Below are 288358 nucleotides of genomic sequence, written 5' to 3' on the forward strand. Positions count from 1 at the left end.
TTAATCACGACGTTTCTGAATCAAGAACTGTAAATTCTGCCGATGTTTGGAAAAGGATGGAGAAAAAATTCTTCAGAGGACTTCGGCTCTCTTCCGTTCATTTTCTGTTAGGAGCGAGCCACGAGCAGGAGGGCTTGGGCAGACAGCCACCGGTGCCCGACTTACCGCAGCACACCGGATCCGCAGCCATGAGGTGAGCTAGCGGGCACCGTGCAGTTGCGAGGTAAATTACTCGGATCAGGAGGGCACTTGTGGCATTTATTAATTTCAGTTCCCACCTGCGATGGCTGGCAGCCGGCCAATGCAGTTCAGGCCGGGGCCCGGCGGCTCCCCGGCGGCAGCAGGGGAGCAGACACCCTGCCGGGGCGAAGCGGGCAGCCCCCTACCCCTACTTGACGGGGCTGGGGTCGTCAAAATGAAATGGAGAAGCGGATCCGGCCTGCAAACGCCTCGCTCGGCACTCTCACGCCACCTCGGCTGCCGAGGCCGCCGGCCGGGACCCCTCGGAGGCGGCGGCGGCACCTCCCAACCCCGGCCCCTCCTCCAGGGGGCGAGGCGAGCCGAGGGGCGGCTCCCGCACCCCCGGGCTGCCGGCACCGCCGCGCCTTCCCGCAGCAGGCAGCTCCCGGCCCGCCGCGGGGAGGAGGGCGGCGGGCGGCCGCGGCGGCCCCGGGGCGGCGGCATGGCGGCGGGGCGCGGCCTGAGGTAACGGCGCTGAGGGGCTCGGGGCTGCGTCGCGCAAAGCGGAGCGGAGCTGCCCGGTCGCCCCCCGTTCTCCCCCGGTGAGCTCCCCGGGCCAAGCCGCCCGCTGCCTGTCGGATAGCCGGGCGGGTGTTTCGGCTCCCCCGGCTGCTTCTGCGCGGCGCTGTTGCCCTCTAGCGTCTGTAGGGTGGCGGCGTGAGGGAGCAAGGTGAGCGCCGGGGTGCCCCGGGGTGCTGGTGCCGCCTCGGCGCCGTGCCGAAACGGGGGCCTGTCCCAGGAGAGCTCGGGGAGGCGGAACAAAACTCGGCGGTGGCTGAGCCGCTGCTTTGTGCTGGAGAGCTGCTTGGGGGATAGCTCGTGGCGGGGTGAGTTTTTGCCTTTTTCTTTATTAAAATAGCGGCGGCGTCGCCCCCGGGCCTCTGCGAGGGGCGCCGGTTGCTGCAGCTTCTGCGGCTGGGGTGCGAGGGGAGCGGGGCTGGCAGGGCCCTGCCCTTGGTTTGCCCAGTTGCTGAGGAATAATGGGAATAATCGCAGAAATATTGCGTGAGGTACAAGGTATCTTAAGAATTTTTGGCTGAAAGTATCACAGGTAAAGTAATTTAAAGCTCTAAACCAACTTTTGTACTGAAGTACAGACTTTCAAGACTTTAAATACCCTATATTTGATGTTTATAAATAATCTTAAAAATGAATTCTGAAACATTAATTCCTGCCCTGTAAGATACTGGCTAAAGCAGTGCAGCACAGAGCTAAGGATAGCAGGTACAACAGAAACTGAAAACTGCTTTCACCAAGGACTTGAAAAAGCATCTGTCTGACAGAGTTTTTGTTCTGCGTAAGCTGTTCTTTTATTTTTTTTAAGGATATGTGAAAAAATGTAAGCCCTTCGATATTCACGTATTATATGGGACTTGTTATGTGATACTAAAGAGTATTGATGACTGCTGTCAGCAGTCTGTGTCTCATAGAGCTATCTTCTCGAGTAGCAAATGTGTTCTTAATATCCAGTCAAAAGACCTCATTCTCAGCTTGTGTTTGCTTATCTGAGTTATTACTGCTTGAATACTTCAGTCAGGGGAGTGATGTAAGTTGAGGCACGCAGCATTTGGAGAGCAATTTCCCATTTTCGTAGATGATTTATGCAGACCTGAGCAGTACTGCCCACCCCAGGTGTGGTCATTTTCAGATATGCTTTGCTGCTCTCTCCCCTGTGACTCCTGTATCTGAACAGCTACCTTGTGGTAACTCTGACTTCAGAATACTTCCCCTGAGGCTGTATTTCACACTGGCTGGCCAAAGCAGGCTTTTCTGTTCAGAGCAATTAAATAGCATTCTAATCGCTATAAATTTAAGTGCCCATGTTAAAGTGCTGAAGAGGATGTCTGTTTCTTTGCCTCTTCGTGATTTAGATCTTGTCCCTCACTTAACGTATGAGGAGTTTGTTGATGTCCCTGTGGTAGTAGCCACTTTGGGAAGGAGCAGGAACAGAAGATAGTGATGGGGGCTAGTAGGATGGGAGACATTAAAAATACATGCAGGTATAGCTAACCAGACTAATGTAGTAACTGAATAATATTGTTGATTAATGAATCCTGAATTTGCAGCGCTTTTTGGCCATTCTTGATAAAAAGGTTTTTCTTTAGCCTGTAACAATGTGTTTTGTTTTGTTTTTGTTTGTTTGTTTGTTTTTACTTTTGTGTATATGTGACGCAACTTTGTTGCTCCTACTGAGAGGTCATGATATACAGCTGACTTTGCACATTTCTGAGATAAAACTAAACCTGAGGGCGCATTCTGAGGTAAAACTAAACCTGATTTTCGTATTTGGCATTAAAAATGTAATTTGAGATCAATTACTCTTTTGTTTGGTTATTTTAGTTTAGCCCATTGTTTTAATCTTGGTAGTTTAAACATTTTTCTTGAACCCACTTATGTTTTTCATAGTTTTAAGTCTGAGTGATATTCATGACACAACTTCAGCAGGTTAATTTTGTTCTAAATATAAAACTGTATGCAGTTTTATGTGTGTGTTTATGGGGATACCTGTTTTCCTATTTGGGCATGTATTCCTTGCAGTATGAAGATGTGAATGTGGAATTGATAAAACTTTTTTCTTTAGTTTCCAAAAGTATAATTATCATTTATGAAATTGTATGGCCAGAGCCATGTTTCTTTTGAGCTACTGAGTCCAGAAAATAGCATGTTTCAGCTGCATGGACAAGGCAGTTGTATTGAGCCCATGCTGTTGCCTGTGCTGTGCACACCGTGGAAGTCTTGCTGCAGAAATGAAGCAGTGAGGGCACAATGTTTGTGGTGGTGCCGCGACATGCACACAGTGTAGATTTTCAGCAGCTGTGCAGAGCCTGAGCCCAAGGTCTGGGTTCCAGCCAAACTGCAAAGACTTCCCCAGAAGTTGCTTTGATATCATATTAGCTTTACTGCCAGTAAATACAAAAAAAAAAAAAATCCAATTTCATGTTCTCTGTGTTTGCTAGAGAACACTAATGCATCTCATTAATAGGTGAAATCCCCAGCCAGTTTTGTCTCGTGTATTTCCAGTACGGTTGTTGTGCTGAAATGAGTTGTAGAAGCCAGGGATCTGGTCATTTGTGGTTAGCAATTAAATAACAAACTAAAGACAGCTACACATGGTAGGAACTCACCGGAGTCCTGTGAGTTCATTGTGGTATGTTCTCTCATCAGTATCACCTTGGTAGGGAATTTGAAGAAGAAGGGGTGGGGGGGGGGGGAGAAGTTCACGATCTCTGTTCTAGTGGATCTGTTTCATTCTGGCTGTCTGAAAACGCCTGTAACTCTGACTGTCCAACAGAGTTGTAAATCTTCCCATTAATAAGGTGATACTTATTTCCTGTACCCACAAGATTTTCATGAGAACTTGTCTGGGACTTTAGAAATCACTTTTGCAGGAGAAGAGAATGATATTGAGCCTTGCTGCATTCAGAATAAAATGGGAAGCTTATTTCCATGACTCAGCTTACTCTTAACAAGATCTTTTGCATAGTGAGTCTGTAAGTTAAAAACAAAATTCTAAATATTCAAATATATATTAAATAATTTTTATTACCAGTTTTCACCTTAAAGAGATGTTTTAATACTTTACACTTGGAACAACAAAATAGATAAAAGGTACTGGTTTTTGGATGGCCATATAAAAATGCAAAATTCTGTAAGAGATCAAATGCAAATTCTTCTAAAATAACAGGGTTCTAGACACAGAACACTGAGGCAGCTTGTATTGCTTCAGACTGTGAAAAGTACTATACAAATTTTTTTACTTATAAAAACTTCTCTCACTGACACCTTTGTGGACCACTGGGTTTGTATATTACCTGGCACCCCTTTTCAAGATATAGGTGGAACCATGTCCTCCTTTCATGTAAATCAGTGTGGCTCCAATGAAATTAATAAGCTAAGCTTGCTTATTGTGTTTCATTCTCCTTCCTTCTTTCCTTCCTGTTCTCAGTGTTGAGGATGCCAGGTCTGGCTGTTGTTCTGCTGATCTCAGATAATTCTTCATTCCTCAGAGTCAGACCTTGGATCTGTCTTAGCGTTCCCATCCACTCCTACTTGCTGCTGCTCTCTGTAGCCCCAGGAGATACTTGCAATTAGGAGCCAAGGATAAAATGGCATGGGCTTTCTTGTAATAAATAAATAAATAATGCAGGTCTCTGGGCTGCCTCCAAATTTTCTGCTCCATGGAGGTGCATTAGGACATCCTTGCTGCAAATATTTCAAATGCACCTGCTTCTTCCTTTAGCAGCCATTGAGTGTTATTTCCTTGAGTATTATCTCATTATCCCTTCTTGTATTACCTCATAGAAGCAACTGTGTCTACAGCTGCTGCATCTGGTCAGCCCTTTCGTGCCATCAGCTACGGGCACTGTGTATTTTACCTGCTCCAGGCAGGATTGTCAAGTTCAGGTGACTGGTAAGGAGCATAGGCTGGTGAGGAAAGGAACATCAAGATTGTGCTGGTGGGAGCCTCCTGTTGATATGACTTGAGGGGTTTCTGTCATAAGAACAGGAGTATTTATTTAGGGCTGTGTTAGAGGAGCTTGGGACTGAAAGAAAGCACCGTGCTGCTGGTTGTTCGGTGACCAACTGTTATTCAGGGAAGTGATGGTGGTTTGGTCAGCAAGAGTTTCACTTCGCAGGCTCTTATCTCTCTCTTGTATACTGACCAGACCTAAGCTCTTTGTGGGGTTAAGAAAACCAGGTATGTGGATAGGCAGGCATATGGAGTTTTTCACAGAATGCAGGAAGCATTAATTCTAGCCACTAAAATTGAGTTTCTTGGCATTCAGTCAACTGCATTGGAGATTAAAAAAACAAACAAAAAAACGGTTTTATTTGAGAATCCTTTGTGCTCATAACAAATATCTGTCTGGAAACATGTCTTAAAAAATCAAGTTTTACTCATTTAAGTAAAATGCAGCTGCTTCTTTGTCATCTGACGTTTTAGCAGATTAAATAGCAGAGAAGAGATACCTGAATTGATGTTCCTGAAGTTAGCATAATAAAATTAGACAGCTCAATACTAAAATATTCTTTTGAGTTCTTCTAAAGGTACTTTTGGATCTTTCAGTTTGGTCTTCGTGCATTCTTAAACTTTTTTTGCAGATGCATGCCACCAGTTTCTACAGGCACAAATCACATTGTTTTTGGTTAACAGTGAATAGTGTCTGTATCTCTAGGTGAAAGGCAAGACTGTTGTCCAAAAGCTATGTGTAAAGCTTTGTCCAGCTGCAGGTAAGATTCAAGGCCAGGTTTAAGTCCACCAAAAGCAGAAAGGGTAGCGTAGAAGTTAAGAAGAGTAGAATATGCTCATGAGGTGGGCTTATCTGGTGATACACAGGTTTAAAGGGAGTCTGAATTATGAATGAGTTTACGTATGCTTAATTACTCTTTGTGCTCAATTTTGCTGTTTTGATAGATACGGTGCCATGTACTTTCTCTCTTATCCCTTATCTTATTTTCCTACTCACTTTGTGTTACTTTGTGCTCATTATGTACCTGGCACTGGGAGCATCAATCTTTGGGATTTAATTAAAGTCATGGAAGTTACAAAGGTGCTGTTAAGTATATCATTTGTTTTTAACTTGTTCTGATAGCATAGAGTGAAAGGCCACCTTTTTGACAAGAGCTCCTCATCCTAAATTGTGAAGCAGTTGAATGGCCCAGGTACGTGACAGGTTGTTTGGTTTTGTTTAGTGTTATTTTATCCCCAACTCCTTTATCTTTATTGATTTTTAACTAATATAATACATACTTTGGTCTTTTGGATCACAAGCCTGCCTTATTCTTTGATCATCATTTGCTCCATGATTCAGCACTCAAGGATGCCAGCCATTCTGGGAATAAAAAGTTATAACAAAAAAAGTAAACTTTTCAATGTATAAAAGGTGGTATAGAGCTTGACTAGGTATCACTTATTATCATTAGCTTTGTCAATCTGTATAGAAAAGTTCATATTTGATACGGACTATACCTTTGTAGCTTTTCTACTTTTTGAACCCTGCCTTTTTTATATATTTTTTAAGAGCAGGTAAGGATTAAGTACTCAGGAAGTGACCATGTTAAATACACGTGCAGTTTATTCCATTGCCATTACAGATTGTGTGCTGCATGGTGAAGTTACAGCTGCGTGTTCTGTATCTTTAATATTTTCCAAAATCTGCTGTTAAGCTTCCTTTATAATTTCTAGTACTTAATTATTTTATGCTTGTCACATCTTTCATTTATTCTATTAGAAACTTTTGACAGCAATTGTACTGTTGGCTTGAAAAATGACTGCTTTCAGTAGGTACAAGGTAGAGCATAAATATGTCCTTAGGTGATCTGCCTCTTAAGTTAGCTGTGGATTTATTACTCTCTTTTCTCAAGTTTAAGAGGTGATTTTTTCTATGCTTATTTTAATATGCAGAAATACATAGCACTTCCAACAATATACAGAACAAGGTACATTGTTTGGTAAAATGTGATTTTTGTGCTTCTAATGCTGAAGGAAAAATTGTATTGTTTAAAAAACACTCCTACAGCAAATGCAATATATAGTATACCTGAGCGGGTGTATATTGAACAGTTAAAATGTGCATATTGGGTTAAGGACTCTCCAATTTTTCCAAAATTGACGTAAGAGAGAATATATTTAATTATGTAGACTAATGTTCCCCCAGCTTCTTGGTGTTGAAGGAGGAAGATTGTGAAACTTTCTCCATGTTTGGGTTGTCAGCAATTGTTTATTTGGAGTTCTTTTTGACTTTGGGTTAAAAAAAAAAAAAAATCTAAAAAAAAATCTAAGGGAAGCGGTAAGTTCTTTGCCACTATGTCTTGTGTTTCAGTGCCTCCTGTGCATAAAACAGGGTTCACAGCCTTAGGGAGTGAGGAGCCTGTGAGATTTAGAGACATTCCAATGTAGACAGCAGCCAGTGGCATTTCTGGAAAGGCCAGATAAGCAAAGCCTTGCTGGACTTCTTTGCTCAAATCTTGGACTCAGGCTCATATTGCTTGAAATGTTAGGTTGTGGTTTCTGTTAGATTGAAGTGGAGGTTCTTAAAACTTCATCTTCTGTGCTTACACAATTGCTTTAGAGATAGTTTGGTGTTGTGCTATTATTAAAAGCAAAGTGACAGCTGCATTTTTATTTTTATTTTTAATAATGGGGAGCAGGAAGAAACAATGCTACTAATGCAAAAAATCAGAAGAAAGCTACCAAAGCTTTTGAACTGTTCACTTCTAAACCTCGGTTTAGCAGTGATTCTCTTTTCTCCATTAGTTTCAATGTGATGATAGTTTACAAACTATGGTGCTTCGATTAAATCTGTGATTTTCTTTTCTTCTAGACTAGATCTTCTGTAAAGCTTTGTGGAAGATAGATGCGTGTGCTGCAATGGTGACATAAATATTTAAGAGGACTGGAACAAGTTGTTGAGAATCTGTTTGTTTTTAATGCTTGGAACAATCTAAGGCAAGTAAACAACATGAGTTTTATCATGAAACTTCACAGACATTTTCAAAGAACAGTTATTTTGCTGGCCACTTTTTGTATGGTGAGCATTGTTATTTCTGCATACTACTTGTATAATGGCTACAAACAGGAAAATGAACTTTCTGAAATCTCTTCAGAAGTGGAATGTGATGATCTTCAACTGTTGCCATACAAGCTGATGGAGATGAAGACCATGAAGCCTATCGATCCCCTGAGAACAGATCTTGTAGTGCTGGTGTTTGTGGAAAGTCAATATTCAACGTTAGGCCAAGATATAATAACCATTTTAGAATCCAGCAGATTTCAGTACCGTATTGAGATTGCATCTGGTAAAGGTGACCTCCCAGCCCTTATAGACAAAAATAAGGGCAAATATGCTCTCATAGTATATGAAAATATTTTAAAGTATGTGAATATGGACTCTTGGAACAGAGGTCTTCTAGATAAGTACTGTATAGAATATAGTGTAGGTATTATTGGATTTCATAAAGGCAATGAGAACAGCTTGCAGAACTTCCAGTTGAAGGGCTTTCCTTTCCATGTCCACAGCAATCTGGGTATTAAGGACTGTTGCATTAACCCTCATTCCCCATTGCTCCATGTGACTAAGTCCTCCAAGCTTGAGAAAGGTCCCTTGCTTGGAAAAGACTGGGCAGTTTTCCAGATTAATCATACAGCTTACCAACCAGTGATATTTGCAAAAGTAAAGACACCAGAAAACCTTTCACCATCTGCTGCTAAAAGTGCTCTCTATGCCACAGTAATTCATGACCTGGGACTCCACGATGGGATTCAACGAGTCCTTTTTGGCAATAACTTGAATTTTTGGCTGCACAAACTGATTTTCATAGATGCCATCTCTTTCCTGTCTGGAAAGAAGCTCAGACTATCCTTGGATAGGTACATTCTGGTTGACATAGATGACATCTTCGTTGGGAAGGAGGGAACAAGAATGAACGCCAACGATGTACAGGTAAATTATGTACAGCAACTAATAGTTGTTAGAGCAAAGTACCTGTTTTTTAATCTTATTTTTGAAGTGAACAGTTACTAACAGTTGCAGCTCAGAAAGGACACAGATCAGTAAGTAGCAATGCAAACTGTGCCTTGAGAGAAAAGCCAGTTTGTCTGGCTTTCAGTGGTCACTGACTCCAGGTGTAGCAGTTCCTTCCTGCTCCAGGCTGGAAGAGAGTCAACACAACTTTGCCTCTATAGTTAATAAAAAAAAGAAAATATGATGATAAGACTCGCTGGTTAATATCACTTGTTTTCTCTCAAGTAACACAAGTCCTTCCAGAGCGATGTTCTGTAAACTGGGTGGTGGGCGCCTCTGAATTACATTCTCTCTACGATAAATGGAAAATACTCTTCCAAAAGGAAATTAAAGATGACTAATTGTGAAGTAACTGTTAAAAGAAAAGGGGTAAGGGAGGTAGTGTTTTCATTTCTCACTGCCCCCTCCCAAACACACATGGTTCTAACTAAATAATTTAACTTTCTAATCCGAAAAGTTATTTAACTTTCTAATCGGATGATACCTACGACACATGCTTCAAAAGAGCTTGGAAACAGCACAGGACTTCAAAGCTGAATCTATTAGTATGTAACGTACATGTTGCCAGACTTATAATCAGGAAGTAAATGTAGTGAACAAAAGTAAATGTCAACATAAATTTTGAAGAACAGATTGGATTATTAGCTGTTTGAAACAGGTTTCAAATGTCAGGAGTTGGTTGGTTGCAGCATTTCACCTTTCTTATCTCTGTTTTATGGCTCTTGCTTGCAAGCAAAGTTTTTGTTAATGTAGGTCTTAAAATCTTGTTCTGTCACTAAATGACTCAATGTTAAAAATGTTAAATTATCCATTTTAACATTTTAAGTTGGTACATTCCTGAAGGTCCCTTTTCACTCTGCATTATTGTGCTGCTCGAATGAAGTGGTAGGTCAGGGTTGGTAGGAATAACATTATTTCTCACTGTATACCTTGCTTTCTTTTTGTGAAGTGTTGTTACAAAGCAGATGGGGGAAAAAAGCACCTTGCAAAACTGATACTTGTTTAGAAGGTAAAAGTCTATAAGGTGCTGAATCTTTCCTTGTTTGTACTAGAAATAAGGGAAAATGTTTTGTAAAAACTTTCAATGTTGAAAGAGGAGTATGGAACAATGAAGGGCACTCCAGTAATACTGCATGCAGTAGATAGCTAAAATTGTAAAAGAAAAAAAAAAAGCTAGGTTTTCTGTTTTTTTTTTTTTTTTTTTTTTTTGTACTGTTAATATATTTGTCAAGCTGCAGTAGCCCTGCATTTACTGTTCTATTAAACAAAAGACTTGAACTTGTATTTACTTCAATTTGCTTTAAATTTGCAGCATATGCTAGTTTCTGAAATGTCCTTTGCATTTGCAATTAAACATGCCTCTCGGATAAGTAGGTGTTTTCCTTATGCAAAAAAAAAATCATGGGAAAGGGTTGGAGTGAAGATGAAACTCCAATAAAACGGAATTTTTGTGTAGGAGGTGGTGGCAGCGTTTGAGTTAGGTGGGTAAGCGTTCTTTGGGAGTCTTCTAAGGGCAAAGTCAAATCACAGAAGCAAAGTAAGGAAGGTCTGACCCACACCAATGGCTAAACTCCTGTTGTTCTGCAAAAGAAGCAACTTCTATTAACAAATTAAATAAAGCCTGCATAAATTTCCTGTTATGTCTTGCAGTAGCAGTTTGAAATAGTATGTTTCATATTGTTTGTCTCTGTGAATGACACCTGAAGATAATCATTCCAACTTATCCTAAAATGACAAATTGCCAGAATTACTTAGCAGAAAGAAGGGTCTATTGAGACAAATTTGATTAAAGCAGATACAAAAGGATGAACTGTGTTGTTTTGAAAGAATAATTTGCAGTATGTCAGAATGTTATCTTCCCAAAATAAAACTGTCAAATTGAATAGAAATAATATCCAAGTGGAAATAACTTTTAAGTAGGATAATTTCATTTATATAGAACTGTGTTCTGAAACAGTGGAACATGAAAAAGTGTTCCCTTCAGATTCTTCTTCTACTTAAAAATTAAAGTGTTCTATTAAACGTGTTGTTAGGGCTGTCAGGTGCAATGCATCTTCATTACTATTAATACCAAAGGAATTACCCTATGTGGCACAGTGACACCTGGAAGGAATGAAATAAAATCAATTTGTGGTAGTTGAAAATCAGTTACTGTATAGTGCATTTGTGCATAAATGCCATCCTATTAGACATGAGCATTTTACTGAGCTCTGTTGTGTTGACTGTGACAGAGAATTGTGTGCCGCAAGTGTGGAAAGAGGTTGCTCAATGAAGATTGTATATCCAGTACTTGCAATTAACTCATTTCTACTAAGATTACATTTTAAATACTAGCAATATAGGATTGGGTATAATGCTTTTTTGTGTTTTAATATTTTTTTGTTTCCTAGTTTAAATTTTCTGCACATAGACGTGTCTGGTTGTCTGGTAAGACTGAGCAATGTGGATATTTCTACATGCGCTCCATTAACTAATGCAATGTAATCTAGAAAAGCTTCCAACATCCAGAAAAGCTGTGTGTTTGCTTCTGCTAAATGGATAGGGCAATGTTTAGAAACTGGAGGGTTATCACAGATGAAGTAGCAAAAATAATCACTCGTTAGTGATTCAGTACTGAACTCTCTGAAGGCCATGTAGTTCAGCCCCCTGCTCAAGCCTGGCCACCAAGAGCAGACTGCCTGGGACCGTGTCCAGCCAGCTTCTGAAGAACTTCAAGGAGGGAGGTTCTGATTGCAAGTAAGGCCAGGTTTTCAAGGGAATTTCTTCTTCGGGTACTTAAATGAGATTTGCAAAGTGGCCAGAATAGTCAATGTTTAGATGTTAGGCTAAACTGTTTTCATTTTTAAATTTCGTGAATTGGAGTTGAGCATAACTGACAATTGCTGTTGTAAGGTTAAGTGGTATTTTTTTCAGTAGTATACATGTATATTGGCCTGAAAAGAGGTTGAGTCAAAAGCAACCCCTCTAAAATGAGTGTCTTCTGTATCACTATTAGGCAGAGTGGTGCTACTTCAGATTGAGTATCCGTAGTGTCAGGGATACAAGGTATAAAGAGCCGTTCTGGAAAACATTTGACATGGTTTTTCAATGCAAATTATATAAAACTGATAAATGGATTGTCTTATTAACCAACAAATGAAGCTTTATACTAGTTTTGTCACAGGTTCTTCAGTTTAAAAACAAACAACAACAACAAACCCACCAAACCCTGAAACTGTACTTGAGATTTTTAGACTACCTGCTTATGATTCAAGTGTTGCTATATAAAACTTAGATCAATAGTACATAGCTCTTCAATGTACCATACTGAATAGCAGTCACTGTATCAGCAACAACCATCCATCTTCATACTTATTTACTTCATCGTCCTCTGGAATAATAGAAATAATGGGAGAGAACATTTTCATAGTCTAATTGCCTCCCACTTTGAATTTAACCACCGTAATGTAATCTCAGCATTCATTTTTCAGTAGTTCTTTTCTTCCTCTTAATATCTGTCTAGCAGGAGAGACCATTATGCTGTGACAGCATTACATTTTTTCTTTGTGTCTTTTAGTCTCAGCAGTGCAAATAATTCATTAAAATGGACGTACAGAAAAAATCTATCTAGATATCCACAAAGTAAGTTTATCTTAATAGACCATGATTGTCCCCACTGACAGTCTACTAATTTAATATAGTCTCTTTTTGTTAGTTACTCTTTGAAATTTTGAAGACTGTAAAGCACTGAGATTTTTTTTCAAGGGAAAAGCCATCTGGTATCAGGAGGAAAATTAAAAATGACTTTTTTTTCCTACTGACTGTACAGTGCTGGTGGAGCATAATAGAGTAGACATAAGTTGGCCAACCTTTTCCTTCATTTCCCCAATACATGCCCTTTTCTTGAGAATTGATCATGCTTTCAAAATGAAAAATTAGAATACTGTGAGGTGCTTTTCTTTTTTTAAAACCATTAGCTATGTGATCTCCTCTTTGTCTGGTCTTATGTGCTTTTCAAAAGAGGTAGTTTGAACTGAAGTCAGGAGATGTCTCCACTTTCTTCACGTAAGACTAATCTTTTTCTCCACGTGTAACTCTTACACGTGCTCAGTTTTGGATCAGTGGTGGTCATGTTGTCAGGGAAGATTCTGGTCTGAATGAGTATCTTTGGTCATGTAATGTAGACAAACAGAACACAAATGTGATCATGCTAACACGTGAAAATACTGTGATGGGTGATACTTGTATTTTCTTATTCTTTTATAATTGCCAAGGAAAAAGTTTAATATTAACCATATACATTCGGAGGTGGGGTGTCATTTTTCTTGTTCTGTTTTGTGAGCACTTAGGCAACACATCTGTTAGGAGTCATGCATATGGGAAATACAAGCTTGAATCTGCAGAGTCTTTCAGCATTATACGCAGTGAAGAATTAGACAGCAAGAGCTGTCCTTTGAGTGATTTTCTTGAATATCATCTGTTCCAAGCAGCGTGCTGATAATGGAGAGGAGTTAGCCAGAAAGAATAAATTCATAGTGTTCTAGTCTCCATCACTCGCAGTCTGCCATCTTGCCCAGACTTTGAGGTTTATAATGTACACATCTATGGAAAGACAGGACTAGCTCTGATGTAGTAGACAACATAAACAAGTAGTTCTTTAGGCTGGCAGTGGTTAAGTTAATTGCACCTTAAAAGTACGTATTTTTCTGTTGCTCATAAAATGTTTCTAGAGTGACCAAGATGAAGTATAAACATTTGCTCTTGGTCAGATGAATCTCATTCCATGTTCCGAAGCCAGCATTGTCATCATTGTGATATTTGCTCAGTTTGGCGGTGGCCTTGTCTTTTGTTTAATGCACCAGATTTCTCCCCTAAGAGCTTATTGTTTATTCTGTACATTGCAAATTTGTCCATATTAGTCAGTATAGTTTATTTAAATACTATTATTTAAAACCCATTAAGCGTCTTTTCCCTCCTGTCGAGACACAAGACAGTTCCTGTCACAGGAGAGCCTAATTCTGCAAGTTAATTTTCTTTACCTGTAGGATCACCCAGAAGGTTATTGATAAAGAAATGATAGATATGTCATCAAATGTGTTGGTTACAGAACCGCCGGAGATGCCTCTGTCAATTCAGTTGCACTGAGCTGCAAATCTTTCCTCTGGGGAAATTCAGAAGATCTTTTTAATGACTTCTTTAAATGACAGCATGAATTAACTGTTAGGAATTTTCAATTAGATAAATCATTTTATATTCCCAATTCATGAGCCATGTTACCTTTGTACAGGTGTTCAATGTATTTACTGCGTCTGTACATACGTTTTACCTTAATTTGATCTGAAGCTCTTATGGTATTTTATACTGGCTTCACTGTAGTGATAAGTAGAAAGTACATGCCTAAAAAGAGGCAAAGAAAGGGAATAATAGAAACTGATGTTTCTCTGGCTGGCTGATGCCTTAGGAAGTCTGACTTAACTTCTGGAGCATGTTGGTTCAGATACAGTACTGTGGAGTGTGGAGCTCAGACTGAAAATACAACTTCAGGAAAAGCTATAAAATTATTTTATGTATTTTATGGGCTGCAACCAGCTTATGTAACACTTTACCAGTCAGTTTAACATGTGACTTATTAAAGCAATTTGGTTTATGTACCAACTTCTGTGAATCTTAATATAGCAAGGCTGATACAACTGCTGCTCAACACAGGGCAGCATTTGTTTTCAAAGGAGTACACTGATGTTTGAACAGAAAGCTGTGTAAAACTCCTTGACCAGAGGAGAGAGGCTGCGAAGGAGTGGCAGGAGAGAGGAGAGCTGGGTCTTTCTCACACAACCTACCCCTGGGATTGCCAGGGCAGTGCTGGGCATTTCCGTGTATCCTTGCTCTTCCCTCTCTGCACCTGTGTACCACTAGAAACAACCAAACCCAATGGAACGAGCTTGACACAAAGATTAATTGCACAGTTTATCTGCTGTATTAAATGCACAAAGACAAAAACCTTGCACAGTAACCACGTGTCTAGTAACCACATAGCCAGGATCTGCATTGCATCTCTGTGGACTGTCAGGCCAAAGGAGTGCAGATTTCCATTTTTTTTTTTGTGTGTGTGTTAAAATATTCCTGGTCTATGCTTGATGTTAATATTCATACACGTATTATATCTGGGAAGGACTGGGATGTGGACAGTGCTTGAGTCACCACTGATGTCCAAGCAGTATGGTGATCTGCGGGGCTGGAAATGTTCTTCCTGTTTTTTCCAGAAGGTTCAGACATGTTTGCACAAATGATGCTGCCTGCTTCCCTGGGGCTGTGGGACAAGTATGGTCCTCAGAAGGTGTAGGGTGTGTGTGTCAAGCAGCAGCAGCACTGGCAGCTGTGCTTCTTCTGCCTGAAGGGTAACTGTATTGACCCATTCTCACTATCTGGTTGAACTATTTTGTTCATTTGTACACAACTTCTCAGGCACAACAGCTGTGAAAAGTGTGCTGTGTGTCTAAGCCATATTGCTCTGTATTACAAATGTGGAAGTAAGCGCTGGTTGACCTGCAGATGTTCATCTTTCTTGCTCAGAATCAATTTGTGTTGGTGTTTTAAGCATGAGGAAACTTTAATTTTTAGTTCTGTATCTGATACACAGAAACTAAGCTTCATCCCTCCTGTGAGTTTAGTGTCTTCTGTTAGTTCTGTGTTTGCTGGAATTCATAGCTTGCTTTTGTTTATTTTGCTGATGGGGTTCTGGAGGACATGTCTTAACAGCTGTTTCTATCTGGTCAAGGGGCGAATCTGAAGGTTGTCCTTAGCCATGTAAAAATATCTGTAATGTACAATATAAAACTGATGTCACCTCATTATGGGCCATCCTTTTTCTAACAAATATACAGATACCCTCAGAGACAAAAGGAAGGAAAAAATGACATGTGGCTAAACATAGTTTTCCATTTGATCTGGCTCATGAATTGCATCTTTAGCAACTTGACTGAATACTCATGTACTAAAAAAAATAAATCAAATAATCCGAGAGTGTGGCTAATGAAGACTCAGGATTTTCTGCAGTTGGTCTTTTACTTGAACACACGTGAGTTTTGTTAGGCTATCTATGAGAGCAGATGCTTTTCAGTAGATGACTTGAGACTAAATCAATTTATTTTCAGGAAAGGAATTATTTAAAATGTAGGGCAGAAGAGAAAGGAAGCCATGGACTTCTTGCTATAACTCCTCATTTGTTTGACTGCAGTCGTTCTACCTTTCTTGCTTGCTCAGTGGGTCTTTTTCCACGTGTTCCCATGTAGTGTTTGTAGATGGTACTTTCTCAAGTTTTTGCTTATAATGCCATTAGTAAAATTACAGAGATTAAGGAAAAGGAAGTTCCTGATTTTTTGCAATAATCTTCGGATACATGTGTGCTTCCACTGAAATGTTACTTCAATTTAACTAATGTGCTGTGGTTCTAGCAGCTGCCATATGGAAGTAATAGAGAGAAGAAATACGACTCCCTTTTTATAACCAAATGAAGGCGAATGCTCTAAGGACTGTCACACATGACATATGGCAGGAGTGCTTCCTTCCACCCATAGTGATTTGCTGCCATTCAGGAAGCTCATTAGTATTCTTAGGACAAGGTTGTTATTGATCCCATTATTTCTTTGCCCAGAGGTTAAACCACTCTAAGTACATTTAAAGGGGAAAAAAATACTGTGCTTCCTGCCTGCATCCCTGTGAAGTGACTGCTTCTTTGCTTACGTATATCCCAGGTCTTGCAGTTTAATTGCTGTGCAACTGGAAAAAAATGCTGCGCTTTTTGGTGTTGATGTAACTTCACAGCTTTTATAATTAGCACACTTCCTGACTTACCAAAGTAAATTGCTTCTATGAATCTACTGTTGACTTCCCAAATAAGTAGATGTGCAGTAGGGATGCAGTCCTGTATATGTTTCTAGCAGTTACAGTAATCTTTTTCATTTTTTAATTTGCTTTTTCTGTGTAGTGGTGAATACTTTATTCTTAGGCTGAATGAGTTACCTTACTAGCAATGTCTGCATCTTGTAGTTTCATTCCTGTTCTTAACGGAATTGTGTGTTATAAGACCTATTTTATTTAAAATTAGGCAGTTTTGCTCCCATAGGATCAAGTGAGCTAACTGAAAGCTTTCTAACACTGTTTCTGCTTTTCCCTTGACTTGGTTTATTATGCAGAGATTATCTTTACACTTGAGCATAAGGCTTCACTTAGAGAGAAATCCACACCAAATGCTTCTGTCCACCAGGCATGCCATACGCAAGTGATCATGTTTGGTTCGCAGCCATGTTCTGTTGTCTTCTCTCTTCTTAGAAACTTATACTTGAGGAATGTATGTGAATATTTTCATGGATGAGATGAAAACACGTGTAATTCCGCACACTTTACTTTGAGTATTGTCAACATAACCTAAGCTCAGCTCTGTTTGGATTGATCCATATGGCTGTGAAAACCTGTCATTCCAAAATTTATAAAGTGAAATGTGAGTCAAGACATACTGAAACCTTAGTATGTGCTGTAAGGCGCTCAACTCTGCTGGATAGTTCTCTGCTGAAAAAGCCTTTTCAAAGTTTCAAGATCAGTACTTTCAAAGCTGAACGTTGTTGTTCACTGAATAACAACATCCAGAGAGTAAAAGAAAAATGGAAGTTGAGGGACATCAAAGCCCTGTAAGTACCTTATCAATGTTAATGCACCAGACCTGAGACAATGTTCAAACTTCCTATGGCATGTGTGGCATCCTAATTCAGGAGTGATTTTGTGCTGGAACTGCTGTCCAGGCAATGTATGCCTTAGCTGCCTTGTCAGTCCCTCTCCTTTGTTATGCATCAAGCTCTCTAGGTCAGAGGCTCTTTTTATTCTGTTTGCACCTTTCCTTATTAAGCCTCTGTGCATGTCAAAGGCATTAAGAAGCACTTAGGTAATACAAATAATAACAATGAAACTACAGCTTATTGCAGAAGTGTACAGATTTATCACTGTATGAGTGACTGCTGCAAGATTTATTCTGGGCTTTTTTCAAATGACAAGTTTGCTGTCAAATTCCTGCTGCTTACAGAACTGAATAAAACTTTCATGACCAAATAGAAACACAGTGCAGACATATAAAAATCAATAATTAACTGTAAAACAAAATCGGGCCTAACATCTTCTCACTTCCTTCATATTAAGAAGGCACAGTGGCAAGAAGAGAAGAGCGAGGAGTAAAAGTGGGACTGTGTTTCCATAGCTGCTGGTACAGTACAACTGCATTGAAAATGTCCTTACTTATTACTTGCTCAGTCTACAAGAAGTCCATGCAACTGCATGACTGATTCTGAATGACCATGCTTAGGAAACCAAGTAAAAGAAACTCAGTAACTTGCCAGTGTGTTTGTAATTCCTTGTGAAATAAGCGCTGTATCTCCTTCCAATTCCCTTTTCTTTGCAAACTTCAGTGTCTTTTAATAAGATAAAACAAGATAAAGTGTTACTTCCTCTTTAAAAAATGTTTGACAGAGCATAAAGATTTAATGACCACTTTTTAAAAATACTTAGGAGATTCCTTCTGACACTTTAGAGCCCTTGAGATGAATTTAAATTGCCCCTTAGAATATAGCTTCATAGTGGGAATAAACCATAAATATAATAGTGTATTGCAAAAAAAAAAAGACTATGATACATTTGTAAGTACAAATGGAGGAGAAAAATAAAAGGTCAGTGACTGCAAAGTAGGAATCCATGAACTCATTCTAACCCAAGTCAGTAAATTCCCATGGCAAAGGCCATGCCGTGCTGTACAGATGTGCCAGGTTAGGTCTGAGAACGCTGGTTGAAATTTTGCGGACCTAACAAGCCACATAGCTCTACATCTAGCTCTCGTGCAGGTCTGCTTTCAGTGTTTAACACTCCTGGGAATAGCTCAAGTGCCTCTGCTCCCATTTTAAAACTCACCTGGAATAAAGGTAACTTAGAGTTACCTTTGATAGAACTCTAACAGAACCAAGAAGGAGTTTGGAGAGGTTTCTAGACTGTGCTCAGTTCTGCACCACTTAATCAGAACCATCGAGAAACTGCTTAGACGGAGACACCGGCATAGTCAGGAAGTTTCTGAGCTAAGACTGAAAAAGTAAAGGCTAAAGAACTTGGCAAGTGATGGTGACCAAAGCAAAAAAGCAATAGGCTACAGATGTCTGCAGGGTGTAAGCAATGAGGCTGGATAAACATTATTTGATGTAAGGCACTGAGATGTTTTAAGTGTTGGCTGAGGAACTGCTCGCAGTTCTTTATAATAGCGTGTGGCTGAATAGAGGGTAATATCCAAAAGGAAGTAAAAGGATTATGTAAGTCTTTTAAAAATTAGATTCGACAAGAGAGGATGAAACATGCTATTGGAAGCAGCATAATATTGGCAAGGAATTTGTACTAAGATGTACTCTCACACTTGTACAGTGTAATGAAATGTGGAGTTCAGTTTAGATCCCTGTATGTTGGTTTGAGTCCCCAGATGTGGGATTTTGTCAGTTGGGATATTTACCTGGTTCTAGCTTCTATAATCTTGCCTTTCAGAAATGTGAGCATTCATGCAAAACCAGGAGAGGTATATTAACACTTCAAACTAAATCCTCTCCTTCTGTTTCTCTTATTAATGTCTCATGTTTCACCAAAAATCCTGATTTTTTTTCTCTGCTAGAGTGTTTCTCTTTTGACTCTTACATAATACGTACATGTAGCCTATGAAACTATCCAAACTTAGGTTAAGGTAAATGAAGTTCCTACTGTGTCTTTCTGTGTTGAGTACTTATAATCATAAAGCACAGGACTTGAGAAGATTTATATGTCAGCTGTTTCATGCTGGCCTTCCTTTCTTGCTTTTTCATTTTCTGTCAATTCTTTGATATCATTGGTAATGTAACAGGATTTTCACTCGACAATCTGGGAACTACTAAAAAGAATAAGGGTTAAAAACAGTTATTTGTGATTCTTAGCTGGTGAGCAGGCTGAATTCCCAGCTGTTCCTGACATCAAACTTTGAGACAGAAAGAGATGATGAAACTTTCTGGTCAAAGATTTTTTTTTTCTGGCAATAAAGGTGGGAGCACAAATAGAAAAAGCTTTGCTGGGCATCAACTCACCCAAGACAAGAATCAAAGGTGGACAGAGGGGTAGGTAGGTGGTTTTACACAGACTGAGTAGTAAGAGAAGCTCAGGCATCTTCTAGGCTTCATGAGGGGAATGGGGAAAGAAACAAGAAACCTATTTCTGAACGGACTGTAATGTTCATGTTATCAAGTCTTCATTCATTAGTCCCTTACTTGTTCTCCATTATATACAGCTGAACATTAGTACAAATATTATTGTGCTTGTCTAGAAGCCATAGTGTTACCAGGAAAAAAGAGGATAACCTGGGGAACAGAAAAACACCAAAGGATCTTTCTTTGTCTGATACCGGTGTTTTAGACATAGCATGGGATATCCACTTTTTCAAGCTACCTAAATTGCAACCTGTTTTTCCTTAGTCTGAGATCTGAGTTTTTGTGTGGCCACATAAGTTTATTTTGTAATTGCAGTTACTGTGTAGTGATCACCCTTAATGCTGGAAAAATGTAAAATTTTAACTGCTTTAAAGTTTTATATGCTCTGGAAAAATAGATAAATACCACCCACTGTTGAGCTGTGATCAGCTGTGTAAAGATGTAGACAAAATTTCAAATTCTTGTTTGTTTAAACTTCCGCTGAAGAGGAAGCACAAGCTTTTGGGCTTATGGGACAACTCACTCTGAGTATATCCAGGCTCAGGCACTGAGGTTGAGAATCCTGATGCTGAAGAAAGAAGAGTTTTTCAGAAGGACATAGTCACGGACTGTTGGGGCTTGACGTATACAACAGTGACACTGTATTTTAACTTTCCTTTCCTAAAGAAACCATGCATTTTTAATATTCCCGTTTGCCTTTGTCAATCCATCAGTCTAATGACTTTTGAACCTGCTGGCCAGTTTCAATCAGATGTGACAGATAGGGACAGCTCTTGAGGGTGGTTGAATTCCTCCTGGCTGCTGGGGAATCAGGGCACTATAAGACACAGATACAGATCTGTGCCTGTGCTAGAGCAGAGCTTTCAGAGCGAGCTCTGTGTTTATTCCTTTGCCTTGACCTGCCCCTGGCTGATCAGCACTCTGTGCCCATGGCACCTACTGTCTCTTTTTCGTCTAGATGGAGGGGCTTTGGAAACCCGAAGGGAGGTGAGTCCTACATGTTGGTAGCAGTGTGGGAGAGAACACAGGCTACTGTATGGTAGGAATAGGTTTGGGGGACGAATATCTATAAGACAAGCTTTTTGGAACAAATTTACTGTTTTGTGTGCAGGCCGTGAGTGAGAAGGTGGGCCTGAAATCTAACTTGCATCTCTAAAAACATTGGCATTTTGGATGGGGTCATACAGCCACGGATAATAGCGTGCAAACAGGGCACATGTAATTGCATGGCTGCTGCTGCTTGGTATGTATTCTAGTGAGGCCACTGGGGTCTCTCCTGTGGAGAGATTAAGCCTGGAAATTCTTCGTGTTGAACCTTCTGGGTACGTTCAGCAGGTACATGGAGCCACACAGTGGCCACACAAGCCACTGGTCCTTGAGCCAAATGTTGACTGCTGTGCCCAGTGGTGAAAGCTGGAAGGAAGCATTAAATAAGACACCAAGATGCTAATAATGAATATAGTATTAGGAGCTGGGGTAATACTTCTGTAAAATACAGGCACCCTTGAGTTGAATAGCCTTGATGTTCTAACTTCTTTGACAAAATTCTTTGACAGAATACCATGCATCTTACCAAACCAGGTACGAAGTGCCTCTTGTCTGAAGAGGAGATGCAAAGGTAGAAATGGTTTGCTTCTGAGTGGTTGAGGCCTGACACTTTCAGTTACCAAGAAAAGTGTCTACATGAATCAATAAACAGCTTGTATACCTTCTCTGCTGCTGATGGGATGTGGTGTAGACAAACATGACTAAGCAGTCACAGCAAAGTGGCCAAGAGGTGAACTGGAATAGGATCTGACCCTAAGAGCGCCCTCAGAGGATCTGTCACCCTAAGAGCTGGTCTGTGCTCAGTGTTGAGGCAGCTGAGTGGTGTGTGTACAGGTTTGCAGTACAGGGTACTTGAATGCTTGCACCGTGGCTAACAGACCTCAGTTTCCAGCTGTTCATCAACAATTGCCAATTTACAAGAATTTAACTGGATTAGTATGAGGAGATTTTAAAAACACTTTAGAGTTACTTTGTTCTTACTTTGATTTGTAATACTGAGAATTTACCTTTTCTTATGTGTTTCACAAGCAGATGATGTGTTAGACAAAAATGCAAGAACCAACAAGCTTTCCACTGAATTCTGTCTGACCAAAATTCAGGAAAAATATCCTATGCAGTATTAGGGTGTGTATTAGTTCTACTTCAGTTGGTCTAGGTGTTTTGACCTCTGATTAAAAGAAATGCAGGGCTCTTTTTCTCTTAACTGCAGGATAATGAGATCATTTAGCTGTTTAGTGCTAGTCACCTCTTTCGTCAAAGTACAGTTTAATTAAGAGCTAATAATGCAGAATCCTGAAAACAGCATGCTAATTACATTACTTTATTAAATACTATTGGCACCAAGTATTTAAAACCTTCAATTTACCTTGCCATAATTAGCTTATTCTCATTAGCTGTTATCTCAACCTCCAAGAAGTGAGAAGTTGACTAAAGAACTTAGAAGTATTTCTTAAGTCTCTTAATTGTACAAATGCTATATCTAGATGAAAGAGCCTAATTGCTTAAAAATGTGTAATTGGACCATCATCAAGATCATTATTTGTGACAAAAAAAAAGCCTCCAAAGGAAGACCCACTAACGTTAAAACAGTGTGTTCTGATAGAAGACTTAAAATGTCTCAAATGATTTGTATCAAAAGTGGCTACTTGTACATTTTTAGTATGTTTTAGTGGATGTCAAATTCAGATCCCTGTATCAAGATTGCATGTCACCACAGTTACAGTATTCATGTGCACAAATTGAAGGTGTCTCGCCTGAATTTTTTGGCAATCAGGTCTGCTGTGTATCATATTGGACACTGTAAAAATGAGATGCACGCAATCAGGCTTCAGTGTGATACCTCAGTTTATTAACACTTCAAAGAGAAGCAGAGTCGCCACATTATTGAATTTATTGAGAAGGTTTGCACTGACTTCTTTAACTGTTGGGTATGGTCCCTAATATTTACGGGAGGTCTGTTAAGATCCTCAGATGAATGTATGGGGCAAACAGTCCAAGCTAATGCCATCGGTGGGAGCTCTGCCTGTCCTGCACATTAAAGATTTGGGCTCTGAGGTATTCCTGTTAGCTAATTGCTGCAGGTAGAAGCTAGCTGTCAGTAGACCATAATGATTTTTAAGTAACACCAGGGACTTAAACTCTTCCTCAAAGAATTTTGCACACATTTTCTGTTTTAATTTGTACCATGTACTTTGCAAACAGGCATCTTGCTGGTGTATGGTACTTTTCAACTGTTAATTTTCTAAAGGACTTGGCAGACTTTTCAAAATCTGTTTTTAATTGAAAGACTATTTTTTCTGTAAGTCACTGTATCTTAAAGCTTTTTTTCCCTATTTTAATTTTGTTGTACAAAATAGCAGGCACAGTTGTCCTCAGCTCACCTAGAATCTGATGCCTTATAAACTTGAACATAATTACTGTCAGCAGCTTAGCTTTTCCATCCCTGTTTCAACAGTCATCTTTGCTCGATTGTGTCCTCCTGGACACCTTGCTTCTGCCAAACTGTAGAGCAGTGTCCTCTCCATGCTTACATGCTTTAGGGTCTGTTCATAATTCATGGACTCTGCCTGACAAACGCTTTGCTGAAAAGGCTGGAGATTTTTCTAGTTTTCTTCCCTTGCCCTCTCTGTAGCATCAACTCTGTTAAGAGAATTAAGCACAGGGAAAATGTAAGTGGCCTTCTCCTTTTGTTTGAAGGATATCAAAATATACCCGGTATACCCAAAGCAATTATTCTTTCTCCTGCATAGATTAAATGTTTATGGTAATGGGTGTCAAGATGATAGTCTTGGAAATCCAGGAAGAATAGATACTGAATTTTAATGATGTTCTGAAATACATAATTTATCATGAGGGAAACATTTTTCCTCAGAAGCAAAATAGTCTGTCTAATAAAATAATGACTCCCAGCCATTTGGGAGGGACCCTTATTGACACTGCCTTCTGTTTCTCCTTGCCATGCTGCCTGCAAACACCCCAATTTCTTGCCTCTGCCTTCCCATCTCCTGGTTGCTCTGTCACCGGGGCTCACTCTTAGTCCCTTATCACACTCCTGCAACATTTCTAATGGATCCTTTCAGCTCTCCTCATCTCTCCCTTCCCTAGGCAGTGTGTCTCTTCTTCTTCCTTTTCTGCCATAAACCCCAGCAGTGCCAGAAGAAGCCCAAAGCTGGTACTGAGGCATGGGTTGTTAACCTGGGCTCTGCTCTGTGCCGTGCTGCCACACCGAGCCATGTCTCGCCTCTAACGCTGGACACCTTGCTACTGCTTCAAAGCTTCAGGGCTGGTATGCAAAATATAACGGAGAAACCTCAAAGTCCACATGGGAAGTTTTAAGTAGTGGTTGTTGAACTGCTGAAAAAAAGCACAGTGCTCTAAAAATCAGTACTTTTGAAAGTATCATAAATGCAAACTTCAGTCTTATGTTACGTTCACTTCTCTATTTCTTCCCCCACTGTCTCTTCTTTTTTTTTTTTTTTTTTTTTTTTTTTTCTCTTAAGCAAGTGAATTTGCAATGTGGATAGGAACTTTAGGAAAGGTTGGATGTTGCAGGAAGGAAGGATGAAGGGAGGCAGGTGGTGTGCTTGTACATACCCAGACAGCTTCAGTTGCAGAGCTTTCCTCAGAGCTTGGACAAGCTCAGGAAAGGCAAAACAATGGCATTAGAAGTGTACAGTAAAAGCACATCACATCAGTTACAGCTCATTAAAGCCCTATATTAAGACCTCCAGTCAGAAGTCAAAGTAGCTTTAGTTCTGTTTCTTCTCTCTTGCAGGGCTTAACATAGGTTAAAGCACTCACGTGCTTTCACACTATACTTACTAAATTGTTCTAGCTTTTCAGAAAATCCTTGCCTTTTAAGAGCCAGTATGACGTAAGAAGCGAAGTAATTCCTAATGTAATATGAAACAGTAAAGCAAACGTTCTGGAAATGAGACTTTTTTCCTGGAAAAAAGGAGGAGAAGAAAGGTCAGACATTCTTGGAAAATTATGAAGCTTTCTTTTTCTTACCAGCATGAAAGCAGGTACTAATTTGAAGTTGAGTATCTTAATGCTGCAGCATTGTGAGGCTATGTCTATTTCCTTGCCAATTTAGTTAAGTGATTACAAGTAAAATGAAGTGTTATGAACTGTTTTGCTTTTCAGGTGTCTAAGTTCTCCAACAGCTCTTGAGGAAGAAAATAGTCATAAATATGTTGGTATGACTACAGAAATACACAATAGTTCCTTTTCTGTAGAACAGAGTTAGCATTCCCAACTTTGTTGGATCAGCCAAGATGTTTGGGTTTGAAAAATTTGTTGATGCTGAGGAAATTGCTACTGTCTGTTTACCAAAGACAAGTTGACACTTCTGGTATCTCTGTGACAGGCTGTAAAGTGAAATCATACAAGGAGGTATATGAAGAAGAATGGTTTCCTGGCTATGGAGACGGGAAGCAAGTTTGGCAATAGGAGTTCTGTTCTTGGCTTTACTGCTGATTTACGTGAGCAAAAGCTTTTGACAACCCATGTCATCTGTCTGTGTCTCTGTCCTTTCTGCAAGAGGAGACAAATGAAATAAAACTGTTTATTTTGTAAACATAGCTGACATTTCTGAATGAAAAGCGATAAGAAGAGCTAAATATTATGGTTGTCAAGAAAGGAGACCATCTATATACGAGGGCAGGGATTCTCATGCATTTTCATTGTGTGAATATTTCAATTCAATAGTAATTCTCTTGGCTCGTGCTGCTCTGTTTGTGATCCTAAAGCCCATTTTCTCTTAAATTCAAAATTTCATGAGATCCCACTGGCAGTTACAGCAGCTTACATTTGCTGAGCTGATTAATCACCTGAGAATCCGACTTTATTTACAACATACACGATTTCTTATATTCATTTCATTATACTATAAACATGTCAGATGCAAGGATTGGGAGAACTCTAAACTGTCAGGGCAAATTTCATCTATTCATTGGATAGTAACAGGGCCTTTTCTGAGATCGTTTTGGTCTGTTGGAGAACAAAGGGGTCTCTCAGCATATATTGAATTCTCACATTTGACTTCTGCAGAAAGAAATTTCCTAAACCTAATATGTGAGCTAGGAAAAGTTTAAAAGAAAATACTCCATTGTAGTTGTGTACCTAATAGTGATTACGCATCCAGCACTTTATTTTCCTTACAGGTACCAGTGGAAGTATAACAAATATACTAAATAATTATTTATAAACACGTGAAGATTTTACTGAACAGTTTCTAAAATATATTCTTTGTTACTAGCATATTTATGTAACATCTCATACCTAGAGGGACGTTTCATAAAGCAATCATAAAATAAATATCACCAGCTTACCTTAAGTGTATAGAATAGCATTTAGAAATGAAATTTCAGGCTTTTCCTCCTCCCTGCTTCTCTTTCAGTGTTTCTAATTGAAACTCACAGTAATAGTCCCTGCCATCTGCTACTATATATTTTTCATGAGTTTTAACATTTTGTTTTTAGAACCTGAAAAATGTGTAAAATGTCAAGTCACCAAGAAAATAATCATAGGCATGACAACTCAAATGTTATCTCAGCTTGTCTGTACGGAAGATGGTTCACAGTAGGTTTTTGCACACCCTCTTTGCAGATAGAGCAGGTGAGCAGCTACACCCTTGGTATTAGCTGGTACATTTTCAAACAGCATTGCTAGATTTTAGCAAACCACCTGTTGGTTTTAATGAGAATAAGGTGGCCAAAAAGACAATAGGCTCTCTTTTGAAGTTCATTCTGTAGCAGGTGAACTCCAGATCTCCGTTACTCTCCTTTTTGTTTTGTTTGTGATGGAAAGAGATCAGTCAGGAGCGGAGCGAGAGACGTCTTAGTGACCACTGCCCTAAAGAAAATGCAGCAACCAGGCAGCTGTGGATGTGAGAAAGTGATAATTACACCAGTAACACTAACTCCCAGTGAAGAAGTAAACCCTACATTGCATTATCACAGAAACACGGTGGGCTTTTTGCTACCCTTCTCTCACCTTCCATTTGCAAACCCAAAACCACAGCTCTCCTGTCAGCTGGATGGCTGCAGCATGCCTGGAAGAGCAGCAGCAAGCTCTTCCAAGCTTGAGCATTTCCAGCCCCTCTACTTTCTTTTCATTCTGTTTTTCCATCACTGGGAAGCTGTGAAGATGTTAGAAAGGTAGAGGATAAGACCACCAGCTCAAAAATAAATCACAGTTCCTTACAGTTCAGAGGTTGATGCTCAGGGGCAGTAAACACACCATAAAGAAGAATTTAATTTAAATGTTTTGGAGCCAGAGACTACACACAGTAGTCCTCCAGTTTGCTGGGAAGGGGGCAGATAGCTTTGAGATTTTTTTATATTTGATATTGCACATTTAGAAATAAAGTCATGTTACCAATCTGATCTGTTCATTTGTGACTTTGACTTTATCCTGTGTAACTAAATTTTTACCATAACAAATGTAATTTTTTCCCTAAACTTCTTTAAAGTCACACAGCACAGGAAAATCCAGAGGTCTGCCTCCCTGCTGGGTTTCTGAGGAACCTACTTCCCTGCTATGCAAACGCCTTCAGTATGATATTTTTGACGGGTTTCTAAACATCTGTTTCATTCTTCTGGCAGGGTCTGTTGAACCTGACTCTGAGGAGCAGAGCTTTACAGCCCATTCATGTCATCTCGCTGTCAAGCTGTACTCAGAGTCTCTTTCATTTGAAGTTACGTACTGTTAATATAAGAAGTCTATAGCCATAGCATTTACCTCCTACATTTTTAACTGTGCCTCTCGCTAAAAAGATAAATTTTTCACTGAATCAGTTCCCGGCAGCTCAAGGATGGTTTTAATAATATCATCTGCAGATTTGCTACCTTTCATTAGGATAGGGAGCCTCCTCAGTGATCCTTGATCAGTTCGGCTGTGCAAAAGTCCTCGTTATGCTGGTGCAAGATTTCTCGCAATATTCCACTCCAGAAGGCTCAAGCTTGTTTTCAAAGATCTCTGTTCTGTGCTTCATTTTACTCATCCCTTTTTAAAGGTCATGGTTTGCAGGACATTTTTCAGGCTTTCCTTTCTATTGGAAAACAATGATCTTTGCCTTACTGCTACTGCTCCATGAAGCCTCCTCTCACTGTTGGTAGAGCTATGTGCTGAAGAGGACAGTGGGAGAGGCAAGATGATGGGAAGCCAATACAATGGCCTTTGGGCACGGGAGGCAGAAATGTGATGGCTCTTTCCTAGGTTTAGCTTTGTGATTGATGTAGTTTTAATGCCTAATGCTCTGGTCTGCCAAAATGGAAAACAAGGCGAGTGCTAATGATGACTCAGGAGTGAAAGTGCTCATATTTTGCCAGCAGTGTCAGCAAAATTCAGCTTTGCATCCCTCCAGCACAGGGATGAAAGGACTGTCTCTCCTGTTGCTGCCAACCGGCTGTCTCAAGCACCAGCCCCCCAGAGCCAGGCGGAGCCACAGGTTGCTGAGCTGCTGCAGCCTCAGTCTCAGGGGGCCGTGGCCTCACCCCACATTTCCCCCAGGGCTCCTCTTGTCCCAGCAGCAGTGGAGGGGCCAGGGACAAGAAGCTACGGAGGTGAGGGGCTGTTGTGACAGCGATGAATGGGATAGTAAAGAGACTGGCTGTTGTGTTCCCCTTCTGGCAGCGCTGCAATCTGTCGCTGGGGCCAGGTGAGATACTCAGCGCTGGAAGGGGAGCGCAGAGCAGGGCAGAGGCACCCGCTGTGGTGCACGGGGAGCTCTGTGCCTGCTGCTTTCAGGCTCTAGAGGTTAGTGTGGAGGGCAGGCCCCTGCAACTGGCAGCCTTTGCTGGGCTTTGTCAATGCAGTGTAGATACAGGAGCTTACGGAGGCAGGCTTGACTGAGTTTGTAGATAGAGGTCGTACTTTTATTAGAACTGAGGTAGGTGAAGCCTCTAAAAGACCCAAAGGAGAGCTTGTGTGCCCAGAAGATTGTCTGATAAGGTAGATATCACTGTGGTCTGTGAAACAGGGCCGTATTTTAAGAAACTTAACTGTTTTATGCCTATTTCCAAAGCTTGACTTGATTTCTGTGCTAATATTTTGTTGTCTTTGGCTTTTTGGTTTAAAAAATATAAATTGTAAGCTGCTAATACAATGAAAATGGTCAAAAGGGTCATGTATGTCAAGGCAGAAAATTGTCATTGAATTCAAGGAGTGGGATACCTACTTCACCTTTAAACTTTTGAAAATTTCTGATGATTTTAATATTTCTTTTGTGATTTTAAATACTCACCCCTTTCACAACACACTTTGAGTTACTTCCAACAAGGGTCTTGTTTTTAAGTAGTGTATTAAAACAACTGTGGTATATTGTATGTTGACTTTGAAAACTCGTTTATGACTTTTGATGTACAAATTTTCCTTTCTTTCCAAGGTGTTGCTACGTAGCAGTCAACATGAGTGCCTGGGCATGTCCATGTGCTGTGGCTGGCCGTGTGACTCGGCTGTGCTATGTGCAGTCTCACAAATCTCAAGGAGCCCAATGTGCTCAGAAAGTAGCTACTGTCAGCTCGAGCTCAAGACAGGCTGTTTGGAGGAATGTGTGGTCTGGGCCTCATGTTAGAGGAGGCTTTTTGGTTTTAAGTTTTGTTCTTGCTTTGCAGAGGGGTTTGGCTTTTTGTATTTTTTTGTATTGGAGAGCTAGATTTTCTCCATTACCCCTGAAAAATTGAAATAGTAAACAACGACAGCAGAGTAGGAGAGTTTGGGAGATAACTCCTTAAAGTAATCTGTAAATCTTGGGAGTGACAGATGAAGGGGTGCATATTGAAATCAAAGAGTGAAGCTGTATCCGATGAGTAATAGCTTTCCCCCTTCTTTCTGCATGCTGTTTTTTTGTTTGTACTAATGTAGTGCGAGTACATTTATGCTGACAGCCAGGATGATAACTGTCTGAGAAGTGAGTCACAGTTTGGGGGTAGCATTAAGTTCTTTGATGTGGAATAGGTTTCATTTAACTTCTTTCTGTCTTTCTGTGTGTTTTTCTTTCATTGGCAGTAATTTCAAAACATGAATAAAATGCTGTGTATGTGCTTGACCTGATCTAGAGAAAAGTAATTCTAATAAATGCTATGCACCCTAGCAAACAGAGCAGCAGTCTGGGACACGAGATCTGAGTTTTGATCCTGGCTGTGTTCCACATTTATTGAGTAAAGAGAAAGGCACAAGCCAGTGAAAATACCTTTGTCTCCACATCTAATGACCCAGGGAGTAAGCTTTTAGTAGCTGGTCACCTTTATAAGAAAAATAATGCAGTTTGCATCCTGTCTTTAATCTTTAAGTGGTAATTAAAATATAACTTCTTTGTCATACATAAAGTGCTGCTTTTGTAGAGAGAAAACTGGAAACATACGTGCCTTTAAAAGTATTTATGTTGTTACATTAAATTTCTGTGCCAGATGTAGTTTGCTACAGTTATATGTTCTTTTTCAGGCCCTGCTTGACACTCAGAATCTTTTGAGAGCTCAGATTACAAATTTTACTTTCAACCTGGGATTTTCAGGGAAATTCTATCACACAGGTAAGAATGAAAAACTAAAGCAACTTTCATTTTTATGGTGTTTTTTGTAGTACTGAGGGACATAGGAATGATAGGAACTAACAGTCTAAGTAGAGGGAGTAATTTCCTTCATTTTAGTATAACTGAAAAAAAAAAAGTTCTTTCTTCCAGGTTGCTGTGGGACATAATTTGTGTGATTTATCAAATCATTTTTTTTCTCCTAAATTTATTATTCTGGATTAACCTTTTGTTTGAGCTAAGTCTCTGTGGAAATAATCGTGTGGGTAGAGTCTATAAATACCTCTTTGCAGCTACATTTCTCTCTTAAAAAATGATTGCATTCATGCTTTATGTAATAGTCCAGTAAGGAGAGCAATGACATGGACGTAGGAGAGCCAAGCTGTAGTTTCTAAGCCTGAGAAGACTAAGCCCTTCAGAAAAGTGTCTTGTCAGGCTATTAAGTTTCCTGAGTAAGAGGAACGTTTCCTTCTCCTCCTGCACAGCAAGACGTGCAGAAATGCCAGAGTCACAGGGCCAGGAAGAAAATTTGCAAAAGCAGTCCATGACAGTTTTCTGTATGCTTTGTATGTGTTACATGTGTGTCATTGTATAATACTGAATCAGTTCTGATGGGGTCACAAAAACATCTCATATCATTTCTTCATGCTTTCAGTCAAAGTGTGGGACATGAAATCTCAGCTTAGATGCTTACTACAGGGTCTCTTCTGTCCCAGGAAATGGGGAGAGGGAAGCATGTAGGGTAATGCAATGAATTTTTCTCTGCAACCATTTCCTGAGCACCTGGAGAATTTAGGTAGTAATTTTAGGTGGCTGGAGCATCTTAGGATGAGGAATCTGAAATTTTTAGTAAGTTGTATCACCTGCAGTAGGTGCCTGTGGGGAACAGTTTGAATTCCTCCTCCCCTTTATTAAAATTCAGTTCCTCTTGACCTTTTTTGAGTGGTAAATTCCACTGATCAAATAAAATTTCCTATTGACTTTACTGAGTGATCTTCTGAACTACCAGTTTGTCCGTTTGGATAGTTTAACCTCTACGGTAGCGATACCATAGCAATATATATTATTCATTAAAATAATGTTATACTTAAGCCTGTTGCGAGGACATTTGTTGTCGACGGAAGGAAGACACAGACGCTCAATATGAGTGATCAGTGAACTTCAATTTATTGGATAGCTCAGTCGTCTTTTATCTAATTCAATATAATTAGCTCATACATATTGCAAAAGCTAAGCTCATGATTGGTTAGTGCATTTCTCTATTTTATCAGCTAGTTTCTCACTCCCATTGACCGAAATAACACAGTTAGTACTTTCCCAAACCACCAACAGATATCGTGTCCTTGTGCCTGATTAGCTCCCAGACGTTACGTACTTTCTCAGACTCATATGAGCTCCGTTCGATACTTTTTTAGCTCGCGACCTCCTAGTTGCTCAACATTCACATGACCTACTTCACTTAACCATTCCTCCACATAAGCCACTGCAGTAATATGAAGAAATAAAGGATAAAGTATTAAATAGGATGTGATATAGAAGAAGCAAAGAAAAAGGTATGCATGCAAAACAGGACAACATGAGAGCTTGGAAGAGAGAGACAGAAGACAATACAAGATAATGTCATAGCTGAGGGATAGTAATATGAAAGAGACAAAGCAACGAGTTAGCTGAAACTAGGAAACAAAAGGCCCGATTCAAAGCTGAAGAAACACGGAACTTGACTGTGCTTGATTCTGTGCATGTTATGTAGCAGAGGGATGTGTATAACTCCTTCTGTGTTTGTGCTCCTTGGTCAGTATTACTTGCCACATGACGAAAAGAGGCAGGGAAAGAATTCAGTTATTTACAACCGATTAGTCCCTCACAGGTTTCTTTTGGGTACAGCAGAGATCAGCTAGACTCGCTAAATGTTTGACCCCTGCCATCCAGGTGTCACCTGCGCAATTCAGAGAGACCAGAGATGCCTTAAATTTTTCACATTCAGTGCATCACTTTCTCCATCCAGTCCCATCCTTTCCTCCTTTCTCTTGCCTAGAATGGCCCAACAAAAAGGTCCTGGCTACCAAGCCTGTCACCTGCCAGTCTCTCAGCAGGCAAAGGTACTTTCCAGCCTGCTTCTTTTGCCTCAGTTGACAGTTCAGATGCTTTGGAGGGAACATGCACGTGGGTTGCCTATTTTTGGTTGATCGGGATTTGGCAAAGGTATTGCATGTTTGTAGTACAGACTGACCCAGTTACCAGCTGTAAACTGAATGAGCTGAGCCTCGCTCTGTTACAGCCCATCTCCTGCTGTGGCTTTCTTCCTTTCTTGAAGAAAAGTTTCTTCTCCCTGACCTGCCTGTTTTATAACCTTTACCCACTCCTGTCACTTTCTTTGGTAGCATGTGAGCATCACATAGGGCCACATGGAGTCCTAAAATCTGATGATCCAACAGATACTGATACGTCATTACATGCTTTTGCACACGTTTTTCCTTCATTGCTTTAGTTCCCTCTGAGGTAAAGGGAAATACACAGGAGTGAAGGAATGTTGGACAAGGTTTGTTGAAGGAAATGAGGGAAAGCAATAGGCTTAGAGGGTTTATGAGCATAAAACCTTACTGATGGAGAAAACACGGGCTGAAAAAATGAATAAAAGACAATAGGTATTGCAAAATGCTAAGAGAGAAAAAGGATTTGTAAAGTTGTGTTGACTATTTTGGAAGAAGTAGGAACAAGTAACAAATATGCACGCCATGAAGATTTGTTAAACAATAGGTTGTCAAAGTTTAGCTTATGCAATCTTTATAAGGCATCCCATTAGGGCTTTGTTTAAATATAGCTGCCTTTAACAGGCCTATCAGTAAAAGTGGATTGGGACTAGGATAAATACCTGAGCTTGGAGGTGGAAGAGCTGGTGTCCTGATCTGTCAGCTCATTAGGCCCTGGTACTTCCCAGCCCTGAGGTGCTGTCAGGGATGCAGGCTAAATCTCTGCTAACTGGCACAGAGCTGAGGCCCAGGGCTGAATGCTGAAGGCAGTGGTCATGGCTCTCAGGTTACCAGAACAGTCTCTGCACTGCTCTTGGCCCAGGCCAGCCCCTGCTCGACGCAGAGCCAGGGTGCACCCTGGCAGGGAGTGCAGGCAAGGAGCCAGTCCCAGCAGGGAGCTGGGACCAGCTGCTTCTCTTGCAGGCTAGGATTTACAAGCATCCAAGTGGCCAGCTGGCTCGGGGTCAGGCCCTGTTGCTGTCGTATTTCTTCCTGTAGCTGTAGCATCAGAGGTCTAGGGGAACGACACAGCTACACACTGCTGCCTGAGTAGTTCCTATTAATCAGCACACCAGTTAGAAATTGCTGCAGTGTCTATGCGAGGGCACCACATCATTAGGAACAGGCAGGGAGAGCACCTGAAAAGACAGATCTGGGGTCTGAGAATAACTTGGTGGGCTCCAGCCACTCTTTATCTTCAAAGATGCAGATTTCTGGGAACTCCTAAAAAGGTTGTAACTGGAATGCAGGGGAAGAGGAAGCAGCTGTGTTTTGCATAAAGTTCTGAAAAGGCTGCTAGAAAAATTAGTTCCACATACCGCAGGTAACAAAAGGAAAAGAAATTTGATTGGAGAGTGAATTTCTTTTGGATACAGAATACCAAAAAAGAGTTGTCAATATTTTCATTTGTCCTCAGTACTAAACAGTCTTGTACACAACAGTCTTGTACACTGCTTCTGTCCCTTAATTGCTGATGTTATTGCTACCGCATGTGAATGTGAGAACATCTTACCATCATTTATCAACAGTCCTGGCTATCGGGGGAGGTCCCAGTTGACTGGCGGCTAGCAAACGTGACACCCATCTACAAGAAGGGCCGGAGGGCAGACCCAGGAAACTACAGGCCTGTCAGTTTGACCTCAGTGCCAGGGAAGCTCATGGAGCAGATTCTCTTGAGAGTCATCACGCAGCACTTGCAGGGCAAGCAGGCGATCAGGCCCAGTCAGCATGGGTTTATGAAAGGCAGGTCCTGCTTGACGAACCTGATCTCCTTCTATGACAAAGTGACGCACTTGGTGGATGAGTGAAAGGCTGTGGATGTGGTCTACCTTGACTTCAGCAAGGCTTTTGACACCATTTCCCACAGCATTCTCCTCAAGAAACTGGCTGCTCTTGGCTTGGACTGGTGGACGCTTTGTTGGCTTAGAAACTGGCTGGATAGCCGGGCCCAAAGAGTCGTGGTGAATGGAGCCAAGTCCAGTTGGAGGCCAGTCACTAGTGGCGTTCCCCAGGGCTCGGTGCTGGGGCCAGTCCTCTTTAATATCTTCATCAAGGATCTGGACGAGGGCATCGAGTGCACCCTCAGTAAGTTTGCAGATGACACCAAGCTATGCGCATGTGTCGATCTGCTTGAGGGTAGGAAGGCTCTGCAGGAGGATCTGGATAGGCTGCACCGATGGGCTGAGGCCAACTGCATGAAGTTTAACAAGGCCAAGTGCCGGGTCCTCCATCTGGGATGCAATAACCCCAAGCAGAGCTACAGGCTGGGAGATGAGTGGTTGGAGAGCTGCCTGGCGGAGAAGGACCTGGGAGTGATGGCTGATAGTCGGCTGAATATGAGCCAGCAGTGTGCTCAGGTGGCCAAGAAGGCCAACAGCATCCTGGCTTGCATGAGAAACAGTGTGGCCAGCAGGGCTAGGGAGGTGATTGTCCCCCTGTACTCAGCTCTGGTGAGGCCACACCTCGAGTACTGTGTTCAGTTTTGGGCCCCTCGCTACAAGAAGGACATGGAGGTGCTTGAGCGGGTCCAGAGAAGGGCGACGAAGCTGGTGAGGGGCCTGGAGAACAAGTCCTACGAGGAGTGGCTGAGGGAGCTGGGCTTGTTCGGCCTGGAGAAAAGGAGGCTCAGGGGTGACCTTATTGCTCTCTACAGGTACCTTAAAGGAGGCTGTAGCGAGGTGGGGGTTGGTCTGTTCTCCCATGTGCCTGGTGACAGGACGAGGGGGAATGGGCTTAAGTTGCGCCAGGGGAGTTTTAGGTTGGATGTTAGGAAGAACTTCTTTACCGAAAGGGTTGTTAGACACTGGAACAGGCTGTCCAGGGAAGTGGTGGAGTCACCATCCCTGGAAGTCTTTAAAAGACGTTTAGATGTAGAGCTTAGGGATATGGTTTAGTGGGGACTGTTAGTGTTAGGTCAGAGGTTGGACTCGATGATCTTGAGGTCTCTTCCAACCTAGAAATTCTGTGATTCTGTGAACAACGTTGTGCCATACATTCAAGATGCCATGGAAATGGGACTCAGTCTTTTACCTGAGTATGGTTATTTCAGGAAAGGGAATATATACTTGGAAACATTTAAAATTCTTAGTAATTTCAACAGTCAAACTTTATTTTGCCAATTTCCTTCTTTTCCAAGTATTTGTAATAATATAATATAAGTAGAAGCTATACTTCAAGATTTTTTGTTTTTTTTTTGCAGGCACCGAAGAGGAAGATGAAGGCGATGACCTGTTGTTGAGGTCTGTGGATGAGTTTTGGTGGTTTCCCCATATGTGGAGTCACATGCAGCCTCATCTTTTCCACAATGAATCATCATTGGTAGAGCAGATGATCCTCAACAAAAAATTTGCCTTAGTAAGTAATATTTTTACATTTTATATTGAATTTGATCATTCAGAAAGCACTTTTTCTATTCTGTAAGAAAATCAGTGCTTGTAGAATTTACTTTAATCCCAATGAATAGAAAAAAGAAATCTTTGATAAAGTGATTTTCACAGTCACTTTGTGGTATAAAAGTTATGTTTCTCTACAGTTTGAATTTCCTTCTCAATTAAAAATTTGAGTTTGTATTTATTTAAAAAAAAAGAAAAAAGAAAAGAAAAAATGTTTCAGAGTGAAGAATGACTGTTTTCGAGTCTTGGAAAGGTGCATTAAAAAAAAAAGAATATTCTAGTGCAGATTTCTTCTCAATAGAATTTTGTCCAAATAACCTCTTGTTTGGATTAGGGAAAAAAAAATCTTGATTAGAATAAATACTCTTGCCAAAACACATCAAATGACTGTGAAAACACTGCATGTTAAAATTAGTGAAGTGTGCCACTTTTTCAAAGATGCTTTTCTGTGGTGATATCTAATACCATCTCATATATTCCCTTTAGACCAACTTTATCAAAACTTGTTTTGAAAGCCATTGCCATTACTAATTATTTATTTACAGCAAAGTTCTGGAAAAAGCTTCAGTGAGAACAGAGGAAAAAATAAAATCAGATCCTTAGGCCTACTGATACTAAAAAAAGCATCCTAATCTCTTCTCAACAATTAATTGCATACAGTAAAACCAAACCATAACATTCATATGTAATACAGTGTATTACTTGTTTGGATAAATGGAAGATGCTAAATTTAAATTATATTTGATTATAAATATACCTTATTACTTAAACTTATTTGAAAAGACTGGTTTCAGCATTTAAAAGTATTCTGGGGACTAAATTATTTCTGCCATGTGCAAGAAAACTAGATAACATGGTAGAAGAGGAAGCAAATACCAGAAAAAGGCAGTTATATAAAGCACACTGAAGTGAGGTATTATTTGGGGGATCAAAATTATAGATTAAGTAAAATGAAGGAAAATTACCAAAACTGGTAACCATGGAATGACAGTTTCTGGAAAAGCTCCTGAATGCTGGGTAGGCTCTGTGTGCTAGCAAGGAGTAATATGGCCACTGTGGTTCCTTCCTCCCCATTGCTCTGTAAACATTCCATTTTCCTCCCTGCTCCCATCACTGTTGAAGAAGGTACCTCTCTTAGAAGTTAGTGTAACTGCACAGGAGATGTGAGAGAAGAGGAAGGTCTACTCTGCCGCAGAAGCATAATAGTCCCCAGGTTTGGACTTCAAGTGAAGTAGCTCTCCCACAGATCTTGCACTACTTTACTAAGGGAACTCCAGAGGCATGAGGTTGTGTTAAGTAATCCTTCCAGCAGAACAGCTGGGGGGCTCCTCAGCCCATTGATAGAGCACTTCACCAGAGCTAACCTAAGGGAGTTGTAAACAGCTGTGTTCACCTACAGGGCACACACATGGTAAAATAGCTCAGGGAAACACTGTTCTCATCCTTTTGGAGAATATACATTTTAGAAAAATAATTCACACCAAACCTCCTTGTTTTTACAGCTTTTTATACAATTTTAATAATCCGGTACTGTCTTTTCTGTTAGGTAACTGTGAAGATCACTTTTACAGTGACTTGCATTTTTGATTAATGCAAAAAATACATGTTCAGACCACTCTGACTACACCAGATGCAGTTTCCCCCATTAATTGTGTCCATTGTAAGTACAAGTTGGCTTTTGTTGCGTATAGGTGTACTACCAGGTGTTCTGAAGCTGTAAAATTGCTATGTAGAGAATGACTAGCTATTTAAGGATTTTATTTGGAAGACAAGGAGCTCAGAAGTACTCCTATGAAATAAACTGATAATACGTGAGTGTTCTCAATAGAGAAGAGATAAATGAGGAGGCAAATCATATAATTTATCCAAAAAAAAACGTATACAATGCATGTGAAATGCTCAACTTGGGCATTAGTGACTGAAAAGTAATGGAGGCACTAATACATTGAAGATGATAGGCTCATAATTAGAATGAAAGATTTTGATTACCTATTTATTACAGCATATTGTAAAACCTGTGGGGGAAAAAAGAAAACTTGAAATTCAGACATTTGTTTAGAGCTGAATGAGGAAGATTAAATGAGACATTAGAGAATGCAATTTCTTGTGTTCTATAAAGATTATTCTTTCTGATGTTTATGCATGCTTGAATGAAGTAGACGAGATTAAGATAAAAGGAAGAGGAATTTAAATATTGATGATGGAATTAAATAGTGTAAAGCTGTGTAACGGGTTGTGTAGCTGTTCTTCATCTCCCCAAGTACTGAAAGCCATAGGACAGATCTTGCTCATTCCTACTTTGGCACATTATGCATGCAGCACCCCAGCTGCAGAGCCACAGACGATATCCTCCATGGGTGTAGTGTGATCGGGTGCCTGGATCTTATCAAGGAGCAGCGAGGCAAAGGCTACACCAACCTTGGGGCAATAAAATCTTATGTCCCATTATGTGTTCCTAGCGTGCCATGAATTACCACAGATAAATGGTAATTATGCCAGTATTTTAAATATTAAAAATTCAGGATTCTCCAATGAGAGTAGATGGTATGTGCCTTTACACACACCATTACACTAGGTTCAAAGTAACCCTTAAATTAGGAAAAATTGCCTTTCTTCCCTTGAAGGCTTCATATCTTTTAAGTCTTCTTTCTCATGTTCATCTGGAGCAGAAGCAAACGCTGCCTTTCATGAGTTTGCTTTGTTCTGAGCTTTTAATAAAGTTGTAATATCTTACATATAACCGATAACGTCTCATATTGACCTTAGCACAAATGGCAGACATTACGAATGCATAGGTGTGTCTTCATTTGTACATGAACAACATATACCCACATATGGGTACAAAACCATGCAATTTTAACCCTATATGCACTTAATGATACTTGTAACACAAAGAGGATTTACCCCTGTGGTAAGGAAGAGGTAGCTGCTAAGTTTAGGTTGAAGAGCTTCTCAATAAGAGATCTGCGATGAAAACTACAGCAAAATTCAAGAGATTCACTGTTCTGGAAAGCAAAGCACACACTAATTTTACATCATTAAACTAGTGGAAGTAGAGGAAAAAATCTCTTACAGCACTTGGGAAGGCAGGAGTGGGTAGCTATCCAGATTTTGGTGTCAAAAACCCAAACACAGCGCTGCTGCTTTCTGTGATGTGTCTGGAAACACAGTGGGTGCAATAGGTGTGATTTAAAAAATATTGTGGCTTTTGTGTAAACTACTTGGGTATTTAAATTACTGTATCTGGTCAAAGCGATAGCAGTTTGTTAAGCGTGTTACAGTCCTTATGTACATGTATATTTATTGCTGTAACGTGGACTTCCATGTAATAATCTGCTTACACATCACTTCTGAGTAGGTAAAGAAAATTTGAGTATGGAAGCCTTATTATCAAAGGGCAGAATGGATGTCCTTACAGCGAGAGAACTAAACCTATAGATGGAGACAACTGTCTGATGCTATTGCTCCTGTGCTAGTTCTCAGAGGAAGTTACCTTTTAGATTTTTATTTCTTGAGACCCAGATGGCTCAGAAAATTAGCAAGCACTTAACCTTCTTACCAAAAATGTGAATGACTCGTTCCGAATACCAGTATTCCCATTTGCTTAAGCATACCTCCCAGGGGTCATCCTCGTGGGTTTATGTACCAAACCTTTGTGACCACGTGGTGGTGCAAACAAATAAGGCTGTGCATATTCTATACTTCAGGCAGCACAGGAACTTTTCAAATGTAGGCAGATGAAGAACGTCTCTTCTTGCGTTCTCTTCCTCACTGTATTGTGTGGGATCTGTTAACAATCCTCACAGTGTGTTATTAGCACTTCCTACAGAATTCACTTCCTGCTCAGGCTTTTCCTTCTGGTTGGAAAAAACTTCTTTCATTTCTACCTGATCTCCTTTTATGTTAAATCCCTTGTATAAAAATTGGGAAAATTCCCATGTTTTTCAGCACACCGGTTTTTAGTCTATCCTGTTTTCCTCATCTTTGTTGTCCTGTCCATCCAGTACACTTGATCTCACGCAGTAGTCTAGTCCTCCAGAAAAGATGAAGAAGGGTTATTTTACAAATGTCATGAACTCACTTTTCGTTAAGAGAAGACTTAGAGTTTTTCAGATTCCTTAATAACTGGTTTATGTAATGGAAGGAACCCAGGTATCAACCATATCTTATCTTGGCACACAAAGTGTAATTTTAAAATGTGATGAAGATGATACAAATATAAACAATCTAAAAAGCTCTTAAACCTAATGCAACGGTTGTGCAAAAGGCAGTTTTTCTAAATCATTCCACCACAACAACATCCTATGTTGTACTAACCAGATATCACAGAAATATCTGCTGTATTCTGTCTTTTGAAAAGTAACCTGAAAGAAAACAGATAAAGTGTCAGAACTCATTAGAGTACATTGGAAACCAGAAAGAAGAGAGTAGAAACTGAATTTCTAGATAAAGTAATACTGGCAAGATGAGTATGTAAACAAGATAAATGATAGAAATCTGCAAAAACAAAAGATATGCTACAAAAGGGGATAATCTAGAACATCTGCCTGTTATCTTCAGGATTTTACAAGTGGCTAATTTTTCTTCTTTTTTAAAACAATACAAAAATAGTTAAGATTTTTATTTTTGAATATGGTTTATACTTCGTTGGATTAGAAGGGAAATCTGGTGATCCTCTGTGAAATTCAACTAAGTAATTGTGTAGGGAAATGTAGTGGATATCACTTTTTTTTTTCTTAAATTTAAATGCCAAATGCTAGCTGTTTTTGTTGCATATGTGCCAGTAGTTTTTTCTGAATTCTTAGTTTGTGAGCGTATTTCCTTTTAAGAACTTGAAAGAATGCAGCGGTGAATAATGTATTGATTAAAGAAATCAACATAAAATACATTTGTATTACTTTTTCCTACATACTAATAGAAATATTTTTAAAAGGCCTTATGTATTAAAATCCTGTGTTTTATCTTCACTATTCTGCCTTCATCTCCCTTTTATACCTCATATTTTAATGTCACCATTATTTGTATTTCAGACTTGTTCTCGATCTTCCACAATCAAAGAATTTGCAAAATGCCCAAACGTGAAGTTTCTTAAATTTTTGAAAGTTGTTCTGTTCTGTTTTAGGAACATGGTATTCCAACTGACATGGGCTATGCAGTGGCTCCACACCATTCGGGGGTCTATCCAGTGCATGTTCAACTTTATGATGCCTGGAAAAAGGTCTGGAATATCAGAGTTACCAGCACAGAAGAATACCCTCATCTGAAACCTGCAAGGTATAGAAGAGGCTTCATCCACAAAAATATCATGGTGAGTTGTATTTGTTGTCCGTGTTACAAAGAGTCTACCATTTTACAAACTATTTATTTTTAAGTTGAAAAAGCATGTTATCCTGAAAGTTCACTTTGTGAGAAGCACATACTGCTTTGCATAAGTAGCAAGATATATTTGACAGTATCTTGTTAATTAAAACCAGTCTGTTGCTGATGTTATTGCTGAGGGAGGTGGCCTCCAGGAACCTTGCTGTTAACAGTTAACAGGCTGTTAACTGTTCTGTTCCTACTGTTAAGTACTGGTTCAGAGAGCTCACGAAAAAGTCTACTTTGCATCTTTTAACAGAATATTATGAGTTAGATTTTTAGCAGGTTTTAAATTTGCATAGTACCATTAACTGCGGAAGAGCTTTGCCAGTTTATGCCATCTGAAAATCTGGATCTTTATGCATAAATATTTTATCCTCCATATGAACCATGCACAGTTGCCCTTGTTTTCCTTCTTGATGTACAGAAATGTGAACTGTGCTTTGCACTGTGATTTAACCCCTCACCTAGGTTCTGGGCCCAGGTGATCTGTCTGGATGCAAGGCTAACACCTAGAAGGGTGAGGGAAGGAAGACTTCCCCTCAGGCTGTGAAACTGCGCAGTTGATGCAGCTACAAATCAAATCGCACACATTTTTCTGTATTACATAATTCATAGTTTAGGTCACTGACAGCGGTATTTGCCAAAAGTGTTGTACACTGCTGACGTGGAAGGCATTACACTAATACCATCCGGTCACCAGGACTTAAGCTATTTCTGAATCAAGTGATGTCATTATTATCTGAGAAGTGTTTCAAAAGAAATTGAAAAAACACTTGATGGCATGTTGTTGAGCTTCTTCTGGAGCATTTAGGAAAGTGGTGAATGGGAAAGATACTACAGTGTGTACTGTATTACACATCTGGATGCACCAACAGTTTTGGAGGGTTGTGTGCCTCAGCACAAGACTGCCACTGAGCTTATAACGTAATTCTGGTATTGTCCTCCAGTTCCCATGGATACCGCTTTTCTAACAGAATAATAATATGGCAAACTTTTAACGTTTTGATCTATATTTGGATGAAGCAAGATGAAATGATCTCCAGACATCCAGGAAAAAAACTGACACCAAGCAGATTCGATCTAATGTTTGTTCTCCTCGAAGCATTAGCAGCATGTAAATAATGGGTTTTGGTTGTGCTCGGGGATGTAAAGTATTTGTATAAGATTGATTGAGAATCTCCAGAAATCTCTTTCATAACTTTTTGTAAAAACATGCCATTTGAATATACATAATGAGATTTAACATAAGCTTTGAAAGAATGGACACTGCTGCCAAACATCAATTTACTAAGAGAAGTCATATAAAGCCACCTGTTCTAGGAGTCTCAAGCTTTCAGTTCTCCAGGGCAAGCACATAAATATTTTACATCTGCAGGCTTATAGTGATGAATACGCATGCAGTAATAAAATTGTTGTGTAAGATTTGACAGAGCATTTTCCATCCACTACAGCTTCATTCCCTGTCTCAGTGAAGAAATGTTCTCATATTTCATCATCTGAAGGTTTTAAAAAAGCATATGCAAGTTTATAGCAAACACGCAAATTCCATACAGCTTATGAAAACACAGAATTTATGATCTATAGCGACAGCTTTCTGTACAACACTAAAAGATGCTGAGAAATGTATCTGCAAGAAAAAAAAAAGAGTAAAAACCCACCAATTAAGGGATTTGCATGTTTTAAAAGTTTAACCTATTTTATAATAAATGACCTAAATTGGACTAAAATATTTCAGAACAGTCTCAGTTTAAGAATTATACATGAAAATCAATATTCAGCTGTTGAATTTCCATAAAAATAGCCATAATTGAAATACTCCCCAGCGATTTATTTTCTGAAATTGATAGAAAACATTCTGAAGTTTTACTGGAAATCCAAAATACATTTATTGGTTTTGCTTATTCAAAAGATTTTTTCTTTGACTGTTTTTAAAAATACATGCTTTTTTATGCTACTTTTTTTATTGCAACTCGTCTTACGAAGCCAGCACACTTGAATGAGAAGCACATATTTTTATAACGTGAGCATTTCCAATAAAAATCATCACATCAGCAGAGACGTTCTATTGGTCACAGTGACTAAGCCAAAAGACTTTCAAATTCCAGTTGAAATTTACAGAAAATCATAGAATCATAGAAGGGTTTGGGTTGGAAGGGACCTCAAGGATCATCTAAATCTATCTCTTAAATAAAAGTTGGAACTAATAAATACAAAATAGATTGATATTTCAGATTACATTTCTGTGTTTTTTTTAATGACTTGAAATCTTTGATGAACTTCGAATATATGATATTAGGACCAGGTATAATGGACAGAATTGGTTTGAGGAGGTTGCTGAATTGTAACAGCTATTGACATCAATCTCCAGTTTCAAACAAAGTGTGATGAATTTTTGGACTACCTGATTTAACTGATAATAAAAACCTTGTCTCCTTCTGTGAGCACTATTTATTGATCTGTCAGTATATTAATGAAACTACATCACTGTTGACTTTTGGAACCATGTTGCAATGCCAAATCTACACAGTAGTTATTAGAAAGGAACACGATCACTTGTATTACTCAGCTGGCTTTTACTATCTCATAGAAAGTATAAACATTTTTGTTTTGTTTTGTTTTTCACAAATTCAGGTGCTTCCTAGGCAAACTTGTGGCTTATTCACCCACACTATTTTCTATAAAGAATATCCTGGAGGCCCAAAGGAACTAGACAAAAGTATTCAAGGTGGGGAATTGTTCTTCACAGTGGTTCTCAATCCAGTAAGTACAGTGTAATTTTGAAGTGATTTTAGAAAAATAATTAAAGGAGAACTGAACTAATGCTTCAAGGATAATCAGAACTGGTTCTCCAACTAGTAATGATCGTGTAAGCTCTTCTGTCTTTTTAATTGATGAATTTAAGATTAATATTATATATGATCTGTTGTACAAAGATAATCTCAACTTTTTCTTGAATACTGTTTTGTTAGTAATGTAGTAGTAGAAGCCTTTCTTGTTCTGATTTTCTTTTTGCATGAAAGAACTCTGAAGTGTATTTTTTAAGAGAACTCAAGCATTAAGAACTGTATTACCATGAAACAAGTACTTCAAGTAACGTTGATTATCCTGCTCTTCAGAATTCACAAACAGGTTGGGAACATCCATTGGTTTGAGAGGGTTGCGAGCAAGAAGTGCTTGCACTTAAACCTGTTTTGAGAATGTTCCGTTGCTGATTTATAATAGCTTCAAAGAAGAGGTCAAGTAAATGAACCACAGAGTTAATATGTCTATTTAACCTTTCATTTGCCTTTCCTGGAAGAATAAAGAACAAACTAGAACAGAACAGTACAGTACTTCAAAATGGCACCAAATTAGGTTGGTTGCATCCAAACTGACCTTTCAGACAAACTTTTAGTGATTTTTTTCATCCAACTTTCAAATGAACTGAAATTAAAAGGAATAATGGCAGAAGCTGTTTTGTAGCAGAAACATGTAAATAAATTTTACTGTACCTGTTTTATACAAATTTAATCACTAGGGCTGGGTTTTCTAGAACATCCAAAGAGAAAAGAACATATTTACACTCAAATTCTTTGAAACAATTGCCGAAGTATTTTTGTGCCATTTCTTAATCTTCCATAATTCAATGCAAGTCCAAAGGAAACAAACTACTGCCAGCTACCTTACCTATTTATATGCAGGTCTTTTTTTCCAAGACTCAACTTATTCAAGGCTATCATTTTGATTTTCTAAGAGTAGTTAATGTGTTTTGTTCTCCTTTGTTTTCATGTTCACATAGCAAACTTAGGAAATAAAAACTTCCTCAGCACACATCTGGTCTCCCTGCTAGGGGATGGCAGTAATCCCAGTCCTAACTTTGACAATATATATCATGTCAGGTAAGGCACGTAAACAGAGGTGAAACCTGGAGAATTCTTTAGATGGAATTTATTGGCAACTTAGCGGTGCTTTGGCAATGTGTAGATACTAAGAGTTTCTAGCTCAACAAATGAGACTTTGAGGAAACCATATTGTAACACTCTGAGTTAGAACAAATTGTATTCTGTGTTGGAAACACAGCCACAACTTAGCAAAAAAGCTATTTTACTGTCTTAAAACAGCAGTGAAACAGCAAAATTTACTATGGTTGCTTGAGGCATAGCCCCTTCAAATTACGAGAATGAAGTGAAGAGAGGGGAAGAGAAACAGTAAAACAATCATGATTATTGATATAGATCATACATATTTCAACATCCTGCCTTACATACTTGAAAGTGTGTACAGAAATGTCTTTCTAGATACTGTTATGGGATCTTCGATTTGTGCATTGCAACGTAGACTGCATGTTCTGAGAAATACGTTATCCCCAAAACAGTGCAGGCTACAAGAATAGATGTTAAATGCAATATTTTATAAATACAACTGTAAATGAATATCTGGCCAAAATATGGCCAAAACAAATTACTGCAATCCTTTTAAGCACTGCCTTTAAAAAGATGATGCATTGCATTGTAAATATGCACATATAAACAGTTCTTAAGGTTGTAAACATTAGCCTGGCAGGTAATCAATTTAAAAATTGGGTTTTTGTTTGTTTTGTTTTGTTTGTTTGTGGTGGTTTTGTTTGTGTTTTTTTTTTTGACTGGTTGTTTTTTATTTAAGTATTACATATATTTGTACCGCAATTCATAAGTCAAGGTTTTAGGCATTTGTCAAGTTATGTAGTGGCATATTGCGTTTCATAGGCTTTCCTGTGTTTCATTAAAATTGCTGGGATTCCTTTCTGAATAAATTCACATGAAACATCCAGACTTTCAGAGGATGTAAAAATTCCATTACAAGGCATTTTTTAAATATTATTGCTCACTGATGCAAAACATATGAAGTAGAAACACTACCCAGGAATTATTACGCTGTCAGCCATATAATCTCAAAAAAGAGTAAATAAATATTTAGTTTCAAAAAAAATGAAAGTGCAGGTGTAAATTAAATGTAAATCTTAACAAAGGACTTCATTACGTTTACACGTTCATTTTGGATTGCTAATATTAAGTGAATATAGTTTGAGGTATAAGTTTTTAGACTGGCTTTAGGAAATAAGTGCCCTATACAGAAATAAATGTCCCTTAGAATAAAATCCAAATTTCCTTTGCTGTCTGGTTGTGTAATGGTAGCTATTCACAAGAGAGGCTCTGCTTCCCTATAGTATGCTAGAATCAACCACAAACTGCAGTATAAACCACAAAAAAGCACTAAACCATATGTGAGTGTGTATGCTTTTGACATGAGAACCAGTATTACTGCCATTTTCCCAGGTCATTCTATAGTCAGAGGTCCTGCAGGTAAGAAGAGCATCAGTCTCCACAGGAAATCCTGCTCTGCAGACACTCTCTACTGGTAATATTTTATCTAGGAAATAAGAATTGGTTTGCTGGAGTAGCTAATCTTGTCTGTAAGCTGTATTTATTTGGTATGCATTTATATGCCCACACTGCTGGTTAAGTTGTGATCTCATAGTGGTTGTAAAAAGATTGTGACAGCTATACCATTGTGTTCGTAAAGCATTCAGAATGCTGAAGTGTCACCAAGCTGAAAAAGAGACTAAATAGTACTATAACATGCTATCCACTTTTCCAGTAATGTTTGGTATGTCTGTCTTCTGTTATAGATCTTGCTGACTACAGCAGCCCTTAGGCAAGTTCATACTATATCACAGAATCACAGAATTGAAGGGGTTGGAAGGGACCTCAAAAGATCATCGGGTCCAACCCCCCTGCCAACGCAGGTTCCTTACAGCAGGCTGCCCAGGTAGGCATCCAGATGGGCCTTGAATATCTCCAGAGAAGGAGACTCCACAACCTCCCTGGGCAGCCTTTTCCAGTGCTCCATCACCCTCACCGTGAAGAAGTTCTTTCACGTGTTGGTGCGGAACTTCCTGGGCTCTATCTTGTGGCCATTACCTGTTGTCCTGTTCCCGCAAACCACTGAAAAGAGGTTGGCCAAATTCGCCTGTCTCCCACACCTCAGGTATTTATACACATTGATGAGATCCCCTCCCAGTCTTCTCTTCTCCAGGCTGAACAGACCCAGGTCTCTCATCCTTTCCTCATAGGGAAGATGCTCCAGGCCCCGTATCATCTTTGTGGCCCTCCACTGGACTCTTTCCAGGAGATCCCTGTCTTTTTTTGTACCAGGGAGCCCAGAACCAGACACAGTACTCCAGGTGAGGCCTGATCAGGGCAGAGTAGAAGGGGAGGATCACCTTCCTTGACCTGCTGTCCACGCTCCTTTCAATGCATGCCAGGATCCCCTTGGCCCTCTTGGCCCCAAGATCGAAATACCCAAATCCTTGGTCCAGTCACCACCCCCTCAGCCAGTCGTTCACCTGTCCCGTTCTCCTCCTCCTTTCTGGGTCCTGATTGCCCAGAGGGAGGACAGAGGAGAACATTACCTGCACCCCTGATCCCTTCAACAACCTTCCCAGGGATGCAAAGTCCTTTTTAATATTCCTCATGTTAAAGAAAGTTGCAGCTTCCCGGATCCAACCTGAATGACAACAAGAGGGTAGTAATCCTCCGGTTTAATGAGCTGTGGCAGAGCCTTCCTAATGTTTCTGACACGTGCCCCAGGAAGACAGCACACCTCTCTGGATAGGTTATCTGGGCGACAAATGGGAGCCTCAGTGCGCCTCAGCAAGGAGTTTCCGATCACTAAGACTCTCTGTTCTTTTTTTGTGGCACTGGTTGTGATGCAGTGCTCCACCCGGCCCTGATCCCTGTGCTCAGTACTTCCCCCAATCTTGACATGCTTCACAGGGTTGCTTCCCAGGTTCAGACTAGCAACCTTGCGAAGTATTGTCAAGATCTTGCACAAAATGTTTTACACCCCACCAAAAAAAAAAAAGGGGGAAAAAGGGGGGGGGGGGGGGAAGCCTTCAGCAGTACTGTATTATTAGTACACAGGTATTAATTTACCCACTTTATCAGTTAGATAATTGACTAACAGGGATGTTATTTGATTTGCACAAATTTAGCCAGAGAAATCTGTAACAAAGCTAAAAAGAAGACATGAATTGTAGAAGTCTTTAGTGAGAACATAAATCCCCTATCCAGTAAGATAGCTTCCTATCTTTGCTCTATTATTTCACTTTGTTACTTTTTTTTCTTCTCCATTTTTACTTTCTGAGTAGCATTGGTTGCACGTGAAAGCACAAAGATGTTTTTCTCCTTGTTCCCACTGCTTAGTAAACTCTTATAGGGAAGAGCCTGGATGTCAGTGCAAACAGTTGGAAATAAAGAGGTATAACCTACTTTTAAAAGTGGTATTGATACCATATTAAGAGAAACACAGGGAGAGGTGATCCTGTCAATTAAAAGGAGACCGAATTAAGCATATATTTTCATTTTAGCTTCATTTTGAAATGTTTGAACATTTAATGTTCTATCTTTGCTATGCTTAACTGGGTATCCCAGAGTAAATAAAGCTTACTGCTAGTTTTGTGAAATATGGCATCCCCTTACAAAGAAAATATTATTTCTTTATCGATTTATTTATTTTGCATTAGCTGCACCAGAAATGTTCCAAAATAATTCCCAAATAACTTCTGCAAAATTTAAGTCAGCAAATTTAAGTGAATTAGGAATCTGTACTGATGTTAAAACATCTAGCGAGCATTTTGCTTGACACACTTGTTAGAATCTTCAGTGACTTCAGTTTTATCTATCTCTGTCTGCAATATTCAGTGAAGTTTTTGGATAAAACAGATTTCCATTAAATGTCCTTTATCAGGATTCTGCTAAAGAGAGCACTGCATATTCCCGCATTTCTGCTAATGATGTACATGTTCTCCTGTGGGAGCAGCTATTAGAAATTAGGTATTAGAGCAGCTACTGCCAGGTGAACATTGACAATCACACAGAGCTCAAAGTAAAGGACCACTCAACTTTCCCATGAGGCTGATGGAGGTTACAGAGAAAAAGACAAACAGGTTGAACAGTTCTTGTCCTCCTGGAGGCTGCATGGCCAGCAGCCTCAGTTGACACATGACTATGTTTTTCCTTAGTCTGTGCTACACAGACAACAATGGAGTTATTTCTCTGAAATAACTTGCTTAGAGTGAGTTTGTGTATTTGGTTTCATAGAACATACAATAATTGATAACCATAATATGCTGATCTGCACAGTAAAATCAGTGGGATTTTTCCTATTTCCTTCCCATTGACGTTCTTATCAGTGAGATAAGTATATCCAGGTTCCTTTTCCTTAAGGCACTAACACTATGTGGAAGGAATAGAGTGAAAAATAATGCAGAGATATGTATAATGACATTGTGTAAATCCAAGCTTATCCAATACCCTCAGCAGACTCAGTCTTTTGTGTAAAACTGGAAGCAGTTGGCTGAAGAGGACTACAAAGCAGTAAGTAAAACTCCACTGTGAAGAGAAATCAAAATGATCAAGATTTATTATATTTGAAAAGATATGAAAAAAAGCTGAAATTTCATGAAGAACTTAAACAATGAGTTCCCTTTAGATGTCCTGAAACAGAAAAACAGAGTATAGGAAACTAAATGAGGATGAGAATTTATATTAGAATTGTATCAGGATCTTGCTCCAAGATAACATTTTTGACATTAAGAATTTAGCTGAGATTTGAACTACAGAATTAAATTCTGTTGGATATTCATGCCTGTAATAGCTGATAAGACAAGTTCTGTATAAACTTCCATGCTTTATGTAACCCTCAAGAACAGGGAAGACTTTAATTGAGGCTTGTTTTTCACATGTCTCCCTGCTGTAGTCTGTGCAGTACTTTCCTCATACACATCTGCTACCATCTGCTTGTTTAGACATCATGCAGCACTGGATAGCCTAAATGCAGGACAGATTTACTGGTTTCATTGTTTTGTTTTTAACATGGAAGAGCTTATTTTTTTCTTAAGTACAAAGTTTTAACAATAAAAATTAAATTTCTGAAACAGACCAATGATATTAAATGCAATATCTCTCACCTGTTTCCTACCGGTTCACTAGATTTTATCGCTAGAGTCTATTCACTTAGTTTATCTAATTGCTTTAGTTTTCAAATCCTTATGTGGGAGATGTATTTTGATTCTAGAATCCAAATAATCTAATGAACCCACTTTTTCTTAATAAAAGACTGTAACTTCCATAAGAGATATGGTCCAAAGCAATATTATATGCCTCTCCTTTTCCATGAACATCAATAAAAGTTAAGCTGTACCAGTTTAAATCAGTAGAAGGCATGCATAACCCTGTGCCAAACATCCCATGTTTTTTTCCTGTGAACTGTGGAAGATAAAGATCAGGAGCTTTGCTGTCCTACAAGATGAATGTTTAAGGCAAACAACAGTCCATGAAAATCTTCTATGCCTTTTCTGCCTCCAAGAAAAACAAACAGAACAGAATACAGTAATTGCATTATATGCACTTATGTGCACTTCCTTACAAAGTACTGTGTGTTTGCAGATCTGAAGGAAAAGGAAAGTGCCCTGTGGAGAGAAATTTGGTGAAAGCCTTCAAATGGTTGACAGCCCAACAATGACATTAATGTGTAGCCAGCTGTTTGTTCCCCATAAGGTTACAGCAGTACTGATCAAGAGAAAACTGCTAATGGTTTAGGCCCTGTGCCTGATTGATTTTAAAATAATTGTAATCTATATATGCTTTCACTTCTAAGTATTATTTTCCTCTATTTTTTACCTCTCCCAAGTTACAGTGAGTAGAACTGTTACTAAGCTAATTGACAGCAAGAGAGAAATTATCTCCTTTAGCACTGAAAATGACAGGGCTTATATGAGCATCAGCATAACCTACTGGATATTAATGTGACCCTGAGCAAGCTGAATAGTCAGGCCTTGGAACTACAGAGAAAAATACAAAAACAAAGGGTATTCAGGCTCAAATCTTCTATTTCTTTCTGTCCTGCTTTCCACATCTACCATATTTAATCATACCAACTGCAAGAGGCAGCAAAGACAGCAAACATGTTGAGAAGCACTCTGATGGGCAAGTACCTCCCTGAGTCCCAGTGTGCTGGGGTCATTATAGCCTTTCTACCACAGCGCTATTGGGAGTGTAGCCTGATGTCTCCTGCAGGCTGCTGCCACTCAGCAGGCTCATCCCACGTCACAGGTGAGTGAGGAAGGCAAGAATTTCATCTCTTACACATTCACTCCTGCCTGTTTCAGGAACGCATAGGAACTCCAACAAGAGTTCAGGGAGATGCCATGAGTTGTGGAGGGAAGGGAAGTCAGTTATGCCTGGCATCTGGTTGACTGCAAAGTACTAGTATTCCTTGCCTTTCTGTTCTTCAAAACCCACCCAAAAAAAGCCAGAATCTGGTATTTTTTGGATGGAATAGAGAAAATATAGAAACTAAATGAGCAGGTAGCATGGAAAGTCCAAGGAACAGACAAACTATCTAGATGTGATTCCATGTAGCAGTATACAGCAAATGCATTTAAATAAAGCTTTGTCTATCCTCAGAATTCTCAAATGGGAAATCCTATAGAAGTCTTTTACAACTGTTAGTGAAGCAAGTCTCTTGGACAGGCTCATAAATAAGACACTATTACCAGCTGTGACTCAGTATTACCATATTGAGTCACAAGCATAGTAAGCAGTTTTTGGAGAATGAAAAAAAATAAAATAAAACAACACCTTGTGCCAAAGCTGAAAATAAACTCAGGTTTCCTGACTGTCAGACTAATAATTCAGAACTATGCAAAATATGTAATTTTGTTAGGTCTTATAAATCTTCCCCGGCACTGTCATATTTATAGAGGAGTCCCTGCTATGCAAATCAAATTGAACTAGTTGCCCTGCTATCTCTGCAAGTGGGCAGATCTGTTGTAGCTCTGAAACTAGCAGTACAGCCTAGGAACAAAGAGGTGAGTTGCAAGCTGGAATCTTTGTGTTGTGGCACTGAACACAGCTTTTCTGGTAGCATACAGGTCTTACAGGAATATGGTTCAACCTATTAAAAATATATATTCCCGCATAGGCTGCAATCTAATTCATTATTCTATCACTTTGTGAGTCTAATGGAGCAAAAACAGCTGTTACTGAGTCTCTGAATACCTGAAACAAAATTCTTCTGAGTAATATGGAGACAATATCAGAACTGCAAACAGAGTGTACACAATGCCAAATTAAGTGGAATATAGGTGTTCTGAGACTTAGGCTTACTCTTGTGGCCTGTAAACATTTGTTCAGTAGCTAAAATAACAGCAATATACTAAAGTGTACATCTGCTTCTTGTGCCTAGTAGAGATCACCTAATTAATTGTCAATCATAATTTTACTTCATTTTAAAATGTTGTGCTTAACTTTATTGGAAGACCTCGGTGCTGCCTTACAATGTTGTTGCACAGATTGGAGGGTGGCACCATGCCCATGACAAAAATACCTTGATGACCGCTTTAATAGTATGAAAATATGAATTAGTTGAAGTGGAATTGCCTGCGATAGATCTGTATTTGGAAAAAAAAAAAAAAAAATTGCCCACTCTGCAAGAAATGATTACCAGCTTTTTCTTTTACCAGTTTTTTCTAGTTCCAGATTCAAAATGTCAAAATAATAATAAATCTGGTTGTCAAGGCCAATGTCACTGGCAGTCTCTGTCATCCCTCCACTTTCCAAATGCTAGCCAAAGAGGGAACAGCTAACCACCGGCAGGAGTCTCTTGTCTGCTGTGTAATCTTGTGTCACAGTCAGATCCTGCCTGCTTAGTGTAGTGGTCTCCAAAGGGGGGTATGTGCACCCCAGAGGGTAGCCAAGATAATCCACTGGGATGTGGGAAGAAAATCATAGAAATTCAGTAGTAGATGTGTGTAATTTATAAATAAATAAACACTGATAGATGTGCACTTCCAAAGAAGTATGGAGACCACTCACCTAGTGGGCTACTGTTCTCCAGGCTTTTGTGCTGAAATTTGTTTTATCCTTCGTTATTACTGCTACTGAAACCAAATTAAGAAGTCCTTGTGTTGAGATACACTATTAAGGAAGTATAAACAGATAAGGAGTATTAAAAATAGTGAGATACAAGTGAAACCTATTCATCTTCAAAAGGGTTGTATAAAATGGAGTTTGAATATGAGGCAAAGTAAATTTTGCTTATCTGGAGAAATGGAAAGGAGTGGGAATATTCTCAGGTTGCCCAACACAGAGCATGCTGGACATGCCGCTGCTTTCCATAGGAGCAGCTATTCTTGCTCACCATAAATCATTTATATCCCATGTAGAGGGCCTTCATAATTCACCCTTCCCGACCTTTACAGGGACTTGGAAGAGGAAAAGTCTTTCCCACTGTCTTTGAATGGGTCATCTTATCCCCATCTGTTCAGAAGTAGAGTCCCCTTGCTTCTATGTGAGGAAGCCTGAGACACAAACATGTCACAAACCTGCAGCTGTAGAAGCGGCTTCTCACATTTGTGGATGAAGGGATAACGTAATTCCCTTGGGAGGTGGGCTCTTCTGTTTTTGTCAGGAAAACAGCTGTTGTGAAAACTGTAGGAGCTTAGTTAGTAATGTCCTTGCTGTGTGATTTTTAACAGACATTGCGTCCTAATAATACTGATTTTGTGATGATCGATATTTATTAGAATATCCACCCTGCTGTAGTAACAGCCATCTCTAGAAGCTGGGCAACTTGTTGAAGGTGGTTTTTTGTTGTTGTGTTGTGGTTTGTTTGTTGTTTTTTGTTTTTTTTGTTTTTTTTTTTATTTTGTGTAAATTGTTTGTCAAGCTTGTGTTATTTTCTTGGTTCTTGATTCTTAAATGAGATCATGCCAGTTCATCTTTCCCTGATACATGTGATTTAATAACAGCAACTCAATCTCAGTCTAAACTACAATTTGTTGACCTACAAGCTATTGCCTCTAATTGGGAAATACTGTTGAAGTAAGAAAATATGCAGTACAAAACGAGTATTTAAAAGGATAAAAGCTGTTTCTCTTGAATGCTTGTCCTCATTTCCCTGCATCTCTGCAGTAGTAGTCAGAATCCCAAATATCATCAAGGTTAGTAATGGGAAGGAGAGCAGAACAGAAATGCCTTTTTGTTCCGGAGAAGAAGGAACACAGAAGTGCCGAAAAGCAGCTGAAAGGAACTGAGGCTACAGCTGCAAGACTCTGAGGGAAGGCAGAGTACAGGGAAGCACCTCTGCTACTCCGAGCTGAAGATGGAAAGATGGGTGGGAGCGAGAAAGGAGCTGCTGCCCAGAGGCCAGGTTTAGTCCCAAGCCATCATTTTAAATATTGTCTGCATTCCATTTCAGTCCCCTCATGAAAGATATAAAATTCCATGGAGTGTGTGTACTGAAGTACAACTAAGATGATAGTTCGTTTATGAGGAAGAGCTAAAAAGGGTGATCCTTCTTGCACTCGGATAAAGAAAATGCTGAGATGCCCTGGAAGAAATGGTTTTAAAAGAGCACTAAAAATAATAAAATCAAGTAGGCTCTTTTTAGCTGAGAGGCTAAAATGCTTATTAGAATAAATAGAAATCCATTCACAGCTGCTTCCCTTTTGAAGGAGTAAAGAAATATATGAAGCTCTATTTATATTATATGGCATTGCCCAAAGGTGCAAGATTATTGAACAAATATTTTTTTACTAGATACAGCCTTCTGAGATGCCCACAAAGGATTCTTTTTGTATCTCCTGATCTGCAGTTTTAAGAGAATAAATCTTTAATAGCATAGTATGGTAGTTATTAGCTGGGGTGGAAAAGTAATCATCCTCATTAGTTAGGACTTGTTTGAATAAAACTTGGAGTCTGGTATGATGGAACAAAACAACGCATCATGGCTCAAACAGAAGGCAAAAAAATAATGACTGTATTTGCCTAGGTATGAAACTGCACACCTGTGAATGGAAAAACAATTGCATGAGTTCCCATCGTCTGTACTGCCCTACAAACTGCTAAATACTCTTCTTCTGCACAGGTTGGTGGGAAAGCAGGGAGGTAGTTAGAAACTCACCATCCCTGCAGTTGGGCTCACACCAAGGTGAAAACCATCCAAATGGCACTTGGCTGGCATTTTCTGCTGTAGACAGGGAAATGGGAGGGTGAGCTTAGGCATCTCCCTGATGCCATGGCTGTGTAGCTGTTGTCACCAGGCCCTCGGGAATGCCCGTGGAGCAGCAGCAAGCGCCTGGCAAGTTGGCACTGTAGGTTGTGAGGCACCTCCCGTGGGAGTCTCCATGTGCCAACTGTTCCAGCAGTGTTCTCGGGAAAATGTAAATACAGCCATTACAGCATCGTGCTCCTGTTGGTTTTACAGGCTGCTAAATTAGCCTATAAAGGAAGCAAGAGTCAGCAGTTCTCAGGTCAGACTGGGTGAATTAGGCCCTGGATCAGCAATATTTTCTTGTTTTATGAAACACAGGATTGTTGTTTGCTAATTCAGCCCAGTGGTAGTGGCAGTGATTGTACTAGGAATTTGCTTGCACGTTAGTAACAGGAGGGGAAAAACTTCCACTCAAACTTTATTGGAAGGTGGTAATCTGAGCTGATCTGAAACATTTTTGATGCTATATGAGTAATGCAGACTTTTTCTGCCATGCAGGTCATACATTTGGTAACAGTAAATATAGATTTCTTTACAAGGTATAGTTATAAGTGCTCTAAAAGAGCATTTGTTCATCCTTTTGTTGCTGTTGTAAATAATTATCCATAAAGTATCTGATGTAAAAAATAGACTGTAAAATGGAACTAAGATCTCTAATATTTCTGCCCTTTATTGACATAGTTCCATATGCTGGAAATGATTTATGATGATGTAGCCAAGCAATTTTTAGCCTCCACTCTCACATTGTTCAAATTACAATTATATTCCCCTCAGGGAAAAAGTACTATATATTTTCCCTGAACTGGCAATCTTTTCAAATTCTCTTCTTTTTTTCTTCCAGTGCAGTGCTGAAGTTGGCAGGTAAGGAGTTGCCAGGAGGTGAACTGACATTAGAAATGTCAGAGGTCAGCCCATGTGTGGGAAAGAAAGGGGTTGTCAAGAAAGCACATTAGCCTTTTTTATGGAAACATTCAGGTTGTATCTTTGTTGAGAATGACACAGTCCTGTGGCTGGGCTGTTCCTGCCTGGGGAGCAGAAGTGAAAAAAGGAAACTTGGAAAGGTTATAGATTTAGTAAAACGCTTGCTGTTGATTGCCTAAGGGGAGTATTTAAAAAGAAATCTTGCTCTTATCTGAAATGAAAGGTTGAATGATTAATGATTAATCGGTGTGTATCTCCTTATTTTACCTGAGTCTGACAAAACGAAGCCCTCTGTTTACTTTGTAGGCCAAAGAGGTGTCACTAAATGACACTATTAATAAAACATATTTCCTGTAACATAATGTGTTCGTTCACTGCGAGTAATGCATAGAGTTACAGTGAGCTTTTGAAAAGAAATTCAAAAGCTTTGAAAGCTTACTATCATAAGAAGCCAGTGTTTTAAATACTCTAAAACAAAAGGATTAAGCTGTGGTTCCACATTTTTCATCTTTCTTTTTCCTTGTTAAATTGAAGGCTGGAATTCCTTTACAAAATTAATTTCAGTTCCTGAGCAGACTTCAGAGTTCTGGTCACGATAAATCTTTTTCTTTTTCAAGTGGTTTACTTCAAGTTTCACTTGAAATAGAAATTACCCATTAATGGCATTGGCAGATTTATTTATAAAAAGAGCCCTGTTTCTAATGTTTTAATAGAAATGAGTCTGGAGAATTTGTCATGGGAGCGCTCTCCTATTTAAATATATATATATATATATATTTATATTTATATATATGTATGTATAATCCCTGCTAGATAAGCAGGAGTTCACAGATGTCAATGTAAGAACAGACTGTTTCATCAGTAAAAATTACTCTGAAAACAGATCATTTTCCAAATCAGAGGTTTCAGTCTTCAGTCCTTCCCCAGCCCCTGAGAGAGCATCCTGACAGGCTGGGTACTGCTGCTGTGCTCAGCACAAAGGTTTATGTGCATCGAAGTCACATTTCTCTCCTGGAAGGAAACCATAATGGCAAGCGTTGCTTCCAGGTGGAGTGCGGGAGTGCGTTTGGACCTAGGGATGTAGTGGGGAAGTGTTTATCTGCATCACAATTTCACAGTGAGATAAGAGCAAAATGCATGCAGCCTTGCAATTGACAGGATAGGGAGCTCTTTGTGTGTGGGTGTTTATGTGTAATATTTTATGAACTATTCAAAAGTTATGCTTTAGACTTTTTGTTTCTGCACGTGATTTAACTACCTGCCCAGTTCTTGAGGAGTAGCTATGTAAAAGCAATGATTTACATATCCTCTGAAATTTACAGCTGGACCAGCAAGATTTAAATCACTGTAAGAGGTCATCTCTCCTTTTGGTCTCTGACTTCTTTGCTCTTCTGCTAAAACAGAATTACATTTCTAATATTAATTTCTGTTCCCTGTTGCATATGTATTTCACTTGAACTAAAACTGCAGGTACTGTTTTTGCTGTATTCTCCATTAAGTGAATTTATGTAAAGATTATGTAAATATTATACAACCCCAGGGTTGGATGGCACATCCTAGTTCACACAGAGCTCCTGGTACATATTCCACAGTTTTCTTAAGTGATTCCACTGAGTTGACTTGAGAAGGAGGATGTATTTCAATGAGGAAGATGGAGAGTAAAATCTGCACGGATGTGGTCAAAGTCCTGCAAGTCTAAATCAGAGCAAAATGCAAATCAGATTTATATTATCTGTGGTTACACTGCCATCTAGTGACTTAAAGAGTCAATGTATTTTCTTTTTTTTAAAGATTAGCGTCTTCATGACACATTTGTCTAATTACGGCAACGATCGCCTGGGGTTGTACACCTTTGTGAATCTGGCCAACTTTGTTCATACGTGGACAAACCTGAAACTGCAAACTCTTCCTCCGGTGCAGCTGGCTCACAAGTATTTTGAACTATTCCCCGAGCAAAAGGACCCTCTCTGGCAGGTAGGCAGGCTTGCTGATAAGCAGATCAGGAAAAAAAAAATGGTCTTGATGGTGTTTTTTTTGAAGTTCTTTGTTTCAGTTTCTTCTAAAGTAATATTTTCAGATTTGCTAGTGAGTTTCAATCCAAGCAAATGCTTGGCTTGCTATTACTTTAATCTCCACAGAAAGACTGCAAAATTAATATGTACTACCATGTAGTAGAAATTAATTTGTTTTATTCCTGTCTTTACTTATTTTTAGAATTGTGGGAAATGAAGGAAAGGCGTTTGGTGTTAGTTCTCATCTTCTCCTTTTTAAGCGAACAAGACTGAATCATTTGAAAGAGAGATGTATATGCATGTTTTAACAATTGGCCATTAAAGACAAACTTTATTGTGAAACAAGTGTGTGAAGTGAAGAAGGAATCCAAAAAGAGCAAAGAGCACTAAGACCATGGGTACCTTAATACTAAAATCGACTCACCAAGCAGAAATAGATTAGAATAGAAAGTTACTCACAAAAAGCTGAGTGTCCAGGCAAGAACTTGACCAGCACGTCGTAGTACACTGATGTTGTCAACTCTGCTGTTTGATTAGGCCACTCTCCTAAGTGAGCAAATTGAATATGTCAGGAATCTGAAGATAAGCTACAGCTGAAGCCTGCACTACCTTGCAGCTGACGCTTCTTCAGCCAGTGACCCAGTGATAAGAGCACAGTCCCTAAAGAGAAACTGCTGCAGGAACCAGTGACTGTTGTGATGCTCTGTTTGCAGCCACTCGGTGACAGTTCAGTGGAATGCCTCGGTAATATAGATACCTGTAACCCTACCTGGATATTGTATATCCCAAATAATCATCTTTGTGAGGTGACTCAAAATATTCTAGAGAGCAAGCTTTACTAAATCAAACCTTAGAATGAATTTAAGCTTGTTTATTCAAATGTTTTTAAGTGTCAGATATTGAATTGCCAATTTATTAAGAATCTGAATATGAGATTGCAAATTTGGCTGTAAATTTACAGCTTGAAATTCATGCTGTTCCTGAATAAAGCATTGAACTAGCGGAAGATATGTTGAGAACTTTGCATAATGTTAAGGGAGTATGAATTTAAAAAATGGAAATTAGCCTGTAGCCAAAGGACTTGAATAATTAGTATAACATAGCACTGACATTTTTGAGTAACAATGACTAACATCTACTGAAAGCGGTGTTTTTTGTCTATAATTCACATAAACATAAATGCAGTTAGAAGAATGGTAATTCCCTTCATCTCAGCAAAGTACTGCCAAAGAGCAGTGTCAAAATTTGTATGCAAGTAGCATTTGTAAAACAAATGTAAACTGATTCAGATGTAAAGCAACACTTGAAAAAAACTGTTACATCAGGACCCACTGTGGACTCAGTAGTCTGTACTGATTTGTACTGGGGGATCAGAAGATGTATATGTGAATGGAAATTCTTCTACTATAATTAATTATTCTTCTACTTTAATTAATTCACCATTTTAGTTTTAAAACTGTGGTATATATAAAGTGATACCCATTAAAACAATGTAAAAGAAAAAGTAATTAGAGAATTCATTAGCAATTTCAAGTCTTCTTAATCTCTATATAATTGATTAATTTTGAATTATAGCCAAATCTACCGTATGTTGGATTAGATCTGTCTTTGGCATAATTCTGTTAAATTTACTGACATTCATTTGAGAAATGATCTTGTCCCAGGGTCTGTTGAGTAGTTTGACTCCTACATATAGGAATGAGTTAAAATGAAAACTGTGTTTCTGCTGCATACTTGTCTGAAAGTGTCTATTCCCACAAAAATAAATTACTGAAATAGTTTTTTCATACATAATGTGTTTTTTCTATCATAAGGGAAAATAGTAGTTTATGTTAAGAATATTTGCATATTGATTACAAATTGTTAATTTATGTAAACAGAATTTAAGAACCATGTCAGGTATGATTATCAATAAAATTCTTAGTAGTTGTTGTTCTCCATTTTAGAATCCCTGTGATGACAAACGGCACAGAGATATATGGTCTAAAGAAAAAACCTGTGATCGATTACCAAAATTCTTGGTTGTAGGACCACAGAAAACTGGTGAGAGTTTATTATTTCATCAAGATAGTGTTTGTGTAAGTAGAAGTAATTAGAAGTAAAAAAATCAGGTTTTTCTCAGGGTGCTCTATATAGATCTTGGTCATCTGTTAGTATTTTTATTTTCAAGCATCTAAATACAGTTTAATAATATAAATTACAACAAAAGACCATATAAATTTTTACATAAATATAAACATTTGCAGAGTTCTGGTGTGCGTCAGATTTTTGTGAGCTTTATTTCAAAATGAGTAATAGTGCTAAGTCAACAAGATTGACAAGATCTTGTCAAAGCTGAGGGAGGGAAAGACAGACATTTTTCCAATCGTGTAGATTCGTAACTGCAAGTTTTTGTCTGTGCTGCAAGTGTCTTTTTTAGAGAAAATTGTTATTTCTTGGAATTTACTTTATGTGAAGAAGTTCCTAATGGAAAGTTTGAATTGCAAGGTTACAATAGTTTGTGAAATAATTTCATGGTTAATTTTCTTCTCTGTAATTATAAAATTGTTTATCTGTTTCCTTTTGTCTTCACCTTTTAAATTAGGTTTATAACAATCTCATGAAAAGTTATTTTTAATGCAGTTTTTAAAAGCATGAAAAACAACATGGGCACTCTAGTTTCTCTGTTACCTATTTAGAGTTCTTTAAATCCCTTTGATTTAAAAACATAGAAGATACAGATTCATAAGTGACATAAATCAGCATCCCTTCACTGATGTGAAAAAGGAATAAAGTAGGTTTAGTCCATCAGAGGGTATGACCCATAAAATATGTGTGTGCGTGTGTATTTTAATCTTGGATTTTTGTCCCATCTGCAGGTACCACAGCCTTGTATTTGTTCCTGATCATGCATCCTTCCATCATTAGTAACTCCCCCAGCCCAAAAACCTTTGAGGAGGTACAGTTCTTTAATAGAAATAACTACCACAGGGGGATTGATTGGTAAGATGGGTTATTAGTATAAATATAAAAGTTTATATATTGTGAACAGTACAAAAATGGCATTGCTGTTGGTAATGTTAACTGTTTATGCATAGAGAGATTAAAAAAATAACCTTCAGTGTCCTTCTAAAATAAGTAAATTCAAGTGAATAATAGTCATAGTGCATATCATAAGTGCAATAATTTTTGTGAGGCTTTCTCTTAAATATCCAAGTATTAACATATGCAGAAAGACTAAAAACGTTAATTTATTAATTCTCCAAGTCTTTAAAGGTAAATTGTAATATATTTCTATGACAGGTAACTTATTCCTTACTAGACATGCTTCTGAAGTTGGGACAGTGTTGTTAGTTGAATACATATGGACGCAAAAAATGTGTTCCTATTACAAATCTCACTTCTTACAAAAAAAAAAAAAAAAAGGAAATAGATCAGAGATGCAATTTTTCCTTTATCTACAATTTAGGAATAGCAATCAGGTAAAGCAGGGAGAAGGAGAGACTCTCAAAATATTTTTCAAAGATGTAGTAATTAGCAGAATGTGAATGGCTCAGTAGGGTAGGTAAGTAGTGCTAAAAAGGAGTATGCTTCACTGCTGCTATGTTCACTGTGGCTACCAGGGAACCACCAAATGTATCTACACCCAGAAGGTCATTCTTGATTTCTCTTGCCTTCAGAAAGTGCTGCATTATAAAACACTACAAGATGAAAAACAGTAACATCCAGTAGTGGCTGGGGAGCACCATTAAAAGATTATTGATGTTTTGTCTTTTTCTGTTTTTTCCCCAGTCTGAGGGAAAATAGTTTTATTGCCTTTGACTTTGTATTCATCCATAAAATTAGCAGGTTGAACACGGTTGTATGGTTGTAGTGTAGATATGTCAGATCCAATTTCTTTTTATGTCACTTAGTTTTTACAGAATTATAATCATTTCAGCAGTTTCTTACACAAAGTGTGGTGAGTCATCCAGTTAATACCAACTGAGATTCTGGCTGAATGACTGGAAATTAAAGAGCTGAATCTTTGCTGTTAAGCTTTCTGAAGTCAGGGAAGATGACATGCAAACAAGGCATAGTGGATCTATGCTGATGGTGACAGATTAAGTTCAGTGAGCCAGTTCTACGAAATCATCATTTTCACATGGCAGGAAGACCACTTTGCTGCTTCTCTCATTCCTCCTGCCTTAACCACTTCCCTAACATGCAGATACAGTTTGTCTGCTAGACATGTGCCAGATTACTTTCATCTTAACACAGCACTGGTGCATAAGGCTCCCAGTGGTCAACTTTATAGACCAGGTACAACATTTTGTCAGGTCTCACTCCAGAGCATCCATCTGGCTATTGTCTATCTGTGCTGCCTACCCCAGTCACCCCTGGCAGGTTCTCACAGGTAAGTCTTCAATATTCCAAGCTACCTTTTGATGCAGTTGTTTAACTCTTAGGTTTGTATTCTGTCTGCCAGACAGATCTCTCAGACCTTCATTCTAACAGAGTATTTTAATGCTGTCATGTAATAAGCTTACCAAATGTTAATTAAGTATATGGTCTCTCCTCATTAGTCCATGAATTGGCTAGGATTCATTCAAAGCAAGAGTTATCACAAATAGCAGTTCTCTAAAACCTTCGCAGCTTTGACGTTATAGAGTTTAATAAGTTGTCCCTAAGAATTAGCTTCTCAGAATCAGATGTCACAAAGTTCAGTTTCTTTAAACCACTGTAGATTCCTGCCTTTTCTCTAAATACCTTGTAATCAGTGGCTGTATGCTAATGATGTGTGTCCCCTAAGGAAAACTGCATGTGCATCAGTCAGTTCCAACCTCTCAAGACTTCTGGCTGTGCCTGCAATGGTTACAATTTCAAAGACAACAAGAGCATGTCATTTATATTGAAAGTAGTTCAATCCTATGAATAGAACAAGGTCTGAGCACTGGAAGAAATTTCAGTACTTAAGCATGACCATCAGAAGAGGTTGTTTTAAATGCCCTTTATTTTATTGATAAAAGGTTTAACTGAAAAATCAAGAAGACCAACATTTCCCATTTCTTCTTTCTCCCCAACAGTAATCAGAAGTAGTCTGAGGGCTAGGAATAAAGAAGTCTGTATGTGACATTTGAGATTATTGGACATGAATTGGAATTTTGTAATAATGTATGAGGAAAGCTCACAAAGAAAACTAAAAGGAATTCAACCCATGTTTCCATTCATAGAACGATAATAGAAGGATGCTGTCACTGCTTAGAAATGTTTCACCTGCTGAAGCTGTGGTGGTTTTTTATTGGTGCATCTACCTCATATAAACAAGCTATTTTCTGCTTTTTAGAAAAAGCAGTTCTGTTACTAAATATCTATTTATTACAATATTTCACAATAATTGGTGTCTGCAAAGGACCAAATTTGGGAATTTTTTTTTAACTTTTGACATTGATTGGTCAGAGTTCCTTCTGACCAAAGAGTTAGAATTCTCTATTCGTAAATAAATACCTGAGTATCATAATGTTTTCTTCCACCTATGAAAAATAGCTGCAATGTCTAGTTAATGTAGTGAAGTGAACAAAGCTAGTACCAAGTAAAACATGATCAAAAATACAATGTAAACTTCTTGTTGCTTTTATTTACCAATTAGGCTATTATTTTTATTGATTATCGAAGAATAAAATGTACTTAACAGATTTGTCAGACTTTCTGTGGCTTTCAAGTAATTCTGAGAATGATGTTTCTTTCCTAGGTACATGGATTTCTTCCCTACTCCTTCCAATGTCACCACTGACTTCCTCTTTGAGAAAAGTGCCAACTATTTTCATTCTGAGGAAGCTCCTAAACGAGCTGCTTCCCTTGTCCCCAAGGCCAAGATCATCACCATCCTCATTGACCCATCTGACCGGGCATATTCGTGGTATCAGGTACGCATTCTGAAGAACACAGGCAGTCACAAGTCAAATAAATAAGTCAGGTTTCCACCTTGAATCCACTCTCTATGTTCTTTCAGTCTATATATATATAAAGGGCTTAGACAATACAAGCTTTTATTGGTCAGTTCGTGCTCCACATATCATTAACCATAGACTAAGGTATCTGTCCATATAAATCTGAAAAATCTTTTGAAGGTTAAAGTACCAGAAACCACATTTTTGAAAGTCTTGCTAATCTAAGCATATAAAAATACTTGCTCGCTTGATTAATGTATGTAATCAGCACACGGATAAATTAGTTTATACAAACATTGGCATGGCTCATGTTCAAAATATGGGGTTTGTATGTGTCCATGATCTTGTTGTTTTGCACATACCTAATTAAAATAAAAACAGGTGCAGAAATAATAGCTGAATTGCAATTAAAGGTAGAACTTCCATCTTAAATGCATTATCAGCACTGAGTACTTTTTTACTGCAGTACTTTACTTTAATGTTTCATAGCACTAAAGTACTGGAATTCCTTTGTGGTGTTGTTGTTGTTATAATATTAGAAGAAACTATGTTAAAGCTGAAGGAGTATTCTGCAAATTATAAAAATAAGTAGATTCCCCATATGTAATTTGCAACAGTTATTCAAAGCAATAGTAAATATTTAGTGGAGTTGAGAACATAGCATAAAATTAAAAGGGATGATTGAAGGTTAGTTTAATACAAAGCATGGCTATCTAGTTTTTTGATCTATATATTATGTTTTTATCTGTATTTTGAGGAATCAGGGCAGATTGTGGTACCGATGCTTCTTTTTAAAATATTTTTAAAAGATATTTTAGTAACAGCAACAATGATAAAATACCATAAATTCCATATAAAAATATGATGAAATCCTTTACACAGTGCAGTTGTTGATACCTAGTATTTCAGCAGCATAACAATTGCATACAATTAAAAGCTAGGTGCCAGTTACTTTGGTATAAGATATTTAAAGCACAGATAGTAAGCTATGTTCAGAATAGATTTCTACTTCTCCAGCCCTAGTCCTAGTTAATAGTTTTGACTTAAAATAAGCTATTTTTATTCTTCTGGTCCACATGAAATTGGATAAAATGCAAATACAAAAAATACAATTCCAAAAAGAACAAAGTTCTTATAAGTTTTATGACATATTTTTTGTTATTGTTATGATGAGGAGAAATGAAAGCTGTAAATCCAGTCTGGCCCTGCTTTGAATAGCAAGCTTGACTTAGAAACCTACTGAGAGCTTTTCTGACCTGAGTTATCTAATGATCCTCATAAATACCAATTTTCCTTTCCAATTATTTGCCTTGTTTAAGCTGGAAAAAATAAAATATGAAACTACTAGAAACAGAGCTTCATGGTATTTTTGTTAGTTATGCTAGATTTGTTTGTACAAAAGCTGCCACCCAGTTTTTGAAAAACCAAACATTTATGCATTCTATTTTGTTATTGCTAGCATTAGTCTATCTTCTAATTTCTTTTGGTACAAACATTAGCAGTGTTTATCCCAGCATTTTCAACAAATGAATACAGATGAGGACTTCTTAACCTAAAGTAACCTAAAGCAACTTCTATTCTGGATAATCACTCATGGCAAGGTCAGTAAGACTGACCAGTTTTTTCTTATTTTCACAACTTCTGTGGTGTGTAAAACTCAGCAATGTAACTTGTTTTACAGCATCAACGATCACATGAAGATCCTGCAGCTCTAAAATTCAGTTTCTATCAGGTGATCACAGCTGGACCTCGAGCCCCTTCTGAGCTTAGAGCTCTTCAAAAGAGATGCCTAGCACCTGGATGGTATGCTACACATATTGAAAGATGGCTAACTTACTTCCCACCTTATCAGGTGAATAAGACTGTAACTTGACATCCTAAACTTACATATATAATATCCTAAAAGATTACCTTAGTAACAGTCTTGCCTAATGAGTGCTGATCCTCAGGGGATATCCTAGGTACACTCTAACATGCTTTAAGACATTGATTATTCATAGCTGTGTTCTAATTAGCTGACCTGACATTGCTATGGATATTGTGTATTCCACGCAGCTGAGAACTTATGCAAAACAGATCAGAGTGATCTGGAAGTTCAAGAAACTTCATTGGTGCTCATTGAATGCTCTGGTATCCTGAACTGCCTTTAGCTTACAGCTTTTTTTTTTTTTTAATTTGCTCATGCTTTGATCACTGTATGTCTGATTCCTTGTCTGTAATGTTGAGGAAAAGAGAATTAAGCGTGCAGTGCTTTGTGGTCTTTTTAGTATCAGATATTCCATCAAGCTTCGCAAGAAAAAAAAAAAAGATGGAAAATAATGAGATGCTCCTCAGTAGTATTTCTGTCCTCTCTGAGTGGTAACAAGTCTCATCTACTACCAAGTGATGTAAGCTGGAATTTTGCCCTCTGTATGTGGGAGGGAAGGGGGAAAATCGCTCTTTAAAATAGATTTGGCACCTGAAGACTTTGGGATATATGCAATATTTTTTTCCATCTAAAATAAGGAATAACATGAAAATGGATGTGATCTAGTGAAGCTGTAACACTTCAATCTTTAAATGCATCATTGTCTTCACCCAGTCCTTGGTTCTTTCATGCACTGCCACTGTGTCACCCTCCTTAGGCTATGATTATAGTAGTGAACAAACCTGGACACAAACAGTTTGTTGAGTCTGGACATAAACAGTTTGGTTTTGTGGATGAGAGGTTTTAGAAGTGTGGATCCAAGTCATGCTTATGCCATTTAGTCTCAAGAACAAAGAGCTGCCTCTGATTTGTTTTTGTTAACAGTATAAATAAAACTTTTGTGTACATCAATGTGTTTGCCATCTCAGACATCACCATTTTTCAAGATGAAATCATAGTTTGCCTGATGACTTTTCTGTAACTGTTGCTGCTCCTAATCACGTACATTTGGTATCTATTGCAAACTCTGAAAATCCTTGACATATCCTTTGTGTTAAGACCAGTTTTTCTGTCTTTGAGTCTCAGAGGGTGTCTGTTTATGGGCCCAGAGATTTTGGTACAGATGGAGCATAAACAATCTGAAAATTGTATCTCCCCTGTAAACTTCTGCTGGTATACAACATACAGGTTTTTAGTCTATTTCTGGCCCTGTGTAAAATCAGGCCTCAGAAGATTTGCATCCTAAGCCCTGAACATAATCTGCTATACAAAAACAGGGAGACAATATCACATGATCAGTATCTCCTTCATAGATTTATTTCTGGAATAGATTTTTCTGACATTAACAGTGTGTCTGGCACTACTCCTCACCCAACATTTAAAGATAACTTTAGCTGAGGGAGGTTGGCTGCAGCCTGAACCTTCTGTTTAGCCCAGATTTGCTTAGCTGAGACAATTTGGCTGGAGTCCATACCTTCTGTTTTCTTAGAGTGTGCCAAAGAAGTTCTGTAGCCTCTGGTTGATGTTATTCTTCACATATTCTCTTTTGGGACAGCCTTGCAGAATTCATGAGATACACAGTACTGTCATATCATGATACTTGTATGAAATTTTCTACAACATATTTTCATTAGGTTTTCTCCAAAGTAACTGATGAGCACTGAACAGTGCGCATCATCAGACAGAATTTTGCCAGATTTTGCCTCCCACAATGATGGTGAAGAACCAGCCCTGATAGCTTTATATTTTCTCTGTTAAAGTATTAGGAGTTAACTTGCATTGCAAAAGCAACAGCGTATGGTAGGTTATATCCAAACTTGTTAGCAATTTCAGAGAACTGCTGAAGCATGAAACAGTTACATAAGCTAGACCTAAAAACAGATTGGCTTAGAAATATAGCCTTGTAGAGCCTTAGTCAGTAGGCATATAGTAAGTGGCAGAAGTTGCAACAAGGATTGGTAAAGTTCCCCTAATATATTTTGTTGTCTGCTCCCTGAAAGTGTCAAGATTTTGAATCAATTTCCATTGGCAAAACTTTTTCTTACACGTCTTTTTTTCTTTTTTTTTTTTTCACGTGGCAGAAGCAGGGATGGCCCAGATTTTTCTATTTGTTAAATACTGAAGAAGAAATATCATTCTTTTTCTTTTGGATGGAAATATTCCCCACTTGGGATCTTTTTTGACCACTGTGCTATGAAGCCTTTCAGACCTTACTTCTTAGTAAAACAGCGGGTTCATTTTTGGACTCAAGCAGTCATAATGCATCTGATTTGAAAGACTTCTGGGATGAGCTACTGATTTCTGAACAGCTTGATACTTCACTAATCCACATCTCTAAATCCACATATGGATAATTCCAAAGACTGATCTTTCAAAAAAAAAAAAAAAAAAAGACATTTTCTTCCTTTTGATTATGCTCTGAAACCTTATAGAATTGCAAACCTAATAAGCTTTATCCAATCCTGGAAGCAAATCATAGCCTCTGTCCTTGCATAAAGAGCAAGCCTCAGCACTGCATACGGAATGAGACCATTGAACCGTCTGCAGATTTGTTGCCCCCCTCCTTTTCATCACCAAAACATGATGGAAAATGTAAAGCTGTTTCCATGACAGGAAATGAATGCTTGCCTAATCCATTTCGGTGGGTCATTTAAGCATGATGCTACATTTGATATAATCCTCAGATACTGTTTATTTCCATGAAGATTCATGTCCAGGTAAAAGGGTAGTCCTATCTGAAGTACACTGGTGTGAGTGCAAATATGATCAAGTGTCGTGTTAAGGGGTGTAGCTGATTAACCGTTACGGGCCTGGTCAGATTCAGGGTACTGAACCAGTCGGACATTCACCAAAAACACATTAACTGTCTGGGGGTCCAGTCAGACATTCACCATCAACACATTAACGGCCTGGGGGTCCGTTCAGACATTCACCAAAAACGCATTAACCATCTGGGGGTCCGTTTGGACATTCACCAAAAATGCATTAACCACCTGGGGGTCTGGTTAGATTCAGAACACTGAACTATCACGGATAACCACCCTCACCCTTGTTGCACTTAATGAGAGTTATCACAATGCAATCAAGTATGGTTTATTACAGCAACAGATAATCAGGTTCTTTTGGATTGCCGGTGATAAGGGACTGTCTGCAAAAGCAAGTTAGTATGCATAAAATACACAGGTGTTATAGGTGTTACAGGTGTTATAGGTGTTGTAGGTGTTACAGATGTTACAGGTGTTATAGATGTTATGGATGTTACAGGTGTTTATAGATGTTACAGATGTTACAGGTGTTATAGGTGTCACAGGTGTGCAGCCTAGAAATAAATGCGTTAAAAGGATCAAAGACTCTGTAGAGATTTATAAGCAAGTATTCAGATCTCACCCAAAGGCGTCCCAATGGGGGGGGAAGAGAGGCTCAGCCCGTCGACTGATCCCAGGAGTCAGGAGGTCCTAAGGATGTTGTCTTCAGGATGGTATCTCCCCTGACAGTGGTATCTTCCCTAACATCCCCTTTCTCTTGGGCCAATTGATATTATTTTCTATCTTTTAGGTGGAGCTTGAGTGGCTCTAGTCAAGCATATCTTAGTTATGATTGGTGTAAAGTTTTCCCGTCTCCGTTTAAAGTAATAGGCTCCGAGAAACTCAGGGCGCATGCTCAGTGAGGGGTGGTCGCACCTTGGAGGCGGGTAGCTTTTGGGATGGAGGTGTGTTTTGGTATTATAATGATATTATAATGAGCAAAAAGTACACTAGGGTACAGCATTTGTCAAAACATGACAGGTCTTTGGCTTAGGGTGGCAAAAAGTGCAGCTTTGTGCACAAGAACAATCGAGGCCCCACCTGATTACAGAGCCTAGCCATGGTGTCTCCACTCCACTCTACGCTCCGTGCTGTTCCTCAGAGCTAGCACACCAGGTTTCCCCAGCGCGATAGCATCAAAGGTTGGGAGCCTAGGGAACGCTCAGATAATGCAGTTATGCCCTACCCTGAAAGCCTCTTCAATGCTGGACCTTTTCCTTAAAAATGTGAATGTTAGTTTTATTTTCCTAGTTACTTCAGGCATTTACACCACATCAAGCAGTTACAAAAAGAAGAAATTGCTTTCCAGCACCTGGCTTTCTTGGAGATGTATTTCACATTCTGTATCTACATGCCTGTCATGATGTCATCGTTACCTTCATTGATATTCTGAAGTGTTTTTCATAATATTTTGTATTCTTGTATAGTTTCAGAAGTAAGGCATTTAACTTAACATCTACCTACTATTTTTTGTCTTTTCAGTCATTTCCAGTGACAAGCCTTTCAATGTGACTGTAACATATATTTTTATATTCCCGTGTCTGTGAGAATTAATATTTCTTTAGACACTAACAGCTTTTCATTTTTTCTTTTCTGGACAAGTCTCATTCAGTTTCCTGCAATATTTCTTATATTTCTAGGCCCTTCACTGCTATTTCTCTTTTGCCACAACAGCTTCCAATTTGATATCATTTCAGATTTAATTAACATGTCATTATCCTACTCATTAATGATAATGACAAATAAAACTGGACCAATTATCTAGGGCATTTCTCATCATATAATGAATGACTTTTGACAGTGGTAGAAGTTCCAGTTTGAAACTTGACATAATGAATTTTAAATTAAACTTCCATTTATTTTATTTTTTTGTAGTTGCTAATTATTGATGGACAGCAGCTAAGAACTGACCCGTCTACCGTAATGGATGAAGTGCAGAAATTTCTGGGAGTCTCTCCTCATTATAATTACTCTGAAGCCCTAACGTGAGTTAATTTTGTCATCATTATTGCTTGTTCATATGTTCCTAAAATACCAGTTAATCTGTAAATAAGGTCACTACAAAACAAAGCCTCTCATACTTCTCCCCTCATGTAAGTGTAGTAGGATGTATTCATTGGTGTCTGGAAAAGAGCACAATACAGGGTTAGATTTCCTGTAAATCATACACTGAAGTCACTAAATGTGGAGTTTGACTGTTACTGGAGTAGACATTTGACAAATGGACAAAATAAATACGGTGGGGATGACAGACTCCCAACCGACCCTGAACGTGTGTGGGATTTGCTACTCCACCTGGATCCCTACAAGTCCATGGGTCAGGATGGGATTCATCCCTGGGTGCTGAAAGAGCTGGCGGACGTCATCGCGGAACCTCTCTCAATTATTTTTCAACGATCCTGGGAATTTGGAGAGGTCCCGGTAGACTGGAAGCTGGCAAATGTTGTGCCGATTTTCAAGAAGGGTCAGAAAGAAGACCCTAGCAATTACAGGCCTGTCAGTCTCATGTCAGTGCCTGGTAAAATCATGGAGAAGATGGTTCTCGAACTTACTGAGGTGCACCTGGGGGACAAAGCAGTCATTGGTCCCAGCCAGCATGGGTTTGTGAAGGGTAGGTCCTGCCTAACTAACCTGATTTCCTTTTATGATAAGATCGCCCGTATGGTGAACCAAGGGAAACCAGCTGATGTGATCTTTTTGGACTTCAGCAAGGCTTTTGACACAGTTTCCCATAGGATCCTACTGGACAAAATGTCCACCATACAGCTAAATAAAAACATCATACGATGGGTGAGCAATTGGCTAACGGGCAGGGCCCAAAGGGTTATGGTAAATGGGGCTGCATCAGGCTGGCGGGCGGTCACCAGTGGGGTCCCTCAAGGCTCCATTTTAGGGCCGGTACTTTTCAATATTTTTATAAACGATCTGGATGTAGGAATAGAAGGTATTTTGAGCAAGTTTGCTTATGACACCAAACTTGGAGGAGTTGTGGACTCGAATGAGGGTGGAAAGGCCTTGCAGAGGGATCTGGATAGGTTGGAGAGCTGGGCGATCACCAACCGCATGAAGTTCAATAAGAGCAAGTGCCGGGTCCTGCACCTGGGATGGGGAAACCCTGGCTGCACGTACAGACTGGGCGATGAGACGCTGGAGAGCAGCCTAGAAGAGAGGGATCTGGGGGTCGTGGTAGACAGCAAGTTGAATATGAGCCAGCAGTGTGCCCTGGCAGCCAGGAGGGCCAACCGTGTCCTGGGGTGCATCAAGCACGGCATCGCTAGTAGGTCAAGGGAGGTGATTGTCCCGCTCTACTCTGCGCTGGTGCGGCCTCACCTCGAGTACTGTGTGCAGTTCTGGGCACCACAGTATAAAAAGGACATGAAACTGTTGGAAAGTGTCCAGAGGAGGGCTACGAAGATGGTGAAAGGCCTTGAGGGGAAGACGTACGAAGAACGGCTGAGGTCACTGGGCCTGTTCAGCCTGGAGAAGAGGAGGCTGAGGGGAGACCTCATCACAGTCTACAACTTCCTCGTAAGGGGGTGTCGAGAGGCAGGAGACCTTTTCTCCATTAACTCCAGTGACAGGACCCGCGGGAACGGGGTTAAGCTGAGGCAGGGGAAATTTAGGCTTGACGTCAGGAGGGGGTTCTTCACAGAGAGGGTGGTTGCACACTGGAACAGGCTCCCCAGGGAAGTGGTCACTGCACCGAGCCTGTCTGAATTTAAGAAGAGATTGGACTGTGCACTTAGTCACATGGTCTGAACTTTTGGGTAGACCTGTGTGGTGTCAAGAATTGGACTTGATGATCCTTAAGGGTCCCTTCCAACTCAGGATATTCTATGATTCTACGATTCTATGAACTGCATGTGAATTTTGGATGAGTAAAAAGGAATTTTATTTCAGCAAATGGAACATGGAATACTGACATGCATAAGGAGAAAGGAAGAAGACTTAGTTTCTGTTTTGGACATTAGCTGCAAGATTCAACAGTATCAGTCAAGAATATAACATCCACTCTGTATGTCATAAATACATATGTACACAAATTCTTTGGATTCTGACACTTAGATTTGGTTTCCCTTAAAGTAAGATTGATAGGATTACTCTTTTCAATAGGAGTCTATTATCTGTCCTTATAGGAAGCTCGCAGAAAAGAATGTTTTCATTTCTTAGAAATTTCTTTATTTAATGGTTTCATCTAGTTGTATTCTATTCTCTTTTATGGCACAGGTAGCAAAACAGACTTTCATTTTCCGTGAGATAGTCAAGTGCATTGTAAAGACATAAAGGGACAAATGATCCCTGAAGTTGAGTCTATTGAAAACATATTTCATTTGTTTGGCTTTTTGGTGTTTTTTTTGGTGATGGTGGTGGTGGCTTGTTTTTTTTTGTTTGATTTTTTTTTTAAATACTGAAGCCTTTGGCCTGGATACTGTGAATTAATCCCATCTGCATCTAAGTCTATTGCATGCATATTCCTTTATGTCAGCCTTTGTACCCAGGTAATGTTCACAGAAATAAAGCAACTTTTTTGATTAGAGTGCACTGATGCCAATTTGTCTTCTCAGCTGTTACCAGCTTGCTAACACCAGTAATTAATTTGTCTTTAAATGACTTCATTGTCACATGTATTTTTACAAATAATACAAATTATTTTTACTCATAATTTTGAGATTGCAGTATAGCAATGTGAAACAAAAACAAACAAACAAAAACAAACAAACAAAAAAAAAAAAAACAAAACTTGGATTTGTGTATCATTTCTCCAAAGAATTAGAAGAGTTTTGTACCTTCTGGGTTTGTACTGTCCTGCCTGCAAGGAATGCCAATAGTGTATATTTTATGTATATTGGTATACCAGTATACCAAATTTACAGAATGGGAGTGAAGGATTTGGAAGTGAACTGTAGGCTAAGTATCTTAAGATTCACATTTTATAATTTGGGCAGAGATAACTAAGAAGAAAAAAATGTGCATGGTGGTTACATTGAGCTGATGAAATCAACCTAAGCCCAGCTGGAAGAAGTGTTTTCCGTCTTTGCTGTCAAAAGCTCTCTAAGGGAGAAGTCAAAACCCATTGCTTAGCCCAGTGTAGCTGTCTGGTAAATACATTGCTTTCTGTTGGACTTCCAAACTATAATATGTCTGAAACAACAAACACAGATGTTACCTATGTCTGTGTTGCAAGCAAAAGCCCTGTCTTTTTTTCTGCATGCCTACTCTCCATAGACTAAGAATGTATTCTTGGAAGACATGATGTAATCCTTAAAATGTGCCTAAAATTTGTGTCCAAAGTCTACATGTTAACATATATAGACTGCACATAAGTAATTTTGTTACAGTGATTATGCCAGTACCTCTGCCCACACTAAATCTGTCTTCCCCAACAGTAATCTTAATAATCACCTCATTGTATCATACATAGGTACCATCTTTTTTGGTATAAACTTCAGAGATGCATCCTCCTTGCAGCATCTTGTAGCCTTTACACTGCAAGATACAGTCTTTCCAGGATAATTGTTGGCTCCTGCCTCTCTCCTTTTTCTTCTCTTTATTTACTTCATTTGTTGTGTCTGGAGCAAGTTCTTAATGCCTTGCTCCTGTTAACTCTCTTCAGCTTCTCCATTTCCCCACTTGTTTGATGCCTTTTTTCCTGAAATGACTTTTTTTTTTTTTTTGAGCAAAAAATAGCTCTTAAGATTAGCTCTTAAGCTCTTATTTTCTTATATTTCTGTGTTGAAAGTGTACAAAATACTTGTTTCAGGTTCGATTCACATAAAGGTTTCTGGTGTCAGCTTCTGGAAGAAGGAAAAACCAAGTGTCTTGGAAAGAGCAAAGGTAGAAAATACCCTCCGATGGATTCTGAGGTAAACCATTATACTCATTGGCATTATACAGGGATTTAGCCATAAGTGAGACACCACAAAGGCAAAATCATAAGAAAGGAAAGAAGACAAAATCAAGTAGCCATTAATTATTTGACTACCTTTCCCTATAAATGAGGCCTTTAAGGTAGTTGTGGAGAGCACCATTTTTTTTAGTTCTTTATATCAAATGTGAAGAATTTAAGTTCTTGTTTGTGTTTGGGTTTTTGGTGTGGGGTTTTTTGATTGTTTGTTTTTGTTTGTTTGTTTTTGTGGTGGTATTTTGTTTTGTTTAAGAAAAAAAATAAAAACGAATTTTGAAATTTGGCACCTGTTTGAAAAATGAACTTCAGTAAATTCAAAGTAGCTGTACCAGCTTCAGAGCAATTCTTAATTTACATGTCTATCTGAGAGCAGATCAGATCCTTTGCTTTGACACCAGTGTTTGTTATGGACACCTTTTGTTTCTTGAAATTATCTGTTAAAGTTCAGATTATAATTGATAAGCTTTAACTTGTATGCAGTAGATATCATAAAAAAATATATGAATTGCATAGGAGAAAGTAAAGTTTTGACACAGGTAAAAGAAACTTTGAAACTAAGAATTCACAGCAATTACAGTACAGCATTTTATTAAATAAAAATATCTGCTTTTATATCCATCAGTGCAGGGCTTTTCTGTCAACCTACTACAGAGATCACAATGTGGAACTGTCAAAACTCCTACACAAATTGGGACAACCTCTGCCATCGTGGCTGAGACAGGAACTACAGAAAGTAAGATAGCATTGAAAAAAGGTCTTTTTAAAATCTCTTCCACACTTCAGTCATCCTACCTAAAGTCTCCAGTAGCTACCAGAAAGTCTTGTAAAATATACCTCTGCAAAAAAAACTAAAAGATAGAAATTATTTCCATATGCTGGCATGTGGATTGTGAAAATTCATGTGTTTCTTAGACCTCTGGTGGGCCAGATCTTTCTCATTAACATTTCTGGGCCTGTGGACTTGTGGACTACTGTGCACATATGTGGAAGTTAATTGCAGCTGATATAAGCTTCAGAGATACATGACCTGTCCAATTTCACAGTAAATATTTACATTTTTATATATCAGTTTAAAAGTATTGTGTCTCCTGTAGGTTTTGTAGTTCATTGTTAGACTGATGACAGTTTTTCTTTGCATTTGATTATTGTGTCTTGCATAAAATAAGAAAATTTAATGTAGCATAAAATGCCAAGTGTACTTCTGCCATTGGAATCAGCTTGCTAATACCTGAAGTATATACTAATAAGGGTGAGAAGTACAGCCATCATACACGATTTAGGTGTGCACAGCAACAAAACACATGGAGCAAAATCTGGAATCCACAGGCAAAAGCAGTGTAAGCAAAAGAAAAAAAAATACATTTCCTATGATTATAGCCTGTAGTAACAAACCCTTATAATGCGATAAGGGCCTTTGTCCATAATTGCTGCCTAATTTTTGCACTGACTGCAGCGGCAAAATACAGAATGTAGCCTGTATCTGAACAGAAATTTATTTGGTAATGTAAAACACAAATGTTGCAATAAAATCCTTATGAGCAGTATTATATTTCAACAACTGTGAGCCAAACTGAAGCAGTGCAATAACTGCCTTCACGCCTGGCTTCTATGAGCAGCCAAATCCAGATACATGTACATTGCTGTGAATCAGGAATGTAGCCACTCAAATGAAAACTGGTAAAGAGCAGAAACAGATCCATACTTAGATTGCCTTAATTTGCACCACTATTTTTCCTTAATTTATTTGCTTTTCAATCTATGCTGTGTGCATTCCAAGAACCCTCAACCTGATCAAAACTGTAGCATCGTGCAGTGACCTTCAGTTTGTCGGCTGCAAAAATCTGTCTGTTTTCCAGATGAAAATATTTGGTATTAAATTTTAGAAATAAGCTTTAGGGAAGAAAAAAAACAAAAAACAAAAACAAAAACACGGGTCATGGTAGAAAATTGGGCTCTAATAATGAAAAACCACAAATATCCAGCCTTACGTTTTTGGTACATTTCAGTAGCACATCTCATAATATCAGTTTAAGTATGAGATAAACTCTAATAGTACTTAAAAGTTGAGGAAGAAGACTGTTCAAAATTTCAGCTGAGTATGGCCTTACTGTTTCTCCACTGAACTTTGGCTCTGAATGTTTCTAAAGGCATGAAGGGGTAGTGAATACAGAAGATAGCTACAGTACTAAATGCAATGCTTTTTACAGTAGATATGTACTATTATCATAATTTGTTTTAGGATGACTAGATAAAAACATGCATCAGGTGGTGGAAAAACTTCCTATGTCTCAGTGCTGTTTTACAACATTTATGTAATCTCATAATTTAACTTTCAAGTTAATAGAATGAAAAGCAGTCTGTTACTCCCTAAATAGAAAACATATGTTGAGATCCTTACTGTACCTCTAGCTGGTAAACTTTATTATTTATTGATTTTGTGTATGTAATACTTGGTTTTGATAGGCCTGTAAAGCAAAATTCTAGACCAATTTGCTGTATATAACAATATTCTTTATGCAGCACATTTTTGCTAAGGGAATATGCATGATTAATGAGGAGGACCTACTAGAGTAGACATTTTTAAGATGAATATCTTTATTATTTATTAGAGAGAATGAAAATTTACATTTCATTTTAGATATTCACTGTCATACAGATTTGGCCCAAAAGCTGACATGTCTTAAAACACTCTTATTTGATAAAAGAAACACTCTGAATTCTGAATATCTGTAAATGCAAATTCTCTGCATGCTATGGACAGCTCTTTAAGCATTTATATGGATTTGTTACAAGTAAATTGACTAACTGGAGAAAATACTTGGGTTTTTCATCCTGGCATGACTGATTTTACCATTTATATAACCTGATCAAACATTTAAAATAGAAGAAAAATGTATAATAGAAGAAAATTGGAAAAATTTTAGAACTATAAAATGCCTGAGATCTTCACAAATTGAGTGCTTCCTACGTGCTGGAGAAGTGAGCTTCAGCCACTTTCATAGTTCAGACTTTGTTTTCAGGAGCTTCATTTCTGTCTTTCTCTGGGAAACCAAGGCCCCAGCAGAACTGGGACAGTAAGTCCCACATGCATAGCCGTGCCTTGGGTGGACTAGGCTTGGTTTGGCAGCCACACATAAAGGTTGTGCTCTGGCAAGAAGTGCCTTGGTGGCTCTCAAGTCCTGGTGGAGGAGCTGTTGTACCCTCCTAGTGCCCTTCCTAAGATTGAAACAAAATTAATGAGTCCCTAGGCAAATCGTCAATGGATTCCTCTGCTAACTTCACCTGGATCAATACTGTGAACAAAGTAACTTGACCTTTTGGCCCTGGAACTGTGTATCCAAAAAGGGCGTGATCCTGGATGTGTGTTAAGTCAGAGCTCCTACTGAGATGCAGCTGCTAAGCATTAGCATCTCCAGAAGAGGTGCTGGAGGGGCAGCTGCTGGTAGGCTAGGTGGGCTAGGCTCAGGCTCCAGAGCAGCAGAGAAGTAAAGGCAAACGGCTAGTGGTCTTTGCAGTTCTGAGTCTGTCATACTGGGTTATTACTGGTTTATACAAAGAAGATATGAAGCCATGCTATTTTCCTCCAGAACTATTCTATGTAAAGATGTTCTTACATTTAACAGGAAGCTTTAAAAAGCAGAATAACTTTTAATGTGCAGTCAACTTGGTGAAGAATGAAGTCTGAGCAAAGCATGCAGACAAGCTACATGTGTTACCCCCCAGATAACAGGATGCAGTACAGCTGAGTAAGCAAGTCATACAACATGAATTTGCCTGGCAAAGTTTGCCTCTCTGTTTACAACTTCCCTACAATCAGTGTTTGATTTTCAGAAATAAACTATCATTATAAATAAACTATCATTCTAAAAAACAGTGATTTATCACAACAAATTTATACTTGCTAGTCAAAGTCAGGTGTTTTAATGTGGTTGGTAACACAGCTATGGTTTTTGTTTCCATGGTTGATAACTGCATAAGCAATTCATTTAAGAAATGTTTGATTATGTGAGTTTCACATTTATTTTCATAAATACAATTCTGAAATTTGATTTCCTCAAATATCTGTGCCATTACAAATCAGTGTGTGAGTATGAGTAGAAAGTGACCATTAGGGGGTGTAAACATGGAGTCTGATATGAATTCACTTAACTATTTGAACAAACATTCCTGAAGTACTGTGATATCTTCCCAGTTCTACTTGTGCAGAAAGAATTAGTTTCAATGATTTGCAGACTATCTTGTACAAAATATCCTTTTTCATTGCTTAAAGATGTGAAACTTCCTCAGGAAGAAATTAATTAGATATTTCAGTGTTTATAGATGTAATACTCTTGTCATTCACATTGAATGAAAATTGCTGGAAACATTTTTCTCATTTTTTTTTAATAAAAATAGATATTATTCTGATAGTGGCATGATATCTGAAGTGCAACAATAAACTCTGATAAGAAAATGTACTGATGTGTGGAAGTGATTTTTCTTTTTATAAAAGTTGTCCTTTTCCAGGTTTGTTAGCAGCTTGACACTGAGCTACAACACAAGCCAGGAGCATGGGAGCACCATGAAATGTTTTCACAAATGAAAAATATTGCTTATTCTCTCTGTGAGTGAATGTTACTGCTTTATGCAGCTGCTCATTTTCCTGCTTTTGCTACTCTCTTACTTTTTTACTTCTTGTGCCAGAAATTTCTAATGTGCTATAGAAACATGTCCAGAGCTTGGCTATTTTTAAGAGAACAAGCAGACTTTATTCAAATTATTTGCCTTGGGGATTCACTAGTTGTGCCAATGCATCAGCCTACACAGACATGAAAGAACTTTTTTTAAGGAGAAATGTCTAAATGATGGTACAAATGTCCAAAGGAAATTTTGCTGTTATCAGTGAAATCAGAACAGAAAACTGCAGTATCTAGCTGGGCAAAAGCCGATTAATATCTTCATATAGGTGTAGAGAATACAAGCCCTATGTTAACAAAATATTGTTTTCATTACAGAGAAATGAGGCAGAATATACATTCAGAAGTCTAAGCTTCTTTTCTGATACCCATCTCTATAATCTCTAAGAGTAACAGAAATGGAATAGTAAAGAAATAACAGAAAGGTACAAAGCAAACAGAAACTATCTTTGCTACAAATGACACCTGGCTGACCTCTGGATACAGTTTATCTGCTTTTATTTAATATTTATTTTCAGTTCTTCCAACCCAAACCTCTCTAAGGCAAAGGATGCCTTCTTTTGTCTCTGGGTACCAGGAGAATGAAGAAAGCATAATAGTCAGCATCAAAGGACAAAGCACAGGAACAGGAAAGGAATTAACAGGTGAAACCAAGGGCTAAGGAAACCTGAATAGAGGAGGAATTTAGACAAATTAAGGGTGATTGATCTGAAAAGCATATTGTGAGTCTGATTATTCTCCAGTCTGCTTTCTGTCAAGTAACTTTTCTGTCTTTTTTAATAGTTATTTTCTTTCTTCAGTTCCCTTCTTCTGTTCTGATCCTCTCATTGTCTAGAGAAATTGAGACAGAAAAGGCTTATATACTTTTAATTGCTCAGCTACCTACGTACCTAGGAGACCTGTCAGTCTAGTAGTACAAGGTCACTACCAGATCTCTTCCAAAAGGTAGGAGTCTTTCCTAACAGATGTGGCCTATTTCAGCCATAATGTAGGGGCTTCCCATAGCCTTTATTATTCAGATCAGGGAAACAGACTGTTTACCCTTAAAGAAACCTAGTAGTCTGTCTCCTCCATTGTCTCATCAAGAATGTCTCTACTATTAAGTCTCCTGGTAAAGCTCAATTTACTCTGGTACAATAAATAAATAAATAAATAAATAAATGTGTGTCTAAATGTTTATACAAACACAGTACGTGTATTTCAGCTATCAACTGCATTCTGGAAGGAAAACATCATGACCTAAAGGCAGGAGCCACTGCTGTCACGCTCTTGACAGAGTGGAGATAAGTTTCTGTACACAAACGGTTCAAGGTGAGAGCAGCCGAGGCTCACACGGCACCGGCAGGACTGTTGGAAGTGGTAGGGCTGCATAGGTTCGTCTCCGTACTTTTGTACAGCCCTAGCAGTTATCCCATGGTACCGCCGGACAACCACGCACTCGAGCTGGTGGTGTTTCCACACCCTGGCGCACAACTGAGGCCAAGCAACCCGGCAGCCCCAGCCCTCAACCAACTTCTATTCGCCTGCTAGAACCGGCCTGCCATCATTTCTTCCGTTATTTCCCAAGTGATTGCCAGACTGGAAGCGTTTTAAACCCGCCATTCCCGCTTCCCTGCTTCCACGTTCGCTGTGAGCAGGCACCGCCCTCCTGTGGGCGCTTCCTCGCGGAGGGCAGGCAGAGGGACAGAGGGACGGCCCGGAGCCGCCCCCCGCCCCGCCTCTTCCTCTGCCTGGTGCGGCGCGGGCGGCAGCCGACCGTTGGTGAGCGCGTGGGGCGGCGGTTGGGCCTCGTGCCCCCCGTGAGGGCGGCGGGTCCAGGGTGAGGGGCGCCTGAGGGGAGAATGGCGGTGGCGGAGGGGGGGGGTGGGGGTGCGCTCCATGTCTCCATGGGGGCTGCCGCCCGTGGCTGTCCCCCTTCCTAGGCATGGCAGAGCAGCTCCTTGCTAATTGGCAAAGCTCCTACCAGCGCGTTGGTAGCAGTCGTTGACTGTAGCGAGGAACACGGCAAGCCTGGCGGAGGGGCGCGGCGCGGTGCGTTGGCGGTCCTTTGACTTGTTGGGTTTTCCCTTAAGTGGTCGGAACTCGGGCTTTAAACGAGTCTTTCTACCTTTTTATTCATTTATTTATTTATTTTAAAGGTTTCTTTATCAGCCCGGAGGCCGGAAGTGCAGAGACGCCATTGAAGTTCCTCTCCCCGCCGAAAAGCCACGTGGCCGGGTATGTGCTTCCATAAGCTCTTGGAAGGGAGGTTTTGAGCAAAAATAATACCCTCATACCACTTTGCAGTTTAATCACTATACAAAAACTAGCAGAGTTTCGACTGATCAGCACTGAAATCGAGGTATAGGCTTGATTTTTATTTACTTCGATTTTGATTTATTCTGTTTGTTTGTTTGTTTGTTTTTTTAAGCCATACTTGACTCGTGTGTGGATGCTCATCTTTTACTGACAGAAAAACATAACCAAGAGCAAAAGTGTGCATTACTATCGGTGCAAGGGGCATATCTTTAATGATCAGCACATTGCTAATTTAGTGAAGTGAGTGCTTAGAGTGATCTGGAATTGCTGGAGCAGGGAGAGGTGTCTAGATGATTTAGTAGTTTTGTTTCAGAGCAGCTTACATGGAAGGCAATGCCTAGGAAGGCATTGTACTGTTCAGTAATGTTCTCTGTCTTGTGTGTTTTCAGTAGCAATATTAAATTGCCTCAAATTTAAATTGCCTCTAATTGCCTTTACAGGGGAAAAACATTCTGGAGTTGTGATGACAGAAGATGGGGCTAAATTCAACGTGTATTTTTGGAGTAGTTGTGACTAGAATTTCAAACTTTTACTTAAGGGTGGATGTGTCTGAGCTTCTAGAATTAATGCTCTTTGCAAGCAGTAGTATTTCTGGTTGTCAAACAGAGCAAGCAAATCCTACTTCTGGGCTAGGTCTTAACTTCACTTCAGACATAAATGAGCTTTTCTAATTAAGGTGAAACCTACAGCCTAGACGTTCTGCAGTCTCTCTCTGCTCTTTACAAAAAGCACAGAGGACCTGGGATCTAGCTGAATGTGCTTGAAATTAGCCTTGACTCTTGCAGCTCTGTCTCAAACACTGTTCACAGTGTTTCGTATTTAGCAACGTAGACCTGCCTGTCCCTGTGGCAAACGCATCTCTTTCTGATTGTCTGGTGCCCAAACAGACTGGAATGCATGGGCCACAAAAGAAAACACATGGAGGAACAGGAAATTGCTTGACAAAAGCTGCTAGCATAACAAGCAAGCGCGCAGGCATGTTGGTCAGGTTAACTTATGTTCACCTACCCTTATGGGGGTGCACAGCCACTGAGGACCCCTGCTGAAGGGCAGTACCATGTGTGGGCAGGAGGAAAATGGTAGTACAGCACCTGCTAACCACGAGATAGCAGAGTTCTCCCCGCCTGGTAAGAGCAGTCTTGACCAATGGTATATACACATGGTTACTGTGTGTGCTTTCTGGTCTATCAAGAATGTGCATGGCGATGAACTGGCTATATGCCATTATCCTGGAAACCAGATGGGAAAAAACACAAGGGAACACTATAACAGACAGTACTTTTGCAAGACATTAGGGACCCTCCACACCAGATCACTGAAGACAGCAGATCAACGGAATGCTATGGTGGTGACCATCTCTTGCAATCTGTAAGATCCCTTTGCTTATATTTCCATACTTTTTCTATTCATTTTTTCTTAACTCCCGCTTCTCTTTTGATCCACATATAAAAGTAATCTGGTAGGCAACATTTGACCTTTTTTATGTCTTAATCTCACTGTGGGTGAATCACAAACTACCCTATGAGCAATCGGAACAGGACAGCTTTGTCCACAAATTACATTAACCTTATCCCAACTATGTTCTTTTTCTGTGCTGCCTTCCAAAATTTGTCTGCTCCTGCCTTAGGGCCATCTTTAAATTTTAAGCTATTACAATCTCTCAGTTGTTCAGTGGCTATGCTGTCACATGGCTGACCGTACTGCGGTATTTTTAAATCTGATGATGTGCACCTTTTGACGGCTGCTTTTCTGCTGCTAAATAAACTGCCTTAGAAAGGTCTCAAGGAGTATACGTGTAGTCCAAAAGACAAAGGTAAGTTTGGGAAGTCTAGAAAATGCATGTGAACATCCACAGTCTTAATTTCAATATATGCTATTGTGATGCATTCAAATGTATTAATGAGTCAATAAAAAGACGTTGAGTTTCACTGAAAGTGTTGCTTCTTCCTTACAAGTGTACTGATAACAAAGACTAGACTTGCCCACGAACTTGGGAATCACTGATGCATGTCTAAATAAACATGCTTGTTGTGTGGATACACATCTTGGTAGCTGGGCCTTGTATTTGCAGCTCTGTATGGTTTCAGGCCAAAGTAGTGACTGACTGATTCTGTCTGGGAAACATTCCACAGGCCACATGGTCTTAATCAGACATTACTGCTGCAGGGGAGGACAAGTATTTTGAACATAACCAATAGCTCAGTTCTAGTTGTTGAGGGATGTTTTACCTAATGTGGTTTAAAGAATGGGACAAGATCAAGCTTTCACTTCTGAAATGTGTAAGCAAACTTAGTTGTAGATAATAGCAGTTCTCTGCTGGTTAGAACTTCCTGTGGAATATCTTTGTTAGTAAGGAAATCCTTTGCAAATCATTCCAAACTGAAAAATTGAAGTGGATGGCTCTGAAAGAATGGAAACGATGGGGGGGGGGGGGAGGGAAGACATCAAGCTAGAACTGAGATCAGGTAGGCACTGCAGTAAATCTAGTGTAGTTGACTGAGGGAGTAATAAAATCCTATTTGAAGTGGATGTGAGGGGAGTTGCAGATTTAAATTACAATGTGGATTAGATCTCAGGAAATGATTTAGTGAAGTTTTGGAATAGGAAAGTCTGGTAGGAAGACCAGGGAGCTGTCATCATAGGAAATTTTTTTTAGTGCTGCCATTGATGACAAAATAAAGCTGAATGTATGTTCTGTGTGGAGCTATAAGTGTTACTACACCTGTTTAATTGGTGGTGTGTGGTTACTTCCCTTTCAAGCAGCTCCGCATACAACCCTATCATATAATGTTTCCTATGTAGGATTCCAAATCTGTGACTGCCAAATCTGGTAGCTGATAATCACGAGCACGTACTGTGAATTTCCTCTTCTCTGAAAGTGGACTTCTGCAGTAACGAGTGCTTTCCTAAAAGAATCACAGAATCACAGAATCACAGAATCACAGAATTTTCTAGGTTGGAAGAGACCTCAAGGTCATCGAGTCCAACCTCCAACCTAACGCTAACAGCCCTCCACTAAACCATATCCCTAAGCTGTACATCTAAGCGTCTTTTGAAGACTTCCAGGGATGGTGACTCCACCACTTCCCTGGGCAGCCTGTTCCAATGCCTCACAACCCTTTCTGTAAAGAAGTTCTTCCTAACATCTAACCTAAAACTCCCCTGGCTCAACTTAAGCCCATTCCCCCTCGTCCTGTCACCAGGCACGTGGGAGAACAGGCCAACCCCCACCTCTCTACAGCCTCCTTTAAGGTATCTGTAAAGAGCAATAAGGTCACCCCTGAGCCTCCTCTTCTCCAGGCTGAACAATCCCAGCTCCCTCAGCCGCTCCTCGTAGGACTTGTTCTCCAGGCCCCTCACCAGCTTCGTCGCCCTTCTCTGCACCCGCTCAAGCACCTCGATGTCCTTCTTGTAGCGAGGGGCCCAAAACTGAACACAGTACTCGAGGTGCGGCCTCACCAGAGCTGAGTACAGGGGGACGATCACCTCCCTAGCCCTGCTGGTCACGCTGTTCCTAATACAAGCCAGGATGCCGTTGGCCTTCTTGGCCACCTGAGCACACTGCTGGCTCATATTCAGCCGACTGTCCACCATCACTCCCAGGTCCTTCTCTGCCTGGCAGCTTTCCAACCATTCCTCTCCCAGCCTGTAGCTCTGCTTGGGGTTATTGCGCCCCAGGTGCAGGACCCGGCACTTGGCCTTGTTAAACTTCATGCAGTTGACCTCAGCCCATCGGTCCAGCCTATCCAGATCCTCCTGCAGAGCTTTCCTACCCTCAAGCAGATCGACACACGCACCTAACTTGGTGTCATCTGCGAACTTACTGAGGGTGCACTCGATGCCCTCGTCCAGATCATCGATGAAGATATTAAAGAGGACCGGCCCCAGCACCGAGCCCTGGGGGACGCCACTAGTGACTGGCCTCCAACTGGACTTGGCTCCATTCACCACGACTCTTTGGGCCCGGCTATCCAGCCAGTTTCTAACCCAACGAAGCGTGCGCCAGTCCAAGCCAAGAGCAGCCAGTTTCTTGAGGAGAATGCTGTGGGAGACGGTGTCAAAAGCCTTGCTGAAGTCAAGGTAGACCACATCCACAGCCTTTCCCTCATCCACCCAGCGCGTCACTCTGTCATAGAAGGAGATCAGGTTCGTCAGGCATGACCTGCCTTTCATAAAGCCATGCTGACTGGGCCTGATCGCCTGCTTCCCCTGCAAGTGCTGCATGATGACTCTCAGGAGGATCTGCTCCATGAGCTTTCCTGGCACTGAGGTCAAACTGACAGGCCTGTAGTTTCCCGGGTCTGCCCTCCGGCCCTTCTTGTAGATGGGCGTCACGTTTGCTAGCCGCCAGTCGATTGGGACCTCCCCCGATAGCCAGGACTGTTGATAAATGATGGATAGTGGCTTGGCCAGCTCCTCTGCCAGTTCCCTCAGTACCCTTGGGTGGATCCCATCTGGCCCCATCGACTTGTGCACATCTAAGTGCCGTAGTAGGTCACCAACCAGTTCTTCATGGATAATGAGGGCCACATCCTGCTCCCCATCCCCTTCCACCAGCTCAGGGTACTGGGTATCCAGAGAACATCCGGTATTGCCGCTAAAGACTGAGGCAAAGAAGGCATTGAGCACCTCCGCCTTTTCCTCATCTCTTGTAACTAAGTTTCCCCCCGCATCCAGTAAAGGATGGAGATTCTCCTTAGTCCTCCTTTTTGTGTTGATGTATTTATAGAAACGTTTTTTGTTATCTTTAACGGCAGTAGCCAGATTGAGCTCCAGATGAGCTTTGGCCTTCCTAATTTTGTCCCTGCACAGCCTCGCTACTTCTTTAAAGTCCTCCTTAGTGGCCTGCCCACTTTTCCAAAGCTTATAAACCCTCTTTTTCCTCCTAAGATCAAGCCACAATTCTCTGTTGAGCCAGGCCGGTCTTCTTCCCCGCCAGCTCGTCTTTGGGCACGTGGGAACAGACCGTTCCTGCGCCATTAAGACTTCCCTCTTGAAGAGCGCCCAGCCTTCCTGGACCCCTCTGCCCTTCAGAACCGCCTCCCAAGGGACTCCACCAACCAATGTCCTGAGCAGCTCAAAGTCAGCCCTCCGAAAGTCCAATACAGCGGTTTTACTGGTCCCCTTCCTGACCTCGCCAAGAATAGTGAACTCCACCATTGCGTGGTCACTCTGCCCTAGACAGCTCCCGACGATCACGTCCTCCACCAGTCCTTCTCTGTTTGTGAAGAGAAGGTCTAGCGGGGCACCTCCCCTGGTAGGCTCACTAACCAGCTGTGTCAGGAAGCTATCTTCCACGCTCTCCAGAAACCTCCTAGACTGCTTTCTCAGGGCTGTGTTGTGCTTCCAGGATATGTCAGGGAAGTTGAAGTCCCCCACGAGTACAAGAGCTGATGATTTTGCAACCTCTGTCAGCTGCCTGTAGAATTCCTCATCCGTCTCCTCATCCTGGTTCGGCGGTCTATAGCAGACCCCGACCAGGACACTAGCCTTGTTGTCCCTGCCGATCCTAACCCAAAGGGACTCGACCTTGTCATTCCCAACCTCGAGTTCTACAGCCTCGAAAGACTCTCTAATATAGAGAGCCACACCACCACCCCTTCTATGCTGCCTGTCCCTTCTATAGAGCTTATAGCCAGGCATTGCAGCACTCCAGTCATGAGACTGGTCCCACCACGTCTCCGTGATGGCAACCAAGTCGTAGCCTGCCTGCCGCACGATGGCTTCCAGCTCCTCCTGTTTGTTACCCATGCTGCGTGCATTGGTGTAGATGCACTTCAGCTGGGCCATTGCCTTATCCTCCGGCCTTGCCATTGTTCCCCCTGGCACAGCCCCAACAATCCTAGCCTCAGCCCCATCCCCCTTCCTACCTAGTTTAAAGCCCTCAAAGAAGCTAGCCAAGCTGTTCTACAAGGGCAGTTATTTGGTTATCTTGAACAAGAAAATGCTAGGTTGCTGGTGGCCAAGAGAGGGCTGCAGCTATGCCCAGAACGAGGTGAGGGCAGCAAGGTGCTACAACCCCAGGTGCAGTTGGGATGGCTGGTCTGTCAGGGACCCATCATGTGAAGTGGTTTGCTCAGGTTTTGAGGTCTGTTTTCTGTGACTGGCTTTGATTCCATGGAAAAAGCCAGATGTAGGCAAACAAAATAGGAAGAAGCAGGAGTAGGGTTGGAGATCAGTTACTCCAGGGATGTGAAAGGCATTAAACAGTATTAATAAAGAGTACAAAATGTAAGAAAATAGCATGAAGGTCTGCAGAGAAGCATTTTCTTTCAAGTTTGCTGAAGTGCTAAGTTTAGGCCTTCTGGTGGCAGCCTTTAGCTATGGCATGCTTGTGGCTGTCTGTGTGTTATCCCACAGCCCTTGAATGTTCATATCTCCTCTTACCAGGCAATAGCTGCCTTTTTTTGATCAATGTTTCATCAGTTTCGGTGTATAATAAGTTGTTTTTTAATTAGTTGCCCTTTGAAAACCAATCTCTCTGGCTCCTGTAACTGAGGATCCTTTTGCATTAGTGCTTGTAAGTCACAGGAGGGCCATGCAGCTCTCCTGTCAGTTCCCTGTGGGAGCCAAATCACTGGTATTTCCACCTGAGTCTCATCATCGGGGGAAGTAGCTTTAAGATTCTTGGGAACGGGTTGTGGCAGGCAGGACACAGGCTGAAGTAACAAGCCTGATGGCTTCACCTGGCCTCCAGGTCAGATATGTGAACATCTAGTTTGGAGCTCCTTTGCTGTATGTTTAGGATTTACACAGTGGGTTTCAATCAAGGGAGGATTTTTTTTTTTTTCAGGGTTATGGTCAAATAGAAGAGTTTGAACTCTGATGTTTATTGCAAATATCTCTTGTGAGAGCTCTTAGAGAGATTATGTAGCCTTTCCAGTGGTAGAAACTTTCTACAAGCATGCAGTCCCCTGCACAGACGGTAGTTAAAATCTGTTTTCTTCATTACTGAAGTAATGACAGAGGTATTCTTAGGTAAAGCAGCTTTTTCGTTTCTCTGTGGTTTAGGATGGCTTGTTTTTCAGGATTTCTCTTAAAATTTAATTCCCAAACAACAGTTTTTCTATTTTTCCCATCCATTCATCTTGCATTTTAGCTCTTACCTTCATAGATGCTACTTACTTTTCTGCACCCAGCTCCATCTGCAGTTACATCCAGCAGTTCACACCTCTCCACCTTGTACCCAACCCGGTCTTTTTCCTTTGCAAAGGTAAATACAAGCTTCTTTTTGAATTTGTTCATCCTTGCTTTGTTACATTTGCAGGAAATTGCGATCAGCTTCTGTTTTCTATGGAAAATAAATGGAATAGGACGTGCTGCATGTGAGAAGGTACATAGTTTGGATGGGGTAGGTCTGAAGTCTTCATACCTTAGCTAACTGCATGTGCTGTTATGTTACTCAGCACAAAAAAAAATCCAACTTTTTTGTTACCACTAGCTTACTGATTTCATGCAGAGTTTCTTGTTCTCCTATCTGCTACATCAGCCTAATTGTTTTAGCCTTCTAATATATGGTAAATGATGTTCTGTAATTGCAAATCTGAAATCGTAACAGCATTATTTTTTTTTTTTTACTATAAATATTGTAGCACTTGAAAGTATGAAAGTCCTGTTCTAACACCAAAAAAGGATAGAGAGTATTTATTCAGGACTGACTTCTTGTTAAATATAAGTCTTTATGGTGCTGTAGTTATTTTTTTTCCAGAAATAAGACAGCTGAGGTTGTAGATATTTTGTATATAATGCCCAGAAAATGGGATCTTGTTTTATCTGTGGTTCAGTGCTTACACATACCATGCCTATACTTTAGAGAGTTGTTGAAGGTCAGAATGTATTTTAAATGAGTTTGTGTGTCAGTGCCAGTAATGCTTCCCTGTTCTTTGATTCTGATGTTTCGTCTCTGGAAGATAGACCAAAACTTAGGAAGTTAAGAGGGACTACGTTTAACTATAGATCTTCAATATTGTGGAAACTAGATAAATTACACACTGTTTAAGATGGTCATGTAATCCAGTAATAGAAGTGACAAGTGTTTTCTTAATTTATGCTACTGTAAGCAATGTGATCAGCCTGCTTTAACAACAAAACCTCCACAACCATGTATGAACTAAAAAGTTAAACAAAGGGGAGTGCAGCAAGGGTCAACAAATTCTTAAATGTTCTTAATAGTGTAGGCTAGACTTGTTCATGACAGCCTAACCAAGCACTAGGAATTCCATGGTATAGGACAAACTTTCATCCCTAAGAAAACGTCCTCAGGCTTAGGTGCTTTTTCAGTATTTTCAAGAGCAGCCTTCTTCATTTATGAAAACTGACACACAGTTTACCCAGCTGATGTCCCTGCAGCATCTGCTTGTACAATATGTATAGAAGTTCTAGTCAGTGTGGCAGCTTTTATTGCATGCGTTTATGTCGTCAGGCTCAGTGAACAAAAATGAGAATGGCATAACATAAAGACAATTTCACTTTCTTTAGAAACTAAAAAAGGCATGCTGTTTGCATGGAAACTGTAGTGCAACATTTTAAATTCTAATTATTAAAGCATTCTATTAAAAGATAAAAACTAATGAACTACAGTACTAAATCTAAATGTTTACTCCATTTAGTATGTAATTTCTTCTCCGTATTGTACTTCTGTCGTGCAGCTCTTAAAATGATTTCCCCTGTACATCACGCATGTATTGCACTATGTAGTCTATTTCACCACAAGTCTCAAAATAATGGGTCTTTTATCAGTGGTTCTGAAGTTGACTAGCAGTCTTTCACATAGGTCTACCAGTAGGTGATCATAGTACTACAATTTTATGGTAGGTTTTTAAATAATATACTTCACACTAATCCAATAGTGCAGAATTAGAGAAAACTAAAATCTAAAAGCACCTCATGTATACTATTTTAGCACCAGTTCCAACAAGACATTTAAGCTAGTTGAAGACTAAATTTGAGGTCGGAGAGAAATTGAGGGCTAAGTATGCACTCACTTGCACTAGCATTGTCACTTTTTGTATGCAAATCAAGTTGTCTTGGATATTGTTACAACAGCAGAGACATAGAAGCAAACAGAAATAAATGAATGCCCACTTACAACACAAATACAAACATCCTACTTAGTTCACAAAAGGCCACAATACTGTCACAGCTTGAGTGACTGGGGAAAGGAAACACAGGAGAACAGTAACTGGTAGTCACAGTTTGTACCACACATCTGCCATGTTTGTCTCACTGGGGTATTTCATGGCCCACAGCTTTCATTTCGTCATGTTAAGAAGGTTGTTTGTTAAAAACGTACTATGCAGAGTACACTTAGAGGCAGTTCAGTTGGCCTTAGAGCTTACAGATGTAGTATGGACTTTCATGGTTCACTGTTGACTGGAGTTAGTCTCAGGCTAACTGTCTGAAAGACTGATCCCAATTAGTGTTGCACTAAAATGGTAATTGCTTCCTCTGTTCTCTGTGATAATACTAGATTGGACATTAGGAAGAATTTTTGCACAGAGAAGGCAGTCAGGTATTGGGTGGGGCTGCCCAGGGAAGTGGGGGAGTGCCCATCCCTGGAGGTATTTAAGAGCCATGTGGACGTGGAATGAAGGGAAGTGGTTTGGTGGTGGGACTCAGTAGGTCAGGCTGGTGGTTGGAGCTGATGGTCTCAAAGGTCTCGTCCAACCCAAATGATCCTGTGATTTTAAGTTTAATGAGGCGGCCATTTCTGAAAAGATAGTAAGTTGTTTAATTTTTGTGTTGACATTACAGTCACTTTTTACTGGTGCATTTTTATAATAAACCATTAAGGTTTTCTTAGCCTGAGGAAAGTATTTGTGAAAGGAATTAACACAGGGAATCAAGATACATAAATACTTTATAAGTCACTGAAAACTGTAGCTCATAGATATTGCTAAATGATATTTAGAATATAAGAGGGCATTAGAGAACATATGACAACTAGTTCTTCATGTAGTATCATAAATTACTATTGACTAATTTGAGCAGTTACTGGATAAAAGATAAAAAGAGACTTTTGAGGTTACTGATTTCAGATAATTCACACTTTTCCTATGAGACCGATCTGAAACAGTGTTGCACCTAAACATGAGAATGTTGTCAAAGTATTACACAAATCACTGTATTGTACAAACTACTGTTTCTACAAACTACCGTAGAAAACAGTAGTTTAAGACTTCATAGACCTTTTAAGATAGGCATTGTCTGAACACCTCCTTGATCTCACTCTTATAACTGTGGAGGGAAGCTTTGTAGGGAAACTACCTTCCAGCATACTACCTGCTTCACTTGGGAATGTGCTTTATGAACTAAGCTGTAATAATGTTTATCAGGCTAGCTGGGCATCTGACTATTGACACTTACTTTCCTTCTAGCACTTAATACATAAAATTACTTACCAAGAATCGCCCTGTTCATGGTCTCATCAACTAATGAAACATGAGTCCAAACCAGAAAGCTGAGTATAAGATCATAGGAATAATAAGAAACCAGTCAAGAACTGATGAAACAAACTAGACTGAAAATGAACTCTGAGATGTGTAATTAGTTCCAGAAAATCTTGGAGCATAAGTAGCTCGGAGCTTCCCATGAACAGCGAGTCTGAAAAGGACCTCTCCAGCTGGCCTGCTCCAACATTATTCTAAGCTGGAGGTCACTTTTCCACTTATCATAGGTGCATGGTAACTTGTTCATGCAATATAAACTTCCTCAAAACAGAAGGATTTTGTTTGCATAGTAGTCCCTGACTGGAAAGGTTGTGTGTATACAGCTTGGATGTAACAAAAACAGAAACACCACGTGAATCAGGAAAATGTGTGTTTCCACCCACTGTGGGCCCCAGCTGTGTGCACTCTGCTGTTCAAGCTGTCCTGCCTCAAACCTTGTTAATCCAGTTTGGTTTTGATTAAGGACATTCATAGTTTGGTCACGCTTTTTATCCAGGGGACAAAAGATGAAACTTTGGTGTAGACACCTGGAGAATCTTTCACTCCGCAGCCATAGCCCCAAGAGGTCACACCAAACACGACCCAGCTTTCCCCTGGGCGTTCGCACATCAGCGGTCCCCCGCTGTCTCCTTGACAGCTGTCGACACGTTTCTGTTCCTGGACGTTTCCAGCACAGAGCATTCTTCCCGTGAATCTCCTTTTATAACGCTCTTCACATACCCTCTTGGGAAGTAAGGGGATGGCAGCTTGTTGTAAGGTTCTTGAATAAGCCCTTCCTGAAAAGAGGACTCAAGTTACTGTCTCAGTATGATGCTTTGTCTCAGAAACATAAATAGCATTGGATCCAATTTATGCTGTCAATCCTTTTCACTGTTTCAGCATTAAGTGTACTGAAAATAATAATAAGTATTGAAAAAAAATTGTGCGTTGCATACAAGATTGTAAATATAGAAAGACACTTTTTTTAAAAAAAAGCTCAGAGTTTAAGATGTAGCTTTACACCTCATGTAAATCTCACTGGCTTCTGCCAAGGTTTGAATTTATTGTGTTACAAACACACTTTTTGTGACTTTTAGAATATATGCTTTAAAACTTCAATGGGGCTTTTTTTTTTTTTTTTTTCTCTCTCTAGCTTGCACCTTTTTTTCCATTGGAAACATGGGAAACGAAAGCTAGTGGAAAGTTGTTTGTTTTTTTTTTTTTTTCCTAAGGTAAAATCCTACTGGTTGTGACTTAAGTATGACTCACATAGTGAGATGAAATTTCAGCTGAAGCACTGCAATTATGTAATTTCTTACCATAATTAGAGGCAATTACTGCAATGGCTAATGTTTTCTTAAATAGATGCCCTAACTAAACAATGCTGCAGAACTTTCAGTGAATTGTGTAAAATGCTAAGTAATGAATTAAAAATGGTACGTCCCTCTGACTATTACCCTCTTTTGATAGTCCAGGCGGGCAGTGACAACATTGAAGAGAGAAGCCTGAAGGCTATCAAACAAGACTTTAGGGGGCTGGGTCGGTTAGTGGATGGAGCAGGAGTGCAGGTGGTGTTTTCATCCATCCCTACGGTGGCAGGGAGGGGTACAGAGAGGACACGGAAAGCCCACCTGATAAACACGTGGCTCCGGGGCTGGTGCCAACGCAGAAATCTTGGGTTTTTTGACCATGGGGCACTTTACTCAGCACCTGGCCTGATGGCCTCAGATGGGTCCCTATCTTTTATGGGAAAAAGGATCCTGGGCCAGGAGCTGGCAGGGCTCATTGAGAGGGCTTTAAACTAGGTAGGAAGGGGGATGGGGCTGAGGCTAGGATTGTTGGGGCTGTGCCAGGGGGAGCAATGGCAAGGCTGGGGGATAAGGTAATGGCCCAGCTGAAGTGCATCTACACCAATGAACGCAGCATGGGTAACAAACAGGAGGAGCCGGAAGCCATCGTGCAGCACGCAGGCTACGACTTGGTTGCCATCACAGAGACGTGGTGGGACCAGTCTCATGACTGGAGTGCTGCAATGCCTGGCTATAAGCTCTATAGAAGGGACAGGCAGCACAGAAGGGGTGGTGGTGTGGCTCTCTATATTAGAGAGTCTTTCGATGTTGTAGAACTCGAGGCTGGGAATGACAAGGTCGAGTCCCTTTGGGTTAGGATCAGCAGGGACAACAAGGCTAGTGTCCTGGTCGGGGTCTGCTATAGACCACTGAACCAGAATGAGGAGACGGATGAGGAGTTCTACAGGCAGCTGACAGAAGTTGCGAAATCATTAGCTCTTGTACTCATGGGGGACTTCAACTTCCCTGACATATCCTGGAAGCACAACACAGCCCTGAGAAAGCAGTCTAGGAGGTTTCTGGAGAGCGTGGAAGATAGCTTCCTGACGCAGCTGGTTAGTGAACCTACCAGGGGTGGTGCCCCGCTAGACCTTCTCTTCACAAACAGAGAAGGACTGGTGGAGGATGTGATTGTCGGGAGCTGTCTTGGGCAGAGTGACCACGCAATGGTGGAGTTCACTATTCTTGGCGAGGCCAGGAAGGGGACCAGTAAAACCGCTGTATTGGACTTTCGGACGGCTGACTTTGAGCTGCTCAGGACACTGGTTGGTGGAGTCCCTTGGGAGGCGGTTCTGAAGGGCAGAGGAGTCCAGGAAGGCTGGGCGCTCTTCAAGAGGGAAATCTTAATGGCACAGGAGCGGTCTGTCCCCACGTGCCCAAAGACGAGCCAGCGGGGAAGAAGACCAGCCTGGCTCAACAGAGAATTGTGGCTTGAGCTTAGGAGAAAAAAGAGGGTTTATAATCTTTGGAAAAGTGGGCAGGCCACTAGGGAGGACTTTAAGGATGTAGCGAGGCTGTGCAGGGACAAAATTAGGAAGGCCAAAGCTCATCTGGAACTCAATCTGGCTACTGCCGTTAAAGATAACAAAAAACGTTTTTATAAATACATCAACACAAAAAGGAAGACTAAGGAGAATCTCCATCCTTTACTGGATGCGGGGGGAAACTTAGTTACAAGAGATGAGGAAAAGGCGGAGGTGCTTAATGCCTTCTTCGCCTCAGTCTTTAGCGGCAATACCAGTTGTTCTCTGGATACCCAGTACCCTGAGCTGGTGGAAGGGGAGGGGGAGCAGGATGTGGCCCTCACTATCCATGAAGAACTGGTTGGTGACCTGGTACGGCACTTGGATGTGCACAAGTCGATGGGGCCAGATGGGATCCACCCAAGGGTAGTGAGTGAACTGGCAGAGGAGCTGGCCAAGCCACTATCCATCATTTATCAGCAGTCCTGGCTATTGGGGGAGGTCCCAGTTGACTGGCAGCTAACAAATGTGACGCCCATCTACAAGAAGGGCCGGAGGGCAGACCCGGGAAACTACAGGCCTGTCAGTTTGACCTCAGTACCAGGGAAGCTCATGGAGCAGATCCTCTTGAGAGTCATCATGCGGCACTTGCAGGGCAAGCAGGCGATCAGGCCCAGTCAGCATGGGTTTATGAAAGGCAGGTCCTGCTTGACGAACCTGATCTTCTTCTATGACAAAGTGACGCGCTGGGTGGACAAGGGAAAGGCTGTGGATGCGGTCTACCTTGACTTCAGCAAGGCTTTTGACACTGTCTTCCCACAGCATTCTCCTCAAGAAACTGGCTGCTCTTGGCTTGGATTGGCGCGTGCTTCGTTGGCTTAGAAACTGGCTGGATAGCCGGGCCCAAAGAGTCGTGGTGAATGGAGCCAAGTCCAGTTGGAGGCCAGTCACTAGTGGCGTCCCCCAGGTCTCGGTGCTGGGGCCAGTCCTCTTTAATATCTTCATCAAGGATCTGGACGAGGGCATCGAGTGCACCCTCAGTAAGATTGCAGATGACACCAAGTTAGGTGCGTGTGTCAATCTGCTCCAGGGTAGGAAGGCTCTGCAGGAGGATCTGGATAGGCTGCACCGATGGGCTGAGGTCAACTGCATGAAGTTCGACAAGGCCAAGTGCCGGGTCCTCCACCTGGGATGCAATAACCCCAAGCAGAGCTACAGGCTGGGAGAGGAGTGGTTGGAGAGCTGCCAGGCAGAGAAGGACCTGGGAGTGATGGTGGATAGCCGGCTGAATATGAGCCAGCAGTGTGCTCAGGTGGCCAAGAAGGCCAACGGCATCCTGGCTTGCATAAGAAACAGTGTGGCCAGCAGGGCTAGCGAGGTGATCGTCCCCCTGTACTCAGCTCTGGTGAGGCTGCACCTCGAGTACTGTGTTCAGTTTTGGGCCCCTCGCTACAAGAAGGACATGGAGGTGCTTGAGCGGGTCCAGAGAAGGGCGACGAAGCTGGTGAGGGGCCTGGAGAACAAGTCCTATGAGGAGCGGCTGAGGGAGCTGGGCTTGTTCAGCCTGGAGAAAAGGAGGCTCAGGGGTGACCTTACCGCTCTCTACAGATACCTTAAAGGAGGCTGTAGCGTGGTGGGGGTTGGCCTGTTCTCCCATGTGCCTGGTGACAGGACGAGGGGGAATGGGCTTAAGTTGCGCCAGGGGAGTTTTAGGTTAGATGTTAGGAAGAACTTCTTTACTGAAAGGGTTGTTGGACACTGGAACAGGCTGCCCAGGGAAGTGGTGGAGTCACCATCCCTGGAAGTCTTTAAAAGACGTTTAGACGTAGAGCTTAGGGATATGGTTTAGTGGGGATTGTTAGCGTTAGGTAGAGGCTGGACTCGATGATCTTGAGGTCTCTTCCAACCTAGAAATTCTGTGATTCTGTGGTTCTTAGAAAAGAAAAACAAACAAGGAAAGAAAAAAAAAAAAAAAAAACAGACCTACAATTTTATCTCCTTGTAGTACACTGACCTAGACAGCTGTCCATACAGTTTGATGCATAGAAAGAGGAAGAACTGATACTTGGCCTTGCCTCTGCCAGTTCAAGTGAATCAGTGGAACAAAGCAGCAAGTGTGGTTGCTCTCTTGCACCGTATTCAACCTCACAAAAACATGACAGTGAAGTGTGTTTATTAACTTGTAAAATATTTTAAGGAGAAAGACCCTTGAAGAATAATAGTCCTGTATTGACCTAAAAAATGACTAGCTAGTTTATTCCAGAAACCTGGATTGCAGGTTGTATTGAGGCTCTCAAGATTTGGCAAGATCTTTTCTCATATAAATCCAGCTGCTGATTAAAAATGTCAATGGTAACAAGAGAGGCTAAAAATGTTACTTGAAATTCTACTATGTATTTATTTTCTATCCATGCCTCCATCGAAGCAGAGTAATTTAGATAGCCTTTCTCAAGTATCTCTTGTACTCACCTAAAAACCCTAAGAATATTAGAGCTGCTAGTTACGTTTGGGGAAGGGGGAGGTGATATGCTGTTATTCAGGGTGTGCCAGGCAGCAAATAAGCCTTTCCTTCGTGCTTGTCGATCTTAATGAGGCCATTATACCAACTGGTTTGTATGACATGGTTAATCACCACTTCTCAAGCACAAACTAAATTCACTAAACAAAGCGTTGTCCTTCCTGTTTCAGGACCAGGAGAGAAAATATTTCTGTATATAAAAAGAGTAAAATTGTTACTTTTTGCATTTCCTCACTTCAAGTGTTCAATTTCCTTTTTTTCAGTTAGCAGCCTCAGGTAGCAAGATCAGAGGGTGGAAATCATTAAAACACTTTTACCTGTGTCACCCCATCCTGTGATGTAACATCTAGGAGCAGTTTTCTGTGGTCTCTCTCTCCATAAGGGCAGGCAGGCAGGTAAGACATGGGTACTGAATCTGGCACACTGTTCCTCCGGGCCCTGTAGCCTCACCAGTGCAATGTCATAGTCGCTGCTGTCAGGCCTGTACTCTTTATGTATCACAATCTGTTGGACTCCGATTTCTTCCTCGTACTCTTCTGGTACCAGCGTATGATAATCTCCCACTCGCACAGCGTAGTTCCGAGTGTTATTGCCATACCTGAGATTGAGATTAAAGCAAACAGGGCTTGCTCATGCAAAGTCAGATTTGATCAGTGTCTTTATTCCTCACATATAGCAATACCAACATTGTTGTGTTTTTTCTTACGAGCAATACTGTTAAGTATTACTTACTATACTATATTACTTGAAGTTCAAGTGTCTCCTAAAGAGTACCTTCTAACTTTTCCTGGCATTCCAGATTAGCTGATGTTCCTTTCTGTATGTTTACATATGCGCGGTTTCTTACAGCCATTCGCTTTGACTGGCACTTAACTTCAAAGGTGCAACCAAAGTGTGTGTTATAAATGTATTTAGTAAGGGTAACACAAACTGCCAGTGATTCTAACAAAAAGTTGAGTACTTAACATCATTGTAATGCCCTAAATAATTACTGAAATGAAAACAGTATTCAAGCTAGCTTTGTAGGTTGGCTGTGAAAAATCTTGAGGAAGGAAAATGCTCTTTTAATTCTAGAGACAGATAACCTGATAAAAACATCTTTGGTTAACTAAAGGTATGTTAAGGAAAATGAAGTCTATGTGAATTATGAACACCTATTCTCAAAGTGACAGAAAGCCTTTAAGTCAGATTTGTTATTATGACCCCAATCTATTCAGCATTTAAGACTAAATGGTAAATACTTTAGCGGTGATTACTGTGGCTGAAATAACATTTTTTTATGCATGCCTTTGGAGATTTTGAATTACAGGGCACACAGACCTTCTCAGGAAAATGCAAACAAGGGAGTAGTGTTGAGTGTATTTATTTATTTTAAAATCTGACTAAGCTTGCCCAAATATTTTTGCTTTGACTTCTCCCATTCCCATATAGCCTTCAATGGGAAATTTGTAGTACATGTGCAGGAAGTAGCCCACAATGTTCAGTCACCTTCTAAACTGCACTTTTTTTAATACCTTCTGGCAATCTGTTGATCTCCATAGCGTACTAAAACTTGCTTGAGGAATAGTGGGCAAAGCAGGAACATTAGAGTGCTTCTGAACAACATACCATGGAATATTTCTTCTAATTGCAAGTTGCATCCATGGCTACCTGCAGAGCTTTCTTTTCAATTCTGCATGTCTCCCTCAGGTCTTGTATGAGCATAATTTCACTTCTAGGCTTGTAAGAAAAGAAGGCTGCAGGCAACGACCAAACATTTATTCATCTGAAGATGACTTGTGTAGGAAAAATGGAGTCACTTGTCTGCCACAAAAAAACTTGCCAAGTCATCCTTTGTAGTATGTGTGAAGCACTCACTCTTTAGATATACTGAATTTTCTGGTTGGAAATCAAAACTGTATAGCAGCTGGAAGTAAAGAGTTGTGACTGATGCAGAATTTTTAATGTTTACAGAAGTGTTGAACAAGTATCCATGTTGATTTTAGTCTCAGAGGGAGAAAGAGAAAAAAATGAGTTGTGTATTCAACCAACCACATTGTTTATTTCCTACCTGAAAAAAAATACGTCAAATGATTTGTGTTTCAGTAAGTTTACTATAAAGATATATAAGAACAAAAGCTCTGTATGTATCACACTGCTAATAATCTTTCTATTTTGACCACAAAAGTCCTACCATTTTATAATTTATCACTCCTTCAGTTTTCAGTAGGTATTTCCATTAAGAAATCAGAGCATGAATAAGACATTAGAAAAGGCAAAAGCTTGGATTCTGACTCCAGCTCCTTGAAATTTCTAGAAGTATTTTTTTGTAAGCTTCTTTAACCAAAATCAAACAAAAAACACTTGAATGTATCTCACTCTCGTGCATTAGATCTCACTTTCTCATTTCTAGATTAGTCTGTCTCTTGTTTTTTTGGTTGGTTGGTTGGTTATTTTTTCATTTTAAAAGCTCACTAAGACCTCACAGTTAGTTCTTTTCCTGATAGAATATATGGTGCAATTCCATGGGAGCAGAATTAGCACATTGTTTTTACTTTTTTTTGCTCTTAAGGATTTTTTTCAGAGTAATAAAGATTGATAGGTCTTAACTAGTTTCTGGAGTCATATGTATGGTCATATTTGTCCATCTGAAGTATGACGTCAGTGAAATCCTAAATTCTGCATCCCTACAGATAATCTGTCAAAATCCTTGCCATCTGCCACCTGCCAGGAATTTCTGCTCTGAAACTGGTGAATCCCCTGTTGGGTCCCTGTTACCACATCTATTACACCAGAAAAGGCTAATCACACTGTACTTTGCTGAGACAGTATGCTCTTCTCAGTCTACCCTTACAGTATCATTACTCTTAGCTATTATGTGGGAGCCAGGAAAAGTATAATCTGGCACTGGATTGAAAACACTTTTTTTTTTTTTTTTTTAATAGCAGTGCTGTGATCTATTCTGTAACCTTGGGTGAGTTTCATCATGTTCTCTTTTCCTTTTGCCAACTATGTGGCTTTCCTTTATAAAGGAGAAAGCTGTGCATTTTCATTAAGTTAAAATATTATGTAGTATAGGCATTACTTCACACAGCTTTTTTTCTAGTGTTATTTCTGTGAAAGTGGATTTTTTGTAACTTGTGCATCTTTACAGTAAAATGCCTTGGATATTGCTGTGTCAGTTTGTACTGAATAGGTTCTCTATATTTGCTCATTGTTACTTCTGGAAATTTTGAGAAACTATTATTCAAAGTTTAATTTAACATGTTTACATATGGATACACTTGAAAAGCAAGTTTTCCTGGCCCATGAGAAATACTTTTCAGTAATGCTTTAGCATTCCAAGTTAGAAACTTTCATATAGAAAAGTAAAAATTAGGGGGGAAATACTATTTCTCTAGTTATGCTTTGGACTCTGTATTGGTTGCTTTGGCCATCTTTTTTTCATGTCAGTACCCGTAACGTGCTCACTTCTTTGACCGAAGACATATCACTATGATATACATGTACAAGGCAGTTTGAATACACTGTGAAAACTGAACTGACAGACACCAGTAGTTCATTTTCTTATGTAAGCTGATGAATGCATTGGTCCTCTGTGAAACTTGGGTAGCAGGGGAATAAAGCACTCACCTGCAGAATTGACAGCACAGCTCTGTGCCCCCCTCCAAAGTGGATGAGGGCAGTGTGAGACAGGAAGCTGAATGCTCAGGGTGCACAGTGTATTGGGGAGCAAGCTCTCTGGGCTGATTACCAGGGCTTTAAACTAGGTTTGACGGGGGAAGGGAGGGGAGCTAAAAGTGACAGAGAAGGGCTGGGGTAAGTTGTCACTGCTGTCACTCTTGAAAATAGTACGGAAAAACCTCTGAGTTGACCCATAGGATCGTCCGAGGGCTCCTCAGAGAAAGTAATGATCCTGGTACCCCGTCCGGAATCTTCTTGCATCCCTCCAGAGGTAACTGTGCCTGCTGCTTCCCTAATGTGCCTGTATACCAATGTGCGGAGCATGGGAAATAAACAGGATGAGCTCAAGATCTGTGTTCAGTTGCAGGGCCACAATCTCGTTGCAATCACAGAAATGTGGGACAGCTTGCACGACTGGAACACTGTCATGGAGGGCATCTTCCCTATGAGGAAAGGCTGAAAGACCTGGCTCTGTTCAGCCTGGAGAAGAGAAGACTGAGAGGGGATCTCATCTATGTGTATAAATACCTGAGGTGTGGGAGACAGGGGAATTTGGCCAACCTCTTTTCAGTGGCTTGCGAGGACAGGACAAGTGGTAATGGCCACAAGATAGAGCACAGGAAGTTCTGCACCAACATGCGAAAGAACTTCTTCACGGTGAGGGTGACAGAGCACTGGGACAGGCTGCCCAGGGAGGTTGTGGAGTCTCCTTCTCTGGAGATATTCGAGGCCTGTCTGGACGCCTACCTGGGCAGCCTGCTGTAAGGAACCTGCGTTGGCAGGGGGGTTGGACCCGATGATCTTTTGAGGTCCCTTCCAACCCCTACAATTCTGTGATTCTGTGATTAAGCAGTCTTCGTTCACTGTTACGAAATCTATTTGCAGAACGGAAGTGATGAACGGCATCTAAGTGTGTAATAGCACTGGGGTGGATTATGCAGTCGACTGAGTGTCACTCCTTGCACAGGGTGAGATTACAAACACCCTCAGCTGGTGCGTTAGCCAACTTTGTAGGATCTATTTCCCTAGAGTAAATTACAAAAAGGAAGCTGGCACAGAAATACTTCCCTTACTGTTGCAGTAAAATGGCTTTGTATTATTTTCCCTTCAAATATTCTAACTTAAATGTAAAACCCCCACTTAGTATAGGAGGTGGAAGAGTTATGGGTTTGTTATTGACATCTCCTTCAGTTATATTTTTCCACTAAAATTTCATAACTGTGTGATGACATTCCATTTAAGCATCTGTCCTGGTTTCAGTTAGCACAGAATTAATTTTCTTCCTAGTAGCTGGTGGAATGCTGTGTTTTGGCTTAGAATGAGAAGAGTGCTGATAACACCCCGATGCTTTAATTGTTGCAGAGCAGTGCTTATACTAAGCCAAGGACATCTCAGCCTTTGCTCTGTCCTGCCAACGGGCAGGCTGGGGGGTGCAGTAAGAGCTGGGAGGGGACAGACCCAGGACAGGTGACCCAAACTAGCCAAAGGGGTATTCCATACCATCTGACGTCATGCTAAACAATATATAGGGGTGGCTAGCCGGGGGGAGGGGGCCGGACTGCTCGGGGTTAGGCTGGGCATCGGTCAGCGGGTGGTGAGCAATTGCATTGTGCATCACTTGTTTGTACATACTATTATTACTTTCGTATTATCACCGTTGTATCATCATTATTATTATTGTTATTATTATTTTGTTATTTTTTTTTCCCTGTCTTATTAAACTGTCTTTATCTCAACTCACGGGCTTCACTTTCCATTTCTCTCCCCCGTCCCAGAGAGGGAGGGGGGAGGGTGAGCGAACGGCTGCGTGGTGTTTAGCTGCCGGTCGGGTTAAACCACGACAGTCTTTTTGGCGCCCAACGTGGGGCCCGAAAGGTTGAGATAACGGCAGATCTGATCAGAGTGTGTTAAACTAAAATTGGTGTAAGGATTAGACCTGCTTAATAGTCACTTGTCATGATGCTGATTGCTTTAATCACAACTCTGCTGCGCCTGTTTTCCAAATTGAGTATTATAGTACATTATTTTCCGTATTTGCTCTCTGTAGTGTTGTTTCTCCTCTCCGGGCCCTGGTTTCAGACCATTATGGTACTAAGTGTTATAGCAATGGCTTATGAGACGATAAGATATCTGGTCATGACTCTAACTTGGTATTTATACTCAGTAACATCGTGGACTCTGTACTTTGGAAACAGCATCTTGGGAACTATTAGCAATTATACCTATTGTTTTTCTCCATTAGAGAGTCAATCTGTGGAGGGGAAAGGGGAGGATATTTTTCCTTACTTGCTTACTCTCCCTTTCTCCTTCACCACCCCTGTATCCTCCTGGGTCACTCTGCCTTCCTCCTTCACCACCCTCTTATCCCCTGAGCTTGTCACACTAGCTCTCCAAGATATTGAATATTTCTGGAATACTCAGAATACCATAGTCTTGTTGTTCTGCCTCATGAATGCACTTCAGATTCTGCTTAAAGTTAAACAACTACTTATGAAGCTCATCCGGAGATCTGCCCGGAGGCAGTATAGTTGTGGGTGGCAGGGAGTATGGGTGGATATGGGCAGGCATCTAGAGCAGTTGGCACCCCCAGTGTGTTGGAAATTCACCCCTGAACAATGGCAAAATCCTCAAAAACTGGCAGAATGCTTGAAAAAAAGGTGTAATGATTCTGGCAGTTCCAAAGTAACACAAATCATTGTAACGTGCTGGGGCCTGGCTCATGCCTATCGAGCTGCCATTGATACTGCTGTCAACTTAGTGACAGACCCTGCGGCCACTCCAAACCCTGTGACAGACCCAACGGCCACTGTGACCCCTACGGTGGATTCTGCAGCCGCTCCAGTCCCAGCTCCTGCAGCCGCTCCAGCTCCAGCTCCTGCAACTGCTCCAGCTCCAGCTCCTGAAGCCGCTCCAGCTCCAGCTCCTGAAGCCGCTCCAGCTCCAGCTCCTACTGCTGCTCCAGTCCCAGCTCCTGCAACTGCTCCAGCTCCAGCTCCTACTGCTGCTCCAGTCCCAGCTCCTGCAACTGCTCCAGCTCCAACTCCAGCTTCTGTAGCCGCTACAGCTCCGGTTCCTGCAACTGCTCCAGCTCCTGTAGCCGCTCCAGCTCCTGTGGCCGTGTCAGAGAAACGAGCTGTAGCAGTGCAAGTTGACCCTGCAGAGGGCATTCCAACCCCTGTGGCAGACCCTGTAACAAAGTCAGAGAAACGAGCAGTAGCAGTGCAAGCTGCCCCTGTAGAGAAGGTGAAAATATGGTATAGAAATTCAAGTCGTTTAGAACGCAGAGAGTCTTCTGCCAATCCAGGTAAGGCTTCTGCCAAAACTAAGTATAGAGATGACGAAGATGATGACGACGCTGGGCCGTCAAGGATTCAGGAGGAGGAAGATGAGGATGCCGAAAGAGCAACAGTAACTACCCGAAGCCTAAACGAGCGCGAGCTACGAGATGTGCGAAAAGATTTTGGTCGCTGTATAGGTGAGCAGCTTGTCACCTGGCTGCTCCGGTGCTGGGACTCTGGAGCCAATTGTGTGGAATTAGACGGCAGGGAAGCCAAGCGGCTGGGATCCCTTGCTCGAGACGCCGGCATTGACAAAGCAATTGCAGATGGAGCACGACCCACCAGCCTCTGGAGGCGTCTCCTCTCAGCTGTGAGGGAAAGGTATCCCTTCAAGGAAGATATTTTATGTCTACCAGGCAAGTGGACCACTATGGAGAAGGGAATCCAGTACCTGAGGGAATTAGCCGTACGGGAAGTGATTTATGAGGATCCAGACCTCAAACAAACATCCACAGATCCAGATGAAGTCAAGTGTACACGACCCATGTGGCGGAAGTTTGTACGGAGTGCACCATCATCATATGCCAGCTCATTGGCAATAATGGCCTGGAAAGAGGATGAGGAACCCACAGTGGGTGAAGCGGCTAAACAACTCCGGCAGTACGAAGAAAGTCTCTCCTCTTCCTTACAGGCCTGCGTCTCAGCTGTGGAGAAACTTTCTGAAAAGGTTCACCAACTTGAAGAGAATCTATTGTCCTCCCCACCTGAACCAACCAGTGCCCACCGACCAAAGGAGAACACTTGGGAGAAACTTTCTGAAAAGGTTCACCAACTTGAAGAGAGATTATTCTCCTTCGCACCTGTACAAAGCAGTGTCTCAGCTGTCAGGGGTAGGCGTTCACCCACACAAGGAAGACGATATGGTGGGTACTCACCCCGTGCCACCCTGTGGTTTTACTTACGAGACCATGGAGAGGACATGAGAAAGTGGGATGGAAAATCTACCGCGACCCTAGAGGCACGGGTACGTGAGTTGCAAAAGAAAACAATCAGGAAAAAGGGATTCTCTGAAAAGTTTGCTGCTCCAACTTCCAGCAGACAGTCCTTCAAACACAGAAACGAGGAAGAGTCTGACCAGGATTAGGGGGGCCCTGCCTCCAGCCAGGGGGAGGAAAGGGACAATCGAGTTTATTGGACTGTGTGGATTCGATGGCCTGGCACATCACGCGCACAGAAGTATAAGGCTTTAGTAGACACCGGTGCACAATGTACTATAATGCCATCGAGCTATAAAGGACCAGAGCCCATCTATATTTGTGGAGTGACAGGGGGATCTCAGCAGTTGACTGTATTGGAGGCTGAAGTGAGTCTGACTGGGAATGAGTGGGAAAAGCACCGCATTGTGACTGGTCCGGATGCTCCATGTATCCTTGGCATAGACTATCTTAGAAGAGGATACTGCAAGGACCCAAAAGGGTTCCGGTGGGCTTTTGGTATTGCTGCCTTAGAGACAGAGGGCATTAAACAATTATCTACCTTGCCTGGTCTCTCAGAGGACCCCTCTGTTGTGGGGTTGCTGAGGGTCGAAGAACAGCAAGTGCCAATTGCTACCACAACTGTGCACCGGCGGCAATATCGCACCAACCGAGACTCCCTGATTCCCATCCATAAGCTAATTCGTCAATTGGAGAGCCAAGGAGTGATCAGCAAGACTCATTCACCTTTCAATAGTCCCATATGGCCAGTGCGAAAGTCTAATGGCGAGTGGAGACTAACAGTGGACTATCGCGGCCTGAACGAAGTCACGCCACCACTGAGTGCTGCAGTGCCGGACATGCTGGAACTTCAGTATGAACTCGAATCGAAGGCAGCCAAGTGGTACGCCACAATTGATATCGCTAATGCATTTTTCTCCATCCCTCTAGCAGCAGAGTGCAGGCCACAATTTGCCTTCACTTGGAGGGGAGTCCAATATACTTGGAATAGGCTGCCCCAGGGGTGGAAACACAGCCCTACCATTTGCCATGGGCTGATCCAGTCTGCACTAGAGCAGGGGGAAGCTCCTGAACACCTGCAGTACATCGATGACATTATTGTGTGGGGTGACACAGCAGAGGAAGTTTTCGAGAAAGGGAAGAAAATAGTCCAAATCCTTCTGAAAGCCGGTTTTGCCATAAAACAAAATAAAGTCAAAGGACCTGCACGGGAGATCCAGTTTTTAGGAATAAAATGGCAAGATGGACGTCGTCAAATCCCAATGGATGTGATCAACAAAATAACAGCTATGTCTCCACCAACTAACAAAAAAGAAACACAGACTTTCCTAGGTGTTGTGGGGTTTTGGAGAATGCACATCCCAAATTACAGTCTGATTGTAAACCCACTCTACCAAGTAACTCGTAAAAAGAATGAGTTTGAATGGGGCCCTGAACAACGACAAGCCTTTGAACAAATCAAGCAGGAAATAGTCCATGCAGTAGCCCTTGGGCCAGTTCGAACAGGACCAGATGTAAAGAATGTGCTCTATACTGCAGCCGGGGAGAACGGCCCCACCTGGAGCCTCTGGCAGAAAGAACCTGGGGAAACTCGAGGTCGGCCTCTGGGGTTTTGGAGTCGGGGATACAGAGGATCTGAGGCCCGCTATACTCCAACTGAAAAGGAGATATTGGCAGCATATGAAGGAGTTCGATCTGCTTCGGAGGTGGTCGGTACTGAAGCGCAGCTCCTCCTAGCACCCCGATTACCGGTACTAGGCTGGATGTTCAAGGGAAGGGTCCCCTCTACGCATCATGCAACTGATGCTACATGGAGCAAGTGGGTTGCACTGATTACTCAGCGGGCTCGAATAGGAAACCCCAGTCGCCCAGGAATATTGGAAGTGATCATGGACTGGCCAGAAGGCAAATACTTTGGGATATCATCAGAGGAGGAGGTGGGTCGTGCTGAAGAAGCCCCACTGTACAACCAGTTGCCAGAGAATGAAAAGAAATATGCCCTGTTCACTGATGGGTCCTGTCGTATTGTGGGGAAGCATCGGAGATGGAAGGCTGCTGTATGGAGTCCTACGCGACGAGTTGCAGAAGCTGCTGAGGGAGAAGGTGAATCGAGTCAGTTTGCAGAAGTGAAAGCCATTCAGCTGGCTTTAGACATTGCTGAACGAGAAAAATGGCCAGTTCTCTATCTCTACACCGATTCATGGATGGTAGCAAATGCCCTGTGGGGATGGTTACAGCAATGGAAGCAAAACAACTGGCGGCGTAGGGGCAAACCTATCTGGGCTGCTGCATTGTGGCAAGATATTGCTGCTCGGGTAGAGAACCTGGCTGTGAAAGTACGCCACGTAGATGCTCATGTGCCCAAGAATCGGGCTACTGAAGAACATCAAAACAACCAGCAGGTGGATCAGGCTGCTAAGATTGAAGTAGCTCAGGTGGACCTGGATTGGCAGCATAAAGGTGAATTATTTATAGCCCGATGGGCCCATGACACCTCAGGCCATCAAGGTAGAGATGCAACATACAGATGGGCTCGTGATCGAGGGGTGGACTTGACCATGGACGCTATAGCACAGGTTATTCATGACTGTGAAACATGTGCTGCAATCAAGCAAGCCAAACGGTCAAAGCCTCTTTGGTATGGAGGACGATGGCTGAAATATAAATATGGAGAGGCCTGGCAGATTGATTACATCACACTCCCTCAAACTCGCAATGGCAAGCGCCACGTACTTACAATGGTGGAAGCAACCACCGGATGGCTGGAAACATATCCTGTGCCTCATGCTACCGCCCGGAACACCATCCTGGGCCTTGAAAAGCAAGTCCTATGGCGACATGGCACCCCAGAAAGAATAGAATCAGACAATGGGACTCACTTCCGAAACAACCTTATAGACACTTGGGCCAAAGAACATGGTATTGAATGGGTGTATCACATCCCCTATCATGCACCAGCCTCCGGGAAAGTTGAACGATACAATGGCCTGTTAAAGACTACCTTGAAAGCAATGGGCGCTGGGACGTTCAAAAACTGGGATACGCATTTGGCAAAGGCCACTTGGTTAGTCAATACTAGGGGATCTACCAACCGAGCTGGACCTGCCCAATCAAACCTGTTACGTACTGTAGATGGGGATAAAGTTCCTGTAGTGCATGTAAAAAATATGCTGGGTAAAACAGTCTGGGCTACTCCTGCCTCAGGAAAAGGCAAACCTATTCGTGGAATTGTTTTCGCTCAGGGACCTGGATATACTTGGTGGGTGATGCAAAAGAACGGAGAGGTCCGGTGTGTACCTCAAGGAGATTTAATACTGGGTGAGAATAGCCCATGAACTGAATTGCACCATGTTAAATAGTATATTATACTGTATGTTATCACTACCATGATTACTATAGGTGACTAATTAGAATGTATGGAAAAGAGTGTAACCTGAGCATGACATAAATGGTATGGAATAAGGGGTGGATAGATGTCCTGGTTTCAGTTAGCACAGAATTAATTTTCTTCCTAGTAGCTGGTGGAATGCTGTGTTTTGGCTTAGAATGAGAAGAGTGCTGATAACACCCCGATGCTTTAATTGTTGCAGAGCAGTGCTTATACTAAGCCAAGGACATCTCAGCCTTTGCTCTGTCCTGCCAACGGGCAGGCTGGGGGGTGCAGTAAGAGCTGGGAGGGGACAGACCCAGGACAGGTGACCCAAACTAGCCAAAGGGGTATTCCATACCATCTGACGTCATGCTAAACAATATATAGGGGTGGCTAGCCGGGGGGAGGGGGCCGGACTGCTCGGGGTTAGGCTGGGCATCGGTCAGCGGGTGGTGAGCAATTGCATTGTGCATCACTTGTTTGTACATACTATTATTACTTTCGTATTATCACCATTGTATCATCATTATTATTATTGTTATTATTATTTTGTTATTTTTTTTTCCCTGTCTTATTAAACTGTCTTTATCTCAACTCACGGGCTTCACTTTCCATTTCTCTCCCCCGTCCCAGAGAGGGAGGGGGGAGGGTGAGCGAACGGCTGCGTGGTGTTTAGCTGCCGGTCGGGTTAAACCACGACAGCATCTAAATGATAGAACTAAGCCCAATAAAATAAGTAAAATTATGGGTTTCTTTGCCAATTAACAGTACTAAATGGTTTGATAATATTTGCTAGTCATTGTTTATAACAATGTTAGTTGCCATTAAAAGCTATTGTAAGTAAGACTCTGTACCCCAGAATGAGCTGCTAGATACTATCTTTGAATACTTGAAAGTAATATTTTACTGTTTTTTGGTACACATCTGAGTGTTACTATATTAGAATACAAATGTACCAGGCCATTAGCATTGAATATATTTTGCCTGACATAATCTGCCAAAAACATTTCCAAAAGGTCACTGAAAATGCTGTCGTATAATTTATAGATACGCTTCTGGCTCTGTGCAGCAGATCACATGTAAGTGCTATTCTAAAAATGACATGGTCATTCTAATTTCTTTTTTATTTCATGCCTCATATTTCTAATTATCCAAAGTTAGTATTTTTTCATGTATAGGTCTGAAAATTCCCTGTAGCTGTCAGAACCACTCAGGACAAATCTTGCTAATAAGATGGGTGGGTTGTAAAAGGAAAAATAGCTTCAAACAGCCTTCTATCTCAATTGTAGATATGAAATCACAGAAACTAGTAATGCTACTTTACTGCTGGCAAACAATTTCTACCATCATGCAAAAAAAAAAAATTAAGTATTTAATTTTTTATCTATAATACAGTCTAGGTCAATTTTGTTGTTTAAGCAGTACTCCGATTTCCAGGATACAGGAAATGGTATACTAGACTTTCTCTTGTCTGTTTGTGGCAAATATGTGAAGATGGCATTTGATCTATAGTTAGTACTTTAAAACCTATCCTAGTCCTGAAGAAAATCACTCTGAGAGCATTAGGAAGTTCTGTCCTGTCTGTCCGGTGCCAGCTCAGAACCAAAGGGGTCTTCTCTCTTTTACACTAAACAGTAGTGCATCCATCATCTGCCAGAGCTGCATGCTTAGATTTAAGGTTGTGCTATTTTAAATGCAACATCTGGAGTAAAACAATTTGTAAGCATGTAATGAACAGTTCTAAGAGAGCCTGCTACAGACCCTTGAGTAGCTCAATGAACAGCCACTCATCTTCCCCTTATGTTGGTGTTCAGGAAAGGATCCAAAATGAGCATGCTTTTGGCAGCACATCCTTAGGACTTGGAGCCCCAGTGAAATAAGCAAGCCATAGCAAAGAGCAGGTAATGTGTTCTCTGGGGAGTGGGAACTGCAAGGACACAGTTCCAGGCACCGCAGTAACTAACCTGTATCATCGAATGTGTAAAAGCATTCTAATAAAGAGGACGGCTGGGTAGCTACGACCTTGATTTGTACACAGAAACAGTAACTGCCTTCCTGTGACCTTCCTTTCTTGCCTGTGCTTGAAGGTAAAACAACAGAAAGGACTGGTGTGTTTTCAAGCCTCTAATCAAAGGCTTTCTCAAGAGTTTAAGGTGCATCCTTAGTAATCACTATAGAGATGATGAATGGGAATATGAAGCCATTTTATATGAATTTTGATGACAGCAGCTGAAGTGCTTTCATAGGTCCACGGAAACAACTGGAATACCAGTGGAAGTAAGCAGTAATTTCATTGAGTTTGACCATATCAACTTGAAATATTACTAAGAAAAATCTTTCATGATTTTCATGAACCATAAGAACAAAAAGAAGTACATCTGGCACTAAGCAAAGGTAATGATTCCTATTCACTTGAGTAAAAATATGCCTGACCCTTCTTTTTTACTTACTAGTGTACAAAAGGAAAGGCTCAAAAGTCCAAAGGTTAAACATTTGCAGCCCACTCAGGCCAATTTTAGCAAATTTCCTCAGAACTGCAATGCAGTTCTTCTACACTTTTATTCCAGTCTGTACTGCAATCTTCTGTAGGAGTTCCAGTGAAATAATTGCTGTTGAAAGCTTAAAATATTACACCAACTTCCTTACTTTGCAAGTTGGTGGGTTTTTTTACTACAGTAACTTCATGGCAATGAATTTCTGATGTCAAAAATACTGAAAAGTTCATATAATAAAAACCTAATATGAGAATCATTAGTAACAAAACATTTCTGCAAAAATGTGAAAAGACATTTAGAAAAGCTAGATAATAGTTTGATATTGAGAACTGCAGAAAAAGTTGGACCAAGTAGACCAGATGTGATTTATAACAGAGTGTATGTTGCAGTCTACGTGGAAAGGAGCTGAATTGGGCATAGTTTGCTAGATACCAGTGTTGGAGAGCTGAATTGGACATAGTTTTCTAGATACAAGTATCGGAAAATATCCTAGCATTGCATCTTAGGCAACTATTTCTTTGTTTGACCAAGTTCTATTAAAGGAGATGCAATCTTTATTTAGATAGCTGCAAAAGACACAATTCTGTTTGTGCTGTGCAATAACAGAGTAAGGTAGTTGCTCCAGTCTATTTGTGAAGAATGAGCAGAACTTGTTCAGTCTCACTAGTGTCCAGTTTACAGATTTACTTTCCTATTAGACTCTGCAAAATACATAATAATGCTATACCTTACAAAGAGTTTTGGGGGACAAGTACAGCTAGTCAGTATAAGAACATCAAGCATTTACAAAACAAACAAATAAAAACAGTTCCTGTGTTTGATGTTTGCTCAGTTGTCTTTGCTATAAGCTAAAAGACATAAGCTGCAGTTTTGTTGAAATAGAAAGATCTGTTAAAATATCAGAAGTTTTGCCTATGCTTTTGCATGGAAATGCTGAAGTTTTGAATATAGATCTCGTGGGTACACCTGGAATATTTCAATGAATTCTTTTATTGTTTGTTTTTATCTGGGGGCAAAGGATGCCAGTTGTTGTTTTTTTTTGTGTTTTTTTTTTTTAAATCAAAGTTGAACTCTTTTGAACAGTTTTCAATAGGCTTGAACCAGAATGTTTTTGCCTACACCCAGAAATGTGATGTAGTTTGAAAATGCACTGCATTGTTAAAGGGAGACAGACCTACCTTTTAAAGCAGTGTGCAGCAGTGAGGACCCAGCAGCTGCTAATGAGAGTAGCACCACACAAGAGTCTTCCATCACCATGAGAAGATTTCAGTCGGAGGGCAACCTGCCATGGCCAGCCACCCCTGCAGAGAGCACAGACATTGCTTTCAGGGTACAAAAATGGAAAGGTAAGGTAGCTCGTCAGTTACCTTGAATGTAAATCCCATGTAAGCTTCTTTGACTGACAGAACTTACAAATCATGGTACGTATCGAGTAGCAGTTGAGAATACCTCTATATTCCTGCAGCATCCACAATTCCATTTAACAATGGTTGAGATTTGTTAATGGATTGTTTGGACACCCAGCACTCTGAGCACTTCCTCCCACTGCGAATAATTTTAATTTTCCCTTCTCAGATTGCATTCATTATACCAGAAATAAATTCTATGGGTTCCTTGCCCAATACCATCCAAGTCAACAAACCAGAAAATTCCTGTCAACTGGTGAAGGAAAAGAAGGGAAATTCTTGACAAATGTATCCCAGACTGCTTTCCTGTCTGAGTTGCTATCTGCCTTGTTGATCCTGAGCTGTTTAAAAAAGGAAGCTTACAGATCAGGAGGTCTAAAGCAACGGTATAAACACAAGTAATAGGTTAACACCTTGGTTCAGCCTGCAATCTTCTGTTCTGGGTAGTAGATTTGTGATGCATTATTGCAGGCCTATCAAGACAGGATGGATTGATTTTTGCCAGTTTAATAGATTAGCAAAATACACAATCTGAGAGGAAGAAAGAGGGAAAGGGATACTTCTGTTAGCAACAGCAACATCAGGAAAAAGCAACAGATATTTTCTGACTCCTGTCAATTTGAATAGGTATGTGGGAGTACAGGAGCTGCCCAAGATCATCTAGACCAGCATGCTGCGTTTTGTGGAGGAAAATCAGGCAGTGAATCGTACCTTCCTTCAGTATAGGTAGTATTTAGAGCCTTGTACCATATTCATAGATCTCTTAGTATAGCTCACATCCTGGTATCAAGATATCCTCTGAAAATAAGTGAAATTACTATTTTGAAAATAAGAAACTTAACCCAATCCAGTAGCTAAACAGCCATAAGTATTTACAGATTTTCAACTAATACTCCAAGATTTTACTAATGAATATTTTTTAATTTCCCACCAAATTTGCTGAGTGTATTTCTGCTTCTCATGACAAACAAAAAAAAATCTACAGTAAAAGCATAAGTTATGCAAACAGCATATGGCAAATAGATGTCTTAGAAGCTTTATATTGAAAATGATGTTTCTTTACCAAATATTTACCTTAAAGAATTTTTCCCACCAATTATTCGCTTTTGTCGGCGGTGTAGTAATCTCAATCCACAAACAGAAGCAAGAGAATCTAAACCAGAAACAGAGATGGAGACAGTGTTAAACTTTAAAAAGCATCAATTTTGCGATGAGAGTTAACTAAAAAACACTACGTGTGTTTCATGACAGTTTTTATCAACCAAATTTTGCTCTGGGAATACACACTGAATTCTCTCAGACTCAGAAATTCTTTTTAGCTATTTTTTTTAACTGTGATCAAAGAGCAATTTACACAGTTGTGCTCTGCTTCTCAAGTGTACATCTGGACTTACTCCTAGGACTTTCTGTGGGCTTCTTTCTTTATTATCCTCATGAAAGTGTAAGCGGAACTTGATGTACCACATGGGTCTCAATCCTCAGCTGAAGATATGCAATACCTTGAAAAGCTGTGAGGAGCTGTCTAGGCTTTTGCATTTTCATTTCCGTTGTACGTTTTAATAAACATGGTTGCAGCAAATTATGGCAAACAAATGCCTTGTCTGATTGGAATAATCTTAATGATTCCATTGCAGTGCTGCCACTGCAGTAAAATTACTGAAGTAATTTTACAGCAGTAAAATTAAATGGTGAAGGCAGACAATTTCATTCCAATTGTGTTTCTAGAAATTCTTATATGTAAGTATTTCCTCTATAAGGTTGGATTGCTTACTTCCATCTCTTCCTATCCCAACAGATCCCCATCCAGTTCCCCATCCAAAGTTGTTTATTTATCACTCAAAAAGGGACTTCACCTTTATTGCTGTTCCCAGGGGTCTTCTTGCCTAGGTGGTCACAGATGACCCCTGCATCCTCGCTGTGACGGCAGTTGTGTGTTCCAATGTCCTGCTTAATGCAGTCCACCAAGGATCTCTCGTTTCCAGTACATTTCACGTTATCTACATGGATCGGGCCCTTGCCCTCCCCAAAATATGCCATTGTCCTTGCTCTAGCTGGACCTCTGGAAACAGAACATATATGTGTGTGTGTATATATATATATATATATTACTTAAAACATTTTGAGGCATTGTTCTACACAAATGAAATAGAGTATCAGTAGTGAAATGAAGATACCAAGGTTTTATTCCAAGTCATGTCACTGATTTACTATATGACAATTTCTCTTACTGCCTCTGTTACTCTGGTAAGTAGGAAAAATAATAGTAGTATTAATAATAATAACAAAATTGCTATACTTCATTATTGTTTTAAAAGTGCTTTTATGTCTCTAGTTAAAAGGTACTATGCCAAGTATTTTACATTGTAATGGCATTACAAATATCTACAATAAAGCAAAATATATGAAAGCTGATTTTTCATAATCCCTTTAATCCTTATATAAAAATCAGCATCTGTGAATGCTAAAAATATATTTTTAATGGCTTGGTTACCTGAGAAAGACGGACTAGTTAACTAAGGTAGTATATTTGAAGTGTAGTAGGAGCCACTATTTACAGATCTATTAGTTGTTAATAGTTATTAACATATTTTGTTATCGTGAGTACAAATCACATCATTTTTAAAGTGCACTTCCATAGTTAAATTCTAAAACTGCAATGTAATTGGATAAAGGCAGTGAAATGTAACAATTGCAATACTTATGTAAAAAAAAAAAAAAATGTTAGCGATGACTGTAGTGGGTTTACATGGTAAGGTTTTGGTAGCAGGGGGCCATAGGGTGGTTTCTGTGAGAAGGATCTAGAAGCTGCCCCATGTTTGCTAAGGGCCCCACTGTTTTCCAGAGCTGAGCCAATAAGCGATGTTGTTTTGCGCCTCTGTGAGAGCATATTTAAGACAGGGAAAAAAACGCTGCACCACGCAGCAGCTGGGAGAGTGAGAGGATTGAGCAAAACAGCCTTGCAGGCGCCAAGGTCAGTGAAGACGGAGGGGGAGAGGTGCTCCAGGTGCCGGAGCAGAAGTCCCCTGCGGCCTGTGGTGAGGACCATGGTGAAGCAGGATGTCCCCCTGCAGCCCATGGAGTACCACGGTGGAGCAGGGTTCCATGCTGCAGCCCGTGGAGGAGACCACGGTGGAGCAGGTGGCCCTGCACCGACGGAGGCTGCCGCCTGTGGAAGACCCCTGCCGGAGCAGATTCCGGGCCGGACCTGTAGCCCGTGGAGAGGAGACCACACAGGAGCAGGTGACCCGGCAGGAGCTGCTGCCCGTAGGGGAGCCAGGTTGGAGCAGTTTTCTCCTGAGGGATGGACCCCGTCGTACAGACCCATATCTGGAGCAGTTCTGGAAGAGCTGCTGCCTGTGAGAAGCCCACACCAGATCAGTTCATCAAGGACTGCATCCCGTGGGTGGGACCCCACAGCACAGGGGACGAGAGTGACCGAGAAGGAGCAGCAGAGAAGTGCTGTAGACTGACCATAACCCCCATTCCCTTGTTCCCCTGCGCCGCTCGGGGGGAGGAGATGGAAGAGGGTGGATGGGGGGGGGAAGGTGCTTTTGGTTTCTTTCCTTTGTTTCTCACTTCTCTAGCTTGTTAGTAATGAGCAATAAATCTTACTATCTCCTTATGCTGAGTCTGTTTTGCCTGTTACAATAATTACTGCATGATCTTCTCGTCCTTATCTCAACCTTTGAGCCCTTTTCATCATATTTTCTCCCCATTCCTCTTTAAGGAGGGGGAGTGAGAGAGCGGCTGTGGTGGAGCTCAGCTGCCCACTCGAGCAGAACCACGACAATGACAAAAAAAAGACAAAAAAAAAAATGTTAGTATGGTTTGAGGCCATACAAAGCAAGTAAGGGTTGTCCAACAACTAAGTGTTGAGTCAGTGGGAGCAGCAAGAATTAGTAACATAAAAAGGGATAAAGCTATTTACCAGACAAACATTGCTTTTCCTTGACCATATAAGTAAGTCAGATTTGTGGCACGTTTCTGCAAAACTATTTGTCTCATTAACGCTGGATTTCTGCTAGATAAAACTCAAAGAATCCAGCCCTTAATTGTCCATATTGATATAATTTAATTCATAACATAGAATATATTGTAAATCAAACATGAAAGCAATACATACAAACTTCCTCCGTTTTTCAAACTTGCACATAGAAAGCCTTGCCTATATGGATTTCATTACTATGTATTGAAGGGGACAGGATTTCTAAGTAGCAAATGTTATTTAGAATTCACAGATTGTAAAAAGCCAGGAAAGCGAAGCATGATGCTTATCTCTCAGAGATAATACTACAAGGTCAACTGTCCTTAGGCATTTTTAATTTCCATGGCCACCAGATATTATTTACCAGATAATCCAAAGCCTTAACTGACTTTGGAACCGGTATAGGACAATCTTTGTCTAATGAGTTTAGGATGATATAGTTTGTCAGTCACAAGCAATGTGTCTCTTATTGCTCCTAATATCTTCTCTTGTATGTCCAACTCCCTGATGCTGAAGGGCAGCTGAACCATGTATGGTTTTACAAAATACTGGGGCAGCACAGGCTCTCCTGGCAAATTCTTAATCTGGTTTAGGTATCTCTGTGTCAGAATACAGAGTTTCTGCGTCAGGGCATTGCTCTAAAGTTGCTCCTTTGTTGTGAGTCACCGCGGTAGATTTAGCCTTTCCCAGAGAAGTAGATAATTGCCTGTACAGACTTTGCAGGCGCTGCCTCCACTGGCTAACCAGGCAAACCTCAAAGAATACTGATATGTATGAGGTTGCATATGTAAATATTATAGGTGAAAGACACAGAGAGGAGGAAATTTAGCATATGTGGATAGCAGTCATGCGTTGCCATGAATTCAGTCATGGACTTGTACTGCATAGACTGTTGATACCTTTATATGATAGCTATCTGTCTCTTACTGTGCATCAGTAATCTATCAGTTTGCTGGTAATTGCTGAGAAGTATAGTCCGTACCCATTCGACGAAAAACAAATGAACAAAGCTGCTTAAGAACATCTACCAGGAAAAAAATGTAAAAATCATGGCGTCCTAAAGTAAGGAGTACAGATTAGTAGAGTAAATTATTTCATAAAATTGGGAAGGCTTTAAGTGTAAAAGCGTTAAAAGTCCTGTGTTTTTTACATGCTAGAACATGATCTTACAAGTGTTTTTAGACCACCCTTATCGAAGGTATGTGTGTCATGTAATTGCTGCTTGCCAAGACAGCTGTCTATGCAGGAATGACCATCAGACAAATAGCCTTGCTTGCTTGGATCTGTCCCTGGAGAGAAGGTCTTATCCTCCAGCTTTTCTCAGACACAAGACCATAGACAATAACATGCTGAGCTCTTCCAAAGTGGTATTACCATTATTAATAATGCTGCTAATGAGGAAATCTAGTTGATTAATACAGAGGAGCAATTAGCCTAGAAGACTTCTATTTCTGTATTAGATCATTTTTGGAGCACCAATGGCAGGATATTTGTTTATTTGTGGGGTTGCACAAGTGTGTGTTCTTATAACCTTATCTTACAACCTTATCCTAAATGAAAGGAATACAATTTTATTGAATTCTATTTTTTTGTTACAAAAATAAAGGAGATTCTAAAACCCTAGTTAGCTCTTCGCTCACTCTATCAAAATACTCTTTTGTATGCTAAACACAATCACACTGTAGATAGTACTTGAGAAAAGGTACATGTTCTCTTAGTGTTTATCCTGCTAAAAAATATGGTTTGACTAGTTTGCTATTATTTTTATGTTTTCATGACTTCTTAGCCAATTAGTAAGGCTCTTTTTTTTTTTTTTTTTTTTTATGTTTTCCTAATGTTAATCCCAAATTTGACAAGCCAGCTTAATGAGGCATCTTTAAAACTGGTATTGTTTTTAACCTAGGGATTTTGCCAACTCAAGGATTCTCTTGTTTCAGCCTCAGAAATGAACTCTAATAAATAGCTGAGAATTTTTCAAAGCAGGATTTCATTAAATAAATGTACAGATGACCACTGACATTATGAAAAATATATGCAGGAAAAATTCAGTCTATGTTCTCAATCTTTACCCTTTGTTTACACAGTTCTTCCTTTTTAAGGCAGCCATTTCTCCCATTTGTAATAATAATTATGTAATTTTTTTCAAAGGAATGTAATGCAAGGCCAAGTAGAAAGATTCCTCAGCAGGAAAGACTTGGGAACTAAACATAGCATTGTAAAGGGAGTTAAATGATAATGTTTAGTTCTGTGATCAGTCTTAGGAAAACTAATGTCAGCTTCAGTGTTAGGTGCTTTTTGAGTTTCTCCCAGGAAAGGGTCATCGTGTTTATTACTAAAGAAACAACATTCATCAACCCCCAAGTTCAGGTGCATGAATGCAGTAGCTCCAGTCTTGCTTTGGAACAGCCAAGTCACCACTAAATATAATTTAAACTTCAACAAAAAGATCTGTGCATGAGCTCCTAGGCCCAGAAGCAATTCCAGCTCATCATTGTACTTAACAGCACAGTCAGGTTTGTGGAATGCGACTGTCTAGACACAGGGTCGCCAAGATCCAGTATTTCCGACAAGCTCTCCCAGTTTCTGGAACCTAGTTTTAGATTTCTAAAATTTGTTTATCCTTAGCCCTTCAGGAAGCATGTATCTTGTTGTATCCTATAATCTTAAATCCCTGTTCTCACATGACAGAAATTGAGAATCCATCCAACTGCCTACCTCTGCAAAAACTTAAAGCAGAAGGTGGGGATAAGTGATTGAGTTTGGTCATCTGTGAGAGAAACATAAAAGGCTAGAGAGGCCTGAGGATGGAGCAGACCAAAGAGATGATTCACTCAGAGATAATGCAAGTTAAGTTTTGTTGTTTTGAAGATATAATCTACTACTACTTATAGTATAAATGTTTTTCTAAAAGAATACCAAACATACCACTTTTAAAATGTATATGTTATGTGATGAGACATAAATCTGTGATATTGAGTTGCACAAACTTTGTTAGATACAGCAATTATGCCAAACACATAAATTTTAGAAGACATATATTATGCAACAGACGTAATTTGGTGATATTTGTTTGCATAAACTTAACATTGTTAGATATGGCAAACAGATAACTTGAGAAACAGCTTAACAAGTTTTCTTACTTGTACCCAAGCTGTCGACAGACTACAGCTGCATCCTTATCAGACCATCCATCATCACAAATTGTGCCCCACAAACCATTGATAAAAATCTCTACGCGTCCTTCCTTCTTATTCTCACCATCCATCAGCCTGATGGGAGGACCTGGGAATAAATTACAGCTGTCAACCCACAACAACAGAAGCAAGAACTAGTACTTTAAGTAATTACATTCAGCATACAGGGTCAACTGATCTTTATGCTCAGCAAGCCTAATGTTAGCTGATAAAATAGTCACGTATTTTTCCCTAGCTGACAAAAGGAAGTAGTTTGTACAAAGTGTAAGGTATTATGAAATACTACTGTACTCCCTGTGCTTTGAACTTCGTAGTGCATAGGGTATAGGGCACTTGACCACAGTGGGCACAGAACAATTTTCCCTTTAATGGCAAAGACACCTGAGGTGTTTTTGTTGTGGTAGCCATCCATGGGACACCTTCTCCTTGCAAAAACGTTGTGGATAAATGTAACAATACCTTAGTTCATAAATCCATTCTCAGACCAGTTGCTACCACTTGTCTTACCACAATCTCAGCGAAAAAGTACAGCATTGTGCTGAAATTCAGTTATTACTTATTATACATGCTGTTCTGTAGCGTATTTTGTATGATAGCATAATGATCTACTGTGCGTTATTAACAAAGTGTGATTATTTTTCTAGCATTTTAAATTGCTTATTCAGATATGTTCGTAATACACAATCTCACTCATGGATTAGTCAGACTTGATTAATCATGATTTGTTCAGTGCTCAGCCTATAGTTAAATTTTGAATCATTAAGTGAAGTACATATTTGATTCTTACTTACATTAAGACTCCCTTATAGTATGCAAGTAGCCTTGAAACAGTTATGAATTCCTTTGAGGTCTCTTTATACTGTTTAAGTGAGAATCACATTGTGAATCTTCTACTATGCCATCTTTATTGTCTGATTAGTATTCCTTATTTTGAATAATTGGTAAGGTTGTCCTTCATCCTTCTAATCTATTCCAAATCTCTTCTAACACTGTAAGGATGAGAAATTAATTAATTCTGCTCTTAAATAAAAGCCTATTTTGAGATACTTGCATTTGAAATTTAATTCAGATTAATTTAGGGCATGAATTACCTTAATCTGGTGCAGAGCTGGTTTAATCTGGTTTAATTCACTGATTAAATTAGGGGAAAAAAGAAGTCTTTTTGCTTCAAATGTAATTTAAGGCATATTTTTCTCATTGGAGTTTATAGTGCCTGGACAGTTACAATTGTTTGTTTCATCAACTTTCTGTTTAGTTACATTGTCAGGATCTTATATACTAAACAAATGTTGTGGGTTTTACGGTATATTGTATTTTTAGTGTCCCTTAATGTCTGCATTTCCTCAAGTTATATCATCTACTCATATTTTTCCACTGAATTCATTCTTAAAGGGAGAAAAAATGCTTTTTTCATGTGCTGGAAAGTAAAGAGCAACAATAGAGTCTTTGTCCCCTGTCCAGTCAGGAAGCCTTTAGGAAATGTTAGACACACCATATTCATTTTGTTGTTGAAATGATGTGTTGCACTGGAAGAGTATGATTTAGGTATACATTATGGTACCCAGCTAGAGGCATGGGATATTCACAATACAGTATATCTGTTTTATTGTTAACTCATCAGCCTATGTTTTAGCATGTATTTATTTATGAGCACAAAATTAATATGACTTTCTGGTAATGGGGATGTGAGAATGTTACCATATGGATGCATTTAACTGAACCGGACCTCCTTCAGCTAAGATTACACTTTATAGGAACTTGAGCAAAGCAGCACAGATGGTTTGCATCTGTAAAGGCAGCAGTGATGATTTGGATTCCTGTTATTTTTGTTCTGAGAAGATTCTTTCTACCAAATATGATTCAACATCATCTATACATAATGGAACTGTACTGCAAAATAAAACATCCATTGGATTCTTAAAGGTTAAAAGGCTGTAAAGAAAAAAAAAGTAGAAAGAGGGAGAGACTAGAAAAGTGCATGTGGAAGTGCAGATTGTGCACTTCCACATCTTTTTATTGTGCATATCTGATACCCATAATTCTTGTTTGATTTACATCTGTAAGGATGTAATGCTTCTCACCCTTTCTTCCTGCTCCCTCTGAATTTGCCTTCTTTCTCTGTAGCTCTTTTTTTCAGACTGTCTGTATGTAAGGCCATAGGAGGATATACTATTAATTTATATTTTTCAATGTACAGTTTCCTCTCCAACTTTTGATAATATGAGGCAGTTCCTTAGAACTTGGAGAGTGCTGAGTGCAATGCAGAGTATCACTGGGAAGGGCTGAACAGTTCTAAAATCCAATGAAGATAAAGATTTAGAGAATCTAAACAGGACCACTGGAATCTGACTTTGCTACTTTACAAATTCATGCTGATCTCTCTCTACTGTTTCCTTATGATCTTCAGGAAAAAAGTGAGCTTTTCCCTTTCCTCATCTTAAATTGAGTACTTCTGCCAAACATTAAGATTTTGGGGACCCTTTTAAATACACTGTGCTTTGCTTGGATCTGTACCCACAGCATTACTCCCATTGCGATGTTACCAAAGATCTGCCTTACCAAGCGAGAGCTTATGGCTGTCATTATCTGGGTAGCAAATGAGTCTGATGTCCTCCTGATGGCTGCAGTCATGCTCTCCCCACTCTCTCCTTGAGCACTGCAGGAGGTTTGTCTCCTTCCCTGAGCAACTGACATCATCCAGCCAGATGGGAGCAGAATTCCCTTCTGAGTAGCTCTCAGGCACACTTTTTCCATACCTGCGTAACAAACACATGTACGTAATGTTTGGGTCCACGGTGATCAAAGGGCATGTGATACTTCAGCACTAGAAAGGAAATTAATTGTTTCTTAAGAAGTAAGGATTTCTCAAGCGTAACAGTGGACAGTATGAACCATGACAGAGCAGGTTCAGTTAGCATTAAAATCAATGAGAGCACTATATGCTTGTTTCCTGATAATGCGTATTTTTAAGGCATTACTGTTACATTGAACCAGACTTGAGAATGTATCACCTTTGATTAAGGCTTCTGTTCAACCAATTACATATCTGTCTCACTGACTTTGGGACTTAAAGCATGTTCTTAGTATCATATATACACGTTAATGTCAGGGTCTTGGCTTTTTTGAATGTGATCTGACATAATATGAAGGCACAACAATGACTACCTAGTGAGAGTGTATCTTCTAACCACAGCCAGTGTGAAAAATAGTTAAGAATGAATGCATGAAACTAGTGGGAATTTTTCTAAAATATATTTTTCAATACATAACAGTGTCTCAGGGCTGGACTGTGTTGGTTTTTTTGAGCTAGATCCACAAGGATTTATACCTTTTAAGTCTCTGTGATTTTTGAAGACTGTTCCATGAGCAAAGATGTTGAAGAATTGATCTTTTTTAGGTAAAGTAGAACACAACAAATTTATTATTCTCTGTGGATCACTTAGCCAAAAAGATGATTATAAGGATCTCAGTGAATAGAAACTGCTGAACCATAGACTGAGCTGAAGCTTTTTGTCCTACCTAAACTGAGGCCATAAATATTTGATGGAGACTAAGGGAAGCAGGCTTTAATGGATCATAACTCAGTAGTTTCTAGGAAGCACTCAGCTAATAATAAAACAGCCTCTTGAAGAATATAGGGTTCATGTAAATGTCTAGCATCATTGTCAAGTCAAAGAGTCAGATATCTAATACCAAGTAATCTTACTTAAATCCCAGCTGCCGGCAAACCACCTGTGTATTCAGCTCTGTCCACCCATCATCGCAGATTGTGCCCCACTGCCCAGTATAATAGACCTCCAGGCGTCCCTCATGACCGCCTTTCCCACTTGTTAGCCTTAATGCACCATCTGTGTCATTAACAAGTAAGGAAAAACAAAAACAAGAATCAGTTTTTCTTAGGTCCAATTATTGTTCTGAAATAAAATGAATAGCATCATATTTTACTGTATCTCATTATTCGATTACTAAATCTAGTGCTGGTCACTGAATGCCACTTAATGAGAAGATGAAAGAAATGCCATAATGTGCGCAGGTTGTTGGGAAGTGTTGCATAATGCAGTTGCTTAAGAGCCAGAGAAGAAGTGTGAGATTTTGATCCCCCAAGCCCTTATTACACACCAAGTTCACAGGAATGGGTTCTAATTGCATGATGTCATTGTACAGACACCCTATCATTTTCTTTGTATATTCTGCTCTTTCCCATTGCTTTTATGTTCTACTGTTACTGATAGATGCGATACATGGTTAAGGCATGCCCTGTACAGTAAATGCCAGTTAGCATGCTGCAGAAGAACCAAGGCTTTGTGTGGAATAATGGTTTTCTGTACCTCTAAAATTTCCACAGGCAACAGCCAGCTCTTTTTGATACTGCCACAACACGTTATTACTGGGGCAGGTTTGTGCAATTGCAGACTTTAAAAATTCTCTCTCCAGAGACAACAGTTCTGCATGTGTCACTGTTGTTCTTGTGTGTTTATTGGTAACTGAACTACCTGCAAGAGGCGTACAGGAGACACCGGCATCTTCTTTGTGGCCACAGTTGTGTTCCTGCCAGGAGCTTTTTGGACACTCTTCTATAGATAGCTCGTTTCCTGTACAGCGCACTTCATCCAGCAGCACGGGGCCTGAGCCTTCTCCAAAGTAAGCCTGGCTCCATGCCTTGGCAACACCCCTGTCAAAATGGAACAAACACCGAGTCAAGTACAGGCAAGCTGAAGAGTCTTGGATGCAGTGGGAACAGCTAAAATCTTGCATATCCAGCTTCTAAAATAGCAAACAGGACTGCCTGAGAAGCTGCTGCTCAGGTAACCAGCTGACAGTGCAGCCCATTTTATACCTCTACTGCAATGTCATTCTGTGCTCAGCTTCCATCTCAGCTTAAGTTCAACTACAGCTGAACTTAAGCATGCTGTTTTGACATTTCCATAGTTTGAACATGTTTTTGGCATCAAATTCCGTTGTTTCATATTTATGACACTTTCCTTTTCTGTCTCTTAATTTTTAAGAATAACATTCCTAAAAAAATATTGTAGATTTACAGATGGGTACAAGGCTTCCACTTTTAATTTTCATCTAATATTTATATGCAGTCATAATAATCCTACAGATTCCTACAGCAACTTTCATCTGTTAACCTCAAAGCATATCAAACAAATCTCAAATACATATCTGAAGCAGCTAAACATGACTGTTCTCCATTTAGTCATTTAAAAACCATGGTAAAGAGATCATAAGTGAATTGACAATGTCATAAGGTAAATTAGTTGTAGAAATAAGAACAGCAAACAGACCAGTAAGTACCCTTATGCTTGTTATACGTGTTATGTCAGCACAGGGCATTTTGAGCACAAAAACCTACATAAACTGAAAACACTCCATTGGTTCAGCATTACAGAAATCATGCAATGTTGAACACTTTATGATCTATCAGGATTTTTCCACTTCTATTTGTTAAGATAAAATGTCTTTCATATCTAAATGATTTTTAATGGTTTGTTTTCCTTCCACTCAATGGTTTCTCCATTCATATATCCAGTCTTGTTTTTATGCAAGTGTTTTCAATATCTGTCTTATTATGAATATCATTACATAACACCTAGCAGGAAAGGTATACTCAGTTTATACTGAAAACGTGACAGATCTTGGCTTTTTTGTTTCAGACTGTAGTCATTCAAACTCTTAAAAGACTTTTGCAAAGGTGTGTCAGAATTGTCCATTGCTGTGATCTTCTCAATGTGAGTTGCATTAGTTCACGTTTTTAAGGCAATGCTTTATTGGTCCGTATATGGATTTAGATAGATATGGGTTTCATTTCTACTGCATTGTGTAAAGCTATACAATCTGTTCTCTCTTTTTATAGGAAAACAATACTAAATTTACAGTTTGTGATCATACAAATTACTGATAAACAGTAAAAGGGGTATGGGAAAAATAGCAACAATAAAAGGCTTACAAAAAGTTAAACCAAGATCAGAAAAAGGTTCTATGAAAAGGAAGTAAGTAGGAAGTTGTGGTTGATATCATGTAGATGATATGTGCCCAGTAAATAAAAGCACATATGAGAAAGGTAAATTAAATAATCTGTGTTTTGCATTTGTGTCTTTTTTTAAATCTATTTGTTTTTCAAATTGTTAAGCTGAAGTGTTAAGCTCAATCTTAAAAGTGCTGTGACTTTTCAGACTGTTTCTCTGATGACCAGATGCCTTCTTCAACTGGTGGGGTGCACAGAAAATATCAAAAAGTAAGTCTTATTTACTCAGTAGGGAGATGAGCTGTGATCTGCAATTGCTTCAGAGGAGTAATTGAGCAAAACAAAAATATCCTCGAGCACTTAGCAAGTAACATTTTAGCAAAACACATTCTGCTTTCTTCTGGGAATTTATCAGGGCAAATTAGTAAATTCAGTCTGAAGCTAGTACCTCTAGTACCTTTTTTTTTTTTTTTTGAGAGACAGAGGTTTTTAATGAGACGTTACCTTTTCTTTAGAATGACCTTTCTAATTCCAAATAACATATCAACATGCATGGTCATCTAATGATGATGATCCTACCATTAATCATATACACAAGAGGGTTGAGCTGACATTACACAATCTTTACATGCTACTAATACCTGTAATGCCTTTCTTTGCCTTTTTTTTTTTTTAACTTAGTCTTTTCTACATAAACCTTAGACTTAAAAGGAAAATAAACTAGGGAAAAATGGAAGTCTGGATTCAAAGGGGCATGTTGGTTACCACACAGCTCACCAGTAGATTTAGAAGCTTTTTAAGTACAGCACAGATCTCAGCCTTTTGAGCTAATTTGCATGGCACCAGCAGGAGTACACGGCCTCAGTTTCAGGTTAAAAAATGAGTGCACTCTGTGGGCTACCAGTTAACACCATAAAACTTGCTGCCTTCACCACCACTTCTTTTAATTCTTCATAACTCCAGCAGAGTTTTGCAGGTGAGTTCTATCCCAATCTCCTCTACACTGACCTGTTTAGTTCTCAGCCCAGGCTGTCTCATATGTAATCTCCTAGTCCTGCTTGGTTTTATATCTTAGTATCATTTCTGCATCTTGCTCCTCATTCTTTCCCTCTCCAACCCATCTGCCTTTCATCCCAGTTGTCCCTGTCTCCTTTGTCTGTGATTGAGCAGTTCTCTTTGCCTCCCAGCTCTTCAGCGTCTTTCCTCATGCACTGGATAGCTATCCTCTGTGTGGTACCAAAATCACCCCCGGCTGTTCAGAAGAGGGGCAAGAAAATCCTGTTGTGCTGCTATGACTAGATTATGGACCATGCTTAGTTCAGACAGAATCACTTGCAACTTCAGCTGGTATCTACTTCAAAACTTCAGACTGGTATCTACTCAGTGCATGCAAGCTGACAGTTTTCAGAGGTTCATGACTTAAATCTTCAGAGATTCTCATGGGTAGGCCAAAAAGATTATCCTTTCTGACAGGAGCAGTGCTCTCACTCCAAAGCAAGAAGGCTGTTAAACACTTCAGCTGAATGGAAATGGATGAAAAGATTGCAACAGTAAAAGCAACTTCCTTGTCTTCACCTAGGGATTTTGATTGCAACTTTTCTGAAATTGTAATGCATGTTCAATAAAAAGTCAGAATTTATTCTGAGAAAGATCCTTCGTCTGTCTTACAGACAAAACTGCATCTATCACATAACACTGGAAATTGGATCGTATAAAACAAAGTTCCAGGGACTTGAAAGTATTGGCACTGTACCTGATCTTTCTATAAATAAATGTAGTTCCTGCTTTGAAGAATAAGTGCAATTTTAAAGGAATATCTTTGGAAAACTCCAGGCTATGTATATTACTACCTTCCCTGCTTTGCTGCTGGAGTAGAAAACATGTAGAAAAACAAACCCAAGGCCAAGCTGCCGACAGACAACTTCAGCATCTGCGTCATCCCACTGATCATCACAGATAGTGCCCCACTGGCCCGCATGGTAGACTTCTACTCTTCCTTCGTAAGCGTTGTTCCCACCAGCCAGCCGGATCAGAGTAAAGACAGAAGCTGTGATCAAACACAGATTATAGGAACAGGTCATTTTGTTACCCTGATAGTAAAGGGAAAAGAGGGTTTCTCTGACACTGCTCAAGAATTAGATTTTAATTTTTCTAATTAGATGGAAAACCTGAAATTAAACTTGCTAGAAAATAGCAAGTTTCCCCTGAGCTCCACTCTCGGAAGATGAAAAATATTATACAGACAAGAAACCATACTGCTCTCGAGTTTCTTAATTGTCCACAGATACTTAGGACCAAGTACTACACTCAGTGGTGTAGTCAGTCAGTGGTTGCACTTCTACCACTAATGGCAACATTGGTCCCAGAAGACAAAATCTGTAAGAGGCAAAAAATTCTTTCATTGCCACAGAAGTAGAATTTCACCCTCATGTTTTCATGTCAAAGCATGGAAATCTCATTGACTATAATGCCTCACTTTAATTGTGCAAGCATTGTGTCCTTCCTTAACCTGTCAGCCTGTTTCTGAGATGTGGTGTCAGTTTTGGTCTTTTCAAATAATTAGACCTTTTGTGGTGCAGCAGTAAATGTTCTTGGAAGCATCACTTCCACAGAAAGCTATAACAGAAACAGCTTAAAATCATGTAAAAAATTAGTCACTTTTGTATTTAAAAGGTTATTTCAAAGTTTAACCATATATAGCATTTGAATGATGTACAATGTGATTCATTTTTGCGTATACTTTCCAAGCAATTAATGCTACTTCATCTATTTCTTGGCTGAAAAAAAAAAACGAGGGAATTTCTCCAAGTCTATCTTCTGTGGTGTGAAATGGTTTTTTGTTGTTATTGCTGGTTTTGTTTCTTTTGTAATTACTTAAAATGCTAATGGCAGTAGAATCTGCAGAACAGGCAACTTCAGAAAACTTCATCTAGTCTGCAGAATCTCACGATCAATTTAACTAATTTTAGATATCCTGGGCTCTGAATTATTGATAATCTCGCTTTCAGCATTACTGAAACAGACAAAAAGCCTTCAATATATTTATCTAAACAAAACAAGCTTTTCTGGTGAAAATTTTTATAAGCAGAAGGAAAACCTTATGATCAAAAAGTATAATTTTCCAAATGTATAGTTTTCAGTTTCTTCAGGCAAAACTGTCTCTTTCCTTGGCCTTCAAGTTCTTTCCTAGCTTAAGGATTTTTCTATCATCTACACTACTGTTTTCTAAATTAAGAATAAAATTATGGTTTGGGAAGTCATTCATCAAAATATTCCACATGAACAGTGGAGCTTTAGGACAAAAATGCATCTACCTTTGGGTAGGAATGCAAGTAGGAGAGGAAAAGAAGCACAGGGTTGGCTGCAGCAATACGACATGTTTTGCTTACAGCTGAAGAGACTGCCACTGCCAGCTTCTCAGCACTGCCAGCCTTCCTTGAGGTCAGCAGCATTTTAAACCTGGTGGCATAACTGCCTATTTAGATGCTGTTTATCACGTCAGTTAAAATAATATGAAATATCTTAAAAGCCTTGATAATACATTTTCCTGGTATTGTATGAGTGATGTGTGAGGTGGCAATCTTCAGGTAGGAGGTCTCAGGCCTGCTGTTTTAAATGTACACAGAATAGGACAAACACTTTATAGCTCCTTGTGCAATGCCAGCCACAGTCACAGTAAGGAATGTAAGCCCAAGACGCATCAGACACTTCTGTACTAAAGTTGTGTTTAGCCTTTGAGTGAAATTGGTGCTCCTCCCTATTGTTCAAGAAAAGCTAACAAATTGATGTGTAGTGTGTGGCTACCAAAGAACCTCTGAGTGAGTAAGTAAATAAATAAATACATAACATGAGAGGGATAAATGATCCTACTTTTACAGCCAGAAGTCCCTTGGGGGATTCTAGCTTCTTCACCCTTCCTCACAACCTGGATCTCAAACCAACATTTTGCTTCTTGATTATAAAAATGTAAAAGGTGGTTCTTCTAAGTTGCAGCTTGCACAGCATAGTGGAATCTGAAATAGTTAATGATGCTATGAGTCAATCTGTTTAATTTCCTGTTCCAAGAAGTCTAATAAAGTTTATTTATTTAATAATGATTAATTATTACTGCTTCCATTTAAATAAGGTAAATACCAAATGTTGTGTTTTTGTTTTTTTTACCCAGGGAAGAGCTACATGTGACAGCAGCAGCCACTTTTTGAGGACATGTTCCATCCTGCCAGATGTCTTTTTCACATGACAATATAGTTGCTTCATCACCACGACAACGCACTTCACTCCAGTAAACAGGAATAAGGCCCAGTCCAGAAAATGGTATGTGTTTTGCTGTACCTTTTTCACTGTAAGAAGAATAATCAGGATGTTAGAGCTGGGGGCAAGGGGAGTGGAACATTTGTTTGTGAAATCTGTTCATTCCTGGTACTTATATATAAATCTTGGGGTAGAAAATGTCCTAACTGAAACCAGGACAAAAAGAAAGGGCTTTCTTGAACAGGGTAAAGTCATCATGTTTTCATACAGTTCAGCATTGTCTTCTGCACAGAGCAAAGTAACAGTGTTACATATGTGACCCAGATCTTGACATTTTGTCATGGGATATTTTAGTATACTGGTCTGTGCTACTGCAAGGCCAGTCGCATTCCTGTTCTCCCAGTTCTTAACTACAAAAATCAACACAGAAGTTCCTTCCACAGTCCATATGTGAACCTACAGTACCATCCCACAACAGATACACTTCCAAGAGAAATAATGCAAAGGGGCCTTTCACTTTTCTCCTCTCCCAATATGCATGTCATACAATATGGTTATGATATGGGGCTGTAAAATCACCTCATGCTACATTAGATCAGGCTCATGTTCATTATTGTCTTTTCAGCCATTCCCATCCATCCATCCATCCGTCCGTCCGTCCGTCCATGCATCCATCCATCCATCCATCTCCTGAACATTTATAAACAGCTTCCTTTCCTTCCCAGACTGAATCTACTCACTGAATGTTCTTATCTTCCATATAATGCCCAACAAAAATAAATTAAAAACAAAACCCAAGTATTGTAAAGTCAAAAGAGCAGAAAAATGGAAGCACTAAAACCTAGTGAATTCACCTTGTGGTGTATAGATCCACATTTCTGCCAAATACTCAAGACAACATAAACATAAACTTTCAACTACATGCTATTTCAAATACTTTCAAATACTTGCTTTTTTTTTTTTTTTTTTTTTTTTTTCTCCTGGATTCAGGTTTAAGTCATTTCTGTTAAAAAGACCAAGCCATTTACTCATATCACTGAACTACTTTTGCTAATAGCAGTCTTGTTCAGCTGAAATGTTTATTGGAATGGTATGGATATGGAAGGCAAAAAGGACTTAAATTAGAATGAGGAAAGGAAATATTGCATGTAGACAGCTAAGTCATAAGCAAAATCACAGCCTCCAGATGGCTGAACTTTTATCCCATCTAATCCTTATATTTTTTAAGTTGGCATGGTGTGTCGAGATTAATATTGAACATTATAAAACAGCTTAGATATTGTTCTGGCTTGCAGTCTTAAAAAGTGGAATAACCATTAGGAATGCCACAATGAATATATGGTATCCTAGCCCCCTGCTGCTTGTAGGAAACATAATCACTTCTTTGATATGTAACTGCAAGAAAAGTTAGAAAGGCAATAAATCCAGCCATACTTTGCGGCTTATTGAGAATCTGCAAACTGAATGGAGTTCTAAGGGAGGATATCCAAGTAATATTTGTTTGCCTAACTTGGATAACATTGATTTTCTAGAAGCTGAATTTGCATTTTTTAAGATTCCTGAAGGTATGGGCATTTTCTTCCTTTTCCTCAGTTTTGTCTTGCTATTGGAATTGCAACATCACTATAGGCATTATCTAGAGATGAATGACTAAATTACATTAAAAGGTCCTGTTGATTAAATCCCCTCTGACAGCAGAGGGAAACAGTGGTCAATAAGGACAGTGAGCTGTTAGCACAGTTCAGGGACTTTCAAACACTGCAATATTACCATGACCCTATAAAATGTTTTCATGAGAATGTAAAACTGCAAAATTTGATTTTTTTGTGTCTAGTTATTGAAGTGTAACAGTAAAATTAACCATACAGATTATCTAGTTGCAGGAAGATGCACACAGCAAAAACACCACATTTCCCCAAAAATCTAGAATGCCTCCCATATGTCTTTTTGTAAGATATTATGGACAATTACCAGGGTAACACCATGATGCTGGAAAACAGGAATATTCCTAAGATTAGGAGGCCATGGAGAAGCTAATTCTGACCACATTTACATTTTTGTAGATTCAGTAACTTAACAAGAGCTGCCCTTAATTGACACTTACATAAGCGAGATTAGGATCAGACCTCATATTTCTGTGCTCATGGACATCTCCTGGATGAGAGATCTAAAGCAGATTTTGTTTTACTTTGAAAGCACAGATCTACCCTGCCTCTGCTCTTCATCAGATCCCACACACAGCTTTCAGATGAAATACTGATTCTCACAGTGGCCTCTTTGAAATATAACACAACTTAAAGATGCAAAAGATCACCCTTTACACTGTAATATCATTAAAATAAGTCCACTGACTTTTACTCAGATTAAAACTTACCCAAGTGCAAGCTGCCGACATATGACTGTTGCATCGTTATTGTCCCAATGGCTGCCACAGATTGTTCCCCAGACTCCATTCAAATAAACCTCCACTGTGCCTTCAAACTCATTCTTGCCACCTTGGAGTCTCACTGACCCTAGTTAAAAGAAGAAAGTTAGGTCTCCAAGATGGTCCATCGCTCATTTATCCTACATAATAGACTCCGAATTTGTTTTTCCCTCAGCAGAGTGAATTCCTGTTTCATGCACTACCATCTTACATTGCACACTTTGAGTAAGCTAAGAAGTACTCAGTCATATCTAACATATATATGTGATATATAAAAGCAGACAATCTTATTCCATAACTTTTCTGACTCTTCTGATGCTACAACCTAGTTAAAGGTCTAACCACCAAAAGAAAGTATGTACAGACTGCATAATCATTTAAATGTGGTTTAAAAAAATGTACCCAGATGAGCAAAATCTATCTATATATGAATGTTACGCTTTTATCTTCCTCCTAAGTCCATCCAGCATTAAAAAAAAATAAAAAATAAAAATAAAAAAACATGGATTGCATAGCTTTTGCTCTGAGCCATGTAAGATTATGTATGTCATGTATGTAAGTAGTTTATTTTAGCCAAAGAATGCATTTGTTCATACTTGTTCTCAGACAGGAATACGCTTGATATAGTTCTATTAATTCTCGAGGGGTTTTAAGGAAATTCTCAGACAAAACAAGCTAAAAACATTAGGAATTTTCTAAAATAAGTGGGAAAAAAGTCGTCTTCTTGGGAGCAACAACACACAAATCCAAGAAAATTAATAGATTTTGCATTTTTATATTACAGTAGTTTTACTTGAGGTGCAAGATGTATCTGCTGTTGAATGTAGCCAAGTGACACTTATAAAGGTGGGAGAAAGCTGATTATAGGTCTAAATCTACAGAAGCAGAACAAAGAGTCAGAACAGTAATTCAGCAAGAATAAATTTCTGTTAAATTATCAAACAGACTAATTGTGTGCATTAATATTGCCTGAAATCTCAGTTAATCCATCTGCCTCTGCCCTGTGATCTACTTAAAATCAGAAGCTATGCCATCATCCAGCTTGCAGCATTTTTATCAGTAGAAGAGAAAAGTCAATGTTTGTCCCTGCCTTCTGTGTTCATATATGAGTATATAATAATAATTATAATAATAGCAAAAATAGGTCGATCTACTTTTTCTTCTCAGCTTTCACTCAGATTGTGTTCTGGTTTGAATTTAGTTCAGTATAGTTTATAAAACTCCCAAGCCAAATGACTGCCAAATGACTTGAGGAATTAATTAACCTCAAATTTGATTTTGTGTGTTCCTTTTTGCCTCCTATTTATTTTCTCAGCGGTAACTTACTGTGCAGTAAACTACAAACAAAAGTTATTCATCTTATGTTACAGGGTGAGCTATCATTCAGCACAGAGAATGATTAATGGATTAATTATAGCAACACTGTAGACATATTGCTTGTTGTTTTTCTGTCTTTATAGTATTTGTTTTCGTGCTTCTCTGCCACATGCAGACAGGCTCTGGAATTTTGTTTATTTCTGCTCCTCACCAAACTTTTGCGTAGATTATTATTTCCACTTCAAATATCGATTGTAGTCATAGCAAAATGATTCCTGCCATTCCAGAAATTGTGTTTGAAGATGTCGTCTCCATAAACGAGTTTATTTTTGTACATGATTGCTTAAGGTCCTGCATGACACCTATTGAAGTCGATACAGTGTTTCCTGAGTGCACATGATACAGCAGTTCTTTGCAAATATTTGGATAAGGGTGTACTAGACAATTATAATTATCTTCTAAAGTCTCCATGGCAGAATGTGTCTCACTGCTCTTTCTATACTTGCAGAATTCCCAGTGACAACAGTGGAAGAATTTATTCATGTACACAGAGTAAAAGATAATACCAGAGATAACTTTCACACACCAGCAAGCCTTTTTCCAACAATTAAAAACAAAATAAATTTGAAATCCTTTGCCTGTCTGATGGAAGCCTCATGAATGAAGTCTGAGAAGCATGGAGATCTCGCTGTGGACATGTACTGTTAAACAAAGAAAACAGACTTTACCCTGCTGCCCACTCGCCCAGAGAACCCCAGGTGACTTATGTTCCTCCTTGAGGTGGAAAAACATACTACTGGTATCAGGAAGGGACAAAGATTGGAAGGGACAGAGCCTTATTTCCATGCACCTCTGTGACAAGACCTATAGAAAACCAAAAAATGAAGGATTTAAAAAAAAATAATCTCATATCTCAACAAAATATTTTGGTTTGCCTTTTTCCTGCAGATTTACAGCTGCTTATAGGAACACCAACATTCTTTGAAAGACAGTAGAATATATAACAGACCTCTGTTTATCTCACAAGAAAATAAAACAAAATAAAGAACCAGCTACCATCATATGGGAAAAAGACACAATATGATCATTAAAGGTATATTTTTAACAAATTTGATATATTCTTAATTTTCACCTATAATTTAATCTAGAGGGAAATAAAGAGAAAGCCTATTCTTACATGTAACTGATATTAAACCTTTAATTACATCTTAAGTATAATAGAGCCAACTGAATATATGGTATAACAAAACTATTTCTAACATGGTTGCATTGATTCATACTTTTCTCTTAGGCAGGTGTTGATATCTACAGCTATGCCTAACCTAAAATATCCATGGCAAAATCAAGCATTCGCTCTTCTGGAAAAACAGTAAGCCTTTTTTTTAATTGAAAGTTGAACCCCCCCGAAAGGTTGCTTAGTATTTTATGAAGCCCAATCTAAGTGTTTCTTTCTCGGTATTCCAGCACTGAATCTAACAAAAGTAAAATGATACAGTACTCTGTATGTTTCATATGCACTTTGAAGTATGTGTTAGCTTATGATGTCATAATTATGTAGCAAGCAAACCAAAGAGCAAATTAATGAGAAAATGATTGTTCTGTAGTTTATTCAAAATGTTGCAGTATTCAGCCCCTGGTAGTTATTTTACTGGATCAAGAGATACATTAATTACAGTAAAATGGATACCTCAAAAAACATAACAGAACTGTAAAATATATCACTATGCTTCAATAGGTTATTTTTCCTTTCCAATAGACTTTCCAAAACTTTTACTTTGTAACAGAACAGATTTATTTCATGTGCAAATGGATCACAGGGAATTGCAATCTGACCAACATTATCTGCCATCATGTATATTTATGCTATATTACTATTATTAGCTGATGACTCTATCTTTGTTATTAAGAATGTGTTAGCATCTTCATTGTAGGGTAGTCAGTGTTTGCCTAGTTAAAATGAACAGGAAACCCTTTTACTTCATAGGTAGCAAGAAAAAACAATATTTAGTCTAATCAAAAGGATACCAGTAAATCTTAATTTTATTAATCCTTAATTCTTAATTTCACTGGTTAAGTCTTCTATTGTTACATTTTAACACCACAAGTCCATACTGCACTTCAACATGTGTGTTCCAAGTGGCTTCCTTCTGTGCTTTCCCTAGGGCAGCTCTGCAGGAGAGCATTTGAGTAACTTCTCAGCAAACAGGTCTAGCTTCAGTATATGTAATGGAACATCTAGGTTTGTGGAGTTGTAGATAATAGCACAATCTCATATTTTTTCAGGTACAAGTTTTGAGCTGGTTTGGTTGCTGAAGAAAACTAAACATGATGGGAGCAGAGCTAGCACAGTAATAAATATTCTGGCTAGCATGCAGTGCTCTGAGAAATGCACAGAGTTCAACAAGGTGTCAAGCCTCTAAGCACCAAGCTCAATAGCAGGGAATGCAAATGAGTACAGGGACCCTGCCCATAGCTCTCAGTGCCCTCCTCAGCACTGGTCAGAAAGAGGAAGGAGCCCCTGCAGGAGAGGTAAATTGACCCCACAAGAATAAGAGAAAAGGACACATGAACACAGAGTGGGACTGGCAGGTAGCTTTAGGACACATATTGTGGTCCTAGGATGGCATTCATTCAACCCTTTATTGAAGAATACAGATTTACCACCTTCACAGAAACTCAATCATTTATATACACTCAAAATGTGTACGCATTTCTTTCAATTACGTTCTGCCTGAGGTTACTGATGGTCAATCACATCGTTTACATACAGTTTGGTAATTTTAATTGCCCTGGTATCTGCCCAAGTCAGAATCTTTCCTATCTGCTATCGCTGTTTAAAAGAGATTAAGTTATACTTGCAAATGCAAGGAAGTAAGGGTATCCAGTGGGTGCTGCTGAGACTTGCTCAGCAGCACCTGCCATACAGACTCAAGCTGAGACACAGCAATTAAAAAAAAAAAAAAGAGGAAAACTGCCCAGACAACTTTTAATAAACTCCAAAAAGAAGTGCTTCAAAGGAATTGTGCTTTATACATGTACAACACAAGTGGTCCACTTGGCTCTTCTGCTCTACCATTCCCATGCCCAGAGATGCTGGATAACTTCAAACCCTATTTTATTTTCTACATTTCACTGAGAACAAGCATTGTTACTACGTGTGGCTGAATTGAAAATAGAATGAGAATCACTTCATTTTTGCTTGTGTAAGTACTGCCATGATAGGGTTTATGATAAAGGTGTACCAGTATTTTCTTCATAACACCTGTGTTCAAAGGCTTGTAGTTTGGCTATAAAATGTAGATTTTCAAGAGTAATTATAAGGAGAATTTTCCTGTGCCTTCTCCTCTGGTGCTACATTCAGAGGTCTGAAGGAAAGCAAAAGAAATATTACAATTCTGGAAATTTGTAGAAACGGCAAATGTTATTTTTGCTTTCATTTGCAAGGTGTTACAATGTGGGATAGTGCCACAGAAAGGCCCTGCACTGATAATTCATCTCTGTTGCCTCGCAGTCAATTAACTAGGTATAAATTAACACTACATGTAAGGGTCGCCCATTGATACATGCTATATCTTGCCTGACAACTTCTAGTATTTCCAAACACTAGTGGATGCAAAATACATATAAAAGTGTCCCATTTTCAGAATTAATTGGATATATTGGTTTGCATGAGGTTCTTGAAAAAATATCTACCGGCATTATAGGCCCAGTCTGATTCCAGTTCAAATCAATGGAAACTCTTCTCCCCTTCCAGGGCCATCCCTGGATGAAATCAAATAAAATATACCTGTTGACTTCAGAAAAACAATGGATGATGCTCACTGGAACCAGTGCAGAACCACTTTCAGTCTAAAATTATAATTCTTTTCTCTTGGTAGTTACACCTTGAAAAAGGGTGCATCCATCAGAACTGCTTTGTAAGACCTACTTTAGTACACAACATTACTGCATGCTCAAGGAGCCTTATAATAGGAGTTTCATAAGTATTACATATATTGAATATGTAATATGATGACTTGGTTCCTCTGTAGCAGTGAGGTGAGGTTCATCATGTCGACAATCAATGTTTTAAGGCTTTGAAAAAAGAACACAGTGAAATTTTAGGAATGTAATGGGTTCTAACGGATTGCAATTATCTGATGTGATACAGAGCTGTAGAAATTGAGGGGTTCTCATGCTGTGCAGGTGTAATAAGAATGGTCCCAGAAGAGCTGCTTCAGTCTTAGAAGGAGAAAATAAACATTCATGTTTGATTTTTCATCTTTTTTTTTTCTTTAACCTTACGCTAATAAAAAAAAAAGTCCCAAAATACCTTCCATCAACTGCCCAGACCATAGTGTAATAAGTAGAGAGAATAATCATGTGTTTAAACTATGAGCCTGAAGCTTGATTCTTCTCTCCCAGAACTTTTGTGAAGCATTATTTGATTGGCATTAGTGGAATTACCCTGTGATGAAACAGATTCAAATGGAAAGACTCCACACTTGGGATGTTCTGAAGGTGTGTATTTGATTTCCAGTTCTGACACTGACTGGTATTGTGACCTCTGGCAAGAAATGTACCTTCTTTTATTGTTTCCCCTTTGTATAACAAAGAAAAATAGTTAACCCACTTTACTCAAAGCTTTAAATTAGATACGTAACAACATATGAAGAATACTGTAACTACATGCCACATAAACATTGTGTGGCAGCAGTTGCTTCCAGGCGCTGACGGGGACTTCTGTTTTCAAGCATGAATAAGGTACACAAGACAGCTAAGTTGCTATTAGCAATGCCTAAAATTCTAAATTCTGCTAATTTGTAAATTTTGCTGGTTCTGTATACAGCATACTCCTGTACTCATTTATTTTCCTCTATGATTTCCTTGCTTAATCATGATAATTTATATCTATTTGTATTTGGTTTACCTGCTTTCAAAGATTGAATAAGAAATATTACCCAGATGCCTCTCGTTTTAGAAGGAGGAAATAAAACACCAAAATATATTATTTTAAACTATTAATCTGATTTTAGGTTGGTATCGTGTGGTATAATTGCAAAGGCATTTTTGTTTTGTTTTAATTTTCCAGCATTAATGTTAAAATATAAAGCTCTTTAATATATATGCATGCACAAAGTTTAACCAATTAACTTTGCACATTAGTCTTAATGTTTAAGATAGGAAATCCAGGAGATTTGCGGTTAGGGCTTTGAACACAGTATTGTATTTATTTATTGCAGGTGCACAAGAACTGAGTGTGGGCTTCCTCAGTACATGTAGTAACGTAACAGATGCAGGAAGATTATCTCTAGTCTGTCCTCTAGCTATAAACTGCCTCATAACATTGCCTTGCTTGCATTTCTTTGCTTCTTGTGAGAAAGAAACATATTTCAGGACCAAAGTTATAGTAATGTCTATTTCTGGTCAAATGTCTTGATGTATTTCCCTGTTCCATCTTAAGCCATTTCATACATTCCTTAAGTCTTTGGTTTCCCCTCCACAAAGACTTTTGGGCAGACTATTGGCCCATGGAAATCACTGAGAATTTACTGCTGAGTCCAAAGGACTTGGGAAGGAAAACAAACAAACAAAAATACTCTGAAAAGAGTGAAGAAACATGGCTAAACCCAAATCATGCAGCATTTTTGGCATTTTTTTCATTATCAAGTTCTTACTGAACTTACAGGGGATTCTGGAATTTGCTCCAGTAAGAGCACAACTGGGTTCTTAGCAATAAAATGATACATTATTGCTCACTCTGGCAGATTATTCCAAAATCCTTACAAAGTACTTTGTAAACCAGACTGAACAATTCTGGAAAAAAGCTATAAATATGATAGACTAAATTAAAGAAGCAACTGTGGGACCCTTTTTCAAACTGAGACCAGTTAAAGGGTGTGAAATCTGGATTCTTTTCATCTGTGTCTAGTTATCTGTTTTCTCCACCATGGCATCAGCTGCCTGGTATTCTTTCCCAGAAAACATCTGTAATACATAACAGCATTCAGTCTTCTTGAAGGAGTACAGCATTGACTTTGAACATGGCTTTGGAAGCTGCAGTTTTTTTAATGCATAGATTAACACCTCCATGTGCTGTTCCTGTGATATTTTATACCAATATGTATAATTATCACATTGATCAAATTATCATCCTTTTTTCAGCTCTGTATCTGATATGCCTTCTTAGGACTATCATTGGAAGAGAAAGATAGCCATCCTCTTCAGGGATCAGAGAGGAAATTTAAAGAAAAGAAGAAAAAAAAAAAAAAAAGGAAAAAACTTCCACAAGAACAAAATTATTAATATTGGTATTAGTAATTAATGCCCTTGATGGTGTTGCAATATTATGAAATATGTAAAAGGAAGGGCGACAAAGAAGAGTCTTAATTTTCATTGCAGCAATTATACTTGATCGTTTTTAGTATGTGTATAGATAGGACACAATTCTTACTTATGTAGGAGATAATACCACAGACATGCAAAGGCCATGTTTCCATAAAGTGAAGTCATTCCAAACCCGCCTGTACGTTAATTTTATTTAACTCTACGGAGGGCTGCCAAAGACCCAACCTACGGCTGCCCAAGTGCCCAGGGGCTGGGTGCTGAAGCGGCAGCACGACTTCCCACGGCGGGGTGAGCACACGGGCTTGCCGACCGCCTTCTCACTCTCCCCCCCACATTTCGGGACAGGGAGGGAGCCCAGCACCCCGCGGAGAAGCGCCCCGGGTTAGCAAGTCGCGATCCAGCCGTGCTGGCCAGCGCTGGGCAGCCCGCAGCGCACTGACGGCGCGGCGCTGGAGGCGGGCTGCCTACGGGGACAGCGCACCGCGGGACCTGCTGCCGGGGCAGCCGCGGGTGTCAAAGTTGGAGCCCCCCCGGGCTGCCTCCCGCCCCGCTCCGCTCCGCTCCCTGCCCAGGTGCCGCCCGGATCCGCGTCCCCGCTCACCTCGCTCGCCCTCAGCAGGGCGCCGCCCGCTGCCGGGGCCGCCCCGCGGCCGGGGCCCGGGCAGGGCGCAGGAGCTGCGGCGGCCCCGCGGCCCCCAGCCCGCCCAGCCCCGCCGCGGGAGGCCCGGGGGCGGCGGCGGCCGGGGGCAGGCGGCGGGGGGCGGCGGGGCCGGGAGGCCGCCAGAGACCGGCCCCGGCCCGCGGGTGCCGGGCAGCGCCCCCAGCACCAGCGCCAGCAGGAGAGCGCCGGCTGCCATGGTGCCGGTGCCGCCGGCTCGGGCCCATCGCCCCCTCGCACTGCCGCCGGGATGAGAAGGGGGGAGGCGGGGCCGCGGCGTCCCGCTAATCCCCCTCCCTCCCGCCTCCCCGCCGCTCCCCTGCAGCACGGCCTCGGGGTCGCTTCTAGCCCCCCCGCCGCCCCCCGGCCCTTCTGGCACCCGGGTTGGAAGCTTCGCCAGGAGCCGAGGGGGAGCGGGCAGAGCCCGGCCCGGCTGTTCGGGGGTAGACATGCACTTAGGGGGGCCGCACGTAGGGCTGCGGGCACAGCGATGCAGAGAGCCGTCAGACAAAGGGACTGCGAACAGACGCCGCCGGGAGCAACGTCTTGGAGGGGTCAGCTTTATCCCGTGTGCTCTGAATAGCAATGTGCTCACCGCCAGCCGCCGCGGAGTTTTGCGTGAGCCGATCATCTCTGATTTCTCCCTCCTTCCGGCACGGTCATCAGTTAGTTTCACCTCTGTCTAGTATTGTCCATCTAAACAATACCATACCGGTTGGGCTGTTTGCTATCCTTTATTTACCACTGTTTCTACTCTCTGCTGTTCATTTTTTGCCAAGTATGACTGCCTGATAGAGCGCACACCCCTTATCTGCCAGTTTGTCTGTCCTGTGAGTTTTCACATTCACCTCCACAGAGGATCCTTGTCATCTCCAAATGTTTTTGGCTGAGAAGCACTCACCTGGCTTTTGGGTGAGCTTATCAGTAGTTGCACAACCTTGCCTTGTGGCGAGGGTCTAAGAGAGCATGCTTCCTGCTTTCCGTGCAGGACCCCATGTAACACCATTAAACAATGGCCTCCCTTCAGCAGCCTTCAAACTGCTCAAAAGGGGCTGAAGGCTGCTTTGCCGATTTAAGCTTTTGCTTATAAAGACAAAAGAGCTCTAGTTATAAGGAAAAGCAGGTACTACAGCATTTGGTATCACCTGTATTCTTTTGAGTTGTGCTGATCTGTGATTAAAGTATTCTTGTGACAATACAGTTGGTACTTGAATCCCTCATGAAGTTAAAGAGCACCCTGCTAGGGTTTCTACAGCAATGTGATAACTATGCTGTTGCATCTGTCCATTGCATTTCTGGATGGGTTTAAGCACACAGGTTGGCCTTGCTTTCTCAGTTTTCTTCTTAGACATGTGTATGCATTAGTTTAGAAACCATCAGGACTGGCAAGAGTGTAGTTTGGTCTTGAAAAAATTGAGTATGTCCAAGATATTAGCCTGAAAGCAACTCATTATGGCCATTCTTTCATTGTCTGTGAATTCGTTGCTGTCATGGTAAGTTGGTTGCTTTCATCTTTGGAAGGATGGGTAAAAAGCATGTTCAGCCTAGCTAGTTAAGGCTACCTTCACTACCTAGTAAACACTTTTTGGCATTAAAATAAAAGCAAAATTTAATTTCCCCTGACCTAAGCTCTTTTTTTTCCCCCCCCTCTAGTCTGGAAGAGGCAGGGCTCTGCAGATCAGCATGGGAGCAAGAGAGCAGATGAGTGTGATAAATCTTGTAAAATCCTTCAGGCAAAGCTGTGAGTCTGGTACTTATTCATGTATTCTGATTTCATTTGTCTCCTCTAGGTGTGTGGGCCTTCAGGAATCTCACTGCATGGAACTTTCTTTGCCTGTGTAGGGTAGTGGAGTTTGTATTTTAGGTTACAAAATGGTACTTAAGTGAGGGGCATGGAGAGATGGGAAGAGGTTGCACAGGTGAGAAGGTTAGGAAGCAACATCTTGAAGGAAAGAGTACATATCATTATGATGATGCAGTTGAGGTTTAATCGGATAATCCACGTGCACAGGTTCAGACTTGAAGATATTGATTTTTATCATGAGTTTTGTTTTTGATGTAATTATATATGGGGAATGAGCATTAATTTGTTTTAATAACTGTGAATTAGCTTTCAGCATGATGGGAGGTTGCTAATGCTACAGGAAATACTACTTCTGTTAGAATTTACATATTAGGGTCTTAGTCTGGTTTCCATTTAAGACACTAAGTAGGCAAGGCCTTTTTCTAAAAATCCCAGAACTAATGGAGTCTGGTTTTCTCAGGTTGTATGGTCTGTGCTTTGCAGCTTCTGTCTTGGCTAGACCATTGATGATGGTCTCCCCCATTTGGTTTCTCTGAAACTGTGCACATGTGCACGTTGCAGTCCTTTCTGCAACTTACAGGTGCCATATATAATATCACTCTCATCTGCTCGACTGCCTACTGTTATTACACTTGCAAGAAGCTCATTATCTCTGTGACTTCTGCCTATGTCACATTTCTCACAATCAGTCAAAAGTTAGTGGGAAAAGTGAAAGCAGCGGTTACATGGACAGACAGTGTGATTTGCAGAGCCTTGATTCTTTTGGACATCACACTGAAAATAACAGTAAAAATTACAAGTGTGCTTAAAAAGAAATTGTATTATATTTTAAGGGTAGACTTTACATTCATATATTTATAAAGAAGTAATAATGGCTTATTATTCTGATAAAGCTAGGATTTTTTTTTAAAGATGCTGATATGAGATGTTCTTGATGCTTTTGGTTGCCTTTAGTTTTTCTTTACAAAACTGATAAAAACTCATTCACAAACTGAATTAGAAACGAAAAGTTACATTTGCTCAATTAGAAAAATAAGCAAGTAAACCTCAAATGGATCTGGGTATTCAAAACAATTTTGATCCCGAAACTACAGTATCAAACTTTTCAGAAAAAAAATGACAGAGATGAAATGTTGAGAAAATAATACATTTTTTTGAAATTGTGCTAGTTCTATGCCCTCAGCAACATTGTGAGATTTAAAGTTAGTAAACTGTATTTGACAAGACCCACATTTTTATATGGAAAGGCTTGCTTTGGTCATTTTACACTGGTAGAGAAAATAATCCATTAAAATGACATTACACTGGATGAACTGGCTCCACCTGAAACCCATAGCAATTCTGCCCTTTACAAAACATTTCCAGCATTTAAGCTTAGTATTTGGATTGCAGCTCCTATGTATGGAGGTAGTACTTATTGATAGCAGTCCCATGGAAGCCCATCAAACAATGATTATGACCAAAGTTAACAAATCTGTGCTACATACCTAAAAACTTCCATGAGAGCAATTGTAGGAAATCATCTACTAGAATAGGTCTTAATTTGTGTGCAATGCCACAGGGTTGGCTGCTTTTTGACAGTCCAAATACCAAACTGTTGATAAAACAAGGAATAATAAATAATTCATAGGTATGAACTGTATAATCTGACTACTTAAAAAAAAAAGCCCCAAACACCTGCTGTATTTCCATGCATAGGTTCATCATATTCATCAGATACCCGAGAAATGCAAATAACAGAAATACTCCCATAATACAGGAGCAGCATGGGTTATTCACATCTGCAAAGCTTAAAAGGAAACTTACAGAAAAGCTTCCTTTTCCCTAATAGAGACTAATTTTCAATAAATTGTTCTTGTGAACAGGTGAAGATATCTGATGTGTGGCATCAAATATACCAAAAATACCATAGTCCTGCATTTGGAAAGCATTTCATACTGAGCATTTAAAACTCAGCTGGAGAATCAGCCTAATTCTGCTCCCATACAAATAAATAGTAAAATTCACTGATTAGCCTCTTCCTGTGTGCAGTAAAGCTATTTACCTTTATCTTAGAGTGGCTCATACAGTGTGCTTTCAGCATAGATTTTAGAAAAGCTGGGCATTTCCGGCTGTTGGTGGAATTCAGTTAAAATACTACTGACGAATGAAGTCCTGAGTCAGACCTATTTTACTGCCATGGATTCCCCTAAGCCATGGTATTCCCTCCTGTAGTCCCTCTTAAGCAGATTAGAGTCGAAGAGCAATGTAGATGTGAAAGATCAGAGCAAGGGCTGACCTAAGGCAGTGCAGAGGAAAATTCAGTCCCTATATAGGAGAAGTTCTCCCAGGAAATAATTACAAGTACAAAGCAGAGAATGTAGCCAAACAGCCAGGCATAACACAGAACTGAAATGATTTTCAGAATATCAACCTAGTAATTTCTTGCTATTGTTTCTTCTCACTTTCAAGAGTGCTGGGGCCAATAGATCAACTGCTGGAATCAATGGAAAAAATTATGCACTGAGTGAGATCAAACAGCAGCAGACAGGCTCTGAAGTCAGGATTAGGAGAGGCTTCACATAAAGATTTCCATGTTGAAAGTGGGCCATAGAATGGGTGCTGTAATGAGTCAACATTTTTAGGGTATAAATCAGCGCTCGTGTAGAATATTTTTATTCAGTAATCTCATTCTTTTTAACAAACACAGGCAGCAGAAATTTGAAGTCCTGCCAAGTGTGAGTCAAAAGTAATTTGGGTTCATGCTTATGTGGAAGAGAATAGGCCTTTTGTCTGTAATTGTATATAAGGTCCATAGGGTGACCCCGCATTAGAGAGGATGTAACTGAACAGCCTGTAATTGATGAGGTTTCCATTACCACATAACACAGTGCACACAGGAATGAGGTCACAGCAAAACCTCTTTTTTAAAGTGTTAAGTATTTTCTTGTACAACAGGATAAATTCATATTATAACATAATAAGTACTTCAGTTTCCTGGAACAATTCAATACATAGGTATATATATACATGCCTGAAACTGGGTTATTCAGACATCCATGAAGTGCATTTAAAACTGAAAAGTAAATTGAATCTTGCAAAAGGATGAACACTTTTTGTTTAATACAGTGAGTGAAAAAAATGCTGAGATAACTGAGATAATTTTGATACATCCAACGTAACTGGATGTAATTTTAAAAGTATCATAGTTTTCCACAGGAAAAAAATGGTTATTTGGATAGCAATAAAAATATAGAGATATTTGTTTAAATTAAAAATAAAAATACTGCGGTCAGTAGAATAGAGGCTCTAATTCTACAAATAAGTAACCTCATTCTTAGTAAGTTAACATCTGCATACTGTAATGTGTCCATGTACAAAGTAGGCTACACGAGTACGATGTGTAAAACTTTGGATGGCTGAAGAAATAATTCCTCCATGCTGTTGCTCCTATTTCAGTCACACAGAGGAGTATACAAGAGGTCCAACATACAGTCTTGTTTGGGCAGTTGCAGTGTGATGGTGTTTGCAGCAGGAGCAAGCCCCAGGCACACCTTTGTGTTCCTCTCCCCACTGGGCTGTTTGGCAGATCCCAGGTGTGCTGTGCCATGGAGACACTGCAGCTGAGTGGGGAGCGAGACTCAAGTGCAAGATTCGGTGTACACCAGCACAGCTGTATAAATGCTGCAGAGGTGGTGCTTTATTTCCTGGTGTTTAGAGGAGGAGGTCAATATTACATCGCGTGCTGCAGGCTGTTAACTAGGCGAAAGGTGAGTTTGTGAGGCCGTTCTATAAATAAGCAAATGTAAAGAGGAAAGGATATGCTAAAAGAGTATTTGGAATGGAAAATGGCATTTGTTAACAGTCTTAAGAATTTGCTAAAAAACAGAACTTTAGATGGAACTTTAGTTTCTAATGTGACTACCTTGGATACATATGATTTGGGGCACTTGATTCAGTCAGTCTGTCCTTTAAGGAAGCTCTGTGATACATTCTGTGCTCATGCTGGAGAAACAACCCACTTCAAAAGAAAAAAGGATCAGTAGGCAGGCTGCACCTTTGTTAAAATATTTAAAATTTGTTGTTGAAATGTTTAAGATTTTGGCTTAGATCTAAGAGAGATAAGTTGAGAAAAAAAAAAAAAAAGAGGTTTTTGTTTGTTTGTTTTCATGCTTTCATCATCATACAACATACATTTCAGATTCTTTTTTCATGTAGAAAGTGGCCTGTATGTTAGTCAACATTAGGTCAGCCTACCATGGAACTGGGTGAAGCCTTATGTATGCAAAACACCCCCTGTCAGTGAAGACAACTGTTTCACAGAGCTGAGATATATGACCTTCTACAATTTCCTCTGACATTCGTGCTGTAGAAGGTAGCCTGGTGTAAACAATCATTTATAAATGCAGTTTCTTAAATAAGTTCTTCTCTCATTTGTAATCCAGGTAGTCCTATCACAGCTATTTATGTCTGGAATGGTAGCAGGTACCTTCTCTTTGTTTGGAATGAAAACATTTCCTAGTAATATATCTCAGAATATTGCACTTCATTGTTGTGCAATGAAAGTGCCTATGAAATGAAAGCCAAATAGCACAGAAAGAGAAGTCAACCAGGGCTGGATTGTGCTTTCATCTCTAACCTAACCCTAGTGTCAGCTTCCCACTAGCAGCAATGGAACGAGGCATTTCTCATTTTTCCTGCAAGGATTTTTCTGTTCTGCATAAAATCTTACAGCAATGTGTGTATAATGCATAAACAAATCTTTTTTTCCATAATTTCAAAGGGACGCAAGAATAACTTATGTGCTGAGCTAGAGTTAGATATATGAAGTGACCTGTCAAGTATTATTTATCTTAATTAACTTAGGATTCTGTTACTGGGAATGAGAGAGGATAGAGTGAGTCAGAGCCTTATTTTTACAGTTATGCATAAACGTACATAATGCAAGCATAATGCATCCATAATGCAAGTATGGATCTTTAATACATTATCACTAATACACAAATAAAATATAACTAGCTTATTAAAACATATGAAACAAGTATAAAAAAGGGGTGGAAAAGATAAATACTTACTGAAGCAGGAATAGTTTTGTCCATGAAGCCATATTTAGCCTATTATAGAGCTTGAATTTCCAAATGTTTTTGATCTTGAAAAGCTGCCAGCACTTCAGATTAGCATAAGCCTTACCATAAGGGCATTTGGTCTACAAATTGAAGTACAAAGCAAGATGTTCTTTTTTGCATCATTCCCCTCCTCTGTATGTATGCAGCTATAATCTGATCCATATGGTTTATTTATTTAACAGAAAAATATTTTGGGAGGTACCCATTTTTAAAATAAAAATCTGGTTTATACATCCGTAATTTTTATATACACTTCTTCAATGTGATCTTAACTCAACAGATTTGACTTTTAAGACTCTGTAAAATGTCCTGTTAACATAAAAATATTGCTATATTTTTCAAAAAAAAAAAGAGGTGTTAACATGTTTCAGTACACATTTTCCCGAAGGCACACAGAAGTATCAAACATAATTCCCTAGGTTTGCTCTCCTGTCCAGCTCCATGTGCTGAAATATAGTTGAAAATGTGAGAAATTTCACATTTGTCCAAAAGTGTGGTTTTCATCTGTAATTTTTGATCAGAGCACTGAAAGACTTTTTAAAAGATTTCACTACTGTATATAATTTGAGAAGTTCATTGTATATTAACTTGAAAACAATTAGTCTCACAAAGTTGAAACAAAAAGAAAGCAGGATTTTGCCAGTCCTTATTTTCATACACAATTATTTTTTCTATCAAGATTATAAAGACACCTGACCTATCATGGAGGCATTGGTGTCTCTTCTGCTAAGTGTTGCATATTCTTGACTCCCCACTGAAACAGGTGTTTGGTCAATACCGCTCAACTCTAGTCCTTCCTATTTTTAGTGGTTTTATTTGTTTGTTTTTTAAAGTAACAACTTGATTTTTCTGGATAATGCAATTAAAATTCCATTTCTTGGTTGTTGTTGTTGAGGAAAATCCTGACAGCTGCATTCTCCTATCCTTAGTAGCAGTTCACAACATATGTTCCTGTTTCCCTTATCTAATGAAGGGAAAGCTAAGTAAACCATTTGTACTTACTTGATTCAGGGAGGTTGTGATTTGTAATTAAAAAATTAATCTTGCGCTACCAAGAAGAAATTCTAGAAATTTTAATTCTTCCCTCACAAGGGTACTGAAAGCACTTGGAAATAACCAGCACATATTCATAATACATTTGTTACATATTCTCATTTGGGTTTGTGTTGGAAATGGTAGGGCTAATTTTAAAATATTTTTTTCTTTCACTTGCGATTTCAATTAGTTGCCAAGTTTCACAGTTAAGAAGTAGAGTGTATTTTATAAGTGTTTATGAACCATGCCCAGTTTGCCATATTAGTTAAGAATTTCTTCAAAATCAGTGAATCTTCTCATGGTAGTGAATAGTTTTTGTATGTTACGAAGACAATCATTAGGTTGCCCACATTCTTTACAATGTTTTAAAATATAAATCTCCATAGCTCCTAGCTTGCTTTCACAAATATACACGTATTTTGCTTGAGCAACCATTGCACATTGAACAGTATTTTAAAGTGATACCCAAAGGTGTATTTGCTATTTGTGCCTCCTTTCAACATTTTAGTTGAAATTTTCAAATACAACTACCTAAGTTTTAAAATACATAAAATGAGGATACTGTCTACCAAGTGGAAGGAGATCATGTATAAAGTGGGACTGACTTTGCACTACTGAACTATGACTTTTGGAGTTGGAACAATGCTGGCATTGTGCAGATCTGTTGTGTGCATTGTGTGCATTTACACTTAGATTGTCTTCATTGCTGCAGAATGTGGAAAATGTCAGGAACTTTGGGAAGGGCATGGAAGGAAGGTGATGAAGGAAGTGGAAAGAGAAGCCACAATCCACTGCTGATGTTTTGCTGTTGGCAAAACAAACTGCTGTTTTACAGTCCTCATTGTTGACTTTATCATCCCTTATTTTTCCTGAGTTCTGACCGGTGTCCCTTCCTATCTCTCCTGATCCCTCTTGTCCCATCATGATTTCCTCATTGCTATTTTTGATAATATATTGGCAATGTGGAATTACACATTACAATTTAATAATTTCATGTTTAGTCATCTTGATTGGGATAATGATTTTTCATTAGGTAAAAAATGAAAATTAAACCCACTGAATTATGAAAACCCAAGGATTTTTGCTATGGATATAGTTATACAAAAGATATGTAGTGACTTCTTAGGTTTTTATGTTGATCTGCTTAGCACACTTTTTTTTTTTTTTTTTTTGTAAATAAAATAAACACTGTGTACACATTACTTTTTGGATATTATACTTCCTTTTTTTTTTTTTTTTATTTTGTCAAATGCATCCTGGTGTGTAACTAAATCCTGCTAGACTAAATACACAGGTTTTATTAAATAGAAATACTAAGTTTTTTAACTGTAAGTTCCCCAAACCTCTTGTTTTTATTATTATTCTTGTCCTGTTTTGGAAACAGGTCTGAGTTTTGCTATTAGTTTCAACAGAATCTTTATTTGGCCATTAGATATCAAACAAGTAACTCCTGTTCGGAGCTGTAGGAGATGGAGTTACAGCTCAGATCACGAGTAGTTCATGTTTGCACCTTCTTTTTTCTGTACACGTAGATTTTTCTTCCCGAAGCTTCCTTCCAAATTTCCTAGAACCCAGGAAAAGTAAAAAGCAGCAGAATAACTTAATAACTGTAAGATTTAACTACAAGCCATCTTCTGGAGTAACAGTGTCATTGTTCAGATTTCTTTACTGCCCTCTGTCTGTACATGTGGTTGCACATTTGCTGGGGAAAAAAAAAAAAAGGCACCACTAACAACAACAACAAAAGCTAAGTCAAACAAACGTATTTTTTATCCAGATCTGTTTCCTGATCTGGTGCACTGCACAGCCACACAAAAACCAGAACGGGTAGAGAGCTGTCATGAATGTGGAAATAAGGGGCTGTTAGCGTGCTGTAAACTTAAATAAGAAAGTATTAACATGTAGATAATGAAAAATGCAGGATTCATAGAAGCAATTAATTGATGATGCTGTAAATGCTCTGGAAAACACATAAGGAAATGAGAGACTAGAAAAAAAAGATAAACAATAAGTTCAGGAATATGTTTGCATATAACCTGTATTTTTTAACTATATTATGCTGATGCAAACTACTCCAGCCTAATTAGCTATGGAGATATGCAGGAAGGCATTAAATAATACTAAAAACAAATGTAAAATGGAAAAGTACTGAGTGTATGTAACAGATAAGAATGGAATACAAAGACTTCAGACATGAGATTTTCAGTATGCAAAGCTTATACTGTAATGTTCTGTAAGTAGCATCATCTGCTCACCTTTATTTTAATTTAGGAACATCAAAACATCTCTGAGACAAAGTAAGGGTAGTATAATCAAATAAAATATGCACCAGTACTTTATTTAAACATAAACATGTGTAGGATTGTTTTGTAAGTATTACAGGACACATTTCTGTTTGTAAGATAAAACTGGTAGTATAATTTTAATGTCTTGTGTGAGAAACAAAGGGAAAGAAGAAAAATGATACATAATATTTTCTCATCTCAGCGCTGATAGATTTAAGTCTGTAATTTCATATTGACATGTATAGAAAGAAGTTTCTTTGTCATTCAAAGCATAACACTTCTTCACACTTCTTTAACACTTCAAATTATAATAATAAAGACAGCAGATGTCATGTAATTAGATTTATACTGCCCTTGAGGGAAGTGGATCAAATTCTGCTCAGTGTTAGAACGTGTAACATTGCAGTTCTGGCATTTACCAGAGATTTTGCAGCACTGGAGTCCTGCTGCACTCACTGAGGGCTAATTTTGGGGCAGTTTTAAAATGAGAAGGAGGAAATACATATCTAAGTGTAATACAACATCCATGTGTTTGCAACATAAACCTGCATTCCCTGCGCTCTTCACATTCAATTTTTTGAGGCATATACACAGACATTTTAGTTAAAAAGCCAGTTGTATCTTAACACACTCCCTGAAGGTGTTGGGAAGCCAGTAATGCATGACCTCTCCAAGCAAATTTGGTCTTGGGGGCTCAGGGGACTGATTTGGCTAAAATTCTTTCTAATTTCAAAGGAGGATTGTGATTAGTTTCATGTTTTATTGAATCTGTGTAGAGACCGTGTTAATCTATTTGATTAAAAACATGGATGTAACTGTATAGTGTGCAAGGTAGCATCTTTGAAATTGCATATGCTTAGCACCTAAATCCTTACAGTGAGAGGTACCAAGGCACACATCATTATAGCTCCATAAGGAAAAACAAACAAACAAAAACACACACACACACACACACACACAACAACATGCTACAGTGAGGAAGATGAGTTTGGGTCATATTGTGTCAACCTTATTCACATTTAATAATACTGTATGGTCTATTCTCACTGTATGGTCTATTCTCACTGAAGTCCCAGTGAAACTGGGTGAAACTCAGTGAAACTTCAGTGGAACTCTTAATGGCAGAAGGGATTGTGTGAGCTGCGATGGTGCAGTACAACTGTTTTGTGGCCTCATGAGTGCTGAAATGTCCCAAATGCCCAGGTTACATGGGAATTACGGAGCAAATTCACAGTTCTGAGGTCCATGGCTGTATGTGGTTTACCTTAAAGCATATGGACAAGTGGGTACTTAGTTTCTGCAGTAGGTAACCAAAAAAATGAAGTTAGCAAAAGAGAAAAAATGTAAAACAGCTTGCTTTCTCAGCTTTCTCACTTCCCAGCCTCCGCCCTCTCCCCCCCCCCCCCCCCCCCCCAACTAAATCTTACCTTTTGGTGTAGAAATGAACACAAAGGAAAGAAAGAATGAAGGAGTTTATTTCCATCACACTAGAAGCTTACAAAAAAAAAAAAAAAGCTATTGCATGAGCAGAAGCATTTTACAAATGTTAGCATATACAGCTTTGGTGATACAGTGGTAAGATTACATATAGTTAACATTAAAAATTCAGTCAGTGGAAGTTCATATGATAGAAGGTACCACAGAACAGCTCAGGTTGGAAGGGGCTCAGGTCTTAAAGCCCATCCAGTTCCACCCCCCCCCCCGCCATGGGCAGGGACACCACCCACTAGATCAGGTTGCCCAGAGCCTTGTCCAGCCTGGCCTTTAACACCTCCAGGGATGGGGCATCCACAGCTTCTCTGGGCAACCTGTGCCAGTGCCTCACCACCCTCACAGTGAGGAATTTCCTTCAAGTTGTTAGATGGAAATTCGCTGTACTCCTCTGCAGAGAAGGAACAATATTTGTTCCACTGAGCTGCTTTCAGAGTAGCTGATTTTTCATTTTAATTGTAGCACTAAAGATGAAACAGGGAGGCTTTTGCTTTTAACTAAAAAATAAAATTAGTAATTTTAAGTGAAACAATTTAATCTTCAAAGTACAATCAAGTAAATAAAAAGCTATACTAATAATCTGAAATGAATTTCTAAATAGGACATCTTGAATTAAAAATATATTCTATGTTTTTCTTAATTTGAGGATTTTAGGGAAAAAATGTTGATTGAAGAAACTTTAAAAAGTGAGGATCATTTTAATTCCCAACAATTTAGCAAATTCAGTGCAAGTTCTTAAAATGTTCTCTTGACCCATCCACATTTTTCAGCAAAAGAAAATTCAGATCACAAAGCTTCTCCAACTCTACTCCAATGCTGCAGCCCTCCTGGCAATGCTGAACACAGCTTGAAGAAAAGAGAACAATGTTTTGATCTGAACTTTAAAAAAACTAAATGAGTTTATTCTGTGTATTTTTAAAATATTTCTCTATAAGCTACCTATTCTTGCTGACAAAGTAGGATGAAATATGACACCATGCAAAAGCAAAGAAATGAAATTACCTCTTTCAAACTTCCTTCCTGTATCCTCTTCCAGCTTTGTAAGAAGGCTGTGATGAGCTGGTCCAGTGGTGCCTGCTCTCATGCAGTGCGCAACATGCAACACCAAGGCTTCATGTTGATTACAAAGGATGTATACAATGCTGGATCGAATGGCAATGAAATTTGATCTAGATGAAGTGTGAAATCACAGTACATGTCTGTCAAAATATCCAAACAGCATGGTATAGTGTTTATGAAGGCTCTATTTAGGCTGTGTGTTGCCTTACTGAGGGCAAGTAGTACTGGGCCTAATAAAAACCTCTGTTGGGCTAAGAGATTTTTAAACAAAATGTGAACTACCATAGGGAGTTTGTCTAGGTGCATGGCTGTAGTGCTTTTGCAATATGCTCTTAAGGTCAGGTTTGCCATTTTGTAGAGACACAGCTTAAGGCACAGCCACAGTCACAGCTGTTATGGATATACTTGCTTATTCAAAATGGACCCCAAAATTGAAGATGCCAACTTTCAAAGATGTTTTTAAGGAGATAGATCTAGGTACTTGACTAGAAACATGGGAAAAGGGGCATGCGATAGGAAGAGCCTATGATTATTCCATGCTAACAATTTCCTGTTTGTCTGATCTAAGATGGAACATTCTCTTTTATGTAATTTATTTGGACCATTAACTGCTTTTAATTAAGTAATTTATAGAGCATTTAGTTGGGCATTATTTTGAGGTTTGAAATGTGAAGAATTATTAAGGTGAGAATAGTGATAAAATAAGCAACTTGGGCCTACTTCTCTTCAATTTTTATAACCATTTGTACTGGTGCAAAATAAACAAGATTTTTTTTTTTTTTTTTTTTGCTAAATTGAATAGATTAGGCTTGAATAGATGTCAATAAAACACAAATCCCAAATTGATTTGAAATTCTACCATTATTTGGTAGTGTTCTGTAAATAATTTATTGTGCTATAAATGGTTAAACAAAGTAGCATAGAAAGTCTGCTAGAAGCTGGAAGTAGATGCCAGTGTGATGGAAGACAGGATTAGAATTGTATCAACAATAGAAATAATTAAAAACATAGGATACAGTTCAGTAGAGAGAAGTGAAGGGTAAGATAATCAGGAATAACCAGTTAAACAAAAAGAGGATGAGAAACCAGTTGGTTTCTTAAATCTGAAGGAGCAAATCTGGGTAATGGATCAGAGCTGAATGAACTTTAACAAAATCATTTGTTCAAAAAATGAGGAAACCTGCACTGATATTCCTGAACAGGTCTGGAGCCTACAGTGCATACTACACCAGGTCTGTATTTCCTACAGCATTGCAGCTGAATGCCTCATTTTGTAAATAGCCATTTGAGAAAGAGTTGACTCGATCAGATGAGACTGCAGGAGGGAAAGAGATCAGAATTCTCTGTCCACAAAACAGTAGAGTGACAAGAAATACAGCAGCAGTCTTCCCAGACAGCATAGACTGTTGGAGAAGAGAAACAAATTCTGAATGCTCGTGGTGAGCAGTATGAAGTATATTTCTCTTGTAGTCTGTATAAAAAGTAGCAGTTATAAATTCCAGCAACAAATACTCAGACTGCAGACTAGGCAAAAAAAAATCTAACTGTAAGTACCATGAAGTCTGGCATGGATTGCCCAGGTATGTTGATGCATCTCTAGCACTGCATGTTTGTAGGTTTGACACAATGTTAGGGATGGCATCAGGATGAGGATAAGTTAGACAATTTGATTAGTTCTTTTTGATGATTCCATGGTAAGGTTCAAGGCCATAGAAAATCATGATGTAGTGAAAAAACACCAGTATCAGTAATCAAGCTCATACCTGTAGATTGGAGTATGGCATGGTATATGCATGTGTGTAGCTCTTCTTCACTTCAGATGAGCAAAATTTGGCCTGATCATTATTTTAAAAGGAAAAAAAAAAAAAAAAAAAAAGACCACAGATTGCAGACTAAGCTCAGAGGCCCAAAAGTGTGGTGTGCACAGAAAATAAAGGCAAGGAACATCCTGCAAAAATACAGGCTTTTAATTTGGAAGCAGTGTATGTATACAGCACAACATTTTCTATAGCCATTAGTATTTGTAAAGATTAGCTTGCCTTAGCAACCAGTTCTAAAAATGGAATGCAAGCTCACACTACCTTCATCATATCACATCCAGGAGGAAGTGATTTTGTTACTGTGCAGGCACTTCCACTGTATTCATTACAGCCAACTGTATCAAATAAGCGTGCAATAGTATGGGATGGCATTTCCTTTTCCATAACATTTCCATAGATAGGAGAGTGTAGCTAGTAACATATTCTCTAAGGAGATAATAAATCACCTCTTAGGATTTTTTTAACAGTTAAAATCTCCATCATTTTCCTATGATACACAATCACTGGGAAACGTGGATGTTGGAAGTGTTGCTTCTGCATTAGTCTGCAGTGTTCTAATTTCCTCTTCCTCATGTATCTTTCTCTGTTTCACGTGCGATCTGCATAATGTCATTGGTGTGGATACTATCCAGGAAGGAGAGTGACTGGCTTGTATCGTGGAACTGGGATGGCTCCTGGCACCAAGGTACCTGGAGAGGAACACCACGCGCTGTGTAACAGAGAGCTGAAGGTCACTGTGCAGCCACGGTGCCCACATCTTTTGGTCCAACAATTCCAGGTAAAAATGGTCCATATCATCGAGGCCCTGGGGCGGGTCCAGAGCAGGGCTACGAAGCTGGTGAGGGGCCTGGAGCACAAGGCCTGTGAGGAGCAGCTGAGGGAGCTGGGGGTGTTCGGGCTGGAGGAGAGGAGGCTCAGGGGAGACCTCATACTCTGCAACTGCCTGAAAGGAAGGGGTGGGGAGCTGGGGTCGGCCTCTGCTCACAGGTAGCTGTGATAGGACCAGAGGGAACGGCCTCGAGTTGTGCCAGGGGAGGGTCTGGCTGGCAACGAGGAGCCATTTCTGCTCAGAAGGAGCAGCCAGGCCTTGGGGCAGATTGCCCAGGGAGGTGGTGGAGTCACCGCCCCTGGGGGTGTTCAAGGAGAGGCTGGACGTGGTGCTTGGGGACAGGGCTCAGCGGGTGGCGCTGGTGGCAGGAGGCGGCTTCTCCAGCCCGCCTTACTCTGACTCTCTGCTTCCAGGCCCCGCTGCCCTCAACCAACATGGCCGCGGCCGCTCCTCCGCCACGGCGCTCCGCCATTGGCAGAGGGGGCGGAAGTGACGCGCGGTCGGGATCCCGGCGGCACGGCACGGCACGGCGCGGCGCGGCCCGGCGGGGATGAACAGCCGCCTGCAGGAGATCCGCGAGCGGCAGAAGCTGCGCCGGCAGCTCCTGGCCCAGCAGGTACCGACGGGCACTGCCCGCCCCGCCCCGCCCCTCCCCTGCCGCGCCACGCGCGAGGGCCCCGCACCCTCCCCACGCGCAGCGGGCGCGCGCAGCGCCAGGTGCGGCCCTGCCGTAAACGGTCGGCGGCGGCCGCTGGGAGCCGTGTCCGGGGCGGCGGTGTCCGGCAGGGACTCGGGGCGGTGACCCGGGCGTCAGCTTGTGCCACCTCTCCTCCAGCTGGGAGCCGAAAGCGCGGACAGCATCGGCGCCGTGCTGAACAGTAAGGATGACCAGCGGGAGATCGCCGAGACCAGAGAGACGTGCCGGTCAGTATCGGCCTGCCCCCGCCGGCAGCAGGCAGCCCGCTGTGCTTTGTAATGCTGGCAAACGGGTAGGGGGGATCGCTCTGCAGGCAGCAAAGTGAGGGCATGCCACTTAGGGATAAACATGGAAGTCGGGGTGAAAGGCAGTGCGTTAGTCACTCGCATCCGAACTCTTAATGAGATGTGTACAGTTTGGGCAAAACCTCTAACATCAGTTCACAAATCAAGACTCTTCTTGTGTTAGAAAGTTACTGTGAAGCTGAACTGAGGTGTTATTTTAGGCTATGCTGCCTGTGCTGTCCCACAGCTCTCACTAAGAGCAGTTACAGTGCAGTTTAGTTTAAAAGTTCTTACAGTTTGAGAGACTAAAAAGTTAAAAACCAGTTAAAAACCAGGATGGAGTAGCTGGTGCTTATTGATTCTCACATGTAAGTAATGCAGACTTTGGGTGTGAGCAGGCCCAATTTGCGATAGGTACTGCCTCAGCATAAGCTGTACCTGTTAGAACAGGAGAACAAGGAGACAAGGTAGCTGTTGTCAGGAGTCCTATCATTAGGAAGTTGTACTCGTGTCAAGTATTCTGAGAGGGGAACAACTTCCCCTATGTGAAGTTTCAGAAGCACTTCAAACTAATGGAAGCAGGCAGCTAAGACAGATCTTCAGCGATATCAGAAATGTTCTCTCTGTAGTGTCAGAAGCTGTTTTATGTGAGGATTTTTATGCATGTTTTTAGGGCTTCTTATGATACCTCTGCTCCAAATGCAAAACGCAAATATCCAGATGAGGGAGAAGCTGATGAAGAAGAGATAGAAGAGTATAAGGTAAGACAAAAAGGAAAAAGTGACTTTTTTTTCTCTGGTGCTCGTGCTTCCCTGAGAGGTGCAAGAAAGTGTGTGTATGTGTACACGTATAAATACAAATAAATGGGATGTGTATAGGTTCTTTAAATACTCATGAGGGCTGAAGTAGTTGCTAAGCCATTCTCCATTATATTAGAAAAGTCGTGGTGGTAGGGTGAAGACCCCAGCAACTGGAGAAAAGGGAATATTACACCAATTTTTAAGAAGGGTTATAAGGAGAACTTGGGAACTACTGAGCAGTCAGCATCACCTCCGTGCCTGGTGAGATCATGGAACAGATCCTCCTGGATGTTACAACAAAACATGTGGAAGACAGGGAGGTGACCAATCTAGCAGCCTTTTGCAGTGGAGTGACTGCATCAATGGACAAGGGAAGAGGTACTGATGTCATCTACCTGCATTTCTGTAAAGCTTTTGATACAGTTTTCCACAGTATTGTTGCAACTAAATTGGGGTGATGTGGGTTTGATAGATGGGCTGCTAAAGAGTATATGATGGTCTGCACGGCCGTGTCTGGAGAATTATAGTCAGCAGCTCAATGTCCAACGGGAAGCCACTAATTAGAGTGGTGCCCCCCAGGGGTCTGTGCTGGGGCCAGCGCTACTGAATACTTTTATCAGTGATGTAGATGGTAGGATTGAGTGTGCCTTCAGCAGGTTTGTGGGTCACAGCAAGCTGAGTGGCGCAGTTGATACGTGAGAGGGAAGGGATGCCATCCAGAGGGACCTCGTGGACTTCCCGAAGTTCACCGTGGCCAAGTGTAAGGTCCTGCACCCGGGCTAGGGCAATTCCCGATGTCAGTGTAGAGGTTGAGAGCAGCCCTGCAGAGAAGGACTTGGGTTACTGGTGGATGAAAAGTTAGATATGAGCCAGCACTGTGCGCTTGCAGCCCCAAAAGCCAACCATACCAGGGGCTACACAAAAAGCAGCATGGCCAGCAGGGTGAGGGAGACAATTCCTATCCTCTGCGCTGTTCTTGTAAAACCCTACCTGGAACAATGCATCCGGTTCAAGATGCATCCACAGTACAAGAAGAACATGGATGTGCTAAAGTGGGACCAGAGGAATGCCACAAAAGTGATCAGAGGGTTGGAGCACCTCTCTTAAGAAGGGTTGAGAGAATGGGAGTCGTTCAGCATGGACAAGGCCTCTGGGGAGACCTTATAGCAGCCTTTCAATATATAAAAGTGGCTTTTAAGAAGGTGGGAGAAAAACTTTCTAGCAGAGTATGTGGTGATGGGACAAGGGGCAGCAGTTCTAAACTGAAAGAGGGTAGACGTAGGTTAGTTGTGAGGAAGAATTTTTTTCGTGATGAAGATAGTGAGGCACTGGAACAGGTTCCACAGAGAAGCTGGCAATGCCCTATCCTTGGAAGTGTTCAAAGTCAGGTTGGGTGAGGCTGTGAGCAACCTGGTCTAGCAGGTGTCCCTGTCCATGGCATAGCATTAGACTAGATGATCTTCAAGGTCCCTTCCAACCGAATCCATTGTATGACTTCTGTGATACGTCCTTCAGTAACATCTTCCTTGGTATTTTCCACTGCAAAGACCTTAGCCAGCATGGTTCTCTCCAGATGTACTTTAGGTACGTTGCATTGGATGCTCACCAGAACCTGGTGTTTGGAAGTTCATTTAGCACTGCTCCTTGGAGAAGGTGGGTTCAGGTGGTAGTGCCCACAGGGAATGACAGAGTGCCGCTGCTGGTTGGCTTGTGTGGGAAGGAGTGGTAAAATGTGCATGGCTACACAAAAAAATCTTGAGCAAAATTTGTGTCAGAAGAAAAGCCTGCACGGGTCATTAGATGAGGTATGGGGAAGCTGAGGGTGTCTTCCAGCCTCCCTGCCAAGTGCAAAATAATGCTGTGTTGTATGAAAGGACGAATGAAGGGATCTTAAGGGAGGGCTAGTATGAGGCTTGGTTCAGGGTATACTTTAAGTGTCAAAAATAACCAGGAAAAGTTCAGTTGGGGTGGAAAAAAAAGCCTCCATGGTCACTGAAAAATGAGTGGTTGTCAAACTCTCATGCCCTTCATTTTTCAAATAATCTTCCAAGTGCTGTTTGATAGCTGTCTTGTTTCATATCTAATGTAGTACTTTGGCTAACATAGTAGAGGAAAGAGGTTAAACAAAAGAACAATTATGATACAGCTGTCTTTCTAATTTGCTTTGTATCTTATTGCAGCAAGTGTCTTCCCTCTCCTTTTTTTTTTTTCTTGTCCTCATAATCTTGCTTCTGTGATTATCTAGAATCAAGCTCAGTTTATTTACGAGATATATAATGTCTGCTGTTCCCCTGGACGCCTAAAAATAGATACATTTATTTTTTTAAAGTGAGGTTACATTTGTCTTCAGTTTTATTAAGCTTTCAATAGTACTGTCTTATTAAAACCAGAAGTAGATATATGACAGGACATTTTTGATGGCTAAGTGTTGAGGTCTATCTGTAAGTAGAAAGACATTTCTTTTTTAATGTGCTAAGTGGTAGTCTGTAGATCTTGTTTAGCAAACCAATTAAATCACTGTCTCGAAAGGATTTTCAGAGTGCACGCAATATTTGTGAAGTGCTCATGAGCACATGGTCATGTGTGATCAGTTCATATTTCTTTATACCTTATCCATTTTTCACCAAGTATGTGGTTAAACAATTTTTTGTGTGTAGGTGTGATATATGTGGCTAAGTCACTTCAGTTGTGTTTAGCATATGAATCTTATCATTAACATGGAGAAACTTACCCTGAGGTGGGCTGTAACCACTTACGGAGGGGTCAAGCTCTTGCTATGTTGTTGGAATTGGAAAAATAGTAATGCTATCTCAGATCAACTTCAATCTGGCCGATGAATAGATTTATGGAACATGAAATGCACAAGTTGAAAATCTATAATGGAGCCATCAACTGCTTTTTGCAGACACTGTTAATTCCATTTTGGCAAGGAGATAAGAACATGGTAAAATCCTGTGTGTTTATATAACCTTTTTGTTAGTACTTTGAGCAAGTTTAAATCTAGTCTTGTAATATGAACTGGTCTAAAAATCTAAATACTTAGGTTATCAAGCCTGATTGGATTGAACTTAATGCATGTTAGAAGAAGCAATAGTAGCCTTAGCTACCAGCATTCCAGACAAATTTTACAAATGTGTCCATTTTGTTAGTAAAATTAGAGGTAAATATTTTTGACGGAAAGTGACTGGTACATCTGTACAACCCTGACTTGCTGAATTGTTGGGTTCTGCATGAAGCAGTCAGTCAGTCCTTTGTAGGCTTTTTCATTATTGGGAGGAAGTCTAAGAGCAGGATTTGTTGTGAAATTTGTTTGTTGAAGAAAATTTGTTTGTTGAAGTGTGTTAATCTCAGCCAGTTAGGAACTTCTGATGCAAAGAAATGGGTTTTTGTTTGTAGAATAAATGTTAAGTTATAGTGGTGGTTTTTAATAAGCTTTTGTCTCATATGAAAATAAACGGCTATATAGTGAAAAAGAAGATGGGATGTTTTTCTTGGTAAAATGCCAGGATTTCTTTTTATGGTTGAAAGAGTCAAAAACTTGGCTCCTACAAGTAGAGGGGAAAAAAAGAAAAAGAAAACGACCACGGACCCAGAGACAAGGCTGTGTTGAGTCCTGTCCATAGGTCTGAGACATTTCCATTCTTGATTCTTTTGATTATTTGGAAAAAACAAAACTCAAATGTAAGGAGTTTTTGCTCTTATATCAGTATTTTGTAAATCGTTGCATCTGAAGTGTTACGTTTGTTTAATTTAATGTCTCCCGATTAAATGTTAGTCTGCATGAAAGGTTCTTTTTGAAATCTGTTAAAATCCCAAATTTATAATCAACTTTTTATGTCACAAGAATGTTGTGAACTGGAAGGAGATGGAGCAGTTAAATGAGGCGGGATCTTCATTGATTGGTAGTCTGTGGTGTTAGACAAGTCCTTTGCATCTCAGTTTTATTGTGTCCTCAATTTGACACTCGTATATTTTTAGCAGTGCTAGCTGTCTGACAGTGTAAAATACAGTATTCTTTTCATAAAGAAGAAAGGGAAGGCAGAAGGGGGTATTCTTCACGAAACTAGAAGAAATCTATTGTAGAGCCTAAAAGAAAACAGATCCTTCTGTCTGATCCACAAGGCTGTCTTTACAAGTACCAGAAGCAAAGTAGGATAGAGAAATAAAGAGTATGCAAAAAGAATAAAAGTTTAGTGGAGACGAAATCAAAGTAAAAGACTATTTTCTATTAAACCTTTGTAGGTCTTTCAGGCTGCCACAGTAGCATCCAGCTGCATGTGAAGCTCCTCACTGTCTTAGTTGCATGTCATGGAGCAGTCCGCTTGTCCAGCTGCCCGCTGGCAGATTGACTTCTGCCTGGAAGCTGGGCTCTGCACTGCACACCACAGAGACGGGGGATGTGGGACAAATGCTTCGCTATCAAAAATTAATAGTGGAGATTTTAAGGTCAGAGGGTTCAGCTGTGGTTCTGAAGAACTTGTACAGTACTTGTGTTTTTGTCAAACCGTAACAGTTGTGCCAGGATTAGTTTGAGCTCCCTAGCCTGTAACTGAAAGTGGTGGGTACTAAGACTAGGCTATCTGCTGCCCCTCCCAACGTGGCTGCAGGCTTCTGGGAGCTGTGATGCTCCATCTCTCCCCTTCCCCAGATGTAAACTTCATCAGTTTTGCTTGTACCTGTATAAATGTCTGCTGTCAACAGTGTCCTGTGGCAAACAGGCCCAGAGTTTTACCTTTTTGCTAAGTACAATATTACACATCCTTCGAATTTGCTGTCTGCAAGCCTGATTTGATACTTTTTTTCACTTGGTTTCTGCAAGCAGTGGTCTGTGAGCTTGGAATGCCTCCTTGTCATTGTTCGGGATGCCGAAATAATCTTACTCTGTTGAATCTTCCTAATTGCATAATGTATCTTTAGTCATCTGAAAACACTGTGCATTTAAAAATTGTGGTTAGCTTTTGTTTCCCCAACTTAGCAACAATAAAACAAATTTGTAAATCCAGTACAAGAATGTCCTATCTTGGACTGTTGTTAATTTCATTCTGTATCTGTTTATATTGTGCTTTGCCATTGGAAAGTTCATGCCTTTTTCTTTGCAGCTGCAAGATTATGTTTTTATTTATTATAAAGGCATAAAGAGGACTGGCATGACTCAGAAGTAGGTATCTAACAAGTGCTTACCACCAGAAGGCTAAAATTTAGAGGAAAATGGGAGAGGGAAAACAGGTGTTATCTTACAATCACACAAGCAGAATTTAGTAAAACTTGAGCTTTCTGCTTTTTTTGTTTTTCCCCTGAATAGCACTTGCTGGTGTTTGTCTGCTGTTCCTTCATTTTACTTGTACGTACTACTGCTATTTCTGATAATAATATTTTTTGGGGGAAGGGGTCTGGTTAAGGAAGACAAAAAAAAAAGTCTGTTGCCCTAAGTTACTCTTTTTATCTAACAAAGTAACTGGGGAGATGGGGAAGAGAGGGAAGTCTCTGACCTGTTAATTTTGTGAGGCGTTTCAGAAGTTGGTACTAAGCTCCAGGTTGGAAAGAACACAGAGCTTACGTGTGTTTCACAATTTTAACAGCTGGAGGGATCAAAACAGGGAGAACAACTTGTTCTGTTTTTTTGACAAACAGCTTATTTACTATAGGGTAAATGCAAAGACAGTAAGAGCCTCTTCTATGCATCTTTTGAATTAACGTGTGGTGGTGGGGGGGAGTTGTTTTCTAAGAGAAATCCGTCTTTCTTAAGAAATTAAATGTCTATCTTAAAATGTCTTTTTTTTGTATTTCAGCCTTGACACAGCTTTTCTCATACAAAGCAGTATATTAACTGATTAAGTTTTCTGTTGTAATCAGCAGTGTATGAAAGAGTATGTGAATCCTACTCAAATATGATAGATGATGTTATTCACTGGTTCTCCAATTTTATTTACATATAATGGACTCTTTCAGAATGAACAGAAAAAACAAAGTGACATGAAGAGTCTCTTTTGTTTCTGTTCTCTCTGAATACTGCATTGGAAGTTCAGAATGTGTCAGTATGACAGATCTCCGAACTCAAGAAATCTGTTGAATGGACAATTGGTGACATTAACTAGGGAAGAAATTGTGATAAAATTCCTCCTTCCTGCTCATTGTGAGACTGACAAGTAGGAAGTTGAAAGTTACTTTTCAAAAAAGTCCAAATGAAACGTGATTTTGTACCATGTAGTGTTTCTTCATGGTGTGGACTATAACAGATCTATACACATATAGGGAGATGGTTTCAGCTGCTAAGGTGAAAAAGATTGTACTAATGAAGAACTTCAAAAAAATCTATACCTCACTTTAGTTCAATGAGTGAAAAAATGTTGGGACAAAAATTGAAGTTCTACACCTTGTAAAGCACAATCTACACTATTGGTGTCTAGAAATGAATGGTTTCTTATTTTAGTCACCTGACCCCTTTTCAGTAACCCTGTCATCAGTGGTGAGAGGCAGAGCTTTTTGGCTACAGGTTATTTCCTCCTTCACCCCCGATACAAAACTGTTCTTGAACCATTCATGATGCACTGTTACAAGAGACTTATGTTTGTAAACAGCTCGCTCAATTCATTAAGAAGCAGAATCATAACAAGGAGAGATACAGCATGATCTTACGCACCTCTAAAATCTGCTTTGTTTCCCAGGATGAAGTAGAGCTGCAGCAAGATGAAGAGAACCTGCCCTACGAAGAAGAGATTTACAAAGATTCCAGTACCTTTCTGAAGGTGAGCAGTTTGCGCAGTTAGAACTCTAGTCAGAAACGGTGTAGCTGTGTTAAACTGTTTCAGCAATTTATTACATTTGAAACACAGCCTTAAAGTTTGAAGTAATAAACTGAAATTCACAGGTTCTCCTGAAAGATGTAAGAGTGACAGTGAGCAGTAGTAATGGGGAGTCTGATTTGGGAGGAAGAATGCAACAGTCTCTAATAGTTTGGCTTACAAAGGCATGTTGAAAAAAAAACCAGTTACTTTCTCTTTTATCAGACTAATGCATGCAGTGTGTGTGTTTAGTTATATCACTGTAGTTCTCACTGAAATCCTTTTGTTCTCTAGGGTACTCAGAGCTTAAATCCCCACAATGATTACTGCCAGCATTTTGTGGATACAGGACACAGACCCCAGAACTTCATCAGAGATGTTGGTATGTCATACTAACTGATTGATATTACCTCATTTTCTTCACTAGCACTTTGTTTTTTTTCCTTTCTTGATTTCTCACAGTTACTGGAAAATGTAGATATGCATGTATGTACTTCATTGTTTTGTCCCTCTGTGCATACATATCAATGTATAAATTCATGTGAATGATTTTTTTTAATCGTTTAGGAGAATATTAACCAGTCTATCTTGGGATTTTATTTGAAAGTATTTAACCAAGAAAATATTTTTAAAACTAAGCTTGATGAGGTAGATGAGTTTAATGAGCAGATTTTGAAGTCTTTGGAAGTGTAACTGACTGACTTGTAGTTCAGCTGTTCCTGGGATGTATTGTCTCCAAGAATGCATGTAGAGTACAGATAATACTGAAGTATTCAACGTAGTAAGCAATATGGATAATATTTACCAGCTAAGGTTTGTAACTTCTGACAACTCATTAGAAGTCCCAATACATTACTGCATTTAGAGGATGTAATTTTTTAAGTTCATGTTTATCGGATCATTTAAGGGCTTGTTCTTGAATTCTTAATTTATTAAGCCCAAATTTAATAGTTCCAAAATCAAGGATCCTGTTTGGTCCTGTTTCCCAGAATGGGTGCGTAGTGGTTATGTGCTTTAAAACAAGGCAGGACACTTCCCTGTTTACAGCTGTCTGCAACATTTTATTCAGCCCATATTTTATCGTGATTACAATTGTCAGGGAAAGAATGTTGTGTATAGGTGCCAGCCTAAAAAAGGGTTGTTTGCCTATCGACGCAGTTGGTATTAGTTTTTCTTCTCTCTATTTTGTGAATGCTTCTGTAAAGCACATCAGGTTGTTTAGTATTAAAACTGTTGACTCAGTTATTTAAAAAATATCTTAATTTAAAAAATACCTGGGCCTCACAGTTACACACTTGAGGTAGTTGTACATTATTATTGGAACTAAGTATGTAAAGAGTGGATACCAGCCCATGTTATTTACTCTAATTTCTCTGCTGCATAAAGAATGGCATATTGGTTAGCGTAAGTCTTCTGCGTGAATGCTGAGACTGCTTGGGTGCTAGTTCAAAATCGGATGCTATGCCGTAAAAAACTCTAGGGGAGGTAGTGGTCCCATAATACCAGGGAGAGACACTTAGCATCCTAGAGAATGCTTTTGTTTTGTGTTGTTTTGTTTTAAACAATTAAAGTTATCTTGATTGAAAATTCTTTTTTATCTGTTGCCTAGCTGCTGGTAACCAGCTTCCATTTCCACTGGTCAGGAGTATTTGACTTCCACTGGAAGGAACACAGTAGTGGATATCAGAACAACATGGTGGTGTTCTTAAGATGTTAGGGATTTGAGGGAAGAGATGAAAATGATTTGTGATTTCTTATACATAAGTAACTGCGGAGACAGCAGGGATGCATACTAACAAATTCTTTTACCACTGTAATGCCTAGAGTTTGGAGTTCAGAAGTTTGAATTAAAGGAGAGGAGTCTGTTTTTGTTTTTCTCACTCCACTGAAGTAGTAAATGTGAATGATCATGAGACTTTGTAAATAACTCTAAAGCTGCTTGGGGACTGGGATGGTTACCTTTTCAGCTTCTGCTGATACTATTGTTAAAAATAACAGAAATATACTCTTTCTGGCCACTTTTTTTGGAGGGGAGCTGTAGTATACTGATTTATTTTTATTTTTTTTAGAAATGTTTACTGCAGAAAACCTAATTAGGCTTCTCCCTTGTGAGTTCAATACATGTAAAAAGTTTGAAAATTAGCAATCATAAAGCTAAGTCTTGAAATCCAATAAATAAATATACCCATGTTCAAGTCTCCACAACTTAGCTAAGTACTAGATCTCTGTATAAGGGGCTGAAGGGAATCAGCTACAACCCAATTGTTTCTGTAGAGATAGTCCTCAAAGATCAACTAAAACAATGGTGGAAATTAGTGTTAATTATATCTTAATATGAATTTATGGATGGGGGAACAACAAAATAACTTTCTTTCATCATTCTTCCACTATTCGTTTAAATGAAAGATATTCCTTCTTATAAAAAGAGTTGTGAACTCTTGATCAGTGTGGTGCTTTAGAGAAGATTAGAACATGGACACTGAATTCATTAATATCCAGCTGCATTAACCATAACTAACTGGGTAAAGGCAGAAAGCTTTTAAGTACTGAACAAAAATCTTCTTTGAATGGTGTGGTTTGTTTTAACAAAAAATAAAATAAGGCTAAGTATTAACATGTTGACTTCATGTTTTCTTCTTCTTAGGCTTAGCAGATAGGTTTGAAGAATATCCAAAACTTAGAGAGCTCATCAGATTGAAGGACGAGCTGATATCTAAATCTAACACTCCTCCCATGTAAGTGTTCTTGTGGAAAATATCTTTCTTCTCCAGACTGGTTTGAAGTTAGCTGTCTGCTTTGTAAATTTCTATCTTTAGCACCTGCTCAGAATTTACATTTTCTATTTCTGTTTGTGCATACAGATTAATTGAAACTTCAGAAGAATAAAATCAGTTTGTTTTCATTAATCTATGTGTTTAATGCAGTATATAAATTTCCTTCCAACGTGTGATTATTTACAGCATGTGAAGCTTTATTTTTTTAAGACTGAGCTGCCAAGTGATTGAGCTGCAGGTTTTTATTTGGGAACTGAAAGGAATGTACCGTATGATCATTAATCTCTTTGTATTGTGTAGTTTATGCTAACAAGAAAACCTAAAAATTGGCCTCAGTGTAACCTTAGTTGTTCTTTTAAAAGTGTTTTTATATAATATTCAGTTTAGTGTCTATTCATTCTTAGTGTCTATTAATCAGATGTTACTCTGCAGTTTAAGACCAAAAAAGTTTAGGTTGGCTGGAAATAATTTGTCCTATTAACTTCAAATTACCTCTCAGTTTTTTGCTGAGAGCTAGATGCAGTATAAGCATGCAGCATGTTACTCCCAGGAGTTTGAACCTATCTGAATGTGAACCTTATGCTTTTAAAATGCAATCCTAATCTGTACTCAGAAAAACAGCATTATTTCATAAATTATATGAAAAAACTTGAAGGGGTTGTCTAAACAATTGAGACACAAACTGTGTAACCCAACTTGGTATTTTGAAATTAGATGCATTTTTGCATGCTTAGCCTGAAAACAAAAAAAGGGAAAACTGGTAATCAAATGCTACATTCTGATAGCAGTGAATACATTCACAGAATAATCATCTCTTCCAGATTTATTTTTGGGAGGAAGGGTGGTGGTAGTCTGCTAATCAGGCGTTTTGAAACTAAAGGTATTGGGGGAACAGGGTATCATTGTTTTGGATAGTGATACAACAGTACCTAGTGGGCCAGTGTAGATGCCAGGCATAAGGGTGAGTTTGAGCTTATTTAAGTAAACGAACTTGTTAGGGAATTATGCTTTTACTACATGGATAGAGAAATAAATTTATATTATGTGAAAAGTAACCACATTTCCAGTATTCAGAATCTTTTCAACATAATATAAAACAAATGCCAATCCTAAAAATATGCCACTTTTCTGAAGTGAAGCAAACCAGAAGTCTGTTAGCCTGTTAGTGAGTTGATGTTTAACTCAAATGTTGATGTTTTCTCCTATATCGTCCATGGAACAGCATCCAGTCTAGGTTAAGCAAGAATGCTTTATGCATCTTTCTTGTGTTTAGTGTGTTTAAGCTTTCGTGAACTAAATGGGAGTCTCTGCTCTTAACTTGCTATGCAGAAGTGCTGTGTGGAGTCTGAGTTTCAAAGCACTGTTGTAACTTCTCCAAGCAATTGATCATCTTTTGTTTAAATAGGTACTTACAAGCAGACTTGGAAGCTTTTGATATTAGGGAACTGAAGTCCAAATTTGATGTGATTCTCTTGGAACCACCACTGGAAGAATACTACAGAGAGACTGGCATTACTGCCAATGAAAAGTGCTGGACCTGGGATGATGTAAGTGTTTTTCTTGCTATGGAAAGGATTTCATACATGTACTTAAGGATTAGTTTGAGGACTTAAGTTGGTAGCAGAATGTTTTAGAGATGTGTTTAAAGAAAAATGGGATGTGTTTCGAAACCAAAAGTCTAGATTCTTATAAAAAATAATTTTTATATCATACGTATGCCTACAGTGTTTGTGTTAAAAGACATTTCTTTCCCCGAGGAGTTTAAGGAATTAGAAATACCATTTTATTTTCCCTGAGCCTGACGGAAAACTTAAATGTACTAAGTGGATTTTCTGTCTACTCCCAAATTCAGAGTTTCCTTTTCTCTTTGATTTTTGCTGTTGAAATTCACAATATCTCCACTGTAAATAATCCCTTGTTTCTTTAAATTCTTGAAGAGGTTTCTAAAGTATGCTTTTTAACACATTAATCTTTCATCAAAAGAGTAGATGAGTATATGTCACTGACATACCTTCTTTCTCTGAAGTGTTGGTTAGGTATGAAATTTTAACAATCCAATTGTAATCTTGAGAAGCCTGACAAAATAGATCAATCGATTATGATTTTTGTCTTGTATTTACATATTCCTTTACTACTTAGTCACCTCAAAGGCTTTTTGAATAAGGAGAAATCTCAGCGTGTAAGATGTGATCTTTCTCAAGATCAGTGTAGGTATTTTTGTTTTATTGAACTTCAGAGAACTGAGTTGTAGAAAAGATTTAAAAATTGTTCCAGTAGTAACGCATGTGGATGTAAAGAAGAAAACAGTCAAGACTTAGTGATACATAACTGTTTTATATCTGTACTTTTTCTATAAAGTCAGCTCTAGAAATGTAGGGTGAGGCCTAGAGGCCTTGAGGTACTGAATCTCATTAAGCACAGCAATTTGATGACACAAAGCATGCTGACAAGCTTAAGTATTCCTTCACTTGGGCATAGAACAAAAAATCTTGTAATGCTAATGTTGAATACCAGTAAAGTGGTCCTAGTCTATATACATGCATATACATTTTACCCATTTATAAACAAAGAAACCACAAGAAAACAGAGCATTTCTAGTAGTAGAGCAAAATAGCTGATTAAAAACTGTTCGAGTAACCATGTCAGGAATCCTTAGATTCAGGCATGTTGGTTGGAATATACAGTTAATAAATACATATCATTCAGAGACCCTGTTTGAGACGTATGCAGACTGTGTCTGTGTTAGCAGCTGATTTGTCACAATACAAGTGAATCATTGGAGTGAAGCAGCTGTAGTGGAGATTTTTCTCATCTGTCTTCTATGTAGTTTGGAGGGAGGGTTATGTGGGGGACAGCTTCCTTGTAGATTAGATTGAGTTTGTCTCCTAAAGCCAAAACCTGTGAGTATGTAACTTCACAAGTGAATCAGTCAAACTAATCAATCAAGCGAACAAAATAAAACACAGTCCACCTTCAAGGAATGAAGTTGAAAACAAAGGTATTCATATCTGTAATAATAGGTTAGGTGTTAAGGAATGTTAAGGACATATTAAGGAACAGGTAGCTTCTGTGTTAGCCATCCCGTTATGTCAGGAAAAAAATGATGCCTGGCAGTGTTGTCTGACGGAAAAAATATTTTGTCCTTACAGAAAATCTAGAAGTTTTTTTTCTTTTTTTTTTTTTTGAGTAAGGAGTCATCCTCTTAGTCATGAGTTGTATCATCTTAGACTGCCTTCTACTGCATTATTTTTCTTAACAGTGATGCTTAATGAAGCTATGAAGCTTGATTTGATGTGTTGGCAAGTTACAGATGAATCTCTTCAATTTGTACTGAGAAACAGCTGTTTTGCATCTGAAGTTATTTCATCCTGCATGTTTCTCATTTGTTATTGGTGAACCACTGTCCTGATAAATTCTTACTTTTTCTTTTTCTGAAAGTGAAAATGGAGAGAATGTCTTTTCTATATGATAATAGGAATAAGGCTGTGTGTATTTTTTTTACTATTTTTTATTTTAAACATGTTTTCATAAGCTTCATACAAGTGACTTCAGGGCTCAAAAGAATCAGAGTACCCCTGTTCTGTTACTAAATCTTTTTACTACCAAAGAATGATGCAATTAAGCAGTGGTTTAGGAAGAAAGTCACATGGATTGTACTAGTCTTTTAAGAATGGAATTTTATGTGCTGATAAAATTTATGCTAAAAATAACGATCAAGCTGATCATCAACTACACTGAAAATATACACGTACTGATAAGTTAACTTGCACACCATGCTTTCTGGAAAACTATTTTAAGAAGATGGCCATAAAGATAATGCTATCTGAACTAACATCTTTAATTAAAAGTGCTTTCTGATGGTTTCTGTGATAATGCTTCAACACTTGTTAGCTATTTATCCTGATATAATTAGGGATTATATACAAAAAAAAAAAGTAAATATTTAATTCAAAAACATTTTATTATTAGATCATGAAATTGGAAATTGAAGAAATTGCTGCCCCAAGGTCATTTGTGTTTCTATGGTGTGGATCAGGAGAGGGTCTGGATCTTGGCCGAGTGGTAAGACAATGTTTTAATTCAATTTATCAGGGACATGCTTAAAAGGTTATTTTTATCTTTGACTTTCTCTGTATAGAATTCTCAGCTGCAAAGGCTCAGAGATATTTTCTTACTCTGGTAGAGGATATGTAATTTTAAGTGGATTAAATACATTTAAGTGGATCTGGCATTAACTGTTTTGATACTAAAATTTTCCAGATGAGTTGCTGTGACTGTGCAGAAGCACAATTCTTTCATGACTAGAAAGCTGTACTGCTGTCTTGTTTTTTGGTGCATGCATGTTGCCACAGGAACAGGTTGCCATGTTTAATGCATTTAAATCAATGGTTTTTAACAAGTCTTAAATTTTCTTATAGAAATGTTCTTTCTAGTAGAAATGTGCTGCTGTTTCATCAAGTGGGACAGAATTGTGTGTGTGGCACTGTTAAGCAGATCTTCTCTTCTGTAGTAAGCTGTGAGGTTTTATTACCCTGGAAGATCTTGGATTACTCTAAAGAGTAATCTTTGTGTATGCCAGGGTAGCACTGCTTCTTGTTGGGGCTGGTGGACTAAGAATTTCCAGTATGCTCTTATGTTGAAACATTCTTTTCTTAGTTTGAGCAGTGTTTTATTAAAAAACAATACAATGTTTGTTAAAAGACAGTGTGTGGTTAGTAATCTGTTGGCTTTATCACCTATTTTTCATTCTGAGGTTGGTTAAAGTAGCTTTTACACATATGTATGATTTTGGTCATGGACTTGCTTATAGTAGCTGGGCAGTTCTTGACCACAGCCATATCTGAAGGAGCTTAGGTCTCTAATGTTGGTTATAAATAGGTATAAGATAGTAATGATTTATAATTATATTTATAATTTATAATTATAAATTATTATAATGCTAATTATAAATAGGCTTATGATTTCTTTGTTTGTTTTTAAATATAGAAAAAAAGGACACAAAGCGATAGTAAAGAATCTTTATAGAATTTTATTTGGATGTAAAACACTACCTGATTGCAGGTATTAGTGGAGACAGGGCCAAGGCAGCTGTTGTTTTGACTAGTTCTGATTAAATTTTTAAGCGTCACGAGGTTAACAAAAAAATAAAATATGTGTGCCCAGTTCAGTAGGGAGTCTGTGCTGTGCTGTCAATATCTATGGTTAGATATTAAAAAAAAAAAAAAAAAAAGGTGGTATGTAGACAAATCTGTGTGTGTATAAATTTTTTGTTTTGTTTTGACAGCTTGACAAAGCATAGTACAGTCATGCCAGTGAAGTGGTTCATTCATCTGTGACATATTTCTCTTCCAGATAACTTTTAAAAAAAGTCAAGTATCCGTATTAGTTTTCAGTTTAGGTTACTTTAGTTTTTGGTGTACTATGAACTGTTTTGTGTCCGTAACATGTAGTGTCTACGCAAATGGGGTTACAGAAGATGTGAGGACATCTGTTGGATTAAAACAAATAAGAACAATCCTGGAAAGACGAAGACACTAGACCCTAAGGCTGTTTTCCAAAGAACCAAGGTAAAGGTTTGGCTACATTCCTCTGTTCCCATTCTGTCCCTTCATGCTCATCGAACACCTGGTGCTCCACAGCAGTTGGTGACCTGTTTTCAGGGAAGTGGATACCAAGGCTTCTTGGCAAGAGTTCTTTTCCACAAAGTGCATTATGTGAAAATATTCACATACAACATATTCACAGAATGCGTGATGAACTTCTGTCCCCTTCTTGACTTCACTCAGCATGAAGTATAGAAGTTTCAACTACGTTTAATAATGCATTGTAGATTTCTGTTAGAATATTCTAAATGTGATAATTTTGATCCTCATTGAAATGCAGATGGCTGAAGACAGTTTGTAGATTGAGGGAACAGGAACGAAATCCTGAGAGTGAGAATGGAAAAATGTATAGAAAATTCTACTGTACATTGTAGTGTTTTTGTCTTCTGGGTCATTTCAGTCATGGGTGAATAGTAAATGAGCACTATTAGTAAAACCTTGTATAACACACAAGCTTCTTTCCATACAAGAGGGGAGAAGAACATCTTTTGGCTGGAATTAAAGCTGGCAGAAGATCTTGGCTGAATTTGATGTCTGAATCTTTAAAACTGTAGATTATAAATTGATGTAGTCAATTTATAATGATGAAAAATCACTCTGGAAGATTGGCTAATGGTTCTAAACACATATATTCAGGTATGTGCCCTGAACTTGAACCAGATGGAAGACTGTCAGGGACCATAGTTTAGTCAGCATCTTCCTGAAGATGACTGTCATGCACAAGTGACAGAATCAGTCAGCTTGGTTTAAATTAAGGAGTTTCATAGGCATGTGTTGTAGATGATGTGTATTGCAAGAGATGCAGAGGACAAAAAAAAAAATATTCTGATTTAAGAGACTCAAATGTATATTATTCAAGACCTTAGAAAAAAGTTAATAGGATTAATGAATTATTTTGTGTATGCTGTAATATAACTGTGGCAGTTTTACTGAATGCAGAAAGTTGGCTGATAGTTTAAAGTGTCTTTAACCTCTGGACTCATTCTACATTCATTAATCATTCATTAGTGTCAAGCATCCTCTGCCCTGTCTCAGATTTGCAAGCTTTAAGAAGTATAAACTTCCCTTTAAAATCTTTCTTTGACTTGCATTTACATTAATCTGAAATTTGTTTGAAAGTGTGTTGTATTAGCTATAAATATTTGTAAGTATAAATACTGTATGTTTATTGTATACAATATTGCAAATATGTGCAGCTTGCTCATGAGGGAGAGGCGGATTTGGGGGGCACTTCCATGTCTTAGTGGAGGAGAATAATTTCTTGTATTAGGGAATTTCTCTGTTTATTGAACAACGGTTGGGCTGAGGTCACTACTTATGTACTAAACATGGAAAATTCAGCTAGATTATTTTGACTAAATAGCTCTGTTGTGCAAAATGTATTTACCAGTGATTACAGTAGCAAATACTGTCCATCTGTGTTTAGTTCAGGCATCTCTCCAGATGTAGGCTTTGTGCTGTGCTACCTGTTGTAGAATCTGCCGTGCTAATGAGTGATGTTCCATTTATTATGAAAATAAGGTGTTTTGGATAGTTCTTCTAAAGACTAGAATCATGAAGTTTTGCTTGATGGGTAATTTATTTAGCAGTGTTCTAGCTTTTTATTTAGATAAATATAATGTCCAAAAACCATATAGCTTCCATGCAGTTGATCAACTGCATACATTTGATAGGTCACCTATTCTGCCTTTCGTATTTATTCACTAACTCTTAAAACCCTTGCCAAAAGTCTGTAAATGATTACATACTTTTGTCTACATCTTCTTTAGAGCTATCTGGTGACGGTTAGTAAATCAGGGTTTTATGGTATCAGGGAAAATAGCTCATTTGAGGTTTAGTATTCCCAGAAACAGAACTGTGATATTAATATGTAGAGCCTGCATTTCATCCTGTTAGGGTGATTTCCTATTCATAGGAATAGTACTAGTACTACGTACTAGTGAGTTCCAGAGATCTATAATGTTCTAGAGGAAAGGAAAGCAATGCTTGTTACACTTAAAGTACATTTTTAATGCTCACAGAATTGACTGAGATTGTACTGATAGCTTCATAGTGGTTTTACTTTTTGATGCAGCGATATCTTTTGGAAAGGAATCTAAGGATAAAAGCTATTTTCATAACAGATATGATATTAAAAAAAATAGATCTGGCTTTCACAGTTTTGTGACTGAGAACTTTGGGAATTGTTTGTATGAAAAAAAGGTAGGATCAGAATGCTGATACAATAAACTGTTCTCTTGCTCTTACCTTTACCTTGCGCTTTCTTTTCTTATGGTGATTTCTCAGCTTTTCCAGCTTAAAGCGGTTCTAACTTTGCTGTAATTGAAGAAGTTCAAATATCTTACCTCATCCTCTGAGTTCTAGCACTTCATAGCATGTATTTCACCAAGCCAGGTAACTGGTGCTCTCTCAGCTTTGTTTTCAAACAGCCTTTTTAGTAGCTTCTGCTCATTCTGTTTTTCTAGTTCATGCTTCGGACTCTTTCTGTATGGCAGTGAGATGTACTCTGCCTAGAATTTACTTCCCTTAATCCATGGGTGCCTGTGCTGTGGCAGCATGTGACGGGTGCTCTTCTGTGTTGTCTGTGTGTAGGAGCACTGCCTCATGGGCATTAAAGGAACCGTGCGTCGCAGCACAGATGGTGACTTCATCCATGCTAATGTAGACATTGACCTGATCATCACAGAAGAGCCTGAAATTGGCAACATAGAAAAGCCTGTAGAGATTTTCCACATTATTGAGCATTTCTGCCTCGGACGACGACGTCTTCATCTTTTTGGAAGGGACAGTACAATTCGACCAGGTACCTGTGATGTTTATTTTGTCAACTAGTTAAATTTTAGTTTACTTCAGTAGCCCTCTTCTGTTATCTAAGACCACTTGATAGGTTCTGGTGGAAGCTGAGACAGTAATATTTAGTCCTTCTGCACTAGCTGCAACTTCAGACAGTGCAGTGTAGATTTCAGTAAACCTTTTGAACAAGTTGTGGCATGAGCTAAAGTGTTTGTCCATCCTGGTGACTTTTCTGTAGGTACAATCATTAGGAAGTGAGAAGCCTGCTAGATGGAGAAATTCCCAGGTTTCCCTACCCTTCTGTTCCCAGACAACTAACCAGCCTGATGTTCTTCAACAGAGAAGGACTGAGGTGTCACTGTGACAGTATCAAAGGGACTTTTCCATTAGTGGCAGTAGCATTGTATGGAATTGTACCAAGTGATATTACGGTTATAATTTCTGCTCTTACTATTATGTTTAGGAACAAGTCCAAGTCACAGATTCAGGTACCACTATTTTCTGTTTTGTTTTATAAATACTCGTTTTTAGAACTAAATACTTACTCAAACAATAAAAACGATCTTCAGGCTTTTGTGCTCTCCATATCCTAATTGAAGGTAAATGCTGAAATTGTGCAGTATTCTACTGGAATACTGAAATGTGGGTTTTTTGTCTTTCAAAGTCAGATTCTGTATATGTCGTTCCTACTAAACTTCAATTTTTTGGACTTAATAGTGAAGTAAATATCACAGCAGCTGTAAAAATTGAGATGTCTTTATCATGTGCAAGACACAGCAACAGAACTCTCTGCTTGTAAAAATCATACCAGTGTCCTACAGAGGTTTCCAGAGGTATGTCATAGGTCAGAGAATAGATTTCAAGGAGGTCTGTGTTTAATTTATGTGAAGATCTGTCAGTCATGAATCTGTGTTGTTTGGAAACTGTGACAACTATAATTTTTTCAGAAATAGCTTATTTTTTAACCAATGTTTTTTCACCTGTTCATGTGTTTAATTCATCAGTGAGTATAACAAAATTCATCTGAGATTTCTTTTTCCCCACATGGCATGTATTTACACCTCAGGAGTGTGATTTCTTTTTCTAAACTGATTTTTAAATCCCTCTGAGCTTGGTGCTAGACCTGTTGTCGGTATCTCAAGAGCTAGTGTCTTACACTGGGTCCTTCATTTAGTATGACAGATAACGTGGAAATACATGGATTGGATTGAATTGTACTGCATTTTATTTGTTTAGATGGTCAGGCTTTCCAATTTGTCATGTATGATGAAGTAATTTTGCTGCAGGAGAGTACAGGCTACAATAATAAGATATATCTGGACACAGTTTTTGGCTTTTATATCAGTTGTCAGTGCCACTAGTCCAATGTGAAGTACAACACAATGGACCCGGTTCTTTCAGTTATCAGTGGTACTGGAATAGGGTCCCCGGGACAGTGCACACGGCACCAAGGCTGCTGGAATTCAGACACAGGGATTGATTTTTGGGTGGTACTGTGTGAAGCCAGGAGTTGGACTTGATGATCCCTGAGGGTCCCTTCCAGCTCTGGATATTCTGTGATTCTGTGGGTGCTTGAGGTGACTTTGTACCTGATGTCATGGTAGTGTAGTTGTGCTTTACACGCTGACAGGTGCTGTGAGCGTTGGTCTCTGAACAATGAATAGTAACAGCATGCCCATTTCAAAAATAAAGGAGATTGGAGGATGGAGAGGTAAAAATGCTGTGGTTTCACTTGATTGAGATTCTTCTAGCAGTTCTGTATAACACTGTTTTCTACCAAGTAGAGATGAATGGTTTGGATAGCAGAAGGGAAATGGATACGAGTCCAGCCATGGTGTGTTTTACAAAACGTGAATGTTAATACCTATGATAGAAAAAATACTGCTTTTTCTTTTACTGTGATTGGAAAAAGTGTTATATCAGTAGAGGAACTGTAGGCAATATTGCTTAAGTACATATCACAGTACTGTTTTGGTTTTGCTCACACGACTGTAGATCAGTGAGAGTAGTGGTTATTGGCCTTTCCTATTCTTTGGCTTGCCTTTGCTTTGAATTTTCATGGTGATGTCTCAATGTGGTTTGTGCATTTTTTTGTTTTGTTTTTGTTTGGTAGAAATACATTGTTTAGACATTACTTCAATGCTGTTGTAGGTGAATTCTCATAAGTTAGTGTCACAATGTCCTGTCTGTCTGGTTCAACATTTGTATTTTTAAATTTAGTGGTTATCCTGCTATTAGGTTGTGTACTTTAAATCCCTTTATTCTTTGGGAAGTTGGCAGAGCATGGTGTTTTTTTATTGATTAACGCTTTGAGTATAGGACTACTCAATTTTGAATTTGTGAATCTCCATAGTGATCTGTGAAGTATGAAAACCTAAGCAAATAGACCTTTTTTCTTTTATTCTTGTTTTCCGTATTAGCATGTTGTGAGACTGCTGAGCCACATTCTTCTTCATTAAAATGATGCAAATGAAACTTAAATTTCCGGTGACATTTTCAAGTGGTCAAGCCTTATTTTAGGTCCAAACCCAATTTTAGTTTATATTCTGAGGAGATAGGCATTTAAATCAAGTATGTTCCTTCCTCTTTGATTCACTTGGTGAAGATGAAGTGCTCACTGAACGTTATGTTTGTACATAAACAGGTTGGCTTAACTCTTTATACTCTGTTTTCATCTCATGGGATTCAGCAGCATTGATATTTTGCTGTGTTTTCAAATGTGTGCTTACTGAATGCTGTGCTCCTGGCTGCAATGTCACAGTTGGTTCTTGGAGACAAAGTTAAGCACCTTTTACAAAGGGGGGAAAGAAGAAGAAGAGATTATCTAAACTAGACGAATTTACTGGTCTGGTTTACAGTGCAGTCCCAGAGGGGCTGGAAAATGTAATGTAAGAACAAGTGAAAAGAACCGGGAAAGTGGTATTGTAAAACCACAGCCTGAATGTTACATATTGATATGGGAACCAGAGGGGAAAAAAAAAAAAAAGCAACAAACCCAATCCAAAAAGCCTGTACAAATGTCAAAGTAAAATCTTAACTTTTCAACAACTGTGGTTTTTCAAGAGGTGACCTCTTCATCCTGTCCGGTACAGATGACATGTAGATAACAGTCTGTCCCCATCACTTGTGGTGGCCTTGAAGCACGAAGTTAGTGCTTTGGTTGACTCTGCTTCTATTCCTTAGGCTGGCTGACTGTCGGACCCACCCTCACAAACAGCAATTTCAACGCAGAAACATATTCTTCATACTTCACTACTCCAAATTCCCACCTGACCGGCTGCACTGAAGAGATCGAGAGACTTCGGCCCAAGTCACCACCACCCAAGTCCAAGTCCGACCGGGGTGGTGGCGCTCCAAGGGGAGGAGGGAGAGGCGGCACCTCAGCAGGCCGAGGAGAGAGGGGCAGAGAGAGGAACAGAACTAACTTCCGGGGTGAGAGGGGAGGCTTCAGGGGGGGTCGTGGAGGTACCCACAGGGGAGGCTTCCCCACACGCTGACGCCTGCTAGGAAGTCACTTCTTCCCGCAGTCCCTTGCCTCATCTCCAAACCTTTTTCTTAGTCTTGTTTTTGCTAAAGTGAATTATTTTGAGGACTCAAGCTAGATGACTTTTTAAATTGTTTTTGGTGCAAGCAGTTCCGAATACTCTGCCTTTTAGTGACTGGCCTGGCACATCACCTCACTTTGCAGGCAGGATCCTGCACCTGATGGCACTAAGCTCAGCCTCCCAATGGCTTCTGTTGTCAAAGCAGGGAGCACCATCTCTTCAAGCCATGCACAGCACTGAAGTGAAGATACTTGCTGTTCCCTTATGAAACTTGCAAGCTGTGTTGTTTGTTTTTTTTAACTGTCACTTTCTCCAAAACATGGATTCCTTTTCCTTCCTTGTAGGTCCAGGTTGGGGCTGATGTGCATTAATAGGATGGAATGGGCATAAAATGCAGTTCTGAATTGCATGGCAATAGCAGACTTATTCTCTTATTCATGGAAGAAAAAGTACTGTGTCTATACTGTTTTAACTTCTTTTAAACCAAGGAGCAAACTGAATAAATAGAATTCTATTTTTTCTTATTTGGTCTAATTTTCCCAAATTATTCCTGGGAATAGGGAACAAGTTTTAATTTTTCCTTTGTGAAGTACATGCACTTGCTTTTGATGTCAGTTGTGGGGAGAGTGGTGATTCTGTGCAGTCACATGTTGTACTTTGTGAAAGCAAGAAGTTGTGCGTTTATATCCAGTCCAGAACTTGTACAGGTCTGGATCGTTTCTTGAGTAGGGATTTTCACTCAGCCTCTGGCAGTAATAGCCTTGTTCTTTGGTAGGGAAAACCAGTCCCACTGCAGACCAATTGCAATGTTTGTAGTAGAAAGACCTTGTTAGAGGCCATACTGGAAATTGAGGTGATGTGAGGTGAGTGAGTGCTTCCTGAGCATAAGCAGCTGAACAAAGAAGGTGCAGTCATCAGACTGAGCACTTTGCTTTGCTTGTGGACCCCACCTGCATTGGGAATGGACTGTTGGTGATTAGCACTGGAGAGCAGCATGACAAGAAAGTGCTTCACTGCGGTATGTACACTACTTGTTTTCAGCAGAGCTGCAACTCTGAGCTTCCTGGACAGTACTTGGTAGAGTGAATGAACCTGACTGTTGGCATCTCAAATTCTTAGGTATGGATTTTGGAAAATTGGCTCTTAAGTTCCAGTGTTTATCTGTTGAAGCCAAGCTTTTAAGTAACTGTCCTGTAAAGCAGCAAATTATTAAACTTGTTTATCAAAGCCAGTGTTGAAATAATTTTGTAAATACTTTGTGGATTTACTTTCTTCTTAAGGTTTTGGAATAAGTAAGTTTTATTGTGGTTTCCTACCATTGTGGTTGTCTGCTGTTCAAAAAAGAAAAGGGGGGGGGGGGCAGTTACTGAAGTGTTCTTTCAGGGCATGAAATCTTAGCAGGGAGGATCTGGTCAGTGTCACTGCCTTGGTGTTGTATGTATTAAGGGGCTGTTAAAGGGTAAATGAAACTCACCTGTAGCTTACATTTTGTTTCTTCCTGTTAGATCCAGAAAGCTGAAGAAGGACTGGAAGGGGAAGGGAGGAGGGGGGCTGGTTAAGCACTGTGTTCACTTGGCTGTCAGCAAAGTCTGCTGAACACTACTGAGAACAGCACTTAGTAGTTGTGTTATGCCACAGTAAGAAAACATTTTCTTCTTGATTTTTGCACTAATCATGTTCTTGCTCAAAAAGTAAATACTGAGGACACTTAATCTTAAGAAGGTAGCCTGTGGCTTTTTTTTTTTTTTTTTCCTTGGTTAGTAGAAAATATTAATTTTCATTTCCTTCTTTTAATCCTATGTCCTTAGCTGGTAGTTTGGTTCTTAGACTGCTCTTAACATAGAAAAGTGGGCCGCACTGAAGATGAGACCTAAAAAAGAACCAAATGAGCCCTGTGTCTGTATCGGATTTGCAGAAGCAGGGATGTTGCTTGAGACTTGTGACAAGAAATTAATTACACATGGTCTTGTAAACAATTCTAGGAAATCCCTCTTGAATATGTGAAGTTGAGTTTCCGTGGTTTTCCTTCAAAGCTGAAATAGCTGAAGTAGTGTAAGAGGGGAAAAAAGAAAAGTCTACTGTTCCAGAGGGTGTTAGATCCCATTTGGATGGGCCAACTACACCAAGGAATTGTAATGTTTACGTTGGTAACAAGCAACTTGCCTTACTTTTCTAATAGAGGTTAACTGGCAAGAAAATAAAGCTTCCTGCTTGTCACCTGTGAAGGAAAGACGCCTTCTGGTCATATTCTGAAGGTGCTGTTTCAACAGTGGTGGTGTGCCTCTAAAGGTAAGACAGTAATGCATGGATGTAACATACTTGTGGTTGTGGAATGATACTTAGAAAATACTGCACTGTTTTTTACTCCACTTTAAAAAAAAAATGTTTTTACTGTTTAATCACTGATGATTTGAGCTACATATAAAGTGATGACTAGAGATGAAAAGCTTTGAATTTTATTACCAGTTGTCATTTAACTTCTCAGTTTTAACACTTTAACAGAAGTAGGATAACGATCATAATTGGTGAAGTGATGAATATTTTACTTACTGTAAGCAACTTAATTTGAGCATGTTATTCTTGAAGATTAAAAAGTCTAACAAGTTTCGTTTCCTGTTTCAATAAATGCATAATGCCACCAGTCTGATTTGGGACGCCTGTCTGGATCTTGTCATGCCTCTCCATTCTAGAAGAGGCTTGTAATACTTTGAATATCTTATACGCCCTCTGTGAATTAGGTGCAGGCTTTGACAATTGCACTGACAAGATACTCGGGATGTTTTAGCATTTTGTGTCAAAGGGATTTCAAAACATCAGTCAACTGTAAATCATTGTGTGTAAATCCAGCCATCAGCCTAAGAATTGTTTCTGCCTCGGATACAGCCAGCTGTGGTAAGTTGGTTGAAATGTGGGAGATGCAGTGCTCTTGGGGATTTCTGAGGTTTTTCTCCAATGCAGTATCGTGAACATGGGCTCAGTGTTTATGTTCAGTCACTGAACACTTTGTTCAGTGGAGTTTGGGCTGCAAACAATTTTGATCTGAAGATGGGAGTTTAATGGCAGAAAGTCAAAGGATAAGTAACGGGTGGTACAGAAAAGGTACGTGGGTGTACGTAATGGTTCTGCAGTCTCATTACATTCTTACTAAATTTGTGTGTGTCAGACGGAAGGAGTAAAATGTCACACTGCTTGTGATGGATCTTGTCTTTTGGTTTCTACTCAAATCTTCTTTGAGTAGGCCGTAGATGTTTGAAGGCTGTAGATGTTTTTCTATTGTGCAAGGACATAAACCTGAACACCCACCGCTATGAGAGGACAATTGGAAACAAACAATGAAGGAGGGGAAGATTTTTTTTATGCTCTGTTACACTGATCTAAGGAAAAAAAAGATACAAGAAATGAGGATGGAAGTATCTGAATAAGTATTAACTGCTGTTATTTTTGTTCTTTCAAGTATAATTTTGACAGCTGCTTTTCTTTCCTCGTGCCTGAAACCAAAAAAGCAGGGGGTAGTATAATTACATAGATGCTGTTGTGATTCCACCAGTTAGCAAAACAAATGGCTCAGTTGTTGCTTCTTCCAAATTCATGGAAGATGTCTGAGATTTTTTTTGTGTGTGTGTGAAGGACAGTGTAAAAATTAGCTTTAATACGTAATACTGACTTGCCAGGCCACTAGTTTTTAGTGCCTATTTGAGCTTATTAAATGAAAAGAGTCTATTAAATACTTTTTAGTAATTTGTCAAATTATGTATCACATTATTATAGCTGTAAAACAATTGGCTTAGCCAACAATCAAGTCTATAAAAATAGGAACTCTTTGCTTTTGGGCATGTATCAAAAATATTTGTGCTGTATAGGAATTAATTCTTGTTGCTAATTTAACTTTGCCATTTTTCCTTGCCTCTAACGTTTCTTTATGATCCTTTTATGTTGTTTTGCTGTGTGGGAGTTGTTGTGTGAACCCTGAGGCCAGTTTCCATTGCTAGTTCTTTAAAACAGCCCTGTACAGTGTCCCAGGGTACTAGTTCTAGATGCTGCTGTTTAAGAGGTACCATGTAGCTTTTGACAAAGGCTAAGAGCATTAAAAAAAAAAAAAGACCTTAGTCTATGACAGAATAAATGTACATAGTAATTACATTTAATAACTGCTTATGTCTTTACACTTAGAGTTGCTGGTGTCGTTTTTACAAAGTACACTGATGGGGGAAAGGCAACAAATACTTTTTACAAGGTAACATCTTTGGCCACAAAGTGCTCGGTTTGACAGTTAAATTCAGTTTGAGTATCCTTTTGTAATACATCCCTTTGTTGTAAGAGTTCTTACTCAATGCACAAGGACACAACTGTTCTGATAAGCTGTCAAACCAAAAATATGCATTGACCTGCTTATCTTATACATGAAAATCATTAATACTACTTAGTGACACTAGCATGGTCAAAGGCACTTCTTTTTTAATTGAGACCCAAGTCTGATTCTTTCTTTTGAGGCAGTTTTCTGTCTGTCTGTGAAACACTGGTATTTGTAACAACAGCTTTTCAAGCTTGCAGAAGTTCAGACTTCACCTGCGGAGGCATTGGTCCTACAGCTACAACCAGCCTGAAGAAATGTCTGAGGTAAACAGCTCATCCTTGCACAAGGATTTTGGCTTTCTAAATTCTACCTTAAATATTGATATTTGCAGAAGTTTATTTTTCAAAGCACTGACTGATGAATAAATCAGTTGCTTGAGAGGAGGTCACTGTAATAGGACTGGTATTACTTTTTATAGCACCAGAACTAACCTTTGGTTAATGTGTCAACTGTCTTATGGTTGACCTGCCACTGTAATTTTGAGGGAAGCAGATGTTTAGTATTAGGAGTATTCCAGTTAACATAAAGCTCAATTTTCAAAATTGAGCATAAATAGCATTTTAAAATAACTGCTGCCCTTAAGACTGGGAAATTGTACTATAACAGTGTGGCATTAACTGTGCAACTCAGAATAAGCATTGTTCGAATACCATTTGTCCTGTGGTCCATTGTTAAACTTACTCAAGTCCAATTTTATACAAACCGAGGCATTTTTGTGTTGTGAGTAACCATTGGTGTAGAAGGTTACCCAGAACTCTTTCTGTAGAATTTAATAATCCCCCTTTTCCTGGAAAGGACAAGTTATTGTTTAGAAAATTTACATGCAGGACATTGAAATACTCAAATCAAACTACAGGATTGCCATAAAACTTATTCACCTGTATGCCTTAGAAAAAGCAGTGTCTTATAACTTCTTCCTCTTCTATGTAAAATTTTTTAGCATCTTTCCTGGCTCTTAGAACACTTCATGACTAGGAAAAGGAATAATTAGTTTTCTAAATTGCATTTTGATACTTGAAAATGCATATCATATGCTTTTAAGCATTGACAGTTTGAAATCTGGCAATTCAACTTAGAGAAAATGTTGAGACTTCTGAAAGATTAATACCTGAGTGCAGAACTTCCTATTCTACAGCTGAGTAAGTAAACTAAATATTCAGTGAGAGTTGTGTGAAATGAAACTGTACAAAAAGAGCACAGAAAAGGTTCAGTAAAGCACAGCAGAATGCCTGGGTACAGTGAGGTTGTGGGCCACCCTTCAGGCACCAATTACTGTCCCTCTTGCAAAATCAAAAAGCAACTGACAAATTATGTACTCAAGGTTTCCTTAATTGAGCAGCTGGCAGATCTCTTTGTGAATGCAGCATAAGAAATCCACATAAGAAGCTCCTCCATAAATACTCTTGTCTTCTACCAGGAACTGTCGGAAAAGGATCTCTGGCTGTTCCCGCTGTTTCACTATCATCAGCTGAAAAGAGGTAAATAAATATATTTAGGATACAGTCATGCTAAATGCTAGTACCACTTTTCTGTATCTATTATGCCCTACCAAGGCGGGGGTGGAACACATTAATAAATCCCCACATTTCAGTAGCTGTGTTTAAGAACACAGAAGCGAGACTTGCATGCAGCCAACAGCTAGTGCAAAGTAAGGTTTGCACAGTGAAAACGGTGACCTTCAGACTGCTCTGAAAATTGCCTTGGATGGAGAACTAGGTACATTTGAGGTACTTGGCCCTAGAAGGCATGCTGGAACTCCCTGGCGTACAGGGCCATTCCTGGTATGTAAAGCCTTGTACAGCTACAGAGAAGTTTCGTCAAAGCTTGTCCTGTTCTGTTCAGCAGCTGTGAGGAACCAGTTGAGGCAGACAAGTCTTACCTTCATGGTGTAGGGCTTTTGGCTCTGGATGTGCTCCATTATTGACTTAACCTTCTTAGAGTATGGATTGTCCAGGTCAGGCAGTAATGTCTGTTAGAAGTGAAACAGTGCAGGTTGTTATATTCCAGTTGCATCTCTTACAAATTCATACAAGACCAGTTGCTGATATTTATGATGTGACTTACTGTGCATTTCATTCTAAACTGGGAAGTGCCACCTCTTCCACAAAACCTTGTAGAGTAATTCATCTGTCTATAACGCGTTTTTCAGTTTGAAGTAATCGCAGTGTTAAAATTCATTATCAGGAGACACTTTGGCTATTACCAAGTGCTTTGTTCCTGCCTGAGCAATACATATTCAATAGGATTTTAGTATCTGTCATAGTGAAAGTTTAAGATACTTTGAAAGCTTCTCTTTTGTAATTACTCAAAGGGTAAAAGCTTACTACAGTTTTTTGTATTGCTTTTGGTGTCTTAATACCTTCTGCTGGTCACCTGTTTCTGCTTTTAGCTGAATGATGAATGCTGAAAATCCCTGTCACTGGTCTCTGAGTAGCATAAATCATAAAGTCTGAAAAACTTGACTAAACCAGTCTTTTGGTTTAGTCAAAAATTTGACTAAACCACTCTTCATATACTCACAGCTTCTGTGCTGATGTGTGCAAAGGATGGCACATTGAAAAGCCCCTGGATGAGTTCTGGGGGTGTGCTGACCCCCAGCCACAGGAACATGCTCAGACCATTGGCCAGAATGAAGGCACCTCCTTCTGAGAGACGTTCCTCAGAGCAGCGGACAGCAGCGGGGAAAGCGTCACTCTTCAGATCTAGGCTGTGCTGTGGGACAAAAGTCAGAGTTGCAAACCTGGTGATTTTAAGGTAACTGATGCTCCAACTAGACACTAAGAAAAAGTAAAGATAAAAAGTTTATCACGCCTTAGTGGTTCCTTTCCAGATGACAGGAATATAGAGAGAGAGCAGTCACACTTTTGTCAGTTTACACATTACATGCTAAGGAAGACTTCCCCACAGTATAAAGATGCTTGCATACCAGTGCTGAGCTTTAATAAAGCAGGCACCTTTCCTTAAGCCTGGGCAAAAATCTTGTTAAAAGTACAGCATCTTACTAAAAGTAAGACAGCATTAAGACATCTTAGTAAGACATCTTACTAAAAGTAAGATGCTGCTGTCAAGCTGCTTACCCATTTACTTTAAACTAGAGTTTCTGCCCTCCCTCCTTAAATTAGTTCAGCTATTTTTATCAGCTAGCAACTACATCACTGTACAAATACAGTCCAGCTTGGTCATATAACACTTGCCTAGCACAAAAAAAATCTGCATCTGTACAATGTAAAACATCACAGCACACTGAAAGCCATCTCACTGAAAATGAACAGATGTGCAGGCAGCACACTTACAATTGGCAGAAGCTGGGGGTAGAAGAAGAGCTGGGTGTCAGCCACTCCCATGGCCATGACCAGCTGCTGATGGTAAGCTCTCTCATCAGTTGGAATTTCTGGTCTGCTAACAAGCACACAGCTCTTGAGCAGGCAGTTCATGTACACTGGCAGCACCTTCATCGCGTCTGGAAGGATGAGCTGAGGGGCAGGGAAGATGTGTATCTCATGTGCTGGGGAACAACAGCTGGGCTTTCAAACATACAACTGCTTAATTCTTTTCTTTGATTTAAAAAAATAGGAGGGGAAATATAGGTCTAGATATCTCACAGGTATTGTCTCTAACATTTGGTCTTCACTGAGACTAAGTGATTTATTGCCCAGACTTGGGATTCTTAGAAGCACATTACATGGTATGTAAAAGCCTAATTGGAAAATACAGCTTAGAGAAGACCAAAGGAAAATAATAACCTCTAAATGGAATGCCTCCAAGATTGGTGGGAGTGCTGCAGCCTCGCTATTAACTTCAGCATTTATATAGAAAATAGCCAATCGTTATTCAGAAAAGTAGGAAAAATGCCACCTCTTCCAGCAATCTTTTGAAGTGCCTCAAAAGCTGGAAAATATGTGGCGATATCTTGGGAGTTGTAAGAAAAATTCAGGTTTAAAGGTTTATAGGATTGGAGTTTAGTCCATCCAACTTTGGATCTTTTTTTGAACTGGGAAAGTACTTTTTTTTCCAGAAACAGTTGCTGAAATAATTTGAAAGCACCTTATTCAGTAAACTTCCCCCCCAGTACTCTCTCTCTATATATAAAGAGGGAACTGATGATTACTACATTTGAAAGAATTTTCAACTAGCATGGAATAAAAGTAACCATGTTTACAGAGCTTCTTACTACTGTTTGGTAACAGTTAAAAAAAAAAAAAAGGGGGGGGGGGGGGAGTTGTTGAATTGTATTTTAATCACTGTGGATTTTTTTCCCTAGGAGTATGGTCCCATCTGGACATCGGGTATTTATCCCTCCAGCAGTCTTTGAGAGCGCTACACATAAATTCAGATTGTTTACTGAGTTACAATGCTATTTTCAACTTTGACAACAGTCTTAATTGTCAAAAATCAAAATGCTTTTTTTTTTTTTTTTAACAGTGTAAGAAGAAAAATAAAAACTTTTGTTGTGAACTAGCATATGATTTCAGCAGGAAGAAAACCAGCTGTCTCATCTGTCTGGTATGAGCATGGTAATCAGCTTCCTCACTGGCACTGCCATTTGTCCCAGAACGGCCTCCATATGCTGCAATTGCTACCACTGAATCAAACCTGCCATTAATTAGACTTGAAAGAAGATGAAAAAAGGAGAAGTATGTCCTGCAGTTTCCCTTTCTGGCACTGCTGACATTGCAGGGGTGGTTGTTCCTCTGCTGCAATAGCCTAACTTAGGCAGGGGCATCCTCACCTGGCTTACTGCTGATGGGCTGGCACAGTTCTTGCGGTAACACGCCAGCATGTGAGCTGTCTGATTGACCAGGATCTCTCTGACTGTCTTCAGGGGTTGGCTTAGAATAGCTTTAAAAGCTACAAATACAGAAGAACAAAAGAGTATGTTAATAACAGACACACTTTTAGAGTATCCACATTTTGCTAGTTTTTAATTAGTTTTTAATATAGTAAAACTTACCTTTCTGAGTCCCTTTTCAGTCTTTCCTGTATCATTTTAGAGGATGCCTATTAATCTTCACAAAGAAAGGCCTATACACTTTCGTGCATTACCTGTTTCTAGCTACCTTCCCCAGAATTATTTTTATGGCATGTATATCTGAATACATAATCTAGTTCTCTTTTCTACTTTGTAACAGAGTTGCAAGTTGCTGAGGCTTGGAACAGCAAGTTACAAAACACAATTTCCCACTAGGCAATCACTTCATCTCTCCTACCTTCCTCTTCTTCCACCCCTAGAGAAAGCAAAAACGAAACAAAACCAATCTGCTATAACTTTACCTGACTTAGCAAAGAAGTTGATAAGTGCGTCAGTCTCGCAACTCTTGTAGACATCAGCTAACTGGGAGCTACAGTTTAAACCAATATTGTGTATGCGCAGTCTTCTTTGTCCACTTATTGATGTGTAAAGGACAGCACACTGCAACAGATAAGCCAATTACCATTCATTTTAAGTTTAAAACAAAAAGTCAGTCCTCAAAGTGTCCATTGTGTAAGAGCCACCACTTTGTGCATCAAAGGCATGTAATTACTCCCAAGGACAGCCCAGCCTAGTAGTGCTGCTTCAGCATTAACTAACTAGAAAAACACCATACCTGTACATTTTGTGGAAGTAGATTAGACATGTAAATGCATTATAAAAATTATTAGCCTTAAAAGTATGTGTGTCATAAAAGTATACAAATACATGACTGATTGAAAGGATTATTACTCTCTCATTTGCTACATACTGATGGTATCATCTGAAAACAAGAGACCACTGATTGAAAATTTGTAAAGCACGTTATCAGCAACAGCAACACAAAAACTTAGTGATCTTGAAAAGTGAAGGGGGTCTTCTTACATGAATAAATTGCTTATGAAGTGACATGAAGTCCTTCTAACCCCACCCCTGTATCTCATCCCTTCCACTGACTTATATATTAAAATTGGAGGGATTATTTAAGAATTTGCTTATGATGCCAATTCTGCTTTAATGTATCGTTAGCATTTCGGGAAACCCTTTTCCAAGTATGAAAAGTAAAGGAACTGAGCTCAGGCTTTCCTGACTACTAACATTTTGCTGGCACACGCTCATTTCCTAGCACCGCAATCAAAAAAGAATCTCATCATCATCTACAGCTACAAACTGAAGTCTGCAAGGCAAATACCAACTGCAGTTGACTGCAGTCAGGCATGCACTGGATCTGCTGCATGTCTCTGTCACAGGGAAGCCAGGTAAACACAACATCTACATGGCACGCACTTTTCCTGTCAATGCTGCAGCACTGCTTCATGAAGTGATGGCAGACATACCAAAATGGATGTTCCACAGTACTGTTTTTGTGCAAGGATTAACTGCTAGCCTATGAAGGGTATTTATAGGGGCAAGATAAAAGCTAAGCAGAGCAGAAATGAACGCTCAGATAATTCCATAGCTTAAGTAAGTTCAAAACCTTGCAAGCTGTAACATTTTCTGCTGTTAATAAAAGAAAAATGTCATGACAAAATACCTAGAACAGTAAATGGCAATGTTGCATTATCTGCTGATGGTTGGGGCACATCTTTTCTTAGGCACAGGCATATCACAAGTGTTGGCAAGTAAGCAGAGAAATGCCAGTTTTAATTATTGCCTAATCTGCATTTCCAGGAACTATTACTGAGGCATGCCCTATTGCAGAATAAGAAGGGAAGCACAGACCTCTTGAGTTTCGGAACAGCAAGTTATGGCATTGCAAGTTCGCAATCTTTGGCTTACCTTATTAGTGGTACTATGACATCAGAGTCTGTGCAAGCTGTACCTTCCTCCCCTCAGTGCCTCGGCATAACGTCTTTTTTATTATTATGGCTGCAGTAGTTCTTACTCTCAATTTCAAGACATGGTATGTCATTAAGTTGTTTTTTTTTTTTACCTGAATTAAAGCGCCACTGTCTTCATTCAGTTTGTCATCGTGTTTGAACTCTACTGTCACTGCCTTGTCACAGTCAACTGCTGCCATTTCTACATCTGTGGTGTTGTTCATGTAAATGGCACCAAAGAAGTCAGTAGCCCTGAAGCCTGTAGCCAGATTAAAACAAAAAATATATTATTTTATTTAAAAATCACAAGTGACATTATTTTGTGACTTCTTTTTTGGTCATTCAATTTTGCTTACTAAAATGTGAACCATTTCCCCTCATGCGTGTGCAACCTCAGTCAACACCTTCTGTGAGGACAAGCTGTTCACTGTTCTGATGGGCCATGAAGAGGTGCTATGGCTCAGAGACACCCAGAACCTTTTGCACTGTTCACCTGGCTGTTTTGTGTGTCTGTATTTCTCAAATACTTGCATTTGAGGCAAGAATGATTGGTTGAGAAGTAAGAACATTAATTTAATTTGAAATAACGAAAGAATATGCAAGTGTCCAGCAACAACACCCTCTTTTGTACAACTTATTTGCATTTCAGGATGCATGCATAGTGATCAGAAACCTTAATCGTATTTGCAGGTATACACAGTAAGGGCACACTCATTTTACCAGTCTATACTGTTCAAAAGGTACATAATGAAGTTAAAACAGGAAGCTTGATGTTACAAGTGATCTGTAGAGCACTTCAGCACTGTGTTATTTACAGTTATATATTCTCACATGCATTCATATTTATTTTCATTCCCAACGGTACTGTTACCTGTACTTGTCCGAACCCTCATTATTGCATCAAAGCCGGTCTTTTTTTCTACGTCCTTCCTGAGGTCGGTGAGGAACTGGGGGCTATCAGAACTGAGCTGAAAGTGTAAAGCACAAGTTGCAGTTCACCAAGGGGTGGCAGCAAACCAGCAGAAATCCAGCACTCCCTCAGCCTGCTGTGAACTCTGCCCCTGCCCTCACCCCCCATCAAATCTTTTCACAAGTAACATCTCTTCTCTTAAAAATGGCAAGAAATGCCAGTTGCTGTTTTATTAACAGAAACAAAGATGTGCAAGTATCCACCGTTAATTCATCTCTAAGCTTGGTCAAGCAGGATTCCTTTCAATCAAACCTGTTTCCAGTAACATCCATCCTTGCACCTACCCTTGACAGGCTAGATGGGATTTTGTGGTACAGCTTTAATAATTAGTTTTGTTCACTTAGCAAAAACTGGTTTTGCAGATCAGCTGATGACACGGAGAGAATCCCCTATTCCACATGAAAATTCACATGAAATTTTAAACAAGTGTTGTATACAATTTCTTTGCCTTTTTTTTTTTTTTTTTTTGGGGGGGGGGGGGGGGGGAGTAGTGTCTTTATCATAAGCATTTTGAACTGTAAATGCAGGAGTAATTAACTACCCTGCTCAGATGTCACCATATGTAGGTAAGCAGGTTTAATTTTAAGATACCAACCAACTTATGCAGAAGTAAAATTACAGTCTCAATATATTTATTTGCGCCTGATCTGCTGTTTCTACATTTTGAATTTTATCCCCTGGGGTCTATAAATAATTTTTCTAGAGTTGCTCTACATTTACGCTGTCAAAGCATGCTTTGAAATAAAAGCAACCAGTCCCCAGGTGTTACTATCTGATTGGTAGGAAACTCGCATCACTTACCTGGAAATTGTTGTACTTGTACAATGTTCCTCCAGTGTACATTGTGACAAGACCCAGGGAGGCTATGTCCACGTACTGATTTGGGAAGAGGAACAAATTCACGCAGCAGCCGTTAGCCACACAATCTCTGGCTAAAGTCTCATAATAATTTACTTGAGGCTGGAAGAGTGTCTGCACAGAATTAAAAAAAATACAAATGTGATAACATTAGATACTGTTGGTAGACAATCACAATCCAAATACCAGAACGAAAAATAAAAACGAGACATGGATTTGATTGTAATGATGTTGCCCCTGCTCATACATTCTATCACCACATATATGCATTGAAAACTCAGTCTGTTCTTGTAGAACTAAATCACACCTTGCAGGTAGCAAAGGCTCTTGGAAGGTGGAATTATTTGCAGCTGGTTGATTTCCTTTACTGATGGGTGTTGCTGCCTGGCCCATACTTTAGCCTCATAGTTCTCGTAGGGCCAATCCCTATATGTTTATACCTAAATCATCAGGGCACAGTGTAACATGGGAGTATTATATATTTAAACAACAATTCTTTGTAAAAGAAAAGAAGTGAAAAAGACCAAGGCTCTACTAGAGGAATTTAGTGTAATAGCAGTCTCCTGTGAACTCCAAGTAGAAAATACCTTTTCTTTATCTGTATTGAGTAGTTTTTTGTCATCTCTGTTTCTCAGCTTCCCTGGTGCTTCCGCAGTTGGCAATGAAGAATGGAAGATAAACAATTTTCCAGCACATTCTGCAGCCTGTTGCAAAGACACCATATTGACATTTATTCTATTACTCAGATATACAAGCCTAATTTTCATTCATATGCTGTGGTATCTCTAAGAACAGTGCAAACCTTCTGCAAAAGTTCTTCAGAGCCAAACCATTCATTTAGTCTTTACACTTGATGGAAGTGAAATCCCAAAACAAACTGGGAATTTTGTGTCAGTAAATAACTCAGTCTAACACAGATCCTTTGGACGATGCACCGGTACAGTAATTCCTACATGGGACACTAAAATCTTGGTGGGCAAAACTAGAAGTACCTCTCCTAGAGACATTTTAGTTAGATACAAGCATTATGCAGCAAGCAACAAGGATAAAAGGTTAAAAAAATACTGCTTCTTCAGTTTGGGTGCACTGTTATCCACTGTATTTTTAGAGAAGAACAACAATTACATTCCTGGACTAGATTCCACATTTAAACTACACTAAAATGTAGAGCATCAAAACTTGTGATTAACATTAACTCTTGTCACTACGAAATAAAGTAAAAGCTGCTTTTACTCAAGTTTTCAATTGTTATCTAGAACTCTAATGAGGCCATAGGATTTGCAAACTGGGACAGCAAACTGCTGACAAAAACCCTTCAATTCCAAAGAAGGGAATAGCAACGGTAGCCATACCACAAGCATCTTTGTACTGCTAACAAGCTCTTCCACCAAAATTTACAAAATCCAGTTTTTCACTTGATATTGAGACAGTTAATAGGAATGAAAACTGGTTAGTCTTCAGAATTCTAAATCCTTAAGCACTGAAGAAGTTGGGTGAAGGTGAAAGGAATGAAGGAGGCATTTACCCTTTTCCTGCTCCAGGCTTAACCACACATCTAGTTTAAAAATGTAATACCTGAGAGTACTGACACAAATGGGCTTTGGTACTCTTTCCCCTCCAGATCTTAATCACGTGCCTGGTGACAGGACGAGGGGGAATGGGTTTAAGTTGAGCCAGGGGAGTTTTAGGCTAGATGTTAGGAAGAACTTCTTCACTGAAAGGGTTGTGAGGCACTGGAACAGGCTGCCCAGGGAAGTGGTGGAGTCACCATCCTTGGAAGTCTTCAAAAGACGTTTAGACGTAGAGCTTAGGGATATGGTTTAGTGGAGGGCTGTTAGCGTTAGGTTGGAGGTTGGACTCGATGACCTTGAGGTCTCTTCCAACCTAGAAAATTCTGTGATTCTGTTAATATATCCACAAGATACTCCACATTTCAAAATAAGCCATGGCATTCTTCTGGGAAAACTAGGAATTTGCTAACTATGGCAGAAATGCAATCAAAGACAGTATCTTACTTTTAACAGAGCTGAATCTCACCTGTAATAGCACGGTTACCTTTAATCATGAATGCCAATTTCAGTTACTCTTAAAAGTAGTCTCTAAAGAACGCAAGATTGAGTTACCACCATACACATCAAGAATTACTAACACTGCTTTTGACAATGTGTCCAAGATGCATATACGATTTCTAAAGAAATATGAATCTCAAAGAAGAATATATTTTATTCTTCTCAGATTAGTTATTTTCTTGAACACATGTATACGCGTATTAATGATTCCCAGGGAGCATCCTTGCAACTTATAACTTTAAAATACTAGTTAAATAAGAAGTTTGAGAAGTGTTTTTATAGGAACAACATCAAAAGGAAATTTACATTTATGGGTGTTAAGTTTGTTTTGTAGAAGTCAAATACTGGGAAAGAACATTTTGATAGAAGTGGTAACCAAATGTATAAATATTTTGCACACATACATTCTACTACGAGTAAGAAGAAAACAAGTATCAGTTACATATTTAAGAAATGGGATTTGAGAGATGCTGTACAATTTTGGCTCAATATATCTACTCAGTTTGAGCTCACAGATAAATCAATCTGTGTCATTCTTTTAATTGGCAACGCTCCACAGAAATGCCAGCATTTCAAGGGATATCCCTGACATACAGCAAGTTACTTAGATGCATCTAGAAGTCTGCACAAACATCCCGAGTTATCTATTAGTTATATTAATTATACTGTAGTGACTAAACACCTTATCTCTTAAATGCTGAATAAGAAACCAAACTGGTCTTTTCCAACTTAAGTGATTCTATGACTGGTTTCCCTCAATAAGGAGAATCTGGAAATAGATGTTACACTTGTCAGTTCTTTCTAAACAAAAGGAATTCAAAGGTGCTGTTACAATAATGGGACATCAGTGCTGGAAACAATCAGTGATTTTTTATTTTTATTTTTTTCTAATTTCCCATTATGATTTGTAGAAGGATTTGGCACTGGTCTTTAGCAAGCTATAGGTTATCATGCCTTGTTCTAATTAAAGAACTACTTTGACAGAGAGGAACATTGTAACCTTTAGTGCCTCCATGCCAGCCTGGATAACAGGAGCAAAGATGGTCTCACTCTCATTAGTGTCTGCAAACATCTCTGGAATCTGGTCCAACAAACTATGAAAGAAGAAAGGTTCAGTGTCTCAACTGGTTAGCATATTTGGGATAATCCCCAAAAATGTGACATACCAAGTCTTCATAGAGGAATTTCTTTTCCATGCAAGTTTATACTTAAAAATTTTGATTTCTTAGGATTCCAGCCGGAATAAAATTAAACATGAATTTTAGAATTCTATTGAAATGCATTATTTCAAAGCTGGTAACATAAAGGAACATGCATTAAATCAAAAATAGCTAAAAATAAAGGAGTTCAGGTATGGATAAAGACTTAATAGTCTTTAGATCATACCTAGGCATACATCACATATATAGAAGGAAAACCAGGAAAAACATTCAACATGGCACAAAGCCACAACTTGCCCTCCCACTTCAGACAAAGCAGAGCTGAAGATGCCTGGCTCACAGCTCGTCTAAACAGGCTTTCAAATTCAGCACTGCAAGTTGCTGCTACCACTTTTGTTTCTCCTCAAATGTGGAAATGCAGGACTTGGTGCATCTGCTGACTTGTAAAGCATTTCAGCAAATCCACGCATCCTCCAAAACCCTGTAACACACCTGACTAAAGGGGAAAATGTCTATTCTAAGCATTCAGCTCTTATTCAGATATGGAATTGTTGTACTTTACTTGTTAACAACAGATCGTGATTCCTGAAAGTCAACAAGGAAACCATCCAGCAAAGGAACAAAAACTTCTCCAACATCCGAGACCACCATCATCTGAGGCTGAGCTAAGTTGCTTTTTACATTAAAGAAGTGGAGGACCTTGTTATAAGTGACAAAACCAACTCGAATTGCTGAGGATTCTTCTTGCTCTTCTCTGTGAGAAAAACAAAAAAAAAGTGGTTAAAATTCTGAAACTCTGGCCTTGCAATAAGAGCATTACTTTGAAATGCGGGGCTGCTTTCAGATCATTATCTGTACTGGGAGCAACAAAGCAAACAACCAAACAGATGTAATTGTCCCAGTCTTTGCCTCCAGTCAAATTAAAACAACCTGATTAAATCAACTGTTGTAATTTTATTTTATTTTTTAATATATATCTTAAAGTCAACCCTATCAACTGTGCATCCCATTCAAGCAGGCTAGAGAATGTAAGATAAAGAATAGACTATATCTTCAAAACATGGAAAAGAGGTAACAGGACAATCCTTTACAATCAGAAAATCAGCTTTATTTAGAATACACTGTAATTCAGTGACACTAATGATCAGTGCCTTGAGAGAGCAGTTACTAGGCTTCAATAATGTCTGAGGCACTGAAGCCTGAAAGTCACCAATCTTCTGCTTTGGCAGGACTGCTTTTAAGCAGCAAAAGGTCTTGGATCCCTCATAACTGTGCATCATACAGGAAGTGTACTGTAGAAATTTTTTGTTATTCCTGCTGTGTTCCCAGGCCAGCTAAAGCTCACAAACTGCTGCTGCGAGCTACACCTCACCTGCAAGAACACTGTGAGCAGTGAGCTCAGGAGCTCTTTTGCAGGAGGTAACTCCCCTAAGCACTAGCTAGTGTGTCATTAGTAGCAGCATCATTAATAAAACTAGTGAGACCGGGTTTGCAGCCCTAAGTTTATTAAGTCAAATTCCAAAAATCAGTCTTAATTACTTCTAAAATAGCACATTCTCTTGGTTTTACAAGCTTCACTTAAAACCTTGAGCTTGGGAGGGAAACGATTTTTCACGTCTACGATCTTTAACACGCATGTCAATAAAGAATGCTAAGCCACCATTCCTGTTTTGTGGAAACTGCTGGATGAGAAAGGAGCTACTTTTGATTTAAAACAAACCAATATTCTATATGAACACATTCTGTAAAGAAGCATTTTAAATAATCTCTCTGAGATCCTCTAACTCACATAGATGCATCCTTTCTGAATGCAAGTCTCTAATCACTCCTAGCAATCAGACACTACTATTTTCTAAGTAACGTGATTAACAGGGAGCATTCAGGACAAGTTATTCCTAACTTCAGGCACATACAGCACTTTCCTACTTCAAGGAGCAATAGCCGCATCATCCTACTGGTTCCAATGCTGTTACACAGCAGGTATGTGGGACAATTTCATCAGACACTGCTCCTTACAGTGTGGCAGTGTACACTATACAATGTCATTTCTTCTATCATTGTTTCAAAGGTCACTTGTCAAACACAGCAGCTGATTGCCTGTATGGCTAACACACTTAGTTCTTTTTAGTGTCTCAGAATGAGATGTCTGAATCAAATGCACTCAAATGTTTTTAAGTTATATGTCTAAAAAATCATACTGGTACAAATAGCCTGATTTTCTGAGGTCAAGAGCAGAATTTCTGTAAACACATTTCTCTATTTATCTAAACAGAGAATTAGTATTCTGGTTTAGAACATCTAAATTTGAAAGTGCCTGCCCTAAAACTTCTAGCAAGCAAATAATATGTTTGCTGCTGTGCTGCAAATCTGCAGAAGCATAAAGCCCTTTTAACACAAAGTAGCTAGACACCTAACTTAATCCATTATTTGCTAGCTTTAATTTCTCAGCCATTCTCACAGGCTTACCTGCCACAAGCCGCTACACCAGTGGCCTTTTTGTTACATACATTGCTCTGTTAACCAGAAGTCTTTCCTCTTAAAGAATTTGGGCTCCCGGAAATCTGAGCACAGGGTGAATTCCCAGAATGATGTTTTCACCTCATGTGATAACAGCAGAATATTTTTGCAGGTGTCTTTCTTCAGCACCAGGTGTTCCTAAACTGCCACTTGTTTTTTGCTACTATACCCATGGCCTTTTATTATCTTCAGAGTCATGACCAATCCTGATAGAAAGCTCTGAGATACATGTATGTGCAGGACAATATCAAACACTCGTGTCTCCAGTGTAATCTTCAATGACAAAGTGCTCAAGGGATGGTCTTATATGGGCATCTGACAAACTCCCCACCCTGAACTGGAATTTCTTTCATGCACAGAGATCACATATGTGAAATGTGACAAGCACATATGATAAAAAGATTAACATATCCCTGATTATCTCAAGGGTCTTGTCTCCCACTCTTCCTCACTTTGCTCCCTCTGTTTCTTAAGCATGTTGTCCCTCTATAAATACTGTTATTCGGAATGCATTTTCTTTCTGTATGCTCTTCAATCCTTTTGTATGCCTCAACTAAGAAACACCTCGTCTACTTAATTTTTTCAGTCTGACTGCCACTGCTTTCATTTAACTGTCAGCATTATTCATTAATGAAAACTGCACTAAACATATACTGAAAACTAAATGAAACTATACTAAAGTAATATACTGTGATTAATACAGATCAGTAGTAATAGTACTACTACACGTTTAATGCTGACATAGCAAACATGCCATACTTAACAGAATGTCAGTTGCCTACAAGATTTGCTCACCTCTCAGATACATACCATGGCAGAAAAATCTCACAACAAAACAAAGTTCTGCTGATTAAAAAAAAAAAAAAAAAAAAAAGAGCTAAAGATACAACCTACCAACACTGGTTTTAGAGAGACTTTACTTTCTCGAGATTCTGGTTAGTGGTATTTCTCTGCTTAATCTAACGAGAACAGCAGCACTGCAGTAAACAGAACCACAGCACATAAAGTCAAAACTACAAGCTGGGACTTAGCTGATAATACCACTAGAGTTCAGTACAGGAAAAGAAAAGAAAGTGCTACATGTTCAGTCAGTACAACACATTCCTTCCATTCATATCGTAAACCCAGATATCAATCTAAATTTTTCAAAAACTGCCAGCAATTTTTAAATTACCATTTAGTCACTACCACCTCAAAAATACCTGTATTGTAAGTTCTGTCATTTTTTGTACTTTCTTGGTTTTACCTCTCAACATGCATAGCTTCTTGAAAACTGTGGTATGGTACATTAAGCAAAACACATGTATGTTTCTTTACCTTGGAAGCTTATCTAGCAGTGTCTTCAGTTCCTCGCATATGAGTTTAACTAGACCACTGTTTATATTTCGGTATGATACATCAATCATGAAGATATAAGCTGGTGGATTTGGAGGCTTGTTATTCTATGGAAAAAATATTCACAGGGAAAATTAGACAGTGTCCTGTTATGTCAAAAAGATTTACAAAAAGGTACCATAGGGCAATCTAAATACTGTGTTTAGTCATTTGAAAAATGCTATGAATTAGAAAGAGTAATTATTACAGAAAGATGGCATGTCCTGGGTAAGCACCATCCTTGGAATAAACTGTACTACTGGAAAATAGATCCTAATAGAATAAAATATGTAAAGGATAAAAGTTTATTAGATAAGACGAAACACTAGCATTTTCTATTGGAATTCAAGTGTTTAAACAAATTTGTTTCTGTATTCCATATATGCTTACACAATACCATTTTGTTTACAGAAATGCTTAAATTCAGTTTTTGTTAACATTTGCCTCTAAAAACTGTTAAGCAATTTCTAACCAATCTGGAAACAGAAAATGTGACTTAGGTACTGAACCAGAATTAAAATACTGCAATCTCTAGCACCACTAAGTGTTCATGTGCATCCTCTCTGTCTTGCTTTCTTATGCCCCAGTACACTCTGGACAGATAAGAAAACTGTACTTTCAGGAATAAGCTGATTTTCTGTAAGATAATTAAAGCACTGGAGTGTAATGCTCAATGTATGCAACTGCTACATACAGAGAGCAGTGACTCAGACTGGTATGGATTCCTTTTGGCACAGCTTCTTGGCCACAGTCGTACATAAGAGACATTTAAGTAGCATACATATTGTCATATACACTACTGACCAAGCTTCTGTAACTAACAAGATGATGATGATTGTTTTATTTTTGTTTATAAACAAAGCAATGTAATGCTTACTGATGTGCCCAGGAAGATCATATAGAGTGCACATAGCAACAGTAATCATCATGGGCCTAGCCATATGCCTAAATTCAGTTTTTCTAATTCTCATTAAGATGAGTAGTGGTCATTACCTGGTGTCAAGTTCAGGACAACTTTTCCATTATAGTTACATATGCTATTTCACTGCCTTCATATAAAGACTTCTGACCACTTACCAAATTATACTCATTACAAATAATCTGCAGAAAACTCCATATAAGAAAAAAATCATCTAATCCTTGAAATATGACTTATCCATACTCATATCCTCAGAACACATAAAATTGAACATTATACCCTTGATCTCACTTCATTTGAATCACGTAAATCAAGATTAACTCTTGTCAACTAAAACCAGACAGTAATTTTAAAACCTGTTCTGTTTTTTGCATTTGGATTCTAGTTTCAAAAAACATATCAAACACTACTTTTTGAACTCTTGTAGCACATCGCTATTTATAAAGAATTCCTCCATAATTTCTGACAAATATATGGCAGAAATGAGAACTTGTGCTCTTGCCACATTCACTGAGCAGGAGCACAATAATGCAAAACAGCTGTTATTAACTTTTTTTAGCCATTCATCCTTGTCATTTGATAAGCACAAAAGGAAATGGCTTTTCAGTTCTGGTCTTAAACTGATTTATAAAAGAACTAAACTTTTCTAACTTGGAGCAAAATGAGAAAATAATTATAAAATAACGTTAACTTCTCTAAAATTTAATGACTTAACATTGCCAGTGTGAGTGCTGATTTTATCAGATTTATTTTTTGTAACATTCTGCTGAGTCTATGGAACAAGACAAACCATGCTGGATGGCTTATCACAGAAGCTCCCTCATTTAAACTATATGGCAAATTCACTGCACTGAAAGCAAGACTGTGATGATGAACATAGGTTACTCAATAGAGAAAACTGAAAATTGCATGGAGCTATTCAGTATACACATTTTCAAAAGCTTAGCTGCAGAAAGCAGCAAAGCTGAACCAAATTTGATGGATGTACACCAAGGATCCCATGCTATTTCTATAATGCCCCATTACAGCCAGAGTTCTCTCCCGCCCTGGGGTTTAATGCAGATGTCAATGGAATCTCTAAAGGCAGTCTCAGGGATTTCAGTGGACTTGGAAGCAGTACCCCTGTGAGAGACCAGAATTAAAACTTGTTCATTTCTTTGTACCAGAAATAATCTGATGGTCTGAGGAAGTTACTTGTACCTACTTCGAGGCTTTGTTGGATTGAACCGCCTTTCCTAATTTTATCATATCTGCATTCCACCGATGGAAAGAAAATTCTACCCAATTTCAGAAAGCACCAAAAAGTATGTCCATGCTGCTGTGGGAAGATGAGGTCACACTAGGAATTTTGAAAAATTTTGTAAAAAAGCTTGAAAAGCTTAAATAATTTATGCTTTGGGAAGTACAAAATATGGCTATCTAATAAAATCAACTACAAATACTTCCAGTGGCTTAAGTAGACTTTGGACCAAGTTCTTAATTAATTTATTATTAGGAGAGAGAACCCATTCCACTTATTGGTCAGAACACTAAAACTACTCATGCCAAGACAAGATTCAAATTCCCATGGTAAGGTTTGAAAAGCTGAGAAGGCAATTCAGGTGCATGTTGGTCTGCAAAATTAGTAAGTCGTGCAGCTAAAATGCAACACTGCATCAGAATTTGAACTATAGCCTCTGAACATCCTCTAAATGCTTCCAAGGACCAAACCAGCATCTCACTTGAAGACTTGTGACCCATGACTTTGAGACACGATTAGTTGCTAGTCTCCATCCAGCACAAAAGAGCAAAACATTATTGTAAGCTTAAATCCTCCACATCTGTACATTTTCTAAAATGTTCTTGGACTCTGATATTCAGCTTGTAAGTGCATTTACTCCAACATAGGTACTTAAACGATTTTGTTTGTGTTGACATCAAATCATAAATAATTTCGCGTATTGGAAATACTCACTCGGCAATAATCCAAAGTAGCAACATATTCATATGATCCCAGAGATAGCTCAGGTCTTTCATAATGGTCTACCCGTCGGCCAATGTGGTCCAGATGTTGAAAGAAGAACGGCGGGACTAAAAACCAATACAAGAGCAGGAAAAAAAAACGTTTACAGTGTGGAGAGGAACAACCCAACAACTCTTTTCAATAGTTATCATGTGGTAACATAGGCTCCTCTGTTATTGATCAAGGAGGTGTGTAAACTTTTAGCCAGGTTATGTTTTTTTCTTCAAACTGATTTAAGAAAACAAACAAACCTCACAACATCCTGGTAATGTGAGCTTCTCTTGTATTAGGAGAATACAGCATATTCCCCCATGAATGTCAATTTTCTCTTATCTCTACCCTGTCAAGCTTGAGTAGGTAAAACTGACCCAGGTTATTTCCACAGGTCTGCTATCCTCAGGCTACAGACTAAACGATGGCTATTTTGTTAGAAAGATACCATCTACTCAAAGCTCAATTCACATCACCGGAGTTAAAAACAGCACTTTTCCTAAAGCCTGTGGTGCTTTATGCAACATTTCCATGCACTGGAAATAACTCTGCAACATTCACAAACCTGGCCTACTGTACAGCAAACTGCCTTCAGTCCATCAAATTGTGAACATTCTGTGGCTTCACATAAAGGATGTAGAACTCCAAAGCAAGCATTAAGAAACCATGTTGTTTTGCCACCACCAATTTAAAGGCAGCTAGTCTAATGGCTAGCCACACTGGGAAGAGTCACGTCCGGATTTTAGCTCTTTTTTCCTCAATCAATCCACATTTAGAATATTATTTTTTACATTTTTGCCTGTTAAAAACAGGAGATGCAGAATATCTACCTAGTTTTTGGGGCATTTCTAGGTCTCGTTAATGTTTTTAAATGATTTCCAGTTTGGATAAAAGACACTATCAATACAAAGCATGATTGAAAATTATACTGCAACTGAAATGTCTTTATTAAAATGTTCATAATGCATTCAAATTTCTCTTTATGAGAGTTTAAATTGCTAACAAACTAGGAAATTTGCTATCTGCTGTGCTTGCACAAACATCTGAGCCTCAGGCAGAAAAGAAGTTGGAATGAGCTTGTCAAGGTTCACATTTCAGAGATGAAAAGATTACTGTATTAGGGAAAGCACTATACCACTGTGATCCAGCTGAGGAAATCCAACTTGATACAAATGTCTATAAAGGCTACTTCTGGCAAAGATTTGGGATATATCCAAGAGCACAAGAACAGTTATAAGTCACATGCAGCACACTTGAACAAATATGGCATGATATCTTCTGTGAAAACCAACACTTGTCACAGGAAGATTAATAGGCTATTTAACCACTGCATCCACAGCCATGGCTAAGACTAGTCTAACATGGATCTAAATAATTCTTTGCTGAACATTTAAATTTCTTTAAGAAATTAATTTCTCTACACAAAAGTTGCTCTTGGTTAGCAATACAAGCAGCTTTTTATCCTATGTTGACATAATATTTTAAAATAAACTTTTGATCATAACAGACTGGACTTGGACTTCATGGTTTAGCATTATTTTTTCTTACATTTATTTTTAAATACCGGACTGAAGAAGTGTTTTAAGTATTTTTAGTAGGTAGTATTTTTTGTTGTTGTTTTAATTTGTGAAATAGCCCTTGCTACTTCATCTCACTAAACTATTTTCAAGTCAGCTAGTCAAGAAAATCATTTCAGGGATACAATTCCTTTTTAGTTTTATGGAATTTGTATGAATCACTGATCAGAGAAATATCACTTACCATCATTTATACAATTGCAAAATCCACACTGATACCTTCTTCCACCTTCAATAAACTGCATGAAGGGACACATGTAAGCTTTGCACCTGTTACATCGGATTGGTCCAGTCTCACCATGGTTTACAACATAAAGAGGTGTCTAAATGAAGAGGTACATGAAGTTATAAAAAGCACTGCAAATTTGAAACCAAATAAAGTGAGCTAGAAAGGTGCTACTCAGCCTTAACATTTGTTAGATTTTACCTGACCAAGAAATTATTGTTCAGCATTTACCTAAATTCTCCAGTACAGCTGGCTCAACCTTGTAGGTCCCCTAAAGAACTTAATTTTCAAGCTCACAAGCTCCCTATTTTGGTATTTATCAGAAAGAAATAAAGGATCCACACAAAGAGCCTACAACACTTTGAAAGCATCGGAAAGGGCTCTAGGCTGACTTTCTCCAGCAAAGGATTTTTATAGCTCACAAGGGAGAAATCTGCTGGCGTCAGGTATTTCGCCTTCTCTATCAGATTGAGCTTTTCTCAAAGAAACTTGATACTCATCGACTGCATGCAGCTATATCAAACAGGTAGTTACTAAGAAAGCTTCTAATATTTTCAGTTAAATGCCCTTCCCCCTAATGCTGCTGTGTTACATGCTATAGTAAGGTTTGATGCTGCCAGGGTCACCAGCTAGAGTAGAAGATTTAGAAGAAATACTAATACTTACTGAAGGAAAGAATATACAGTAAACAAATACAGTATAACAAACACTTGTCAGCTTAATTACACTGACCATGCTTGCTTATAGCCTCTGCCAAAAAACACAGCTCATGGAAGACATTTTCCAGATGCCTCTTGCAGTAATAACTGTGCAGCAATTGAAAGATTCCTGTAATTGTAATTTATGTTAGAAAAGTCATACTTGAAACCACTGCACAAATGGAAGTTTGTTCAATTATTTGTGAAACTCTATAGAGCATAAACAAACGTGGTTTTTGTTTTTTTTTTTTTTCTTACTCCCTTCAACCCTAACTAAAAATCTCTGACTGTAAAAGAAAATAAATCCAGAGTTGGGTCCCATGATAGATCTCCACAAGAGGAAGAATGTTGACAACTCTTGAATGCTAAAACTTTTCCACTAGCATATTCACTTATTTAAAATTACTGTCTCTTATAGAATGGACGCATTTAATCTATTATACATTTTTATCTTTTATTGGAGAATAAGAGTCTTTGTATACCTAGAGAATCATACATGTCTTTCTAGCATTCACTGCTTACACGTATTTTATTGTTTGTTTATATTTCACAAAGACAATTATTTTACTTATTTATTTCTCCAAAGGATTTGATGCTTTTTGCCAAAATCTTTATAGAAACAAGTAGATTTTACTACATAGGTTTTAAGTGATCTGTCCCGCTTCACTCAGATAACACATTGATTTGTGTTCTTTCTTCTACAAAAATTGAGTTTAACACAAATTAACACAATGTCAGCTGGAAAACGATCAGGGTCATTCTTCAGACACAAGAGCCTTGGCTATAAAACCCAATCACTACCCAGAATAACTTAAAGTTTTAGAACTTCTGGGTTTTGTTCATTACTTGGCAATTTTCTGATTATCATTCTGCTGTATTAATTTAATGAGGCCTGGATCTGGCTTGCCATTAATAATATAGTATCTGAACAGGTAGGGAAAAAAAAGACACCTTACACAACACCCAATGCATTTATATACATTCTTAGTGATTTTAAACCTTATTCTAATACATTTAATGTTATTCAAGAGCAAAGAAAAATTACTCTCAAATGATCATATTTTGAAATACCTTATTAAAATTAAGATCTTTACCTATAAAGCATAAATAAGAAAACTCATAAAAATAAATGCCATAAAGTTCAGAGCCTAGGTATGAACATTCTTATACTTAATAAATTACCTTTTTAATGACAGCAGAAATAAAAATAGTATTTTTTTCCTTGTCTTTCCATTTCTGGAGTGGAAATGTTTATCTTTCATCTCCCTCTAGCTTCATTAAAAAATTTACTTATTATAAAGTCGTTTTGTAATGTGGTTTTAAAGCCCTAGTAGCTTAAGGGTTACTAAGATCTGCATGTATCTTATGTAACTTTCTGCATCAAATGGTCTTCTTGAAGTTGCTGAGACTATGGGTAGTGCATGAAGTTAAAATACGCTGTCATGTTTTACAAAAATGTTATTCCAATCTTATGTAGAGAAATAAAACATAAAATAACAATGAAATCATACTGCAGAGGCAGGCTATTTTTAGCTTCTAATAAACTTGCAAAAACTTTAAAACAAAACAAAAAAAACAAATCAATAAAGTTAAGCCTAACCAAGAAATGCATGCAATAGACTAAAAAATTTTGTGTAACAGAAAAATCTTGAAAAAAGGGCCTGTTTTTTGATTTCTTAACATGAAATGTTAATTTACCATTCAGTATTTTCTTAAAATAATTTAATCCATTACAACAGTAATGAATATATCTAATAATAAAGCAATTTATATGGTAATTTATATGGTAATTTCTGAATAAAGACTCAGACTGAAATAATCCAAACCCACTTCTTCACAACACAGTTGTTACAACAAACTCATTTCTGTTTGGCTGTGAAAACTGCTATTACATTTCCAACTGTCAAAATAATTTCCATTGGAGTCCAAAAAACTTTTTTTCTTTTTAATACCTAGATCTTACAAGAATTTACAAAGATAAATAATATACAAGCATTTAAAAAGCATTTTAAAAGAGTAAAAAGTCTACTTTAAAAGTCTATTTAGTAATACATAAAACAAAAACTGTTGCCATCCACAGTCCAAAAGAAATGGTGCCAAATGGGAAAGCCCTGCTTTCTATGCTCCACAGCCTGTACTTCACTCTCTGTAGATGTCACCGTACAACAGAAGATAAAGAGATCTGTTTACAGTCCCATGGAATTCAGTGGCAAACTTTCAGGGAAGGAGGGGATTAAAATAAAAAAAAAAATCTCAGATTTTTCTTTTTTTTGAAATCAATGCAGTACTCCTTTTTCTTTTGCTTCTCCAACTATAAACTGTCAGCATTTTCCTTCTCTTCTCCTGTAATTTTCTACAAATAATAAATGAATCAATTTAGGTATCTACAATAACTATTTGAACATTTGCTGTATTTGTGCATTTTGTTCTTGCACCTCTCCTACTCCTCAAAATCCTTTCCCCAGTTTACCCATTTGGATCACCTGACTGAGAACAGAGACAGTCCTCACAAAAATGGACATGTAGGCATTGATTGTCAGTTTTCCAGCACTACCAAGTTGTAAATATTTATCAAAACCAATGACTAAAACTACTACTCAGTAGCATAAATCTGACCTCGTAAAATAGATTCCTTTTATGTAAGCTGAAGGACTAGAGAGGCAGAAAGAATCAGCTGCACTGGGAGGGCTTTATGTTAAAGGGAATTGGGCAGAAGAGATAGGAAATGCTGTGGAAGACCTGCATAAACTTTCCCTTCTCTGAAGCCTCAGGGCCCCGCTACAACGCAAGCCCTAAAAGCTAATCTGATAAACTATAACTTATCTCACTATTAGTCCAAATATAGTTGGGATAGCAAGAGGTATTTTGGAAATATTTCAGCCAGAATATTGCTCTATAATACAGTTCTGACTCCAGAGAGATAAATAGGCATTGGTGGCACCACTCCAAGATGAAATACGTCCGTAAAAATTTCCAGACGGACTATAACTTGTGCTTTAAAGTCTCAGAGAGCTGAATTACTATTGCTTGCTATAAAAATGGAGACCTGACCCACTCCTGAGGGTTCCCTGTGATGCCTGCAGAGTATCACTGTATTCATATTGCAGGATCAGGGCCACTGCTGGAAATTATAAATGTAGGAACAAGGACTGCAGTGAAGCTCAAGTTCATCACGGCACATCTCTGGAAAAGCATTCTGAAGAGAAAATCAGAAGAGAGTCTGGAGAATGAAAAAGAAGCATATGCAAATGGTGAAGAGAACTAGCTATTTATCACACAACAAACTGAAAAATGTACATCATCTGTTTTCATTGCCAGACTCATATACGTAGACTGGGCTACAAGAAAACCTTTTGTAGCTGTGCTGCAAGTTGAATTTCCACATGCAATGTAAGGCAAAACGCCTTTGCCTCACAGTCAATGTGGACTCCTAGCCCCCCACAACATACACCCTATTAGCACCTGATGAATCTGCATTAGAAGCAATATTTTTGCCCAGAGTTTGACTCCATCATCATTTGAATGCATTTAACACCCCAGCACTAAAATGACAGGAATGTGTATTGAAATGAGACCCACACAACTTGCAAATCTGGCTACATCCAAGAGGAACACGAAAATTCGTACCAGGAGTGCAATTTTCAATTACATCAGTATCTCCATCACAATCCCTTCCCCCTCTTCCCTGCAAGATGAGTAATTTGCTACCAGTTTCTCCCTATACTTTTGGATAACTTTACCAGCTTATACAGAGAGCTGCTCTATGCAATGTAACACTGCACACTATATACGACAAATTGCCTGTTCAACTGCAAAATCAACAGAAAGCTAGTCATTGATAACAGTGAATCATAAGTCAGACTATCCACAAAAAAATTATTCAGTCAGCATTCCCTTTTTAAGGGGAATGTTGCAACTTACTGAATAGAGCTAGCAACATGAAGAGTGCAAATGCAGGCTGCTCTCATCAAAATTAGGAGGATTTAAAGAAGTTTGAGGATGGGGAAAACAAGAAATAATGATAAAATTTTGACACGAAGAAACCCCAGGAGTAGGCAGCTTACTTCTTTAGAACTTCCATATCATAGAGGTGGCAGAAGAAGGGGAAAAAAAAGTTTAATATCCAGGCTTAATAGAAACACAATTTTTTCTGGTCATGATGCCAGGTTGGGAATACCAACTGTTAACAAGTCAGCTCTCTCCAGCACTTCTCAGCTTTGAAGTAGTGACTGTTATTTGGATGTACGGACATGCTGCATCTCAAGTGAAGGTCAGCAGCCAGGATTAACTGATGATATAAGCAGAAGTGTGAAATTGGATAATCAAGAAACTGTGCTGAACAACAGACTTTAAAAATGTTAACATTTCATAGAATCAGATCTCAAGCAGGAGGTCTCTCAATCTAGAGAGATATACCCATACTCATCAGCAAAAGTGCAAGCTGGTGCAGAGGCATGCACACAAAGTGAGAATGGAAGGAGTAGAATACAAAGCTACCCTAGGGCAGCTTAGCCCCCTCTTAGGGCTGCTGAGGGTGACACACACGTTAGATCAGATGAAATGATACTGGTTCATGCCTGGACTAATCCACAGCTCCATTTCCAACGCATCAATATCACAGATGGTCCAGCACTGCAGTCCTTGTCTGAGATTTTATTTTGTCGTTGTCACATTAGTTGTAAAACCATAGAAAAAATAAGAAAAGTTTAAGGTACCTTTTCTACAGAAATGTTAATAGTTACAAGAAGAGTTAATCTAGCTTTATTGATCACAGAAGTTTCACAATAAAATCAGGAGTTTGATTTTCCATGAGAAGGCATTCTTATTTAAGATGTCTGGCTTGACATTCATTCAGCACAAAATGAAATAAAAGATAGTGACATATTTTAGAGAAGCAAATGGAATTAGCAAAGCATTTTGTTTGTTTGTTTGTTTTTTTCCAGATCTCTGCAGGAAAGCCCTAAAGTATCTTCAAAACAGCAGAATTTTGGCTCCAAATACTATTACTACTGACTTCTTGAGAGGTCTGGTCTCTATATGTTTTGTATGCTCACATCAGTGTTAGTTTACACACACAGAAGTTTTCAGGATTGCTAAGTACAGGATAAATATAACACCACAGTTTAAAACACAGGCACAACCTACTACCTGCAAGCATAATGGATAAACTGGCAGATCAATTCTGTTTTAGAGTGGCCAATGACCACTTTTCACAAACACAGCTGTGACTGTTTCTAACATGCTCTAGAATATCCTCAGGATAGCCAATCAGGCAACACCAAACAGTGCTCAGGGAACATGCAGCTCTAGGTTTAGGGAACAAATATTTAAGTTTGTAAATAAATCTAAGTATAGTGTTGTAATCTCTTAAGCAACAATTCTGGATGAAGTTCTGCCACAGGACAGCATTGCCAGTGGTATTCAGACCTTTGCAGAAAGAACAAAACCAAAACCTAAATGGATTTCAGGATCATTGTGGCTTACTGTCATCTTCACTGGCAAAACAGATGGGGTTCTTCTGTTATTTTGTACAGACAGACACACACACGGAGGCAGGTATACAATGTGTACATATAATTTTTGTCAGCATTTGAGAGAAAAGTATCTTACTGATTTAAGATTTACAGAATGAAAGGTCTGTTGAATGGAGGGTTTCTTTCCTTCTCGAAAACATGGAGCTGTTTTTTTTTTTTTTTTTTTTTTTTTTTGTTGTTGTTGTTGTTAAAAGGTATTGCTGTGACTTTTTAAGCCAAGCTTACAAGTGTTTTAATTCAAGGTGTGTAAAATAGTTCTGCATAACATTGTTCAAGAAGGCCAGCAGGTTACATAGTAAACATGCCTCTAGGACTAGTTAATTTACTTCCACCGAAATCAGAAAGAAGTGAGAATACCTGAAGTGTCATGCTATAATCAAGCCAACTCTAGCTGGTCACTTGCCTCTATTAGAGCAATACTTAGAATAAGGAGAATTGTTATTATGTGAACAAAAAACCAACCCAGGATATCTTAACCTCTGAAGCAAAGATATTTGGGGTGAGTTTAGTATCCTTTTTAAGTCCTTTCCATGATACAGAAGCTTAGATTTGAAGGTCAGTAGCAAAACTAGCTGTTATTTTAAAAATACAACATCAGGTAGGAGTACTTATATTCTGAGTCTCCCTTCCATGGATACTTTCACTGCTATGATAGCTGGATGCTTCAGACAGTCTCCAGGATCTCCCAACAGTAAGAGTGTATGCAGCTACACTCCTCTCTTTTAAAGATTAAGCTAATGCTGAACATCACAAGTAAGGGCTGTGCAAAGAGCTATGAGCTAAGCAGTCCTCAGAAGTACAAAAACCTGTACTATTGCTCCTGTACTCTAGGGCTGAGGAGATCATCTTTGTATCTATTTAACAAGCACGGATTACCTCCTTCTTTTAAACACACACACACTAAAAAAGCAGCCCCTCCTTCACATATATTTCCTGTCCTACAAGCAGAGAAGGATCCCTTCTCACAGAATAAAGGGACATACACAGAAGGCTTAGTCTCCCCTATTTTCCTACAGGACAGCATTAGAGCCTGCTATTATGATTAGGCCCCAGATATAGCCTCGTGCTCCTGAACTTCACTTGAGATGCAGCATGTCCATACATCCAAATAACTGTTTGATATCAAGAATAAATCTAAACATTAAAATAATAAAAATAAATACAATCAAACAACATCAGCTTTCTACTCAATTTAATACAAATATCTTTCCCCTTTCAAATTACATACATTGTTCCATTCAGAGTATGATTCTGCACTACTGAACAAATAAATAAAAATATGTATAAACTGAACATGTAAGAATAGCTTCAGTTTAAAAAGCAAAATAAAGCTTTTCATCCTGAACTAACTAAATACCAGGGAGTGCCCACTCTGTGAAGTTTTCCAAGGTAACTGAGTAACATCCCTGCAGACTCAATGTTAGAGCTCCCAAAGTCTTACAATGTTGGATTTACTGCTGTTGCTATGGTCAACTTTGGCCAGTGAGTAAGAGGAGACAAATCCAATTTCAGAAGAGCAACATGCAGCCTAAGAGGAAAACAGAGGAAAATGCACCCACAGAATGTCAAGTGGCATTCGAGGAGTTATTTTGAGTTACAGATTTATCTAGCAACAGCCATTATTTTATTTTTTTTTTTACATGAGTATAATTTTTGTCGGTGAAACTATTAAGTGGCTGTTATTATTTTTTAATTCCCTCTTTCCCCTCGATATTTACTGGTGCTTAGTCAGGCTTTTCTTCTGCCATGACCATTCTGAAGAACAGACAGTTTCCAACTTATCAGAAACTAATTACATCGCCGTAACCTATATCTTTAGAAATGCACTTTTCCCAGTCTAACCTTTCAAGACTGCACGAATTAATCAGGAATTCTGATTAGAATATGAATAAGGTATATATGAATGTCAATTTTCCAAGTCAATTCTGAAAGAGATGGGGACAGTAAGTCCTTACTGTAACAACAATGATGCATGGAACAACACAATAAAGAAGTATGAAGAGTATTTTAAAAGGTTACACTAGAAACAAAAATGGGAAAAAAATAAGGAAATTTACTCGAATTAGGAAATGCTATGCTGCCAAAATCTTTGCTAACTTTGGCTCTACATTCTTTCTTGTTACACTGTGTAGTTACAGCCCAATACGCTATCAAAAACTTTCTCCTAGAAGATGAAGCCTTGGGAAGCAATCCAATTCCAAATGCTTTACTACCAAATGCAGACTAGTGCCAGACGTACTCCATAAAGCAAGCCTTATCTAATGCAGGATTTATGCATCTCTAAATTAGGCACTGCAAAATCTAGCTCACAGGCCTCTCAAGTGATATAAAGCTTTCAGGGTAAGGCACCTGGAGATGTACGTAAGTTCTGGACTCTCTATACCATGCATGGGATAGTCAAGCACCCCAGAGCACTATCCAAAAAAAATCATTAACCCGGAGCTAGTCAGTAGGAGGGGAAGAAAAAAAAAAAAAAAAAAGTACTGAAAGAGCAACAAGGTTCAACAACTCTTTTCCAGATTCCAAGCAGACTCAGGACCACAAGACCAGAGTTTCACAGTTCCCTCTCAAATGGAGGTGTTAAAGGGATTCTTTGGAACACGTTTTAACATCTGAAAAATGAAGAAAATAGTAATGTTTAGGCTCACATTTAACAGAGCAGAGAGACAGTGAAGAGTTGAGAATACAAGCTTGTGCTACCTGGACAGTTTCTACATGGATTGACTGTTCCAAATAGCTCAACAACAGATTAGTTGTAAAAATACCAAGGCAGTCCTAAGAACATGGCGGAATGTCCTGTAGCATGGCCCTATCTCTGAGCTAACTGGCCTAGCTGTAATGTACAAGGCAGTACTGGTGCATGTGCTTTCTTTCTGGTCCACTGACTTCCGTCTCTGGAAGTTTAAACAGAGGCAATAAACTCTGCTGTACAGACTGCTCAATAGCTCCCCATTCCTGGAGAGTGAAGAAGCCTTTCAACATAGTCAGAATGCATCCTAACTATTAAGTTTGATCTCACACTCATCATGTTTTACAAGAACATGACAACAGGCACAGATTACTTTGAAAGTGTACCCAAAACACATCAACAGAACTCAGACACTGCTGGATCTTTGACAATCCAGAGAACTGCACAGCATGCAATGCAATATACCCTAGTTACTATTTGGAGATGCAAAACATCATCTCGTCACTGGTCAACAGCTGCTCTTTCTGCTGTGGAGTACTCATTTGAGAGGAGGAAGGCTTTGTTGCCCACAATGGAAAGGAGAAGTTCAGTATTGTCTACAAACACAACAATTTTGAATAATTTCAATATAAAGAGTCATATGTAGTTTACACAAAGGAAAAAGGTCATGAAACATTCAATAAGCCCTTACATTTTGTTTCCACTAGTGGTGAATACGAAGTGGAATCTCAGTTATGTCAAGTCCCATATAAGGATTACAAATTTACAAGCCAACACTGAAAACAATTAGATATTTCAAAACAAACAGCAGAGCAAAACAGATGTCCAGCTCTTTCGGAGCCTTTCATTCAAAAAGGTGTTTTTTTTTGGTTTGTTTTTGGTTTTGTTTTTTTTTACTATCATCTTTTGCTATTTAAAAAATCTTTCTAGTAGTAAGGACAATTTTACTGCCTAATCATGGAACTCCTATCTAAAAAGACTGACAGTGCAAAGTTGCTGAACTGCATAAAACCAACTGCTTACATGAGCTTCAGCGCCCAAAAGTAAAGATGACACCAATATAAAAAGAAATTTTACAAAGAACTTCTGGGCAATCCTAGAGCTAAAGACCAGCAAGTCTTACTTCCACAGAAAGCAAATTGGTAGATATAACAACGGAGGAGAACATAAAAAGACATGCCAATAAACAGGACAAAGAGTTCATGTGGCTCTTGCAGAGGGATGTCATGACACAATCTATTGAGTTCTGTCAAGAGTCAGCTAGTATGCAGACAAGCATGACCTAGTTGATATAGTGTACTTTGCTTTTTAAAAGTCTTTTGATAGAATCACTCAGCAGAAGTCCCTAAAATTAGTTAGTCTTTCACACAGCATTGGGGAACATCCTCCTGCAAGTAACTAACTACAAATCAAAGGGTAAAGTAAAAAAGTGATAGCTTTTTATGGTGGGTGGATGCTATCAGTGAGCACTTCTGTTCTGCAATCTGTGCTTTTTAACGCATCCCTAACGGAAAGGATGAATCAGTAAGGTATTTCCATTAAGTCATTTTGCACTGCCTACAATCTACGTGTTCCTCAGTCCCCTCAAACCAAAGCTCTGCACAAGCACAGAACTATTAATAAATACATGTGCCTATATAAAAATGTGTTTCAAACTACAGGTATGGCCTGCTTGCCATTCTTACTGGCCACTGAATCTGAGTCCCCACCAATCCCAGAGTTGATCACAAGAGTGTAGGGATTTCCCTGAACTCTTCAAATTTATTCAACATTTGAATGACTTGTTTCAAACCCACTGAACAATCTTGGGATCTAAATGAAAATTCACACTGTTACTTTGTTCTTGAAACAGAAGAGAGATTTTGTAACATTGCATCACCTGCTAGTTACTCACCTCACTCAGTTTGTAGTTTTTGCTAACCTTACAGTACTTACACAGCTCTACCTAGGAAATGCACTGTCATTCCTGTAAAAAAACATGGCTTTCCAAGCAGCTCAGCTGCACTGGGTACCATCATATCTCGGTATTCTTCTGAAAAGGTTAAATGGCTTTCAGCTCATGAACACCAGAATTCCTGAGAAGCAATTCCATTCCAGTTTTATCTTTTTAACTTGTTAATCTACTGAGTAGAAACATGAAGTAATAATTTCCCACCACTGACTATTTCTATGAAGAAATAACAAAGAAATAAGTAATAACATTGTAGAGAGTGACAACTCAAAACTACTACGGAACAAAAAAGAAAGTTACTCTAGATATTTTAATATTTAAAACTATATTTTTTTGGAGTTGTTTATATTTGATGATAAAACTTGAAATACTTTTTCAACTAACTTTTTAAGAAGGCAGTATTAAATGTTAAACCAAGATCACATGGTTTATTCAGGCTCTGGAAACACTGGTGCATCTCCAAAACAAATTTACATAGAGCTTTGTCCATGTGATAACTGTGAGAGCTGGTTTATTTTTATAGACCGTTGCTAAAGCACTGGTGGACTAAAAATAAGTTCTGTCAAACAATGATACTGTATTGTCAAAACCGTTAACAAACAAATACTTTTCATGGATCATCCAAATCAGGGGAGTGAAAATGAACTGTTACTTTTGAAAAATAAAAAATGAAGACTTAGTATAGATAAAGATTCAGAAACACCTAGAGCTGTTAAGACGCTGGACAGGGGTGAGGAGGTACAAATGTTTAAACGACCTTAGCTTCTAATGATATATAGCATACATGTAAGGTTCACTAGTCCACGGTTTTCTAGATTGGCTGTGGAAGGCTTTTTGTCATTTGTAATCATGAGACTGTGTGCCCTCCATAGGGGCTGCCTCTCTTTCAGCTCTGGTGAGTTTCTGAATAACCTCATTTTCACTTTCTCTGCTCTTCTGAAGCTCAGTGTCCATGTACTAAGTGTTACTAACCTGGCTGTTCTTAGGACATCAAACACAAGCAGTCAGTGATCTCTACTGAACAGTCTCTACTTGTGTCTTAAATTAGCTCTCACTTGTGATTTACCACCACTGACACAAACCCACCTTCTTGAGCTTTTCTTCAGCAAGATCAGTATGACATCTATTTAAGTTTTCCATAAATGGCTGCCATAAATGAGAACGTTCTCATGGTGCAGTTGCACCAGGTTACAGGTGAGCACCTGCAATCTGGCATCTTAGCTGTACTGGATATTTCCTTACTCTCAACTGTCAATTGTTGAGGAATTCAGCTTTCCTCCCTTGATCTGAGGACTGATATTGCAGCCTACTGGTATATTTTTATGCCTTTCTTATGTTGATCTTGTGTCCTCTCTACTCAGAATTTCTAGGTATTATGGAACTTCTCAGACACACCACCACTCCACAGAGCCTCAATTGCATGGGGCTTTTTTAGCAGTATATAAAGCCACATTTGCCTTCTCATTGCATTACATTTCTGTAATTTTTCAAGGTTCCTTCTCTTTTAAGGAAGAAATCCTGTATTATTTTTTTTCCTGAAACACTGCACTTATTCAAAGGCATGCATGGGTTGTTTTCACTTAACACCCTTACCTAGCACTGTGTTGATTTTACTTTGTGTTCTTATTTTCTCCCACAGCAATAGCTTGTATCCCATTTTTTACTGGACATACGGATATTTTTTGCACACATCTTCCAAAAATGCCCCTGTTCAAGTTTATGTATTTCTTGTCTCCTATTTCTTTCCTCAGACCCTATTTTTTTTCCTTCCCAAAATCTTATTCCCTTATTCCCATTGTACATGTGTGCTAGCATTCCCAAATGACTTTTGGAGACAGAACACCAGTCTGTATGTGTAGACACTCCACTTTCATCAAAAGAACCCATGGTTACTGAAAAAAATTAAATCTACCTTTCAGATATGCTCAAACACTGAATTATTCTTGTCCAGGCTGGGCCTCCAGACTGGAAGGAATATTTCTGAGAAATACTACTGAACTTCCAAATAAAAAGTTTAATAAAAAGATCCCTGGATCTTTTACCTCCACCGCTTGTGTCAAAGGAAACAAATCCTCAAAGATCAAATTCCACTCGACTCAAAGTGATGACTTGACTACACATGCACCTCTAGGACCCCAGTTACCTTTTCCTACACCCTCATGTTCATTTACTATAGATGAAGAATCTCTCAGGCATTCCCTCCTACTGCCTGCACAGGCAAGAACAGTTCAACAAATTGCTCTGTTGGTTAAAATGTAAAGCCAGCAGGAGACTCTAAGCCAAGTGCACAACCCACCAACGTGTACCAACATGTAACACCACTGCTTACAATTCATCCACCAAAATGGTGAATGTGTTAATTTTAGAAAGAAAATAAGTAAATGAGCAAACAACAGCCCTCAGTAAATCAAAACCCACACTCAAGAACGGAGAAAGGAAGAACAAGACACCTGAAGACCATGCTGTATACTCAAATTATCTGGAAGCACGGTAAGTTTTTCCTATTGTTTCTAACTGACCTAGTACAGTAATGGCATAGAAAGAGAGTCACATACATTCTATGACAACAAACCACTGAACATGCAAATATACCTATGAACTATTTCAAATTCATACTCAACTATAAGCAGTGATGAGAGCAAAATGCCAGTCAAGTAAGTCTTATGAGTATTCCATAAATATAATTCTATCAGTCACTTGAATGATCATGGAAGCCCATGGCTTTTCAAATACAGCTTTACTAGTGCAGAAAGACATGCATCATAATAGATTTTGTATAGTGTGTGGGTTTGCTAAAGTCCTTACAGTTCACTTGAGATGTGTCTGTTTCTCAGCTGTTCCTAATCATATTACCAGCTGCACAAAGCATTTGCAGGCATTTCACAGCCATGTAGTTATCTTCCCTGCTAAAATAAAAATCTTAGTTCAAACTACAAAAGTCTGTTGGATCAGAAGTTATCCATCCAGATAAACAACATCTGCTTTTTTCCAACTTATTTAAAAAAAAAAGAATTTACAAGCAATAAAACAAAGTTAAAGAAAATCAAAGACTGCAAAAAAAAAAAAAAAACACTGAAAATCTGTGCAATTTTAATTAGGCTTTTCTGTGCATGTTTTATGATGGAGTTTCTGAATACACAATCACAACCAGGACAATAACTTGCAAGAGATCCCCACTCTTTTTTTGCAGTAAACAATGCTCTGAAAGTAAATTAGCATTGCATGTGAAAAGGAAATGCTGCCTACAGCCCTTTGTTGCAGAATTTAGAAGCTGCACAATGAAGATGGCAGGAAGTTACGGACAAGAAAGGACAGCCCTACAGATGATGCAGTTACAAGCTGCACTTGCAAAATGGTTTTATCCCTACTACTGATGCAACCCACTGGGGATGCCAGGAAACTGTGTACCCGTGTAACAACTACCCTGAGATCATAGGACACTGCCAATCTGCAGAATTATTTTGCACATGAATTAGAGCTATGCTTGGAATAGGAGGGGCTGTCATAGATGGTAATGTGAGGAAAAAAATTATTAGGTTAGTGTCTCCAAATAACTGCCAAAAATGGATAGTTACATTTGTCTGCTTTCTATGACTCAGTTCATCCCAGTAGAAAATACCCTAATCTTCTTATTTATTTTGTAAAGAATAGAAAAAGATTTTTTGAATGTAACTATTCATGTAGTAAAATGAATTTGGTCTCTGTTGATACTGTTCAGGGCTATCCTCTTTTAATGTCTTTGCCTATAGCTATGTAATTCTGGCAGCTGCCAGTCATGGCATAAAGCAGAGATAGTTGGGGCAACACCAGGAACCTGCTGGCTCAAATTACATAGTTACCACTCTTGTACCTTTTCAAAGATTTTTATCCCTTGAAGTTGCATCATGACCCAAGTGCAACTCATAGCCTTCAGCAGCTACCTCTCTACTCTAGCTCTTTCATAATCATAGATAAGACACCCTCCCACCCCACCCAACCAGAGAAGAAGTCATTAACATTTAGGAGACAAAACCACATGGGACTAATATTCTGTTAGTCCTCACCTCATTTTGTGGAACAATAGCAAAAGGCTGGATGACAGCTGCCAGTGGGATGTGAGTCTGTTTGGCCATATCTGAAGATGACGGGAAGCAGTAGGTAGTACATCGGATATAACGAGGGCTGGCATGGCCTAGAACACCCAAAAAAGCATGCACAGTTAAAGACTGATAAAAGGAATCTGCCTGTCCTAAGCACAAACGAGAACAACAACAAAACAACAAGAGCATATGCTAAGTTAAATGCATGCTTTTTGTTCTCCCATGGAAGCTTCTGCCCATCTCTTATCAACCCACTGTCTCCCCCTATAGGCAAACCTTTTCTTGCTGTTCAAGTTTAATGCAGAGATTTAAAAGTATAAAGAAAAAAAAAAGCACAATTATTTGCAATGAGAATCTCAATAGAGATTTATTTGAAAATATCCATATCTGAGGTGTTAAAAGGAAATAATATGGATGAAATCCCCAGTGACAATGTCAACATTGTACATAACAAAATGCAACAAACTGATACTTACTGCCAAGACCATGCTAATGAGCTATCCCTAATTCAGAAGGTAGGATACCAGTGGTAAATGACCAGGCTCATATATCCTGCAAGATACAGTGTGCTACAATCACTACCCCATTTCTTGTAGCACACTTAGCTCAGTTCCCTCAATGAGGAACTGCGTTCTGCAAGGCAGACAAGTGCACTGGAAGTCCAAGGCAGTTCAGAAACTGCCTTCTTCTGTTTTTTTTTTTTTTTTTTTTTTTTTTAAGCAAACTCACTCAGTTTCTTGAGAGGAATTTCTTTGTTCATTAGAACTGCATAATCCCATTCTCAGATAACGTCCAAAAATCTTGATGTGTTTGTATGTTTTGTATAGCTTATCCAAGCACTGATCAATTAATGCTGGACTAAATGATACCATCAGTTTTATCTATATTAAAGTATCAAGTCTGCTGCCAAGAGCACGGAATATGGTACTTACAGGGTCTAGGCTGAAGCAATTGGAGGTCCACTAGTCAAATGAAAACACTAAGCCAACTAGACAGGCCCATACTATGTCCCTATGGTTTGAATAGCATTTTCCAAAATTCTTATCTTAAAACACAACAATGACAGAGTCAGTGCTTTTTATAGTGTCCATCTTTTAAAATTTCAAAAGAATCTGAAGAGGGCCTTTTAGTTGCAAAAAATTACGTTAAGAGAAGTTCTGTCAATTATGCATATTACTTTAAATTTCAGCAAGGATAGGAAAGATAAGGGCAAAGTGATCTCACGACTTTCATTGCAATTAACCAAAAGTTTAAGAATTCAGTTCTCCCCCCAATGCTCCCCCTCCCACACATACCTGGAAGCAATTTTCCCATTTTATGTCCAATTTAGAGTAAAAAACACCATTTTTAGGTGATAAATGTGAGAATTTAGTCATACATACATATTATTTCATTTCCCCCAAAGCAGTAACAAGGACGGTTACCTTGATCTTGGATTATGCAGTCTGTAGTGACGAGAGGAGGAACCTGTCCTCTTGTGTTTGTAGCATATATCTGTCCTCCCCTAGAAGCTTTGTCATTTTCAATTACTTGAATCTGATGAATAAGAAGCAAGAACAGTGTAAGAAAGATTGGCCATGCATTCAGTTACATCCACAAAGAGTTATACCTTATATAGAGGTGCCATAAACCCATCACATACAAACTTCTAGGATAGTTAAGAACTTTAAAACTATTCAGACACAGCTGAGCAGTGTAACTCACAGCTACAGTTGCCTGTTGGATCTCTACAGAGGTAACACTACACATAGGGGTTGACCAGACCTATGTACAGTGAACAAGGGAGTTCTTCAAAGCATGTTGACTGCTGGAGTCAGACATTTTCAGGAGAGTCTAGCCAGCAAACTGAATAGAGTGAACTGAATAAGCCTTGTTACTGAATCTGGCCTTCCAAGCTCCAAGATCAAACTTAAGCGCAAACAGGTTGCATCACTTTACTCTGATGTCACATATACCAGGTTATCTTCTGTATGGCCATAATTGTGCCAGATGCTGTTCTTCATAAGTGAATGTGTGGGTAATTTATCTGATTGCAATAGTGGGAAGGGTTGGCCCTCAATTCCCCCTCACTAGGCTCTGTGCACAGGATGGTTAAAAAGTGAATGACAACCTACGGAGAGTACCACCTTCCTAGCTGAGCTACATTTCAGCACTGCAATTTAGAAGGTAGCAATTTCAATCCTCAAGAAAAGCCTGTCTGGCCATGAGGTAGTATGCCAACCCTGGAACTCAGTGTTTTAATTCCCTGAGTCATACTACCATGTTGTGAGCTTCCTCCTAGGAAAAAAAAGTGAAGGAGAACAATCACAGAAAACTTCTGGTGAAGCAGCTCTAATCATGTGCAGGTTTATTCTGGTTGAAGATTAATGAATTATTTTCATGAAATGCTCATGAAGCTGGCTTTACTACTTAATAAATTACCTTTGTGTACACTGTCTATACTGTCACTTCTACAGTCCCTCATGCTTAAGTTTGATGCTTTTCAGGGTACAACTGAAGTTATATAAAAGGGTATATTGGTCCACAGCATAAACTGGATCACTGAGACGATACCACTATTCCTTCTCATCCTCAAAGGAGCTATATTTTCAGTAATCCATTTTAGTGTGTAGTCTAACAGCTGTGAGAAAGAGGAAGGAGGCAGGGATTTTTTGAAACTGCCTTTGCCACTGCTGCTGGTATCCCATGCAACTGTATCTTTACACTGCACGTGAATTTCTAATAATAGCTGTGGAACTTCAGAAGCCTCTGCTGGAAAGCAAACAAAAGAAAACCAAAATTAGTCAGCATGGAGTCTATTGATCATTGTCCAAGACGTATTTCCTAACACACTGGAATTAATCTATGGCCTGTAACATTTTCATTCTCCTTAAAGTTTTTTTTTATTGCAATTTAAAAACAGAATACATTCCTCGGAGTTTGTTATACCTTCTGCTTGATTACTTTTCCCTGCCTGCTTGGCTTGTATACTTATCACTAACTCTTGGATTAGAAGGGAAAAAGGCTTTGTTCTACAAAGGTCTGCTGGCTGAAGGAAGCAAACCACTTTCAAGACTTAGCTCTGCAAAGGATCAATACACCATGGTATTCCACAGTTAACTGACCTAAATATATCATTGTTCTTGGAAATAATTGTTGACAAAGCCCAGATGCTACTTTTTATAGATGTTGTCAGAGAACTATCAACCTCTAACATATGTAAGAAAATATAAATCAACAATGGCTACAGATAAATTTACTTCTTATCTGGCAACACTACTGTAATTGTATAGTGTAAATATAACAAGAGAAATACACATGATCATACTTACTCCTCATTCTGAGTTAGCTTTTTGCCCTCTGCAGACATTGACCCAGATCATGTTTCTTTTAAACATGTTGTTTTGATCCTCCCTGTACTGCTAAAACAAACCTTTTAACTTATTTTAACATCACTGTCATAGTCAAGGCTGTTTATTCTACGTATGTAATTTAAACAAGACATCAGTCCATGCTTTTGTGCCAGACCTCCCGCTCCCCTGATGCCTTTTTCTTCCCCTATGTGTATTATACAAGATGATTTTGTACTTCTTACATAAAAAGCACCATCCTGAGACACTAAGAATGGTCAGGCTATTCAGGGCACTATTACCTACATTTGCTAATTATACAGAAATTCACTTCAGGTGTTTTTTGTGTGTCGTGTTTTTTTTTTAAAACCACAATGGTGGCAATTGCAGTTGTTACATTAACTTCTAAATGGTTACCAAAACAGCATTTTTCCAATATATTTTCAGTTTTTCAGTAAAAACATCACTGAATAAAACAAAGGAAGAAAATCCCAATATAAGGAAGTAAAGCTACACCCTACTGAACAGGATCAGGATTTTACACACGTGATTTTCCTCCCTCCCAGTAAAACACACTTTCCTGCACAGTAGTACTGCTTCAGCAGAGGAATGGGAGATTCCTTCCCCCAGACAAGCTTACAGTGTGGTAGTTAATGCATGTAAGTAGAGAGCCCTGTGTCAAAGCTACAACATAGCCTGCTTCAAGAATCCTGACTCTGCAAAGACCTTTTCATGCGTTCAGCTGATCGCCAAAACCTGCATTAGTGTGCTTTCCCCACGAGCACATTTCCCCCCCCACATTGATCAGCTGTTTCCAATAAAAAAAAAAAAAAAACACAAGTTAAATAGTGCCTGCATCTCACAAGGAATTCCTTTGGGTAATAATTAGACTACTTCATTCAAGAAAGATTGACAATCCATATCTTGTTTTATTTTTCCTCTAACACAATTCTAAAAAGAATAGGCTTTTTCCCACCAGTGCACATTCAGGCAGGCTTTAACTGAGCCTTCCGAACCTGTAGGAAGCTTAAGCATTACATATACCCTTAGCTACTGAAATCCTTACAAGTGTAGAAAAATGCTCAAGCAAGTAGTTCTGGTTGCCTGATGAACTCCTGCAAACAGTGACATGGCTTTTGAGCATGGGTCTTCTCAGCTTTTCCATGTTTGCAGTTTTAGAGTTCACATACCTGTGCTCTGCACCAGTCCTACTTTTTTAACAGTCTACCTGTTACTAAGTTTAAGTCTTGGATCTTTCTGGAGTGGAAAGGAAAGGTGACCAGCTGCACAGAATGCAAGTAATCCCTCAGTACTCCTTACTGTCGTAATGAGAACCGTGTTGAGAATTCCTATTAATGTACTCTGAGTTGTGCATATGTCCCATGTCAGCTAACATTATAAAGCCTCTTCAGTTCTAAACCCAGTACTGTACTCAGTTATTCCAAACTGACAACACAAAGTAAAAAGCCCATGTAGTTAAAAGACCATAAAAAAATTGCAACATAACCTGTAAACCAAGCCATGTAAATGCAATGGCATTAAATAGAGCAGAAATTTACTTTCATAAAACATTAGTGCCATGTACTTACTGGACTTGGAATAGAGTCAGGATCAAGTTTCTTCTGTTGTAGACCAGAGAACTGTGCTGGACCTCCAGGAAAGGCACCAGGATAAGACAGCTGAGATCCTGCCATCTGAGGTCCATAGTTTGCTGTACAGTTACAAATGACCATTGATATAAACTATTTAAGCTCTGTTATCAATTTTAACATCAGTTTTTGCCATACAAATCATTCTTCTGCTAAATGCAACTTCTCCTTCCTTTCTGTTTTCAGCAAGTACAAGAAATGGGTTATTTTAGCTCATGCAGTCTGTATTTTAAAGGTAAGCTTAAAACTAGGCGTGACAACTCTAGTTCCAAAACTTTTCCATTATATTTTTTGAGCATAATTAAAGTTTTTGCTATTATATAGCATAGTAGGATTGCTGGTAAAGGTTATTACAGCTACTCAAACCAGGCCTTTCACAGGATGGCTCTTGTTGGAATGGACCTTAAAGTCCATCCAGTTCCAACCCCTCTGCCATAGGCAGGGACTCCACCCACTAGATCAGGGTGCCCAGGTCCTCGTCCAACCTAGTCTTAGACACCTCCAGGGATGGAGCATCCACAGATTCTCTGGGTAATCTGTTCCAGTGCCTCACCACCTACAGAGTGAAGAATTTCCTTTTAATCTACATCTTAGCTCTTCTAGTTCAAAATCATTCCTCTTTGTCCTATCACTATCTTCCTTTATAAGAAGTTGCTCCCCGTCTTTTTGTAAGCCCCCTTTAAGTACTGAAAGGCCGCAACATGGTCTCCCTGGAGCCTTCTCCAGGCTCCAGCCCCAACTCTCTCAGCCTTTCTTCTCAGCAGAGGTGCTGCTCCAGCCCTCTGATCATCCTCATGGCCCTCCTCTGGACCAGCTGTAATAGATCCACATTAATCCACTCATGCTGGGGGCCCAGACCTGGATGCAGCACCCAAGCTGCATGAGGGCAGAGCAGAGGGGAACAATTCCTTCCCTTGATCTGCTGGCCTCACCTCTGTTGATGTGGCCCAGGACGCAGTTGCCATTCTGGGCTGCAAGTGCGTACTGAAGGTTCATGTTGAGCTTTTCATCCACCAGAAACCCCAAGCCCTCCACAGGGCTGCTCTCAGTGAGTTCTTACCCCAGTCTGTGCTCATGTCTGAGATTGCCCCAACCCAGGTGCAGCACCTTGCACTTAGACTTGTTGAACCTCATTAGGTTCACGTGGGCCAACTTCTCAAGTTTGTCTAGGTCCTTTTGGATTGCATCCCTTCCTTCTGGTGTATCAACTGCACCACTCAGGTTGGTGTCATCTGCAAACTGAATCCCATTATGTCACTGATAAAGACAATAAAAAGCACCGGTCCCAAGATGGACCCCTGAGGGACGCCACTTGTCACCAATCTCCATCTGGACCATGTGGCCACTGACTGCCACTCGCTGGGTGTGACTTTCAAGCCAACTCCTTATCCACTGAATGGTTCACCCTTCAAATGCATCTCTCTCCAAATCAGAGATCAGGATGTCATGTGAGACTGTGTCAAAGGCCTTACAGAAGTCCAGTTAAATGACATTGGTCAGTCTTCCCTTGTCAACTCATGAAATCACACCATCACAGAAGGCCATCAGATTGGTCAGGCAGGATTTGCCCTTGGTGAAGCTGTGCTGGCTGTCTCAGACAGCTCCTTGTGCCTCGACACTGCTTCCAGGAGGATCTGTTCCATGAACTTTGTCCCAAATACAGAGTCGAGGCTCCATAGGTGAGGCATGTAATTCCCTGGGTCCTCCTTTCTGTCCTTTTTTAAAAAGGAGAGTGATGGTTCCCTTTTTCCAGTCACCAGGAACTTCACCTGACTGCCAGGACTTTTCACACATAGCTTGGCAATGACATCAGCCAGTTCCCTCAGGACCCTGGGATGCACAGCACCGGGCCCCATAGACTTGTACCTGTTCAGTTCCATCAGGTGGTCTTGAACCTGCTCTTTGCTTACAGTGGAAGGGACTCTGTTCCCCCAGCCTCTGCCTAGAGGTTCAGGAATTCGAGAGATGCGTGTGGGAAACCTGACTAGCAGTGAAAACTGAAGCAAAATTTTTGTTGAATACCTCAGCCTTCTCCATGTCCCTTGTTATCAGTTCTCCCTTCTCATTTATCAGGGTGTTACGCTCTTCTTGGCCTTTCTTTTCTGGCCAGTGTACCTTCAGAATCCCTTAATATCGACGTTAATTTATTAATAATTCCTTTAACATCTTTAATAGGTTCATCTGCAGTGGTGAGCACCAGGCCCAGTAACACTTCTCAGGTTGGGTTGCCTAATACCTGGACAAGGAAGTTATCCTCAGTCTCCTGAATCACTTGCAGCCTGCTGTGTGGCTTTTCCAGCAGAATTCTGGGTGGTTGAAGCAGCCACCCACCAGGACAGGTGCCTGTGTTCATGATGCTTCTTGCAGCTGAAGCAGGAAGGCCTCATCAACAGGCTCTCCTTGATCGGCAGCCTGTGGGAGACCCCAACCACAAGGTGTCCTTTATGGATCTGGTCCTTCACCTTTACCCACATGCTTTCAGCCTGTCTGTGGCTGTTTCTTAGAGCTAGCTCTGTGCAATCTATCCATTTCTCAACATCCCTGCCCCTCCTTCCCTGCCTGTCTCTTCGGTAGAACTTATAGCTCTTGATTCCAGTGTTCCAGCTGCATCAGTGAGAACCTCCTTACTAACAAGTCGCTGCAAACCAGCCTAGTTAGTTTGACAATTAAAAAGCCAGCTAACTGTTTTACTTACTTGTAACAGGTAAGAAAGCACATTCTTTGTATTCAATTACAAATCTTTATTGCTATAGTAAAGAGGAGTATCTAAAAAGGAGTACCACTCCTTTCTATAATGTTATGACTTTATCCAATACTAAACAAACATTGTTTCTGACATAAATTAATTTCCTTTTTCTTGTTAAGTTCTCAATAGAGCAATGAACTTTTGAGCAAAACGATATCCTGCCTTGAATGTACTGACAGGCAATAACAACTTCCATTCTACAAAAAGGCAATTGAATTTTCATTTTTCCAAGGCAACAGAACATCACCTGTGAGTGGTCACAGTTCCACCAGTGATTCTCAATATATTTGTTTTTCAATTAGATACCAAACATCACTCTTTACCTTGCTGAGGATGATATCCAGGCCCTGGAGGCTGTCCTGGAAGCTGTTGCAAGTTAGGATTCAGAGGGCCACATCCAGGGATCCCATCTTGCCTGGCCATAGTAGGCAACGAAGGTTGAGCACAAAGGCCACTGAAATTATTTGCTGGTGGAGGAACCCGTGATCCAGGTGGCAAAGCCGTTTGCTGCTGTATCGGAGGTGTTGGCTGTGGAACCTGAAAAGATGCTGGATGCCCAGAAGATGTGTGAGAGCTCGGAGTAGTGCCAGGACCTGAGCAAGAAGTTATTTATCAAATTAGTCAAAAATGACAACCTACTAACTCTGTATGAAAGACATTCTATTTTTACTCCATATATTTGTAACATACAGGGAATATTGAGTTACATAATGACATGCTTCATAAAGCAGATTCTAAATGTCTGTTCATAAAACAAATCAGACCTCACAGTTTAAGTATGAACTGGTTCAGATGTTCAATTTTATTTCTTTCAGCTCTATTTTCAATAAAACCCTACAGCTGGGGTGGGTGGGGAAAGGGAGAAGGAGGCCAGCCTTCAGCAATTCTTGATTAGAGTACACATATCAAAAGCCAATAGTGATTTATAATATTTAAATTTTTAGTGTGAAACAACATTCCTTTTGGCTTAATAATCAATTTCTCTTATGTAGCTTTTTTTTTTTGTTAGTTAGATCTTCCCATTTTACTATGACAAACTAAACGGAAGTTAAACCCACTCACTTCAAAACCAGAAGATGGTTGTAAAACAGATGATGTTGAAAGATGAAATGTGGAGTTATTTAGCACACACTGGTGAGGGATAGTTTGTTACATGTAAAATCCAGATTCTAATTAAAATTCAGAGGACCCTGCAAGTCGTTTTCTTTTTGAGACTTAAAATCTGTAAATGCTCTTTACTTTACAAAACCTGAGTTTTTAGTCAATCATCCCCCAATAGACCTACGGAAAATTAATTTTCAAGAATACTAAAAAAAATAGCAAATTGGGTTTGGAGCAAAAGGACTAATGCTAATAAACAAATACTAAAATGTATCTTCTGTCAGACTTGTGAACTAAAAGAAGTGTTACATGCAAATCATGCTCAGGTTCTCTACTGGTACACACTAACATTGCTCCAGCAGAATAATAAGCCATGAATTTGAGTGCTCAGTCAAGTTACACCAACTTTGCCTTACCTCTAAGCAAAAATCAGAAAAATAAAACCCAACACAGGGGCATAACTGTAAAGACACCCTTCAGACCACTGAAGACATGGTATCTCAACATTCCCGCATGTAACAAGATAAGCAAGAACATTATATAATTGTTGCTGGAGGCAATATAATGAAGGCAGGAAGAAAAGCAATACTTTTTGCTCTAAATAATATGAGTTGCTGCATATGAAGTGCTGAAATTGCTGAATATGAAGTGCTGCCATAGAGGTGCTGGGCCACAGTTCATCCTGTAAAGAACTATCTGACTTAATTGTGTACTTGCAGTTCAGTACACCAAGGCTGAAGTCAAAATTATTTTTTCTGAGGTGAAGAAGCAAGTTTCACAAGCCGTTGTGCAAATGGAAGGTCAGACCCCTGGCAGTTACACAACTTTCATTAAACTCAAGTTAGTAACTTGTCAAGTCAGAGAAGGAACAATGATATAACATCACTGCAGCCTGAACTGAAATGTTCATCTTTTCACATATCTTATGATGACATCAGCCACTAAAGTGATCTTAGTTTAGCAAACTTGTCCTCATAAATGCCCTGCCACAGAGAAACAAGGTGCTAACTAAATTCTACTGCTTTCCAGTCAAATGGTAAATTTGACCAGGAAATACTCAGAAATAGCAGATATAGCCAGACAGAAAATTACTCATGGGAAGCAATTTGTGTGGAAGAATCACGTGATCACATCTTTGCCTCATGTTTCAGTTTTAATCCCAAATTAAATGCAAATAAAATTTAGATGAAAAACTAAACTATAAGTTCTGGGCAAAAAAAGAATAAGATAAGAGAGAAACTATAAAAAAGCTAAGAAAAACAAGACAATGTCTGTATATTACTGATCATGTCTTGGCTGTCACTGGCAGCATGAACAAACAATGAGAAATGACAGATAAGACAAGCAACATGTATGGAAGGCTCAGCAAATTTTGATTCAGAACTAGCTCTAGAACACTGATGTAAAAGACTGAATGAGAATAAAAATGTAAGAACTTGAGCAAATGATAGCATGCAAGAATTTATCTGCTTATATACAAGTTCTTTCTAATTACTATAGTCTCAATAGCTTTAACTCAGGAAAAAGTCAAACAGACAAACCAGATAAAAATGATTACCATAGCTATTTATTTGCATGCTGTTGAGCTGGTTAGCAAGTTGTGTTGTAGATGAAGTGGATGCAGTATTTGGGTAGGCTGGCTGTGACTGATGACTGTAGGGAGGATAGGAAGGTCCTGTATTGTTTGGAGGTGGAGGGCCTTGAAACCTGAAGGGAAAAATGAGTGCGGTTATGCAAGGAACTACATCAACTAGTCATAATCCCAGAAGGTCCAATACCTTCTCAAGGGTGGTGCTGAAACAATTAAGTAGGTTGATCAAACTTTCCAGAGAATTCTCATGTTCTGCTCAGAAGTATATTTTTGTTAAAATAGTCATGAAGCACAAAGAGAGATTGCAGTTTTTCAAACGTGTTTGTTTGTATACTTACTAGAAACAAAGAAGCTTGAGTATTCCATGGAGAAGAGACAGAATAACTATATGAAAGCTCAAAGATTAAGAAAGTGAAGCTTCTGAATTTAGCAAATACCTCCACCCCCTTTACATGCTAATGAAGGAAGCTCCCCTATCAGGGATGAATGAAAAGTATTCAGAGAATATCTGCAAAGAGAGGGCAATGGACAGAGAAATTGTTAAGGAGTTCTCAGTTATAGAGGGAAGAGGAGGATGAAGGTGGGGAAAAACTGCTGCATGGTTACCAGACACAGGAAAGCATAAAGGCAAGAGAAAGAACTGAAGTAAAGGAAGAGGTAACACGCGGCACTATTTCATTCTGATCAAATGAGATCTCAGGCTATCTACATCTCTCCCTGCTATCTACGTTGTTTTATCTACAACCATTTTTAAAACTGGGGACAGTCCTAGGTATATCAAGAGAAGAATTCACTTTCCTTGAAATTTTGATATGGAGATTTCCTTTCCTGGAACAGCAGCTCTCAGCAGTTTGGGAATAAAACAAGATCAGGTAAAAACAATAGGTGTGTAGCTGTCAGGACAGTGACCAAAACTTAGGGAAGAGAATCAGTATTTTGCTGGGCTGGTCACATCACTTTGACTTTCATTTTCCTTGTTTTCAGGTCTTCAGGACAACCACTACTTCTCCCCATCCGTTTGTACACCTTTTTTTTTTCCCCCCTCAACAGACGACCAGGGTGTGGGTCCTCTTTACATAGTTGTAACACACAGGCAACAGGCTTTCCTGTTCTGATGCCTCATAAAACATACGCATGGCTTTACTTGAACACAAATAATTTCACCACAACCAAACAATTACAGAAGCAGAGTAAGGCTTCAATCAACTGAAACAAGAATGTTGTTACATGAAATTAAGTTCGCTAAAGCTAAAATAGCTATAGATACACAAACTCTGATTCTGTCACTCATGGGAGGTCAGCAAAATAATTAATAATTGACAGAATTAAGAGTTAAGTGCATTTACCCACTTACAACCCAGCCTGCAATACAACCACTCTGTAATCAAGCTTGTCCACCATATCCTTTCATCCCCTCATACCATAATTTTTCCAAGATTAATTTTTACAGCTTCAACCTGTCCCTAGTTTTCTCCCTTCCCCACTCCCATCTCCTTCACTTCTTCCTGTAAGTTCTGAAGGCAGGAAAATACCACTTAAATTCTTTACAATTACTCTCAGCTAACTGACTGAGCAAAAGAGCAGCAGCCATCCATCTGAAAAATTATATCAAACCTATATTATAAAAATGTCTTTAAAGTACCCTACAGATCCTTGGCTGTGATCCCACAGCAACGAAGCAAAGACAAGAGGGGGGAAAAAAACTACAGCTATATAGACACATACCAGCTTCTAGTCAAAACTCACCAGCAACTATTAATTTTTAAATAACTTCTTGGTACCTCACAACAAAGTAGAATTAAGACATCAGAAAGTAACTTTTAAAAAAAAGCAACTTATAAGTGCTCTCTGAAGAGAGCATATATAAAACACCTTACTGCTGCTTTTAAGCAATGAGTCTAAGGTTCAAGCAGAAATAATACTATAATTATCTGGTTCAAACAGAAATATACTGTATGATCTAGCAGCTTAACATCACAGAGAAATTAACTAGAAGATCTAGTTCAGAACTGGAGTAAGTCAGAACTGCTGAAAATAAAAGGAAAGCCATACTTATTGCCAGTGAAACAGCCAAAGAGATGAAAGAGAGGTCAAATAACTTAGATCTCATGTATTAATTCTTGAAAGTCACCTGTGCATTGGCTGTCCTGCTGCACTGGGCCCATTCTGGAAGTTGGTCTGGCTCAACTGATGTGTACCAGGTGGTGGAGGCCCAACAGGAGCTGAAGATCCAAGAGGCAAAGTTGATTTTGACATACCTGCCAAACAGGAATTACTTTTATGTAAGAATCCTTAAAAAAAAAAAAAAAAAAAAAAGCACAAGATCATAAAAAATTACAAGGTTTCAGCCCTGCTTTATGATGACCCCCAAAGGTCTCTTCTAACCTCAGCCTTTCTGTAAGAAAGGAAAGATTCTTGGTCAGCTATAGAAGCATATATGAAAAAGACAGCAAAAAAGGAACCAACCAGTAGTTGTTAACCTTCCAGCAAAAGAACCCAAGAGGGACATAAAGAAACAATCAAGAATGGAGAAACAGACCCTCCAACCCAATTTGGGATACTGGAAGTTCCCTATCATCTGGCTACTTTTGTAGTGAGAAGCATGAGATCCCTTTGCTTTCAGAGACCTTGTCAGAAAGAAAATTTGGAACAATCTTAAAAAAAAAAAAAGAAAAAAAAGCCACAAAACCCCCCACCAATGCTGCTTCCATATGTAGGCCCAGTAAATCTATGCTAAGAAGGGTTAATTCAGATCTAGAACATCAACTATAAAGGGATTATAATTTATGTAAGAACCACTGTTGAATAAACAGTTTTTTCAATCTTTATTTCTTGAATTATATTAATTTAAATTACTCTAACCTCAAAAATTTGTTTGGCACCTAAACTGGTATTTTTTCCTAGCACTGTAATATGCCAATTACCAGAAGTAATTCTGACTACATTTAGCATTGGGTTAAAGTAACACAACTCCTGATGTTTTTACAAAGAATATTTTTTATATAAAACAAGCAAATAGTTGAATATTTGGTTCTGTTATTACCCTACCCAATGACAAATACTGAGTTTAATGTAAATTACCATAATCTGACTGGTATTAAAAAAATAATTCAGTCATCTTTATTATTTTAACTGTCATTTTCCTCTGTGAAATCATATTGAGATGATCCCTCTCTTTCCTCCCTACTTTGCCTAGGTGTGTTAATAGACTTAATGAAGGAAGGGGGATTCTTACTTTTGGGATATTCCCCACAGTCCCAATTCACATGTTTAGTATGCCTAGCATTAGCTGAAATCAGACCACTATGACTTACAGCAAAATGGGCTTAAGTTCTGTGCTCTCAAATTTCTTTTGTTGATGTTTTGTTTTTAAGACCTCAGCCACTATATTCTCACTTATTAAACTTCTTGAAAAATCTGAAGCCACATACCAAGTTAAAATGAATGAAATGGAAGGGAGAGACGGTAACAGTCAGGTTTATCTTTTGGATGTCAAATTACATTATCTGTAGCATGATTTCATTTGTAAACAGCAAACAAGCCATCTGCATGTAAAAGCTACACAATTTCCCTTTCCTCATGGAAAGTAACTGTCTCCTAAGCATTCAGAAAGCAGATGGGCTCCAATTACCGAGCATTATCCAAACACATCACCCAGCAAGCAAGCTTAAGTAGTAAAACATCAACCTGTATTTATAGGCACATTTGTGCTCAGGAACCTGGTTGGACACAGGTCCCACTGCAAAGAATACAACCCATTTCTGAAATCCTCCTTGCCATTAACACATAGGAGTTGATAAACATTTCTTTATTCCCAGAATTTTGTTGTTGTATTAACACCTGTATTAGGTTAATCACAGCACAGCATTGAGCACTGGTGCCTACTGCTTCCCTGACAATGGTATTCACACACAGAGGTCAGAATCCCACTACCAGGCATCCTACATCAACATCTGAGCATAAACAGTAATGCAAGCAAAGCCAGGGCAGGATCCCATTGCATCAGCCAGCAGTGTAAAGCTGAGCACTGTATGTTGACTCAAGTACCATGAAGAGATGCAAAACACCAAAAGAGATACAAAACAAAACAGGCAGACTGAAAATATATTTTAAGTCAATTTTATACCTTGTTGAGGTGCTGCATATGAGGAGTTGGGATCACCATAATGAAGTGAAGAATTAGGTGGTCCAAAACTTGTAGAAAAGCCTCCCGTTCTTGGCTGGGATTGGGAATACGGAGGAGCTGCAACATAACTTTGTTGACTCATGATGGCAATATTCTTACTCCAAGTATGGGGTCCTCCTTAACGATCTGCAAAAGAGAACATGATACCTGCTACTACTCTTCACTCTTTGGACATTTTAAAAGGCTGAGAATTACACTTCCAAAAAGACCTAAGACATACATGGAAGCAAAAATGGATTTGGAGGTCAGGGGAAAACAATGCTTTTGTTTGACTGCAACTGGTTGTTGCTTTCCTTACCACTGTGTGAATTCAAACAATTCACTGAATTTATCTGAACAGGATTCATCTCTCCCAGGCAAGAGAAAAACTGTAACTGAAGAATGTATAGGTGGAAGAAAACATCTCAAATTGTTCTCTTCACAGGGAAGAACTAGACTTCTGCTACACCTGCAAAACAGACAGTGAGGCCCACACGCCAGATACCACGTACTTGGAAAAAATCAGGAAAAGCAGAGTGACTAGAGAACAGAACTAGCAAATCCTTCTCCAGTGCTGGCAGATTTGTTTTAGATGGGGTATGGAACAGAGTAGTAGCTCTTCATCAAACCTTCTACATCATCCCTAATCCCAGCAAGTAAGTAATGGCTTGCTTTCAATGCTGGTGAAACTGTGAATAAATTACAGGATGGACAGAGATCCAACTTCCAGCTGTCTTCCACATTACTGGCCCAGACCTGAGCAGGCTTTTTTACTAAGGGACTCTGTAGTGTGATGAAATGGAGCACAAGGCATTCCACAAGTGAGAGCCTGTTCTCTGAGGGCAGTATGGCCTCAACAGTACCATACACTGTTCAAACTGTTACCAAGGCATCTTTTACCTGAGCTTTCACATCTTGATTCTGTTGTTTTCAGAGAAAGAAAGAAAAATAAATAAAACAGCAGAATTTGATTAAAAGCAATCAAAATAAGTTTTCTGATGATGAGACATTCACAAGACATTTTATCTCTTTCCTGCAGTGATTTTTCCTGCAACATACTTCTAGGAAACTTTAATGAACCAGAAAAATCTGATGAATGCTACTAAACCAAACTAACTACGCTACTAAACCAGATGACTGTATTTTACATGGCCAGTTCGCAAATACAGAGCACTTTCCACCAAGGGATCTGAAAAGTTACAGATGTACACTGCAGCCTTGATTGCCAACTTTCACTTTTGTAAGATTCTTCACTTTTGATTTCATGTTGAATTTAACAAAAATAGAACACCACTAACTTTCTTTAAACCCAAATTAAGAGTGTTTTGAGAAATGATGAGGATCTGAACGAGCATTTAGTGTTTCTGTGAAGCCCCAACTAGGGCATCCCCAAAGAACTAGAGATCCATTACCTAAACCAGCATTTCATATGCTAAATGTTCCTTTAAAATAGCTTTACCAGCCACCTATATTTCGCATTCTTTGGACTGTAGCATGAGGTGATCTTTGAGTATGCAGTCTGGATCAGGAATTGCGATCCATAAGCACGCATGAAGGCATCACCTAAATCAGACACCCACAAAACCATGAAATAGACAAATTCATACTGCACTGACACATCAGTAGAGAAAAGCTACACTCATCACAAAACCCACCTCTTGGCTTCTCTTATTAAACACACATTTCTGAAAAAAAGAGTTTTACTGATCTATCATGTCAGACAAGAAGCCACTTGGAACTGGGTGCAGGGCCCTGCTCTCTTCACACACTGCTTGTGGCACAAAGCCACACTCCTCATAGAGGCGTAGGATTTCTTGACTGAAGCATTAAACTGCTTTGGGTGGGCAAGCTTAGGGGGTTCTCTCCTATTTCTTAGTTAAGAAGGTAAGCACAGAAAAAGGGGAAAAATACTTACACAGAGGGGCTTCTTGCTGCCAGCCATACTTTCTTCCCCCCTACCCCTATCAGAAGGGACATGACCATGTGAGTTTTTTTACTCCAAAACAGTAAGTCAACACCAAATTATCTACACACTGGTATAAACGTATAAATACTTTAAATATATAAAAAGGAAGAAATTTGCACTTTGAGGCTGCTGCAGCTGCCTCAACCTTTAACTGTGACAGTGTCCATGGAAAGCTACTTCCCCCACAACTTCCTCACACACAGTCACACAAAATCTTGCCACGTCAAACTTCCCACAGGCACTACAAACATGCAGAGGTTGTGCTGGAGAGAGACAGGAACTCTCAGCCACGCACAGGGAGGACAACGCAAGCTTATCCAACATAATTCCAGATTCTGTTCAACACTGATAATATTTAATCCCTTCTCAGACACGTACATATAGAAACATGCAATGAAACTGGTTTGGAGACAACATCCAAGGTACCAACAGACACGGATCCCTTAGGATTTTAGTGATCAGATTCTGATGAGAGACATCCGGATTCGTTCTGGAAATGGCATGAGAAAGATCACAGGGTCAGCTAAGCTGAGGGCTTTCCCCGGGTTTGTTTACTACAATGTAATTAAAAGAAAGGACAAAATAAGATTTTGACTCCCCCATTTAGCACCAGGTGACCTTACGCCCCATGGCCTGAAGAACACCGCTGACACAAGCGCCTCTCCACGACTTACTGCTACCCCAGCACCGGCTGGCAGCACCCCTCAGAGGGCGGCTGCACCTACACTGCACCCCACCGCCCCGCTACCTCTGTGAAACCGTAAAATCCCCTCGTGTGAACACAGAGGCAGGACAACAGAGTTAAAAATGAAAGGCCATGCTCTCTGCCACCCGACAGAGAGCTATGAGCTCTGCGTTTCTGTAGAGGCGCCGTGGCGGTGTACGCCTAGAGAGCAGTGCTATCCCTCCCCAGAGCACGCTGCAACCTCCGCTTAGCAGACAGCCTTTGCCACGGGTACCTCTGCACAGGCTCAGGCCAGCACACGGCTGCACCCCCCGCTCTTTATTTCTACAGCACTCATCTGGAGGCAGCTCGGGAAACACCGCCTTAAGCTCCCCGAGCCCCGCTCGGGACCCGCCCGGCACCTGCCCGCCGCCGCCGCAGCCGCTCCCCTCCGATCCCGGTACCTGTGCCAGGACCCCCCACAGCCCTCGTCCCCTCTCCCCCCGCCGCGGCCGTTAGGGCCGTTTAGGACCGTTAGTGCCGTTACCTGGGCGCCTCATGCAGCCTCCGCCCGCGCCGCCGCACGAGGCCGCCGCTCAGCCGAGTGCCACGTCTGAACCCGCGCGCGCGCCGCCGCCACCGCTCCCCCCGCCGCCGGGAGCGCGCCCGGCCCCGCTGACTGCGCCTGCGCAGTGAGCACAGCAGAGCCCGGCTCGCAGCGGCCAGCAGGAACCAGCTGAGCGCGGGCGGGGTTGCTGTGAGGGACGCGCCGCAGCGGGGGTGCGGCTCTAAGTCGGCTTAGCCCCGCTGTACGGGGACACGATTCCTCTTTAAACACAGACAAGCATGAAGAATGCAAGCACTTTTCCTCGCGTGTGCTTTCAAAACGTCTACCTGCGGCAATACGTAGCGCATGTATTTACAGACGCAAAATTACGCCTCCTGAATATCCAGAGTGAAACACGACCCAGGTGCCTTACCTGCTTGCCTGCCCTGGTTTGAGTTACTGTCCGAGCACAATTAAAAACACCGCCTTGGTTACAGCACAGAATCAGTGGTTTCCTAATTAACGACGTAGAAACACAGGAGTAACAAGATGAGGAAGATGTACTGGAGAAGTTTGCCTGTTCTTTCCAGTCAAAAAGCAAGCAATCTCTTCATGGTGCTGAGGTTAAAAAAAAATAATAAATAAATAAATAAATAAAATAAGGCAAAGAAAACCAAAAAGTCATTCAATTAAAGCCCCATCCTTTGAGTGGAGCGAAATCTCAGTAGTAAGACAAAATTTTCAGACAAGATTGTCAAAAACATTCATTACTATACAAAATAATTTTGAAAAAATAACAATGCCTTTGAAATAGATGTCAAAAATGGAGGGGCATCCTTTACAGGACAGACTTGGAAGAAGCCTCTTTAGGCAACACGAAGAGGCAAGAACGCGTCTCGATGAGGCTTTGTACTTGCTCTCCAGGGCTGGTCTCACCACTGAATAACATAAGCTGATTTTCTAGATGTTATTGGAATTAATGCTGTTGGATATTCTGCTCAAACTTTTCCAAACTCTCACTCTTGTCTAACCAGAATGGAAATCTTAGTCCAGGAGGTGAAAAGCATCAGTTAAATGGCATGTGGTTTTGGCTGTGGAGCATCAGTGACTCTTTCATAAGCAAGATGCAAAATGATGCCTTTCATCATTGCCGCACTGCCATTTCACCCATTGTCCCTCACTCTTTTGCTGGTTATATGGATGCATACAATTACCTTCAGTTACACAGAACTGTATTGAAATACCATTCCACTGAGAGGAAAATAACAATGCTAAGTTTGGACATCCCCTATTTTGCTGTGGAGACAGGCAAGTCACTTGTCCCGCCAGCTCTGTTGTGTCTAGCTTGCAGCTTTTAACAGTAAGAAGCTGTGATAATTCAGCACAGAAGGGCCTTGCACTTACTTGGCCACTGAATAATTACTATCAGATTTTTCCTCCCTGAAATCAGCTCTAGTGAAGCTGAAAGTGGAGACCAGCAAGAGATTGCATAGAGAAGCCCACATTTCAGGCCAGTTCTGGAAATGCATCAAACACCTCTTTTTCGGAGGCCACAGCTTGACTTCCACCTGCCATTAGTGTGGAATGTTGAGAAAAATGTACCCAGCATGTCATGGTCCTGATGTTTTGAAGCTACAAGTAATATTTATCTGCAGTTTCCACCTGTAAACATTAAAAGTAATTTAAGGTCTTCGATTTCAGAAGTGTGCAAACATTGTTAGAGATTTAAGTGCATTACTGATCTGGAAAATAATTTCATAAAAATGACATTGCAATATCACTAAACTGTTGTCACTTCATTTTAGTTAAATTATTTAAATTAAACTTTACCATAAAATCTTTGAATCAGACTGATTTCTTCTCTATCATCATTAGTAATGAAGAACTTGTAGGTTAAAAATTCAGTTCATCCTGAAGTTGTACCTATACAATGCTACTGAGAAATAACGTGATTTACTTAAGACCTAATTTGGAGTTAGTATTGGTGAAGTCAGTAGAGGAACTTATCTAAATCTACATGCTTTTCTTCATCCCAATTAAAAAAAGATAGCAAATCCTCTGCCACCAAAATCTCTAATTTAAAGTTTTCAGATTTTTTTTATTAGCTCTGAAAAAAAAGAAAACAGACTTCCATCACTTTGGAAGATACTGGTTATAGAACCCAAACAAACTAACTCAGAATCCAAAGAGGAGTAACTCAAATCTTTCAGAAACTTTTTTTTTTTTTTTTTTTTTTTTTTTTTTTTTTGGTGGGGTGGGGAGGAGGAAGTGGATTAATTACTTTAATTCATAGAACCATAGAACAGCTCGGGTTGGAAGGGACCTCAAAGACCATCTAGTTCCAACTCCTCTGAAATGGGCAGGGACACCACCCACTAGATCTGGTTGCCAAAGGCCTCGTCCAGCCTGGCCTTGAACACCTCCAGGGATGGAGCATCCACAGATTCTCTGGGTAATCTGTTCCAGTGCCTCACCACCTACAGAGTGAAGAATTTCCTCCTAACATCTAATCTCAATCTTCTCTCTTTTAGTTTAAAACTATTCCCCCTTGTCCTGTCATTATCTGACTGAGCAAAAAGTTGCTCTCCATCTTTTTTATAAACCCCCTCTAAGTACTGAAAAGTTGCCATAAAGTCACACTGGAGCCTTCTCTTTTTTAGGCTGAACAGCCCCGGCTCTGTCAGCCTTTCTTCATAGGAGAATTATTTAGGATTAATAATTATTTGGGATTGATCTGTTCCCTGAAATAACTACCAGTGGCCTACAGAAGCCCCTCACAGACAAACTGTGCAGAACTCTGTATCTCTGTCACAGCACACTGCATTAAGACAATGCATGTTTCAGGGAAAACTAAATCCCTACCTAACCTTTTCATTTAAAGAACATCTTTAAAATACACCCTTAGCACAAGCTGCCAGGAAGAATAAGAACAGCACTGTGATGCATGAGATACAGACATGTTATCTCTCCTGGTGATAGCTATACTACAACTTTTGCAGCCTTTAACATTGATTGTGTTAACATATAGCTGTGACAATACAAGCATCTGCAGTTCAGTGTTATATGAAATATTATCTATCAAATATATTCTGAACTATTCTGTAAGGGAAGATGTAGACAGTATTGGGTATGCTCTTTAAAGAAAAGACTATTTCATCACAAGGTTCATATAAAACAGTTCATAAAAATCCAAAGGTCTTACATGCTAGAAGACTTTTTGTCGTTTTTGATGCTGTTTTTTTCTCCACTTAATTTCATTTGTATGTCCTGTAGACATAACAACAGGTTTGGTTTTGATAACATCAGAAGGGTCTTTCACATATAAAGTTGCCTTTCTTTTTCCTGTGTTGCTTACATATACTCACAATAATCTTCTCTAATGTTTTGTCTTCTGTATAGTTAAGATCTATGGAGAACAATTTATGGTTTGCTGTAAAGCACTTCACAAGCAAAATGAAAATGCATATTTACAAAGGTTGCATTTTTGTTTAAAACAAAAGAAAACTTAAAAAAAAAAATTGAATATGTTTTTCTTTTTCTTTTCTTTTCTTTTCTTTTCTTTTCTTTTCTTTTCTTTTCTTTTCTTTTCTTTTCTTTTCTTTTCTTTTCTTTTCTTTTCTTTTCTTTTCTTTTCTATAAAGAAAATGTGATGATGAGGTCAGACTAAAAAAAATGTGAGAAAAAGGAAAGATGTAATATTTCAGGAAACAGCACCCTACTGAAAGAAGAAATGGATCAATGTTGTGACTCAGTTGCATTTCTAATATAAAAAACTAAGAACTCTAAAAATATGTATATGTAAAAACATATACAACAGAAGTGAGTACTGATCTCTTTGTTAAATAATCTCAGTGGCAGTTAGAAAATATTATAGGAGCAAACCCTCTAAACACTGCCCTATATAAAATAAAAACAAACAGCAAAGGGTTTTTAGAATATTACACTGATCTAGCTGCTGTTATATAGGGAAAATAATTCAGTAATGTTAAAATCCTGGGCATACATTCATTGCTTCATAATTTTCTCCTAAATAACTGGTGTTAGTTAGGTACTTCCTACAGTGACTATCCACTGTCCATTAGTCCTATTTCATGGGACCACAGTAAAGGAAGAAATAATTCCTTACCCCTTTTTTTGCAGTATCAGACACTAAAGAAGCAGCTGGTCAGAGTACCCAAAAACAAAATCAGAGGGGCCACTGAGACACAATTAAGAATTGCTGAGCACATGGATTGTACCAGCAATTCTCCCTTTTCCTTCCTGCTAAGTATGGACCTACTGCTCTGCAGTGGTCAAGGCTGTTCTGCCTCAGGCTGCTTTCAGAATAAGAGGTCCTGACACTCATTATAGTTTCCCAAATATTTTAGATGAATAAAAGTGTAAATCCCAGCACCCTGCTGAAATTCCAACTGATAAAATTATAGTCTTTTTGAATTCTGCAAATTCATTTAAACTTGATATTACTCTCTGTTCCCTACTACAAACTGTGCAATTTTGTTGCGCTTGTACAGTTGCTGGTTGCCTTCGAGCAGCTGCATTGTTCCAGCTGCATTTTTGTTATACTCTGCATTGGCAGAGGAGAGGAACGACTGGGAGTGTGTAATTCCCTCCCAGTCCCAATCCTCTTTAAATGTCACTGGCAACCGTCAATCCCCAGTGACAGACCCTTTTGTCTTCATGGTCCCTGGCTCCCCCCAGCAGAGGACAAAAACCAGCCATTACAGAGGACAACCCAATTCTTGCCTACCTCAAAGAGTGTTGATGAAGTTTACTGGCATATTTGCAAAACATAAAATTATGCTTACAGGCAAAACATGATATACAAGTATTTAATGCTGTTATTTACCTAGGAGACTCTCTCTGGGTCTTGTGAATAGGACACTTGCCTTAAAGCCAAGTTTGTGATTTCTTGTTAGCTTGGTCTTTATGATCTAAAACCACTTTCTCTGAAACTCAGTAAGGCAGAAATGCTCTAAGGTCTACCAGTTCTGTTCAAGTCAAACATTACAAAAGTACATGTGCTTTAGAAAACTCACTATGGCTGCTTCCTTAAGAAGGATTTTCTGGCTAATTTAGGCCTCTTGATTTTTTTGGTATCTGAAACCTGCAAGGCTCCTCTCCTTCCTCTCCCTGGCAGTTTCTGTTTTGGTTTTCTAATGAAATCAGCATTCTTGCAACTTGATCTGGAACATTTACAGGAGATAGACTCAGTGTTCTGAGAAAACTTCTGTGATGTTTCAGTTGGGGAATTTCAGTTATAATTTTTAATTAATTTAGTACTGTCTAAGATGCATGAGAGTGGAAGATCACAGTACTAGATCTTAAAGAAAAGAACTCAAGACTTGATTACCCTGCTGTAATTGCTACATAACAAACTGGAACATAAAAACAGAGAACTTCTCATTAAAATCTGATTAATAATGTATGATATATAAAGCACTGTGAATAAACATTAAGCCAACAGTAACAGTCTGAGAAAGGACAGCAGAAAGTTATGTGATCCTCTCCCTGCTTGCCTGATGAATGTATGGAATTTCTCAAACTTAGATACATTTCACTTCTACATTCAAAAGCACCTGAAGTAGCTTTACTTTCAGTATCTTTCATTTTGTTTCCTGCTCATGTATAAAATTTCTGATGTTAGTGGAGTCTTGCTAGAAACAATACTCTAATAAGTGTGCTGTCATTAAAAGGAAACCAAGTATATTTCTACTGTTATTAGTAAGTCATATTTGTTACATATAATTGATTGCCTACAGAAACTTAGGTAATTTCCTTTCTCTGCTCAGTCACCTCTAATCACCAACAGTGTTAAGTTCATTTGTTAGTACTCACAGATGTTCATAACTGCTGAATGAATATATTATATAAGAAAGACAGCTTTTCAAAATCACTAGGAAAACACTTAAGATGCCAATGCTTTTGTGTTTATTCTCACTCACATTCACTGTCTTTCTGCTTTACACCACTGTTAATATGGGAGCAAAAAAACTTCTACCTGAGCACTGGAAAATAATATAGGTACTAGACAGCAGTAAAGGAAATTGATCTGTCATTTGTAACAAATATCCGTATTTCTTACAAGAGTATTTATTTTTCAGAATACTGTTTGGGGGACATTTAGATACCTCTCATATCAACTATTTGATTCTTTTCCCATCACCAAAAATAAACCAACAAACCCATAGGGATAGGAGATGCAACTGGCATAAAATAAGAAAGGACAGGACCACTATTCTACATTACACTAGGTCTCGCAGCATGCATACCAGATTTGCTCTGTGGGTACACAAAAAACAGTTGTCCAGGATTTGCAGATGTTGGCAGTTGTCTGGAAAGCCAGCAAATCCATGACAATACCAGTTCAGCAGTAGATTAGCACCAAAAGCAGAAGCCTTTGTAAAGACAGAAGGAACTGAGAAGTCTGCAAACTGGTGGTTTCTGGCAAGAAGATGCAGCACAACAGGACAGGATCAGCAGGGGTTAAACATCAAGGTATTTTTGGAGAACAGACTTTTCTAATGTGCTCCATTTGCAAGGAGTTAGTTATCAAAGCAGAGAGCTGGAATTCTTGTTCCTATAGCCAGGAATGAAGGATTGCTTTTTATCTATTGCAGTTATTTGCATGGGGGTAAGATTTCATGTGTGAGGGTCCTTGTTGTATCCTCTTTGTTGTTATTGTTTCTCTGGTACAAATCTAACCAGAACCATCCAGAGACAGAGAAAGAAATGCTGGTAAACCACAGATAGTTTTCTTTTTAATTTAGAATCTTTTATCAGGATTTTCCCAACTACTCTAGCTAAAATGTGGTCATCCCATCTCCTGAGAGTCAAAATGAAATAAAGATAGGCACTTAAGAGTATCCCCAAATCCCAGGAGAAAAAGAGTTCTTCCTTACTAAAACATAGTCATAACTAAAAACAGTGGAATGATACCTAGAAACACAAATTCTAGCCCAAACCCTTACTTCAACATTATCTAAAATGTTACTCCAGTGTTGCAGAAATTTTGTCCATGTTCACAAGTCTTGCAGTGAATGTGTTTTACTTTTTCCTCACAACAAAATCTTGAGGGGCCTTTGTAGCTATTTTGCTTGATGATTCTTCTGTATATTCAGAAATCCTTGTCTTTCTGTATATTTCTAAACAGCTCCTTTCCCAAAGCTCTTTGGGTGCCTCAAGACCACCTGTACTTCCAAATTGCCTAGCCAATACAAATGAGTGGGAGAAAATAGGGCAGGAATTCTGGCTCCTACTGTAGTATGCCACTGGGACATGACGAGGCCCCAGGCACACACCTGGAGGCTCAAAAGCCTTCTCAACATACTTTAGTAGGCCAGGAAAAACAAAAACAAGAAATGTCTGCTTTTCTTCCATCAGCAGTTCAGGAATACACTTCCTGAGTATCTGGAAGTGGCTTGTGGTAGGAACAGGTAGGACAAAGACCAAAGAAACATCACAGAAATGTTCTCCAAACTCAAGTTATCAATACATGGGTCTGTGACATATTGCTACCTACACATAAACTTAGAAAGTAGATCTTCACTGATCTGCATCCTGGCATGGTGAATTTCAGAGTTACAAGGGAGCTTTCTCTGTATGAATTTCTATTCACTGTGTTATTAATCAGTAATACTCAAGGACATTAACTTAGTTTCTAGTTTGGAGGAGGACCAAGCTGCTTTTTTTTTTCTTTTTTCTTTTTTCTTCTTTTCTTTTTTCTTTTTTCTTTTTTTCTTTTTTTTTTTTCTTTTTTCTTTTTTTTTTTCTTTTTTCTTTTTTCTTTTTTCCTTTTTCTTTTTCACAATTGCTCCTAAAACTGTAATAATAATACTATTGCAAACAACAATGACTCCCGTTAAAATAATTGCTTAGAGAAAAACCTCCTGATAGTTGCATGGACAACTTCCTATCTGCAGCTGAGCTCAGTTGACTTATATTGTCTTCTTAATGAACCATATATAAATACTACGAGTATGATCTAACACACGTCTCAACAATGTCTGGCATTAACTGTGTATTCAATCAGTTCACAGTTTTACATTAATTTAATAATAAAAGGCATGATTGTGACTATGATGAAGTCTACCACCAAGAGGAACAGAGTTCTAACTCCTCTGCATGGACTACCTGCTATCTTGTGGCTAGAGTTACTATTACTCATTCCACTAAGAACAAGACAGGGAACAAAGAGGTACTGGAAAGATAAACAGGCAAAGGTTTGACCCTACCTCAGCAACTAAAACTTCATTAACCTTAGCTGAGCTGGTGTTGAGTTAATTTGTTCCCAGCACAGAACAATAACAAATTACTTTTCCGCCTTTGAGGGGAGCATGGCTGAGAACTGTTAAGCATTGCCGTGTAACGTACATTTGGCAGATTGAAGATTTACAGCTTTTCAGAAAGTGACAGTGCAATGCCATGTACTTCAGTTTAGAAGATTTATCTCAGGTTTTAAATCATCATCACATTTACTTAATGTTTGTGAGAAAGTGTTTTTTCACACCAGAGTCAGATTCAGGACATTTCTCTGCTTCTTCCACTGTACTTCATTTGCCATTCTTCAAATTGGGGAAACAACAACAACAACAAATGAATAGTTGTGAAATTCCAACCACTACACAATATCTAGCCTAATAATCCACATTGGGGTTAAAATTTGAAGCCTTTACCTTTACCAATGAGAAAATCCTCAGGCCTCTTATGAGCATGGGCAGTGCTTTCCAGTCTGGCCTTAAGGTTACCTAATAAATACGTTATTGTTTTATCTTTTATTTCTTTTCTCCGCACTAAGAGCTTGGTATTGCTGTTTGTTTGTTTGTTTGTTTTTGATGTTTGTTGTTTTTGTTGTTTTCCCGTGTAATTAAGAAACAAAACAAAAAGCACTGACAATGTTTCTCTTCTCTTCTCCTCTTTTTTTCTCCTCCCCTCCCCTCCCCTCCCCTCTCCTTTTTTCCTTTTCCTTTTCCTTTTCCTTTTCCTTTTCCTTTTCCTTTTCCTTTTCCTTTTCCTTTTCCTTTTCCTTTTCCTTTTCCTTTTCCTTTTCCTTTTCCTTTTCCCTGCTGATTCTCTCATTTGGCTAAAACCACATAGTACAATAAATTGCGTAGTTTATTAAATTGTTTACAGACGTTACAGCTAGAATCTACTCAAAAGTTGTTAAAATGGACATTTTTAGGGAACTAGCCTATGTTGATTTTATGTGGAAAAAAAAAAAACAGATAGGAAAATAACGAAATGTCAAAAAGGAGAAATCCTTACCATTCAGGTATTTACAGCACTAAAATGCTGCCTCTAAATTAGAGGTCATGATATCCTCTTTCCCTCTCTCTATTTCTCATTACTAAGGAATGGGTGAAAAGGTTTGCATTTTTAAAGAATCCACAGACCTAGGGTACTTTTGTAGGAACCTGTAGCTGAAATGACCACTTTTCTTTTATTGTGGAATGAAACGTAACATATGTCTTATTTCTTTTTATGTTGCTGGAATGTCTTCTGAATCCAGAAGACAGAGCTGGTTGATATATATTAGATTTTAGGTAAATCCACTGATAGTAAAACTGCTCAGAATCATAAATGATTATTATCATAAGAATCTATATGGACAAGTGTCTGTAGGTGATTGTAGGCAAACAAAATGAAATAGGCACTAAGATCAATCACACAGAGTTTTAAAGGAATTTGAAGCTGCAACAGATTACTCTTACTTAAAAGTGCCTTGTTACCTGAGACTACAGAGTGGCATTTTTTAACAAAATTGTTCCAAGAGAGTTTCAGAAAACAAGCCTGTCAGTCCAATATTTACACAAAACAAATAGGTGGAAACTATAATATAGAACAGTGGACATCTGGATATATATGACTTATCTGGGAAGAGTTAAAACTGTTTTCCTAAAAGGAAGTCCTGCCTCACAAACATGGGCTATCCTTGGAGGGTATCAAAAAACATGTGGATAAGGGTGATCTGATTGATCTCGGATTTACAGAAGCCTTTCAACAAATTCCTTCAACAAAGGCTTGTAAGAAAACTAAGCAGCCATACTATAACATGGCTTGTAAGTATAAGGTGATGCATGTTGGAGAAAAAAAACATTAGTTCACATACAAAACAATGAGTTTTGAAATGACTAGTATCGGACAAGATTTTAAGATTTGAAAAGATAGTTCATGAAAGCATCAACTCATTGGCAGCTGAAAAAGCAGATCAGGTGTTAGCAATGTCAGGGTTAGAAATTAGAAAACAAAACAGATAACGTCATCATGTTATTGTATAAATCCCAACTTTTTCTGAAGTCAGATGACTTGTATGGTTTTCCAGGTCCTGCCTCAAGAAGGGTATAGAGAAAGGCAGCAAGGATAATGAAAGATATGAGACAGCTTCTGTATAAAGAATGACTAATTACCCTATTTGTCTTCCCTTGAAAGTAGATGACTGAGGTGGATATTGTTATAAATTAGACCACACAATTTACTGGTCTATTGAAATTATTTTATTAATCAAGTAAGCAGACACAAGCAAAACAGCGCTGGGCGGCTGGGGAGTCTCCGCTCCGCAACAGCACGCACCTTCCCTTTCCAGGGTAGCTATTTTATAGCAGTCGAGTTCCAGCTTATCGAGACCTATTGAACTGGCTGAGGCTGCGCAGTTTATTGTTGAGAGGGGGGGTCGTTGTTCCTCTGCTGGTGTTCACACGTTGTGCTCGTATTCAGGTGGGGGTAATGAAGCGGCAGACAGGATGTCTGGTTTCACTCAAGGATGTGTATCCAATACTCCCTCCTGTTATCTGCTTGCTTTAATCCTCCCCTTTACCAAGGCCGTTAATTTGTACAACCTTATCTCTTCAGCAGTTTCTCCAAATTCCTCAAAGACAATGAACAAACCCCCCACTAATTTATCACAATCCCTCCTTTTTCTTTTTCTAACATATTTTGTTCATTGAATTTTTGCAATATTTGCTTGCTGAGCATTAAAGTTTCTGTGTCTTCCTTCTCCTGCTCAAGAAATTCATACTCAGCACGCACGAGCATAAGATGAGCTGCCTCTAATCGGCTTTTCACAATCGCGATTACTCGATTGAATATACATGGTCCAAAAGTCAGTGCTAATATTAATAACAACAAGGGCCCCGCTATGGTTGATAGCAGGGTAGTAAGCCAAGGTGAGTAATTAAACCAGGATTCATACCAATTCTGATGAGCCTCATTTTCCCTTTTGCATTTTTCTAATCCTTCCCTCAATTTAGTCATTGTATCTCTTACCACCCCAGTATGATCTGCATATACACAACATTCTTCACGTAGGGCTGCACACAGTCCTCCTTGTTGTAAGAAAATCAAATCCAACCCTCTACGGTTTTGGAGTACCACTTCGGATAATGACCTAACCGATTTTTCCAGAGCTGTTATTGATTGCTCTATACGGGCCAGATCCTCATCTACGGCAATGCATAGAGAAGTAAATTCCTGGCTTTGTTTTATCAGGGAAGCAATTCCAGTTCCTGCACCTGCAGCCCCAAGGGCCATTAAAGTGGCTAAGGTGACAGCTGTAATAGGCTCCCTCTTTACCAGATGGTATTCAGCCACTGTGTGATAGGTATACATATACTCTTCAGTGTGGTATAGAATCCTTGGTATAATGACCACCTGTACACAAAAATCATGAGATATGCTAAACAATTTTAAAGATAGGCAAGGAGTGACTCCCAACAATGAACATACCCACCTAGTATTATTTGCAGGAATTAACCATTTGTGTGTTTGGTCCATTTTTTTCAGTGACATGGCACAGATCATTTTTATCTCTTGGAACTCTGCCGATACATCTACCTTTTCCCGTAACTTGGGTCAAAGTTATCCCGATTTCCTGACCCCAACTGCACTTGGAAGAATTTGAATATGGGGGCTTAACACTTACACATAGCCAGTACCCTTCAGTTATCTCCTCGGGTACAACCCCTTTCTTTTTTCACAATGCTTGGAAGCAGTGTGGGAAAGGAGAACTCTGTCAACTTATTAGAAAACACTGTAGTAGGTTGGGCAGTCCCAGGTATCTTTACAGTCTGGACAACCAAACCTTCCCCTATTAACTCTTTATTAGGCCTGACTACCTTGGAAGTCTCAGGTTTTTCCTTCTTTATTAGTATGAGTCCTCCCCTATCTGTTCCGTGTTCGTAAAATCTGACATTTTTCCTAGTACCCAGCTAGTATCATCCAAGTTTGTTATATTTATATATAGAACCTTGCATATTTCTTTATTTCCGTGGAAGGTTCCTGTATACCCTATACCATGCCCTCGCCACCTGTAACAAGGATCCAATTATTGGTTACAACCTTGCAGCCCATATTCCACTTGTAAGAATTTATCCCGACCAGCCCCAAGTGTCCAGTCTGTAAAATTGGTTTCACACCCCCGGTATGCACAATAATACACGTTCAGGCATTTACAGTACCCCTTTCCCGGGTTAGAACTTGGGCAGAAATAAAATCCCATATATTCCCAGCATCGGGGCCTCGAGATCAGCTGACATAGTGTAGAAGTAAAGTTTGCCCCCCCCCCCGATGTTATCTGGGTTGCAATAACCTGTTGATCTTCGAATCGACTTAAAGTCCATTTAAAAGGTTGGTGGGAGTGGTGTTGAGTCACTATGCAGGATTAAATCAGTGCGAGAACCCCCAAATACCGATAGGAATGGCTGAGGCCCATTTCTTTCCCCACTTATTCACTCCTCTGCCTCACTCGTCAGTTGGGTTGCAGCCAACTACGAGGTTTTAGTTCTTCTCAGCAGCAGTAGTGTTCTTCAGGGGAGAGCCTCTACCTTAACCCACGGTACCTATCGAGTTTGTCGCAATGTGAGCTCCAGGTCTTTGTTTCCTGGAGCGATCTCCCACTTCTCGTCACAGATGGGTCCTTTAACACGGCTGGCATGTGTCCATCCTTTCTCCGCAGTCCAAACGGCTGTTTCTGTAGTAAGCAAAACAACATAGGGGCCTTCCCCATCGTGGTGTTAAAAAGAGTCTCTTTCAAAGTCTTAATTAGAATTGAGGGTGATCAAGTGGCAATTCCAAGTCATAGGGCATACCATATAGCATTTCAAAAGGAGAAATTCCTACATCAGTTCTGGGCTGCATCCATATGTTTAACAGTGCAAGGGGTAAGCATTTTACCCAAGAAGCCTTAATTTCCAGCATAAGTTTTGTTAGTTGTTTCTTAATTTCACCATTCATTCGCTCTACCTTTCCAGAAGAAGAGGGGTGCCAGGGGCTGTGAAAATCCCACTCAATCTCTAAGGCCTGCTTTAATCCTTGCAGTAAAGCTTTACACTCATTCAGTCACATGGTCAATTAGGACAAACAAGTAACTCAGTAAAGTCTACCTGTATACTTTGGAAAGGTCAAAGCCCTGGCTCCCGTCCCCCTCTAGATAGGTTACAGAAGACCTTTTTATTTACCTTTTGACATATAGTACATCCTCTGCATGTGTGCTTCCCTAAAGTATATATTTCTACACAGACATGCTTTCTTAGCACAACATCACACATTGCTTGCACCTCCCAATGACTCTTCTGATGTAAAACAGTTAATATTTGCCTCATTATCACTTTATTCAGCATTTCACTCCCATTGGGGAGTATCCATTTTCCTTAAAATGATCCACATATTTGTAAGATTAATACCTCCTTGGGAGGTTGTAATTGCTCCAAAACCTTTTTTAGAATTTACCCAAATAGATAGGTGGCCCTGTAAACCCCTGAGGTAAAATTGTCCACCTATATTGTTGCTTCCACCCCCATTTCAGAGTCTTTCCAGTCAGAGGTGAATATACGTTTGCTCTCAGGGCCTGAGAGCACTCCATTAATAACACTGTTATTCCAGTCTAACAATTTACTATTTGAATGCCCAATTTAATCATCAAATCCCTTCCCAACAAGTTAGTTTCTGCCTTGGATACATACAATAATTGCCCAGTGATCATTTTATCCCCTGGTCTCAGCTTAGTATTCCCCAAAAGTGGCACTGTTATCCCAGTACCTTCTACCCCCATCACATTTAGGGTTTCATTAGTTAATTTAATCCCTGAAGCTTTACAAGTCAGTAATGATTTAGCTGCCCCAGTGTATTGGGTTTGCTGGCAAGGTTCGGGGGTGGTGTGAGGGGTGTGAGAGTGGGAAACTGCAGTGGCAGCCCCCGTGAGAAAAACCCAGAAACCTCCCCGTGGTAGATAAGGGACAATTTCATCTGGCCCCAAAGAGGCCCACTGCTGCCCAGAGCCAAGCCATGAGCAACACAGTCCGTGCCTCCGGGAGAGCACATCCACAAAAACAGACAAAGAAACGAACAAAACCCTGCTGCTCAACAGCAGTTGGGAGAGCGAGAAACCCCCCCGCAGACACCAAAGTCAGTGCAGAAGGAGGGGGAGGAGGCGCTCCAGGCGGCTGCTGGAGAGGCCCCTGGTGGAGCAGGCTGTTCCCCTCTCCCCGATGCTTGGGAAACTGAACAAACACCACAGCAAATATGCAAATATACCAAAACTTCTAGACTGTTACTTAGATAATGCCTACATCACCTTTCCCTGCTCATTCAATTTCAAACAGCTCTGTTAAATACTACATGCCACACCTTTAACACCTTCAGCAACCCTTTTAACACTTCCTTTATCTTTCTCCAGCCCGTACTTTTCTAATACCAACACCAAAGGCTCAGTCAGAGTCCAACTTAATTCCATACCTTTTCCCTCCAAGATACTGAAACAACATATCAATCAATATACCATATTTCATCCCATTTCCCTTCTTTCCACAAAAACAACATTAACTGTAATATGGTGTTATAATTAATAGTTCCATTTAGGGGCCACTCCGCTCCATCCTCTAGTTTATAAAGTGGCCACCATTGATTACAATATTTGATAAGAGTTCTTTTACTTTCTATACCCTCTCACCCCACTATATCCCTCCAATGTGTTAGTATACACCCTAGGGGGCTTTTCCTTGGGGTTTCTTTGCTTTGAACTTTTCCTATTGTAATCTACAGTGGTTAATATTCCACTGTTTTCCTAGAAGCTCTTTACTAGTCAATCCCAATCCCTCCAAAATTCACAATATATAGATACACAAATAAAATCAAACCACTGTAAATTAACTGCCTGTTGACAATTACACTGAGGACATTTAAACCTGATGAGCCGATAATATGTATGGGCAAATTTTGTTCCCTTAGACATACACCTCAATGGCAGTTCTTATATTTACATATTTACATATTAACATATGAATAAAAGAATACTTTAACAAAAATGCCCGGGCTTTTATATATACAATATACAATGTACAGTTATTATTCCAGTTAGAATTATTCCTCAGCAGCTGCAAACACTATGCCAGTTGCCATTAAAGCTTGCTTACCCTCCTCCTGTCCTTTTCTTAAAATCTCGGACATCCCCAGAGTTAATGGGGATGGCCACATATTCCATTCCTGGCTGGGGTCCCCCCATCGCTATTTCTCGTAGAGGATATAATCCCTCCCTTAAAGCAGATTTCTGATTTCTTGCCCTGCTTCTGGTTACTGGCCCCTGTGTTTCATGATCCGATTCCGATTCTCCTGGATTAGCTAATTCGGGGAGTCCATTAAGGACAGGAGCCGTTGGTGTGGGCGGTGGAATATAGGGCGGGGGTGATGTCAGGACTTCCAAGTCCTTTCTCTTTTTATCCCGCCCTCCTTTTTCTTTTAGAGGATATAGATGCGTCCTCGTATCTGAATTTATCCAGAGGTGCGCATACTCACTTTCTTCCAGACTAAAGGGTTCCTTTGACTTTACATAAATATTTAGGCCTGACAAACCCAATCTTCAAAAGACCCAAATACAGGCCAGTAAAGGTGGTCTCCTCGAATCTGTTTACCACCCCAAACTTCAACACAATAATGTATCATTTTTACTTTATTCCTTCCCCGCCTAAAAGGGGAATCCTCCCAATTTTTAATCATTAATCCCGGGGTAACCTAACATCAGACGTTACCCCACCCATGGGACCAGAAGGCTTACTCTTCTTCTGTCCCATCTTCCAGAGTGCCCTCACACGCACACACACACGCTCCCCCTTTTCGTGGCCCAGTCCCTCGCGGGATGTGGGAACCGCACTACCGAGGGGTCCGCTCTCGCTTCGTCCGCAATTGGACGTCTCAGTTGTCACACTCTGGGAAACCCAACCCCAACCGAACGGAACACCGGCCTATACTTACCCACCCCGTGGGTCTTCGTTCGGGCTTCGTGCACAAAGGTTGCCTGGGGTTTACCGGTTTTATTTGCTTGTGTCTAATTTTGGGTTCGTCGGTGAAGGGTTTGATTGAAAGTAGTCCTAGCGAAGGCCGCTGAAATCAGCGGGGCGCCCCCTCCGAAGGTCTTTCAATCAGATTGCCTTCATCCGAGTCACGGCACCAAATTGTTATAAATTAGACCACACAATTTACTGGTCTATTGAAATTATTTTATTAATCAAGTAAGCAGACACAAGCAAAACAGCGCTGGGCGGCTGGGGAGTCTCCGCTCCGCAACAGCACGCACCTTCCCTTTCCAGGGTAGCTATTTTATAGCAGTCGAGTTCCAGCTTATCGAGACCTATTGAACTGGCTGAGGCTGCGCAGTTTATTGTTGAGAGGGGGGGTCGTTGTTCCTCTGCTGGTGTTCACACGTTGTGCTCGTATTCAGGTGGGGGTAATGAAGCGGCAGACAGGATGTCTGGTTTCACTCAAGGATGTGTATCCAATACTCCCTCCTGTTATCTGCTTGCTTTAATCCTCCCCTTTACCAAGGCCGTTAATTTGTACAACCTTATCTCTTCAGCAGTTTCTCCAAATTCCTCAAAGACAATGAACAAACCCCCCACTAATTTATCACAGATATGACAGATATCTATAAAATACGTGGAAAACATTACAAATACACTTGGTAAGTGTAGCTGGGGATTGCTTGTTCAGTCTCTGACACAAGAAGCAGGGGATGTCAGATAAATCTGCAGGATCCAGATTCAAACAAGAAGAGGTGATTTTTTTAAAAGTCACAATATAATCAGGGATGACTTCCTACAATCAGCTATGAATACTAAAAGCTATGTGGGCTTGAGAGGAGTCTGGAAAAGTTCATAGAAAATAAATTTATAACTGTTACTAAATACAAAGCAACTGCATCTGGCTGAGGAATTTCTTGAGTGGTAGTCACTGCAGGCCAACTGAAAACTAGTGTACATTTTCCATGCTTTTATTCTTTTTCCTAAGTAATCATTTTTCACCCCGTATCAGAGACAACATTTCAGAATATATGGCCTCACTGAAGTCTAAGTACTATTACTTAGCTACTTTAAGCTTAACAAATCTTATCAGTGCTAACATGCTAGAATTTTGTACAAGCAGTTCTTAAAAGCAGATGGGCAGCTGGGTGTGGGAAAGGAATTTGCAGGTGGCTTCGCGCTGTTTCACACATCCCTGAATTAGAGATAGGAAACAAGCAGTAGAAACAAAAACTTGAGCAAAGTTGAGATAATGTAAATTGGCTACAGTGTTAAAGATGAGTTTTGGGCAGTGGCCAATTGCTGGCTGGCTCAAAGTTTGTCTGAGGGTCTCTAACCAATTGTATTGTTTCAGGCACGGACAGCACGTGGGACTATGGGGAAAGTATATATAGTAGTTAAAAAGGGCAATAAACTTCTGTTCAAGAGCCGTCAGGAGTCTGTGTCTTGCATCCCTTCAGCTGGGGGTTTGACCTAGAATTTTTTCATAAAGATCTTATCATCTTTTTTTTTTTTTTTTTTTTCATAACAATCATATCATAGAAGATCAGATTCAAGCCGAAGCTTTGCCTGTATTTTGGCACAGATGAATGTTGGCATTTGTAATTTTCTGAGTTGATAAAGTTGAGTGGTAAAGTTGAGGTTTTTTGATAAAGTTTAGTTTTGTCACACATAATTTTTATCAGTTGTTGCCTACACTTGGATCTTTTGGTTTTAGAGAAAATGATGGAGATGAGGGCAATGTATGTATCTCTTTCTCAAGAAATACAAATATCAATGTCTCCCATTTTTCTCAGGCAGCCAAAAGTCATTTGTATGGATTAAGAGCAGCAAATAAACATTAGAGTCAGGTTTGACTGATCTGATGCCAGCAAGATGAAGCTTCAGAATAATTTCTTTCTGTCATAAGTAACCTCTTTAAGACTGGTAAGTCAGTATAAAGATATATGTTCCATGTCCACAAAAAGGATTCATTTGCTTGTGTGGTTGGCCAAAAGCTTGAAATTATGTTCTGCTGTGTGGCAAATGTGACATGTTGGCTGAAAAGCAATAGATTGCCAAAACGCCCTGTTTTATTTCTTCCCTTTCCCATCCCAGTGGTGCATCTCAGCAAACATAACTTTGCTACCTGTTCTGCTTTTTGGGGATATGCCCATGATAGCTGTCAGAGCAGATCCCAGGAAGACTCAAAGGTCTTGGACTGAATGGTTTCCCAGGGAAAATTATAGGAAAAGTTATAGCTAACAAAGGGTTGCAATCCCATTATTCAAGAGGGGTGGAAGGGTGAGCAGGGGAGGGTTGCTTGCTCTCTGTTTTTCTAGAAGGTAGAAGGGAAGAATTCAAGTGTCATGCTGCTGCTGTGGTTTGAGGGGAATATGACTTGGTAAAGGTTAGAGAGGCAGTGCAGAAGGTAAGTTCTGACAGGATGGAAAACAGTTATCCCTATCACTCTCTGTGATTCTGTGATTCTGTGTTATGATCCCTCATTCAGGAAGGGAAACTTGAGGTTAGAGAAATATGTCTTTCTCCCTCTCCTTTCAAGAAGTGATCTCTCTTTCCCATGCCCGGGCTGATTGCCAAGGCATCCAATTAAGATTGTTGCTACACCTTCCTGTTATGTCTTGATGGGCTATCAATATTTCATTTGGCCCACCTTTCCTGCCTTACATTAGGTCCCAGATACTACCTCCACCCTCCCGCCCACAAAATTTTTAACATCCAGACGCTGTGCATGCCAATGCCCTGTGCTGAAGCTGAAAGCTATTCAGATGAGCTGTGTTGTGCCAGAGAATTGATATCCCTTTATCCGCCACCCTCTACCCTGTGCTGCCTTAAGGAACGCATGACAAGCTGCTGTGGGAAGAGGCCATAAATGAGAATGTAAAGAATGGTAGCTAAAGAGGAACAAGCGACCAAAGCTTTTTATATTTAACAAAGAAATATTGTTCCTCAAGAAGCCCAGATGAGCCTATACCTTTTGGTGAGAGGGGTGAGGAACAGTGGGTAATGGTTCATGTGGCAGCACCAGCCTGATGGCAGAGAAAAGGGTTTGAGGTAAACATTGAGAGAAAGCCATGGGAAGGTAGAAAACATTAAAAAAATCAAACAGCAATTTCTTATAGAAGACACAAAGGCTCAGAAATAGGTTAGCAAAGGCAGGTAGAAAATTAAGAGGCAAAAGGAAAGTTAGATTGCGGAAGAAGGTGCAGTGGAATTATGAAGATCAGAAGACTGACATTCAGCAGCAAATCTGAAGATACAAAAGGTACTTCACCCCATGGTATGGCACAAGAAGGATATCATGGTATCATGAGCTTGTAAAATGTGAGGAGACTGCTTGTGTGTCCCTGAGTGCAGGGTGTGAACAGAAGGAGTTAGTGGTATGCAGTGCACTCTGACTCTTGTCTTAATGACTGGAGCATATTGTGCTCATTTTCTAGAGTGTGTCTTTGGGTCTGCTTTCATTCCTGAAGAACCCTGCTTGCATGCAGTGAGGCTGCTTCACCACACAAACCAGATTGTGGTACCCGTGGATGAAGGCATTTTGAACAGACAGTGCCTGCTCCAGACAAACATGCAAATGTAACTGCATGCAAAGGAATGGTCTTGCGTAGACCAGCATATAACTGCTTTGGAAGTTATGCCCAGAGTGTTCATTCCACAATTTTGTTTGTTTATTCTGCGATCAGGTTGTAAATGAGCAGCTGATGGGCTCCTCCTAGGTTCTAGGGATACAGCTATTAACTTTTTAGTTTCTTCTCTGATGCATGTAAAAGGAGAGGAGAGGGGTCAGGATAAGGGCCTGAACTGGGTCTTTCTCAAAATACTGAATTAAATTATTGGCATCTCAGAGGATAGAAGGAGAAACCTGCTTATCTAGCATATTTAAATTGTGCATTTGGATAGATGCAAAGATAGGTGACTTGTTACTTCACCACAGTACATTTTGTAACCCTGTAATATAATTTGGATATAATTTGGCTAATTTCTTGTAGAGCAACAGAGGGAGCAGGTTTTATTCCCTTCCATTGTTGATTCCTGCCTGCTGCAATTTACATTTACATCTCAGAGGTATTGCAAAAAAAAAAAAAACACACACACACACACACACACACACACAAAAAAACAAACCAAACCAAACCAAACCAAACCAAACCAAAACAAACAAACAAACAAACAAAATAAACAAGAGTAGTTAACAACAAGAGTAGTTGACAAACCCAATAAAGCTTCAGTTTGGTTTTTGTGGTGAGATAGTGAAACAAGACAGTCGTTCCATTGTGAAGAAGAAAGTTTGCCCAAAGAAGCTAATAATTTGATCAAACTTAATTTGCGGAAATGCTCCATGTACATTACTTTTTAGAATAGAACATATGACAAGGCTTGAAAACCACGCCTATTTGGAATTGTTCTGTAATTTATTGGCAGGACGTCTTGTAGAAACTAGTTGACGCATTGTCAAGTTTCCATATTGGCAGCACCTTATTACCTGACAAATATTATTACTTGGTTGTTTTATCTTTCTTCTACCCTATATTACATCTGATGAGTAAATGCTTATCAATTATATGGCAGTGGGTGGAGTTAGGGAGAATAAAAGCTAAAAATTATGCTATCATTGAGAGCATCTCTGGTGGCAGGTTTAGAGGGCAGCTGCTCTCTCCTAGGGATAGCTTTGGCTTTTAGAATGTGTAATTTTTATTTGCCTCTGACTTTTGAAGCTCACTGGATTCTCCACTGCAGATGAACAAATATTCTCAGAAAGCCAGCAGGTTGGCATTTTGAAGGAGCAAGCATGGAAGAAAACAGACAGGCCCTCGCAGAGGGCAAAATTTTGTTAGTTTGGCTGTTTTTGTTTGTGGTGTTAGTTCTGTTGCCTTCCATGTTTAGAGTGTCATTGGGGATTTCTCACATCTATGTGAAAATTTTAATAAAAACATTAGAGGTAAGTTGAGAATTGTGTTAAAAAGTTACATCTTTACTACAGGACATATTTAATAATAATAAAAAAAATCTGTTTATTTGATTCAGATGCCATAAAACTCATGAAGGAGGTTTCCATTTACTTTGAGATGTTTACTTAAGTGTTTGTTTTTGTTTTTGCGTTTTTTTGTTTGTTTGTTTGTTTGTTTTCCTGCTCTTAAGTTACACAAATGTTGTCTTTAATGATATCTAGTTAAATGCTGTGTTATAGTCCGGAATCAGTTTGAGGTTTTCTTATGTTAGAGATTCCATGTTATATTGCTTCTAATTCAGTCTGGTTAGAATACCTCATGCTATACTTCAGGAAAGTAAAGTATCAATAAAATGACGCTTTAGTTTACAAGAGTTTTTAAGTAACACAAAAATGTATTGTAGATGTAAGCTTAATGGTTTTGTTTTGGTAGTTACAGTTATATACCATGAATAAGTATTCTTCTAGGTAAGAATACAGACTGTGCTTGTTTTTCTTCCATTTATAAATTCGTGTGATGGAGCAGTCACGAATTCTGCTGTACAAGACTTGAGGAACACATGCCACCTTCTGAAAGTGCAATTTTTCTAGAGATGAACAGGTCATGGCTAAGATCCTAATTCTGCTGATAACAGTGAAAGTTTTTGGGGCATGTTGATAAGCCAGGATTGCATGTCATTTTTCAAGTCTGACTTTTTATGCCCATTAGTTGGCAAAAAGTAGGTGCTGTCAATTTATCTTTTTAAACACTAAAGCATTTCAGCTTTCCAATATATAACCTTTGTCTTTTCTGATAGAAAACTGTTTTTTGTGAGTATACTTCTACATATGGCAGAAAAATTATTGCTATTAGACTGCTGGAGCATTTGTGCAGCAGAATGTGTTCATGGCAATGTGATATGATTAATATTACATACATCTTATCTTGCCATTTTTTTTTCTGTCTTATTAAAATAGCTTTGTCTCTTTTTTAGTACTGATTAAGAGCTCTATGGCAGGAGCTGGCTTCAGCTGTTTGAATTTAGCATAGCAGACATGATTGTGAACTTTAGATGTTGATACTTGATTCAGATGTTGATATCAATGGGAAATGGCTGGCTGCAGGGGGTGTATGTAATATAGGCTTTCATGTGCTTTTTTTTTTTTTTTTTTTTTTTTTTTTATCAGCCATTGCTATGCTGATTTTAACTCTTATTAGTACCCTGAAAAAAAGGCTTGTGTCACTTGTATGTAGAATTGAATTCATCAGGCACAAACCTGAGGAGCTCATTGGACAGCTCTGCTGCTGCAGTTGGCAGATACTGAAATAATTTGTGTTGTTTTTTTTTGTTTGTTTGCTTTGTTTCCTTCCCCTACCCCGTGCTTTTACCACTTACAAAGGAAATTTGCCACATCATGGCAGGCATTCATTGTAGGAAGACACTTCTCTTTGGAAAGGGCATTAAATGCTTTTTGTCATAATCCGTAGTTTTTCTAACAGGTTGCAAGCATGATAGTCTTGCTTAAACAACGCTGAGGATTGATTTATCAAAGAGAGAGAAAGAGAGAAAAAAAAAAGTAATTAATCACTCTGTAGTCAAATACATCCTCTTATGTATAGTTCCCAATTCTGCAACAGCTGATAACAGGCAGAGTACAACTCAGTGTGCTGCGGTTCAGGCTGGTTCCTTGTAGGCATTTTTTGGTTTTGTTCTTTGCTTGAGAGTTGTTTCCCTGCTGTCCTGAAGGCAAAGAAGGGAAATTTCCTGTGCTTTTATATTCTGATTCATTTCAGCTGTTTTTTGCTGAGGAATTGTGCAAAGAGCTTCTCATGCTACCAGAGTAGCTGAGATATATCTTGGTGGGAAGTAGGGGAGAGAACAGAGGGAAGGTTAGGTTCCTTCTGCTCGTACTGCGGCTCACGCTGCTCTGGGATGTGCTGGGTTCAAGCCTATGCGTGTAGGTGCTGGGCCTCTTCTGGAAGTCCTGGGGCTCCTTCCAGAGAGCTTGACTGATAGTCTTGTGAAAGTCCTGTGTCTAGCAATGGCATTAACTGCTTGCCTGAGATCTTACTCAGAAAGTGATGCACAAAAACAATCCACAGGAATTGTTGCTAGCCCTAGTGGTGAAGCATGATGCCTTGCTGAATAGCTGCTCCAAAAGTCCTTAGCCCAGGCACCTAGGAATGTATCAGCACAGTAATGACTGTATCCCAGGAATATCAGGGCTCTAGGGAGTACCTAACAACTGATTAGTAGTTTACCAAGGAATCCAAACTTGGACACTGTGACTGGATTCTCCACTGTCATGCATTTGATTCAGTCTGTTATATGTCACTTCAGTGGTGAAGTGAATGGAAAACTTCTCATCTGAGAACACTGTATTTGCTTTGTATAGATATAAATAAGTACACAAGCTGGGAGACAGAAGGAAAACATGATTTGTTTTCCTCCAGGTTTTGGCAGTTTGAGAAAAGTAGAAGAGCAGACAAGGAAACCGAGGATTTGAATATCAAATAATATTTCTTCCAAAGCTGCATTTTCAAAGACAAGGTATCTGTAGCCCTTAGTGAATTTGCTGAGAGCTCAAGTTTGCAGATCTGTTTGTAAGCTATGAGTAATGTTGACATATGATGAGGTACCTCTTTTTCCTTTTCCAACTTCACTGAAGTGCTTTAGAAATGAAAACAATGACTGAAACAGAAGAGCATGCTAGAATCTATGTATTTTGTATCTTTGCTCTGTATTCTGTCTGGAGAGACTTGAATTTTTACCCTTTGCTTCTTCTCCAGCAAGAAATCTAGATATTTGTTTCTTTGAAACAAAACAAACCTTTTTCCAAAATAAGACCTGATTTTATTTTCTTTCTGTTTTCCCGAGCATATTGATAGCATAATAGAAAAAGAACTCCAGAACAGTAATATTTCAGTTGTTTAACTGGTAGCCCATAATTGCTGCTATTACCATTCATTTGTCTTTAAGATATTTCTGAAAACATTAAAAATGGATTTGAAATGGTTAGTGTTATCCTTTCCAATAGGGTCATTCTCTACCATAGGCACATAAGCTTTTCTTTGTGAAATAACACATTTTTTCCAAACTTTATATTTACTTGTCTGTAATGATGATTGCAGCAAAGCTATGCTGAGAATGTAGTTCAGGTTCTTTACTGCTGCAGCTGCAAAAAATCTATTTGCTAGAATGAAATAAACACACTGAGATCTCAGTCGTGTGGAGAGTGCAATAGCATGTTAGACAGCTGTAGCTCCATTTCCCTAGGATCTTCTGGAGTGTTTTTGAGACCTGAGGTTCTGTGTGAAACAGGAGAATTGCAGTTCTTTGAGAAGCAGTCATTTGTAGGAAAGGCGTTAGCTGGCTCATATGGTGGATACTTCTTTGAGCAGCTACGCAGAGTATTACTTGAGTATTGGGCTCACCCATGCTTTGAGGCTGCTAATACAGCGTAAACTCCAACTGGAGCACAAGCAGATATTGCCAACCCTTAGGTTAATAGAAGAACCTCCCTTCTGTGCTTTCAAATTCATGGTTATCCCAGGCTAGCCACTGCATCACATAACAAAGAAATGATAGTTTTGTTTTTACTCCAGACAAATGCCTGAGCCTTTTCTCAACCTATTTCATTGGCCTTTTGAAGGGCAGCCAGAAGAGTCATGAGTGCTTTTCCACACCTGAATGTGGAGAGTCCCTGTCTGCACATCTTCATCAGCCCTGCCATGTAGTGCACAGCGATCATCTGGGTTCTTGTTCTCAGCTAGAACATGAACACATGTACAGTGAAGAGAGGCTAGACTGGGAAGCTAGATGAAAAAATCTCAAGTGCTTGATCACAGCTGGTGATTTTATCTGGCACTGGAAACTCACTGACTTTCTCTTGGGAATTATATCAGAATGTGGAGTAATCACCCCAAGTTAAACACTGTGCCTTTGTTACCCATGAGAACACAGCTAAGAAGAGAACTGAAAGACCCAGTGTGGTGAGTGATTAGAAAAAGGTTTTGAGAGGACACAGGAGAAGAGGTAGTAAAACATGGGAATGGAAAGAAAAAGAGGCAGAAATGAATTATTACGCAATACAGAAAAAGTGAGTACAGAACAACACACCAAGCTGTACTTAAAAAGAAAAAGAGAGAAAAAAAAAAAAAAAAAAAAGAAGAAGAAGAAATGAAAACTTTAAAAATTATCATTCCATATTGTGTAACTTACAATGTTATGTACCATGAAGGGAGTAATTAATATCATGTACTATTATTCATGCACATTTTGTTCAGAAGGTAATGACAGAGCCTCCCACGGACTGTTGGAGTCTTCAGAATTCCAGCTGGGATCACCTGCAAGGATGTTTGGGCTTCTTGGGTCCTCATCAGCTGAGAAGTGGGAGGAAAGAAAGCCTGCTTCCTGGGTTGTCTTTCAGTCAGCAAACTTAGGAATGAGGTTGCTCCATTCAGCTCTTAAGTTCTGTGTTAGTTGCAACACCCATGGTTTTGTAAGGTATTTGAAACAGCCTTTCATTACAGTTTTGCAACAAAGACCAGCCAGACAGTTCTGTCTCAATACTGTACAAAACAAGGGCAATCAAAAAGCTTTATTTCATATTCAAAAACAAGTGAAGCATACAGATGTCACAAAATGCAGAATAATATGGGAACTACGCTGCTGAATCAGTCCAAAGTTTGATCTAGAATTTTTGATCTAAGTTTGATCTAGCCTTGCTTTGGCAGGAGACAGCTCCTGTGCTTGATGAAAAGCCTAAGAGCTGGGTGAGTGTACAGCTGTATTGCCAGGATCACTCTCCCTACTGGTCGTTGCTTCAGCCTCTTGTTCTGATTCATGAGTTAGTAGAGGTGACTAACTATGTTTTATGTCCCATGATTTATGTCCCTTTAAACTAGGTAAGAAGGGCTTTAAACTAGGTAAGAAGGGGGATGGGGCTAAAGCAAGGATTGTTGGGGCTGTGCCAGGGGGAACAATGGCAAGGCTGGAGGATAAGGTAATGGCCCAGCTGAAGTGCATCTACACCAATGCACGCAGCATGGGTAACAAACAGGAGGAGCTGGAAGCCATCGTGCAGCACCCAGGCTACAACTTGGTTGCCATCACGGAGACGTGGTGGGACCAGTCTCATGACTGGAGTGCTGCAATGCCTGGCTATAAGCTCTTCAGAAGGGACAGGCAGCACAGAAGGGGTGGTGGTGTGGCTCTCTATATTAGAGAGTCTTTCGATGCTGTAGAACTCGAGGCTGGGAATGACAAGGTCGAGTCCCTTTGGGTTAGGATCAGCAGGGACAACAAGGCTAGTGTCCTGGTCGGGGTCTGCTATAGACCGCCGAACCAGGATGAGGAGACGGATGAGGAATTCTACAGGCAGCTGACAGAAGTTGCGAAATCATCAGCTCTTGTACTCGTGGGGGACTTCAACTTCCCTGACATATCCTGGAAGCACAACACAGCCCTGAGAAAGCAGTCTAGGAGGTTTCTGGAGAGCGTGGAAGATAGCTTCCTGACGCAGCTGGTTAGTGAACCTACCAGGGGTGGTGCCCCGCTAGACCTTCTCTTCACAAACAGAGAAGGACTGGTGGAGGATGTGATTGTCGGGAGCTGTCTTGAGCAGAGTGACCATGAAATGGTGGAGTTCACTATTCTTGGCGAGGCCAGGAAGGGGACCAGTAAAACCGCTGTATTGGACTTTCGGACGGCTGACTTTGAGCTGCTCAGGACACTAGTTGGTGGAGTCCCTTGGGAGGCGGTTCTGAAGGGCAGAGGGGTCCAGGAAGGCTGGGCGCTCTTCAAGAGGGAAATCTTAATGGCACAGGAGCAGTCTGTCCCCACGTGCCCAAAGACGAGCCAGCGGGGAAGAAGACCAGCCTGGCTCAACAGAGAATTATGGCTTGAGCTTAGGAGGAAAAAGAGGGTTTATAATCTTTGGAAAAGTGGGTAGGCCACTAGGGAGGACTTTAAGGATGTAGCGAGGCTGTGCAGGGACAAGATTAGGAAGGCCAAAGCTCATCTGGAGCTCAATCTGGCTACTGCCATTAAAGATAACAAAAAATGTTTTTATAAATACATCAACACAAAAAGGAGGACTAAGGAGAATCTCCATCCTTTACTGGATGCGGGGGGAAACTTAGTTACAAGAGATGAGGAAAAGGCGGAGGTGCTCAATGCCTTCTTTGCCTCAGTCTTTAGCGGCAATACCGGTTGTTCTCTGGATACCCAGTACCCTGAGCTGGTGGAAGGGGATGGGGAGCAGGATGTGGCCCTCACTATCCATGAAGAACTGGTTGGTGACCTGGTATGGCACTTGGATGTGCACAAATCGATGGGGCCGGATGGGATCCACCCAAGGGTACTGAGAGAACTGACAGAGGAGCTGGCCAAGCCACTATCCATCATTTATTAGCAGTCCTGGCTATCGGGGGAGGTCCCAGTTGACTGGCGGCTAGCAAATGTGACGCCCATCTACAAGAAGGGCCGGAGGGCAGACCCGGGAAACTACAGGCCTGTCAGTTTGACCTCAGTACCAGGGAAGCTCATGGAGCAGATCCTCTTGAGAGTCATCATGCGGCACTTGCAGGGCAAGCAGGCGATCAGGCCCAGTCAGCATGGGTTTATGAAAGGCAGGTCCTGCTTGACGAACCTGATCTTCTTCTATGACAAAGTGACTCGCTGGGTGGACAAGGGAAAGGCTGTGGATGCGGTCTACCTTGACTTCAGCAAGGCTTTTGACACCGTCTTCCCACAGCATTCTCCTCAAGAAACTGGCTGCTCTTGGCTAGGACTGGCACATGCTTTGTTGGCTTAGAAACTGGCTGGATAGCCGGGCCCAAAGAGTCATGGTGAATGGAGTCAAGTCCAGTTGGAGGCCAGTCACTAGTGGCGTTCCCCAGGGTTCGGTGCTGGGGCCGGTCCTCTTTAATATCTTCATCAAGGATCTGGACAAGGGCATCGAGTGCACCCTCAGTAAGTTTGCAGATGACTCCAAGCTATGCGCATGTGTCGATCTGCTCGAGGGTAGGAAAGCTCTGCAGGAGGATCTGGATAGGCTGCACCAATGGGCTGAGGTCAACTGCATGAAGTTCAACAAGGCCAAGTGCCGGGTCCTCCACCTGGGGCGCAATAACCCCAAGCAGAGCTACAGGCTGGGAGATGAGTGGTTGGAGAGCTGCCAGGCAGAGAAGGACCTGGGAGTGATGGTTGATAGTCGGCTGAATATGAGCCAGCAGTGTGCTCAGGTGGCCAAGAAGGCCAACAGCATCCTGGCTTGTATCAGAAACAGTGTGACCAGCAGGGCTAGGGAGGTGATCGTCCCCCTGTACTTGGCTCTGGTGAGGCCGCACCTGAAGTACTGTGTTCAGTTTTGGGCCCCTCGCTACAAGAAGGACATGGAGGTGCTTGAGCGGGTCCAGAGAAGGGCAACGAAGCTGGTGAGGGGTCTGGAGAACAAGTCCTACGAGGAGCGGCTGAGGGAGCTGGGCTTGTTCAGCCTGGAGAAGAGGAGGCTCCGGGGCGACCTTATTGCTCTTTACAGATACCTTAAAGGAGGCTGTAGTGAGGTGGGGGTTGGTCTGTTCTCCCACGTGCCTGGTGACAGGACGAGGGGGAATGGGCTAAAGTTGCGCCAGGGGAGTTTTAGGTTGGATCTTAGGAAGAACTTCTTTACCGAAAGGGTTGTTAGACACTGGAACAGGCTGCCCAGGGAAGTGGTTGAGTCACCATCCCTGGAAGTCTTCAAAAGACGTTTAGATGTAGAGCTTAGGGATATGGTTTAGTGGGGACTGTTAGCATTAGGTCAGAGGTTGGACTCGATGAGCTTGAGGTCTCTTCCAACCTAGAAATTCTGTGATTCTGTGATTCTGTGATGATGGTTTTAGTCCGTGTCTTACTGTAAATTGAACCCTTACTTACTGCTCCTTGAACCATTTTCAGTAGATCTCTGGCAATATGTTCTGGGCAATGAACTCCACTGCTTTGCTGTGTGTTTTGTGGAAATGTACTACATTGTTGCTTTTCATATCCCCTGCCCTGTACTTTCATATGATATTCCTCCATTATTGTAGTAGAGGAAAAATGTATTACTGCATCTTAAGCGCCAGCTCTGCACTGATCTAGGTTTTGTAGACCTGTTGTATGTTATCTCAGACAGCTGCTTTCCAAGCATTCCTCTACTGGAAAGCTCTTCCTTGTCTACCTTGTCCTCTCCCTCTGTGGCCTTAGTTGCCTGCTTAATTTCAGAGTGCCACTTTTATCCCACTGTCTCTGCTGTGAGGTACTAGGTAATAGTAGTAGGATTTTTTACTTTTCTAGTCAATGTTTCCAATTTTTGTTCATTTTTTACTTATCTTGTTCGTTTGACTTTGTTAATATGATTTTGTGAGTCACTTTGGTCAGTGATTATCACCCCTCTTCTACTTGGGAATCAAAAGGCAGATGCCCTGAGGTATTCAGAATCCCTTAAGACAGTATGAGCAAGCTGATTTCTGGAAATGCTTACCAACTGACAGGTGCCTGTTCATGTAGGAGCATTGTGGGCAAGCTGAGGAAAACAAAAGACAGAAAGTGAGGCAAGGGGCTTTATTTGCAAAGCTTAGGTGACTTATTTTTATTTTGTCTCTCGTGCCTTAGAGCTATCCTTCAGGATATCAGGTAGGGGGTGAGGACCAGCAACAGAGTATCATAGAATCGTATCACAGAATGGCTTGGGTTGGAAGGACCTTAAAGACCACCCAGTTCCAGCCTCCTGTCGTGGGCAGGGATGTGCCACCCACTAGAGTAGGTTGTCTAGGGCCATGTCCACCTGGTCTTGAACACCTCCAGGGATGGAGCATCCACAGCTTCTCTGGGAAGGCTGTGCCAGTGTCTCACACCTTTACAGTGAAGAATTTCCTCCTAACCTCTAATCTAAATCTCCCCTTTTTTAGTTTAAAACCATTCTCCCTTAACAAAAGTTGTTCTTCATCTTTTTTGTAAGCCCCCTTTAAGTATTGAAAAGCTGCAATGAGGTCTCTCCGAAGCCTTCTCTTCTTTAGGCTGACCACCCCCAGCTCTCTCAGCCTTTCTTCACAGGAGAGGTGCTCCAGCCCCTTAATCATCTTTGCAGCCCTCCTCTGGACCCGCTGTATCAGCCCCACATCCTTCCTGTGCTGGGGGCCCCAGATCTGGACGCAGTACTCCAGGTGAGGCCTCAGAGGGGCAGATGCAGCCCAGGATGCAGCTGGCCTTCTGGGCTGCAAGTGTGCACTGCTGCCTCATGTCCAGCTTTTTGTCCACCAGAATCCCCAAGTCCCTCTCTGCAGGGCTGCTCTCCGTGAGTTCTTCTCCCAGTCTGTACTCATGTCTGGGATTACCCCAACCCAAGTGCTTGTACTTGGACTTGTTGAACCTCATTAGGTTCATGCGGGCCCACTTTTCTTGCTTGCCCAGGTCCCTTTGGATGGCATCCCTTCCTTCTGGGGTATAAACTGAACCACTCAGCTGGGTGTCATCTGCAAACTTGCTGAGGGTGCACTCAATCTCACTATCTACGTCACTGATAAAGATATTAAACAGTACCAGTTTGAATTTAATGAATGGCTTAAGTTTGCCACATGCCTACCTTCACTTTTATCACAACTTTCTTGTTGCTGTGCACTATCTTCTTTCAAATCTTCTTTCATGTCTCAGTATGTGGGCTACAGGCTTTTTTGACACCCCCCCAGGTCCCCACTCCTGAGTGACTCACCATGCATTGTGACAGGTTGAGACAGTTAATGTACCAGTTCAGCTTTCCCAGGGATAAACTGGTTTTCTGCTTTCTGGAACAGCTGCTGTGTTTTAAATTTATGCTGTGTTTTAATAAAATGTTCCAGTATAGATAAGCCAAATGTCTTTATTTTATTTTATTTTAAATTAAAATAAATTATTTTATTTTATTTATTTTAATTTATTTTAATTTATTTTATCTTCTGTAGTGTTATATCAGATGGATTTTATGGAGTTGCAAATATCACACCACTGTGCCTATTTGGTTTCCTTGCTTTGGTTTTTTTTTTTTTTGGTTTGTCTGTTTGTTTTTAAGATGGCCAGTAACAAATGTCAACTGAAGGAACTACAACATCCTGTTTACACCATCATAAACTATCCTTTTTTATTATTATTATTATTTTGTTTAACTTTGATAGCTACAGAAGGAGCTGATAGGGACCATGCAAAACTTGAGGGTAGCAAGAAGGTAGTTGAAGTTAAAGGCACGTGCAAGTTAGTGGTGTGCCAGGTGATAAAAATTTTGTGATCAAGCTGTGTGGTGAGGTAAATGGTTATGCATGCAAGTAAGATGGGAAATAAACTGTTCAGCAAGAGCCTACCGCAAAGTAGAAGGCTGGACTCCTGCTGATGGAAGAATTCATACCAGGTGAGGACATGTGCTGAGTGGATCATTGATGCCTTAAAGATGATCACAGCCTACACACGAGAACCTTAAGTTCTTTGTTTGGTCAAATATATTGAGTTAAATAGAGGAGGATCTAGTACTGATGAGAGCTACTATTTGTATGTCTATATAAGTATTATGAAATCATTATGTGCCAATGTAAAGCTTTAAGAAGTAGGCATATTGGTATATTTGATCTTGCTAATTGAGTTTAGTGCCAGTCTGCACAGGGAGGAGAAATTCGTTTTTTCTCAAAAAGGTAAAGTGAGAGAAGGGTAAAAGCTGATTACCAGAACTAATGCTTCAGAAGTGCTGTGGATAAGAAATGATCCATCTACTGCCTTCTGTTAACACAAATGGCACAGATGTCCTCAGGATAAGATAATGTCTTTTATTCTTTAAAATCCTTTTTCAGGTCTTTTATTCCAGAATGTCTCTAATGTCAGTGATATTATTGTGCATCGCTGTATTGCCTGAAGCTGACTAGGGAAGAGAGAGTTTGGGACTTGTTGACTTCACAGAGTCCCGTAGATAGCTCAGTAATTTGGTTGAAGAAAAAATAAAATTGTCAGTCTCTTGAAAATGAGTTTGAACCAAATGATCTTTCACGACAATGGCTACAGGTAATCAGTGTAACAAATGAAAAAGGAGGTGTTCAAGACAGCCTTCGGGCTCAATTTTGAAATACATGAGACCTAGCTTCAATAAAGGAAGCTTAGACAATTCACATAGGGACATTACAGACTACCTGGAAATGACAAAAATGAAAACCATCAACATCTACTTTTCTTGTTTTGGGAACAGTGGGCCACCCTGCAGATTGAGAAGGGAGTAAAAATGCAGAAGGCGCTGGCACTTGAAAATTTAATCTCCAATGGTAAGAATGAAGGTGACACAGCACTATTCATCTTGTATAAGGGCAGATGCTTTAATATCTTACCCAGGAAAAAGTGAGCAGGTATATAAATTGCATCTGGTATTAAGAAAAAAAAAAGTTGATAAAGAGTTCAATGAGCAAGTAATTGCTGTTTTTGTAAACCAACAAAAGAGACCTTAAGTACATTACAGGCAAGATAGCTATGAATGATTGAGCCTTCTGAATAAAAGGCATTCAAGAGACCAGTGTAAGTAGAGAAAGGTATTGCTGATAAGCTTTTGGGAAGCTGGCCCATGTGTATTTTGTACTTTCTGACGCCGTCAGTTCAGTCTGCACAAGATCAGGAGTGAGAATTTTTTGCACGTGATGTTGCTCTTTATGGGTTTTCTCTTGCTTCTTGTACTTCCCAGCATGCAAAAGATCAAGTCTCAAGTAAAGCAGCTACACCATCTCATGGATCACAGACAGTTTGCACTCTTCTTTAGGCACAGGGATAGAATTTGAGACAGTAATTTTTTTTTCTCTTCCCTCCTTTTATTTCTTGTTTAGTCACACAGACTATTTGGTTTCTGAACTAGTGACTTTCAGGACTGATGATTTCCTGTGCATTGGAGGTTTGACTGAAGAGTAACTAGAGGAAGTTTTGAGATTCTGATCTATTAGTAGCATGCTGATTAAGGCACTTTAAATTAATTTTCAATAATGCATATTTAATGCTCCCCGTTTAAAATCAAAAGGTGAAACCAACCAAAGAAAAAAAAAAGTACCAAGTATTAGCTGACATGAAACAATGCAATTCTAGTAATTTTAACCAGGCAGGTAGGAATCTGATCTCTGACCTCAGCAATCATCACTGAGACTTTGCTGTGTGGCTGTCCTTTGAGGTGTTAATTTTACAGATATGAAACATAAATTTTTCCTTCTTCTTCTGCAGTGTTTTCATGTCACTCTGTGTATAACTCTGTAAAAAATCTAGATGCTTTCATGTTTCTTGGTACTGAGACAACCCTTAAAGGAGAGGGGATGGGGAGGAGATGTCTCTGAGAAAAAAAAACAGAGGAAGATGTTTATTACAGCTGGGAAGATAGTATGGAAAAAGTGAAACTATGTGCCATCAGCAAGAAAAATAACAATTTTAACACTGTCTGGCTTTGGGTCAAGACAAGAGGAGGGATCTGTAATCTTGGCAGTTGACATTCATTCAACAAATCTATTGACATTTTGAACTGTGTGTACTTCAGTTGTTTGATAAATGACAGTGAAGTAGATGTTGTGCTCAGGCTTTTATTTGCAGCTCACTCTGAACACTTGTCTCCTTTCTTCAACATCTTAGTGGTTTAGTATGATATGGCATAGGATTAGAGAAGTAACTTGTAGAATTAAATGCCAGTACATAAGCAAAGCCTACCAATGCAATTACAATGCTTAGAGTGGTAGGAGAGTCAGGTCTAAAAATCACGATCATTTCAGTTTTTTTACTAAGGGGAAGGAACACTCATTTCCTCATGTAGTTGCCTTGTTGTTTTTCTTTCTTTGTTTCTTGCTACAAAGGGATCATCCAGAGAGAGGAAACATCCATGGAAAAGGAGATGGCTGGCCACCACAGGGAATACTTCCACCTTGGGGACGTTATGTACTTTGCCAAGAAGGCATGTGAGGCAGTGGCAGAAGATGAAGTCACACGGCGCTTCTCCTCAGAGGAGCTGCTGTCCTGGAATCTCCTCAGCAGAACCAATGCCAACTTTCACTGTGTCAGCTGGCAACTGACTGTTGTGTGGATCATTGGGATCCTGATTCGGTACTGTCTCCTGATGCCTTTTCGGTGAGCCAGATGTAATTTCCTGGGATTTTTTTTTTTTTAATGCCACTTTTTATGGATGTTGTAACATTATGTACTATTGACTAGTGCAGAAATGAGAATGTAGCAAGACTTTTTTTTCCAGGATGCCATCAAAACCTCCCAGAGGAAAACAAAAAAAGTGCTGAAGATGTATGTTTCTTATGTTCTGTATTTTTTATTAGCATGCAAATGTCTATATTCATTGACTTTACCTGTCTGAATAAGAGAGGAAGATTGTACGCTGAACTCCTGTGATGGGTTCTTTACCACCAGATGGCTTGAGATCAAGGCTTAGTTCTTTTTGGAAGGTTGGCACTGGGCAGTACAAGATCTTGTACTCAGTGGAGGAGTAACTGAATGAAAAGCCATGCTCATATCCCATTGGCCTTAACTGCTTTCTATTGCTAATTTGTTGCTATGTATGGTGGAGAGAAACATCCTATAAAGGAATCACAGAGTTAGAAGGTTAAGATTACATTTACCATTTTGCTTCTTATCAATGATTATTTTGTTTTGTAGCATCTGCTTGGCTTTCTTCAGCATCCTCTTGCTGATCTCTGCAAACACAGTAGTAGGACAGTTTCCAAATGGCAGGTAGGTGTTTGCTGAGGGCTCTTTCCATTTCTCCAAGGAGCTGAATTTTAGGGCATTGGAACATAAGTGTACTTGAATTTGGAAGATTAATATGTACAATTGTGGGGTGATTTTAGTCTACTGTTAAGCCATGGAGCATTTTGTGTGAGAAGTACAGCAATGGCACCTGAAAGCAGACATGTAATGTAACCCAGGAAGGTACTGCTGAGAGTCCATTTAGAACAGTGAATAAAGGGATGTTTTACTTCACAGAATCACAGAATCACAGAATTTTCTAGGTTGGAAGAGACCTCAAGATCATCGAGTCCAACCTCTGACCTAACGCTAACAGCCCTCCACTAAACCATATCCCTAAGCTCTACATCTAAACGTCTTTTGAAGAACAGGGCGAGTTAATTATCTACCATGAGCAATTCTGCATAGAGACTCTGATAAAGTTATGTCCTGTCAGTGCAAGCAACTTAAATGGGATTCAATAGCTAAAGGTTTTTATATTTAATTAATGTTAATACATGAATCAATAGCAGTAGCTTTCAGAGAAAACCTATAAAACAAAACCCCATCTATAATCTCATAATGTCTTCTCCTCTGAATCTGGTCCTTTTAGAACAGATCTGAGTAGAAGAATGGACTGACAACTCTTCTGATAACTAGTAATCTCCTCCTATGTGGTGATGTTAGTGTAATAAATCCTCTTAGCGTGGTCTTTGTAATAATGGCAATTGAGAGCAAGTTGGAAAGTTTGCATTATAATGCTCTATGAGTGACTACACAGAACTAGAAATGTACGTACAGCTTCCTTTCTTCTAGGGTTAAGTGCTGGCTGAGCAACCAGGTTCAGATGACGTGTGCTGCGTTAGGTATCCGATGTCTGAGTGGTCTTGTTCAATTCCACAACAGGTAAGTGGTTCAACTCTGCTCTTGCTTGTTAGGCATTTTGTACAGTACTGGATGTCTCCAGTGTCAGAGAAAGATTTTTATTCCATTATTACACTGCTACTTGGATCATAGAGCTTCTGTAGGTCATCTAGGCTCTGTCTGTCTTGATTTCAGTGAAGAAGTTTGTGTGCTCTGCTATGCTTTCTGTTGTGTATTGGCAGGGTACACAAAGGTGGACTAGTGCTCTATTCTTCACTATAGAAATAGGTGTTTTTCTCTATTTCTTATTAACATGTAATTGCATAGAAAAACATCACTGTAAAACGTTCAGTCATTCTACTAGCTGATCTGTTTGGAGACTAAGTCTTCACACTCATCTGTAGTAACTTATGGATGGTAATTTAGTAATATTTTTTTTCTAATATGCTTGCTGAGTTGTTGAGATTTATGCAATGGAGCCCTCTGAAATATTTTTTGTTGGTATTTCAGAGAGGAACCAAAGCCATCCTTTTTTTTTTTTTTTTTTTTTTTTTTGACTTGAAAGTTTTAGTGTCCAAGAAGTCTTCGATATGTTCCTCTGTGAATGTTCATGTATGCATTTAAAATGCCTTTTCCAGTGATGTTGCATATTCTCGGATATAAGGAAACTGATTTTGATGAAAACTAGTAAAATTCAAAGGGACTCTCAGAAGTATGGGGGAAGATGACTTAGCTGTTGTAATGATAGCCAGAGGTTTTAACACACCTCAGAGTAATATTAGTATTTTAAATCATCTTGTTCTTCCACTTGCTATGAATGTACAGGTAGGGTATGTGCAAGACATTTTATTGTCACTGAGGGTCTCTTTTGTGGATGTACATTCCTTGGATAGATTACCTGATGGGGCTTGCAGTCTGGAGAATAAACACGAAATAAGACTTTCCCTGTTGTTGCAGGAAAAACAGACCACGGAAAGGAGGCATCTGTGTAGCTAACCACACATCTCCAGTAGATGTTCTAATCCTGGCTAGTGATGGATGCTATTCATTGGTATGAACAAGAGAGCTTGTAAATACCGGTAATGTTGAGATGCTCGTAGATGCAGTGTTGGACAAGAGGATGAGCTTACTGGCAGAGAGAGTGGGATTTTATAGCATTCGAAATCTCCCATTTAGGACTGTGATGTAATAGACACAGGTAGGTGTGTGCACACTTCTGACCAAGAGAATTGGTATCATTTGTGTGCAAGCTCAGAAATTGGTTCATCTTTAGTTAGATTTTTTTTCAAGAAAATATCTGTGTGTTTTTGCTAGTGACTTTTATTTTTTGGCTTGCAGGTTGGCCAGGTACATGGAGGGCTTCTGGGACTTATTCAGAAATCTTGCATGCAAACCACTCAGCATGTTTTGTTTGAACGTTCAGAAATGAAAGATCGTCATCTGGTGAGAAAAAAGTAAGGTAGTGAGATGTTTGCTTAATTGTCCTGTCAGGTCTAGTAATTAATTTTGAGGCCCCATCATGAGCTGAGAGTGTTCTGACCTTGCATCTCTTTGTGGCAGGCAGCTGTAGATTGTTGTCTGTGTAAGGTTTTAAACTACTCCATCAATGAAAGTGCAGTGTGTAGCGTTCCTCTTCTGAATTTCCAATCGGTTGCCCTGTAACATCTGGGAATTTTCATGTTGGTACAATCCGTCTTCCTGCCCCAGGCAGGACCCTGCTCATTCAGTTTCAAGTGTGATGATTCTGGATGTCAGGACCAAAATTGCAGTTCTGACAGCACATCTTTCCAGAACATGCCTTGCCCTGATATATTTTTTCATCAGCTCTGAGCATCAGAAAGCTGGTTTTGTCTGGTATGAGTATGGGATAAAGGGATAGTTGCCAACAATATGAAACTTTAAGCTTAGGCTTACCTGTTTGCTTGTGGAGATCAACAGGCTATTTGAGGGAGCCAGTGACAGCCCATTAGCAACTTCCTCCGTCCTCTTCAGTCTTACGTATGGAAATTTGAAGAAGGAATTAAGCAAAGAAAAAAAGATCCAGGTACCACCTAGCTTGTAGAAGCTGGAAGAGCATCCTGGAGAAGTGTTCATGTGTGTTTGTTGCCTGTACTTCTCTAAAGGCCTGCAGTGCTGATTTCTGGCAGAGACAGTGTATTGGACTTGAAGGCCATGAGAAGGATAAGACTCAGTATAGCAGTTGTTAGCCTTTTAAGTATTCACAGAGAATCTTCTTAGTCACACAAAATTATCATGACATATGGTGCAATGCAGCTAACATGAAGCAAGTATCTATGGCAGCTAGTCCTTAAAAGGGAGTTGGTCCCCTTATACTGGAATGATGTCTGATTATTTTTTTTTGGAAGCTGATGTTTTGTTTATGTGTTTTAACATAGAGTGGACAGGAAATGTATGCTCTTGATTCATAGGAAATGCACATAGATATCTTGAAAACCAGCAGATTAATCTGCATCATTAATCTGCTTAGTGAATTATTTTTTTTAACAAAAGTGGTTCTTAAGTGATGCAGAAAATGCAGTAAAACAGTGGCCTTTCTCTTTTCTAGATGTGGAGAAACATTATATATATGTAAATCTGATGCTAGGAACCTGGAAAGAATTAAACATTAAAATATTCCATGTGTTTTAGTCAAAAAAAAAAAGGGGGGGGGGAATAAAAAGGTTTGGTTGTGCTCATTGCTAGAACCTGTCTAAGATTTTAACGTGCCATAAGAAGCCATTCTTGGGCTTCCTTTTAATTGGGTCAATATGGTGATACATAAGTAGAGGGTACAGTTTTATAAAAAACCTACACATGTATTTAGCAAGAGAAAAACGCTAAAATCAAGGCCTGAAACTAGTATAAATCCTTGCTGAGACCATTGACTGGCAAAGAGTTATTGAACAAGAGCTTCACCTGTAAGACATCACAGAATCAGCTAGGTTGGAAGAGACCTCCAAGATTACCTAGCCCAACCTTTCACCTAACACTAACAAGTCCTCCACTAAACCATATCACATATCACATATCATCTAAAGGACCTTTCTTTTAAAGACCTCCAGGGATGGTGACTCAAACACTTCCCTGGGCAGCCCATTCCAATGCATAACAACACTTTTGGTAAAGAAGTTTTTCCTAACATCCAACCTAAGCCTCCTCTGGCACAACTTTCACCCATTACCCCTCTTCCTATCACTGGGCATGTGGGAGAGTAGACCAATCCACACCTCAGTACAGCCTCTTTTGAGGTACCTGTAGAGAGCGATAAGGTTGCCCCGAGACTCCTCCAGGCTGAACAACCCCAGCTCCCTCAGCTGCTCCTCGTAAGACTTGTTCTCCAGACCAGCTTTGTTGCCCTTCTCTGGACACAATCCATCACCTCGATGTCCTTCCTGTAGTGAGGGGCCCAGAAATGAACACAGTACTTCAGGTGCGGCCTCACCAGAGCTGAGTACAGGGGGACAATCACTTCCCTAGCCCTGCTGGTCACACTGTTTCTGATACAAGCCAGGATGCTGTTGGCCTTCTTGGCCACCTGAGCACACTGCTGGCTCATATTCAGCCGACTATCAACCATCACTCCCAGGTCCTTCTCTGCCTGGCAGCTCTCCAACCACTCATCTCCCAGCCTGTAGCTCTGCTTGGGGTTATTGCGCCCCAGGTGGAGGACCTGGCACTTGGCCTTGTTGAACCTCATACAGTTGACCTCATCCCATCGGTGCAGCCTATCCAGATCCTCCTGCAGAGCCTTCCTACCCTCGAGCAGATCAACACACGCACCTAACTTGGTGTCATCTGCAAACTTACTGAGGGTGCACTCGATACCCTCATCCAGATCATCAATAAAGATATTAAAAAGAACTGGCCCCAGTACTGAGCCCTGGGGGATGCCACTAGTGACCGGCCTCTGACTGGATTTGACTCCATTCACCATGACTCTTTGGGCCTGGCTACCCAGTCAGTTCATAACCCAATGAAGCATGTGCCAGTCCAAGCCAAGAGCAGCCAGTTTCTTCAGAAGAATTCTGTGGGAAATGGTGTCAAAAGCCTTGCTGAAGTCAAGGTAGACCACATCCACAGCCTTTCCTTCATCCACTGTGATAGAAGGAGATCAGGTTCATCAAGCAGGACCTGCCTTTCATAAACCCATGCTGACTGGCTCTGATCGCCTGGTTGGCATGCAGGTGCCACATGATAACACTCAAGATAATCTGCTCCATGAGCTTCCTGTGTACTCAAGTCAAACTAACAGGCCTATAGTTTCCTGAGTCCACCCTCTGGCCCTTCTTGTAGATGAGTGTCACATTTGCTAGCCACCAGTTGTCGACTGGGACCTCCCCTGAGAGCCAGGACTGCTGATAAATGATGGAAAGATGGCAAATGTTTAGATTCTTAACAAAATTCAAATGCAAGTCTTCTATGAAAATGAAGTATACACTAAAATTTTATTTTGTCTCCACAGAATTAGAGAACACATTGAAGATAAGGCCAAATTACCCATTTTAATTTTTCCAGAAGGTAGGAAACAACTGCATAGATTTTTTTGCCCTGCTCACTTTACACTGAATGCAGTTTGTCATATCCAATCTTTATAACTGAGATGTCTATTTTTAGTGTGTAGAATTAATTAGCTCTTATGAGATATGAGAAGTCAGATTCAAATATTTTACAATAGTTCTATGGCAGTCTATTTGTCATTATGTGTAGCATAATGAAAGAGAGAATGGGCTCCAGGATTATGGTGCTGAACAAAAGTGTGCTTTCTCTCTAGCAACTTAGGTCTCCTTTAGGTAGTGTAGGATTCATTTGTTGATACCTTCTCTATGTTTCCATTCTGGCTAGGCACCTGCGTAAACAACACATCAGTTATGATGTTTAAGAAGGGAAGTTTTGAGGTGGGAGGGACCATCCATCCAGTAGCAATCAAGGTAACGTATTTGCAATTTCACAAACACGGAAGGACTTTTTGCAGATGGCTCTCAAGTCAGAGAGGCTGTTTGTGTGCAAACCTTAAAAGGGGTTTTGTTTTGTGGGAATAAGGCACTTAAGCAAGTCCTGAGACAACTGAATCTTTTCATGATGCAAAATGTCTTGCAGTCCAATGCAGTATGGAAAACAGTTTGCTGAACATCTTTAGCAACCTGAAAAGTAGATTTGGAAATGCTGTGCTGCTTGTGCAGTTCTATCTGGCCTTTTGTCCTAGGCCTACTGGCTTTTGAGGGATAAAGGCATGATACTAGTAATTGCACTATTCTCTTGATGCTTGCAAGGCTTTCAGAATAGCTTTAGCCCAGTCACTCTACCTCTTCCCCTAACATTCTTTCTGCGCATACGCCTTAAATCTCTTCATACCGGTTAGAAGGCAGAACATGCTTGTTCTTCTTGTCTTCCAGTATGACCCCCGCTTTGGAGACGCATTCTGGAATAGCACAAAGTATTCCATGATGACCTATACTTTTAATGTGATGACCAGCTGGGCTATTGTCTGTAATGTGTGGTACCTGCCACCAATGGTCAAAGAGGTACTTAAGCTTTTGCGTGTGTTTTGGAAATGCTCATCATAGGTTTCTGAGAGGAAATCCGCATTGTTTTTCACATTATGTTAGCAAATCATTATTGACAATCTAATGGAAAAAGGCCAGGCAGTGACACTGTAGTCCTAAAATTAAACCAAGGTTGGGAATCAGAGCGCAAGGCCTATTAGCACAATGAAAGCCATCCTAATACAAATCTGTATTTCCTTCTCTAGGATTCATGGTGTGCTCTTGGAGTAGATTAAGCTTATATCTGTGAAGGCTGTAAGCTTCCTAGAGCATAGTAATTTATCTGTGCAATAGATATCTCAGAGTTCTTGTAGCTGGACAACTGAATTACAGTCACCATTCATACCTGATGGCTGCAAAAAAAAAGCTTATCTTTGTGCAGCTAACACTACAAAGCTTGCAAAACTTTAAAAGAAGGATTTGCACCCCCTCTCTAGCTTGCTTCTTCTTTACAGTCATTTCTGTTCCCTGTTTTTTTTGTTGTTTTTTTTTTTGTTTGTTTGTTTGTTTGTTTGTTTTTTTCATAATGAGATCCTGTGGGACACCTGAAACAGCAGAGCAAGCCATATAACAGGGGTATATCAGCTCTGGGCACCAACCTGAAGCTGACAGCTAAGACCTTTACTGCAGCAGTGTGCATTCTGCTACTGCCTACCCCACCCCTTGCCCTGCCCTCGTCCTGGCAGGGAGGCTGCTGTAATGCATCTTCAGAGTCCTCTGCAGTTCAGGCAAACAGACCCTTGCAGAACCATGATAATACACTGGCACTGAATGCACCCAGCCCCAGCTCTATTGAAGGCACCCCGTCTCCTCTGAGGTGATTTTGTCAATGTGTTAGCAGCTTCTTGGGGTTAGACCGATGCTGTGGTCCTGGGTGCAGATACATCCCCTGCTCTGGCCAGACCTGTGACCTCGCTCTGTGTGTTACTTTGGATTGCCACGGAAACCACAGAGCCTCACACTTGGTTCTTCTTGGCACTGAACATGACAGACTCAGTGTGCCAACTTGCCAGGTGGCATTCCTCAGGATCAACTGGAATATTACTGCAGCACCCGTTTGTCTTGTGGCATAAACAAAAGTGTCAGCTTTCTGACAAAAGGCGCCTACTTAAGTGAGAAAGTTGCACAGCAAATCATTGATGTCTTTTTTAGGAAGAAGAAGATGCCATTCACTTCGCCAACAGAGTCAAGGCTGTCATCGCTGCTCGAGGAGGAATGTCTATACTTCCTTGGTATGAGGAAACTTTGAACACCTTTGAAGTGGAGTTAAAAACATATCTAGGTGTTTTTTAATCTAAAACTTAAACCTTTTAAAATTTCTTCCCCTTTTTTTTTTTTTTTTTCTTTGACTGTAGTCCATTACCCTTACTGACTCAGACTAAGATAATAGTACCTTATTCTGTTAACAGCTCTACTAGAATAAGTGGATTTAGTATAGAAAGAGAAACAGAGCTGACAGGTGGATCCAGCCAGCAGGCACAATTTGGTGAAAATAAATATTTTGCCCGTTATGCCCTGGATTAAAGGAAGGCTGTTGTTTATATATTGCATGATAGATTTTGGCAGTACTGATCATTTGTGTTGCATTGCAAAAGCCAGCATTTAGAGTAAAAGTTGCTGTGACTATGCCATATAAATATTATAACATTTTTCTGCCTCTGAAGTGAACTCAGGACAATTTCTTATCTGTATCTTTCAGGGATGGAGGACTGAAAAGAAAAAAGGTCAAAGAGTCTTTCAAAGAAGAGCAACAGAAAAAATATTGCCAGATAGTAACAGAAAATGGATCTCTGGGAAATGGAAATGTTTATTAAATGGTATTTATTTTATCTCTTTTTTTTTTTTTTTTTTTTTGACAAGACTTAACTACAAAGAAAATGGGCTTTTTTTTTTCTTTTCTTTTTTTTTTTTTTTTAATATTAAAACCCACATCCTTTCCTGCTGTCCCTATAAGTTATTTTGCATATAATGCAGCAGGGAAGCCATGAAGAGATAGTATTTTTTTTTTTTTTAAACAAAGCCGTCAATTTAAAAATAGGAACATTTATGACATATTTGAGAAATTCTGTGCAATGATGAGTGAGAAGAATTGGTAATAAAATTACTTAGGTTAATTAAAATGCCATTTTAAGAAATCTTTGAGTTACCCTGAAGACTTACCTGTTAATTTCTTAACTTTTAATAAAACATATCTGTCTTCCCAGACTGTATGGGTGAGCTGTTTTAGCTGTTTTCCTGTGAGCTGCAGGCACTGTGTTGCTGTAGAGATACACCTTTTATATGAGGAGGCACAGAGAAATTCAAGAAAACGTTTTGAGAATTGCAAGTTGGAGGTGAAGAGTTGGATGTCTGAGGGAAAGAGGCAGTTGCTGACCTTACTCTCAATGTCCCAAGACAAGGCATTACCAGGCAGGAAGATTTCCAGGGTCCCACTGATCAGCAGCAGAACAGCAGCAATTAGCAACATGTCCCAGATGCCTGGTTGTGTGACAAAGGGATAAATTAGTGAAAGTCAAGGAGAATGACCTAGGAAAATATATCATAATTTTAAATATATATTTAGTGACTTTGCTATATCCCTTTTTGTGTCCGTTTGCATGCATTGTGCAAATTAAAGAAAACCCATGTCATGGCTTCTGTTATGCTCTGTTGTAATTATTGCTGGACAGCCACTGGCTTGTGTTACCATTTGATGTGAAGGCTGCTGATTGCTGTCACAAGCCTACCATCCAGAAATAAACACTGAGTATACTTAAAGAATCAGAGATGTATATATTCCTGTGATCTGAATGTCACTTAGAAAGCACACACAAATTGGTGTTACTTTGCTGAAGCTGCTTTAAGACACGAGCCAGTAAGGATAGTAAATAAGGTTTACATTACAGCAGCCCATTGCGTGAGGTCTCAGCAGAGACAGAGGATCACAAATACACATGCACAGATTTAGTACTGCCCAGCCATGGAGAGCTTAGGGCTTAGGTGTTAAAAACTAGTATGTATGTTTGGGGACTGCTGAAGGAGGTGGTAACTCTCCTATGGCTGCATGATACAGCAAGTAGAAGAGAACTTCTGCTCTTATGCGGTCTGGTCTGATGTATCATCCCAGGCTTTAGTTTCTATAAGTACATGAATACTCTCTATGGGTCAGTTGGTTCTAGCTTCAATACTGTGTATAAACAGCAGGAGAAACAGCCAGTTTAAAAAGGTATTAGCCAACCAGGTAGGAAGAGTGCTAGCAGCATGTCTGCAGAAGAAAATTGTGTCAGGCTTTCCTACCAGGAAAGAGGTTTGCTCCTTCCTGTCTGTAGGAAGCTGTGCTTCCATTATCTATTAAGGTTTTTATCTTAGTTTCCTGGCATAAAACTCCTAAATGCTGTAATGAACTATCCATGTAACTATTTCTTCAGTGTGTCAGAGATTACAGCTGGAAATACTTCTATATGAATGGTGCTTAACGGAGATACAAGTTGTATGTGACGGTTTAAGACAAGTGTTGGGAGCATCCTTTCCACACTACCATGTTCCTTCATCCTGCTCAGTGATGGAAGATGAAAGACTACAGATGAAAAGTGGGGAGAGATGAGGAGACCAGGAAGAACTGCTGGAAAAGGATGTTTCTCAGTTGGGCTTGGCTTTGCAAGATGTTAGGAGCTGATGACATGTCTCTCTTCCTGTCCTCAGTGCTTCCCCAGTTTACCAAGAGAAGAGTTTTCGGATGTGTGATCCTTGTTATCATTATTACTTGTCTTGGACTTCTGAACCTGCAAGTACTACGTGTCTCTTGTTCCGCTGTGGGAAGAGTGGGCTCAGTTGCTGTGTGTGTCTGTTTTCTCTGCCATCTTTTGGCTGTCTTGACAAAAGAAGCTAAGAACTCTGACAAGTAGGTACTTTTATACAGAAAGGTGACATTTCAAGCAAATGATGAACCCAATGACTTGTCAATGAAGTGTGCTTGTTTACCTGCTGGTAAAAATACCAGCCTGATTTCAAATAGAGATTGCTTTGTCTCACCCTGCTTTGCAGAAATGTTTGGTCTTTTAGTGGTGTTTTTTTAACCTACCCTTTATCTACCCCTTTCTTTCCTCTTGCTACTCTGTGCATGATCTGTATTTCACTTGCATTTATCAGCAGTGGCTTTTGGCAAATGCTTTTAGCTGAGGTTGTATACTGCCCTCAGAGTGCTGACATTGTGGAGGAGCTGGTCGTTTTCCCAATGACCAAGGATAAGTATGTTCTCCTTCTCCAGCAGGAGGACAAGCTAGCAATAAAAGATCATGTTCTCATGATAATTTGTGAGTGGGAAGTTGGTGAACTGCAGTTTACTTCCTAAGAAATGCTGATCTTTCATTGAAAGAACTCATGTTTGTGTTACTTCCTTTTCATCTGCCAGTCTCCCAGGAACCAGGCTTGAAATTGTTTGAGGTCCTTGTTTATTCCATATTTATGCACAAGCAGATAGAGCAGGGCCTTGTGGTTAACTGTGCCAAATGATAGGTCTAGACGGAAGAGAGAATTTTTTTCAGTGGATCAGGCATTCAAAAAATGTCATTGTAAGTTATCTTGTACAAGTTAGAAAAAAAAAAAAAAAGATACTTAGACAAGATGGATCATCACCTTGGAGAAGTCTACAGCTATGTCTTCCTCAGAAGCACAAAATAGCAGCAGTAGAATTTAATGTATTTGCCCTTCACCTCCTTAACCAATCAACTTTACATTGGGTGGCCTCTTTTCAAATAAAATCTGATGGCTGTCTGATACAGTTAGTCAGTGTGGGCAAGTCTTGCATTGTAAAACATAGCTTTGTTTTAAAAATTGGTGCTGCTAATCAGTATCTATGTTCGAGTTAAATAAGTGATGCCAACTGTTGCTGTGGCACGAATTTATCATATTAATGAAACTGAAACACATCAATATGGTACTAGGTGTGTTCATCCCATACTTCTGAAATGCCTAAGACAGTGGGCTGTGTTGAAAATCAACTTATGGTGGAATGCAGAGTCTTAGAGAACAAAAGTGGGTCCTGGAGAGGTCTGCAGCCTTAAACTGCATTGGGGCTGCCCTGCTTCTACCCTGGGTGGAAGGCTGGAGCTGCCTCCCCTCTATTTAGTCTTGTGGTTCTGAATAAATAAGGGCAACTCACAGAACCCCAGAAAGGGTTATGAGGTCTTTATTGTCTTTCCTTCCCCAGGCAAGCTTTTGACACCGAAGCTTGTGAAGTGAAAGAGTTTTTAGGATGTTTGCATTACTATTGCCTAAGTCTTCCCTGGTGGGAAGTAGAACTTGTAAAAATGATTTATGTTTTCCTCCTGTTATGTGAAATGTGGAGACTGAAACAGCTTGAGCATCTGGTGCATATTTCTGGGTTTTCACTTCTGGACTAAGATGAGGTTAGTTGGACATAACCATTTATCACATTTAAAGTCTATTGTGCCGCTCTTCTAAAAGGGTAAAAGTAACCTGAAACTTTCCAGTGTGAATGCAGTGTAACGTAAGTTTACATCCAATTGACTGCCACTGCCTTAACTTCTCTGAGCTGGTGTTTTAGGCAGCTTCTCTAAATTTCCTGGGCTTCGAAGAATTTATGTGAATCAAATATCAAAATAGATCAACAGTTTTGCAGTATAATTTTATAATTAGGAGACATTTATAATTTATATATGTATATTTTTTTCAGTAACATTTAAGGGATGTCTGAGTGCCTGTTGTTTACTAGGAGTATAGCTCAGATTTAGTATCATAAATTAATTGTAACAATTGTAATGTTATAGATTTGTGTCCCTATGTCGTCTAATCAGCTTAGTGACCTCTTGGACTCTGTGAGAATTAAGTCACAGTTGGTTAAAACAACTAATAGTCTTTCATTGTAATGTATCTCCGTGTGAGTTCTTGGTCTCATTTTCTCCAGAAGTCTTTCTACAGCTGTGTTGCAAACCTTTGGGAACATCTGCAGCACTCTTCTCTCTGGTTTAAGTTGACGTGCTCCACGTTAAGGGAAGATGCCTCCTTGCTCCTAATTACCTGAGCCAGTCTGTGTTGCATCTGTTTGATGGACTTGATGTTATTTTAGGAATTTGTTTTGGTAATTGTATATATGCCTTTTATAAGACTTGCTTTAAAGCGTTTAAAGGCAATTCGAAGACTGCCATCTAGTGGCGTCTACTTAGCGCTAGAAAACTCTCCCTTGTATAATTTCCTTAATGTTTCGTTTGCTGTGGAGATGCCTTAAAATGTGATGGATAACCCTGTTTATTTTCCTAGATTTCTGGGTAACAGTGAAAACATAGAAATAACTTTCATGCCCCAGACACCAGACCTCTGACCATCAGTTGTGCTATAGTACAAAAGCAGATTATACTTGTTCCAAGTCAAGTTTGCCAGTGTTGCATGGGGTTTCCCCAGGCCATCTCTTTCCTGTGACAAACCAAACCCAGAAATACTTCTGTCCTTGAGATGCTTCAAAATCAGGTGTGGGCCTAACCCCTGTGCTTTGATAAGTACTTGGAAATTGAGTGGAGGCAGGCTGCAAGCCTAGGAAGTTGGCAAAGGCAGTGTAAGCACGATGTTCTGAACTTGTTCCTGCCAGTATGATTTCCTTGAGCAGCAGTGAGAACAGTCATCGGATCACTCCAGATTTGGCTATGCAGTGTTTTATCTCTCTTCCCCTTGAAGGGGCCTGCCCTGAACGAAAACCCGGGGAGCAGCCTGTGCACCTTTACAGGAGGTGTTTGTTTCTAGCTTCAGGGTGTCTAGAGAATATATCCTGCATATGTGCACAGTTAGAGTCTTGATTTCAAGTAGACCAGTCTACTTGACTGGTCACAGATTGATCACAGGCAGAACATCTGGGTTTTCTAGTTTCTGTGGATGATTTGCTTTTGGCAATGTTTATCCTGCAGGGAAAATCCTGTTTGTTCACCTGCTTTCAAACATAATTCCCAGCTTTGAAACAAATTATGGAGATAACCTGTGAGGGTTTCAATGTTTCATCTGGTTTTGGAAATGCAGGATTAGGATTTAGTGGAGCTTGTACAAAGACAGAGGCCTCCTTGGCTCTCCTATTCTTGTTGTTGCTGTACAGATACAAAGGCTTTGTAGCCATTCTCCTCTCCCCTCCTCCTTCTCCTTCTTGATTTATTATTCTAATTAACGATGGCTCCTCAATTAGTGTACCAGACTTCTTTGTCAGCAGAGTTCATTCTGATCAATGGTTATCAAGGCTAGCATTTAGTATATCCAATCAATACTATTCTATATAATGGCCGTGGTATTGACCGATTTCTAATTTTACAGTATGTTGAGCCCCGCTGAACTCTTTTAATATGATAATTGCTTTACTAATAAGTAGTCATGATTTGGGTGCAATTGTGCATGCTTGACATCAGCTGATATCCCTTGCTGTTTGTATTTGACTGAAAGGAAGGTGTGTGTGGGGAAACGTTAACCATAGCAGTGTATATTACATGCAATAATATTGGGGAAAATACTGCATATTTGCATATCAGGTTGAAAATCAGATCATATATGGCTAGAGGCAGCTAGGTGCGTGTGTCTATCTGTTCGAGGGTAGGAAGGCTCTGCAGGAGCCTTCTGGATAGGCTGCACTGATGGGCTGAGGTCAACTGCATGAAGTTCAACAAGGCCAAGTGCCGGGTCCTCCACCTGGGATGCAATAACCCCAAGCAGAGCTTGGGGTTATTATCAGAGGATGTGGTCTACCTTGACTTCAGTAAGGCTTTTGACACCATTTCCCACAGAATTCTTCTGAAGAAACCGGCTGCTCTTGGCTTGGACTGGCACATGCTTCATTGGGTTATGAACTGACTGGGTAGCCAGGCCCAAAGAGTTGTGGTGAATGGAGTCAAATCCAGTCAGAGGCCGGTCACTAGTGGCATCCCCCAGGGCTCAGTACTGGGGCCAGTTCTTTTTAATATCTTTATTGATGATCTGGATGAGGGTATCAAGTGCACCCTCAGTAAGTTTGCAGATGACACCAAGTTAGGTGCGTGTGTTGATCTGCTCGAGGGTAGGAAGGCTCTGCAGGAGGATCTGGATAGGCTGCACCGATGGGATGAGGTCAACTGTATGAGGTTCAACAAGGCCAAGTGCCGGGTCCTCCACCTGGGGCGCAATAACCCCAAGCAGAGCTACAGGCTGGGAGATGAGTGGTTGGAGAGCTGCCAGGCAGAGAAGGACCTAGGAGTGATGGTTGATAGTCGGCTGAATATGAGCCAGCAGTGTGCTCAGGTGGCCAAGAAGGCCAACAGCATCCTGGCTTGTATCAGAAACAGTGTGACCAGCAGGGCTAGGGAGGTGATCGTCCCCCTGTATTCGGCTCTGGTGAGGCCGCACCTCGAGTACTGTGTTCAGTTTTGGGCCCCTCGCTACAAGAAGGACATGGAGGTGCTTGAGCGGGTCCAGAGAAGGGCAACGAAGCTGGTGAGGGGTCTGGAGAACAAGTCCTACAAGGAGCGGCTGAGGGAGCTGGGCTTGTTCAGCCTGGAGAAGAGGAGGCTCCGGGGCGACCTTATTGCTCTTTACAGATACCTTAAAGGAGGCTGTAGTGAAGTGGGGGTTGGTCTGTTCTCCCATGTGCCTGGTGACAGGACGAGGGGGAATGGGCTTAAGTTGCACCAGGGGAGTTTTAGGTTAGATGTTAGGAAGAACTTCTTTACCGAAAGGGTTGTTAGATACTGGAACAGGCTGCCCAGGGAAGTGTTTGAGTCACCATCCCTGGAAGTCTTTAAAAGACGTTTAGATGTAGAGTTTAGTGATGTGGTTTAGTGGGGACTGTTAGTGTTAGGTCAGAGGTTGGACTTGATGATCTTGAGGTCTCTTCCAACCTAGAAATTCTGTGATTCTGTGATTCTGTAGATTTATTAAAGGTATCTAAAACATGAACCATGCCTTTATGAAATGTAAGATTTAAGCTGGTTTCTATCCAGATGCCCTCTTAGACGTTTGGGTTCTTTAATTAATATTTTCTCCAATGTCACACCCTTCCTCTTTGCATTGTGTTGCATTACTGTTGGTGTGCTGGTGGCTCTGCTCACCAGTTGCACATTATGAACGATGAATGAAACACACTGGTGTTCATCTGAACATCTGTTTTGTGTGTCATGCCAGGACACAGCTCTTGCTCTGGGACCAGGAGGCAGCAGCACTGTATGCAGGTCTAATGCTGCAGGGAGACAAAGATCGTTATTAATGTGTGTTCTGGGAAGTGCGAATCTTAATAGCACTTCAGTAAAAATAAGATGAAAAGGTAAGTTAATTTACTCAGAGCAGCATGTTTTGTCCTTCTTTACAATACTGGCATGAACCTCCTGTGCTTGATGCGCAGAACCATGAGACTCCCACCAAATCCCTCCCAATTTAACACCACAGTGAAGTCGGATAGGCTCTCAGGTCAGTTTACCAGGAGTGCTTGTACTGTGTCCCAAAGGGAAGACCATTGCTCAATTGCCTTCTGATGCTCCTTTATTGATGCAGGACTAAGCTTTAAGTATGTGCTTAAGTGTTTTTGTTGTATAAAGGCCAGGATATTTAGTAAGTGATTAAAACAAGCACTAAGGCATTCCACTGAAAAAAAGTTTAGGTGGACAGCTTTCTATAGAGCTTCTAAAAACTGTTTCCATATA

General features: G+C 39.7%; 5 protein-coding genes and 1 long non-coding RNA gene across 15 annotated transcripts; 4 read left to right on the forward strand and 2 right to left on the reverse strand.

Moving 5' to 3' along the window:
* The first annotated feature begins 598 nt into the window (after window positions 1-598).
* Window positions 599-84015, forward strand: LOC311436108 (bifunctional heparan sulfate N-deacetylase/N-sulfotransferase 3). Of its 6 annotated transcripts, none has more exons than XM_084517925.1 (15): window positions 599-705; window positions 7566-8684; window positions 30488-30575; window positions 36021-36175; window positions 41336-41521; window positions 44206-44334; window positions 58363-58545; window positions 60530-60626; window positions 61442-61565; window positions 64294-64468; window positions 66174-66344; window positions 71078-71187; window positions 74964-75066; window positions 75730-81544; window positions 81922-82669. In XM_084517925.1, the coding sequence occupies exons 2-14, from the start codon at window positions 7704-7706 to the stop codon at window positions 75847-75849; spliced, it is 2622 nt and encodes an 873-aa protein (XP_084374051.1). In that variant the 5' UTR covers window positions 599-705; window positions 7566-7703; the 3' UTR covers window positions 75850-81544; window positions 81922-82669. The 6 variants fall into 6 exon arrangements, with proteins under 6 accessions (XP_084374051.1, XP_084374050.1, XP_084374049.1 ...); XM_084517924.1 differs by having other exon boundaries at window positions 625-782; XM_084517923.1 differs by lacking the exon at window positions 599-705 and adding an exon at window positions 927-1067.
* A 6448-nt stretch (window positions 84016-90463) lies between these two features.
* PRSS12 (serine protease 12) lies at window positions 90464-142790 on the reverse strand. Of its 2 annotated transcripts, XR_014692602.1 has the most exons (14): window positions 141117-142790; window positions 132821-132959; window positions 130357-130535; window positions 128092-128242; window positions 124718-124896; window positions 123931-124072; window positions 122784-122980; window positions 120171-120312; window positions 114899-115104; window positions 114120-114198; window positions 112818-112940; window positions 98156-98436; window positions 92482-93305; window positions 90464-91790 (listed from the first exon to the last, which is right to left on the reverse strand). XR_014692602.1 is itself a non-coding variant. In XM_084517921.1 (13 exons), exons 1-13 carry the CDS (start codon window positions 141802-141804, stop codon window positions 92998-93000), a joined length of 2814 nt encoding a protein of 937 aa, XP_084374047.1. In that variant the 5' UTR covers window positions 141805-142790; the 3' UTR covers window positions 90464-92997. The 2 variants fall into 2 exon arrangements, 1 of the variants encoding a protein (XP_084374047.1); XM_084517921.1 differs by having other exon boundaries at window positions 90464-93305.
* A 13629-nt stretch (window positions 142791-156419) lies between these two features.
* Window positions 156420-181110, forward strand: METTL14 (methyltransferase 14, N6-adenosine-methyltransferase non-catalytic subunit). Its single transcript, XM_084517933.1, has 12 exons — window positions 156420-156550; window positions 157015-157217; window positions 157437-157525; window positions 158256-158343; window positions 165048-165128; window positions 165459-165546; window positions 167809-167899; window positions 169344-169485; window positions 171908-172000; window positions 173389-173505; window positions 176134-176344; window positions 179518-181110. Exons 2-12 carry the CDS (start codon window positions 157152-157154, stop codon window positions 179829-179831), a joined length of 1380 nt encoding a protein of 459 aa, XP_084374059.1. The 5' UTR covers window positions 156420-156550; window positions 157015-157151; the 3' UTR covers window positions 179832-181110.
* A 2888-nt stretch (window positions 181111-183998) lies between these two features.
* On the reverse strand, window positions 183999-237472 carry LOC311436106 (protein transport protein Sec24D-like). 4 transcript variants are annotated; one of them, XM_084517917.1, is made up of 23 exons: window positions 237374-237472; window positions 234158-234343; window positions 232163-232289; window positions 229999-230147; window positions 227663-227932; window positions 224534-224655; window positions 221040-221151; window positions 219580-219707; window positions 204623-204761; window positions 202823-202938; window positions 199893-200017; window positions 196621-196812; window positions 195899-195992; window positions 193417-193533; window positions 192773-192943; window positions 191873-191969; window positions 191115-191260; window positions 189505-189643; window positions 188963-189081; window positions 187527-187706; window positions 186754-186945; window positions 186113-186202; window positions 183999-185701 (listed from the first exon to the last, which is right to left on the reverse strand). In XM_084517917.1, the coding sequence occupies exons 2-23, from the start codon at window positions 234297-234299 to the stop codon at window positions 185561-185563; spliced, it is 3108 nt and encodes a 1035-aa protein (XP_084374043.1). In that variant the 5' UTR covers window positions 234300-234343; window positions 237374-237472; the 3' UTR covers window positions 183999-185560. The 4 variants fall into 4 exon arrangements, with proteins under 4 accessions (XP_084374043.1, XP_084374044.1, XP_084374045.1 ...); XM_084517918.1 differs by lacking the exon at window positions 237374-237472 and adding an exon at window positions 236541-236652; XM_084517919.1 differs by lacking the exon at window positions 237374-237472 and adding an exon at window positions 234516-234633.
* Window positions 185575-188716, forward strand: LOC311436112. Its single transcript, XR_014692604.1, has 3 exons — window positions 185575-185711; window positions 186756-186987; window positions 188495-188716. It is a non-coding gene; the product is annotated as an uncharacterized lncRNA (long non-coding RNA).
* A 20976-nt stretch (window positions 237473-258448) lies between the features above and the next one.
* Window positions 258449-280534, forward strand: LOC311436142 (glycerol-3-phosphate acyltransferase 3-like; the record flags this gene model as incomplete). Its single annotated transcript, XM_084517984.1, has 12 exons — window positions 258449-258598; window positions 269813-269885; window positions 271437-271707; window positions 272245-272319; window positions 273130-273219; window positions 274135-274228; window positions 274516-274631; window positions 277640-277695; window positions 278020-278105; window positions 278571-278699; window positions 279873-279952; window positions 280420-280534. 12 exons carry the CDS (start codon window positions 258449-258451, stop codon window positions 280532-280534), a joined length of 1335 nt encoding a protein of 444 aa, XP_084374110.1.
* Between the last annotated feature and the right edge of the window lie 7824 nt (window positions 280535-288358).

Source organism: Aythya ferina (genome assembly GCF_964211825.1).
Source record: "Aythya ferina genome assembly, chromosome: 4".
NCBI classification, from domain to species: domain Eukaryota; kingdom Metazoa; phylum Chordata; class Aves; order Anseriformes; family Anatidae; genus Aythya; species Aythya ferina.

Excerpts from the sequence above, each read along its gene's own strand:
- LOC311436108 (XM_084517925.1), top strand. The coding sequence starts at position 7,704 with ATGAGTTTTATCATGAAACTTCACAGACATTTTCAAAGAACAGTTATT. Across the intron at positions 58,546-60,529 it reads AAAAGGACCCTCTCTGGCAG|AATCCCTGTGATGACAAACG; the intron begins GTAGGCAGGCTT and ends TCTCCATTTTAG. Across the intron at positions 75,067-75,729 it reads ACCCTCCGATGGATTCTGAG|TGCAGGGCTTTTCTGTCAAC; the intron begins GTAAACCATTAT and ends TATATCCATCAG.
- PRSS12 (XM_084517921.1), bottom strand. The coding sequence starts at position 141,804 with ATGATCGGCTCACGCAAAACTCCGCGGCGGCTGGCGGTGAGCACATTG. Across the intron at positions 124,073-124,717 it reads CTCCTGTACGCCTCTTGCAG|ATGGTGCATTAAGGCTAACA; the intron begins GTAGTTCAGTTA and ends TTAATGACACAG. Across the intron at positions 98,437-112,817 it reads GCTGCACACTGCTTTAAAAG|GTATGGCAATAACACTCGGA; the intron begins GTAGGTCTGTCT and ends TCTCAATCTCAG.
- METTL14 (XM_084517933.1), top strand. The coding sequence starts at position 157,152 with ATGAACAGCCGCCTGCAGGAGATCCGCGAGCGGCAGAAGCTGCGCCGG. Across the intron at positions 165,129-165,458 it reads ATTCCAGTACCTTTCTGAAG|GGTACTCAGAGCTTAAATCC; the intron begins GTGAGCAGTTTG and ends TTTGTTCTCTAG. Across the intron at positions 172,001-173,388 it reads GTCTGGATCTTGGCCGAGTG|TGTCTACGCAAATGGGGTTA; the intron begins GTAAGACAATGT and ends CGTAACATGTAG.
- LOC311436106 (XM_084517917.1), bottom strand. The coding sequence starts at position 234,299 with ATGAGTCAACAAAGTTATGTTGCAGCTCCTCCGTATTCCCAATCCCAG. Across the intron at positions 224,656-227,662 it reads TGGATATCATCCTCAGCAAG|CAAACTATGGACCTCAGATG; the intron begins GTAAAGAGTGAT and ends GTAACTGTACAG. Across the intron at positions 204,762-219,579 it reads CTATTGTTCCACAAAATGAG|ACACCTCTTTATGTTGTAAA; the intron begins GTGAGGACTAAC and ends CTCTTCATTTAG.